Source organism: Phyllobates terribilis, unplaced genomic scaffold, assembly GCF_046119375.1.
Source record: "Phyllobates terribilis strain yellow unplaced genomic scaffold, ASM4611937v1 Scaffold_11__3_contigs__length_659146591, whole genome shotgun sequence".
NCBI lineage: Eukaryota > Metazoa > Chordata > Amphibia > Anura > Dendrobatidae > Phyllobates > Phyllobates terribilis.
The window spans coordinates 150,119,484-150,407,841 of record NW_027362771.1 but is presented as its reverse complement, the minus strand read 5'-3'; the positions used below and the strand labels follow the sequence as shown (position 1 = coordinate 150,407,841).

Below are 288,358 nucleotides of genomic sequence, written 5' to 3'. Positions count from 1 at the left end.
GAGACAGAATTGTGGCAAGGTACAGATCTGGTCAAGGTTACAAAAGAATTTCTGCATTACTCAACATTCCTAAGAGCACAGTGGCCTCCATAATCCTTAAATGGAAGAAGTTTGGGACCACCAGAAGTCTTCCTAGACCTGGCCGTCCAGCCAAACTGTGAGTACTGTGGAGCCTATCACAAAATCCCTGAGGCTGAATGGTCTAATAAGCGGAGGGATAGAACAGGCTGAAAGAACGAAAAATGTGAACGTGTACTGGGCCAGAAACCTTAGTAATAGAAATGAAGGTTGTGCCCAATACAGCATGGTGGCATCTACTGAACTGAGACTGTTAAGTAAAGTTGGACGGGTTAAGCAGAACTGGGTGTCGTCTGATTTATGTGTGGCTGTTCCTGGATCCGGAATCAAGGAGAAACCGGAGGCCTGTGGCCGAACAGTGAGTGTACTACAGCACATGAGAATTGGGACACCGTTTATTTGTAGGGTGCCAGGGTGTGGGGACACAGTACCCCCTCGCCCACGACTACCGCCCTGTGCACTTTACATACAATCTGTGGTGCCTCTTGTGTGGAAGTGGTGAGCGATGTGGGAACACGAGACGCCATGCTTCCTACTGGTTTCGCGGCCCAGTAGACATGGGATGCTGTGTCTCCCAGGTCCCAGGCAACGTAAGACTCTGCCTTACCGGGTATTAGTCAGTGGTGGGAATTTGTGCACCCTGCTGTACAGGTGAGCAGGGAGTGGCTCCCTGGACATGACTGAGAGGAACACATCACCTGATTGTTATCCTTGGATTTGGGCTGGCTATATAAAGCCTGCTTTAATCCAGTTCAGTGCTGTTTAGTCAGTTCCCCTGCATAGGTGTATGGGGAGTACTTCCTGGTTGAGCTATGGATACTAAGGACTGGGAGGAAAATGGGACACCTCCTAACAGAAATAGTAGCAGAAAGACGAACAAACAAAATATAAAGAACACAGAGGTCCGTAGACCAAGCAAACTAACAGAGTTAGATACAGAGCACAGGCTAGCTAGAAAGTAGTTGTACAATGAAGTCCAGCAAAGCCAGAAGGGCGGAGCAGGATTAAATAGGCCAACAAGGTCATGTGACCAGCAAAGGAAAAAACCTAAGAGCAAGGTTCTAACAGTATGGAGGACTATGGGGGATGCATTATACTATATTGAGAACAATGATGGGTGAATTATACTATATGGAGGACTATGGGGGTGCATTATACTTTATGGAGGACTATGGGGTGCATTATACTATATGGGGAACTATGGGGGGTGCATTATACTATATGGAGACTGTGGGGGGTGCATTATACTATATGGAGGACTATAGGTGGGTGTATTATACAATATGGAGGACTATGGAGGTGCATTATACTATATGGACGACTATGGGGGGTGCATTATACTATATGGAGAACTATGCGGGTGCATTATATTATATTACTATTGTTCCGAGGTTTTCATTTTTGCTAGCTTTGGATTGGCGACTATGGGGGAATGCATTATACTAAATGGGGGAGTGCATTATACTGTATGTAGGACTATGGGGAGTGTATTATACTATATGGAGGACTATGGAGAGTGCATTATACTATATGGAGGACTATGGGGGTGCATTATGCTATATGAAAGGTATGAAAGGCAATATGGAGGTCATTATAATATTTGGAGGGATATGTGGGGGCCTTTATAATATTTGGAGGGCTATATGAGAACCTATATACTTCATGGAGAGCTTTGTGGGGGGAATTATACATTATCTGTTCCCTATCTAACCTCTCCAACTCACCTATCCCTCTATCTGACAACAACCTACTCACATTCTCTTCCCTCTCCTCCCCAGGTGCACAATCCCCACTCCACAAACTTGCACACCCTCGCAGAAATCTCAAACACCTCAACCTACCTCACTCTCTGAATTCCTTCTCCCTCTTACAGACATAAGCTCCTTACATGATACAGATGTCGCTGCCGCTTTATATAACACCACAACAGCGGCAGCCCTCAATATAGTCGCCCCACTCACACATACCAAAGCTCACACAATCAACAGGCAACCCTGGCACACCAGCCTGACTAAAGAACTGAGACGGACCTCCAGGGTTGCTGAGCGGAGATGGAAAAAGTCCCACTCCAACGAGCACTTCATCGCATACAAACAGTCCCTCACTACTTTCAAGTCCACGCGCACTGCAGTAAAACAAAGCTATTTCTCATTTCTCATATCCTCCGTCTCACAACCCCAAACAGCTATTCAACACCTTCAATTCTCTCCTCTGTCCCCCAGCGCCTCCTCCCTCCCCTCTCATCTCAGCCGAGGACTTTGCCTCATTCTTCAAGCAGAAGATTGATACCATCAGACATAGCTTTTGCTTAAAGTCCCCCACAGACCCTTCTCATATCTACTCAATCCTCCTCCTCCAAAACCAGCTTCTCCGCCATTACGGAAGATCAACTTTCCGCCTTGCTCTCCAAGTCACACCTCACGACCTGTGAACTTGACACTATCCTGTCCCACCTCATCCCTAACCTTACTACAGTCTTCATCCCAACCCTAACCCACCTCTTCAACCGGTCACTAACAACTAGTGTCCGTTAGAACCCTCCTGTTTTTCCATCTTGTGTTTTGCGGTCACGTGACCATCTGCCTTTATATTCCAGCTCCGCCTTTTTGGCTGTGCTGGACTTCAGTGTTGTTTGACTGTTTTGCTAGGCAGGTGCTTTGTTGCCTATATCTCTCAGTTTGCTTGGTCCTTTTGGACCTCTAGTACCTTTTGTCAGTTTATCTTTTGTTTTCTGCAACAACTTTCTCTGTTCAGGAGGTGTCTCATTTTTGTTCCAGTCCTTAGATCTTTTAGGGACCCTTTCCCTTTATTCTATAGGTCTTCGTTCAGACTAGCCTAGGACTAAGGCGGGTCTGTTCACTAGGAACAGGCAGCCCGCTACATCGTAGGGATTCAGCTTAGTCTTACTGTAGGGAAAGCTTTCCCCTTCTTTCCTTAGTTCTCGTTTGCAGATCATAACAGTAAGACCAGCCCAAAAAAAAAAAAAATTAAGGAAATATTAATATGGGGATCAGTATGGCTTCCGTCCAGGATTTGGCTCAACGCTTGCAGGGGTTGCCTCTGGAGGTGGCCGAGCTCCAGCAACACATGAGTAGCTGTTCCGGAGCGCATTTTGTGGAACCCAAGGTAGCACCGCCGGATGTTTTTTATGGTAAACAGCAAGATTTTTTTTCCCTTAAAAATGCTTGTTTGTTATATTTTCATTTGAGACCAAGGTCCTCTGGGAATGAATCACAGCGCATTGGTTTTATTATGTCACTTTTGCGCAATGAACCACAAGGGTGGGCCTTTTCTCTTCAACCTAATGATCCATGTTTGAGGTCGGTAGAAGAGTTTTTTTCTGCTATGGGTCTATTAAAAGACGATCATGATCGAGTCTCATCTGCTGAGGCAGAACTCAGGCGTTTGAATCAGGAGTCAGATGATGCTGAGATTTATTACACACACTTTAGAAGGTGGGCTTCTGAAGTCAGATGGAATGATCCTGCTCAGAAATGTCTATTTCTTGCTGGTCTGAGTGAAAGGGTTAAGGATTTGCTAATTGCATTCTCTGCACCTGAGACTCTGCAGGATGCCATGCAAATAGCTGTTCGTGTGGATAGGAGGCTGAGATCTAGGCAGAATGAGGTAAAGACTCCTGTAATGCCAGGTCCTAGTCCCCAGAAAATCTGCTCAGACGGCGGAGAACCGATGGAGGTTGGGGCGATGTCGCTCCGCTCTCAGGAAAGAGATCGGAGGTTCGCCAAGGGATTATGTCTTTATTGTGGTAAAGCTGACCATTTGATTACGTATTGTGAGCTTAGTTTAAGTAAAGAAAAAAAAAGTCAGGTACGGCCGTATAGCTTGTTTACGCTCTGCAGGAGTACTTCATTCAGGGAGTACTACTTTGCAGGAAAATTTGATTGAATTTCAGGTATTTGTGGATTGTGGTTGAACACTTAATGTGACTGATAAAGGGTTTTTGGAAAAACTTAAATTGAAATCCAAACCTTTGTCATCACCTATTTCTGTGATTGCAATTGATAACACTCCCTTGAAATGTATTACTCACAAGGTTGCTGCATTTCCCCTCACTATCAATGGTCTTCACCAAGAAATTTTGGACTTGGTTGTATTAGATACTTTACCCTCTCCGGTCGTTCTAGGATTGCCTTGGTTAAAACTGCACAATCCTTTGCTGGACTGGTCTACTAATATGATTAAGTCTTGGAGTCCGAAATGCTATGATAAATGTTGTAATGGTCGCATTGCGGCTGTGGGAAAAGGGGAATTAACTGTACCTATTTAAGATTTTTGGAGGGTTTTTTCGGAGGAGGAGTCGCAAGTTTTACCTCCTCATAGGGATTATGATTGCGCCATTGAGTTTATTCCAGGAACTAGTCTTCCTAAGAGTAGCTGGTTTAATCTAACTATCCCCGAAAGAAAGGCCTTGGGGGAGTACATACAGACTAGCCTGGCTGCTGGTCACATTAGACCTTCTAAGTCGCCTGTGGCAGTTGGATTTTTCTTTGTTAAAAAAAAAGGACGGGTGTGTCACACTGTCACAGAATACTGGAGGTAGGGGGCCTAAGCTGACCCTAAGCTGGGACCCTGACTAACCCCTCAACCTGGAGGTACTGTTAAAGGTACAGAGGTCCAGGCCGCCAGCGTAACCCCTACCTCCTGAGGATCCCTGCACCTAAGTAATCTAGTCCTGAGAAGGACCCCGATCACAACAATAGGGAACCAGAAATAATATGCCCACACACAGTATTTAGACGAACGAGACAGTACAAGGGAAAAACCAAAACCACCTTGCATACAACTTCTACACAACTACAACAGAGGGAACACCAACGGGAAAGGAGATAAATGATAAAGCGAGGAAAGGGAAAAAACACTTCCAAATGCACTTATCTCAGCAACTCCAAACACCACGATCCGCTCTGTAAGTCAGAATGAAAAGCTTTCACCGACACCTCCCAAACAGACCTGCAGGAATATAAAGGAGTCTCACTAAAGAAGCATTGATTGCAGCTGGGCGAGGCTGGACCTCAGCTAGCCCAGAGAGAGAGAGAATTAACTCCTACACTGCCGAAAAAACACAAAGCACCAACAAGTCAGCTGCGAGAAGTCAGGCTGTGTACTCGTGACGATCTTCGTGGCAACACACCCGTGACAGGGTGTTTGCGTCCGTGTCTGGATTTTCGTGAAATTAATAAGACTACCATACGCAATTCCTACCCATTGTTAATTCCTGACTTGTTTAACCAGTTAGTGGGGGCCAAGTGGTTCTCTAAAATTGATCTCCGGGGGGCATACAATTTGTTACGAGTGAAGGAGGGTGATGAGTGGAAAACTGCTGTTAACACTCCGGTAGGTCATTTTGAGAATCTGGTGATGCCTTTTGGTCTTACCAATGCACCTGCATTTTTTCAGAACCTTATTAATGACATCTTGAGACCTTTGATTGGTAAGAATGTGGTTGTGTATTTAATGACATTTTGATTTATTCGCCAGATCTGGAGTCCCATTGGCAGAGTGTACGTGAAGTTTTGCAGTTATTGAATGATAATTCACTCTTTGCTAAGCTGGAGAAATGTGAGTTCGCTGTGCAGAAAATTAGTTTTTTGGGCTACACTGTCTCCAGCGAGGTCTTTGAGATGGACCCAGTGAAGGTACAGGCTGTGCAGGGATGGCCTAGGCCTATTGGTTTGAAATCTATACAGAGATTTTTGTGTTTTGCCAATTATTACAGGACATTCATTAAGAATTTTTCTGTAATTGTTAAGCCTCTAACCGATCTCACCAGGAAAGGTGCGAACACGGTCCAATGGACTACTGAGGCCATTGAAGCGTTTAAGTATCTCAAAGAGATGTTCAGTTCAGCCCCTATCCTTATGCAGCCGGATGAGACCAAGCCTTTTTTGGTCGAGGTCGATGCTTCATCGGTGGGGGTCGGAGCAGTTTTGTCTCAGGAGAACAGGGATGGAGTACATCCTTGTGCCTTCTTTTCGAAAAAAATTTCGGAAACCGAATTGAATTATGATGTTGGAAATCAGGAGTTGCTGGCTATTAAACTCGCGTTTGAACATTGGCGTCATTTTTTGGAAGGCGCTAGATTTCCTACTTAGGTTTTCACAGATCATAAGAATTTGATCTATCTGGATGCTGCCAAGCGCTTGAATGTCCGTCAAGCTAGGTGGGCACTTTTTTTTTCTCGGTTTCATTTTTCTGTTACCTATATCTCTGGTACTAAGAATGTTAAAGCCGATGGTTATCTCGTAGCTTCTCTCCTGCGGTCGGTGCCGAGGAGGAGGAGTACATTTTACAGAAAGGAGCTCTGGTGGCGGCATTGGACTCCGTTTTAGAGAATGGGATTCTAAAAGCTCAAGATGATGCTCCATCTAATACTCCCCATGGGAGGTTGTTCGTGCCTAGAACCTTTAGGAGAGACTTGTTTGTGGAGTGTCATGAGTCTCGGTTGGCAGGTCATCCAGGAATTTCTGACACTAAGAGACTTATCAGTCGCAGTTTTTGGTGGCCTGGATGGCAGAAAAAAGTCATCAAGTGGGTGCGTCAATGTACGGTGTGTGGTAGGTCAAAGGCTTCACATACTCCTGCTGCGGGGTTGCTTTGCCCTCTGAAGATTCCTAGTGCGCCTTGGACGCATCTCACAATGGATTTTATTACTTATCTGCCCGTGTCCGAGGGTTTTACTGTCATCTGGGTGGTCGTGGACCGTTTTAGTAAGATGTGTCATTTGGTTCCATTCATTAAGTTGCCCTGCGCCAAGACACTTGCTAAGACGTTTGTTAAGGAAATTGTCAAGCTTCATGGCGTTCCCACGGATATTGTTTCTGATAGAGGACCTCAGTTTGTGACTTGCTTTTGGCATGCTTTTGGTGACAGGTTGGGAGTCCATTTGTCATTTTCGTTTTTGAGTCTAATGGACAGACTGAAAGAAAAAAACAGGATGTAGAACAGTTTTTGCGATATTTTGTGGCGGACAATCAAGAGGTGTGGTCTGAGTTTCTGCCTCTCGCAGAATTTGCTCTTAACAGTCATACATCCTCCTCAGCTGGGTGTTCTCCTTTTTTTGTTGTACTGGGAGACATCTGTCTTTTCGTTTGTTCTCCAAATTGGGGTCGGCGATGCCGGAGGAGAATTTTTCCGGTGATTTGGAGAGAATTTGGACTAATGTACGTTGCAACCTTCAAGAGGCTAACAAGAAGTCCAATAAGTATTTTGACAGGAAACGAAAGGAGGTTTTGTTTACTGTGGGTGACATGGTTTGGTTGTCCTCAAGGTACCTGCAGTTGAGGATTCCCTCTAAAAAACTGGGTCCTAAGTTTGTGGGTCCATTTAAAGTTCTTCAGGTTGTTAACCTGTCTGTGGTTAGGTTGGATGTTCCTACTTCCTGTGTTTCATGTTTCCTTGTTGAAAAAGATGGATGTATCTTGTAACATCCCTGGCGGCGTGCTGGCATGGCTTACCACCTCCCACCATGCAAGACCGCTATCTTACCTATCACTCCAGGCTGCACAGTTTGCTCCAGTACCTGCTGTGTCTCTTGTCTGATTGCTTAGGGCGGCGGCGCCGTTACTGCCTGATTCTTATAGTTACTGTGTGCACAGTCCTAATGCCTCCCCAGCCTATTGCTGTGAGTCACTGGATACTTAAACCCCCTCCATCCAGTAGGAGGGGCCTGAGCATCACTTTCTTACAGTGTGTTCTGTGCAACTGAGTTGCCAGGTCCTGTCCTGTATCTTGTGTGTTTCCGCCACCCTGGGGGCTGTATACCCAGGCCTTTTACCTGTATCTGTGACTTCTAGTCTGTTCCGCCACCCTGGGGGCTGTATTCCCAGGCCTGTTGTCTGTATCTGTGACTTCTAGACTGTTTCCACCACCCTCGGGGCTGAGTTCCCAGGCTCGTTCCTGTATCTTGCTCCTGGATCAGTTCCTGTCTGAACTGTGTCCTAGCCCGTTATCTGTTTGCTTCTATGTCCGAACCTTCCCTTTTCCTGCAGTGTCTGAACCTGCACCTAACTCCAACTCGTTGTCTCTGTACTTCTGTTTGTGAGTTTTATGTCCACTCGCTACTTCACAGTAAGTACTGTACCTTGTGTGTATCTGGTTCTGCTTGTCCCGTTTCCCTGCCTCCGTATCTACCTCTTGTGTTCTAACTATCTTCCTGTATTTTCCAGTCTGTTCCATGTGAACAGAGCCCTGTCCTGTCTGCCTGCACCTTCTGCTCTGTTCTGCTTGTCCACTGCAGCTGCGGTTTCGCTCTGTTCTGCTTGTCCACCGCATCTGCGGTTTCACTCTGCTCTGCTTGTTCACCGCACCTGCGGTTTCGCTCTGCTTGTCCACCGTATCTGCGGTTTCGCTCTGCTCTGCTTGTCCACCACATCTGCGGTTTCGCTCTGCTCTGCTTGTTCACCGCACCTGCGGTTTTGCTCTGCTTGTTCATCGCACCTGCCGGTTTTGCTCTGCTCTGCTTGTCTACCGCACCTGCGGGTTTTACTCTGCTCTGCTTGTCTACCGCACCTGCGGGTTTTGTTCTGCTCTGCTTGTCTACCGCACCTGCGGGTTTTGCTCTGCTCTGCTTGTCTACCGCACCTGCGGGTTTTGCTCTGCTCTGCTTGTCTACCACACCTGCTGGTTTTGCTCTGCTCTGCTTGTCTACCGCACCTGTGGGTTTTGCTCTGCTCTGCTTGTCTACCGCACCTGCGGGTTTTGCTCTGCTCTGCTTGTCTACTGCACCTGCAGGTTTTGCGCTGCTCTGATTTTCTACCGCATCTGCGGCTCTGTTCCTGTATCCCAGTCTGTACTGGTCTCTATCCTGCCTGCGTTCCTACCTACCAGTACCCACCTGTCTGCATACCAGCCGTGCCTGCCAGTACCCACCTGTCTGCATACTAGCCATGCCTGCCAGTACTCACCTATCTGCATACCAGCCATGCTGCCAGTACCCACCTGTCTGCATACCAGCCATGCCTGCCAGTACCCACCTGTCAGTATGTCAGCCTAACCTGCCTGTTTCTGCATTCCCCGGTGTGGGTCAACAGCTGTGATCGGGGTCTGACCTGGAGTAGCACCTGGTCCCTCTGCTCGGTTCCTCCCTGGTTCACGGAGTCGACTGAGCCGCCGTGCGACCTTGGTCGGACCGAGTTGATACTTAGTCATGCCCCTCCAGGCACTCCTCAGTTCATGGTCCAGTTGGATCACTAATCACGTTCACGCCAGTCAGTCCGGGCGTGTGCGTAACATATCTGATAGGGATGCCTCCTGTGGTGGAAGACGGCGAATATGAAATTTCACGTATCTTGAATTCTAGATGGCATAGAGGGAGAATACAGTATCTCGTCTCCCCGAAGGGTTTCGGTCCCGAAGATAAGTCCTGGGTAAGGGCGGATGATGTCTCTGCTCCTAGGCTTGTAAGAGTTTTCCACAAGAGGTTTACGGATAGGCCTGGGCCTGGAGGATCCGGAGGATACTCTTAAAAGAGGGGGTACTATTAGAACCCTCCTGTTAGTTTTTTTCCATCTTGTGTTTTTCGGTCATGTGACCATCTGCCTTTATATTCCAGCTCCGCCTTTTTGGCTGTGCTGGACTTCAGTGTTGTTTGACTATTTTGCTAGCCAGGTGCTTTGGTGCCTATATCTCTCAGTTCGCTTGGTCCTTTTGGACCTCTAGTACCTTTTGTCAGTTTATCTTTTGTTTTCTGCAACAACTTTCTCTGTTTAGGAGGTGTCCCATTTTTGTTCCAGTCCTTAGTTCTTTTAGGGACCCCTTCCCTTTATTCTATAGGTCTTCGTTCAGACTAGCCTAGGACTAAGGGGGGTCTGTTCGCTGGGTACAGGCAGCCCGCTACATCGTAGGGATTCAACTTAGTCTTACTGTAGGGAAAGCTTTCCCCTTCTTTCCTTAGTTCTTGTTTGCAGATCATAACAGTGTCTTCCCCTCATGCTTCAAAAATGCCTCGATCACACCCATCCTCAAAAAACCCTCCCTTGACCCATCCTCTGTGACTAGCTATCTCCCCATATCACTTCACCCCTATGCCTCAAAACTACTCAAACAACACATCCATTTTGAACTGTCCTCCCACCTCTCCTCCTGCTCCCTCTTTGACCGTTTACAATCTGGATTCCGACTGCACCATTCTACTGAAACTGCCCTGAATAAAGTCACCAACGACCCTCTAACTGCCAAATCCAAGCGACACTATTCTGTCCTTCTCCTCCTGGACCTGTCATCTGCCTTCAACACAGTGGACCATTCCCTCTTACTACAGATTCTCTCATCTCTTGGCATCACAGACTTGGCCCTATCTTGGATCTCCTCATACTCAACGGACAGGACCTTCAGTGTTTCTCACTCACACCACCTCCTTATCTCACCCCCTATCTGTCAGTGTCCCCCAAGTTCCAGTCCTAGGACCTCTGCTCTTCTCCATCTACACCTTCGGCCTCGGACAGCTCATAGAGTCCCACAGCTTTCAGTATCATCTCTATGCTGACGACACACAGATTTACCTCTCTGGACCTGATATTACAGCCTTACTAACTAGAATCCCACAATGTCTGTCGGCTATCTCATCCTTCTTCTCTGCTAGATTTCTAAAACTTAACATGGATAAAACTGAATTCATCATCTTTCCCCCATCTCACTCAGCCCCCCCATCAGACCTATCCATCAAAATCAATGGCTGTCCACTTTCCCCAGTCCCACAAGCTCGCTGCCTCGGGGTAACCGTGGACTCTAACCTCTCCTTCAAACCACATATTCAAGCCCTTTCCACTTCCTGCTGACTCCAACTCAAAAACATCTCCAGGATCCGCACATTACTCAACCACGAATCTGCAAAAACACTAGTGCATGCCCTCATCATCTCCCGCCTCGACTACTGCAACCTTCTGCTCTGTGGCCGGCCCTCTAACACTCTCGCACCCCTCCAATCTATCCTAAACTCTGCTGCCCGACTAAACCACCTGTTCCCCCGCTATTCCCCTGCCTCTCCTCTCTGTCAAACGCATCACTGACTCCCCATTGCCCAGAGACTCCAGTTCAAAACCTAACCTTGACATACAAAGCCATCCACAACCTGTCCCCTCCATATATCTGTGACCTAGTCTCCTGGTACATACCTACACGCAACCTACGATCCTCACAAGATCTCCTTCTCTACTCCCCTCTTATCTCCTCTTCCCACAATCGCATACAAGATTTCTCCCGTGCATCCCCCCTACTCTCGAACTCTCTACCCCAAAGCATCAGACTCTCGCCTACCGTGAAACCTTCAAAAGGAACCTGAAGACCCACCTCTTCCGACAAGCCTACAACCTGCAGTAACCCTCGCTCCACCATAACGATGCACGACCAGCTACACTCACATACTGTATCCTCACTCATCCCTTGTAGACTGTGAGCCCTCGCGGGCAGGGTCCTCTCTCCTCCTGTACCAGTTTGCCGTTGCGCTTTTGTTCAAGATTTTTGTAATTGTTTCTGCTATGTATACCTCCTTTTTCACATGTAAAGCGCCATGGAAAAAATGGCGCTATAACAATAAATAATAATAAAATATGAAGGTTTGTAAGTGGTCCATCATACTGTGTGTGGGTCATTGTACTCTTTGGAGGGCTAGTGGGGACCATTATACAGTATGGAGAGGTGTTGGGCCATTGTACTTTATGGAGGGTTGTGTGGGGGTCACAATTGGGGAATCATACTGTGTTGGGGGTCACCATACTTTGCTGTGGGAGTTGTGGTGTCATCATACTGAGCGTGTGGAGGAATTCACTGTGGGGGTATCATAGAGTGCTTGGAGGTTACTTTTGTTGTCATCATACTTTATCGGGGCAATGAGAGGGGAATCTGGGGCTCCAAAAGGAGGAAAATTACTTTGTAAGGGCTGCAAAGTTGTGAGATATGCTTTTCTGTGACCCAGACGAATATTAACTTTTTTGGGGGGAAGGTAGGGGGGCATTAAAACCTTTGCTATAGGGCCCCATGATTTCTATGTACGCCCCCGCATAGTTACTGTAGATTTCTTATTTGAGAGCATAAAACACATTTATTCCACATGCTTTTACTTCCAAATTTCATCCCTATGCATAGTTTACTTCTGTAGCATCTCCGCAGAAGATGCATTGTTCTGCTCTTGTGTGGTCCTTCTCTATTGTATCATTATACTGAGATAGCTATAATGCGGTCATTATACTGAGGTAGTCATACTCCGGTCATTATTCTGAGGTAGCTATACTGCGATCATTATACTGCAGTCATTATACTGAGGTAGTCATACCGCGGTCATTATACTGAGGTATCTATACTGCGGTCATTATACTGAGGTAGTCATACTGCAGTCATTATACTGAGGTAGCTATACTGCCGTGATTATTCTGAGGTAGCTATACTGCGGTCATTATACTGAGGTAGCTATACTGCGGTCATTATACTGAGGTAGTCATACTGCGGTCATTATACTGAGGTAGCTATACTGCGGTCATTATACTGAGGTAGCTATACTGCGGTCATTATACTGAGGTAGCTATACTGCGGTCATTATACTGAGGTAGCTATACTGCGGTCATTATACTGAGGTAGCTATACTGCGGTCATTATACTGAGGTAGCTATACTGCGGTCATTATACTGAGGTAGCTATACTGCGGTCATTATATTGAGGTAGCTATACTGCGGTCATTATACTGAGGTAGCTATACTGCGGTCATTACACTGAGGTAGCTATACTGCGGTCATTATACTGAGGTAGCTATACTGCGGTCATTATACTGAGGTAGCTATACTGCGGTCATTATACTGAGGTAGCTATACTGCGGTCATTATACTGAGGTAGCTATACTGCGGTCATTACACTGAGGTAGCTATACTGCGGTCATTACACTGAGGTAGCTATACTGCGGTCATTATACTGAGGTAGCTATACTGCGGTCATTACACTGAGGTAGCTATACTGCGGTCATTACACTGAGGTAGCTATACTGCGGTCATTACACTGAGGTAGCTATACTGCGGTCATTACACTGAGGTAGCTATACTGCGGTCATTATACTGAGGTAGCTATACTGCGGTCATTATACTGAGGTAGCTATACTGCAGTCATTATACTGAGGTAGCTATACTGCGGTCATTATACTGAGGTAGCTATACTGCGGTCATTATACTGAGGTAGTCATACTGCGGTCATTATACTGAGGTAGCTATACTGCGGTCATTATACTGAGGTAGCTATACTGCGGTCATTATACTGAGGTAGCTATACTGCGGTCATTATACTGAGGTAGCTATACTGCGGTCATTATACTGAGGTAGCTATACTGCGGTCATTATACTGAGGTAGCTATACTGCGGTCATTATACTGAGGTAGCTATACTGCGGTCATTATACTGAGGTAGCTATACTGCGGTCATTATAATGAGGTAGCTATACTGCGGTCATTACACTGAGGTAGCTATACTGCGGTCATTACACTGAGGTAGCTATACTGCGGTCATTACACTGAGGTAGCTATACTGCGGTCATTACACTGAGGTAGCTATACTGCGGTCATTACACTGAGGTAGCTATACTGCGGTCATTACACTGAGGTAGCTATACTGCGGTCATTACACTGAGGTAGCTATACTGCGGTCATTACACTGAGGTAGCTATACTGCGGTCATTACACTGAGGTAGCTATACTGCGGTCATTACACTGAGGTAGCTATACTGCGGTCATTACACTGAGGTAGCTATACTGCGGTCATTATACTGAGGTAGCTATACTGCGGTCATTACACTGAGGTAGCTATACTGCGGTCATTATACTGAGGTAGCTATACTGCGGTCATTATACTGAGGTAGCTATACTGCGGTTATTATACTGAGGTAGCTATACTGCGGTCATTATACTGAGGTAGCTATACTGCGGTCATTACACTGAGGTAGCTATACTGCGGTCATTACACTGAGGTAGCTATACTGCGGTCATTACACTGAGGTAGCTATACTGCGGTCATTACACTGAGGTAGCTATACTGCGGTCATTACACTGAGGTAGCTATACTGCGGTCATTATACTGAGGTAGCTATACTGCGGTCATTACACTGAGGTAGCTATACTGCGGTCATTACACTGAGGTAGCTATACTGCGGTCATTATACTGAGGTAGCTATACTGCGGTCATTATACTGAGGTAGCTATACTGCGGTCATTATACTGAGGTAGTCATACTGCGGTCATTATACTGAGGTAGCTATACTGCGGTCATTATACTGAGGTAGTCATACTGCGGTCATTATACTGAGGTAGCTATACTGCGGTCATTACACTGAGGTAGCTATACTGCGGTCATTATACTGAGGTAGCTATACAGCGGTCATTATACTGAGGTAGCTATACTGCGGTCATTATACTGAGGTAGTCATACTGCGGTCATTATACTGAGGTAGCTATACTGCGGTCATTATACTGAGGTAGCTATACTGCGGTCATTATACTGAGGTAGCTATACTGCGGTCATTATACTGAGGTAGCTATACAGCGGTCATTATACTGAGGTAGTCATACTGCGGTCATTATACTGAGGTAGCTATACTGCGGTCATTATACTGAGGTAGCTATACTGCGGTCATTATACTGAGGTAGCTATACTGCGGTCATTATACTGAGGTAGCTATACAGCGGTCATTATACTGAGGTAGTCATACTGCGGTCATTATACTGAGGTAGTCATACTGCGGTCATTATACTGAGGTAGCTATACTGCGGTCATTATACTGAGGTAGCTATACTGCGGTCATTATACTGAGGTAGCTATACTGCGGTCATTATACTGAGGTAGCTATACAGCGGTCATTATACTGAGGTAGTCATACTGCGGTCATTATACTGAGGTAGCTATACTGCGGTCATTATACTGAGGTAGTCATACTGCGGTCATTATACTGAGGTGAGCTCAACAGACTATTAAGGACCACCACGTGATCTCTACAGGGGAACGCACGCGCTCTACCGGCAACAGGAAGTCCGACCCCTTTATATGGCATTGTCCCAGCCCCAACCAATCAGCTTGCGGGGAGGAGGCGGAGTCACTGCTAGCACAGGAGCAGGCTATGGCGGCAGCAGCAGCATGAGATTCACCCGAAAGAAGTTCTGCTGTTATGTCCTAGTGCTCCTTTACTGCGCCTTCTCTTTCTATGCCGCCTATAATGTCTTCTTCCGTCCTCCACAAGTGTCCCGTGTGCACAGGGTAGTGAGCAAAAAGGAAACAGGCAGCAGAGGTAATAGTGTGTCTGCAGCTCTGGACGGATCGTGACGTGGACGGAAAATAGCCGATAGGGTTAACCAGTACGAGAATCGAGGAGAGTCAGGCAACCAACCACGTTAGAGCTATTATTTCCGAAAACGTAAAAATGAATGAAAGCAGTTCCCTGATTGGTCTGTGTTAATCAGCCCAGAGTGTAGCGTGCCCATGGCCGGGCCGTGGACCAGGGCGCTGTAGGTCGGAGGGGGGCGCTGTTCTTTCGCATTGTGGTATCCACAGGAGAATTTATTGTGCAGGAAGTCTATATTTTATATACACGCTGCCCAGAAACTGTGGCTCTCCTGCTGCAGCTATAGAAATGCTTTAGCCTTGTTTACTGAGGGCCTAGTGCCAGTGGTTTAGGTGGGGTTACCCTTTAAATATGGAGTATAGCTAACTATGGAGCTAGGTATAGGTCTGAAAGCTGTTACTATCTGCTGGCCTGTGGTCTTTATAACCTTGGTTGTTTAGTCCTTGCACTTAGATATATATCAGCTTAAGAAGGGCCTCGTTAGATGTAGAACCGAGCGCACAATGCTTGCAGCCTGAATCTGTATATATATATGTATGTATGTCTGTCTTATCAGCCCAAGCTGAGCCTATAAACCAAGCACAATGATTTGTCGGGGCTATATCTCCTATAGAAATCCCAGCATTAGTGTTCTATCACGGTCTCCTGTCTCCGTTCTGCAGACACAGTTGTGTAAAGGGAACCTGCTACTCGATTCCTGCTGCTCTAACCAGGGACAGCGTGACTCCGAGCCTGGCTGCACAATGGCACCCAGGTATGTTATTTTCTGAAACGCTCCAGTGTTTCCAGTATAGCATAGTTTAAGGCTGTGTGCCCACGTAGCGTTTTTGATGCGGAATTTCCGCAGCGGAAACGCTTGTAAAACGCTTGGTAATCCGCAGCCCATGGTCCCCAATGTGATTCCGCAAGTTCTATGCACATGCTGCGGATTTTTCCGCAGCGTTTAGGCTGTGTGCCCACGTAGCGTTTTTCAAGCGTATATGCTGCGGAATTTCCGCAGCGTAAACGCTTGAAAAACGCATGTATATCCGCACCCCATGGTCCCCAATGGCATTCCGCAATGTCAATGCCCATGCTGCGGATTTTTCCGCAGCGTATATGCTGCGGTCAAAAATCCGCAGCATGTTCATTGATTTTGCGGAAGCGCAGCGGAATCAATGTGCGGATGGTACCCAAGTCTGGATGAGAGGAGACTCTCATCCAGACCTGGGTACCAAAGAACCTGTAAAAAAAAGAATAAAATAAAGTTTATACTTATCTTCTGATGTTTTCCCTCCGTCGCGCTGTTGTCTGAAGGACCTGCCACGTCATTGAGTCATGTGACCCACCACATGACTCAATGACGTCACCGCAGGTCCTGCACACAACAGCGTGAGCCGCTCAAGACTCCGGACGGGGCAGAGAATGCATCAGAAGGTGAGTATAAAGTTTATTTTTTACCATTCTGAACAAGTTGTCAAGCACTTTTCCAAGTGATGCTTGGAGAAGTGCTTGATAACCCGCATGCGGAAATGCATGCAAAGACGCCTCACAAACGCTTCTACCTGGCGGGAAAGCCGCATGTAATATCCGCATGCGATTTTCCCGCCAGGGAGAAGCGTAAAAAATATGCTTCAGGTCCGCAACGTGGGCACATAGCCTAATGCTGCGTTCAAAAATCCGCAGCATGTCATTTAATTTTGCGTTTCCGCAAGCAGAATTGCCTTTGTCCAATGCATAAAAAACGCAAGGCAATTCCGCATGTGGAAAACGCGTGATAAACGCGCGAAAAATGCACGATAAACGCGTGCGGAATTCCGCATGCGTTTTTCCGGGAGAGGACTTGCAGAAATGAAGCAGAAATTTTCTGCTTCATAAATGCAACGTGGGCACATAGCCTAAAGCTCCTGCTCCCCACCGCTCCCAGTGATTGACAGGTCTCTCCCTATGTACACACATGGGAGCAACCTATCGATCAACTAGAGCAGTGATGGGAAAGGCTGGCCGGAGGTGGTGGTTGACTAGTTTCCTTTCTGCCTATATTCCATGGCTGGCTCTTCAAACTAGAGCTTTTCCGAGAGAAACATACCTAATCGTGCAGCCAGACTCTGGTTCATTCTGCATGTGGTTTAAGCAACATGAATTGGTGATAGGTTACGTGACCAAGTGGTTCAGTGCACTGTTGAGCCCATTGGTTTGGCAGCACGGGCTTGCTCGGAATGAGCACTTTCTGCTGAGAAAGCTCGAGCATCTAGAGGTGTCAATCACTGATGAGGGAGGTGGAAACATGGAACAAAGCCTTCTGGACATACCAAGGGTGCACCGAACACCTTAGCATATCTGATTAAACTTACGTTTTTGCAGAACGAAGCAGCGATTAGAACATTTAGGTCATGGCCCCACTATCCGTATTTGGTCAGTATTTTTCCTCAGGAGTAGGAGCCAAAACCAGGTGAGGAACAATCAGAGAAAAGGTAAACCACTCCTGGTTTTAGCTCCCACTCCTGAGAAAATACAGACCAAATACTGCTAGTGGGGCTGTGGCCTAAGGCTGGGGCTACATAGAGATGTTTCAGGCAACAAAAAAAAAACATGTGCAACTTGCTGTGATTTTGCTGTTAAATAAAATGGCCAAATCGGATAAGTCGCATGTGAATTGCATTGAAGTCAAGGTCAAGTGAGTCACATGCAACCAGCAACAGGAAACACAACGCTTTTGGAAACATTTGTGACTGTCGTGGTTGCCGATCACAATGCGACACCATAGAAATTATTGAATGTGATTTCACAATGCAACACTGCTCTTTGCAACCCTAATTTTAAGGTGCGATTTTTATAGTATTTAGATCACCTACAAAGCTATGTGTATAAACTCAATTTGGGCTGACAGATGCCTTTTAAAGGGACTGTCGGCACCGAATGACTGCTCAAACCAAGTACAGGCGCTCTGTGCATCACGGCAGGGCCAATCATTTAAAACCTTTTCCTCTGTTCCACCCCTGGTTTTGGCTTACAGATACTGATGTCAAATACTGACCAATAGTGATGAGCGAGTATGTTCGGTTAACCCTTTCGCCGAGTGTACTCGGCCGAGTATTTATAGCGTGCTCGGGCTTTAAGTCTTCGTCGCTCCGTGAACATGATTTGTGACTGTTTGACAGATTTAATACATGTGAGGAATGCCTGTTTTTCCAGCATTCCTCACATGTATTAAATCTGTCAAACAGTTGCAAATCATGTTCACGGAGCCACGAAAACTTAAAACCCGAGCATTCTATAAATACTCGGTGCTCGGCCGAGTATTCTTAGCGAAAGGGTTAACCGAACATACTCGCTCATCACTACTGACCAACACGCAACATGTACACGTGGCCTAACAGAAAATTCTCCATTTATTCATGCGGCAGCCCTGGTTCCTTCACTGTGCGGATCAGTGGACACCCATCGTAGAAATAGATGTGGGTTCCACCTCTGAATGCTGCACCATTCAGGCCATGTTCCTAAATAGCTGCATTTTTTTTTGTTAAAAAGATCTGTATTCAAGCATAGCGGATGTGATTTTGAGAAAACTCATGCCCACATAGCATTTAAAGACGCAGTTGAACTGTATGTTTTGTTGCACTTTACTCTGTAGGCTTCTATAGAGGATGAAAAAACAATTGCATTTTAAGTGCAGAATGCCAGGAACACGTTTAAATGAATAATGTATAAAAAGGGGGGAAAAAAAGCACAAAGGAATGCAATATTAGAGCAGATTGCTTTTGTATATTTTGATGCAGACACCTGAAAAAAACTCTGTTTTCACGCTTGGGAGCATGTCGTCAGACATTTATGGGAAATGTCTGTGATAGGATAATTCCTTCTATAGGGTTATTCCGAACAGGATAACCCCTGTTTCTCTAAATGCAATCTTTCTTGTCAGGGTCTCTCTATTTTGGAAACGAGCAATGGAATCCTTGGGAAGAAGATGAAAAGGGACATAAGGGCTCACGATTGCAAAAAGTAGAAAATAACTGGAAAGATCTATTTAACCAGAACTCCCATCAAGAACAAGCAGAACTCCAGGTGCAAATCTGGGGCAAAGCTGCTATTGGTAAGTGATGGCCCAAAAATGCTGTTCTCTTAATTTCACACAATGTGGATGAAGATGATGACATTCTCTATTTTTTTTTACATCTGTATAACTGCTCTATGTACTCTTATGGGTTTGTAATGTATAAAAAAAAAAATCTGGATATATGTATACAGCGGGTGAACTAAGAATTGAACATGTCACCAATTTTCTAAGTAAATATATTTCTAAAGGTGCTATTGATATGAAATTATCACCAGATGTCTGTAACAACCCATCCAATCCACATAGGCAAAGAGATCAAATCATAGATGTCCATAAATTATGTGTAACTCACCCTGCAAGACTTTATTGCTGAGCAAAAAGCATGTTCAGGTGCGTTTAAAGATTGCTCTGCAACATTTAAGCCTGTGAAATACTGGGTGGATATATTCTGGTAAGATGAGACACAAATTGAACCCTTTGGATTCTATAATACCATATTTGGAGGCCAAAATGCATTGCATATCACCATAAAAACACCATACCAACAGTGAAGTTTGGAGGTGGGAACATCATGGTGTGGTGTGCATACAGCACTGGCAAACTTCATATACTTGAAGGAAGGATAAATGGACAAATGTATTTTCTTGGGAAAATATCTGCTGCCATCTTCCAGGATGATGCAGATGAAACAAGGGTGGACATTTCAGCAAGACAATGATTTCAAACACACAGCCAGAAAAACGCAGTTGGTTTCAGAGAAAGAAAATAAAGCTGCTAGAATGGTTGGGTCAATTACCTGACCAAAATCCAATATAAAATTTATGGAAGGAAGGAACTAAAGCTTACAGTTGATAGAAGGAGCTCACGAGACCTTCAGGATTTGAAGAGTGTGTGGAAGAATGGGCCAAAATCACACCTGAGCAATGCATGTGACTAGTTTCTCCATACAGGAGGCGTCTTGAACCTGTCATCACCAACACATGCTTTTGTATGAAGTATTAAATACATTTCAGTAAGTGTTCAATACCTTTTCCCTGTGTCATTTCTCATTATTAAATATAACTTAATTTATGGACATCTATGGTTTGATTTCTTTTCCTGTGTAGATTAGATGGATTGTTACCGACATCTGGTGAGAATTTCCTGTCAATATCTCCTTTAGAAATGTATTCACTTAGAAACTTGGTGACGTATTTCAGCCACTTATTAAACCACTTATTAAATCTGACAGGGCACACCTGTGAAGTGAAAACCATTTCCGGTGACTATCTCTTGAAGCTCATCAAGAGAGTGCCAAGAGCGTGCAAAGCAGTCATCAAAGCAAAAGGTGGCTACTTTGAAGAACCTAGAATATAAGACATATTTTCAGTTGTTTCACACTTTTTTGTGAAGTATATAATTCCACATGTGTTAATTCATAGTTTTGATGCCTTCAGTGTGAATGTACAATTTTCATAGTCATGAAAATACAGAAAAATCTTTAAATGAGGTGTGTCCAAACTTTGTGTCTGTACTGTATGGTATGGCTGAGATGGGCCATATGTTCTAGGAGCTTTCTCATTGTAAATATTCATTAGTGAATTCTTGCAGCTATCTTTTTGTCCCTGCAGCCTTGGCCTGGATACATTCTGACATTTCTTAGTAACATGCTGCCAACAGTTGTCATATCTACCCATATTGTGGTAAAATACTGATGCATAGTGTCGGCCCATCCCGTGTGAATGTACAATTTTCATAGTCAAGAAAATACAGAAAAATCTTTAAATGAGAAGGTGTGTCCAAACTTTTGGTCTGTACTGTATATTAGCCTCCATGTGATCGTGGCTCATATATATAGTGAGACGACATGGTTTTCCTAAACGGTCTTTGAAATGCACCGTCAGTAAACATTTACCGTTTGGCGGTCGTTGACTAGCCTTTTACACAGGCAGACCAAAGTAAATGATGTGCTCTGAGTGAGATCGGTAGATCAGTCAGTGCACGTAGGCTGCCATTGTTCTCAGCAGTAGTCCTGTTTACAGAGGTGATAAGCAATTGAAAACAATGATATTTTGCGCTGCATAAAAGATCACTTCACCCAATGAACGAGCATTTTGCATGTTCATCAGGTGTTTGGCAGTCTGTTTACGCTGAAAGATTATCGTGAACATTAAGAACGCTCGTTCATCTTTCAGCGTAAATGCAGCTAGTCTCAGGCTTGAAACTCTACATTCACTCATCCGTGAGAAACAGACCTCTCTATTTCTCAGGTGTCAATCCTAGTTTCATCTATGTTGAATCCTAGTTGCGTTTGTTTTTTTTTCACTGAATGAGTGTTGTGTCTTTGTTTCCTGCCAATAAAAAGAGCCCTGCCACATGTTTTACTCAAACTTTTCAATAAGTAACATCCACGAGATACAAATGCAAATCTGAAGCCTTCAAATTTGTATCTGTATTTCATGGATCCCAATGGACCTTAATGGCCGATTCTCATCCGCAAACACAGATCAGAATAGGATATGCTCCAAGTCTAATAGATCTCACACATGGATTCTTGTTTTTCACAGTTCTGTACATGAATCCATGAAACTCTGTGAGTCTGTGTGCTGCCCGTGAAAAAAAACAGCACACAGATGTATCATGCAGATTTGTAAATGCAGCTTAACAGTTACTTAGGAAACCAGATCCACAAAAAGAGGGATGCCACACTGCGAAATGAAAGTGTGATCTGTAGTGCTTAACTGTTTTTCTGTTATTTTCTTCAGGGCATTACTTGTGGCAGCATATATTGGAAGGACCTCTTGAACCTGTTGATTATACTGCTCATTGGAGGGAGGGCAAGCTCAAAACTGGAAGAACAGATATCAGGTATTATACTCTGATACTTCCCAGGAGGTCACAGTACTGTTTTATAAGAAGCCTAGCTAACTGTAGTACCAGACAACCATGTAAAGGGATTTATGTTCTCCTCATGTTTGCGTGGGTTTCCTGTGGGTTCTCTGATTACCACCCACACTCCAAAGACATACTGATAGGAAATCCTGATTGTGAGTCCTAATGTGGACAGTAAGGCTATGTGCCCACGATGCAGAAATGCTCTGGATTTTTTCCTGAGCGTTTCTGCATCTCCCTGGCAGAAAAAAACGTATGCAGATTGTACATGCGTTTTTCCTGCCAGGGACATGCGGATGTGAAGCGTTCTTCACATGCATTTCCGTATGCGGGTTGACAAGTCCTTTCCAAGCGATTTTTAGCATCACTTGGAAAGTGCTTGTCAACTTGGTCACAATATATAAATCCATGCAAACGACCTAAAGAATGGTTAAAAATAAAAAATCTATGCTTGCCTTCCGATGGCCCCTGCTGTTTTGATTCCCTCCGTCCCGGCTGCCGGCAGCGGTAGACTGAAGGACCTGCCGACGTCAGCGTCGCATGACCTGTCACATGACTATGACCTCAGCGCAGGTCCTTCAGTCCATCGCGAAATGCTGGCAATCACAGACAAGGAGACCGGGGGCCGCCAGAAGGTAAATATAATCTTTATTTTTTATTTTATTCTTTTTTTTTACAGTTTTCTATGGTACCCAGGTCCGGAGGAGAGTCTCCTCTCGACCTGGGTACCATCTGCACATTGGAACGCGTGTATTCCGCATGTCCTTATCTAGAGAAGCGGAATGCAAGCGTTCTAATGCAAGTCAATGGCGGCGAAAATGCAGCACTTCCGCAAAATAATTGGTAGTGCTGCATTTTTTTCCGCAGTGGAAATTTCCGCAGCATGTGCACAGCACATGTGGATTATCATTGGGGAACATGGTAGTCCTTCTACCATGCGCTTTTTAAGCGTTTCTGCAGCTTTTTTGCCGCTGTGGAAATGCTTAAAAAAACGCATCGTGGGCACACAGCCTAATCATGAAGTCTGTAAAGTGCTGTGGAAATTTAGGTTGCCCTAGTAGTGGACAACAACTTTAATGTTTTCCCCCGTTAAAACTAAAACACTTATTCCCACCTGCGGTGCTGGCACCGTTCCAATGGTGTCGGCATTCGCGCTTCCAGGGCACATGTGACGCCTGCGCCCAATCAGCGCTTGTGTCACTGTCCCTTCCATCCGGACGTATAAAATCAAGAGGAAATGAGCGGCCAGCGCAGCTCTAACCTCTTGATTACTTATACGTCCGAAGGCGGGAACAGTGACACCAGCGCTGATTGGGAGCAGGCGTCACATGACGCAACAGCATTGCATGAGACCCAGGAGAGTGAGTGCCAACTAGAACGGCGCCAGCATCGGAGGTGAGTATAGGTGTATTATTTTAATGGGGCAAACATTTGTATTGAGAAGGGGAAGTCCTAGTAGTGGACAACAACTTTAATGTTTCCATATAAGTGGGTAATATATTCGGTTTGCAGAAGTGGGCAATATTTTTGGGTCCCTGAAAGCAAAGTGTAAACATGTTCACCCCTTAAAAAAAAAAAAAAAAAAAAAGCATAGATTTGATTGAGCAATACTTTTCCATAAGTAAACAGATAAAAATGTTTCTGCATTTTTGATGGTGCATTTACTCTACACCTGGCTTTACTTTTTCACCATTGCTGTACTTAATCTCAGCAACCAGATCCTACGCTGTTGTTCGGTGGTCTGCGTCTATGCACAACATTTGGGGGCTCTGATGCTTTTCTGTTGTGGTCAGCATTATTTTTTAAGTAATTTATGCTTCATTACTTGCTTTGCGTGATTGACCAGATGGACTAGCCTGTTCTTTCCATGCACATCAGTGCATCTTGGGCAAGAATGGCCCTATCACCAGTTCTCCGCTTGTCTTTCCTTGGACCACATTTGCTAGGTATTACAAGACCTACCAAATGTCGAACCCCAACTGATTTATAAGGTGATGGCATACTATAACAGTAAACTCACGTTACAGGATAGGAATACCCGTTTCATGTTAATTTTTATAGGACAGTGGAAAACCATTTTAACATCAGTACCACTGATAGTTGCATTAGGATCAGGCTTTGAAACATCTATGGCAGACCTCCTTGATTTTTTTTTTTTTTTTTTTTTTTTTTTTTTTCGTTTCATCCTTTTTCTCTAGCTTCATCACTGGCCCCGCAGTTGTTCCAGGTTACTTTTCAGTGGAAGCCCAGAATGTAGTTCTTATTCTCAATGGCAGAGAACAAGCAAAGATTTCTTTTGCCACTCAATGGCTTCAGTACACACAGACTCTGATTGAAAATCATAAACTCCGACATGTTGCTGTAGTGCTGCTAGGAAGTGAGCAATGCAACAATGACTGGATCCTTCCCTATTTGAAGAAGAACAGAGGTATTGTGGAGGTTCTCTACCTTGTCTATGACAGTACATGGATTAATGAGGAAGATGTCTACCAATGGCCGCTAGGAGTGGCCACGTAAGTTTTTATTCTTTTAATACCTCTCATAATATAAAATATGAATGGATAATACTGTCTAACCCCTTAACCCCCGAGGGTGGTTTGCATGTTAATGACCAGGCCAATTTTTATCGTTCTGATCACTGTCACTTTATGAGGTAATTACTCTGGAACGCTTCAACGGATCCCCCTGATTCTGAGATTTTTTTTTGTGACATATTGTACTTCATGATAGTGGTGAAATTTATTTGATAGAACTGGCGTTTATTAGTGAAAAAAATCTAAAATTTGACAAAAATGTAGCAATTTTCCAACTTTGAATTTTCATGACCTTAAATCAGAGAGATGTCACACAAAATAGTTAAAAAATGACTGTCCACATGTCTACTTTACATCAGCACAATTTTTTTTTTTGTTTGGAAGTTATAAGGGTTAAAAGTTGAACAGCAATTTCTAATTTTTACAACAAAATTTACAAATCCATTTTTTAGGGACCACATCACATTTGAAGCGACTTTGAGGGATCTATATGACAGAAAATACCCAAAAGTGACACCATTCTAAAAACTGCACCCCTCAAGGTGCTCAAAACCACATTCAAGAAGTTTATTAACCCTTGAGGTGATTCACATGAATTTTTAAAATGTGGAAGAAAACAATGAACATTTAACTTTTTTTCACAAAAATGTTACTTTAGACCTAATTTTATTTTATTTTCGCAAGGGTAACAGGAAAAAATGGACCCCAAAATTTGTTGTGAAATTTCTCCTGAGCACGCCCCATATGATGTAGGGGAAAACCACTGTTTGGGCGCACGGCAGAGCTCGGATGGGAAGGAGCGCCATTTGACTTTTTGAATGTAAAATTTGCTTGAATAATTAACGGATGCCATGTCGCGTTTGGGGAGCCCCTGATGTGCCTAAACAGTGCAAACCTCCCACAAGTGACCCCATTTTGGAAACTAGACCCCTTAAGGAACTTATCTAGATGTGTGGTGAGCACTTTGAAAAGTTTATAACATAGAGCTGTGAAAATAAAAAAAATAATTTTTGTGGAAAAAAAGATCTTTTAGTCCCAATTTTTTTATTTTCACAAGGGTAACAGGAAAAATTAGATCCCACAAGTTGTACAATTTCTCCTGAGTACGCCAATACCTCATATGTGGTCGAAAACTACTTTTGAGGCACAGTGCAAAGCTCAGAAGGGAAGAAGCGCCATATTGGAGGTCATATCTTGCTGAGCTGGTTTAACGGTGCCATGCCACACTGGCAGAGCCCCTAAGGTGCCAGAACAGCAGAACTCTTCCCCCCCCCCCCCCCCCCATAAGAGACCCCATTTCACACTAGGAATTGGGTTGAAATGGCACCAAAATTTGTCACACAATTTTTGCTGAATGTAGAAATACTCCATATGTGGTTGTACAGTACTGCTTGGCCACACGTCGAGACTCAGGTGGGATGGAGCGCTGTCTGCCTCCTGGAGCGCAGATTTACCTAGAATAGTATGCACATTCCATATACACAGCTCCTATGTTATTCTGATGAAACCCCCGATGGATCCATTCACTATAATGAGGCAGCAGAGTTAGGCCTCTTTCACATGCCAGACACATACACACACACACACACACACACACACAGACCCATTCAAATGAATGGGTCTGTGCACGTCAGTGTGTTTCCACGGACATTGTGTCCGTGGGCAAAACACATTGGCATGTCCATTTTTTTTTTTTTTTTTTTTGCGCTGCACAGGCTGCAAAATTTCCCACACGGATGAGACTCAGATGACATCCATGTGTCATCAGTGTGACGCATATCGGCGCCTGGGAATCTGTGTACAGTTAACGCTGTTCCCAAGTGCTGGGTGCTGAACGCTGCCCTCATCATCTTCCCCTGCTTGTGCTTTCATCAGCGTGAGCAAGGGACAATGATGAGACTAGTATTCTGCTCTCGCTGTGTTCTGGTATAAAAATAAGAATAAAATTTAAAATCCTTTTATTCACTTGTCCGAAGATGTCCCTCGCTGTAATCGACCTGACTGCTCACGCCGAGGTGCCTGGGAAGAATGACTCACTGCAACGAGCGTGCCCCTGACCAGCTCTAAGCTCAGTGAGTGACAGGACACCGCTCGCTGAGCGCAGATCCGTGGCCCGCTTGCTGGAGCGAGTCATTTTCCCTGTCTCATCGGCGTGAGCAGTCAGATGGGGGACATCTTCGGACAGGTGAGTATAAGGATTTTTTAATTTTATTCTTATTCTTACACCAGGACACAGCAGGAGCAGAATACTACTCTCAACATTGTCCGTTGCTTGCGCTGATGCGGCACAGCTGTCCGAATCAGCTGACGCCGGGCGAGCACGATCACCATGTCGAAATAATACGTACCTGGTCCATAAGGCACAGGGACGTATTATTACATATAACGTCAGAAAGGGGTTAAAGAGTAACAGTCTATTTAATTTTTTTTTTCTTGTTTATATACATCAATATATGTGCAAACAAGGAACTTTGTAATATATGTTATTAGAGAAATCTGCTTCTTTCTCCTCCTGGAGCGATCTTTCATTCTCAAAATTGTGAACTTATGGGTAAAATCAGTCTTAAGTTAATACAGCCGTCCCCATTACTGAGATAGGAGATGATAGTTGGTGCTCCATAAAGTTCTACAAAGAACTGTAACTGTCATTTCAGGAGAACTTGCATTAGAATGTCTGTCTCTAGCTGCTCTCCTTCCTCTCTCCATAGAGTTTAAAAAGCACCCACCTCCTATCTCTGAAATGTGAAAATCAGTCTTCACTGAATCGAGATTTTACCCATGAATTGAGAGTGAATGATCAGTCCAGGAGGTGAAAGAAGTGGATTTTTCAGAATAAGATATATATACTTCTACTATATATAATATACACTGCTCAAAAAAAATAGAGAACACTTAAACAATATAACTCCAAGTAAATCAAACTGTCTACTTAGGAAGCAACACTGATTGACAATCAATTTCACATGCTGTTGTGCAAATGGAATAGACAATAGATGGAAAGTATTGGCAATTATCAAGACACACGCAATAAAGGAGTGGTTCTGCAGGTGGGGACCACAGACCACATCTCAGTACCAATGCTTTCTGGCTGATGTTTTGGTCACTTTTGAATGTTGGTTGTGCTTTCACACTCGTGGCAGCATGAGATGGACTCTACAACCCACAGAAGTTGCTCAGGTAGTGCAGCTCATCCCGGATGGCACATCAATGTGAGCTGTGGCAAGGCGGTTTGCTGTGTCTGTCAGCGTAGTGTCCAGAGGCTGGAGGCGCTACCAGGAGACAGGCCAGTACACCAGGAGATGTGGAGGGGGCCGTAGGAGGGCAACAACCAAGCAGCAGGACCGCTACCTCCGCCTTTGTGCAAGGAGGAACAGGAGGAGCACTGCCAGAGCCCTGCAAAATGACCTCCAGCAGGCCACAAATGTGCATGTGTCTGCCCAAACGGTTAGAAAGCGACTCCATGAGAGTGGTATGAGGACCCGACGTCCACAGATGGGGGTTGTTCTCACAGCCCAACACTGTGCAGGACTCTTGGCATTTGCCACAGAACAGGATTGGCAAAGTCGCCCTGTGCTCTTCACCGATGAAAGCAGGTTCACACTGAGCACATGTGACAGACGTGACAGAGTCTGAAGACGCCGTGGAGAGCGATCTGCTGCCTGCAACATCCTTCAGCATGACCGGTTTGGCAGTGCGTCAGTAATGGTGTGGGGTGGCATTTCTTTGGAGGGCCGCACAGCCCTCCCATGTGCTCGCCAGAGGTAGCGTGACTGCCATTAGGTACCAAGATGAGATCCTCAGACCCCTTGTGAGACCATATGCTGGTGCGGTTGGCCCTGGGTTCCTCCTAATGCAGGACAATGCCCGACCTCATGTGGCTGGAGTGTGTCAGCAGTTCCTACAAGATGAAGGCATTGAAGCTATGGACTGGCCCGCCCGTTCCCCAGACCTGAATCCGATTGCGCACATCTGGGACATTATGTCTCGCTCCATCCACCAACGTCACGTTGCACCACAGACTGTCCAGGAGTTGGCGGATGCTTTAGTCCAGGTATGGGAGGAGATCCCACAGGAGACCATCCGCAACCTCATCAGGAGCATGCCCAGGCGTTGTAGGGAGGTCATACAGGCACGTGGAGGCCACACACAATACTGAGCCTCATTTTGACTTGTTTTTAGGACATTACATCAAAGTTGGATCAGCCTGTAGTGTGTTTTTCCACTTTAATTTTGGGGGGACTCCAAATCCAGGCCTCCATTGGTTAATAAATTTGGTTTTGTGTGATTTTGTTAGCACTTTCAACTTTGTACAGAACAAAGTATTCAATGAGAATATTTCATTCATTCAGATCTAGGATGTGTTATTTGAGTGTTCCCTTTATTTTTTTTGAGCAGTGTATTTCTCTGATAAGATATATTACAAAGTTGCCTGTTTTTGTGTGGACTATTGATTTCTGAACTAAAAAATTACAACAATGGTTACTTTTTAACCGCTTCCAGGCCACCTATGGACTTTAAACATCCACGCGGTCCTAGTCTATAGTGACATCCTAATATGTCACCGTATAAACAAGCATTTTGTACACCGTAATAGAAAGTGCTGACTGTGCTTTCTCTTCCATACCACGGTCATGTAATCGTTGTGCATAGGGAAGGAACAGGAGCTGCTGGGTCTAGACTAGAATTAACTAGACTGCTCTGCTATGTAGGCAGGAGGCTGCACTTCCCTTGTAAATGGGGCAAATATACCAGCCACAGTTACAAGAGAAATAAGATGAAAATTTAAATATTTCGATGCCGCCCCCCCCCCCCCCCCCGCGCCAAAAAAAAAAAAGGTCTTTTATAACCTTACGGGTGGCACGATGTGTAAAATAAATGAAAAATACAATTAAAAAATTAACTGGCAAATAAATAAAAAAAATGCCACTGTCCATCCAAATTGCTGTTAATAGTCCCATCCCGATAAAAATATATATATTTAATCAATAAAAATAATTGTAATACACTAGGTAATACATTTTTTAAATGTATTTTTGTGGTCCTAAAAAGTGGGAATATGGAGACTTATTTCTCTTATTGTGTTTCTCATATCAGTAAAGAAAAAAAATCACAAAAAAAAGATGCAATACTTGCTTGAATATCCGAACGTGAAGACATTTTACAGGTCTTTTAAACTACATGTGTGAAAAAAAATGACGAAAATATGCCTGGACAGGAAAGGTGTATTAATGGCTGGTTTTGAACTGGTTAAAGAGATTGTCTCATGAAAACAAGTCTTTTTAGGGCAAGTTGACATTGTAGGGGAGTTTGGATCAAAGAGCCCAGAGAACTATTTATCAAAATGACCCCATATAATGCTACATTTTCCTTCTACATAGGTAAGAAGTTAAAAAGGGTCTGGAGAGGAGGGTATACCCAGTAACATGCGGTAATTGGTGTAGTTGGGATACCAGTGGCGCACAATTGCGACTATAACGGGGTTCACGGGGTTCACAATTGCGACTATAACGGGGTTCAGGTATTGCAGATCCAATCTACTTTTATAAAATTCATACAAACTTTCTTGATATCCCTTTTTCACAATTTGTTTTTTTTCTTCAGATATAGAAACTTTCCAGTCATTGAACCAAGTTGGTCTCTGGTTCATGATTCACGGCCATACTTGTGCAACTTTTTAGGGACTGTATATGGCAACTCATCTAGAGAGATTCTTATGGAGGTTATAAGGAAAGAGGGTCTTGACCAGTTCTGTTGGATCTCATCTAGGAATGAGTAAGTATTGTTCCTCTTACAGACTCTGAACAACCCCCCTTTCTTGCGGTCTCTTCCCCCAATGATGAGCTGATCACGGAGAAGGGGTGTGAGGTACTGCTCGAACTTATAAATTGTAGCTGCTTATATTGGTACAATGTCTACATTAAAGGGGACTGAAGTATCGCACTGTGCCCCCTGAAAGCCATGGGTGTCTCTCTAATATATGGTCATGCTGTCAAATGGGAGAGACTTCCAGAGTAGCTGCCCTATGGCTCACATAGAATGCATAGAAGGGGGGTGTACACAGAGGACAGCTCTTACAATATCTTACTGCCTTTCCCATTCAAATAAGTTTTAAGGCTGTGTTCACATGGCAGCAATCATGCTGCGGCTGAACAACATAACAGCCTTATACCTTTGCAATCTTTCCACGGTTTCCCTGCACTGTCATTTAATCGTGCAGCGAAACAGCTGTTTCACCTGCAAGACCATGAAACCAATCGAAATGATGGCCCTGCTCTTTTGCAGATGAAACTACTATATATCTGCTAGATGAGATAAGCCATCTCCCTACAGGGAAACAGTGGAACAATCGCAACGACACAGTACTGTTGCAGTTTTCAGCAGGGCTGTGGAGTCTGTAAGCCAAACCTCCGACTCGGACTCCTCAATTTCCATGCCACCAACTCCAACTCCGTCTCCACGACTGACTCCCTCATACATGGCTCATGTTTAAGTGATAAATTTACTGTAGCACAGATTCATCTCAGCTAAAAGTCTAGACCCTTAGATCAGGAATAGGACAGACATTTATAGGACATTTCATAACTTTCCCAAATTCTTATGAAAAAATATTCCCCACAAACTGCATTGAACTACTGTACCCAATTTATTATATATTGTCGGAGTCGGTCCATTTTATACCGATTCCGACTCCACCAAAATGGACTGCGACTCCACGACTCTGACTACACAGCCCTGGTTTTCAGTTGCAGTATGAACGCAGCCTAAATCTTTGAAGATTTGCCAAGCATCTGATAATAATGCCAAACTTTAAAATTCAGAGGACATGTACATGTAATCTGTAAGGAAATAGTGGGGACAAAAGGGGTAGCAATTTATTTATCTTCTGTTCAGTATATCACCTTATATTAGGGGGCTACACAGGTAAAACATAAATAGGGCCCTGTACAGTAAACTGTAATTGTGTTTTGACAGGTGGCAACCACAAGAGACTAATGAGAGCTACAAGAGCTATCATGACGCACTGTTACAGAGCGACCTAACATTGAGCCCAGTGGGGGTAAACACGGAGTGCTACCGAATCTATGAGGCCTGCTCCTATGGCTCTGTTCCTGTAGTAGAAGATGTGATGACACATGGAAATTGTGGAAACTCGTCTGTTTACAGTAACGCGCCTTTGCAAATACTGAAGTCTTATGGCGCTCCATTTATTTTTATCAAATCCTGGAAAGAACTTCCTGCCATTTTAAACCAGGAAAAAAATATGAGCTTACAAGAGAAGATTCAAAGGAGAAAAAAGATACTAGAATGGTACCGACAATTCAAATTAAAACTGAAACACAAGTTTATAGAAACTCTACAAAAGACCTTTCTCCATAAGGAAAAATGAAACACTGGGAATGCTCTAGCAACCACTAGATTTATTTATGAGAATGGTTTGAAAGTGCTTCTACTTAACAGATTCTGTACTTTTACCATGCACTTGTATAAATACACTGCTCAAAAAAATAAAGGGAACACTCAAATAACACATCCTAGATCTGAATGAATGAAATATTCTCATTGAATACTTTGTTCTGTACAAAGTTGAATGTGCTGACAACAAAATCACACAATAATCATCAATGGAAATCAAATTTATTAACCATTGGAGGCCTGGATTTGGAGTCACCCCCAAAATTAAAGTGGAAAAACACACTACAGGCTTATCCAACTTTGATGTAATGTCCTTCAAACAAGTCAAAATGAGGCTCAATATTGTGTGTGGCCTCCACGTGCCTGTATGACCTCCCTACAATGCCTGGGCATGCTCCTGATGAGGTTGCGGATGGTCTCCTGTGGGATCTCCTCCCAGACCTGGACTAAAGCATCCGCCAACTCCTGGACAGTCTGTGGTGCAACGTGACGTTGGTGGATGGAGCACATCTGGGACATCATGTCTCGCTCCATCGGATTCAGGTCTGGGAATGGGCGGGCCAGTCCATAGCTTCAATGCCTTCATCTTGCAGGTACTGCTGACACATGACGTCTGGCATTGTCTTGCATTAGAACGAACCCAGGGCCAACCGCATCGGCATATGGTCTCACAAGGGGTCTGAGGATCTCTTCTCGGTACCTAATGGCAGTCAGGCTACCTCTCGCGAGCACATGGAGGGCTGTGCGGCCCTCCAAAGAAATGCCACCCCACACCATTACTGACCCACTGCCAAACCGGTCATGCTGAAGGATGTTGCAGGCAGCAGATCGCTCTCCACGGCGTCTCCAGACTCTGTCACATGTGCTCAGTGTGAACCTGCTTTCATCTGTGAAGAGCACAGGGCGCCAGTGGCAACTTTGCCAATCCTGGTGTTCTGTGGCAAATGCCAAGCGTCCTGCACGGTGTTGGGCTGTGAGCACAACCCCCATCTGTGGACCCTCTTACCACCCTCATGGAGTCGGTTTCTAACCGTTTGTGCAGACACATGCACATTTGTGGCCTGCTGGAGGTCATTTTGCAGGGCTCTGGCAGTGCTCCTCCTGTTCCTCCTTGCACAAAGGCGGAGGTAGCGGTCCTGCTGCTGGGTTGTTGCCCTCCTACGGCCCCCTCCACGTCTCCTGATGTACTGGCCTGTCTCCTGGTAGCGCCTCCAGCCTCTGGACACTACGCTGACAGACACAGCAAACCGCCTTGCCACAGCTCGCATTGATGTGCCATCCGGGATGAGCTGCACTACCTGAGCAACTTCTGTGGGTTGTAGAGTCCATCTCATGCTGCCACGAGTGTGAAAGCACAACCAACATTCAAAAGTGACCAAAACATCAGCCAGAAAGCATTGGTACTGAGATGTGGTCTGTGGTCCCCATCTGCAGAATCACTCCTTTATTGAGGGTGTCTTGATAATTGCCAATACTTTCCATCTATTGTCTATTCCATTTGCACAACAGCATGTGAAATTGATTGTCAATCAGTGTTGCTTCCTAAGTAGACAGTTTGATTTACTTGGAGTTATATTGTTTAAGTGTTCTCTTTATTTTTTTGAGCAGTGTATTAATATTTTGCACCTCTTTTAGTATGCAAATTGCCTTTTCAGAGAGGAAGAGGACTATAACTCTATAGCACCACCTGTTGGACAATAAGCTTCCTTACCTTGGCATGCCAGAGCCGGTATGTCACTCTCCACAAGGAGAAACATTACCCCTTAGACCTCATTTCAGAGCCTCTCATCTAGCCAAATCAGTTCTCCTACTTTGCACTGACGAGGGTCAACAGCCCAAAACACCGTGTCTGCAAATGGAGATTCTGATTTGGCTTTTATCTTAAGTCATAACGATATAAGACTAGTTAAAGGGTCGATTGTGACTTGTAGGATTGCTGCTTCCAACAGGTGGTGCTATAGAGTTCAAGTCCTCTTCATCTCTGAAGTGGTAATTTGCATATTAAATTTCCCAGAGGAGCATTGCACAGCGAATAAGCCTTCTTACCTTGGCATGCGAGAGCCGGGATGTCACTCTCCACATGGAGAAACGTTACCCCTTGCACCTCTTTACTGAAGTTTATAGGTATAGTGCACACACAAGCTTCGGTGTACGCAACTCGTACATGTACTGCTGGACGGAGGTGCGTCTTTATGTAGTCACAGTCCTCAAAGTCTCTGGTCCTCAAGATGAGACTTTGAGGACACATAAAATATTACAAATATTTAAATATTATAAGTGTATTCATATTAGAAGAAAAAGTTAAATCTACCGAGTTACTTTAAGGAGGCCAATAATGTGTTAGATGTTTTGAGCCTCAGAAAAAGTTGCATGCTATTTTTCTAGTATGATATTAGTGTCACTGTGGACAAAATTAAAATATACTTAGGCCATACTGTGTCTTTATGCGTATTACTTTTTTTTATTGATCAGAAGATGGAAAAACTCAACATACATCCTTTTCAAAGAGAATCCTTTACCAAGGCAAGCCCCTGAAACTAAGAAAATCTTTGACGCTTGTGTCCTTGACATCCCAAACTCCTGTTTAGGAACAATGTAGTGGTTATGTGCTCATCTCCTTCTTCCACAGTTGTTATGGTTGTAATTAAATGGCCTGGTGTCAAGCCAAGATGGAGACACTATTTTTACATAAGAGGGGTGTTCAGTAAATTATTTACCCACACGTTCTGTCAATGTGAGGTCTCATTCACACATCCGTGTTTAAACACATATGTGAAACAGTGGTACTGGTGTTAATCAGTGTTGAGCATCAGAGTGCCCATTTTTACCATCCGTATTTATCCGTGTGTCTGTTTTTTCTGTCAGTATGTCATCAATGTTTTTCATAGCGCGATAAAGAAATAAATTACAAATCTTCTTCAGTACACGGATGTCATCCATGTGCTGTGCCTGTTTTTTCATGGACCAATAGACTTATATTGACCTTTTTTATCCGTGCTGCTGGAAAAAAACTGACATATCTCTGAGACGGTCTGTGAAAAACATGAACATGTGAACAGCAGCATAGATTATAATGGTTAAGTGTTGTATCCATGAAAAAACCGGATACAACACGTATGTGCAACACGAACGTCTGAATGAGGCCTTAGAGAGCTGAGCTTTTTTGTGCATGTTGAGACATATCTGGACATGACACACAGAAGTTCAGTCTGATGCGCTCGAATTGACAGGATGGTAAGTGCAGCACAGTGCAGCTCTAGAAAGAAAGTGAGAGATTTGGAGCTTCTTTCTGTAAATTCCTTACAAAGGAAGAAAAGCCTACAGAAATCTATGAAAGGGTGATTGCTGTATATTGTGATGATGCCCCTTCCTACTACCAAGTAAAATTTTGGGCCAAGCAGTTTAAATTGGTTAGGGAATCAACTGAAAATGACCCCAGTTCAGGGTGATCTGTCGAAGCATCTTTAGAGGAAATGTGCTGTAAAGTGGAGGCCATGATTTTGGAAGATCGTTGGGTCAAAGTCGGTGTTATAGCTTATGAATTAGGCATTTCAGTTGACAGTTTCCAGTATCATTCATTAAGTTTTGATTATGTGAATTCATTAAGTTTTGATGATGTCCGAGGTTGCCACGAACGTTGTCGCCAGCAATTAGCCAAGAGAATTTAGACATGCTTAGAGAAAATCCAGGAAACTCCTATTCTCAAATTATTACAGTTGATGAAACATGGGTGAAACACCATGATCTCAGGACCAAACAAGAGTCCATGCAATGGAAACTCAAGGGATCACCAACTCTAAAGAAATTTCTTGTCCAGCAGTCAGCTAGAAAGATTAAGGCAATAGTGTTTTGAGGTACAGAAGGCATTTTATTACTAGAATTCATGCCACACAAGACAATTACTGAAGACATCTATGCCTGAACAATAAAGGCATTACGTGAAGTAATAAAAAAGAAATGCCGTGGAAAGTTGTCGGCAGGTGTGTTGCTGCATCACGACAATGCGCCTGTTCACAAGTCTTGCAGATCACAAGATGTTATCAAGGAAAACGACTTCATGGAGTTTACCATCTACTCTGTCCAGACCTGGCTACCAGTGATTACTTTCTATTTTGGAATCTGAAGAAATTTCTGCATGGGAAACAATTTCTAGATGATAATACAGTCAAAGAGGCAGTTGCAGGGTTCTTGCAGCAGCAAGAAGTCTCCTTGTATTCTGAAGGCATGCGATCACTGGAGGCGAAGTGGAATAAGTGTGATGAAGTCAAGGGGTGATTACATTAAAAAGTAGGTACAATTTTCTCTGAAAAGTTTGTTTTCATATTCAGGTAGATAAACTATTGAACACCCCTCATATTTGGCCACCACTGTCATGAATGAAAAAGTCTAATTGCTATTATACCCTCAATAAAGTGTATTTTGTGAAATCATAATACCACTTGAAGTTACATTTAATTATTGCAACATATTTACTTGTCATCTATGTATATATATAATGTTGTAAAGCTGTTGGTGCACATTAAAATAAGCTTTATGTGGGCATACACATGGGCATTCGATTGAACACGATCTCTCTCAATTCCACCATACCAATGCACACTCGGTATGACTAAGTGTGTGTATATATATATATTCTGTATGGTGAGAGGAGTGTAAGCAACTGCTAGACACCCCTGGTGACTTATGGCTCTGCACAAATTGATTGGAGGTTTAATTTAAATTGCTTGGTCCTTCTCTCCACTTACATCATCAGGGAAAGTCTTAAGGAGTCCATAAACATTAGATGGTCCGTCATTCCTGATGAAATTGTCAGACTTTCCAACTTTAATGTGTATGGGTTTCTTAACTGTGGCATGTTGAAATTTTTCATTTTCACTAGCTATAAAATGTATTTATTTTTATAACTGTTTTGTGTCATATGGTAAAATTTAATTCCGGGGAAAATTATATTTTTATTTTTTAACTAAAGTGGTATAATATGATGTGACACTTAAAGAGATGCACTCACATTCATGACTTTTACACAAAGTTTAGGCCACTATATCTAGATGGCAATTGAATGAAGAGGTGGTCATGCAGGTGTGCAATGTTTTCTATTTACGTTTTTAAGAGTTATTAATATAGGTGGGGGTCCTAGAGGACACCGTAGCTGTCAGACGTTCATTGTGTATTCTGTGGACTTGCCTTAAATAACCTCTATAAGGCCGAGTTCAGATAGACAGACATATTTCATGGTCCATGTATGTACTGACCACATGTCTCCTGACCCAAACTTAATCCCTGATATATGCCTATGAGGTTGTAGGTTCAGGTCCTGAGACCCATGGTCAGTCCGGGCATTGCAGTCTGTATATATGGGCTGTGAAATATGTCTGTCTGAACCCAGCCTTAAAGAGGTTGTCCACTACTTTTACATTGATGCCCTATCCTCAGGATAGGGCATCATTGTCTGATCGGCTGGGGTCTGACACCCGGCACCCCTGCTGATCACTTGTTATCGGCTGCGGCCACCAGCCGGAAATACCTACTTACTGAGCTTGGCTATCTACTTGTAGTGGCCACAGCGGGGTACTGCACATCCGCCTCCTATTGAATTGAATAGGAGGCAGATGTGCAGTAACAAGCTCCGGCCACTAGAAGTAGACAGCCAAGCTCAGTAAGTATGTACTTCCGGCCGTCGCCACAGATAACAGCTGATCGGCAGGGGTGCCGGGTGTCGGACCCTGGCCGATCAGACATTGATGCCCTATCCTAAGGATAGGGCATCAATGTAAAAGTAGTGGACTACTTCTTTAACACTATATTTTTGCATCAAGTGAATAAGAAAAAAAATCACTTGATCCGCAAAGGAGCATTCTTATCTTGGACAATTATAGTCCTCCACACCTACTCCTCCTCCAACTGTCTGTCATTTACTGCCCCCCCAGAGCCAGCTACCACCTTCTTAGACCACTTCACCACCTGGCTACTTCACTTCCTTTCTGCTGACATCCCCCCTATTATCATGGGTGACTTGAACATCCCCATTGACACTTCCCACTCATCTGTCTCTAAGATTCTATCCCTCACTTCCTCCTTCGGCCTCGCTCAATGGTCTTCCGCAGCCACTCACAAAGATGGACACCCACTGGACCTCATCTTCACCCGCCTCTGTTCCCTATCCAACCTCTCTAACTCACCTCTCCCTCTTCCTGACTACAACTTACTCACATTCTCTTCCCTCTCCTCTCCAGGTCCACAATCCCCCATCCAGAAACTTGCACACCCTCGCAGAAATTTCAAACACCTTGACCTACACTCACTCTGAATCCCTTCTCCCTTACAGACATAAATTCCTTACACGATGCAGATGCTGATGCTTTATATAACACCACAACAGCTGCAGCTCTCAATTTGGTCACCCCCCTCACACATACCAAAGCGCGCACAATCAACAGGCAACCCTGGCACACCAGCCTGACTAAAGAACTGAGACGGGCTTCCAGGGTTGCTGAACGGAGATGGAAAAGGTCCCACTCCAACGAGCACTTCATCGCATTCAAACAGTCCCTCACTACTTTCAAGTCCACACTCACTGCAGCAAAACAAACCTACTTCTCATCGCTCATACCCTCCCTGTCTCACAACCCTAAACAGCTATTCAGTACTTTCAATTCTCTCCTCCGTCCCCCAGCTCCCCCCTCCCTACCCATTCATCTCAGCTGATGACTTTGCCTCATTCTTCAAACAGAAGATTGACAACATAAGGCAAAGCTTTGGCCCCACAGCCCTTTCTCATAACTTCTCAACTCTACTCCTCCAGAACCAGCTTCTCCACCATCATACAAGTCACATCTCATCACCTGTAAACTTGACCCAATCCCGTCCCACCTCATCCCAAACCTCACTGCAGTCTTCATCCCAACCCTAACCCACCTCTTCAACCTGTCACTAACAACTGGTGTCTTCCCATCCTGCTTCAAACATGCCTCGATCACACCCATCCTCTCTGTCTAGCTAGCACCCCATCTCACTTCTCCCCTATGCCTCAAAACTACTGGAACAACATGTCAATTTTGAACTGTCCTCCCACCTCTCCTCCTGCTCCCTCTTTGACCGATTACAATCTGGCTTCCGACCTCACCATTCCACTGAAACTGACCTGACTAAAGTCATCAATGACCTACTGACCGCCAAATCCAAGCGACACTATGCTGTTCTCCTGGACCTGTCCTCTGCTTTTGACACAGTGGACCATTCCCTCTTACTACAGACTCTCTCATTTCTCGGTATCACAGACTTGGCCCTATCTTGGATCGCCTCATACCTAACAGACTGGACATTCAGCGTCTTCCACTCACATACCACCTCCTCACCTTGCATCCTATCTGTGTTCTCCAAGGTTCAGTTCTAGGACCCCTGCTCTTCTTTATCTACAACTTTGGCCTGGGACAACTCAGTCTCACGGCTTTCAGTATCACCTCTATGCTGATGACACACATAGCTACCTCTCTGGACCTGATATCAACTCCTTACTAACCAGAATCTAACAATTTCTGTCCGCTATTTCATCTTTCTTCTCTGCTAGATTCCTAAAACTTAATATGGATAAAACTGAATTCATCATCTTTCCACCATCTCACTCAACCCCCCCACCTGACCTATCTATCAAACTCAATGGCTGTCCACTCTCCCCAGTCCCACAAGATCACTGCCTCGGGGTAACCCTTGACTCTGATCTTTCCTTCAAACTTCATATCCAAGCCCTTTCCACTTCACGCCGACTCCAACTCAGAAAATATTTCCCGGATCCGTACATTCCTCAACCATGAATCTGCAAAAACATTAGTGCATGCCACCATCATCTCTCGCCTCAACTATTGCAACCTCCTGCTCTGTGGCCTCCCTCTACCACTCTCGCACCCCTGCAATCTATCCTAAACTCTGCTGCCCGACTAATCCACCTGTCCTCCCACTATTCTCCGACCTCTTCCTTCTCCAAATCCCTGCACTGGCTCCTCATTGCCTAGAGACTCAAATTTAAGACCCTAACCTTGGCATACATAGCCATCCACAACCTGTATCCTCCACACACCTGTGAACTAGTCTCCCAGTACCTACCTGCACGCAATCTCCGATCCTCACGGGGTCTCCTCTTCCCACAATCCCATACAAGATTTCTCCCGTGCATCCCCCCCTACTTTGGAAGTCTACCCCAACACATCAGACTCTCGCCTACTTTGGAAACCTTGAAAAAGAACCTGAAGACCTACCTCTTCTGACAAGCCTACAACCTGCAGTAACCCTCGCTGCACGACCAGCTGTATCCTCATCCCCTCCTTCTAGATTGTGAGCCCTCGCGGGCAGCGTCCTCTCTCCTCCTGTACCAGTCAGTGACTTGTTTTTGTGCAAACTATTGTACTTGTTGTTTGCTATGTATACCCCTTTTTCACATGTAAAGCGCCATGGAATTAATGGTGCTATAATAATAATAGCATTAGTGGGGGGTAACCTTGTCAATCACAGAAACCGTGAGACTGGACCACATTTTCCAGATACATGCAGGTCTCACCCATAATACAAAATAACATACTCAACTAAGGGTGAATGCAGAACTACAATCTAAAGAGTGCCCTAAATGCTCTTCTTCAAATTTTGTCTGTGTGGTGGCACACCGCAACACTACTATAAATTATGGTTACGTCACCATCAACAGAAGAAGGAAAATATAAGTGGAATTATAAAAAAAAAAAAAAGGTCAATTCATAGTGTCTGGTATTCATTTTCTCTTGCAGTCAGGGACTAGTTAGAGCTCACTTAGACATAAGTTTTTCTTGTACGACTGCTATCTTTGTTTTTCATGGATAGTGTTTGTACCTATGATAGTCTATGTTTACATGTCCGATTTTGATCCGCGGGTCGTATCAAAATCGGCAATGCAAGTCTATGGGTTTGTGAAAAAAAATCGGACCACACTCTAATAACAGAGTGTGGTCCAATTTTCACAGACTGTTAGAAAGGAGAAGGTGGAGAAACTGAAACTTTTTTTTTCTCCACGTACAAGAAAAACTGATGACACTCGGACCACACTCTGATCAAACTAATGGATATGTTTCTCTTACATGAGAAAACTGAAATCTGAATGTGGCCTTGTGTAGGCTACCACTATACAAAGACCAATATAACCAATAATATTAGCAAAGAGATACTAGGTCAGTACAGGAGGTCTGCTGTGTAGTATTGCCTACAAATTGAAAATAGCACTGATCGTAGGCTGAATATATCACCGCCAAAATACATATAAATGTAAGCTAGCAGCTGTGATGACGTCTCTCAACTACTTTAGAGTTTGCTGGACATTCATAGTTGTCTCCAGCCTCAGCAACATAAATAAATTCAAACCTCAAGCCTAGATGCCTAAATAAAGTCAGATCCCAGCCCAAAACCATTAATAAATTCAGACCAGATCCCAAAAGAAATTATGACTTAAACCAGTCCCCTAAATTATGGTTTAATAATGATCGGTAATGGCATACCTCAGTGGTGAAAAAACAATCATTTTTGTTTGTATTCCTCTGATTTCATAGAGTATTTGGCTCGACCGTTCACTGGACTGGACTTTTCATCCCTGCCTTTGAACTCTGCAGTATTATCTGTGTAAGCCTCATCTGTGGTTTGGCATAAATTGATTTCTTTACAAACTACAAAACAAACAGAGGAAGTTTCTTTGATGTATTAAATGATCTATCGCTATGAAAACACATGGGAGTCTTGGTGTCTGACTAAACTTTATGAAATATTTATTTCAGGATGTGCATACTTTTATTTGGTGTGCAAATTGTCAGCATGGCTATGATAAAGCACTTAGGGATACTTAATAAGTATTCATTCCCTCAAATGCTGTGCAATTTTCCTGTACTTTTTATATACATACCATTGCTGTAGATAACATTTCACAATGGTTTCACTTAATTGTCTACATTTACAGTATGCAAAAGGTTCAGGCTGGGTTCACGTTGCATTGGAATCACACGTCCGTGGCTCAGTCAGATCTTATGTCTAAAGCCCTAGAAAACTTAATTTGGATGTGCTCTGACATGACCATTGACTTAAAGGGGATTCCCATCTCCAAGATCCTATCCCAATATGTAGTAGGTGTAATAATAATAATGTTAGCATATACCTACTATTAGAAATGTAGTATAGTATTTTTGATTCGCTATGTCTCTTTCCTCATGTGCAGGCATTGCAGGACCTTAGGTATCCAAGTCATCTTTAACTTTAGGCCTTTTAGAGATCATTTCATCTTCAACTTGCTTAAAGGAGTTGTCCACTACTTTCACATTGATGCCCTATCCGTAGGATAGGGCATCAATGTATGATCGGCCGGGGTCCCGCACCTGGAACCCCTGCCAATCAGCTGTTATCGGCGGCGGCTGCCGCCGGCCGGAAGTCCTTACCTGCGGTGCTTGGCCGTCAAGTTATAGTGGCCGGCACTTGTTACTACACATCCGCCTCCTATTCAATTCAATGGGAGGCGGATGTGCAGTACCCCGCGGTGGCCACTACAGATGGACGGCCAAGCACCACAGGTAAGGACTTCCGGCCGCCACTGGTACCGATAATAGCAGATCGGCGGTGGTGCCGAGAGTAGGACCCCGGCCGATCATACATTGATGCCCTACCCTATGGATAGGGATTCAATGTGAAAGTAGTGGACAACTCCTTTAACTGTTCGCAATAACAGTAATTTTGACCAGGGGTTCACAAACTTTAACATGCCACTGTACATGTGTATTGTACTATAATTTGCTTTGGATTTATAGTGCAATGTCTGCACTGCAAATCTGCATTAAATTCCCTACATGTAGATTTAGATTAAGGCTGAGTGCTTTCATATTACGCTTTTCTGCACATTCGTGGGTCTCGTTGGGGCTTGCACCAAACCCCCATGCAAAATGGGATTCAGACGTATGCGCTGATGGGGCCATAGACTATAAAGGTGCTGGCAGAGTGGACGTGCGCTCCAGGGGCCCCCCGGGCCGGTCCCCAAGCAGTCGTTAAGGGCCGCCAAGCCCTCTGCTGCTTTAGAGGCTGCGGCCAACACTGAACCTCTAAATGTGCAAGTACGGGCCAGGGCGGCTGCAGCACAGCAGACACTACTCTCCTCACAGGTTCACACTGACCTTCCTCCTGCGGAAGAAGAGCTTCAGCATGTGAGCAGTGCGGGAGGTCAGACACTGATGCACCTTGGTAAGTCTGGGCTGCGTGCAGTCATGGAGGCAGATTTGTGTTGTAGAGTGAGGAGGTGACAGGACGCAGTAAATCTCCTCACAAGTCCAGGGCCAAATCCTGAACTTTATGGCCGCTCTGCTGAGGATCAGGGGGATTTATTGCAGCAGTTTGACCCTTCATTCAGGTTGGGCTGTCAGTGTGAGGTCATCAGCTCCAGATCGGTATGAAAGTTCAAACTGCTGCCATAAATCACACACTGCCCCATATAATACAGCCACTGCAGACCTGAGTGTACAGACCATGCACAGGACTGATCCTGCACCATGCACAGGACTGATCCTGCACCAGGTACAGGGCATCACAAGTATATATCTAATATATATAATCGTCTTATCCCGTCTGTCTGTCCAGGAAATCCCGCGTTGCTGATTGGTCCGGCCGCGGCCAATCAGCGACGCGGGATTTCCGACAAAGATGGCGGCCGTTAGCGGCTCATCTGCGGGACGGAGGTCAGCGGCGATGGAGCCAGGAGATGAGCGTCGCTAGCCAGTCACCCTGACGGGCGGCGCCGCTGACCTCCATGCGGCTACCGTCGGGAGATCAGCGGCTTGGCCCGCTGATCTCCCGACGGCAAGTGTGAAGGGAGGGACAGCGCCGCTGCCCGGTCCTCAGTAATACGGTTACCATCGGGAGATCAGTGGCTTGGCCCGCTGATCTCCCGACGGCAAGTGTGAAGGGAGGGCCGGCGGCCGCGACCAATCAGCGAGATTGGCGCCAAGTTTAAACACCGCTCCACACAGAGGTCAGCGGCGATGCAGCCGGGAGATGAGCGGCGCTAGCAGCATAAGTACCCCGACCTGCGGCGCCGCTGACCCCCATGTGGCTACCGTCGGGAGATCAGCGGCCCGCTGATCTCCCGACGGCAAGTGTGAAGGGAGGGACTTCGCCGCTGCCCGGTCCTCAGTAATACGGTTTGCTGTCAGCGATTTTGGCGCCAAATTTAAACACGCTCTCCGCTCCTCACTAACACGGTTCGCTGATTGGTCGCGGCCGGCGGCTGCGACCAATCAGCGATATTGGCGCCAAATTTAAACACCGCTCTGCTGATTGAGCCTGGTCGGCCGCATACATGTTCTAGAACAGGGTTCCCCAACTCCAGTCCTCAAGGCCCACCAACAGGTCATGTTTTCAGGATTTCCTTAGTATTACACAGGTGATAATTCCATCACCTGCACAGGCAATAATTCCATCACCTGTGCAATACTAAGGAAATCCTGAAAACATGACCTGTTGGTGGGCCTTGAGGACTGGAGTTGGGGAACCCTGTTCTAGAATACCCGATGCGTTAGAATCGGGCCACCATCTAGTACAAATATATACATCCATCTATGATGTCCTGTAGCCAGGATCCTGATCAGTCCAGTGCATATTCCACTTTGTCATTGTACAGTACATACAGTGCTGCTGGTATATGATAAACAGTGATACAGACATCAGTTGTTATACAGTATACACATTGTCATATACAGTGTGTATACTGTATAACATCTGATGTACAGTACAGACCAAAAGTTTGGACACACCTTCTTATTTAAAGATTTTTCTGGATTTTCATGACTTTGAAAATTGTACATTCACACTGAAGCGATCAAAACTATGAATTAACACATGTGGAATTATATACTTAACAAAAAAGTGTGAAACAACTGAAAATATGTCTTATATTCTTGGTTCTTCAAAGTAGCCACCTTTTGCTTTGATGACCGCTTTGCACACTCTTGGCATTCTCTTGATGAGCTTCAAGAGGTAGTCACCGGAAATGGTTTTCACTTCACAGATGTGCCCTGTCAGGTTTAATAAGTGGGATTTCTTGCCTTATAAATGGGGTTGGGACCATCAGTTGTGTTGTGCAGAAGTCAGGTGGATACACAGCTGATAGTCCTACTGAATAGACTGTTAGCTGCTTTTTTCTTGCCATAATACAAATTCTAAGGAAAGAAAAACGAGTGGCCATCATTACTTTAAGAAATGAAGGTCAGTCAGTCCTAAAAATTGGGCAAACTTTGAAAGTGTCCCCAAGTGCAGTTGCAAAAACCATCAAGCGCTACAAAGAAATTGGCTCACATGAGGACCGCCCCAGGAAAGGAAGACCAAGAGTCACCTCTGCTTCTGAGGATAAGTTTATCCGAGTCACCAGCCTCAGAAATCGCAGGTTAACAGCAGCTCAGATTAGAGACCAGGTCAATGCCACACAGAGTTCTAGCATCAGACACATCTCTACAACAACTGTTAAGAGGAGACTTTGTGCAGCAGGCCTTCATGGTAAAATAGCTGCTAGGAAACCACTGTTAAGGACCGGCAACAAGCAGAAGAGACTTGTTTGGGCTAAAGAACACAAGGAATGGACATTAGACCAGTGGAAATCTGTGCTTTGTTCTGATGAGTCCAAATTTGAGATCTTTGGTTCCAACCACCGTGTCTTTGTGCGACACAGAAAAGGTGAACGGATGGACTCTACATTCCTGGTTCCCACCCTGAAGCATGGAGGAGGAGGTGTGATGGTGTGGGGGTGCTTTGCTGGTGATACTGTTGGGGATTTATTCAAAATTGAAGGCATACTGAACCAGCATGGCTACCACAGCATCTTGCAGCGGCATGCTATTCCATCCAGTTTGCGTTTAGTTTCACCATCATTTATTTTTCAACAGGACAATGACCCCAAACACACCTCCAGGCTGTGTAAGGGCTATTTGACCAAGAAGGAGAGTGATGGGGTGCTACGCCAGATGACCTGGCCTCCACAGTCACCAGACCTGAACCCAATCGAGATGGTTTGGGGTGAGCTGGACGGCAGAGTGAAGGCAAAAGGGCCAACAAGTGCTAAGCATCTCTGGGAACTCCTTCAAGATTGTTGGAAGACCATTTCCGGTGACTACCTCCTTGAAGCTCATCAAGAGAATGCCAAGAGTGTGCAAAGCAGTCATCAAAGCAAAAGGTGGCTACTTTGAAGAACCTAGAATATAAGACATATTTTCAGTTGTTTCACACTTTTTTGTTAAGTATATAATTCCACATGTGTTAATTCATAGTTTTGATGCCTTCAGTGTAAATGTACAATTTTCAAAGTCCTGAAAATACAGAAAAATCTTTAAATGAGGTGTGTCCAAACTTTTGGTCTATACTGCACATGCATACACACCCCCAGCAACATTCGGACTGTAAGGCGCACCACCCATTTTCCTCCAAAATTTTGGAGTAAAAAAGTGCGTCTTATAGTCCGAAAAATACGGTATGTAAAAATCATACAATGTGATTTCTGTTTTTTATTTTTAGATTCTGTCTCTCACAGGTGAAGTGAACTTGCAAAATCGGTAGTGTATCAAAAACGTATTTTCCCCACTGTTTGTATGTGTAAAATATATATATATTATGAGTGCTATGTATGCAGTCCACTCGTTTTTTTGAATTTGGTGTAGTGGACTTACTAGATTTGAATTTAGATTCCTGATTTTCCATGTCTGAGTCAGACAAGTAATGATACTATAATGTTATTATGATAACCTGGAATAATAAAAAAAAATTAACATACTGATCAATAATCAATAGTACCCATCTATTTGTAGCAGCTAAATAAGATATAAAATAGAGAACAAGGGTCCATGCTACTAATAAAATATCAAATGTTATTATACATTTAAAATATAAAAAAGAAACACATGCACTGTATTAATAGTGACAAAAGCAAGTGGGCATACTTTCTGGAACAGTGACAAAATCCCAGAAAAATAGGGCCACAGTTGCTACCTGGGTGCAATGATAAATGTTTACATAAGGAGGATGATATAATAATTATTAGCTCAATACATCGAAGTGCTGCAATGTCCCACCATCAAGCACAGGCATTTTGTGCATAGCAGAAAGTAATGTATTGGAGAGTGTATCCTTGTACTGTCAGACTGTGTTAGCAGCAAGACTTCAATATCTAACTGCCTATTGCGAAAAGGTAAATACAACATCTATATCTATAGAAAACCCTCCATTTGTAATGCTTAACCCCTTAAGGACTGAGCCACTTTGTACGTTAATGACCGGGCCAATTTTTTCAATTCTGACCACTGTCACTTTGTGCGGTAATACCTCTGAAACGCTTCAACGGATCCCCCTGATTCTGAGACTGTTTTTTCATGACATATTGCACTTCATGATAGTGGTAAAATTTATTTGATATGACTTGCGTTTATTTGTAAAATAAACAGAAATTTGTCTAAAATTTTTAAAATTTAGCAATTTTCAAACTTTGAATTGTTATGCCCTGAAATCGGAGAGATATGTCGTCACACAAAATAGTTAATAAATAACATTTCCCACATGTGTACTTTACATCAGCACAATTTTGGAACCAAAATTTTTTTTTTGTTAGGGAGCTATAAGGGTTAAATTTGACCAGCTTTTTCTCATTTTTCCAACAAAATTTACAAAACCATTTTTTTTTTCAGGGACCACATCACATTTGAAGTCACTTTGAGAGGTCTTTATGACAGAAAATACCCAAAAGTGACACCATTCTAAAAACTGCACCCCTCACGGAACTAAAAACCACATTCAAGAAGTTTATTAACCTTTCAGGTGCTTCACAGGAACTGAAGCAATGAGAATGAAAAAAAGTTAAGTTAATTTTTTTTCTCAAAATATTAAATTTAGACCAATTTTTTTTTTTTTTTTTTCACAAGGTTAACAGGTAAAAATGGACCTAAAAATGTATTGTGCAATTTCTCCTGAGAACGCCGATACCCTACATGTGGCAGAAAACCACTGTTTGGGCGCATGGCAGGGTTCAGAAGGTAAGGAGCGCCATTTGACTATTTGAATTCAAAATTTGCTGGAATAATTAGCGGATGCCATGTTGCGTTTGTAGAGCCCCTGATGTCCCTAAACAGCAGAAACCCCCCACAAGTGACCCCATTTTGGAAACTAGACCCCTCAATGAACTTATCTAGATGTGTGATGAGCACTTTGAACCCCCAGGTGCTTCACAGAAGTTTATAACATATTTAGCCCCAAATTTTTTATTTTCACAAGGGTAACAGGAGAAAATGGACCCCAAAAGTTGTTGTGAAATTTCTCCTGAGCACACCTATACCCTATATGTGGCAGAAAACCACTGTTTGGGCGCATTATCCGGCGCTCTACGCTGAGCACTTACTTTGGGGTTTCCATCTAAATCTCCAAATGACGTGATTCAGATGAAACCCTGGAGGGATCCATTCACTATAATGAGATGAGGCAGCAGAGGTACTCCGGACTCCGTCTGGCCTCTGTTCAGCGTTATCCTTCTTTTCAGAGATGCACAAAACTGTGGCTGACCGCGCTTTTATTCACGCCTAAGAAGATGGACACTGCCGGATCATAGGTCAGACGCCGTCCACAGTGCCTCCATCTGTCTCATTACAGGGAATCTTCCGTCAGGGGTTTCCGTCTGAACCACGTATTTCAGAGATTTACACGGAAACCCTGGTGTAAGCGCTCAGCACAGAGCGCAGGATAAATGTGCACCGAGCATTACTGCGATCTTTGGGAGGCAGAATACACGAATCAGCAGCAGGTGAAGAATTGGTTTTATATATTTTTTACGTCATTCCTCGTGCGGTATAAAAGTTAGTAGACTACTTTATTCTTCAGGTAGGTGCGATTACAGCTAAACCAGATTTATATCGAGTTTTTATGATTGACAACTGTCACTCACTAAAAGACGTTTTTTTTTGCAAAAACTAATGTTTGCATCTTCGTATTTAGAGAGCTATAATTTTTCCATATTTCGGCCGACAGAGTCATGTGATGGCTTGTTTTTTGGGGGATGAGTTGACGTTTTTATTGGTACCTTTTTTTGGCAAATTACATTTTTCCAGTACGTCCCCATGACAGCACCATAGGAGGAGTAATCCCATATCCTGTGTAGGGACAGGAAGCACAAGAGGTTAAAAGCCCTCCCACCCCCAACCTCCTCAGTTTTTTTGCTGTCCCTACACAGGACAGGGAGTACAGGAGGAGCGCTGGTGCCGGAGCACTGGTGTGAAGGAAAAGATACCCCAGGGGGATCGGGGGGGCCACTGCTCTCTCCTTCCCGCCGCCAAGTGGGTCCTGGGCCGACACTACCTGTTGGGAGTCCCTCAGCCCTCCGGTGTGCTGGAGCCTCCGGGTGCCCCTTCCCCATCGCGGGGCTCTCGGCGTCCTGCTCTGAGCGGGTCCATTTCAGCAGTTCACCTTCTGGGATCCGACAATCAGGAGGCAGATTACCTCAGCAGGCGTCAGATGAAGGCTTCAGAATGGGAACTGAAGGAAGAGGTGTTCCAGCAATTAACCCGCAGATGGGGTCAGCCGCACCTAGACCTTTTTGAATCCAGAACAAATGTGAAGATGACATCTTTCTTCTCTCTCGACCAAGGAGATCATCCTCTAGCAGTGGACGCACTCTCACAATATTGGGGAGAGGGCCTAACATATGCCTTCCTACCTGCTCCTCTAATTCCGAGAATGCTGCGGAAAATTCAGGAAGATCGGGCGACAGTCATAGCAATTGTCCCGTACTGGCCAAGGAGAAGTTGGTTTTCCCTTCTACGCTATCTAGCGTTGGAAGACCCAATCATTTTACCTTTTCAGGAAGATCTTCTGATGCAAGGTCCACTGTTTCATCAGAATCTTCAACAGCTCCAGCTCTTAGCTTGGCTTCTGAAGGGGAGATCCTGAAGAACAAGGGCTTATCCACCAGAGTGATTCAGACTATGCAGGCTAGTAGAAAACCTGTAACCCGGTCATATATAAAAAAGTCTGGAGGACCTTTTGTGATTTCCACAGGACGGTAGACACCTCCCAGCCAGACATCCCTGCGATCCTTGATTTCTTGCAGGCAGGATTTGACGCAGGTCTTAGACCAAGTACCTTGAAGGTGAAGATTGCGGCACTAGGTGCTTTCTTTGACACATCATTGTCCTCGCATCCCTGGATAATCAGGTTTGTCAAGGCAATCCAGAGACTTAGGTTATGTGCCCACGATGCAGAAATGCTCAGGATTTTTTCCTGAGCGTTTCTGCATCTCCCTGGCAGAAAAAAACGCATGCGGATTGTACATGCGTTTTTCATGCCAACGACATGCGAAATGAAGCGTTCTTCACTGGCATTTCCGCATGCGGGTGTCAAGTGCTTTCCAAGTGATTTTAGCATCACTTGGAAAGTGCTTGACAACTAGGTCACACTATATAAATCCATGCAACCGGCATGGATTTATATAGTGTGACCCGAGAGAATGGTAAAAAATAAAAAAATAAACCTATACTTACCTTCCGATGGCCCCTGCAGTCTTGCTGCGCTCCTGTGCTGGCTGCCGGCAGATCGCGGTACGCTGTACTGAAAGACCTGCCGTCACATGACTGTGACGTCAGCGCAGGTCCTTCAGTCCTGCGCGATCTGTCGGCAAGCACAGGGAAGGAGTCCGGGGACCGTCGGAAGGTGAATATAATCTTTATTTTTTATTTTATTCTTTTTTTTACAGCTTTTAATGGTACCTGGGTGTGGAGGAGAGTCTCCTGTCCTCCACACCCGGGTACCATCCGCACATTAGAACGCACCAATTACGCAAGTACAGATGCAGTCTTGCGGAATTGGCGCGTTCTAATGCAAGTCAATGGCGGCGAAAACGCAGCGCTTCTGCAAAATTTATGGACATGCTGCAGATTTTTGAGTGCAGCATAAACACTGCGGAAAAATCCGCAGTATGGGCATTGAAAGTGCGGAATTGCATTGGAGACCATGGGGGAAGGTTTACCAAGCGTTTCCCAAGTGTTTACGCTGCGGAAATTCCGCAGCGTAAACGCTTGAAAAACGCATCGTGGGCACACAACCTTAGGCATACACAGAGAATTTCTTCCCCTCCGTGGGATCTGAATCTTGTCCTGAGAGTCCTTTGCAAACCTGCATTTGGCCCAGTTAATGATTTGGGAATAAAGAACTTGACTCTGAAAACAGTCTTCTTGGTGGCAATCACCACAGCTAAACGTTTGGGTGAAATCCAGGCTCTATCTGTCGTCGAGCCTTGTATGCAGATTCGGGATGATTGCATCATTCTGAAACTGGATCCAAGTTTCTCCCCGAAGGTGGTGTCATCGATGACCTTAAACCAAGAAGTGGTTCTTCCATCATTCTGCGAAAACCCTAGGAATCAAAGGGAGGAAGAGTTCCACCATCTCGATGTCCAGCATAGCAGTGTTGGCCTATTTGGAAGCCACTCGGAACTGGAGATTAGACTCTAACCTTTTTATACAGTTTGGGGGAAAAATAGAGGCAGGAAAGCTTCAAAACCATCCTTAGCTAGATGGGTCACATCCATGATTAATCTAGCATATCTTTCAGAAGGACAGCCTCCCCCTGAAATTATCAAAGCCCATTCCACCAGAGCAATTTCCACCTCATGGGCAACTAGAGCTGGGGCTACCATTGAACAAATATGTACCGCAGCCACATAGTCAGGACATACTACTTTCTGCAAACACTACAAGCTAGATGTTTTCTCTCACAGCAGAGATCTGCGTTTGGTAGGAAGGTACTTCAGGCAGTTATCCCACCCTAAGCTATGAGTTCTTGGGTATACTCCTATGGTGCTGTCATGGGGACGTACTGGAAAACCGGAATTAGTCTTACCGGTAATGATGTTTCCAGGAGTCCACATGACAGCACCCTTATTTCCCTCCCTATATTGCTACTGTATGTGATTCTAACATATGTCTAAGCAAGTCTAAAAATAAAATTTTGTTGTACCCAGCCAATGTGGTTCTTGGAAAATCACTGAGGAGGTTGGGGGTGGGAGGGCTTTTAACCTCTTGTGCTTCCTCTCCCTACACAGGATATGGGATTACTCCTTCTATGGTGCTGTCATGTGGACTCCTGGAAACCTCATTACCGGTAAGACTAATTCCGTTTTTTGATCGCTTTCTATTCAGATTTTTGAAAGGCAGAATGAACAAAAAACAACAATTCAGGATTTTTTTTGTTGTTGTTATTTGTGTGGTAAAATTGATAAGGCAGCTTTATTCTTCGGGTCAGTACGTTTACAGCGGTACCACATTTATGTAATTTTTTTTTTTTTTTTACGCTTTTACATAATAAAACTTTTATAGAAAAAATAATTATCTTTGCATCGCTTTATTCTGAACGCTGTAACTTTCTAATTTTTCGGATGATGGAGCTGTATGGCGGCTTGATTTTTGCGAGACAAGATGACGTTTTCAGCGGTACCCATTTTATTTTCATCCGTCTTTTTGATCACGTTTTATTCAACTTTTTTCCAGCGGTATGATGAAAAGTCATAGTTTCTAATGTTTTTGTTTTTTTTCCGCTATTCACTGAAAGGGTTAACTAGTGTGACACGTTTATAGATCGGGTTGTTCCGGACGCGGCGATACCAAATATGTGTACTCTTTTTTGTTTATTTTTATTTTTTTTACCTATAGATCTGTATTTATTAGTGTAATATTTTATTTATACATTTTGTTTTGTTTTAGATTTTTAAAAAAAATTTTTTTTATTTATTTTTAAACTTTTTACTTCGTCTCACTATGGGACTTTCACTTTTTTCATAGGTATAATGTATTGCAATGCACTATTGCAATGCTGTGCATTGGTCTCAGGAGCTTTCCGTAGCTTGGTGACCGGGGGGTTGTCATGATGACCCCTGGTCACCATGCCAACGGTCGGGCCCTCGCGATGATGTCACGGGGGGCGCCGACCTGATGGCAGAGGGAGCTCCCAGCCCTCTGCCTGCCTCCTGAACACTGCGATCGTGCTCGATCGTAGTATTCAGGGGGTTAACAACCAGGGGCGGCTCTGACACTTCTCCTGGCTGTTTAGTGCCGCAGCTCAGCCACTGGCAGCGCTGACCTCTGGCACTGATAGAGCAGCAGACGCTGAAATTTCAGCGTCCCCTGCTCTATCATGCTGTGATCGGTCAGTCAGATTGACTGACCGATCGCAGCGTTCTGGGTGCACGGACTGACGGCATGGGTCCCTGCACCCCTTCTCGTGTCGCTCAGCAGTCACACACAGCTGTCGGCACTGAACTGGCACAGCGTGTTTACATGCTGTGACAGTTCTAAATCATGACTGACACTGCACGGCAAAGAGCATTAACTTACACCCGCTCATGCCATGCAGTGTCCGTCATTGAGCGCTATGGGGTTAAAGTAGTTGTCCACTATTTATACATTGATGCCCTATCCACAGGATAGGGCATCAATGTCTGATCGGCCAGGGTCCGGCACCCAGCACCCTTGCGATCAGCTGTTATCGGTGTCGGCGGTGGCGATGGGCCACGGCTGTGTTCTTGCCCCCAGGCTAAAAGTTGCCAGCCAGCCCCTGGTGTGCTCTGTTGTGCCTCATTTTCGGGCTTATACGCCTACTGGAGTCAGACACTGAGATGTAATAGTCTGCAATCTGAAAGCACCCTTAGTCACACTTCAGTATTTGGTCAGTTTTTTTCATCAGTATTTCTAAATTTAAATCAGGAGTGGATCCTATAGAGAGGGAAGAGAACTTCCCACATCAGCATAAAAACTTCAGTCTTCATTTAGGAGAGGGGGGGCGAGCGGGGCATTTTTCCCGGGAGCAGCTGGCATAGGAGCACCATCAGGCCGCCTGATGCGGCGGTCTGACTTGTCTCCCTGGCTGTTGCATTTTGCCACCCCCTGAAGTGGGAGTTGGCCACTCTGTGCCAGCTGTCAAGCTGACAGCCTGCTCAGAGAAGCAATCAATTGTACTCACATCTCTAAGAAGTGAGTACAATTCAAGCCCTGAACACCAGCACTTCCTGGTCAGGGCAACGTCAGCAGCGCTAAAAGGACATCTGATCATGCTACTGACGTCCCTCTCCAGAGCCATGGTGAACGTCTGTCTGGTAAGTGCTCCACTGGAGCTGAAAAGACCAAAGATTTATTGTAATTGGGGGGAGAAATTTAAGGAGACCTAAGGAGCAAGACGGGCACAGTATATGGAGTGGGGGTGTGGAAATTTGTGCGGACACAGTAGGAGGAGTTAGGGGGTGATTTGTACAGACACACTATAAAGAGCGGGGTGTGTATTGTTGCGGACATACTGAGGAGGAGGAGGGCTCAGAGGATTGGTGCGGACACTGAGGAGTGGGGGGATTAGTGCGAACACAGTATGAAGAGTCGGGGTTGTGCAGACACAATATAAGGAGCTGGGAGATTGATGCAAACACTGAGGAGTGGGGGAGATTATTACGGACACAGTATGAGAAATGGAAGGGACTGAGCAGACACTGTATAAGAAGCGAGGGGCATTGGTGTGGACACAGAATGAGGAGAGAGAGAGAGGGGGAGATTAGTGTGAACACAGTATGAGGAGTGGGGGGGTATTGCTGTGGACACAGAATGAGTAGCCGGAGAGGGATTGGTGTGGATGCAGTATGAGGAGGGGAGTGTAGGGGATTGGTGCGGACACAATAATCAGGCGCGAGGGGGGAAGTGGCGTGGACACAGTATGAGAAGTGGGGGAATTGGTTGCAGACACAGTATGAGGAGAGGGGTGGGTGAGATTGGTACAGACACAGTATGGGGAGTGAGGAGGACCTGTGAGGAGACAGTATGGCAGTATGGGGAGCAAGTGTGATCTGTGAGGATACAGGATGGGGAGTGTGGAATATGTGAGGAAACAGTATGAGAAGCTGGGGGAATGGGTGCGGAAGCAGTATGGGGAGTGGGGATGTATGAGGAGACAGTATGGTGAGTGAGGAGGGAAATGTGTGAGTAGACAGGATGAAGAGGGAGGGGTATTCATGGTGGTTCTGATGATGAATTTCTCTACTGATGGTGGTTCGGATGACATATTTCTGTACTGATAGTTGTTCTGATGATGTGTTTCTGTACTGATGGTGGTTCTGGTGATGTATTTGTCTTGCTGGTGGTTATGGTGATTTATTCTTGGGCTGTTATTGGTTCTAATCCTTTACACATGTAACAATCCATATCTAATAAGATTATGTGATACATGGCTATGTTAATAAAGTATTGTGCTGTCTGACAAGTTAAAGGGAATCTGTCACCCCCTGGGACTTATCGGACCTCTAATATGGGCATACAAGTGATAGAAATGTAAATTTATACATACCTGTATGGCCAGTGCCCTGTGACGTGCAGTTTCGGATTTCGGATCCCGCGCATGCGCAAATCACCTATATCACAAGGCGCACTTTCGTTTTCTCCCGGCTATATTTTTTCCATTAGTGATCTTGTGTGCAGGCAAATCACAACTAATTAAAAAAGTGAAAAAAATTTAAAATGTTAAAATATGTCCAAAAAAAAAAAAAAAAACACAAAAAAGCGCATACAAATCACGAAAAGCCATTTTGCCACTCAAAATGCAGAGTTTGTGATAAAACAAAAATAAACAAAAAAATATACACAATTGGTATCGCCACATCCGGAACGACTCGCTCTATAAAACTGGCATGTTGTTATTTCTGTATGGTGAAAGAAGTAAAAAAAAATAATAAACAACACATCAACACGCTTTTTCATCATACTGACTCACAAAAAAGTGAATAAAAAGTAATCACAAAGTCATATGTAAAAAATGGCACAAATGAAAACGTCAAACCATCCCGCGAAAAACAAGCCCTAATATGGCTCATTTGGCAAAAAAGTTACAGCTCTCAGAATATGGTGGTGGAAAAACAAATTTAGTTTTGTAAAATATTGTTTTTAGTGTGTAAAAATAGCAAACCATTTAAAAACTATATAAATCTGGTATCGCTGTAATTATGCCAATCCGACAAACAAATCATACGGCGTAAAAAATAAAAACAATAACTTAATTACTAATTTTTGTTCATTCTGTGTCTGAAAAATCTGAATAAAAAGCAACCAAAATATATTATGTACCGCAAAATGGTACGAAAAAAATCTGCAACTCATCCTGCAAAAAATGAGCCCTCATAAAGCTCTGTTCGCCAAAAAAGAAAAAAGTTACAGCTCTCAGAATATGGCGACAAAAAAAAACAACTTTTTATAAAAAAGCATTTTTACTGTGTGACCGCAGCAAAACCTAAAAAAAACAACAATATGAATCTGATTTCGCTGTAATTGCTCCAACCCAAAGAATAAATCTGCCTTATCACTTGTACCTCACGGTGAACCACGCACAAATAAAAATAAGAACTATTCTTGTACTGCTGTCTATTTGTTCATTCTACCTCCCAAAAATTGGAATAAGGCTCGGCTTACATTTATTCAGTGCTCTCTGCTCTTATGAGGCAGATGGAGTCACTTCAGACTGGTCTGTCTGCTGGTGGTGTCCCATCATTTTAGGTGTCTTTTTCGAGCACAAGTGTTGGCGACTACATTTCTGTGCACGCCTAAAAAAGATGGACACCACCGAAGCAGACACCAAACGGAGTACAAGGGTCTCCATCTGGCTCATTATGGTGTGTAGTTCCGTTCGGGGGTTCGTCTGAATCGCATATTTGTGGGATTTACACAAAAAAAACCGACGTACGTGCTCAGCATAGAATACAAGAAGGTGATCCCAGCTTTATTCTGGAAGCATCAAAAAATATTATGTTCCCCAAAATGTTACCAATAGAATCCCTAATTTATCCTGCACAAAACCAGCCCCCTCTCAGGTCCGTCATCTGTCACTGGAACTATAGGGGGTTCCCATGTTACTGGCAGAACAAATTCTATAGAAAAGTGTCATGGCTCTTGCCCCCTCAAATAAAATCCAGTGAAATCTGCGCTCCCAAATCCAAATGCCCCCTCCTTTTGAGCCCCACTATGCCTAAACCGCAGTATGCGGCCACATGTTTGGCATTATTGTAGTGGGGAGAGAGCTCTTATCAATTCATGGGGTGTATGTCACTGCAGCCGTAGATGAATTCATTCTACAATGGGGTCACTTTTGCATTTTTTCTGCTGTTCTGGCACCTTAGGGGCTCCGCATATGTCGCCTGTACATTCTATTCTACCAAAATCTGTGCTCCAAAAGCCAAATAGTGCGCCTAACTTCTCAGCCTTGACGTGTGGCCTAACAGTAGTTTCTGACGACATAAAGCATCACCACGTTTGAGAGAAATTGTGCTATAAATTATGAGGTCCAGTTTCACCTATTAACCCTTGTGTACCTGAAAAATTTGCAGCAAATACAAAAATTACATTTTTACCACTAAAATGTCATATTTATTTTCCCCGCCTCAATGTTATAAAATTCTGTGAGGCACCTATAAATATAAATTCAAAATATTCACTACACCCCTAGATGAATTCCTTAGGCTACATATGTCAAACTCTGGCCCGTGGGCCAAACCTGGCCATCAGGGTGAGTATGTTTGGCCCACAACGCCGGTTGGGTCTCCCACCCGGGATCTGACTTTCTGGATGCCGATACAAAGCAATGATGGAGGAAGGAGCATTAGCTGACACTCCCTCTCCCATTATTCCCCCTCTGCGTCTGACGTCTCAGCTCAGTGGGCATGATGACGTCACTACAATGGGCCCACTTTGCCAAGTGGTGCAAAGGATCTGAAGACACCATGATGAGACCAAAGAAGCTGGGGAACTGGGAGAGCTGAGTATTTATTTGTTTTTTTTTATATGGGGCCATTATACTGTATGGAGCACTATGTGTGGCCATTATACTGTATGGAGCACTATGTGGGGCCATTATACTGTATGGAGCACTGTGTGGGGCCATTATATTGTATGCACCACTATGTGGGGCCATTATACTGTATGCACCACTATGTGGGGCCATTATACTGTATGGAGCACTATGTGGGACTATTATACTGTATGGAGCACTTTTTGTGGCTATTATACTCTATGGAGCATTATGTGGGAACATTATACTATATGGAGCACTATGTGGCGTCATTATACTGTATGGACCACATTTTGTGGCCTTTATATTATATGGAGCACGATGTGGGGTCGTTATTCTGTGTGCACCACTATGTGTGGCCATTATTCTGAATGTAGGACTATGTGGGACCATTATACTGTATGGAGCACTATGTGGGGCTATTATACTGTATGGAGCACTATGTGGAGTCATACTGTATGGAGGAGCATTATGTGGGGTCATTATACTGTATGGAGGAGCACTGTGGGGCCATTATACTGTATGGAGCACTATGTGGGGCCATTATACTGTATGGAGCACTATGTTGGGCCATTATAATGTATGGAGCACCATGTGGGGCCAGTATACTGTATGGAGCACTCATTTGTTCTAAAAGCCAAGTAGCGCTCCTTCCCATCAGATCCCTGCTGTGTGCTCAAACAGTAGTGTACAACCACATATGGGGTACTGCCACATTCGGGAGAAATAGCATAAAAATTGTGGGGTCCAATTTCTCCCATTACTCCTAGGGTAAGTTGTAAATTTGGTGCTAAAACAGTATTTTAGTGGAAAAAATGTAATTTCTTGTTCTCACATCTAAATGTTAAAAAGTTTTGTGAATCACCTATAGGTTAAAAATTCTCAGTACACCCATAGGTGAATTTCTTGAGGGGTCTAATTTCCAAAATGGGGTCACTTGTGAGGGGTTTCTGCTGTTTTCGCATGTCAGGGGCTCTCCAAATGCCACATGGCATTCACAATCTATTCCAGACAAATAGCGCTCTTTACATTTCTAGCCCTGCCATGTGCCCAAACAGAAGTTTTTGACCACATATGGGGTATCATCATGTTCAGGAGAAATTGCATAACAAATTAAGGGGTCCGTTTTCATCTATTATCCATTGTGAAAATTACAAATTTGGAGCTAAAACAACATTTTCGTGAATAAAATGAAAATTTTCAATATGACAACCTAATGTTATCAAATTCTGTGTAGTACCTGTTGGTTCAAAATGCTCACTATACACCTGGATAAAATCCTTGAGGGGTGTAGTTTCAAAAATGGGGTCACTTGTGGGGGGTTTCCACTGTTTAGGCACATCAGGGGCTCTCTAAATACAACATGACGCCGGCATACCATTCCATCAAAGTCTGTGTTCCAAAACATTACTCATTCCTTTCCAAGCCCTGTAGTACACCCAAACTGTAGTTTTCCCCTACATATGGGGTATGGTCATACTTAGGAGAAATTGCACAACAAATTTTGTGGTCCATTTTTTCCTATTACTCTTGTGAAAATAAAAAAAATTTGGGCTAAAAGTATATTTTTGTAGGAAAATGTGATTTTTTTTTTTTTATTTTCAGTCTTTACGTTATAAACTTTTATGAAGCCCACAGGGGTTCAAGCTGCTCACCACATATTGAGTTACATTCATTGAGGGGTCTAATTTCCAAAATGGGGTCACTTGTGAGGGGTTTCTGCTGTTTTTTTTTTGCATTCAAAAAGTTAAATGGTGCTCCTTTCCTTCAGAGCCCTGCCATGTACCCAAACAGTAGTTTTCCCCCTCATATGGGGTATCGGCGAACTCGGGAGAAATTGCACAACACATTTTGGGGTCCATTTTCTCCTGTTACACTTGTGAAGATAAAAAATTGGAAAAAAAATGTGAATTTTTTTTTTTATTTTCACGGCTCTATGTATCTAGAAACTTATGTGATTCCCCTGGGGGTTCACAGTGTTCACCACACATCTAGATATATTCCTTGAGGGGTCTAGTTGCCAAAATGGGGTAATTTATGGGGGTTTTCTACTGTTTAGCCACATCAGGGGCTCTCCAAACACGACATGGCATCTGCTCTCGATTCCAGACATTTTTTGCATTCAAAAAGTCAAACGGTGCTTCTTCCCTTCAGAGCCCTGCCGTGCGCCCAAACAGTAGTTTTCCCTCACACATGGGGTATTGGCATACTTATGAGAAATTGCACAACAAATTTTAGAGTCCATTTCCTCCTGTTACCCTTGTTAAAATAAAGAAGTTGGGGCTAAAGTAAAATTTTGGTGCAAAAAAGTAAAATGTTCATTTTTTCCTTCCACATTGCTTCAGTTCCTGTGAAGCACCTGAAGGGTTAATAAACTTTTTGAAAGTGGTTTTGAAAACTTTGAGGGGTGCAGTTTTCAGAATGGTGTCACTTTTGGGTATTTTTTGTCATACAGGCCCCTCAAAGTCACTTCAACTGTGATGTGGTCCATAAAAAATGGTTTTGTAAATTTTGTTGTAAAAATTAGAAATTGCTGATCAACTTTTTACCCTTCTAACTTCCTAACAAAAAAAAAATATTCTTAAAAAATGATGAAGATGTAAAGTAGACATGTTGTAAATGTTTATGAACTATATTCTGTGACATAACTCTCTGGTTTAAGGGTATAAGAATTAAAAGTTTGAAAATTGAGAATTTTTTTGCCAAATTTCAGATATTTTCACAAATAAATGCAAGTCATATTGAACAAAGTTTACCAATATCATAAAGTACAACATGTCACGAGAAAATAGAATAACTCTGTTGAAGCGTTCCAGAGTTATTACCACAAAAAGTGACACTGTTCAGATTTTAAAAAAATTGGCCTGGTCATTAAGGTTAAAGGGGTTGTCCAAGTTTGTGATGAAAGTCTGCAGTCACCCTATGCAACTGCAGACTTCTGAATACAGGAGAATACACAAACGCATTGCACGCTGTCAGGATCCTCTGATGCCGGTGTTGAGAGCAAGAGGTCTTGCAACAGCAAGTATGTGGTTTGCATACATACATGTTACATGCCAACTAGACATGTGTGGCCTCACTCAATACAAGTGAATTGAGCGAGGCCGGACACGTCCAGTTAGAATGTGGCTGGAAGTATGCATTCACATGACCATCCGCTCTTGCTGCCGGCGCCAGACGATCCTGACAGTTGTGAGAATTTAGAGTGACTGCAGACTTTCATCACAAACCTGAAGAACCATTTTAAATATAATATTAAAGGGGTTTTCCCATGAACAAAATTTATTTTAAAAATTGTCTGTGTCTGATAGTGTACAGGAACATGGTCTGATCATACCACATCTCCTGGGCAGGGGAGGAAGCAAAAGACAATACAGATATTACAGCAGAGGATTCATTTTGTGAGGTAAAATATTGTTTAAAAACTGGCAGTGAAATATTTTACCGCACAAAATGAATCCTCTGTGATCCCCTCCTGTAATATCTGTATTGTCTTTTGCTTCCTCCCCTGCCCAGGAGATGTGGTCAGACGGTCAGACACAGAACTTTTGTTCATAGGAAAACCCCTTTAACCACTGTAGCATGCCCAATCCTAACAGTGTGTAAAATACTCACTGCCAGAACTCGGCTCTGCTTCCTGATGCCAGAGGTCACCACATTATCACTCACTTGCGATTTTCATACTTAAAGTCATATGACAACAAGCCTCTCAGTGAAGCATGGTAGGAAATATTTCACTGAACATTGTGAGAAAGGGGAAAAGAAGCTCGTTAGCATATAATTGGTCACATGACAACTATTCAAACGGTTTGAGTGGGTGAAGTACGGGCGCCAAACTGAATTATTGCAAGTAATCATAGTATGAATCTATAGAAAGGTGTGAATCTCTCCTTTATAGTTTTTCTTTTTATAGGTTCCACTCCTTATTTTGTCTTATAAATACTAACACGTGAAAAATACCAAATACTTAATCCTGTTTTGCTAATGATAAACAGTATATTCAAAATAATGGTTTAAATTTAGTTTACAGTACTAAGACTAACTCTTTACAGAACTAACGCCACGTGAGGTGTGGGAAAGACTAAGTGCAACACGAAGGGAAGATGGGGAGGAAGCCCAAACACTAAAGAAAGGGGGAGTGGAGACCCCTAGGCAGATCTAATATCACCCTGCCTACCCTACCGTCCCTATATAGGTCCCACACCTATCGCCGAGCAGGAACCTAAGCCCTGGATGTCCCTAGAGCTTGGCCCTAGATAAGGAGGGGGATGGGTGAGCACTGGTCAGGCCCCACTACAAACTAAAGACAACAAGGTAGACAAACAAAGGGGATAAAGTTAGCTTGAGCAGACACCAGAGGAGTAATGCCAACTATCTTCCAAGGGCACCAGAGAAGAAGGTAGCCGACTGCTAGTGCTCCAAGCATGCACAAAGGTACATAGAAGTATCACCAGTGATTCCCTGGAGCAAACTGAGTGTTTTTATCTCACAGGCAAGGGTGGGTCAATCAGCAGCAGGAGGGAGGTCGCCGTTGGGTCCGAAAGGAAGAAGGATTAAGAAGGCCTCTGTAGTGCCAAGTGCAGTGACCTTCTACAGCCAGATCCTGGGCGACTGTCTATTACACCTGACACACCCGTGACAACTAATAAGTCGTCTTCTTCCCCGGTCTTTTGATAAAAATTTATTGACACTCTATGTGACTGCAGACTTCTGAATCCTTACAGCTTGCACATCATATGCTATCAGGATTTTCTGGTGTTGCCGGTGAGAGCGGGCTGTCACATGACCGAAAGTATGCAATTGCATACTTCCATCTTCACTCTGACTAAACGTGCTGGATCTCGCTGAATACAAGTGAATTTAGCACGTCTAGTCAGAATGTGGCCGGAAATATGCAGATCGAGATCTCACACTGGTAACGCCCCCTTTCATTTAAAATAAGCTCTGGAGATTTTCAGGAAGATCTATGTCCGGCCCATAAATCTTAACAGTTCATTTACATATTAAGAAAAACATGGATTTCTCGGGAATAAAATATCGGATTACAGATATGAAGGTATAATTTTATTCATGATCTACATGCCCAGGAGAATCCTACTGATAGATTACCTTTAAAGCACTTTAAAAAGTACCATATCTGTCCTGGTGAGGGAGCCCTTACACAGAAAAAATAAGCTCAATAGTTCTTTTTGTTTTTGTACTAAAGTACAAAAGTTAACACATGGTGTTGCTTTTGGGGTAATTTTGGAGTAAACAAAGCTTTAAAGCGGTTGTCTGTTTTAGAAAACATACTTTTAAAATTCCTATTAGAATGGAGGTGTATCCCTTCTTCTCAGATCTAAATCAATTAGCTAGAACAGAAAGCAGCTATAAAAAGCGCTTCATGCTCTGAAGAACCCTGAGCATTACATTACATGATCAGTCAAACAAATTGAAAGAGAACAGTGTAATGCTACTTTTCCAACACTTTCGTAAAAAGGATCGTAAAAAGTGGACGACCGTTTTAAATTGGTCTCCATAGAGAGCACCTTGCTCTTCTTTCCGCAAATCTTCATGAAATAGACCTATTCCTCACCAAATTATTTCAGAAGTACACATAAAGCTGTCTTTTTATTGTTCATCCATGTGCAATGTTTTGGCTTTATCAAAAGGCAAGGGTGTAGTGAAGCCAGGGTCACCCTGTTGCAGTTTTTTGGCAATCAAAATGCAGCTATAACACACACTTAGGGCTCATTCACATGTCAGTGTTTAAAAATGGCACCCGTGACATCAGTGCTTTAGATCAGTGTGTCATGGGTGTTTAGTCCATGTGTCCATTTTTCCCATCAGTGTGTCATCAGTGTTTTTCACAGATGGATAGAGAAGAAGAGATAAATTAATTACAAAGCTTCTCATTTCCTTTGCAATGTTAAATATGTACAGCACATGGATGCCATCCGTATGTTGTATATGTTTTTCCGGACCCATTGACTTATATTGGCACCCTTTCATTTGTGTTACTGGAAAAACACGGACTTTTGTCTGTGAGTTTGGCATGGACACACGGTCCATGAAAAGACATGGACATGTGAATAGCACCATAGATTATAATGGGTAAGTGTTCTATTTGTGAAAAATGCAAATAGAACTCATATGTGCAAGACAGACCTCTGAATGAGGCCTTAAGAAAGCAATCCTTAGACTTTCGACTGCCATGGCAATTCTTTGGCACCCCCTCTAAACATTTAACTGCTGAAGTTGCTACGGGGAAAAGATGCTTTATATGCAGTTAGGGTAAGTGGTTTCCAATCATTTATTGGGCTGAATTTTCAAGATATCTTCCTTGTGTTGGTATTTAGTTGTAGAAAGGGTGGTTTAATGTCCTTTACCCTTACGAAGATTGTTGGTAATTGTAATAACTAGTAATTTATTTATTAGGCTAGGAGTGGTAGAGCTGATTACCAAGTGATTATACACCCAATAATAAAATAACATATTAAGAAATTGTGCAGACAAATCCAATTAAAAAGCAGACCACATTAACCAGCTATACAAGCAACACATTAGTTAAGGCAATTAGCCCCATGCTCCGTTTTCCAGCCACTCTGAATACCATAACTGTATATTGCAATCTAATAATTCCTATGGAAATGTGTAATTGTTCAGAACTAACATTGTTTCTAACATCAAAGATGAAAGTAAGGAGATGCAGACAAACAAAACATCCTATATGAGAGATGGCAACTTCTATACAGCACTACAAGATATTTTTGGTACTATATATAAAAAAAAAATAATTAAATGTGTACTTTTATTGTTTATAGAATAATATTAAGAATAGTGTTTTTTTTTCCTGATATCCTAGCTTCCTTACACACTACAATACTGATTGTTTAAAAGTAGATATCCTGCATTTCATTTTTGTTCGGTATATTAGATAAATATATATATATATTTTATATATACAGTACAGACCAAAAGTTTGGACACACCTTCTCATTTAAAGATTTTTCTGTATTTTCATAACTATGAAAATTGTACATTCACACTGAAGGAATCAAAACTATGAATTAACACATGTGGAATTATATACTTAACAAAAAAGTGTGAAACAACTGAAAATATGTCTTATAGTCTAAGTTCTTCAAAGTAGCCACCTTTTGCTTTGATAACTACTTTGCACACTCTTGGCATTCTCTTGATGAGCTTCAAGAGGTAGTCACCGGAAATGGTCTTCCAAAAATCTTGAAGGAGTTCCCAGAGATGCTTAGCACTTGTTGGCCCTTTTGCCTTCACTCTGCGGTCCAGCTCACCCCAAACCATCTCGATTGGGTTCAGGTCTGGTGACTGTGGAGGCCAGGTCATCTGGCGTAGCACCCCATCACTCTACTTCTTGGTCAAATAGCCCTTACACAGCCTGGAGGTGTGTTTGGGGTCATTGTCCTGTTGAAAAATAAATGATGGTCCAACTAAAAGCAAACCGGATGGAATAGCATGCCGCTGCAAGATGCTGTGGTAGCCATGCTGGCTCAGTATGCCTTCAATTTTGAATAAATCCCCAACAGTGTCACCAGCAAAGCACCCCCACACCATCACACCTCCTCCTCCATGCTTCACGGTGGGAACCAGGCATGTAGAGTCCATCCGTTCACCTTTTCTGCATCGCACAAAGACACGATGGTTGGAACCAAAGATCTCAAATTTGGACTCATCAGACCAAAGCACAGATTTCCACTGGTCTAATGTCCATTCCTTGTGTTCTTTAGCCCAAACAAGTCTCTTCTGCTTGTTGCTTGTCCTTAGCAGTGGTTTCATAGCAGCTATTTTACCATGAAGGCCTGCTGCACAAAGTCTCCTCTTAACAGTTGTTGTAGAGATGTGTCTGCTGCTAGAACTCTGTGTGGCATTGACCTGGTCTCTAATCTGAACTGCTGTTAACCTGCGATTTCTGAGGCTGGTGACTTGGATAAACTTATCCTCAGAAGCAGAGGTGACTCTTGGTCTTCCTTTCCTGGGGAGGTCCTCATGTGAGACAGTTTCTTTGTAGCGCTTGATGGTTTTTGCAACTGCACTTGGGAACACTTTCAAAGTTTGCCCAATTTTTTCAGACTGACTGACCTTCATTTCTTAAAGTAATGATGGCCACTCGTTTTTCTTTACTTAGCTGCTTTTTCTTGCCATAATACAAATTCTAACAGTCTATTCAGTAGGACTATCTGCTGTGTATCCACCTGACTTCTGCAGAACACAACTGATGGTCCCAACCCCATTTATAAGGCAAGAAATCCCACTTATTAAACCTGACAGGGCACACCTGTGAAGTGAAAACCATTTCCGGTGACTACCTCTTGAAGCTCATCAAGAGAATGCCAAGAGTGTGCAAAGCAGTCATCAAAGCAAAAGGTGGCTACTTTGAGGAACCTAGAATATAAGACATATTTTCAGTTGTTTCACACTTTTTTGTTAAGTATATAATTCCACTTGTGTTAATTCATAGTTTTGATGCCTTCAGTGTGAATGTACAATTTTCATAGTCATGAACATACAGAAAAATCTTTAACTGAGAAGGTGTGTCCAAACTTTTGGTCTGTACTGTATATTATAAAATCAACAGGCAACCATATTGATGTCACACAGCAGCTTCATCTTGACCTCCAGCAGTATAATATGTGCACCACGATGGCTCAGTGGTTAGCACTGCAGTCTTGCAGCGCCGGGGTCCTGGGTTCAAATCCCACCAAGGACAACATCTGCAAGGAGTTTGTATGTTCTCCCCATGTTTGCGTGGGTTTCCTCCGGGGTCTCCGCTTTCTTCCCTCCAAAGACACACTGATAGGGAATTTAGATTGTGAGCCCCAATGGGGACAGTGATGATAATGTCTGTAAAGCGCTGTGGAATTAATGGTGCTATAGAAGAGAAAAAAATAAATTAATATAGCTCTCATTAATACCTCAGTCTTCTGCTAATGTATTTCTAGTGACATAAGAAAAAAAACTATTAAAATGTTTTCAAATAATATTTAATTTTCTGGTGGTACAAGATTAAGCTATGCTCGCAAGCCGTTTGTCACTACGTTAAGTGGCTCTGTCAGGACTTACATCCGAACCCCCGTTGACTGGGGCCGTTGACTATAATGATGCGGACAGTCACAGTGTGCCCCGTCATACATAATTTTTAGCCGTATACACCTATTGGAAGCGGGCAGCAAGACGTAGAAGACTACATTTTGCTGCTATCCTCAACTAGGCGTTATATGTAAATCCCATCCACTTTGATGTAAGTAAGACGTTGTGAGTTTTTTAAACAACAAAAATTTTCAGGGCCCGATACATCTAGGCCCGCGTTGTTCACACCGGTCTTGATAAGGAGATGTGCTGGAGTCAGATGCTCCTGATTAAGACAAGTGGCATACACCTCTGTGTGCTCCTTGCCACAAATCCTACTCCAGCCCCTGCTGGAGAAAGGTTTGTAGCATAGTGAATTTTGCCGCTCATCATGAATATGACAAGCGGTAGTTCCCACGCCCCCCTCTCGTCTCAGTTTCATCCACTTTGCCACAGCTGGGTAAAAATAGTGTGAGAACACCAAAAGTCGCATACTTTTAGTGCATCCGCTGATTGCCCCAAAATTTTGCGCCTTTTCAAAGTTTTTTATGCCAGAAAACTGGCGTAACAGTTTTGATGAATCGGACCCTCAGTGTCAAAAACTCATCATGGGAACTTAACCTTATGACTGTGGTGTTACCTCTCTATTGCATCCACATGACAGTTCTTTCATTCCATAAAAGGGTAAAATTGAGGGATGATGATGCAGAACTTAGTAAGACTTCCTAAAACGTTATATATTGTGTGTCATAGTAAGCAAGATACAGATTGGTGAAGAAACTGAAATATAAGATTTCTGAACGCACGCGATGACTACTTCATTTTCACTCCTGAAGTTTACATTCCATATAACACACATCACTTTATAGTTATGAAGTAGGCTGTGTTACTGCTAGAGGGAATAGTATGAGTAATTTAGTGACTCATAATAATTGACCACGTTTTAGTTCACAGTTTCCCCCATAGGAATAAGATTGCACAAAACTTTTATTTGCCATATAGCCTAAAACTTATTTTTCTAATAATATGATAAGTAAAATTCTTAACACCTTGTCGCTGCTGCCAGTTTTGACCTTTGTGTGTATTTTTTTTTTTTTTTTTTTTTTTAGAAAAAAACATTAAGTGTAACTGTACACTGTTGGTGTATTATTTGTAAAAAATAAAATAAAAAAAAACACAGATAAAGGTAGCAGACACAGAGAGACTCATTGCCAAAGTAAAAATAATCCAAAAATATTCTTAAACTACATAAATAAGAGACTAAAAAATTACAGTATTGGCCCCCACAAAAATAGTCTTTGTAAATTGGTGGAGTAAGATAAGTGAAAGGCCAATCTGTTTAACAACTTCTTTCCTAAAGTATTTGCTAAGGTAAAACCAATGACTGATGGCATGTTTAGGGATACCAAATATTATCCATTAAAGCACCACTACTGTTTTTTTTTTACTGCTGGAGTACTGCCATTAATGTAAGTTCCCTGCCCCTAGTCTTCTAATTACCAGTCGCTGTCATCATCTGGTATCGGCGCTGCTTCGGTCTTCTTCCACAGGTTGTGACCTGTCACATGACTAAATGACGTCATGGAAGGTCCTTTTACACCACCTCGAGCACCGGAGAGAAGACCGCAGGCCATCAGAAGGTGAGTATAATGTTTTATTTTTTATTTTAAATTCTTTTTTTAACAGGTACCATGGTACCCAGGTCTGGAGTAGAGTCTTCTCTTTTCCATGTAGTCATGCTTATATTAAGTGATTCAATGAAAGTCAATGGCGGCAATTACGCCGCGTTTCCGCAAACATAATGGACATGCTGCGTATTTTTCCACAATGATAATAAGCAGCAGAAATTTCCACAGCATGTGCACAGCACATGCGGATTATTATTGGGGACCATGGGGCACGTATTACCAAGCGTTTTTTAAGCGTTTTCGCTGAGGAAATTCCGTGGCAAAAACGCTTGAAAAACGCATAGTGGGCACGCAGCCTTAAAAAGACAAAACACCGGGTCCGGATAACATACACTCCTGAGTTCTGCAGAACCGTGATTGATTGACAGCCCATTTTTTCTAATATTCAAGGACTACAGAATGGCAGGGTCTGCTCCACATGACTAGTGCATAGCAAATGGCTAATGTGCCAGTCTTCAAAAAGGAAGCAATTGACCAAGGAAACAATAGGCCAATAAGTTTTACCTCAATTGTCGGAAAAATCTTTGCATGTTTTCTAAGAGATGCAATTCTGTAGTTTCCCAATAAAAATAACCTCATAATCCAACATCAACATGGGTGTATGAGGGCTAAACTAAGGGCATGTTCACACATTGCATTTTTGGCGCTTTTTTTTCTTGCACCAATAAAAAAGGTTGGATCTAAAAATGCAGCGTACAATATGCACGTTGTACATAATTTTTTTGCAGCATTTTTACTTTCGTTTTGCCTTTTATTTGAATGGGTGAAAAACGCTGCAAAAGTGCCGAAATAGTTGACATTCTGCATCTTGGCAAAAACGCAACAAGGCTCCATATACACATGGGAAAAAAGCGACGTACACATGAGATTTCAGAAAAACATTTGCTGTTACCATACATACCAAATAAAAATACGCAGCAAAAATTCCATGTGTGAACATAACCTGAGGGGGTTTCTCCATCATCGCTGACAGCAATTTATTTTCCGTAAAAGCAATAAGACTGAACTCTCTTCCGCAAGATGTTGTGATGGTCCATTGAATAAACAAGTACAAGGAGGGCCTGGACGCCTTTCTTAGGCCGGGGTCACACTACCATATAACACGACCAAGTGCTATGCGATAAAATATCACTTTATCAATAGCACTTGGCCCAGTGTTATTCTATGGGGCTGCTCAGATCTGCCAGTATTTTCTCATGCCGATTCGGCATGAGAGAGCAATCACAGCATGCTGCGATTTGCAGCAAGACTCGACTCACTCTTATCCATACAAGTCTATGGGTGCATGTCAAACATCGGACTGCACTCGGATGTCATACTAGTGCAGTCCGATAAACGCCGAGTCATGCCATGGAGGAGATGGAAAAATTACCGTCTCTGTCTCCTCCGCAGCTGTGCTGAGATTCTCTCCTGTGAGAGGATCGGAGCACAGAGCACTGGCACTCAGCAGACACTCGCAGCAGAGCAGCAGCCGAGGGTCACTAGCATATCGCATCCGAGGCTCTCGTCTCTGATGCCATACGCTGGTGTGATTCCAGCTGACCTGCGGTGCATTTTTTTAAAATTCGCAACATGTCAATTTCTCTTGTGGATGCGCTGAGTTTTCTGTGCGGATTTTCCCCATAGACTTACATTAAATGTGAAAAATCAACACCAAAAAAACGCACGTGTTTTTAGTGCGTTTCCGCTGCGAAAACACATCAAAAACGCATGTGATCCGCACCTAAGTATGTCAATAAAGTTATCAAAGCAAAAAAAAAACAGGAAGTATCAAAAACAAAGCAGCTTTATTTAAAGCATGACACACCAAAGAGAGACAAAAAAGCAGCGTCAAAAACGTGATAAATTCATGCACACAAAAATCCAATGAAAAAAACACAAGTAACCTAATTTAAATGATAGGTGCAGAAAATCTGTAACATCAAAAACGCACCAAAAGTTCATTATGGGAATGTAGCCTAAGGGCTTGTTCTCACCTGCGTATAAATCGGACAAGTGCAATCCGATAAAAAATCGGATTGTACTCTGATTAATGTTATTCAATGATTCTGTGTTGTTCTGCAATTTTTTTTTTCATCTTGAATATGGATGAGAAAACAATTGCAGAATGTTGCTTGTAGCTGCGTATATTGGATAAGATTCGCCAATGCAAGTCAATGGGTGCGAGAAAAAAATTGCACAGCACCATGCGTGTGCCGTCTGATTTTTTTCAGTTCATCTGATCACACAACTGATGTCACTCTCCAGCATCGCTTAGGCGCAGTGAATGAACGTTGGTAAAGTAAACGCTCCAATGTATTCATGTACTGATAATGGTTCTGGTGATTTATTTCTGTACAGATGGGGGTCCTGCTGATGTGTTTCTATACTGATGGTGTTTCTGGTAATATATTTCTGTGTTATTGGTTCTGATTCTGTACACATTAAACATTCCATAACTTGCACACTGTTAGGCTATGTTCACACATTGCTATTTTTCAATTTTTTCAGTTATGTTTGACAGTACCAGCAAAGTCTATGAGATTCCAGAAATCTCATGCACACACCTTCGTTTTTGTTTGATCAGTATTTTGTGCATTCTTTCAGCGTTTTTCACCCATTGGAAGTAATGGGTAGTGAAAAAATGCAGATAAAAATGCCTAGTATGAACATAGTTATCAGGTTTTGCTGCAGTTTTAGTGAAAATAAGCAAGTACAACAGTATGTGAAACACTTATTTTTGTGATTTTACCATCTTGTCTTGGCCACTGAGATGGTAGTTTGGATTAGGACAGTTTAATTAAATTAGTGATGTGTACAGTGTAAACATTGGCTGAGCTACATGTGAGATTCAACCATACCTGTGGTCCAGGGAGGTGTGAAACTGAACAACGCATGTGCAACTGAATAGCAGACCATTTTGTGAAAGTAAATAGTGTCATACAAACTCAATTCACTCCTAGTGTCTTAGGTAAACTATTCCTGAACAATTCACCTCCCCCCACTGTTACATTTGGAATTCAGGTTAATATAGTTTCACATACACTACCATTCAAAAGTTTGGGGTCACCCAGACAATTTTGTGTTTTCCAGGAAATCTCATACTTTTATTTATCAAATGAGTTGCAAAATCATTAGAGAATATAGTCCAGACATTGACAAGGTTAGAAATAATGATTTTTATTAGAAAGAATAATTTTCTCATTCAAACTTTGCTTTCGTCAAAGAATGCTTCCTTTGCAGCAATTACAGCGTTGCAGACCTTTGGCATTCTAGCTGTTAATTTGCTGAGGTAATCTTGAGAAATTTCACCCCTTGCTTCCTGAAGCCCCTCCCACAAGTTGGATTGGCTTGATGGGCACTTTTTGCGTACCATACGGTTAAGCTGCTCCCACAACAGCTCAATGGGGTTGAGATCTGGTGACTGCGCTGGCCACTCCATTACAGATAGAATACCAGCTGCCCGCTTCTTTCCTAAATAGTTCATGTATAATTTGGAGGTGTGCTTTGGGTCATTGTCCTGTTGTAGGATGAAATTGGCTCCAATCGAGCGCTGTCCACAGGGTATGGCATGGCGTTGCAAAATGGAGTGATAGCCTTCCTTATTCAAAATCCCATTTACCTTGTACAAATCTCCCACTTTACCAGCACCAAAGCAACCCCAGAACACCACATTACCTCCACCATGCTTGACAGATGGCGTCAGGCACTCTTCCAGCATCTTTTCAGTTGTTCTGCGTCTCACAAATGTTCTTCTGTGTGATCCAAACACCTGTAACTTTGATTCGTCTGTCCATAAAACTTTTTTCCAATCTTCCTCTGTCCAATGTCTGTGTTCTGTTGCCCATATTAATCTTTTCCTTTTATTAGCCAGTCTCAGATATGGCTTTTTCTTTGCCACTTTGCCCTGAAGGCCAGCATCCCGGAGTCGCCTCTTCACTGTAGATGTTGACACTGGGGTTTTGCGAGTACTATTTAATGAAGCTGCCAGTTGAGGAGCTATGAGGTGTCAATTTCTCAAACTAGAGACTCTAATGTACTTGTCTTGTTCAGTTGTGGGCCTCCCACTTCTCTTTCTACTCTGGTTAGAGCCTGTTTGTGCTCTCCTCTGAAGGGAGTAGTACACACTGTTGCAGGAAATCTTCAGTTTCTTCGCAATCTCTCGCATGGAATAGCCTTCATTTCTAAGAACAAGAATAGACTGTCAAGTTTCACATGAAAGTTCTCTTTTTAAGGCCATTTTGAGAGTTTCATAGAACAAACAAATGTAATGCTCCAGATTCTCAACTAGCTCAAAGGAAGGTCAATTTTATAGCTTCTCAAATCAGCCAAACCGTTTTCAGCTGGGCTAACATACTTGTGCAAGGGTTTTCTAAACATCCATTAGCCTTCTTACACAGTTAGCAAACACAATGTACCATTAAAACACTGGAGTGGTGGTTGTTGAAAATGAGCCTCTATACACCTATGTAGATATTGCAAAAAAAACAAACAAGACATTTCCAGCTAGAATAGTCATTTACCACATTAACAACGTACAGAGTATATTTCTGATTCATTTAATGTTAGCTTTATTGAAAAAATTTTTGCTTTTCTTTCAAAAATAATGAAATTTCTAAATGACCCCAAACTTTTGAACGGTAGTGTATGTCTTGCATTGGTGACCTGTGTTCAGGTTTCTGTGGTGGAAGCAAAGCTGAACTTTTGGATCCTGAAAAATGCACCAAAACTTGTGTTTTTGATGCAGCTTCTTTCCTGCCAAGAGATCAGGTTTTGCTGCAGAAAATAGCGCTGAAAAAACGCAATGTGTGAACATAGCCTTAGTATTGGTGCCAGGATCGGTAGGTCATGTAACCACAAGTATGTGATTTGCATACATGCCGTCACGTGCTGACTAGACATGCACTGTCTCACTCAATTCATTTATACTGCGCGAGGTTCAGCATGTCTACTGAGTGTGGCCGGAAGTATGCAAATCGCATATTTGTGGTCATATGACCACCCGCTCTTACCGCAGGTCCAGAAACTACTGACAGTGTGCAGTGCGCATTGTTAGAACCTTGCTGTTAGGTTTTTTTTTCCTTTGCTGGTCACATGACCTTGTTGGCCTATTTAGTCCTGCTCCGCCCTTCTGGCTTTGCTGGACTTCATTGTATATCTACTTTCTAGCTAGCCTGTGCTCTGTATCTAACTCTGTTAGTTTGCTTGGTCTTCGGACCTCTATGTTCTATCTATTTTGTTTGTTCGTCTGTCTGCTACTATTTCTGTTAGGAGGTGTCCCATATTCCTCCCAGTCCTTAGTACTTGTAGGGATTCCCTCCCCACATCTATAGGTCTTCGTACAGACTAGATTAGGACTTTAGCAGGTCTGATCGCAGGATCAGGTTCCCTGTTACATCGTAGGGATTCAGCTGAGTCTCATAGTAGGGACAGATCTCCTCTCTTTCCTTAGCTTTGGTAGCAGAACATAACAGTAAGTCCAGCCAGCAAATTCTCTAAGGAAAGATTTTTCTGTTCCATCATGGTGTCGGTTCAGCATTTGGCTCATCGCCTGCAGGGACTCTCTCTGGAGGTGGCCGAGCTCCGTCAGCACGTGAGTAACTGTCCTGGAGCACATTTCTTGGAGCCTAAGGTATGTTTGCCGGATTTGTTTTTTGGTGAACACCGAGAATTTTTTTCATTTAAAAATGCTTGCTTATTGTATTTTCGTTTGAGACCTAAGTCCTCTGGGGATGAATCCCAGCGCGTAGGGTTCATAATGTCACTTTTGCGCAAAGAGCCTCAGGAGTGGGCCTTTTCTTTGCAACCTAGTGATTCATGCTTCAGATCAGTGGATAGTTTTTTTTCTGCTTTGGGACTATTATATGATGATCCTGACCGTGTCGCATCAGCTGAGACTGAGTTGAGATGTCTAAAACAAGGATCGGGTAATGTGGAAAAATATTGTACACATTTTCGTCGTTGGTCCACTCAAACAGGGTGGAACGATTCTGCTCTGAAAAGTCTATTTCTTGCTGGGCTCAGTGAAAGGGTTAAAGACCTGCTAATTGCTTATCCTACACCTGAAGATTTGCAACAGGCTATGCAATTAGCTATACGGGTGGATAGAAGACTGCGTGCTAGGGTTAATGAGAGCAAATCCTCTGCTATGTCAGTTTCTGGTTATGATAATGTGTGTACTAACAGTGGTGAACCGATGGAGATTGGATCGGTGGCACCTCGCTCTCAAGAAAAAGACCGTCGTTTTTCGCAAGGCTTGTGTTTCTACTGCGGAAAATCTGGTCATTTGATAAAAGCCTGTGAGCTTCGTATGAAGAAAGAAAAAAAAATGGTCAGTCACGCCCGTATTGCCTGTTTAAATTCCAAGGGTATATTTTTAGCTGCTTCCACGATTGCTCAGGAAAAATTAATGGAATTTCGGGTGTTTGTTGATTGCGGGTCTACACTGAATGTAATTGATGGGGGATTCGTGGAAAAACTCAATTTAAAACCTGAACCTTTGTCATCCCCCATTGCTGTGGTTTCTGTGGATGGCTCCCCTTTAAAGAATATTACTCTCAAGGTCAGTGAATTTCCTCTCACTATTAATGGTGTTCACCATGAGAAATTGGATTTGGTAGTGTTGAATAACTTGCCTTCTCCAGTAATATTGGGTTTGCCCTGGTTAAAATTTCACAATCCTGTACTGGATTGGTCTACCAGTGAAATTAAATCCTGGAGCCATAAATGTTATGACAAGTGTTGTAACGGGCGTATTGCAGCTTTGGATAGGGGAGAATTGCCTGTTCCTATTCAGGATTTTTGGAGAGTTTTTTCTGAGAAGGAATCGCAGGTTTTGCCTCCCCATAGAGACTATGATTGTTCTATTGAATTTGTCCCTGGAGCGACTCTTCCTAAGAGTCGTTTATTTAACCTTACTATTCCTGAGAGGAAGGCTTTGGAGGAATACATACAGACAAGCTTGGCCGCCGGTCACATTAGGCCCTCTAAGTCTCCTGTGGCGGTTGGATTTTTTTTTGTAAAAAAAAAGGACGGCGGTTTACGTCCTTGTCTGGATTTTCGTGAGATTAACAAAATTACGGTACGCAATCCTTACCCACTGCCATTGATTCCTGATCTGTTTAACCAGTTATTGGGGGCCAAGTGGTTCTCTAAAATTGACCTTAAGGGGGCATACAATCTGTTGCGCATGAAGGAGGGTGATGAATGGAAGACTGCTTTTAACACTCCTGTGGGTCATTTTGAGAATCTGGTTATGCCTTTTGGTCTCACTAATGCTCCTGCATTTTTTCAGAATCTGATTAATGACATCCTTAGACCTTTGATCGGTAAAAATGTGGTTGTGTATTTGGATGACATTTTGATTTATTCGCCAGATCTGGAGTCTCATTGGCGGAGCGTGCGTGAGGTATTACAGTTATTAATGGACAATTCGCTTTTTGCTAAGCTGGAGAAATGTGAGTTCGCTGTACAGAGAATTAGCTTTTTGGGCTACATTATCTCCAGCAAAGGTTTTGAGATGGATCCGGTTAAGGTTCAGGCTGTGCAGGAATGGCCTAGGCCTATTGGTTTGAAATCGATACAGAGGTTTTTGGGTTTCGCCAATTACTATAGAAAGTTCATAAAAAATTTTTCTAGTATTGTCAAACCTCTGACTGATCTCACCAGGAAAGGTGCTGATGCGGTTCAGTGGTCTTCTGAGGCCATTGAAGCTTTTGTGTATCTCAAGGAGAGGTTCACCTCTGCTCCCATCCTTATGCAGCCTGATGTTACTAGGCCGTTTTTGGTTGAGGTTGATGCTTCCTCTGTGGGGGTTGGCGCAGTATTGTCTCAGGATAACGGGGATGGATTACATCCCTGTGCCTTTTTTTCAAAAAAATTTTCGGAGACTGAATTGAATTACGATATTGGTAATCGGGAATTATTGGCTATTAAACTCGCATTTGAACACTGGCGCCACTTCTTGGAAGGTGCGCAATTTCCCGTTCAGGTTCTTACGGATCATAAAAATCTGATATATCTTGATGCTGCCAAGCGCCTGAATGCCCGTCAGGCTAGGTGGGCACTGTTTTTCTCGCGGTTTAATTTCTCCGTTACTTACATCCCTGGTACTAAGAATGTTAAGGCGGATGCCTTGTCTCGCAGTTTTTCTCCCATAGTCGGTGCTGAGAAAGAGGAAAACATTTTACAAGAAGGTGTTGTGATAGCTGCTTTAGACTCCGTTTTGGAAGATGAAATTCTTAAAGCTCAGGAGAATGCCCCATCTAACACTCCTCATGGGAGGTTGTTTGTGCCTGAGACCTTTAGGAGAGATTTGTTTGTTGAGTGTCACGAATCTCGGTTGGCAGGTCATCCCGGAATCTCTGAGACCAAGAGACTGGTGGGTCGCAGTTTTTGGTGGCCTGGTTGGCAGAAGGAAGTCATTAAGTGGGTGCGCCAATGTACTATATGTGCTAGATCTAAGTCCTCACATACTCCTGCTGCGGGGTTGCTTTGTCCTTTGGAGGTCCCCAGTGCTCCTTGGACACATTTGGCTATGGACTTTATAACTGACCTTCCCCCCTCTGAGGGTTTTACTGTCATCTGGGTGGTCGTGGACCGCTTTAGCAAGATGTGTCACTTGGTTCCCTTCGTCAAACTGCCCTGCGCTAAAACTCTCGCTAAGGCCTTTGTCAAGGAAATTGTCAGACTTCATGGCGTTCCTACTGACATTGTTTCTGATAGGGGTCCTCAGTTCGTGGCTCGTTTTTGGCGTGCCTTTTGTGACAGGTTGGGAATTCATTTGTTGTTTTCGTCCGGATATCATCCTGAATCTAATGGCCAGACAGAAAGGAAAAACCAGGATGTTGAGCAGTTCTTGCGTTGTTTTGTGGCAGACAATCAAGAGGGGTGGTCTGAGTTTCTGCCACTTGCCGAATTTGCTCTGAACAATCATACATCTTCTTCTGCTGGTTGTTCGCCTTTTTTTTGTTGTTCTGGGAGACATCCGTCGTTTGGGTCGTTCTCCAAGTTGGGATCTGCCGTGCCTGAGGAGGAGAATTTTTCCGGTGATTTGGAAAGAGTTTGGACGGATGTGCGTGCTAATCTTCAGGAGGCCAACAGAAAATCTAAAGACTACTTTGATAGGAAACGACAGGAGGTTTTGTTCGCTGTTGGTGACATGGTTTGGTTGTCCTCTAGGAATCTGCGGTTGAGGATTCCTTCTAAGAAATTGGGTCCCAAGTTTGTAGGGCCCTTTAAGGTGCTTCAGGTTGTCAACCAATCTGCTGTTAGGTTGGAGGTTCCTACCTCCTGGAGAATTAATCCGGTCTTTCATGTCTCTCTGTTAAAAAAAGCTGTTGTGTCGGATGGTGACGCCTCTGCCTCTGTTCCTCCGGTGGTGGAGGACGGGGAATATGAAATTTCTCGCATCCTTGACTCTAGACGGTATAGAGGTAGTTTGCAGTATCTTGTGGCCTGGAAAGGTTTCGGACCCGAGGATAACTCTTGGGTGAGGTCAGATGATGTTTCCGCGTCCAGACTTATCAGAGCGTTTCACAGGAGATTTCCTGATAAGCCTGGTCCTAGGGGATCCGGAGGATCCTCTTAGAAGGGGGGGTACTGTTAGAACCTTGCTGTTAGGTTTTTTTTTCCTTTGCTGGTCACATGACCTTGTTGGCCTATTTAGTCCTGCTCCGCCCTTCTGGCTTTGCTGGACTTCATTGTATATCTACTTTCTAGCTAGCCTGTGCTCTGTATCTAACTCTGTTAGTTTGCTTGGTCTTCGGACCTCTATGTTCTATCTATTTTGTTTGTTCGTCTGTCTGCTACTATTTCTGTTAGGAGGTGTCCCATATTCCTCCCAGTCCTTAGTACTTGTAGGGATTCCATCCCCACATCTATAGGTCTTCGTACAGACTAGATTAGGACTTTAGCAGGTCTGATCGCAGGATCAGGTTCCCTGTTACATCGTAGGGATTCAGCTGAGTCTCATAGTAGGGACAGATCTCCTCTCTTTCCTTAGCTTTGGTAGCAGAACATAACACGCATGATGTGAAGACTCAGAAGTCTGCAGTTACATAGAGTGACTAGGCACAGGGACCAAAGTGGTAAGAGGGCCCACTTCTACCTTCAAAACAGCAAAGAACTTCTGTCATAGCAGATCTATTGGACTGCAAATGGCCCATATACTGTTCTTGTACAGGGGCCCTGTGAAGGATGGCACCAGAGAGCTCACGCAGAATCCCACCGCTGCCACCTGTGAAGGATCCGCACCTTACCACCCCGCCTGACGTCAATATTACGTCAGCGCGATCACGTGGTAAGGTCTCCCCACTTGTACCAATTTGACGTTCCGCACTCCCTGGGGGCACGTAAGGTCAGCTTGGCACAGTTTTACACAGACGCCTCCTGTCCACATGGGCCCTGCAAGGCACAGGAAGTGAGAGAGGAGGTGGCGCCCACACAGTCACTGACGTGGCACCACACTCACCCACAACCCTGACAGGCTGAGAGGCCCCTTTCACTAGCCCCAGAGAAACAGAACCTTAACAGCCCGGTAGAACTGCCACCAGTTCCTCGTTCAATATAAGCTCGGTCCGGTAATGGGAATTATAACGGGCCAGAAACCAGCCCCGGTAGAATGGAAATTTAAACCGAGAAACGGACATGTGGATTCGTGGATCGAGATAAAAGAGCAGCCCATGGTTAAATTATATATTTAATCACCTTAAGGGCACACTAAACAATACACAATATACAAAATGGTTATACATATATCATGGTCAGATATGCAAATACAGGGTATAGTACAACAGGTATAAGCAGATGGAGCATGTCAATTACCGGTTTGATACTCGACCCTGTGTGTGCTGGGCCTCAAAGGCATCGGCTTCCAGCTGGGTCCTAGGTCATTCACATCATGTTACTGAACTTAAACTCCCCCTTCCCCCATGGCTGCAACTTTTGTTCTGCTCTGAGCTGGTCAAGGTGTGAGATCTGTCATTCACAGCCTTTTGACTCTTGACCCCCCTGCTCCTGTTAGCTGTTCTGTTACAACTGCACACTGAAGGGGTTTTTATAAACACCGGCCAAATAGGATACAAATGATTGGCATGAAATTTTATCTCCAATATTCTTTACAGGCCCTTTTATATCTGTGTCCGCCACTGCTTTAATTATAATATTAAGCACTGTAGCATGCCCAATTACAAGATGTAATAGGCTTACTGTCAGGATTCGGCTCTGCTTGCCGGTGCCAGTGGTCATGACATGGCCACTCATATGCAATTTTCTTACTTACTTCTCTTCCCACTTCTCTCAATAGCAGAAGCTGTAGTATTTCGCGAACATTGAGAGAATCAGGAAGAGCAGCTAGTCAGCATGCGATTGAGCGATGGGGGGGTCAAACTAAATCATTGTCCCAAGTGCTGAAAAACCTACTTCTACTTATGCTCACCCCTCCTAGGTCCAGCGCTGAATCAGTGCCACTGCCTATAGCGTCTGCTGACACTATGTTGACAGTGCTGCAGCCAATAATGGAGTTCAGCAGCTATGCTGGAGTCAACAGCCCAAACTACTAAGCTCACCAATTGCCTGCAGCGCTGCCGATGTGACTTCAGTGCCTGAAACAACACTGGGAGAAGAGAAAGAGACTTCACCAGGGATGGTGAATAACGGATATCTATAATATAACGGGGGATGCGTCCCGCTGTCGCAGTCTGGCTCCAGACAGAAGACCGCATCCAGCCGTTACAGGTAAGAGGAGTGTATGGCGCTGGAGATCGCGGTATGCATAGACACTGAACGCATACCGTGATCTCCGGCGTCATACTTACCTAACCGGGAGGAGCGTTGCCGCGGCGCCTCTCTTAGCCGGAGACCAGGGCAGGAGGTGTCGGATCAGCGCATGCGCATAGCGCTGTCCGGCGCCATTTTACTGAAGACACATTTACAGTGTGTCTTCAGCAAAATGGCGCTGGACAGCGCGATGCTCCGGTGCCGCATCCTCCCCCTGCCTCCGGCAGAACAGGACGCAAAAGAGCTGGAGTACAGAGAAGAAAGGTGAGTATAAGTGTTTATTTTTTTTTGCATGTGTGAAAGTGATGAGGGGGCCACACATACCAGGATTGTGGGGTGAGGGGACCATGTATATACCAGGATTGTTAGGTGAGGGGACCATACATATACCAGGATTGGGGGGTTAGGGGTACCACGCATACCGGAATTGGGGGGGGATGAGGGGTGCCTCACATACCGGGATTTGGGGGGATGAGGGGTGCCACGCATATCGGGATTTGGGGGGGGGTGAGGGGTGCCACGCATACTGGGATTGGGGGGGGATGAGGGGTGCCACGCATACCGGTATTGGGGGGGGGCACGCATACCAGGATGAGGGATACCATACATACCAGGATAGGGATGAGGGATGGGGTGCCATGCATACCAGGATTGGGGGGTGAGGGGTGCCATGCATACCAGGATTGGGGGGTGAGGGGTGCCATGCATACCAGGATAGGATGGTGGGGGCAGCACAAATACCAGGAGGGGGCAGCACATACCAGCATGGGAAACCATATACCAATAAAAATGCTCGCCACCCGGGCAGAGAACGGGTTCAATAGCTAGTATAAAAAGAAAAGCTGCATTGCGGGCCAATGAAAAATGTGAAGACCGAGAAACAAGGCTGACACACATGAGAACAGCAGCTGCTTCCTCAAGGGCCAATGAACTTTCTGAGGAGAGGAAAGCGAGGCTTGCAGACATGAAAACAAGAGCTGCTTCCTCAAGAGCCAATGAACTTTCTGAGGAGAGGGAAGCGAGGCTTGCAGACATGAAAATAAGAGCTGCTTCCTCAAGAGCCAATGAACTTTCTGAGGAGAGGGAAGCGAGGCTTGCAGACATGAAAACAAGAGCTGCTTCCTCAAGAGCCAATGAACTTTCTGAGGAGAGGGAAGCGAGGCTTGCAGACATGAAAACAAGAGCTGTTCCTCAAAGGCCAATGAACTTTCTGAGGAGATGGAAGCGAGGCTTGCAGACAAGAGAACAAGAACTGCTTCCTCAAGAGCCAATGAACTTTCTATTTGTTTTGTGGTTTTTGTGTGGAGAATAAATTTTTGTTAACACATTCTATTTTGCTAACAGCAGTTATTAACCCGGGCGAAGCCGGGTAGTACAGCTAGTATATAATCTACAACTGGGAAAGAGGGGTTTCTGAAACTAGAGGTCCCTGCGGTGTTCTACCTTACAAGCATTGTGGAAAGGATTTCAAGATTAGGGTAAGTCCATTAGCTTTACACCATTTTCTACAAATGCCCATATTGAACGATTGTTCGTGTCTGTGACAATCTTTTCGGCTTTAGTACCCAAAGCCAGATGTCACCCACACACCAGACATCATGAGTCTATGTGGAAAATCGGCTGCAGGAAATATGTAGGTGTGAATAGACCTCAATAGCAATGTGAACTATCTCAGAAAGTTGGGAAGCCTTCCATATCCAGCCCAGAGTCTCCACTGCACTGACCAGTGGAATGACCCGCCCGCTCAGAGATACCAGGGAGTGGGGCTAGGGTGTTAGTCGTCCACGGCTTCATACACTGTGAGGGGAGCCCCGAAGCCCCGGCAGTACAGGCCCCCGGCCTCCCCCCTTGCACTCCGCGCAGTCAAACAGAGCCGCACTATCTACCGTACGTGCGCAGCCTTCTGCTCCAGCAGTCACTGTGCAAATAAGCAGTAACAAGCTCCGCCCCGCTTGTGGGCCTCACTGCTGATTGGCTGCAGGAGCTGTCAGCAGCTCCAGATCCCGGCTGTGCCGGTGAGCGGGGCGGGTGACGGACTAGCTCCTCCCTCTGCCTCCCAGCCGAGTCTCGCAGTCTGGCGGCGCAGTGCTGTGCTGCGTTCAGACACTGAGGGTGTCAGGGAAGGAAAGGGGTAGAATTGCTGTTGCGCCCCCCTGTGACGGTGCGGTGTCGTCTCACTCTTTGCTTGGAGCTGCCGGGCTTACTCCGGGTCTTTGTTGTGGAGCGGCTCTGAGCATGCCACTGGCTGCCATTCATCATCTCACTGCTCCCATTGTAGTCAGTATATGCTGCTCCTAGAAGTGACCTTCCCTCCCTGCTCCGACTACTACTTCTAACGTGGAGCCCTCCAGTGTGCCTGCCTGCAGACTACCGGCACCGTGCCCAGTCATCCCTGTGTGCCCCCTGTACTACACTGCTACCTCCCCGCTCCTAGCCCCCCCGGCACCACTGCCGGCCTCCTCAGTGCCCTGGTGCCCCTCCATTCTCCTGGGCTCATAACATGGCTTATTGGATGACCTCAAGACTCGTCTTCCAGAAAACTTCAGCGGAGTGAGCCCCATCTCTGGATACCCAGTGGGCAACTTCCAGGATTGGCACTGAACAAAGACCATAAAGAATCCGAATCCGTCCAAGTGCCCAGGAAGTGCACGAACATGTCTGCCCCAAGCAGGTTCAAGAAAGACAAAGAAATAATTGCTGAATATGAGAGCCAAGTGAAAGGTACAGCCAGTGTGGGCACTGTCCTAGGGTGTGTGCCTGGCCCTGGTGGGATGGCAGAGGGTGTGTGCCTGGCCCTGGTGGGATGGCAGAGGGTGTGTGCCATCCAGACCCTGGTGGGATGGCAGAGGGTGAGTGCCATCCAGGCCCTGGCGGGATCTCCAGATATCAATCAGCATAGGGTGGCCATGGCTTGGAAAAGACCCCCCAAGATAGAAACGTTATTCTAATCTCCAGCTGGACCCCCTTCTTCCCTTAGCTGGTCGCAGACCTTATATTACACTATGTGCTTTCACGTATGGTGGGTAGTGCCATAAGCGTGTCATTACTAATTATTTATTTTACTCCTTTTATAAAGCGCCATTAATTTCACAGCGCTTCACAGACATCATCATCACTGTCCCCATTGGGGCTGACAATCTACATTACCTATCAGTATGTCTTTGGAGTGTGGGAGAAAACCGGAGAACCCGGGGGAAACACGCAAACACGGGGAGAACATACAAACTCCTTACAGATGTTGTCCTTGGTGGGTTTTGAACCCAGGACCCCAGCGCTGCCCAATATTTGGTGGATGTCTGTGGCTGACCATCAAGAAGAGCAGATTTGTTTTTATTTCTACATAGTACCAGATATAGATAAGGCTGCAGTACATGGGAGTGCTGTGAGCCGCTCCACGGCTGCCATACATAGGTGTGCATTCAGTTGCACCGCTGCTGCTGTTCATAGGACTATTTTTAGTTGCTGTCTTTAGGAATCCAATGTTTCCAGTCCATAGGAATACAATGACTCCCGGCCCAACTGCATTGCATAGGTGTCTATATAGTCACAGTACAGTTGTACTCCATAGAAGTGTACTGCGTCGCAATACGGCTGTGATCCATATCATGACACAGACATAGTCCAAAGGAGAACATTGCAGTGTATGGGATGACTTTGGCAGCATTTCTGCAGTCCATGGGACGAGTTGGGAGTGGTGGTCTGACTGAAGGCCGTGGGACAACACCAAACAGTGGCGTGACAACAGGCTGTGGCGTGTGACGACTCTGTGATGGTCTGTTGCAGGTCGTGGTGTGGGACTACTCTGTGTGGCTGCGCAGCTGCATGACTTTGGGTTGCAAGACGTGGTGCGCCTGCATGCTGTGGGACAACACTAAGTGGCTGCAGGCCATTGGATGACACTGAGTAGCAGTGTGGCTGTAAGCCGTGGTCTGGGACGACTGTATGGTGGCGTTCCTGCATGCCGCGGGATGACATTTATCTCTGTGTCAGTCACAGTATATAGGATTATAGTCACTCTTACATATACATTTTCTGCCTATGTCACATATGATGTAAAGTAACGATACTTGAGATGACAACGTTGCATGCAGATCACGTGACGAGTCTGCATAGCCGCAGCCCAAACGCTCCTCTCATTGCCTGTATCTGCTCTGTATTCTCACGACTGTGGGGTGCGCTATAAAACTGCCACTCTTGTGTGAAACAACTGCTGCCTGGCAAGTGTGTAATTTGTCTGCGCCATTTTTTACATTTATATAGAACCGATAACACCATTTTTGTGTCACATTCCAAAAATCAATTTATGACCTGTCACTGGCAGCAGTGATTTTACATTGATTTATCTATCCCAGTACGTGTATCTATAGAAGCAAGCCTACAAACACGTCAGCCCTCTGTGTAGCTCTATTTTAGGACATTGGCTGTTATTCTGTATACGGGTTATTGAGATTTAGCTATACAAGGTATATAGATAGATAGATAGATCTGCAGGTAAATGAGTTTGTTACCCTGGAGCTATTTCTTTCTCTCATAACTTTGCTGGTAAGGAACAAAGGAACCTGGAGGAGTCCTGAATATATCATGGTAAGGGGCTGTGGGGGAGCGAGGCGCAGTGCCTACAAGTGGTGACATGAGAGGACTGGCTGCTTATAACCCCTATTCCTGCCTTACATTGTGCCTCTTGTGTTATGCTGACCTTAGAGAAGGTTTGCCCCGTGCCACAGTGTTCCCATATATCTCATCGATGATGCTGATCTGCAGCGACAGTGGATATAGTGTTGTAGATATTTTCTTGTGTCATGTTTCTTTTATAGTGTTTGTGTTATGTCTATATTACCATCTGAATGAATCTGCTCTTTACTACTTTCCCATTGGTCGGCACCAGTTGTTTTAGTAAGTGCCTATCATTAACTGTTGGATCATTAGAGATTTTTGTTGTGGCCTTCGTTATTAGTGGCGTGTGCTAGTTACGGTATCTGGAAGACACCAAACATATGTTTATGCTTTCCTTCATTGAGTACAATGACTCATTTGGTTGGATACAACCCACTGCTAATTAATGAATACTGTTTTACATATTGTTTTGTATAGTCATTAAATAATCTTACATTGATGGGTTTTTTTTTTTAGTCTGTCATAGTCTGGATATTGCTTTGTGGTTTGTTGTCATAGTCTATGGATTAGGCATACATGACAGCACGAGGACTAAACCGTAATCTGCATGTAGTATGAGTAACTTTTGTTCATCAGATCATGTTTATACCGTCATTTACAGACTTATTGTGTTACTATAATACAGGAATGAAATAGAAGCTAAAATATCCAGTAAAAGGGTCGTCTGAGTTCATTACAAAGCTGCACACAAGCAGAAGTCGTGGTAAAATAAATAATTAAGAATGACCGTTGTACTGCTGCATCCCCTGATCCTCCCCACTGGGCTTCTGTTCATATTAACTACAACCATCACAGCCCATGCACCACTGCAGCCAATCACTTGTCTAATCTTGAGTTCTTTAGTGGTTTGAGAATCAGGGTTTTAAGGATGTCAAATTAAAGGAAATTCTCTGCGCCATACTGGTGCTGTGTGATGCACAATGAGAACTTTGTTAAAGATCTGAATAGGTTCCCATACACATTAGATAAGTCAACACTCCCGATCAGATGATGTCAGGGGAGAGAAGGATCCAGCCTGTTGAATTTCAATTCCAATTCTTTTGTCCAGCATGGAGATAAGCTCCTGCTAGTGGAGAATAGCACGACTCTCTCATACAAAACACTGGAACTCTCGGCCAAGCCAAGCATTCCTGTGTATGGTGAAGTCGGGAGACTTCGGCTGTCCAACGCAGCTCCAGTATCAGTGCTTTGGCACATCAACAGCACACTTCACCACTGCAGCTAATCACTGAGCTCAGTGACTGAGTCACTATGTTCACACATTGCGTTTTTTGCCATGAAAAAAACGCAGCATTTTACTATCCCAGCAAAGTAATTGAGATTCCTGAAGTCTCATGCACACGCTGTTTAATTTTTCTTTGCATATTTGACGCGGTTTCAAATTTGCAGCATCTCAATTCTTTCAGCGTTTTTGCAGCATATTTACCCATGCAAGTGAAAGGGGGCAAAAAATCACAGCAAAAATGTACAGTACAGACCAAAAGTTTGGACACACCTTCTCATTTAAAGATTTTTCATGACTATGAAAATTGTACATTCACACTGAAGGCATCAAAACTATGAATTAACACATGTGGAATTATATACTTAACAAAAAAGTGTGAAACAACTGAAAATATGTCTTATATTCTAGGTTCTTCAAAGTAGCCACCTTTTGCTTTGATGACCGCTTTGCACACTCTTGGCATTTTCTTGATGAGCTTCAAGAGGTAGTCACCGGAAATGGTTTTCACTTCACAGGTGTGCCCTTGTCAGGTTTAGTAAGTGGGATTTCTTGCCTTATAAATGGGGTTGGGACCATCAGTTGTGTTGCGCAGAAGTCTGGTGGATACACAGCTGATAGTCCTACTGAATAGACTGTTAGAATTTGTATTATGGCAAGAAAAAAGCAGCTAAGTAAAGAAAAATGAGAGGCCATCATTACTTTAAGAAATGAAGGTCAGTCAGTCCGAAAAATTGAGAAACTTTGAAAGTGTCCCAAGTGCAGTTGCAAAAACCATCAAGCGCTACAAAGAAACTGGCTCACATGAGGACCGCCCCAGGAAAGGAAGACCAAGAGTCACCTCTGCTTCTGAGGATAAGTTTATCCGAGTCACCAGCCTCCGAAATTGCAGGTTAACAGCAGCTCAGATTAGAGACCAGGTTAACGCCACACAGAGTTCTAGCAGCAGACACATCTCTACAACAACTGTTAAGAGGAGACTTTGTGCAGCAGGCCTTCATGGTAAAATAGCTGCTAGGAAACCACTGCTAAGGACAGGCAACAAGCAGAAGAGACTTGTTTGTCCTAGAGAACACAAGGAATGAACATTAGACCATTGGAAATCTGTGCTTTGGTCTGATGAGTCCAAATTTTAGATCTTTGGTTCCAACTACCATGTCTTTGAGCGACGCAGAAAAGGTGAACGGATGGACTCTACATGCCTGGTTCCCACCGTGAAGCATGGAGGAGGAGGTGTGATGGTGTGGGGGTGCTTTGCTGGTGACAATGTTGGGGATTTATTCAAAATTGAAGGCATACTGAACCCGCATAGCTACCACAGCATCTTGCAGCTTCATGCTATTCCATCCGGTTTGCGTTTAGTTGGACCATCATTTATTTTTTAACAGGACAATGACCCCAAACACACCTCCAGGCTGTGTAAGGGCTATTTGACCAAGAAGGAGAGTGATGGGGTGCTACGCCAGATGACCTGGCCTCCAGTCACCAGACCTGAACCCAATCGAGATGGTTTTGGGGTGAGCTGGACCGCTGAGTGAAGGCAAAAAGGCCAACAAGTGCTAAGCATCTCTGGGAACTCCTTCAAGATTGTTGGAAGACCATTTCCGGTGACTACCTCTTGAAGCTCATCAAGAGAATGCCAAGAGAATGCCAGCTTGGGTTCCGGTACCCTGGTCCGCCAACCCTTCACCCTTCTGTCTGTATTCTGGGATCTTGGGGTTCCTTCTTGTTTCCTCTCTGGGTCCTTCTGACTCCTCTCTCTCTCTCTCAGCAGGCCTTGCTCTGGAGCTGGGCCCAGCCAGAGCCACAGCTCCCTGTCAGCCCTTCTGGCTGAGCTCCTCTGCTCTTCTCCTCTGCCTGAACTGAACAACAACAACCCTGTTCTAAGATGGTGCCCACCTTATATACTCCCTCTATGTGTGAGCTCAGGTGACCAGCACCCAATGAGCTCCTAGCTTTACCCAGACTGCTCCCCCTATCTGCCCCTACACTACTGGGATGTTCCACCCCCCCTCCCACTCCAGCCAGGGACAGACGCAGTCGTACCTGCACATAAACTGGTGGGAGTACCGTTGATCTGTCCCCCGGAAATGGGATGTATGTAGTGCATGCAGCCTACTAGCTCAGTTCCACACTCCATCCTTACCCGGGAGTGGAATACCACACCTCTGGCTTGAGGTGTAATACCCCTGTAGCAGCCGAGTCCTCAGGGTGCTACAAAATCACATCAACCAGATCAAAATCGCTGATGAAACAATGATGGTAAAAACTGACAAAACACTGATAAAAATTTGTTGATAAAACACTAATGACTGTTGGACCATTTTTTGTTTTTCGTATGTAAATAATCATTGACGACTGAATGAGGAGTAAGAGATGTGCTCTGCGGGAACAACTTGCATAGAGTAGTGAGCTCATAGATAAGGCACTTTTTCTTGAGCTGGCAGATCGCATTGAGTATTTCCAGTTAGTTTTCTTCTTGTTTATTTTCTTTATATCGTTCTCTTGAAATGACAAGACTGAAATCTTTGATGCTTGTGACTTCAAACCCCAGTGTGTGTGAGGCTGTGTGCCCACTATGCATTTTTTAAGCATTTCCGCAGCGGCAATTCCGCTGCAGAAACGCATGGTGGAAGGCCTGCCATGTTCCCCAATGATGATCCGCATGTGCTGTGCACATGCTGCAGAAATTTCCACTGCGGATTATCATTGTGGAAAAATCCACAGCACTGCCAATTATTTTCGCCTCCATTGACATGCATTGGACCGCATGACATCCGCATCACTGCATCTGCAGATGTGGATTCCATGCGTTTCAATGTGTGGATGGTACCCGGGTTTGGAGAAGAGGAGACTCTCCTCCGGACCTGGGTACCATAGTACCTGTAAAAAAAAAGAATAAAATAAAAAATATGCATTATATTTACCTTCTGATGGCCCCCGGTGTCCTTAACGATGCGTCCTGGCTTGCTGGCAGCTCGCGATGGTCTAAAAAGGACCTGCGGTGATGTCATTTAGTCATGTGACGGGTCACGCGACCGCTGACGTCGGCGGTCGCGTGACCCGTCACATGACTAAATGACGTCATGGCAGGTCCTTTTAGTTCACCGCGAGCTGCCGGCAAGCCAAGACGCATTGGATAAGGAGACCGGAGGCCATCGGAAGGTAAGTATAATGTATATTATTTAATTCTTTTTTTTACAGGTACTATGGTACCCGGGTCCGGAGGAGAGTCTCCTCTTCTCCAAACCCGGGTGCCTTGCTTTTACGGTCACACTGTATAAATCCATGCCGGTTGCATGGATTTACAGTTATATGAAAAAGTTTGGGCACCCCTATTAATCTTAAGCTTAATGTTTTATAAAAATTGGTGTTTTTGCAACAGCTATTTCAGTTTGATATATGTAATAACTGTTGGACACAGTAATGTTTCTGCCTTGAAATGAGGTTTATTGTACTAACAGAAAATGTGCAATCTGCATTCAAACAAAATTTGATAGGTGCATAAGTATGGGCACCTCACAAGAAAAGTGACATTAATATTTAGTAGATCCTCCTTTTGCAAAAATAACAGCCTCTAGTCGCTTCCTGTAGCTTTTAATGAGTTCCTGGATCCTGGATGAAGGTATTTTTGACCATTCCTCTTTACAAAACAATTCCAGTTCAGTTAAGTTTGATGGTCGCCGAGCATGGACAGCCCTCTTCAAATGATCCCACAGATGTTCAATGATATTCAGGGCTGGGGACTGGGATGGCCATTCCAGAACATTGTAATGGTTCCTCTGCATGAATGCCTGAGTAGATTTGGAGCGGTGTTTTGGATCATTGTCTTGCTGAAAGATCCATCCCCTGTGTAACTTCAACTTTGTCACTGATTCTTGAACATTATTGTCAAGAATCTGCTGATACTGAGTGGAATCCATGCGTCCCTCAACTTTAACAAGATTCCCGGTGCCGGCATTGGCCGCACAGCCCCAAAGCATGATGGAACCTCGACCAAATTTTACTGTGGGTAGCAAGTGTTTTTCTTGGAATGCTGTGTTTTTTTGCCGCCATGCATAACGCCTTTTTGTATGACCAAACAACTCAATCTTGGTTTCATCAGTCCACAGGACCTTCTTCCAAAAAGAAATTGGCTTCTCCAAATGTGCTTTTACATACCTCAGCCGATTCGGTTTGTGGCGTGCTTGCAGAAACGGCTTCTTTCGCATCTCTCTCCCATACAGCTTCTCCTTGTGCAAAGTGCGTTGTATAGTTGACCGATGCACAGTGACACCATCTGCAGCAAGTTGATGCTGCAGCTCTCTGGAGGTGGTCTGAGGATTGTCCTTGACTGATCTCACCATTCTTCTTCTCTGCCTTTCTGATGTTTTTCTTGGCCTGCCACTTCTGGCCTTAACAAGAACTGTCCCTGTGTTCTTCCATTTCTTTACTATGTTCCTCACAGTGGAAACTGACAGGTTAAATCTCTGAGACAGCTTTTTGTATCCTTCCCCTGAACAACTATGTTGAATAATCTTTGTTTTCAGATCACTTGACAGTTGTTTTGAGGAGCCCATGATGCCACTCTTCAGAGGAGATTCAAACAGGAGAACAACTTGCAAGTGGCCACTTTAAGTAGCTTTTCTCATGATTGCATACACCTGGCTATGAAGTTCAAAGCTCAATGAGGTTACCAAACCAAAAAAAGGGCTTTAGTAAGTCAGTAAAAAGTAGGTAAGAGTATTTAAAACAAGAAAATGATAAGGGTGCCCATACTTATGCACCTGTCAAATTTAGTTTGAATGCAGATTGCACATTTTCTGTTAGTACAATAAACCTCATTTCAAGGCAGAAACATTACTGTGTCCAACAGTTATTACATATATCAAACTGAAATAGCTGTTGCAAAAACACCAATTTTTATAAAACATTAAGCTTAAGATTAATAGGGGTGCCCAAACTTTTTCATATAACTGTATATAGTGTGACCAAGTTGTCATGCACTTTCCAAGTGATGCTAAAATCGCTTGGAAAGCGCTTGTCAACCCGCATGCGGAACTCTTCACATCCGCTTGTCCCTGGCAGGAAAAACGCATGTACAATCCGCATGTACAATCCACATGTACAATCCGCATGCATTGTTTCTGCCAGGGAGATGCAGAAACGCTCAGGAAAAATCCTGAGCGTTTCTGCATCGTGGGCACATAGCCTGACACTCAATGTCAATGAGTGTTTGTGTAGAGGCACCTCAAAGGTGAAGGAAAGGTGACTTCTCAGAAGATACATGAGTTCAGCAGGCTCAGGCATGTACGCGGTTGTAGGTGTGGGATAACATGTCATTACACTGTTTTTATTGATAGACTTATAATAAGCAGTTAAATGTGAATGGGTTAGTGCACTCTTTTATTAGATACATTGGAGTGGCTCAGAAACGTGTGCAGAAAAATGAAGCATCTGTAAAGATGGTGGATGATGGCGTGGGCTTCAAAAAAGCTGATGGCGTCATCTGGCCCATGGGCCAACAGCTGGAGAGCTCTACTATTTATTGGTATAAAGTAATGCTGAACATAATAGACTGACTCACTGGAACAGGAAAACAATGTATCTCTGATTTCATATACATAGGCTTTGGGTTTATCCAAAATATATTGGCCTGAGATAGAGGCATACAATAAAGAACATACATTTAGGATTAACTATCCTATTTCCGTTCTCTTTTTCCATTCTTTAAACATTTTTATATAGCCCAAGAGCGTGGATGTAAGCCAGGGAGCCGGGATGCTCAGCTCCTCGCAAACACTGTGTAAGATCTTGACAATCTACGAGTGAGTGATGGGATCACATCCAAGCAAGGCTTTTATATCAGCTTTTTCATCAGTTTTTTTCCATTTTCTCCTTTAAGATGGCAATTGTGCATTTTCATGTACGTAATCTTTTCTGCAATGTGAATCTGAGTATGAGGAGCCTAGGAGTAACGCAAGTAGTTGGGCAAATAAATGTGGAGCATTTTTTCCTCTTTTTTTTTTTTTTTTTTTTTTTTTAAGCTAAACTTTTGGACCCCATTTGCTTAGAAGAAAGGGTTATATTTAGTATGGCTGCCCCTTCTGATCTATGGTTAGGGCAGATGGCTTCTGATACTTCAAAGCTAAACTGTGTTAACCACATGTCTTTAAAAAAACCAGGTCGCTGTTAACACAGTATGGGTCTGTTGTCCCACACAACAGGGCACAGGTGTCACTTTCTATCATATGGCTTAGCGAGTGGACAATATCCGATGGAGTAGAAGTAAATTTGAGTCATGCATGGTGTCATGAATGATGAAAATAGGAAGTGATCATAGGTTTCCTGAGTAAGATCCAGACAAGCTCTGTCTTAACATTTTGGTTTTCTGAGTCACTTGATTCTTTGTAATACTTATAAAATGTGTGGAGGGTTTTTTTAAGCTATTTTTATCTGTTTCTTTTGGGAATATTATGGTTCACCCAGTGATCTATATGTGACAGTACTTAGTCAGGACTGTAGCAATGCGTTCTTTCACCTGGTGGCACAAGATTAAATGTACTGCCCTCACCCTGTATCTAAGCACATGGTGGGGTGATTATATATAGGTCATATTATGGCCTTGACTACCTACATGTGTAGTGTGGCACTACAATAGATTATGTGCTTTCTGATTACACTTTCATTTTACTCTTCTGTCAGGAACACAAATAATAAAGCCTTCATAGACCACTTTCAATTAAAAAATCTCAATTAGCTTTTGCTGATAATGAACCATTATTTGGAAATGTAAAAATCTTCACCTTTTTGAAAAGTGTTACGCTCTAGGTTTGACATTTGTAATTGGAATCCATGACTTTAAAACTACTTTTATAAACTTTTCAAACACTAGAAAGACGCTCAATTATCCATACAAAATTTATAAAATCTGCATAATTTTGTCATCTTAAAGAACCCATACACATTAGATGGCTGTTGGCCAAACAATGTTTTGGCCAATCGTTCGGCTGACAGCTATCTCAGCCGGCTCTCCCATACACAGAAGCGCTCATTTCGACGGGTTCTCTGAGAATGCTGCCGACAGACCTCTCCAAAGGAGAACAAAGCGATCGGCAGTATGAAATCGGACATGCCAATCAACATCACCCCTGACAATACAGCATGGGATCACAGCCAATTACAAGAGTATACAGACTCACAAAAATAATCGGCTGTGATCCCCTGCTGTAATGTCTATATACTCTTTTGCTTCCTCCTCTGCCCAGGAGCTGTGGTATGTTCAGACCATGTTCCGGTATGATCAGACCGTGTTCCTGCACTGTCAGACACAGCCATTACACAGTACACAGCAGGGGCACATTTATAAGATTATCTCAGCACAGGGACATTTTATTTGAACATGTCCAATTGTGGAAATTATTATTATTCCAAGATCTATTGATTAAAATGTACTTTTGTTTGTGGGAAAACCCCTTTACACAGTATGCAGTCACATTCCGGCAAATTGAGGCCGAAAGTGTGGTGGTCTGATGAATGGCCACCCATGGCAGGGTTACATTATATGTCGAGGAAAGCTCCTAATGTATGCTGTAGGCTATGTGCACAGTAGCAATCTGCACCTACCCTCAACAGCATTAAGTAAGGATTGCTCTAAAACATCAAAAATATTGAATGTGTCATCATTTAGGTTTCATTCTCTTGGCAAAACCATGTACAGTGTATTATGGACTATGTGCTGCCATATTCTACTGATGCAGATACCTCAAGTATGTGACATGCACGCCACTCCTCTTTCTAAACATTTTTTAGGAATATTTGTTATACATTATTATTTTTTTACAAATTACTGTATACTTAATGATGCAAAACTCTGCTTCCCAGAATGTAAAGAAGCCGAATAATAACAGTGTAGACATGAAGTGAATGTAAGATACTGCAGAAGTATGAATGCTCTACAATAAATGGTGTAGCTCTACGTCAGTAATTCAGGGAACGTACAAAGGTTTTTAACTTGCTATGTAGATAATTTTATAGGTTTAATACATAATTTATGTTCAAGTGTAAGCTCTTTAAGTAAATTTGATGTGTATTCAATGATCTGCTTTGTAACATTAATTGTTTTATTGCTGGATAAAGGGAGCCTTGTTCTTAGATTGAATATGTTGGAGGATGCGGCTGGAAGCAATATATTATAATTGATAATTGTGTGTTTTTCATAAATCACAAGGCATAAAGCTCACGGTCTACCTGTGCTTGTGCTTCTGATCCATTAATCATGTAGATGAAACTATATGACTTTTCTAAACCGTGATGGATGTCTGCTTAGTAGGTATGTAATGCGTTGCCTTAGGCAATTCTGTTTATTGCTCGTCAACTGACATAGGAAATGTATATTTGGTGTATCTTAGTCCGTGGACTTTTCAGTGGGTAATGACTCTACATTTAGTTGTGAAGGAGCTGGAGAGGTAAAAAGCGTAAATAGGGTCTTATCCACCAAACTTACGTGATATTGAAACGGTAGTAGCTGATGTAGTTGAGGTTTACGCATTTATGTGGATAATAAGATGCTGCAGATCCACGGGTCATTTGCAGATGTAGGAGGAAATAGATTTGTGGAATATTTCCGCACTGCTGAAGATTAAAGAAATCCGGTACCAGCAGATATTAACAATGCGATTTTATTCGACACGTTTCAAAGTCTACCAGACTTCTTCAGGAATAACCACTTACCTATGGGTTATGCCTGGAGAAGTGTGATATACTTTGAAACACGTTGAATAAAAAACGCATTGTTAATATCTCTTGGTACCAGATTTCTTCAATCTTCAGCAGCGCGGAAATATTCCACAAATCTATTTCCTCCTACATCTAGATTTAGTTGCCGATTTTGTTAGTGTTTTTGCATCAGTAATTTGAAGCCAAAATCTGGAGCGCATTTCCATTGTATTTCCCCTGTGTTTAAGATCTAGTCCGTGCTTAGGCTTTCAAAATACTGACCCAATCAGTAGAGTGTGAATGAGGCCCTTGTACCCATTGTCAGTATTTCTCCATTTAATCCTGTCCCTCACTGCAGCAGGGTTGTGTGCAGAAACAATTCCACTTGGATGTTCCTGACTGCCAAGCAGTTGGCAGGGTGAACTGAACATAAGAAAAGTACTTGATTATTATTTTTCAGGCATTGCTGTTTGCCTGTGAAGGTTTTGTTGTCCTTGCAGTGATGTGATAATGAGACATTACATTTCCAAGGTAATACTTCCCTCGGTGTTGCATGGTGTTGTCTACGTGAGCGGAGAAAACTATGCTGGCCGCCACACTTGGTTTTAGTCTATTTTTAAAGACAAAGCAATTAGGCTTGATGTAAATATATCTGTGAGTCAGATGCAATGTCGGAAAATGTTGGCCATGTGTTATGTCTTGTATATCAGGGCTAATAAATATAGTACATTTCGCTATAGATATTTATTCTGATGAATGTTTACGCCTTTTACTATTATCATACATTCTACACATTTCTTTTATGTACTTGATTGAAGAAGTGATTCAGTTTAGCAATGATCAAGGTGATAACCTTGTTTGGCCATTTACCCTATTACTTATGGGGTATGGCCATTTTGGCCACCATTTTCATTGCTGTAAAGCCGCTCAAATAAAAATGAAAGCAGCTTTGATTAGAAATAATCAATCCAGCTCACCACCTGCAGTTCTACACTTCTGGAGCAATCTTGACAAAGAGCGCTTGCCTCTTGAAACGCGTCGAAAGATGCCTGCATTCTTTTTTGTGAACACACAATTTTAATTTTTGCTTCATGTACCTTGGAAAATAAAATGCAATTTTTTTGACTTTATCTGTGAGCTGGATTTTTCTGCTTTCTTTATTTGATTAGAAATATCCTAGCGTTGTTCATAATGATCCTATGTCACCATACATCTACTGTCTATAATAGGGCAAGGTGAATGACGTTTAAAATGACATCATCTACATAGATCTAATTTTAGTTTGTGAGATAGTTATAAAATACACGTGTGTTTTATTATTTTAACTGTTAAAATTAAATTTTGGCTGTTTGAGACCTATTCCCTATTTTGCTGAGCACTTATAATGCAGTTGTAGAGTTAATTTGTTCTTTATCAGGTTAAAGGGGACTATCCGGGATAAACTTTTTATCATGCAAAGGCCTGCAGACATAAAAATAAGAGGAGCTGTTACCCACCCTCCTCAGCTCCAGCACTTCCTCTCTGCTGCTGCTCCAGTCTTTGATGTGCTGCCTGCAGTGGTCATGTGCACAGCAGTGGAGAGGCAGCGCTGGAGTCAGGGAGTGTAACAGCTCCTTTATTTTGTACATCTACAAGCCTTTGCTTAAACATTTTTACCCGGGACAACCTTTTTAAATCAAGTTTGAGTGATAATATAGTAAATGGGTAAAATTGGAAAGTACTTGGTAAAACAATTTACCTCTTATTAAAAATCCTCTCCATTCTCAAGAAAAGGAGAGTGTTTAATACTGTCATTTACTGCTCATTGCCTTGGTTACCAGCCACCTCTGCAGCCTATCAGAAGTGAAGGAGCACAATTTTGCAAGTTCTTTGACTTAGAGCCATTGCAGCATAATTCAGTCTCCCTGTGCTACCATGCTGCTGATCCGAACTGACAATCGTCAGGCATGCACCGTCTCCTGAAGAATGATCATGAGACCACCCCTTTAAGCAGATCAGGAATGCTAGCAGACCTCTGAAGCCTGCAGAATTGTGAATACAGCTCTCCCTGAACTATAAAGTGAAGTCTAAGGGTATGTGTACACGGTCGATATTGGCAGCGCTTTGAACACCGTATACTTTATGCTGCGTTCAAAGATCTGCGCGCAGGTGAATCCGCATGCGTTTATTGAACCATGTGGATTCACCGCATCCTATACATTACACTAGTGTCTCCGCAAGAGAAATTGACATGCTATGGTCTGTGAAGAGGCGCCGCATGTCCATGTCCGTGGGTGATCCGCAGGAGCACTGAGACGCATGGTGGACATGGGATTTCTTGAAATCCCATCCACTATGCTGTAACATCTGGCGCTGCGGATTGCACACAGCGCAAGTGCAATCCGCAGCCATTACTGATCTTGTGCACGTACCCTAAAGGAAATCGCAATGGCTGTTCACTCGTGCATACACAGGCAATCCATGTATTTGTAGGACTACTATTTGTTTGAAAAGGCCATCATGTAATACTGTACTGAAGCTGCTGCAGGGGAAATGCAAAATCGGCTGTTCAGCAGGGTTTTGGGAGTTGAATAATGTGCACTCGATGGTGGATAGGTGTGGATAATGGTTCTACCTTTTAGCAATCAGTCAGAACTGACATTACTTACTGGGGGAGGGGGTTGTGGTGCTGTTTATTCCATTTCTTTGTTCCTATAGGGTCTTTTGGGTAGGACCTGTTCATTGCACACTTTTTAAACAATACAGGCATTTTTTTTATTTTTTCCAAGTGTTTATACAATATGATGAGCAGGTGATCTTGGGGCCTATTTAGTCTGGCCAACCGCTTCCGTTAAATAATAGCCACCGCTGGTCGTTTAATAGTCTGTTTAGACAAGCTGAACACACTTCCATGCTCACTGAACGATCATTAATATAATCATTTTATGCACATAACATGATGTTGTATTGGCAGCACAACTTATTCTGCTTAACAATCATCTCACCTGACAACTGTGATTGCCTTCATGTTTGTCCTGTTTAAACTGGTTGATAATTGTGAAACAAGTGTTCCTGCTCGTTACCGATAATAGGCCAATGTAAATGGCGAGTTAGTCAATTACACGGAATTTGAGTGTCTTGACTTTTTCTACAACCCTTTCCTAAACAAAATGGCACAATGCTGTTCTTTGAGATAATGTCCAGTGACTTCATCCAAATTCACAAAAGATTTCCCTCATTAGGATTTATATCCCACTTCTCTCAGCTGCTCCAAAGAGAATGTGTCATGAGAAAATGACCTATTGTTTAAATCTGTTTTTTGTGTTAAATATATTCTTAAAGTGAACCAGTCACCATGAAAACGGTATTTATCTGCATATATAGGGTTATTCTACAGGTAAATAGCATTAGAAAGGTGCCTGGGTGCCTTGCTTCAAGTGCGGCTATCTTGAGAAAGCGAACTTATTTACTCCTTGGAGATTCCGGCTTTCAGTTACAGGAGTGTGCATGGAGCTGCTGCAGTCATCGCTCCCGGCACCACTCACCATACTGTCAGCATGCCCTGGCACTTTGATTGACAGTTCACTGTGCACAGATGCGCTGCATAGCCAGCTGTCAATCAAAGTGCTGGTGTGCTTACAGCCACTGTTCACGGTATAATGAGCAGTGCAGTAAGCGATGACTGTAGCAGCTCCATTTACGCCCCTGTAACTGAAAGCCGACGGCTTCTGGTAGGAAATACATTGAATTTCTCCCAGTAACTGCACTTTCAGTAAGGTGGCCAGACAGGATTGCAATGCTATATCCCTGCAGATTAACCATACATGTGCAGGCAAATAGTCATTTCCTAGGTGACAGGTTCCCTTTGAAAATTTTTGGCAATGCTTTATTTTTTATCCATATCTCAAGCTTTATTAAAAATAAAAATTCAAAATCTTGCCGTTTTTACACTTCCTGTTATTTTAGGAAATCCACTTCTATATTACCCACAATGGAAAGACGCGGACCCCATCTTTTGTATAGAAGCATCTCATGAGCGTGTGCAAAGGTCAGCTGTCACTTCACCTATTTTGTTTCATGGATCCTGTGTTACCAGGTCCAACCTGTCATTGCAAACCTGTCTCTGCCAAATCTGCTGTAAGCTCTTCCTGAAATGACGGGAAGTGTGAGTCAAAAAAATCCCTAGTGGTCACTGTGAAAATTGCAAGATTACTAATTTTTTTTTTTTAATTAGTGATATAAAAATTCTTTAAAAATTGCTACTTAAAAAAAAATGCATAATCTGCTGTAAATAGGTAATTTTTTCATGACAGATTCCCTTTAATGACTTTAAAAAGTAGAAATACAAAATAACTGACTTGATAAATTGTGGATCAGAAATATTTCTTTATAGTAGTAGAAAGCAATGTCTTCCCTCCTATATGGATGGTTTGTGCAGAAAACCTGGAACCTGTCCGTATGCTACACGTCACCCTGTCCTGCTGTTGGCATGTGTAACCCTGGCCCAGAGCAGCTGATCCTGGCCATAGGACTTGCTTTGAAACCTTTCTCTTTTTAGCAGGCTACATTTTGTATGTAATGCTCCGTTTGTAGAACGGTCGCTCATTTTATATTCCAGATTGTTGTAAATCCTATGGTTCTGTTACTTTCCTGGAAAGTGTAATGCAGCCTCATCTGCCAGTAGGAAATACCCTCTGGACTCCCTGGGTTTTAATTCCATGTGGAAGCTCTAGAGTCCAATAACTATTTATAACTGACCCTACAAGGACACTTGAAGTGTGCTATGGATGTTACTTCTGGATATTATTCCCTTATTTTCTACATTAGTGTGAACCCCGGCCGTACAAGTCTCTTCAGGAGCACATATGGCTGCATTCCTCACAAGCATGTGCGAGATGGAATTACTCTGCTTTCCGTCTTTTGAGCCGATCTATTCTGACACTTTGAAAAGCCAGGCAGAAAGTCACTCTCTAATATTCTCCAGCACCTGCCATTTTTTCGGATTAGGTTAATTTTGCAGTGGCACATCAGCAGATGGGACGCACTGCTCTGCTCTTATGTATATGGGATTATGGTGTTATACATGCATGCCTGGTCCTGATATCCGTATTAAGAGCTATTTTACAATCCCAAAGGAGGCCAGACAAAATATGGGGGAAAGCTTTGCATGTAGTTCAGCTCATCCATAGTCCAGGTTTATATATAAAATGGACATGAAGAATAAAGACTGATGGCTGGCTTTGTATGCCTAGTGGGTTATATAAGGTATGAGATGCATTGTGGACACTGGACAATGCATAGCTTATTCCAACCGACCACGTAGCAACACGCATAGAAGGAGGTGCCTCCTCTGCCCTAGCAACATTGGAGTGCTTCAGTCCATACAGGTACAGAATTGGTTGTTCTTAAGCACCAGGGAACTACAAACCATCTGACATTCATCAGACAAAGACCGTCAGTGCCCTATTGTCTGTGTATTGTTAGAAAGGCATTACAGGTCTATTGTTCTATAGGAAGGTCAAGCCTGTCAAGACCTCTGCTCACTCAGCCCTGAATATCTCCATTTTCATGAACTTTTCAGTGCTGGATGAAAGACTCAGCAGGGCTTGTGGTTTTGTTCCTGATTCCTCTCATTCCATGCATTATGGTAGTGCCAACCCCAAACTAACAGCTGCTCCTCGGACCATCATTATTTTTGCTCCCATATACCAGTGCTTTATTCTGCATACCCTTGTGTGTGACACCAGCAGTTTGGCTCAATACCAGCGATGCTTATGCCATTACTAGTTTTCCCCTGCCAAAAATAGTTTCTTGTAAATCCAAAAAACAATTTTTCAGAAAAGGCTAATTATTTCAGAATTGTAGAGGGATCTGGCTACCTCACAGTTGGATATGTTGGTAGATGTGTGAATGTAGCCCTCTTTGTACCTGGTGCTAGATCTCATCATCAGTTCTGCTCTGAGGGCATCTTTTTATTATGTTGGCAGACAGTACAAAATCATTGCTAATGCAGTTAGTCTTGCTAGGCTGCTGGAGGTGATATTTGCTGATATACTAGGCTCCAGCTCATCACTGGAAAAGAAAAATCAAAATAGAAAACGAAAAGAGGAAAAAATGAAATTCGATAGGCAAAATGTCATGTATTAATTTCAGAATAACAACTGGCTATGTGTAGAGCAATTACGTCCTGATACTAGCAGCCATTGCTGGCCTGAAAATAAAAACTCATAATTGTTAGAGTGCTTTCATACTGCGTTTCGGCACGCGTTCAGTGGCCCCGTTGGGACTTGCTTCTGAACCCCCGCAAAACAGGATTCAGACGTATGCTCCGATGGGGCCATAGACTATAAGGGTGCTGGCAGAGGACTCTGATTTGCATCATTCTCGGGCGTATACCCCTACTGGAGATGGACACCCAAATGCTGTGTGCTAAGTCTGACTGTCCGCCTCCAGTAGATATATACAAAAATGATGCACGTCAGAGCACACGTTCGGTTTCCCGGCACCATTATATTCTATGGCCATAAGTCCAAATCCTGTTTTGCGAGGGTTTGGTTGTAAGCCTCGACGGGACCACTAATCAGGTGCCAAAACGTAGTGTGAAAGCACCCTTAAACATCACCTTGGACATGTACATCATGGCAACCATCTGTTAATAAAGACTGGCAAATTTGATGGCATCCACTATATCATTTTATGTTATGGTCCTCTCCATTTTAGGCTTCTAAAATTATATATATTTTAATATTATTATTATTATTATTTTATTATATTATTATTACTATTTTATTATTACTATTTTATTATAATTACTATTTTGTAATAAGAATAATTTAAACAATGGGTGTCTCCTAATGAATCAAGTAGTAATCCTGATCCCGTAGATACGTTTGTCATATTACCATGAAATAACAGTGGTAACTGGGTCGGAGTTCAGACCGTGTAAAATGTGATGTGTGATAGTGGGCATCACATGTGAAATGTGGAGTGCGATCCAAGGCATCACATGTGCATTTGCTAGGGCGAAGTTGTAAGTCTATGAAATAATACTAGTAACTGGGACAATGATCTGACCAAATTCAGATAGTAGAAAATGCTCAGGATCATGCGCCGCATTTTACTCTTTCTTGACTTTTGCATGATCTGTAATCTTCCAGGGAATCTGTCTGTAGGTCTTTCCTATGTTATTTGAGAGCAGCATGATGTAGGGGGAGAGAGACTGATTCCAGTGATGTATCCACCTCCTGGACTGCTTGGTATAGTTATGTTAAAATTCCTATTTCCTCTGCTATAAATGTAGCAGTGGTCAGAATGCTGATCTGTGTATAACCCCGCCCACACCTCTGGTTGGCAGCTTCCTGGGTACACTTTATTGTCACAGTCAATCAGTGGTAGGGGCGGGGTTACACAAATTAGCCTGACTAGCCTGCATGTGAGACCTAGTCAGGCAGTGATGATCTCTGTTAATAAAACACTGATTGCAAGCTGCTGAGCAAGTAACACATTGCTGGAATCAGGCTCTCTGCACCTACATTATTCTGCTGTCAGATTAAATAGCAAAAAACTGCTGACAGATTTCCTTTAATTTTCTCCAATGATGTAGTCATATGAATACTGTCGTGTTTGTTTCTGACCTGAATACGATCCTCAGCAAAACAGCTAACGTAGAGCAGAACACCAGTGCAGGAATGATGTGTTCTGTTTGATAAAATCCAATTGAGTGGAAAACCTGTCTTATAAAGGAAGTCTCTGTGCTTGGATAACTATTATTAATTGTTGCTGTGCACTTTTCTCAGAACTCCTAAACATCTGTTCTAAGAAAATCTCTGGGCCTTACATCAGCATACTAGCTAAAACAAGGCAGTGAGAGATGACTACAAAAGGACAAGCTCCTAACTATTCATGAACGCTCCAAACATTCTACCTGTGCACATGACACGAGAAGCCCTTTGATGGAACTAGATCAGCCATGAATGCACATTATGTTTCGTGACCTCAGAATCCCTGTGATAAAATGTGTTCTATGCTGATTACTTGGGCATTACTTCCATTTTATGCTATTGCAAAGTCCAAGCTTTATGTAAGTACAGAAGAGTTCTATCTAGAATTGGTGTGAATCGATTTGCAGGATCTGGTTCATCTGCCACGTCATTAATATGTAATCACTGGGTGGGAGCCCTGAGAACCGCCTCCTACCTCCCAGAATCTGCCTCTCTTTTCTTGATGAGTAAGCCACGGATACCACCAAGCGGTTCTCAGGCATCATCTTCAGCGACCTCAGATTTCTGACGTGGCTGACAGACCGCATCCTGCAAATTGATTTCTCTTTGGAGAAAACGAAATATTTGTAATTCACAGGAATGAACACACAGCTAAATATAATATAAATAATAAATATAAATAAATATAATGACTCTTGAAGTTACCATATTAATTCTGGAGTAATCTTTATAAGTTAAACACATTTTAAAGCACCACTCCAGCGTTGTTTTTTTTATTGCACCGTTGGAGTGGTGCTTTAAATGTAAGTCCCTTACCCTCTGTCATATACCCACCTTCCGCTGGCTTCATCGGTTTTCCCACAGCTCCAGTCCATCTCCTGTGAAAAGTGACCTGCCAGTCCGCTCCAGTGTATGCTGGAGCGCGTCAGAGGTCACTTTTCAATACAAGTCTACAATCGTTCTGGTTCTCATAGACTTGTATTGAGAGCTTGTGAGTGGAGCTTCTGACTTCCAGCCAATCAAAACTGCTCTCACAAGATGGTGCTATGGAACCAGAGCTGTACTGAAAACCGAGGAAGACACCAGAGGGTGCGTATATCACCAGGGGCTGGGGTCTTACACTTAACTCCAAAGTGGTGACAGATCCCCTTTATCAAACCTCTACTATGGGCCATACAGGTATGTATAGATTCACTTTTCTATACCCTTTATGGCCTTAGTAGAGGTATGATAACTCCAAAGTGGTGACAGATTCCCTTTAAAGCACCAGTCCAGCTCTGAAAAAAAAAAAAACACTGGCGTGGTGCTTTAAATACCATTACTCTGAAAAAAATAGTAATTGGATCTGATACCTTCAACATTTAATCCCAAAACAGGAAAAAGATTTAGAAACTAAGCAGATGACTAATGCAGATAATGAAAGTCCTTGCATATAAGTCGGTGAAGGCTGCTTGAAGCTGTTAATTACTTTCTATGGAGAAGACGGGAGCTTCTTCAGGGTCTAGTACAGTACACACAGTATACAAGAGAAATAACATGGAGTCACTGTCACCTGTTTTCTAAGAGCAGCTCGTTCTGACAGTTAAAGGGAACCTGACGTGTCCTCCATGTCCTCCAACCAAGCAGCATTTGTGTACTTTTTGCTAAATACCCTGCCTAATCATCCCATTATGGTGCTTGACACCTCAAAAAGTCTTAATGAACTCTGTTTTTTATAAGAAAATTAACCCTTTGACTAGTCAATGGGGCATTTCTTTCCCCAGAGTCTGCCTTTAAAGCATGTTATCACGCCCATGTGGGCGTGATAAAATGATTTGCAGTAGCCGTCGTCCTCTCCCCCAAATCTCGTACATGCACACTGCTTTCTTCACCCGTGCCATTGCGCCTCTGATGCCGGTTATACACTTCACTGTCACTCCTTTCTGATTTAATGGACATCCAGAAGAGGTGAGAGCTGCTGATTCTCTCTGCCTTTCTCGGGATATCGGTTACGTCTGGAGGTAGTGAGAGTGAAGCGGCCCATTAGCAGCTGGGATTGGCTGCAGGGCTTGTATGACATAAAAACCTCACAGAAGACCCAATGTTGCTGGAACTGCATCAGCACTGGAAGTGAGTAAGTGATTATTTTCTACGAGGTGAAATATTATAATTGATAAGAGGTTGTCCTAATAGTGGATAACTTTAATTCAGCTATTACTTGTCCTCCCCTGCTCCAGCAATGCCTCTCTGGTCCTGCACCTGTTTTTTTTTTAATTTTTTTATTTTTTTACTGATACAGACTCCATCAATGACACCATGAATACAGGTACTACTGCAAGCATTCACTGGGCTCAGCGGTGGTGCCAAAGTAGTCACGGCGAGACCAATGAGGCTGCAGCGGTCATGTAGAGCAGGGGAGAGTAACAGATGCTACAGTAAAATCTTATATCAGGAAAATCCCTTTAAAGCTCTTTAGCCATCCAGCTTCCTGCTTGATAGGGGGTGCTGCTTTCTTAAAAATTGACAGGTCGGACAAGCCACATGGTTGAGCCGCTAGTCCAAACTCTCCAAAGTTGCTAGTCAACGCAGAATTCCCTCTGCAGCATCAGAGAAGTGCAATGCCACTAGAGCTCTGATCCGGCCAGCTTTGCTGGAGTCAGAAGTAATCTGAGATCTACTTAAAGGGGTTTTCCCACGTACAAAAGTTCATTTTATTCATTAGATCTTGGAACAATAAGTTCCACAATTGGATGTGTTTAAATAAAATGTTCCTGTGCTGAGATAATCTTATGAATATGTCCCTGCTGTGTACGGTGTAATGGCTGTGTCTGACCGTACAGGAACATGGTCTGATCATACCACATCTCCTAGGCAGGGGAGGAAGCAAAAGAGTATACAGACATTACAGCAGGGGATCGCAGCTGGATATTTTTGTGAGGTAAAACATTTCACTGCCTGTTTTAAAAAAAAAAAAAAAAAGTTACTTCAAAGAGAGAATCAGATGCGATCCCATGCTGTCTTGCCTGTATACTTCCCCGCCTAGGAGCTGTGGTATGATCAGACCGTGTTCCTGTACGGTCAGACTCCGCCATTACACAGTACACAGCAGGGGCACATTTATAAGATTATCTCAGCACAGGAACATTTTATTTAAACACATCCAATTGTGGAAATTATTATTATTTCAAGATCTATTGATTAAAGTGAACTTTTGTTCGTGGGAAAACCCCTTTAAGTATTCATATCAAGGTATACTTTTGTGCGAAGTGTAGTATTCACCTTCTATTTAACAGCATTACTGCTTTTCTTGCACTTTACATTATGAAGCTATTGTCTTGAGGATGTTTTACTTCCTTGGCATGACCCTGTTAGACTGTGCTTACACTCAATTTTTAGCTTAGATCTCCCAGCTCTGGTTTCCTCTGGTCATGCTAATATATTTAGCAGACCATTAATATTATATTGTCTGCTTCCGTTAAGACGCTTAGCATCAATGAAAATCACAAAGGCAGCAGAATTGCAAGCTTAGTTCCTTCCCTTAGCGGTCAAGTAAATCCCATTTTCCTGAGAAATTCTATAAAGTGCTTTGATATGTCCTACCAGTGAAGCAACAGACATCACATCCTGTGTTCGGGGCTTTGTTTTAAGTTGTACATATATATATTTTTTTTTGTCAGATCGCAATAGATTCTTTCCCCAGTAACTTGTCATTTTGGTTCATTTGACTTTTGCCAATAGATGTTTATTCAGTTTGACAGGTGTTGAACTTGTAAACTCTGCCTAAGGTATGCAATAAGATGTTTTTAAAGGGAACGAATGCTTTTGGCTCAAGCTAATCCTACACTTTCAATAAAATATATCAAATTGTATTTGCTATATTTCTGCCAGTATATGTGTGTGTGTGTGTGTGTGTGTGTGTGTGTGTGTGTGTGTGTGTGTGTGTGTGTGTGTGTGTATATATATGTATATATATATATATTTCTGCCAGTTTGATATATTACTATAGATAGATGTGTGTGTGTATGTATATATATATATATATATAGATAGATGTGTGTGTGTGTGTATATAGATAGATAGATAGATGTGAGTGTATATATATATATATATATATATACAGTGCCTACAAGTAGTATTCAACCCCCTGCAGATTTAGCTGGTGGACACATGCGGAATTAACTTGGCATTGTGACATTTGTACTGTAGATCAGCCTGGAAGTGGGAAATGCACTGCAGCAAATTTTGTTTTTGTTTTTTTTTGTTTTGTTTTTTAAAAACGTTAAAAGTTAATTCAGAGTGTCATTTATTATTCAACCCCTCAAACCACAAGAATTCTGTTTGGTCCCCCTAAAGTATTAAGAAGTAGTTCAGGCACTAAGAATAATGAGCTTCACATGTGTGGATTAAAGATCTCTTTTGCCAGCCTTTTCTGACTATTTAAGACCCTCCCCAAACTTGTGAACAGCACTCAGACATGGTCAACATGGGAAAGACAAAGGAGCATTCCAAGGCCATCAGAGACAAGATCGTGGTGGGTCACAAGGCTGGCAAGGGGTACAAAACCCTTTCCAAGGAGTTGGGCCTACCTGTCTCCACTGTTGGGAGCATCATCCGTAAGTGGAAGGCTTATGGAACTACTGTTAGCCTTCCACGGCCAGGACAGCCTTTGAAAGTGTCCTCCCGTGCCGAGGCCAGGCTTGTCCGAAGAGTCAAGGCTAACCCAAGGACAACAAGGAAGGAGCTCCGGGAAGATCTCATGGCAGTGGGGACATTGGTTTCAGTCAATACCATAAGTAACGTACTCCACCGCAATGGTCTCCGTTCCAGACGAGCCCGTAAGGTACCTTTACTTTCAAAGCGTCATGTCAAGGCTCGTCTACAGTTTGCTCATGATCACTTGGAGGACTCTGAGACAGACTGGTTCAAGGTTCTATGGTCTGATGAGACCAAGATCGAGATCTTTGGTGCCAACCACACACGTGACGTTTGGAGACTGGATGGCACTGCATACGACCCCAAGAATACCATCCCTACAGTCAAGCATGGTGGTGGCAGCATCATGCTGTGGGGCTGTTTCTCTGCCAAGGGGCCTGGCCATCTGGTCCGCATCCATGGGAAGATGGATAGCACGGCCTATCTGGAGATTTTGGCCAAGAACCTCCGCTCCTCCATCAAGGATCTTAAGATGGGTCGTAATTTCATCTTCCAACAAGACAACGACCCAAAGCACACAGCCAAGAAAACCAAGGCCTGGTTCAAGAGGGAAAAAGTCAAGGTGTTGGAGTGGCCTAGTCAGTCTCCTGACCTTAACCCAATTGAAAACTTGTGGAAGGAGCTCAAGAATAAAGTCCACATGAGACACCCAAAGAACCTAGATAACTTGGAGAAGATCTGCATGGAGGAGTGGGCCAAGATAACTCCACAGACCTGTGCCGGCCTGATCAGGTCTTATAAAAGACGATTATTAGCTGTAATTGCAAACAAGGGTTATTCCACAAAATATTAAACATAGGGGTTGTATAATAATTGACCCACACTTTTATGTTTAAAATTTAATAAAATTCAACTGAGCAACATAACTTTTTGGTTTGTAAGATTTATGCTTCTGTTCATAAAACCTACTCTTGTTTGCAGTTTGAAGGCTCTAACTTATTTGCATCTTATCAAACCAGCTAAATCTGCAGGGGGTTGAATACTACTTGTAGGCACTGTGTGTGTATATAATATATATATATATGTATATAATATATATATATATATATATATATATATATATATATATATATATATATATATATATATATATATATATATATATATATATATATATATATATATATATATATATATATATATATATATATATATATATATATATACATACACATACACATATACACACACACATACACACATACACACACACCAAAAGTTTGGACACACCTTCTCATTTAAAGATTTTTCTGTATTTTAACAAAAAAAAGTGTGAAACAAGTGAAACTTATTTGCATCTTATCAAACCAGCTAAATCTGCAGGGGGTTGAATACTACTTGTAGGCACTATATATATATCAGTACAGACCAAAAGTTTGGACACACCTTCTCATTTAAAGATTTTTCTACATTTTCATGACTATGAAAATTGTACATTCACACTGAAGGCATCAAAACTATGAATTAACACATATGGAATTATATACTTAACAAAAAAGTGTGAAACAAGTGAAAATATGTCTTATATTCTAGGTTCTTCAAAGTAGCCACCTTTTGCTTTGATGACTGCTTTGCACACTCGTCAAGAGGATGCCAAGAGTGTGCAAAGCAGTCATCAAAGCAAAAGATGGCTACTTTGAAAAACCTAGAATATAAGACATATTTTCACTTGTTTCACACTTTTTTTTGTTAAGAACATAATTCCACATGTGTTAATTCATAGTTTTGATGCCTTCAGGGTGAATGTACACTTTCCATAGTCATGAAAATACAGAAAAATCTTTAAATGAGAAGGTGTGTCCAAACTTTTGGTGTGTATATATATATATATATATATATATATATATATATAATATAATATATATAATATATATAATATATATAATATATATAATATACACACACAGTGCCTACAAGTAGTATTCAACCCCCTGCAGATTTAGCTGGTTTGATAAGATGCAAATAAGTTAGAGCCTTCAAACTGCAAACGAGAGTAGGTTTTATGAACAGAAGCATAAATCTTACAAACCAAAAAGTTATGTTGCTCAGTTGAATTTTATTAAATTTTAAACATAAAAGTGTGGGTCAATTATTATACAACCCCTATGTTTAATATTTTGTGGAATAACCCTTGTTTGCAATTACAGCTAATAATCGTCTTTTATAAGACCTGATCAGGCCGGCACAGGTCTGTGGAGTTATCTTGGCCCACTCCGCCATGCAGATCTTCTCCAAGTTATCTAGGTTCTTTGGGTGTCTCATGTGTACTTTGTTCTTGAGCTCCTTCCACAAGTTTTCAATTGGGTTAAGGTCAGGAGACTGACTAGGCCACTCCAACACCTTGACTTTTTCCCTCTTGAACCAGGCCTTGGTTTTCTTGGCTGTGTGCTTTGGGTCGTTGTCTTGTTGGAAGATGAAATTACGACCCATCTTAAGATCCTTGATGGAGGAGCGGAGGTTCTTGGCCAAAATCTCCAGGTAGGCCGTGCTATCCATCTTCCCATGGATGCGGACCAGATGGCCAGGCCCCTTGGCTGAGAAACAGCCCCACAGCATGATGCTGCCACCACCATGCTTGACTGTAGGGATGGTATTCTTGGGGTCGTATGCAGTGCCATCCAGTCTCCAAACGTCTTGTGTGTGGTTGGCACCAAAGATCTCGATCTTGGTCTCATCAGACCATAGAACCTTGAACCAGTCTGTCTCAGAGTCCTCCAAGTGATCATGAGCAAACTGTAGACGAGCCTTGACATGACGCTTTGAAAGTAAAGGTACCATACAGGCTCGTCTGGAACGGAGACCATTGCGGTGGAGTACATTACTTATGGTATTGACTGAAACCAATGTCCCCACTGCCATGAGATCTTCCCGGAGCTCCTTCCTTGTTGTCCTTGGGTTAGCCTTGACTCTTCGGACAAGCCTGGCCTCGGCACGGGAGGACACTTTCAAAGGCTGTCCTGGCCGTGGAAGGCTAACAGTAGTTTCATAAGCCTTCCACTTACGGATGATGCTCCCAACAGTGGAGACAGGTAGGCCCAACTCCTTGGAAAGGGTTTTGTACCCCTTGCCAGCCTTGTGACCCTCCACGATCTCGTCTCTGATGGCCTTGGAATGCTCCTTTGTCTTTCCCATGTTGACCATGTCTGAGTGCTGTTCACAAGTTTGGGGAGGGTCTTAAATAGTCAGAAAAGGCTGACAAAAGAGATCTTTAATCCACACATGTGAAGCTCATTATTCTTGGTGCCTGAACTACTTCTTAATACTTTAGGGGGACCAAACAGAATTCTTGTGGTTTGAGGGGTTGAATAATAAATGACACTCTGAATTAACTTTTAACGTTTTTTAAAAAAAAAAAAAAAAAAAAAAATTGCTGCAGTGCATTTCCCACTTCCAGGCTGATCTACAGTACAAATGTCACAATGCCAAGTTAATTCCGCATGTGTCAACCAGCTAAATCTGCAGGGGGTTGAATACTACTTGTAGGCACTGTTTATATATATATATATATATATATATATATATATATATATATAAAAAATAAATGTACTGTATATGTAGAGCTTGGCGAAAAGGGTGTGTTAGTGCATAGGACTACAGATTCATTAACATGTATGACTGCATATTTTGACTGCATATTCATCAAGAGGCACACTTCTCTTAATGACTTTGGTGGATCTTACTCCAGCTTTCCTTTGATAAAGGCTGACGTGCAAAACACCAGTCTTGAAGAATTGGGGCCATAGCATTTAAGATGGTCAATACTTTTCAAGTGAATGGATCACCTTCGAGAGTCACACATTAAATGGCAACTTCCCCTCTTTACGTAGTCATTTTCAAGAACTAGCTAGTGCAAAAGTCCAAGAACAATGTATAGGGCCCGATACATCAAAACCAGCATTGTTCACGTCTGGCTTGATGAGGGGGCGTGGTGGAGTCAGATAGTCCTGATTCATAAACAGGCGTATGCCTCCTCATGAATTAGGCGCACCGGATGAATGGCATACACTTCAGCGGGCATGTCGCCACAAATCCTACTCCAGTCCCTGCTGGAGTAAGATTTGTGGTGTAGTGAACAAACAATGCCGCTCGTCATGAATTTGACAAGCGGCCATCTACCCACCCCAGATCAGCCCACTTTGTTGTTGCTGGGCAAAAACTGTGTGAGAATGGCAAAAGTTCCAGAATTTTAGCTCCGCTGCCAGTTGTACCAAAACTATGCTACTTTTCAGAGCTTTTTACTTCTGAATACTGGTGTAAAAACTTTGATGAATCTGGTGCGTAGTCATCAATGAATGAGTGTAAAAATATGCCATCTTCCAAGTTATGTCAGTGATAAACTGCTTGATAGTCGGGCAAAATTCAAATGATCCTTTGTGGCCCCTTTTTAAATAGTTGTGTCCCAGGATAAATCCCTGTAGAAGTGCCAGAGACCCCACTCATGTTTACAAGGGTGGAGGTTGATGCAATTTTTGCTTTAAACAGGCAGTTTCCTGCAATCGATGTTGGACTGGGGTGCCAAGAGTCACAGAGTAACATGGACCCTGTCTTACCTACTGTTCAGCTATATGCAAATATTACATTCTCATTCACAAATTTATACTATAATAAACTTGTACTTTGTTAAATGAATGATGAAAGGCATGATTTGTCTGTACACAGTGAATCAAGTGTATTGTGCCAATTACTGCTCTTCTAGAAGGATGGGGAGCCAGCTAATGCACTGGAGCCCACCTGGGGATTCACCTGTTCCCTTGTGGGCTAGGCCAGTCCAAGCCTGTCTACAATAATCCGTATTATTGCTGTCCTCTGCCCTTGTTGTACCATGCTCTTAGAGCGGTAGCATAATAAAAATATTGAAATGTGCATCCTAGAAATACAGGCTCCCTCTTATTCACTATGTTTAAGTCTTTATTATTCAGTATTTTATGTTGTTTGGTAACACCTAGAGCTTTGTGCAGAGTAATTGTTGATCTTAAAGTTAGTCTGTCAGCACAAAATGAATGTGCAAACCAAGCACAGGCGCACGGTGTACCCTTGGTGCGGCCATACAGTCCAGTGCCTACTCGTTTTCTACCTCTCGCCCTTCTCTGACTCCTGAAAAGTCAGAGCTGACAATCTATGAAGAGGGAGGCAGAGCTGGATGGAAACCAATTAGTTGGGAAGGTGCAGTGATCGGTTTGGCCATGCCAAGAGTACCTGTGCTTTGTTTGAACAGTCATTTTGTGCTTAGACTGCCCTAAAAGAGATATTCCGGACAGGTTCTTTTAGCATTCGTGTTTATAGCTTATTGGGAGATTCTTTTTGCAATGCTTTCTTACATGTCACAGTATCAAATCTATTTTTTCCTGAGGCTTTTGTTGAGTAATTAACATATCTTGTACTTACTGAGGCCAGATTTGCAGTTAGTACTTTAGGAAAGAAATGAAGTTCTCACAGTGCTGGTCTTTGAAACAATTGGTACAAAGTACACACAGAGGACAGACTGGCCACGTGACCGGTCCTAAAATAGATCAGACAATGACGTGAAATGTGGTAAAGGATATTGCAATGGCAAGCGTATAACGATCTGCAGTGCAGAGATGGAGGGAGAAAGCAGATTCTTAGGCCGGCGCTGCCTATCACTACTGCTGAGCATAGCAACTATCGCCTAGGAGACAGCAACAATCAAGGGGAATGAAGACGAAAAAAACAGGGAAAGAAAAGATCCCATTGTCAAAATATTTTATAAAGACAGTATGTCGCCTGGAGCCGGAAAACCACAGTAGAACCATTACTATTATTAAGTTTTGATGTTTGTAAGAATTTTACATTTTTAACTTATTGTAGATTTTGATGCTCAAGACTTGGTTGTATTTGGGAACTGCCACTTATTCCTGAACTAGAGTGTAGACAACATCAGGGAAACCTTCTACTTGTACGTACTTTGCATCAATCTATAGTTTCAAGATAGGAATAGGTAAATTGAGAATTTGGTATATTCTGATCGAGAATGATCTAAGGACAATGTAGTCATTTTCAAAGGTTGGGATTGTTAGTCTTAAATTTACTCTTGGACATTGTAGTCTTAAGAAAACTGAAAGCTGACTTATTAGACAATTTATTTTTTCAGGCCAAAAGCTATTGGATGTAAAATATGCCACTTTGTAATATATCTTTTTAGATTTTGTTTCATGTTGTCCCTATTCCTCTCCTGGTGAATTTGCTACTGTTATCCAGATTCCTGTGGTTAACTAGTGGGTTCAGGCTACAAAAAGTTTCCTCAGTGGTCAGGTTCAGTAGAAACGTCCATTATGCTTCATTGCGTTCTGGCTGTTCTCTAAAGTGATAGGATACAGCTGTGGGATCTATCTCGGATGTCTCACAGCAGACGACCGTGACCCAGAAGAAAAAGTCCAGCAGAAAGAGAAGAACTAAGGAGACATAACAGCCTAGAGTGACGAGGGTGTGTAGGAAGAAGTGGCTACCTTCAGGCCCCCCTACACATTAGACCAATGTTGGGTGATGTCACCGATATTGGGAGGTTTGGCTGAAAACCCTGTATATGGGGGTGTCAGCCAACCGATCGTCAAGACATTTTGGGCTCTCACTCGCTTTGTTTTCTTGGCGATAAGCCGCCAACAAATGACTGTAAGCAACTCTCATAGACAGCACAGGGGCACTTGGCTGAGCGAGTGCTCCTGTATGTGGGAGAGATTGCTGTCAGCTGGATGATCGGCTGAAGCATCGTTCACCCGACAGCTATCTAGTATAAATGGCTGGCTTTAAGTTCACTACACAAATTAAATATTTATCTGCAGATCATTGACAAATCCAGCTTAATTTGGTGACATCTGCTGCAAATCTGATGTATTTGGTGGTCATACACATATGATTAACATCAAGTTCTGGCAAAATAAGCTGGATTTGCCAATACATATGTATATAGACAGCTTTAGTCTCACCCACCTTGGAGACAAAGTAAAGGCCCCCATATTCTTTAGATAAGTCATCCAAACTCGCCTAAACTATCTAAAGTTTTGGGGCCTCCCAATTCTCCCTCAACAGATGACGTTTAAGAAGAGCATGATCTGGCGTGTTGAGTTTTAACAGCTGATCCTTTTTTTTTCTCTGGTTATAAACCGCTGCCAGGAGTTTAGCAGGAGCCTCTTGTAGAGAACATGGGAGGTCTCAGCCTAGCCAAGCATTCCTGTGTATGAGGCAGTTGGGAGAGATGGCCGTCAGCCTAACAACTGACCGCTGTGTAATGAGGAGGGGGGGCTTAAAACAATAGAGATACATAGTTACAGCATGCCCATTAGAGGTTTTCCCATACATAAACCATTGGTCATATGATAAGGTGCATGGGCTACTTGCTGGACAAAAAGCCATGCAAAATATCTAAGAAATAGCTAAAAGATTTATCACCAGAAATGTAAACATCCAGTCTCTATTAGTTTTCCTTGAATCCATTGGGCTTACACGTTTCATGCTTGTCTAGCTCTTATGTGATGGCCCTAAAACTATGATAATGAGAAACTTCAATCAAGTGGTGCCTGTAACAATCCCGATACAATAGGAGGGCAATAGAGGTGAATAATTTTAAGTAAAAAGACATACAATAAACTGAAGCAATCAGCCACATATTTTGACACAAAATGACCATCGATGGTTGGTTGGATTAAACAAAATGAACTGCACAAATAACAGGACTTTTGGAATGTAGGAGAGGCGGAGGTTTCTATTATATATCCATAGATCTGGAAAACTTAAACAAATATAGCAATGATTTCAACAGTTAATGCTTTATACCTATCCAAAGATATGAATTAATATTCCCGACAAAGGACTGCTATTTAAACAGTTCCCTAATGGGACTGCACTATGGCCATACTCGTGACAACAGTTCTGCTCTGTAATAGTTATGCACCAGATCTTGACTAAAAATGTATCCTTGTCTGCCAGAAGGTTATTAACCGTGCATGCATATACTGTACATAAATTCATGCTAAATGAAACTGAAGCTGGTAGCAATCCTAAATTAAGCTAGATGGGTCTTGTAAACAATATTTTGTATCATATGTCCATCGATATGACTAATCAAAAGACCATGAATATTTATGGGGTTATGAAAGTATCTTGTTAGTAATGTCTTCTGGTCACTACATTGTAAACAGACTAATGTATTTAAAGGCTTTTAATCAGTTCCTCCAACCCCTTCTTAAATGAAACTGTGCCCCATGTAAAGTGAAAACGGCAGATATTCTCACTTCCCGAATTGGCACTGTTCCAGCAACATCGGCGCTGCGTGCAAACGCTTACATTACGTCCGCTGCATCGCTCACGTGGCATATCAATCAGCAAAGCATACTGGCCATAAAGGTGTTTTTTTTTTTTTAAATAAAATTATAAAAGAGAAAAGTTAATACAATCACAGGGCTCTAACTTTGCCTGGTGAAAGAGCGCTGTCACAATCTTTTGTCTGCATATTTGCTTGGCAAAATGTGCAGATGCATTGCGTACTTGTGCCTAATATTGGTTTAAAATGTGAAGGGTGCTTTCACATTGCGTGTAGGGGCACACTGTGGCCTCGTCGAGACCCCCTGCAAAACAGGATTCCATAGACTAATGGTGCTGGCAGATCGACTGTGCACTCTGTTGTGCATCATTTTCGGACATATACGCCTACTGGAGGCTGACACTCGGATGCTGTCTACTAGAACGATCCAGACTCAAAATTGTGTAAACCAACCATGATACATCTTGGTTTTAAAATGAAGCAAATCAAAATTGGAATGATAAATGAATGCATATTTAAAAAAATATATAACTGAGTGTAAAACTAAACATTCATGTTATGGTGGACTTTTTAATCTGCTTGTGCATCTTTGCTATTCTGCTAAACGTTTTTGTTCATCTTTTTAGTTCTTGCCATACTGACCTGCATGACCAAACATAGCCATTCAAGCCTCACTACAAATTGCTCACTGGTAAAATATTAACCCATAATGCTGACCGCTTTATGCTCCGAATTGCACGCCACTTAGGGCCGTCTTTTAATTTCTTCTCTAGATAAATCTCAATTGAAGCAGGCACATATAGTAGGAGTGATGCTACAGGAAATCAAGCATTTATATTTGATCCAATCTGTTTTAAAGGTCAGAGTACAAATTCCTTTGTGCAAGCTGTATTACACATACCTCTATTAATATTCATGAGGCGGGCTGTTAAAATACCTGGAGAGTAAATTTGAATGAGAGACCCCATTTTAGAAGGGCTATAGAGTACCAATGTTGTAAAACAATATTTTATTTTTTACAATTCTATGCCAAATTAATACTGTAAAGAAAATGTTACTCTTTGGTGTATGTTTATATAATTGGGTCCAATTAGCAAAGTATCCCACTGTATAGCTACGCCTTTGTTCAGAGGTGTACATCAGATGGAAGGCTCTTACTATGACAATGAACAGAACCTTACATCCATTGCTTGATTGATTAAATGTTTGTTTTTTTTTTCAGATCGGGTCACACTTAGGCCTGATATCTCTGCTTGCACAGTATTTGCTTGCACTGTTTTTTTTTTTAGCTTTGAAAACAGTAGAAAAAGGAAGTAGTTTCCATTGCTCCCAAAGACCTTATGTGAAACGTGTGGTTGCTGAACTTGCCAAGTGCTGCCCTAAACACCATAAATTACTCGGCTTGCTGAGCGTGCACTATGGGTTTAAGCAACAGCTGCTTTGCCAAATTTGCTGATCCTCACCCCTTACCTGTCTTTCTATTTCAGACAAAGCTATGCTTGAGCTATAAATTAAATGCATGTCTTTCTGAAGCTATTTTGCAAGCTATATTTACATTTTGCAATAGCGATATAAAATTGCCATATTTATGAGAAACACATTGTTTTTGTATCAGTTGAATAAACCTTTGTAATGTAATGCATTGCTTAAAGGGGTGTTCTCAAGTTTTGAAGTTATCCTCTGCGAGGAGATGGCCAAGGACTTTTTCCAGCATGGAGCATCGGTACATCGATCTTATTGTACTCATTGGAGCTTTTCTTGCTCGCCAATTTGGGGTCACGGATCTCTCCTTGAGAAAGTTCTGCTTCATGAGCCAAAGTTTCCATTCATTGACAGTAAGCAGTGGAGAACAAGCTGGCGGGATCCCATGTATACATAAGACCTACATTTCTGTCCTGCATCTGAGTGGGGCATGTGTGTCTTTGTTCCTCTCTGCTAGGGACATCCCTAGTGCACAGCCCTGCAAACAGGCTGGAGACTGGGCTTCTGGAACACTCTTCAATCTTTGAGCTAAAAGCAAATGTTTAAGGGGAGGGTGTGAACACTTCTGCCCATCCATGGGGTTGATGCCAGGAGAGGGAGAACAATAAGCCACATATTTAGTGAGGAGTTTATTCAGTGACGTCGAGGGGAGAGGATCTTTTCTGAGGTCCTGGTGCCCAGGTATGGATGGTTTATGGATATTGGAGATTGGTTGCCGGCTGGAGCTGGTTACGCATGCTACTTTTGTGGGATCTGTCGTCTGGCTTTGAGAAACTATTCTAAGGATTGTTGTTGCTGGCTGGATTGGGATACACGTTCTACGGTCATGATATCCGTAGTCTAGAGGAACATAGGCTGTGACTGCAGACTATACCGGTGTGAGATACCAAAAGTTGGGAGACAGTGGGTACTACCTGATACGGGGACAGTGGAATGACTGATCCCGGGTTGGGATCTTGTGGAGTGGAGACATTCTATTGTGACCATCTACCCTGAATTGCTGTAAGACCATGAATATAAGGAATAAAAAATAGTTGCATCCTTAACCTGCCTGCCTAGGTGATTATTACAACCCACAATCTCACATCTTCACAGCCCATATCCAAGGAGTCGGACCCCCACTTATCCTGAGAACTAAGACTCTCACAAGCTCCATCTGAATGAAATGGTGGTCATTCATGCACTTTGCTGCTCCATCCATTCTTATGGGAATGTTGAAGACTAGCTAAGCGCAGCACTCGTCTATCTATGGCCATCCCATTAAGAATGATTGACCATCACTCGATTCACACTGAAGAGCCCTGGTTCTCAGGATCGGTTTGGGTCCCACTGGTTGTTAAAGGGGATAACTTCTAAACTTGAGACTACCCCTTTTAGAGGTAAAATCTATAAAACAATGTTTTTCTATAATGTTTTTTTTTCCTTTCCGTCTTTCCCGAAATGTGTTTTGCAGAATCTGCATTCATTTCTAATTCACACGGCTTCACCTTTTGGCATCTGTTTGCATATGGCCTCTACGATTCTTGTACTGCTACGGAGCAAAATAATATGGATAAATATGTAAAATGTCCTTGACCTCTAACCCTATTTAAAAATACATCCTAAAATAATTCTAATGTGCGCTTTCTAGATAAAGGATATGAGATGTAGACCTGTGTTAGCTGCAATAAATTACAGAGCTGGAAACGATCACGCGAGTAAAACCTTCTGCCACCAATCCTTTTGGGAGACGGTTGTTTTTCTCCTCTGCTGTTCCATATACACACCATTTTTTCAGACATTGCGGTCTGTACTGTGTGGTAAATGTATAGCACAGAATTTTAGAGGTGATTCTTTTTCTTTACTCTTCATGGCCCTGGTTTTGATTTCATCTTGTTTTGTGAGCTTCATGTTCCAGGAATGATCCAATCCTTTCAGTGCTCTCTCTTCCTGTTATTTAATACAGCGGTGCTGCATACACACCAGGCTGCTTATCTCTTCAGAGACTTTACATAGTTTAGCCAGCACAAAGCCTACGACTCTGCAAACAAGCACGGTGCTTCTCGGGGTCAAAGGACAAAGAACTGTGTGTTTCTGAATCTGCACCTAATGCTATACGATTTCCTGTGTGCTGACTGTGAGATGCGTAGGGTAGTTCTTCCACTTGGTCATGGTGCCTCAATAAATGCAATTAATGCAGTATTCATATAAAGACATGGGGATAAAAATTCCCCAATATTTTTTGTTTAGGAACATTTTTCTAAATGTAACAGTCACACCCAAGAAACAAAATTGAAGAAAAAAAATGAATCATGGTTCTAGGTAGTATTAAAAGTGATGTGTGCTACGTTGGGTTTACTAGGCCTCTGCGTGTTTTACATATATTAAGTGACACTAGTGAAATGTGAGCCAGGCCTAAGGGAGCCTGCATATGGTATGCCTTATAAATTATGCACAGTCAACATACGGACAGCAGCGCATGTCTTATGAAATGCTTAGACCTGTTCAGGAACAAATGGAATGCAAATTGATCATTAGGTTTACCACATGGGATAAGACCGCATCCTCTTCCTACCGTGTGGCCAGCTTGCCACCGAGAGCTGGCTAATTCATAGGGAATGTTAGCAATGTCAATTGGTGAGACGAAGAAATACCAGAGTATTTTCCATCACTTGGACTAAGGGGTTAAGTGAAGATTAGTCTTTAAAATAAATGGATAAAGTGGTTAGTGAAAAGTATTAACTTGAATTTATGTGAAGCACCAATACCCAATTCTACAATTTATTCTGGTCCCGTATCTCCTACAGGCCAATAAAATATGTCCAATGCAATGTACTGTATTTTTATAATAAAGAATTGAGCTTGTGACTTGGATCATTGCGGTGCGAAAATAAACCTGTCCATTTAGGCCTTTTTAAGTGTTTTCCAGTTTGAGGCACACGATCTGGAGCCACTGCGGACTTGTGCAGGTTCAAACCCGCATCGGCCAAATGTTACAGCATAGTGGATGGGATTTGTAGAAATCTCATGTCTACTATGCGTCTGCGACTCACCCGTGGAAACTGACATGCGGCGCATCTTTCCAGACCGCAGCCTGTCAATTTCTCCGGTGCGTCCGCATGCGGATTTTCCCCATAGACCTAATGTCACGGGTGTGTCAGAGGTGACAGACAGTTGCCCTGCAGTTGGTTGCAGGAGATCTCTAGGTTTCTCTAGGACCCAGCGGTTACTTCCCTCTGGCTAATTAGCTCCCTGGCCTCGGTGTATAAATACCTGGTGTGTCTGAGAGGGAGGTGCTGGCAATATTCATTACTTCTTGTGAGGCTTTAGCAAGAGCAGTACTTCATCCTCTCTGGAGCTTGAGGCCATGTGCACATTTGTTTGGAGTCGTCCAAAGCTAAGCAATTCCCCCCTGTTTGTCTACCCTTGTTGTCAAAAGAGTTTAGCGGAGATCGACTAGTGCTCATCTCTTTCCTTCCCTAGCCTTAGCCATATGCCAGGGCAAGGCACGCATGTGGCGATTGGTGAAGAGCCAATATAGGGACGGTAGTTGAGACAGGGTGACACTAGACCAGACTAGGAGGTCTCCACTTCCCCCTTTCCCTCTTCCCTCTGTGTTGCACTAAATCTTTCCCACACCTTGCGTGACACCTAACTTCTATGAGGAAAATCCGCAGGTGAAAAAAAAAAAAAAAAAAAGTGATGCTCATTTGCATAAAATGAGCTGAAGCCGCCGGCAGCTATTCTGCTGTGTCGGGGCCGCAAGTGGCTTCGGACTGTGTGCACATGCCCTTATACTTACTAAGAAAAAAACATGGTATGCCTTTCCAGAAAGTGCACTATTGCCAGTGGATTTTATTTGCTGTTGCATTTTAGGGTCATTCAGATAAAGAACTCGTCCATGGGTAATAATGGAGACATTTCTGGATAAAGTATAGACTTTAATCCCTTTTTAGGGTCCTGATTCTCCTGTGGCTACATATTGCATATTTTTTTTTTCCCTCATCCAGACACTAAATTGTTGCTTCATTTTGCTGATAGACAGGGTAACGTGAAATTTTGAAAATATGGACATGTCTACACCTAATGAGCAAGATAGTAGTTACCAATAGTAGGCTATACTTTTGATTTAAAGACATCCAGTGGAGCTTGTGGTATACTGTATGGCTGTGGAGTCGGTAAGCCAAAACGCTGACTCCTCAATTTCCATAACTCCACGACTCCGACTCCCTCATACATGGCTCATGTTTCAGTGATAAATTTACTGTAGCACAGATTAATCTCAGCTAAAAGTCTAGACCTTTAGATCAGGAATAGGACAGACATTTATAGGACATTTCATAACTTTCCCAAATTCTTATGAAAAAATATTCCCCACAAACTGCATTGAACTACTGTACCCAATTTATTATATATTTTAGAAGTCGGAGTTGGTCCATTTTATACAGACTCCACCAAAATGGGCTCCGCTTCCGACTCCACAGCCCTGCTGGGTACAATGTGACTGTGAATTTTTTACTAGCATGCGCTAAGAGAACATCTGCAATGGAAGGAATCGCTGTGGATTTTAATAGGTATAATTGGCAGTGGAATAGAGTACAAGACAAGTGGGTGAGATTTTACACCTCTTTGCCACATGCTGGATAAAATGTTTTACAAGGAAATTAATTGACCTACAGTGCAGATTTTAAAATACACCTCATGTCAAGTTCTGCTGCTGAATTTCACCACATATTTCACCCCTCTTCAGTCTGGCAGTGAATCTCGGTTGCTAGATTTTTGCTGCAGATTTATGTAGTTTTTGTCACAGAAAGTATTGTTTGCTTCATTTGTGCAAAGTACTAAGAATTGCTAAAGTCCAGCATACTTTTTGCCATTTGATATATTTAGTGCATTATTTATGTGAATTTCATTTAGCATTATCTCGACCTGCATCTCTGCACGGTTATGATATTATTCTCTTTTTATATAAAGCATTTGCTTCATTCTCCGCCTTGGTTTGGTGTAATAACCGTGGTTGTCTCAGTGCTGTTGTAATGAGATTTTCTGTGGCTTGTGAGCCCTGAGGCTTCCAGATTGAAGGATGAACTTTCTCTGTAGACAGGAAATTGTCTCCAGTCCAGACAGACTCTGGTGTTCGGTGTGCTGATGTGCACATAACATGCGCAGTGCACTGAGACAAGCCACTTCCAAGCAATTGAACAAACAAGCACAAATCATTTTGTTTATCTCCAAAAGTAAAGACCTACAAAACCTGACATGCACCAAACACTGAGATCTCCAGCTCATGTGCGGTGTATGGAAAAAAGAGCCGCACCTTAAAATATTCTCAGATGCCACATATCTATAAACTGTGGATTGGAATTCTTTCAATTGGTTTCAATGAGGATATCAATTGTATAGCAATGTATAGTATGTAATGGTTGGAAGACTCTCATTTATAGTAGACATTCACCTGTTCTTGAGAAGATCAATGACCAAAAATATGGTTATAACGGGTGAAGAAGTTAGTCCAACTTTTGAAAAGTGGAGTTGAAAGATAAATAACTGCACTTATTTTTTTAAGTGAAGTTGCACTTAGGCTGGCCATACACATTAGATGGCTGTCAGCCAAACTATGTTTCGGCCGACAGACATCTCAGCCAGTTCTCCAATACACATGCATTCAGCAGTCCTAAATCCTGATGGTCAGTCGGCCGGCACCGATAAAACCTAGTATTTAACCAACATGGTTGATTGTCATTGCAGCTTCTTGTACAACTCAAGACTTGCTGAGTTTTCCACCAAGAACTTATTTTAATATATAAGCAATATTAACAGTCTTCTCCAGCTGCTCCTTTTTCCTCCTCCTTTTTTCCTCTTCCTACTTTTTTTCCTCTTCCTACTTTTTTTCCTCTTCCTCCTTTTTTCATCTTCCTCCTCTTCCTCCCTTTTTCCTCTTCCTCCCTCTTTTCCTCTTCTTCCCTCTTTTCTTCTTCCCTCTTTTCCTCTTCTTCCCTCTTTTCCTCTTCCTTCCCTCTTTTTCCTCTTCCTTCCCTCTTTTTCCTCTTCCTTCCCTCTTTTCCTCTTCCTTCCCTCTTTTCCTCTTCCTTCCCTCTTTTCCTCTTCCTTCCCTCTTTTCCTCTTCCTTCCTTCCCTCTTTTCCTCTTCCTTCCTTCCCTCTTTTCCTCTTCCTTCCTTCCCTCTTTTCCTCTTCCTTCCTTCCCTCTTTTCCTCTTCCTTCCTTCCCTCTTTTCCTCTTCCTTCCTTCCCTCTTTTCCTCTTCCTTCCTTCCCTCTTTTCCTCTTCCTTCCTTCCCTCTTTTCCTCTTCCTTCCTTCCCTCTTTTCCTCTTCCTTCCTTCCCTCTTTTCCTCTTCCTTCCTTCCCTCTTTTCCTCTTCCTTCCTTCCCTCTTTTCCTCTTCCTTCCTTCCCTCTTTTCCTCTTCCTTCCTTCCCTCTTCCTTCCTTCCCTCTTCCTTCCTCTCCCTTCTTTTCCTCTTCCTTCCTTCCCTCTTTTCCTCTTCCTTCCTTCCCTCTTTTCCTCTTCCTTCCTTCCCTCTTTTCCTCTTCCTTCCTTCCCTCTTTTCCTCTTCCTTCCTTCCCTCTTTTCCTCTTCCTTCCTTCCCTCTTTTCCTCTTCCTTCCTTCCCTCTTTTCCTCTTCCTTCCTTCCCTCTTTTCCTCTTCCTTCCTTTCCTCTTTTCCTCTTCCTTCCTTTCCTCTTTTCCTCTTCCTTCCTTTTCTCTTTTCCTCTTCCTTCCTTCCCTCTTTTCCTCTTCCTTCCTTCCCTCTTTTCCTCTTCCTTCCTTCCCTCTTTTCCTCTTCCTTCCTTCCCTCTTTTCCTCTTCCTTCCTTCCCTCTTTTCCTCTTCCTTCCTTCCCTCTTTTCCTCTTCCTTCCTTCCCTCTTTTCCTCTTCCTTCCTTCCCTCTTTTCCTCTTCCTTCCTTCCCTCTTTTCCTCTTCCTTCCCTTCTCTTTTTCTTCTTCTTCCGCCTCCTCGTCCTCCTTTTTTTCTTTTTTTTACTTCCGCCTTCTCCCCCTGCTTGTTTAGTTGGGATGAATAATTATACATAATCTGCTTTGAGAGCTGCGATGTTGAGCTATGCACATTGATTTCACTAAATCTATCCCTAGTTGTAATTATTGATATACTAGAAAGAAACTAATTATATATTGACAATTGTGCATTTTCTGGTAAGTATATAAATGTGAATGTACAGCATTGGTTCACCCTTGCTTAGAAAGAAATTAGCCATATGGTTGTATGCTTGGGATTTTTGTGTAAGGTTTCTGTACCTGCTTCATTTGTAGATGGGACCAGTCATGTAGTAGAAGGTAACAGCAAGTCTTTCTTGAGGGCCTTCACATCCATCCACAGTATGATGGCTCCTGCTTATTTTAACCGTGTAAGACACAAAATGCACACTGTGCTTGCTGACAGATGGCAAGATCCTCTCCGCTGTCAGACTTCTAAATACTAAATTCTAGCTTTGTAGGTGTTGTAATCTGAGCCTACGATGTGCAGCTTTATTTTAAATGTCTTCAATTTTATTATAACTTAATATTAATATGTACACACAGCACAAATTTAAGCTGTGAATGGAAATTTTGGAAATCTGATTCACTTAACTGTAACATATGGATTGTGTTGTGTTTCACTGCATTACACACCCTGGCGTTTCAGAAAAAACATAATTTGAAAACCCGTCAGGTGACCATATGGAGAGACCTAACTAGTCCGGCATGGCCCCTGGGTGGCTTCTCCCTGCCCTGTTCCAGGTAACCCTGCTTGAGTCTCTCCCAAAGGGGTAGAAGCTGGCTGAGGATTGCCCCACACTAGTCACATTTCTATCTAGGGTCTCCTGCTGGCTTTCCAAATATTGCACAGCCAGATTCGGGTTCATGCTGGCTTGTTAGGTTCCCTTTAAACAGTGTGTGGGGGATATAAGATTTATCTCCCGTCCTAATATATCTATATGCAATGTATTTCTTAAAATAGTATAACTGAGAAGAGAATCTTCAGATTAAAATGGGGAGAAAGTAATGTTTTATGGTGGCATCCCACTGTCTGCCAACATCTGCCGATACAAAGGGGCCGCCAAGGTTTAATAGAGTTGAATGTAGATATATGGGTTGTAGCTATCCGGACTGTATTCTTTTTTTCTCTTTTCACTTTTCCCCTTTCTATCTTCGTCTGACAGATGTTAGTTTTGTCTATTGGACAGGAAGATAACCCTGGCTGTAGCATTCCTGAATATTGTCACTACTTAAAATCATGGCTGTGGAGTCGGTAAGCCAAACCTCCGACTCCTCAATTTCCATGACACCGACTCCCTCATACATGGCTCATGTTTAAGTGATAAATTTACTGCAGCACAGATTAATCTCAGCTAAAAGTCTAGACCCTTAGATCAGGAATAGGACAGATATTTATAGGACATTTCATAACTTTCCAAAATTCTATGAAAAAATATTCCCCACAAACTGCATTGAACTACTGTACCCAATTTATTATATATTTTAGGAGTCAGTCCATTTTATACCGACTCCACCAAAATGGGGTCCAGCTCTGACTCCACAGCCCTGCTTAAAATGCCAACTACACTAGAGGTGAAAATTGTATTAACAGAGTTTTAGGTAGAAATCGTCTTTCATTTGTACAAATGGGCCTCCGTTTCAAAATATGGAGGTTTACTGAGCAATCAAGTATGTAGTCAAGACTGGCATAGCTAAAGGCTTGTAAGCTGTTGGCCACACAGTAATAGCTTAACCAATGTTTACACTACAAAATATTAATGTCTCCTTTGTTTTCCATGGTTATGTCCTCCTTTGTCCACCGCAGTAATAAAGTATCCTTTGCGGCCCTACAACTAACTAACTAGGGCAGCATGGTGGCTCAGTGGTTAACACTGCAGCCTTTCAGCACTGGGGTCCTGGGTTCTTATCCCACCAAGGACAACATCTGCAAGGAGTTTGTATGTTCTCCCCGTGTTTGTGTGGGTTTCTTCCAGGTTCTCCGGTTTCCTCCCACACTCCAAAGCCATAGTGATTGGAGGTTTAAATTGTAAGCCCCTATGGGGTAAGTGATGACAATATTTGTAAAGCACTGTGGAATATGATGGCGCTAAATTAGCAAAGCATAATAACTTCCCCCTATTTTCTGACTGATCAGTTACTTGCTCATCTTCCTGAGGCAGTGCGACTGTCTAGGTCCTCAATTCTCTTCCTGAGTCTTTCCCAGAAACTGCTGCTTCCATGACCTCTATAGCTATACAAATAAAGATAAAAGGTTACATACAAAATACAAGTGCTTAGAAAATATGTTTAATATTTAAAGAAGAAAAAAATACTAAAATATTGTTAAAAACACAGTAATATGTGCAAAAACTTGGGCATTTCCAATATAAAAGACCACATGGCTATCCAAGCCATTGAGACCACTAAGCCTACATCTAGGACAAATGCACATATGTAAGAGTGACCAAAAAAGACATAAATGGTAATTACATGCCACTATCACTGTACAGGGCAAATGTAACAACCTACAAATGTGGACCATTGGTAAATCTGTCATCTTTGTGTTCAGTCTGACTCTGAAGTGGTAGGTCAAGCTAAAAGAACATTTTTTAGGCTGTGTGCCCACTATGCGTTTTTTAAGCGTTCCAGCAGCGGCAATTCTGCTGCAGAAACGCTTAAAAAAAACGCTTGGTAGAAGGTCTGCCATGTTCCGCAATGATAATCCGCATGTGCTGTGAACATGCTGCGGAAATTTCCGCTGCGGATTATCATTGCGGAAAAATCCGCAGCACTACCAATTATTTTGCGTAAATGCGGCGTTTTCGCCGCCATTGACTTGCATTGGAGCGCATGGAATCCGCATCACTGCATCTGTACATGCGGAATCCATGCGTTTCAATGTGCGGATGGTACCCGGGTGTGGAGGACAGGAGACTCTCCTCCGGACCTGGGTACCATAGAACCTGTAAAAAAAGAATAAAATAAAAAATATACATTATACTTACCTTCTGATGGCCCGGTGTCCTTAGCGATGCGTCCTGGTTTTCCGGCAACTCGCGATAGTCTGAAAAGGACCTGCCATGACGTCATTTAGTCATGTGACCGGTCACGCGACCGCTGACGTCGGCAGGTCCTTTAGTGTACCGTGAGCTGCCGGCAAGCCGAGACGCATGGAATAAAGACACCGGGGGCCATCAGAAGGTAAGTATATATTTATTTTTTACCATTCTTTAAGGTCACACTATGTAAATCCATGACGGGTGCATGGATTTATATAGTGTGACCAAGTTGTCAAGCACTTTCCATGTGATGCTAAAATCGCTTGGAAAGCGCTTGTCAACCCGCATGCAGAAATGCATGTGAAGAACGCTTCATATCCGCTTGTCCCTGGCAGGAAAAACGCATGTACAATCCGCATGTACAATCCGCATGTACAATCCTCATGCGTTTTTTCTGCCAGGAAAATGCAGAAATGCTCAGAAAAAAATCCGGAGCATTTCTGCGTCGTGGGCACATAGCCTTACAGCTGACTTGGTCAGTTGTTGAGCTGTTACATTTCTACTCTGCTACAATCTATAAAATTTACAGACGTTACAAATGAGATGCCAATTAAAAAAATCAGGCTCCTGTTTAAACTTTAGGCATGTGAGCAGTACATCTGCACTGTATTAATCACCATCGAATTTAAAGGGGTTGTCCAATGGACAAAGTACATTTTATTCAGTAGATATTGGAATAATAAGTTGTACAATTGAATTTGTTAAAAATGTTCCTGTGCGGAGATAATCTTATAAATGTGCCCTTGATGTGTACTGTGTAATGGCTGTGTCTTACTGTGCTGGAACACGGTCTGATCATACCACAGCACCTGGGCAGTGGGGGGAAACAAAAGAGTATACAGACAGGACTGCATGGGATCGCAGCTGAATCTTCTGTGAGGTAAAAGCTTTCCCTGCTTTTTTTTATTTCAAGATTCGTTGATTAAAATGTACTGTATTTTGCGGACTAAAATATGCACCCCAAATTTTGGGGAGGAAATTTTTTTTTTTTTTAAATAAAAAATTGGTGTGTCTTATAGTCCAATTTTACAGTAGCTTACCAGGGGAAGATCCGCTGCGGTGGAGCGGGATCACAGGAGGCAGGGTCGCTACTGCGTGAAGCTGGCGGTGGTAGCAGGAGTGGGGCAATGCCACAGGCCCCGGGCAGGGAGCCATTTAATGAGCCATTCGCAGTTTCACTGTACCGTCCGTGTGTACATAAACGTGCATGGCTTAATCTTTGAGACAAGCATATGCTACTGGCAGGATCAACCAGGTAGCCCGCCAACACGACTGGACCGCGTTTGGCAAATCGGCAGTGCGAGTTTACAGCGGGCCCCGGGTTTTCACAAAATGTCGACACTTCCCATTGTGTAAACTGCGGTGGACTTTGGGAAAATGGCCACCCTATATCTCTGCTCTTGAGATCTCATCAAATCTGACCCTGCTTCCTGTGACCCCGCTCCACTGCAGTCGCCCCTCCTACAGTATGCTACATTTGGATTATAAAATGCACCATCAATTTCTTCCCAAATTAGGGAGGGGGGTGGGGAGTGTTTCTTATAATCCGTAAAATACATTACTTTGTTTCAGGGACAACCTCTTTTTAAGCCTCGTCTAAAAAGTGTCTGCTTCTGGAAGGGTCCCTGCATGCGTCACGTTTAGGCCAGCAATCAAGTTATCTGATAGGAAATGAAGCTTGTAATATTAAACGCATTTAAAGTTTTTTTTATCAAGGCATTAGAGCTGGTAGTGGCACATCAAATTGTTCCTAATGTCGCTGTCAGACTTGATTACATCATGTTTCAGATGAATTACTCTTTAGTCACGGTTGGTGAAGTTGGACTTTTTTGTTGCTCTTTGTGAGATATGGCCTTTAATGTAAATGAAAGTGGTAGCCTTATAGAAAGAGAAGCATGTAGTCCTTTGAGAGCTGCCAGCGGTATTCTTTTTTCTTTTTTTTTTTTTGTCATTGTCTACTCATTTTGTACAGTAGTAGTGATAAAGAAGAAATCTGATTCCGCGTATTGGTTTTCAGGCTTTTATTATTTTTTTTTGTAAACTATATATTAAAATGGCAAATGAAAAATGTGCTCACCTTTCAAATCTGCCAAATCTCCTTGGCCCATTAGCACTCATTGCTTCGGCCACCAAAGCAGTAATGTGTTGCCCAGACAATGGACTGGTGCAGCCAATGACTGGCTTTCACATTGAAGTCAGTAGGGTAAACAAGGCATTTTTATATATACAACCTTGCATTAAACTATTAAATAAGCATATTATGCATTATTTATTAAGTAGTATTTGTGATATCTGCTCATAGTATCACGCAGGGACACTTGTGCTATGAGGCCAGATGAGCATTCGCCTCAGGCAGCAATCTGGGGTGACTCGCAGGACTGCATCGGCCTGCAACACTTTTCACAGTATCCTCAGGATATTATTTATTTTTAAAACACCATTGACTCCATGGTGCTGTACATGTTAAAAGGGGTTAAATACAAAATGCAAATATTGAGTAAAATGAACAAACTAACAATGGCGGACTGGTACAGAAAGGAGAAGGCTCCACCCTTGCGAACTTAGTCTACAGGATAATGTGGAAGGAGGCAATAGGTTGGGGAGTGGACCTGTAGGGGCATAATTCTAGAGGATGGGAGATGCTCTGGAGAAGTCTTGGAGGCGATTGGGTGATGGGAAGTTATCTAGAGATTAGGGGATGATTGACAGTGGCGCTAGAAGGATCTTGCCAGCAGGACTGCTGCGAATTCGGAGGCAATACCACAATTCGTCCAGGGGATAAGATAAAATAGATATATGTTGAATTCGCTCTGAACTACTGGATAAATGAGCTAAAAATGAATAATTAAAAGATACTTTATTAATATAAAATCGTACAACTAAAATTGGTAAAATATAATTTAAGACGAGATTGAAGAATGATTTGTTCTCCGATGCTAAAGGGTTGAGTGTATCATCGACTTGATGAGTTTGAATCCTGTTGCTAGGAGTAGTTCTATAGATTTGGAGCTAGTAGTGGTTGGTAGTAGGGCCTAGATAGAGGGAGGAAATTTCTTTTAGATATGAGGATAGTGGTTAATCCCGATAAGAGACCTTAGTATGAGCATGTGCGATACTTACCCGTATGGGGTAGTGAGAGGAGGGTCCCCGTAATACTACCTGGTGTTGCAGAGCCGTGCGATAGGTTCAGAAGGGGGACTGTTGGTAGAAGAAGTATTACAAACAATATCCTAATATGTACCTGATTGGCTAGAGAATATTTACCTAGTTGGTCAAGGTTCTGCGTGATGTCCTTTACAAGTCTCAGGGGACTAAGGATAATTAAAGTAAAGAAGTGCTGGACACTGGAATATGAGAGGTACAACCGTTAATTTATAGAGTATAGGGGTGTGTTTGTGGCAGAATGCCTATTGCTGTGGTAATACTAGTACCTGATCGTATGTGGCACTATTACGGGGACCCTCCTCTCACTACCCCATACCGGTAAGTGCCGCACATGCTCATACTCGGGTCTCTTATCATGATTAACCACTATCCTCATATCTAAAAGAAATTTCCTCCCTTTATCTAGGGCCTACTACCAACCACTACTAGCTCCATATCTGGAGATTAGTTTGGACATATATGAGGGAGACGGATTATGTAGCTCAATGTTAGTAGTTTGAACTGGATACGTTGAGGAATTGGGAACCAATGAAAGGATTTGCAGAGGGGAGAAGCGGAGGTGTAGTGAGGAGAGAGGTGGATTAGTTGGGCAGCAGAGTTTAAGGATGGACTAGAGGGGTGTAAGGCCACAGAGAAAGATATTGCAATAGTCAAGGTGGGAAATGATGAGGGCATGCACTAGCATTTTAGTAGATTCAGGGCTGAGGAAAGGATGGATTCTGGAAACCTTTTTGAATTGGAGGTGGCACTAGCTTGAATGTGCGGTTTGAAGGCCAGGGCAGTCGATGGTTATTCTGAAGCAGCGGACTTTCAATACAGGGGAAGCGTGATGTCCTTTATAGTGATCTATCAGGTAGGGGACTTAAGTGAAATGGAGGAAATATGATGAGTTCAGTTTTGTCCACATTGAGCTTTAGGATTGTGATAAGACGGAGGATATGGCTGATAGACACTCTGAGATTCTGGACAGCAGAGAGGTGATGTCTGGGCCAGAGAGGTAGATCTGAGGGTCATCAGTGTATTGTATAGATGGTACGGCAAGCCATGGGACTTTAAGTTGTCCCAGGCCAAAGGTATAAATGGAAAAGAATAGGGGTCCCAAGAGCGTTGAGGAACACCAATGTATTAAGTGCTTGATGAGTAGGTAGTATGGGAATAGGAGATGCTAAAAGTGCAGTTAGAAAAGTATGAGAGGGCAAGGTCTTTTGACGCCAAGGTAAGAGAGGATCTGTAGTAAGAGGGAGTTGTCAACTGTCAAAGGCAGAGGACAGGTCTAGAAAGAAAAGTATAGAGAATTGTCTGTTAGATTTGGTGGTAGTAGTTAGTAATTTTGGTTAGGGCAGTTTCAGTGGAGTGGTGGGGATGTAAGCCATATTATAGGTTGTTGAAGAATGAGTTAGATGACCGGTTGGAGGAAAGTACAGTGTGGACTTGTTGTTCAAGGAGTTTGTAGTTTAACGAGAGCAGCAATATGAGGTGATGGCTGGATGTAGAGGGATGGTTTCTTCAGGATAGGTCTAATTGTGACATGTTTGAAAGTAGAAGGTAAAGTACCTGAACGTTAATGATAGATTGAAGAGATGGGTTAGAGCTAGGATAAGCATGGTGGTGAGCATGGGGAGGAGGTGGGTAACCAGGATATGGATACTGTTAACAGCTGTAACAGAACAGAGATCCACCGACTCCATGCTCTTTTATTTACTTCAACAAGCTGCATCTGGCCTGTGGCCTGTTTAGGCTGAAAAAGCCCCCCTCGGCTTATACTCTGGTATATACCAGAGTTTATACATAGTCTGGTGGTGGATAGTGGGGAAGAGGGGGGGCGGCGGCGGAAGAGCTGGGCACGCGCAGTAGCCGGCTGCTGCAGCTACCACGTGTGCCCGCTGCTAAAGTGAAATTAATATCTACCCTTCTCCACGTCCATGGGAGTGGAGAGGGGTGAATATTCATTTTTTTAATAGTGTGCGCACAGTGTCAGCAGCGCCGCAGCTCCCGCTGCAGCTCAGTGATCCACAGTGCCTGCTAGTAAAGAGAATGCATAGTCGCCCCTCTCCACTCCCATGGGCGTGGAGAAGGGTGAATATGCATTCTCTTTAGTAGCCGGCACACAGGATCGCTGCAGTGCTGCTGACACTGTGCGCACGCCATTAAAGAACAGGGATATTCACTCATCTCCACACACATAGTCCCGGCGTGGAGAGGAGTGAATATCCCCGCAGCTCACCTCTGCGTCTGGGAGCGCATGGCAGTGACGTCATGCGCTGCTCAGATGTGGAGGCGAGCTGCTGCTGGCAGAACCGGAGCAGCGCTGGAGAAGAGGGGAGAAAGGCGAGTATGAGTGTGTATTTTTTTTTAATGTGTGCAATGATGCAGGGCCATACATACCAGGCTTGGGATGAGGGGGCCATGCATATCAGGATTGGGGATGAGGGGCCATGCATATCAAGATTGGGGATGAGGTGGCCATGCACAGGGCCGCCATCAGGGCATTTACTGCCCTTACTGCTGTATGGGGCCCTGCGAGCAGCAGTACAGAGGGGGAGCCCGAGCCCAGTCGGGGGCCCCCTCTTGTACTTCTGCATATGGGGCCGCATGCTGTATTAAAATCCTGGGCGTGCGCCGCCTTAGCGCACACCTCGGTGCTGGATTCCTTACCGGAGCTGCGCAGCTGCAGCAGCTCCTTCATGCTTCTCCTGACTTCTAGTCATGTGACGGCGCGTATGGCAGAAGTCAGGAGAACCCGGCGTCGGTGGCATTGAGTGCCAGGATACTGCAGGGATCGCATGAGGGGTAAGTACGACAACTTTATTTTTTTTAAAATGCAATTAATTAAATGGGAGTTGGGGGGGGGGGGGGGGAGAATGAGCTGCACATGGAGAATTGGGAGTGCGGGAGAGAATGAGCTGCACATTGGGAGTGAGGGGAGGATAAGCGCATGGTTAATTGGGAGATGGGAGTGGGGAGAGCACATGATGAATGGGGGGTGGGGGAGAGTAAATGATGAATAGAGGGTGGGGGTGGGTTGAGCACAGACATGACATAATTAAGCGGGGCAGAGTGCATGTAAATATGAATCATGGGAGCAGGAGGTATAGAGTGGGGGGCGTTGCGGTTGCAGGAGTGTGACTGGTAATAAATTGGGGGAAAGAGTACAGGTTCTAATTTGTATATTAGGTAGGGAAAGTGGCTATTTACTGTTAGTGGGGGCACAGTGGTGGATTACAATTTATATTTGTAATGGTAGGTTGCATAATAACTAATTATATATTAATGGTGGGTTCACGTCTGTATTCGGCTATGTAATGTAGAAGTTGGGGAATGTGCTCTAGATAACTTATTTTATGCAGAGACGAGTCCTGGCTGGAAGAAGTGATGGCGGTCTGTGCTGGATGAACAAGAAATGCGAAGATGAAGGACTTCACCTAGAGACGTCACCGGTGAGTCAGTGTATTACATGTACACTGACACTATACACTATATGCTATGTACAGGGCTTCTGTGTATAATGTCACTGGTGATCACTGTATTACCTGTACACTATATATGGAGCTCCTGTGTATAATGTCACTGGTGATCACTAATTACCTGTATACTTGCATTATACACTGTTTACCATGTACAGAGATCCTGTGTATAATGGCACTTATGGTAATATTATTGTGTTATTTTATTAATGATCAGTATTGTAGTATTCCGTGACAATGTGGTGGTAATATGTGGTCTGGTCATGGTGTGGTGGTTTTTGTCCCTTCTGTGTGGTATTATTCAGTCTCTATGTGGTCTGGTCATGGGGTGTCGGTATTCCTTGTATGTGGTATTATTGGTCATTTTAAAAAATGTATATGACACATTCCCTTAAAGAAAAATATACCTAAAAAGAGTTTTTGATGTTTTAAGAAAATTTTAATAGGTTAGAGTAGGGCTGGAGTTTTCCCAAGAGGTCGCAGTGGGACTGTAAAAGGTTTGAGGGATGGAGGCAGAGCCTGGGTGGAGTCTTAAGGGGGCCTGAAAATTTTGCCAGTGTGGGGCCCCAAAATTCCTGATGGCAGCCCTGGCCATGCATACCAGGATTGGGGATGAGAGGTGCCATGCATACCAGGATGGGGGATGAGAGGTGCCATGCATACCAGGATTGGGGATGAGGGGTGCCATGCATACCAGAATTGGGAATGAGGGGTGCCATGCATACCAGGATTGGGGGATGAGGGGTACCATGCATACCAGGATTGGGGGATGAGGGGTGCCATAATACCAGGATTGGGGATGAGGGGTGCCATAATACCAGGATTGGGGATGAGGGGGCCATGCATACCAGGATTGGGGATGAGAGGTGCCATGCATACCAGGATTGGGAATGAGGGTTACCATGCATACCAGGATTGGGGATGAGAGGTGCCATGCATACCATGATTGGGGATGAGGGGTGCCATGCATACCAGAATTGGGAATGAGGGGTACCATGCATACCAGGATTGGGAATGAGGGGTACCATGCATACCAGGATTGGGGGATGAGGGGTACCATGCATACCAGGATTGGGGGATGAGGGGTACCATGCATACCAGGATTGGGGATGAGGGGGCCATGCATACCAGGATGGGGAAATTTACCAGTAGTCGCTGCATTTCCCACCCAAGGCTTATACTCGAGTAAATACTTTTTCCCATTTTTTTGTGGTAAAATTAGGTGCCTCGGCTTATACTCGGGTCGACTTATACTCGAGTATACATGGTATGTACTATAAAGTAATAATTTACTCCTACTTGTGATGCATTTTACCAGGATCTACATCTACCATTTTTTGTTTCTAATAGGTTTTGAATTCAAAGATACTGTTGTGATAACTGCTTCATAAAATGCTAGCAATCGCTCTCAAAATGGTACTGGATGAGTAGCATTAAATAGTTTTATTATTGTGTTATATATTATAGTAATTCTGTGTTAAATGCATTTATTGTACATGTTTTATGGCTCCAGGAATCTGAGCTTTACTTTCCATTTTAATCACTAATTAATAGGCTAATGCTAAACCTCCTACCCTAAGCTCAAAAGTCTCAGGGTATGAGCACACGTTTAGTATTGTTGGCAGGAAAGTGTTTTGTTTTTTTTCATTTGTTTGGGTGAAAAAGGCAGCAAAAAAGCAGATTTGAAAAAAAAATCTGCAAGAAAAAATAAGCAGCATGTGCATGAGATTTCAGAAATTTGCTTTTTACACTATGCATTTTTTCCCCATGGAAAGCATGTACTGTCAAAGATTAGGTATATTCAAGAAAACCTTGCACAAATAACATGATTATAATTGAATCATTATTTAAAGAATCACTCCCATAAAGTGTTTTGTTCATTCAATGTGTGTACATGCATGTAATGTAGTGAGTGTATTAATATACTCACCTACCGCCGCTCTCTTTGGTGTCATGCGCAGTTCAGCTCCGCCTAACAGTGACATCCCCGCTCTGGGTGACGCTGCGCTGTGTGTGACCCGCACGTCTCTTTTACAATGTAAACCTACGGAGTGTCAGAATGAGGCTATATAGGCTTTCATTGTAAAAGAGACTTGTGGCTCACCTATAGAGTGAGCCTTCTACTCGCAATTGCAGTGATGTCACTGAGAAGAGAAGCAGAACGTCGCTGGATCTGGGAGAGAGCAGCGGTAGGTGAGTATATTAATACACTCACATTACATTACCTGTATGTACACACATGTAATGAAACAAAAAAACTTAATAGGAGGGCTTACATCCACACCCCCTGAACAGAAACAGCCTAATATGCGTTCTTCATTTCTTTTAATTTCCTGCTAAGTCAGTCTCCTGCTTTGCACTTTTTTCATTCTGAGCTATTTCAGTGTCACTTAAGTGGTTCCTATTCTCTAGAAGTCAATGAAAAGCAATCTATTTCATTCTATTGAGCCAGTCTATTTCTATCACTTGTTTGCTCAGAAAATAGGCAAATTTACCCCCAAATGGCAAGACATTTTAGTAACTGAGAAAAGCTAACTACTTAATGGATTGATAATAACTTTCTTACTGATGGGAAAATAATTGTAAAAAGATAATGTGATATCCATTGTATAACTTATTATTTGAGAAAAGCTAGTAGTATTACAATCTGTCCGTTTTAAGCAATTCGTCATCTATGTAATATATGGTATGCTTGAGTCATCCACAATAAGATGTTCAAGTATCATAAGATGGCATGTGGACAAGAATGGTGAAACAAACATTTCTTATTTTTTGGGGGGATGGAAAGCTGATAAAATCAATTGAGTAGGATTTGTGAGATGGTTGATTTTTCCTTTTTTATTTGACCATAGGGATTTATTTGCAGCCCATACCACGTGTCCATCCAGCTGTACAACTACCAGATGGAGATAAAACTGTCTAAAAACAAAAAAAAAAACCTCATGTCCATTTGATTCATGTGTTCTTTTTTTTTCTATTCTTTCATTATGATCAACATTATGAATTTGCTGCCAACTTTACTTGCTATAACCGGTCTTGGGTTTCTGCCTTTTTCCAATGTGAAGATGAATTCCTTTTCCAAATGTAAATCATCAATTGATTAGAATTGTCCAGAGATATAATATAATTGGTGATTATAGTAAACAGACATAAATTGATGACCTCAACTAAAGCATGACTTTATTCTTGCTTCACAGTTCCTCTCTAGTTTATGTAATATTTGTACAAGTTAATAATGTTTCATTGCTCATATTGCAATGTATCATTTATTATCACTGCCTCTGCAGACTCTTATAAAGCTAACATTTGTCTGCACTCACTGCATGTTCAGTGTCTGCCCAGAGCTCACTCTGGTGATTTGTATTATGGAAAATATACCATTTGTTCAGTAATCTTATATAGAGAGAGGATCTTTCAAAATGTAATGCAGGAGGTCATCTAAGAAAGCATGTCAACTGTCGACAGTACCGCCCGGCAGGAATTGTGGATTCAGCTGTCCTCTCTAGCTTGGGATCGGTTCAAAATAATAAATATGTAGTAAGGTCAGATTCTATGTAGTGTATGTATCTATCTATCTTTCTGTAGTTTACCACTGAGCGTTAAATGTTCAGTGTATAATGCCAAAGGTATGGTAAACTCATACAGTATTCAAATATACTCCAACGACTGAAATTGTGGGGCCCATTTGCACATTTTGATGGTACATGTGAAACTTAAATGATCAGGTTTAATGTGTTTAGAAAAAGGGGTATGTCTCTTCCGGACCAGGGCTGCGGAGTCAGTCGGTATAAAATGGACCAACTCCGACTCCTAAAATATAATAAATTGGGTACAGTAGTGCAATGCAGGATGTGCTGTAAATGTTTTCATTAGAATTTGGGAAAGTTATGAAATGTCCTATAAGGCTGTGTGCCCACCATGCTTTTTTTAAGCGTTTCCGCAGCGGCAATTCCGCTGCAGAAGCGCTTAAAAAACGCTTGGTAGAAGGTCTACCATGTTCCCCAATGATAATCCGCATGTGCTGTGCACATGCTGCGGAAATTTCCGCTGTGGATTATCATTGCGGAAAAATCTGCAGCACTACCAATTATTCTGCGGAATCGTGCGTTTTCACCGCCATTGACTTGCATTGGACCGAAAGTCATCCGCATCACTGGATCTGTACATGCGGATAACGTGCGTTTTAATGTGCGGCTGGTATCCAGATCTGGAGAAGAGGAGACTCTCCTCCGGACCCAGGTACCATAATACCTGTAAAAAAAAGAATAAAATAAAAAATATACATTATACTTACCTTCTGATGGCCCCTGGTGTCCTTGTCCTGGCTTGCCGGCAGCTCGCGGTAGACTAAAGGACCTGCGGTGATGTCATCTAGTCATGTGACGGGTCACTCGACCGCTGACGTCGGCGGTCGCGTGACCCGTCACATGTCTAAATGACGTCATGGCAGGTCCTTTAGTCTACCGCGAGCTGCCGGCAAGCCAGGACAAGGACACCGGGGGCCATCAGAAGGTAAGTATATATTTATTTTTTACCATTCTTTTGGTCACACTATATAAATCCAAGCCGGTTGCATGGATTTATATAGTGTGACCAAGTTGTCAAGCACTTTCCAAGTGATGCTAAAATCGCTTGGAAAGCGCTTGTCAACCCGCATGCGGAAATACATGTGAAGAACGCTTCACATCCGCTTGTCCCTGGCAGGAAAAACACATGTACCGCATGTACAATCCGCATGTACAATCCACATGTACAATCCTCATGTGTTTTTTCTGCCAGGGAGATGCAGAAACGCTCAGGAAAAAGCCGGAGCATTTCTGCATCGTGGGCACATAGCCTAAATGTCTGTTCTGTTCCTGATCTAAGGATCTCGGCTTCCAGCATTGCATGGAGTCTTATTGACTGTACTCCATGTGCTTAAAGTGTGCAATTTAGAGTCGTCACATAAAGACAGCACCATCTTGCTACTAGTGTCAAGCATTTAAGGTGGCACTATTGGGATAGTTGGCTTTCTTTCTAGGAGAGACCTAATTTGAATATCTAAATTACAACAAGGTATATATTTTTTTTTGCTATGAATTATTTGCATTTACTAGTTATTTAAGTGGAATAATGTCTATATTAAAAATAAATTTTTGCATCTATATACCCGGAAATTATTTGGAATGCAATTTGGCAGTTGTATATGACTGCTTCTCACTAAATCAGATGACGACCTAAGGGTTTCACCACAAGGGTATCAGTTTCTAAATATTTATTAAGGAAAAAGGAGTTGTCCGGTGAAAACAAGTTATCACCTGTCCACAGGATACTTGGGGGTCTGACCTGACATTTTTATCCCAGACAGGAAAATTTTATCCCAGTAAGGCCACGGCCCCAATGTCCGTATTCGGTCAGCATTTTTTTCTCAGGAGTAGGAGCCAAAACCGGGTGAGGAGCAATCAGAGAAAAGGTATAATAAAAACAAGTCACCAATTCTGCATTTATCACCCACTCCTGGTTTTGGCTCCCACTCCTGACAAATACTGACCAAATACTGATAATGGGGCCGTGGCCTTAGTCAGTATTCGGTCAGTATTTTTTCTCAGGACTGGGAACCAAAACCAGGAGTGGGTGATAAATGCAGAATTGGTGACTTGTTTCTATTATACCTTTTCTCTGATTGTTTCTCACCTGGTTTTGGCTCCCACTCCTGAGAAATACTGACCAAATACTGATAGTGGGGCCATGGCCTTTAGAGTAAGACCGGCTGTACTCTTGTCTAGTGGCCCATCCATTCACTTGCAATTGGGGCTGGCCCAAAAGTAGAGGACATCGCTCAGCAGCCCCTTAGGAACTAAATGGAGCAGCAGTCACACCCCCATGATCAGTAAGTTATCACCTATCCTGTGGATAGGTGAGAACTTTTGTTCATCGGCTAACCCTTTCAAGGGTATATGCACAGAGGTTTTTATGTTGATTTTAAAGCAGATCTACTCTAAAAATCCACTAAAAAAATGCAAAATTGTATTGATTTCAATTGGAAATCTAAGTTGCTGTTAGAAATACTTTTTTTCTGACCGTTTTGAAAACCGCACTGTGGAAATAAAAATAAAAATAAAAAATCAAGGAACATTTCACTTTGAAGCGGATTCCTCTTGGAGTCTGCATGATACTTGACATTAAAGTCTAAAAGTTGCAAAAAACTCGCAGAAAAAAAAGCTTAAACTGTTTCAGAACTGAAAAACTTGTCGAAAAAGCACCTGAATTTTTTATATGCATTTCTTTTGAAAATCAGATTTATTTTTCCTACTTCAAAAAACTTGTATGAATATATTTTATTTTTTGTGGTCAAGCATTGTCAATTCTTAAGCATTCTTTGTTCATAAGTTGTCCTTATACCATATAGCCCTCTTGGCTCAGAAACCAATTTGCAAAAATTGTTTGAGGTTTTGTTTCTTGCCTTGCTTTTTTTTTTTCTTTTTGGAGTATAAAAAGAAAATAAATTGAGGATTTGGCCCTGGCACATTTACCAAGACAACTTAGCAGCTTGTGCAGCTATTCACTTACTTCTTGGCCTGACTTTTCATTCACTTTCGTCATTAGTTAGAAAAGACCTTTGGCTAAAAGTCATTAGTGAATTTATTGTAAACTTGGCCGGTTTTTGCTGATCATTTTGTGTTTGTTTAAATTTCTCTCTGCTTCTTGTGTTCCAGCAGCTGTAGTATTCCCAAAAGCCCCAGCCATAACATAGGTTTTGGAAATGTCAACAAAACCTATTATCTGCACAGTTACAGAACTCTTTACAATTGTCTGTTTGATATTTCACAGTAATGCTGGTATTGTGTGTACAGTTTTAGCTTCAAACTTCGGTTTTGTCTTTTCTAGAAGTCAGATAAGGACACAAACGTTTAGATGGCATTTTGCATATTTTTGATACTGAGAATGGAGTTTATGGAGAATGAATTTGAGTTTAATCACTTGAAAAGCTTAAAGGGGTAGTCTGATGAAAGCCAGTTATTATCACTTATTCGCAGAAATGGTAATAACTTGTTGATCAGTCTGGGTCCGTCCACTGGAACCTGCACTGATCAGAAGAACATGGACTGTTCTCTTTGTACGGGTAGGTTCACACAAGTGTATAAAACATCGTTCAGTGTTTAACCCAGAAAAGTGCACTGATTTTTTTTTCTCACTTGTTATCTGTATGCAGTTCATTTCATTTTTTTTTTTTTTTTTTTTTTTTTTTTTTACAGTAGCAACAAATTAAACATTTACAAGACCACTTACAGGTTCCTATGCAATGTATCCATACAAATCGGATGCTATACTGTGGCTCAGAATGGAATCTGATTTTTATTTTTTTCACTCACCCATTGACTTGAATGGGTGAGTCTCATCACAGATTCATTCAGTAAAAAAATTAATTCATCTGCACTGCCCCATTGAATAACATTGGTCCATATGCTGTTGTGTGAATGGAGGGTCATTGCACATGCTCAGCCGCAGCTCCATTCATTCCCTATAGGGTTTTCCTGTGGCCTAATAGAGTATGAATGGCGCAGCTGTCGGATATCCAACCTACCACACCCATTTTTTAACCGGATTAAAATTTTCCGAATCTGCTAATTGGTGCTGAACACTGATCAGCAAGTTACCATCTATCTTGTGGATAGGTGATAACGTGTTTACATTGGCAATCCCTTTTAAATAGGCAGTCACTTACAGCGGGTGAAATAAGTATTGCACACCTTACCAATTTTGTAAGTAAATACGTTTCTAAAGGTGCTATTGATATTAAATTCTCACCTGATGTCGGTAACAACCCATCCAAACCACACAGGCAAATCAAACCATAGATGTCCCTTAAATTAAGTTATGTGTAATAATGAAAAATGACACCGGGAAAAAGTATTGAACACGCTTACTGAAATTTATTTAATACTTTGTACAAAAGCCTTTGTTGTTAATGACAGCTTCAAGATACCTTCTGTATGGAGAAACTAGTCGCACGCATTGCTCAGGTGTGATTCTGACCCATTCTTCCACTCAAACACTCTTCAAATCCGGAAGGATTCGTTAGTTCCTTCCATAAATCTTCTATTGGATTCGGGTCAGGTAATTGGCTGAGCCATTCTAACAGCTTTATTTTCTTTCTCTGAAACTAATTGAGAGTGCGTGTTTGGGATCATTTTCTTGCTGAAATGTCCACCCTCGTTTCATCTTCATCACCCCGGGAGATGGCCGCTGATTTTTATCAAGAATGCCTCGCTACATTTGTCCTTTCATCCTTCCTTCAATTATATGAAGTTTGCCAGTGCCGTATGCTGAATAATAGCCCCATACCATGATCTTCCCACCTCCAAACTTCACTGTTAGGCCACAGCCCCACTATCAGTATTTAGTCAGTATTCGGTCAGTATTTTTTCTCAGTAGTGGGAGCCAAAACCAGGAGTGAGTGATAAATGCTGAATGATGCACTTGTTTGTATTATACCTTTTCTCTGATTGTTGCTCACCTGGTTTTGTCTTCCACACCTGAGAAAAAATACTGCCCGAATACTGACCAAATACTGATAGTGGGGCCATGGCCTTAGCATTGTGTTTTTAGAGTGATATTCAGTGCTTTTTGGCCTCCAAACATGGTGTGTATTATGACATCCAAAGAGTTAAATTTTGGTTTCATTTAACCAGACTATATTCTCCCAGTATTTCACAGGCTTGTCTAAATGTTCTTGAGCAAACTTTTTGTTCAGCAGTAGAGTCTTGCGTGGTGAGCGTGCATACAGGCCATGCCATGGAGGTTGAGTACATTACTTATTGCTTTCTTTGAAACAAGTGTACCTGCTGATTCTAGGTCTTTCTGTAGCTCTCCATAGGTGATCCTTAGCTCTTGGACAACTCTTCTGATAATTCTTTTTCACTCCTCTGTCTGAAATCTTTTGGGGAGCACCTCGTCGTGGCCTTTTTATGGTGAAATGATGTTCTTTCCACTTACAGATTATGACCCCAACAGTGATCACTGGAACCTTCAGTAGTTTAGAAATTCTCCTGTAACCAATGCCATCAGTATTTTTTGCAACAATAAGGTTGCAAAGGTCTTGAGACCGCTCACTGGTTTTACCCATCATGAAATGTTTCTTGTGTGGCACCTTGGTAATGAGACACCTATTTATAGGCCATCAGTTTAACCAACTGATATTATTTTTCACTAAGTGGCAGGATTGCTCTCTAATTACTGATAGACTTCATCTGGTGTCATGACTTTCCATGACTTTTTGCGCCTCTTTCTTTATGTGTTCAGTACTTTTTCCCTGTGTCATTTCTCATTCTTACACAACTTAGTTTATGGACATCTATGGTTTGATTTCTTTGTGTGGAATGGATGGGTTGTTGCCAACATCTGGTGAAAATTGGTGATGTGTTCAATACTTATTTTACCCACTGTATTAGTATATCTTCATTGCCATTTTCCCATATTTCTTTAGCTAAGTTCTGCTGCCGATATAAACAAAGCTGACCCACAGTCTGCCTGTCCATGTGATCTAATGTGGGATCAGCACCTATGCACACAAAACTAAAGGGGGGCATGCCCACATCTACAGCGCATAGAACTCAGACCAAAATACAATCAAGCATAGTGGCTCAGTGGTTGCACTGGAGCCTTGCAGCGCTGGGGTCCTGAGGTCAAATCCCACCAAGGACAACACCTGCAAGGAGTTTGTATGTTCTCCCCGTGTTTGCGTGAGTTTCCTCTGGGTTCTCCAGTTTCCTCCCACACTCCAAAGACAGACTGATAGGGAATTTAGATTGTGAGCCCCAATGGGGACAGTGCCCATAATGTCTGTAAATTGTCTGAATTCTAAAGGGCTTCTGAATACGTTGGCGCTATATAACTAAAAAGATTATTTTAATGTAATGGTAAATCATTAATATACATTCTCATTTTACTTTTTTACAACTAGTACATCGTGGCTAACCTATGAATGGATTTTTTTATTTTCTGTTACTTTTTTGTGTGCAATTTTTGAAGAAATGCAGTATACTTAAAAATATGAAAATACTTAACTTATCTTGTGATATTTAGTTTGAAAATAAATAGACTTTGTTTGGCCAAGCTTGAATTTGCTGCATATGAGGAGAAGAGCGTAAGCCACGGTCAGAAACCTCAGCAGCTTTCCTCCATTGAAAAGCAAACCTTGAGAACCCCACCCATCCCCCGTTCCGCCTTCAAAAGCAAAAATCAACCGGATTGGGGGTCCCCTTATGGTTTTTATAGAAGGATGAAAGATCTGAACAGCGACTTTTCATTAAAATAATCCATTTTCATCAAATTTAGAGTGTTTGGGCACTTCTACAGGGTATCTTATAGGCCTCATTAAAGAGCATAAAGGGCTTTTCTGAATTTGAAACAAATGTGTTGGGGACATGATTATGTGGCTCCCATACACAACACAGCGGGCGGTCCTTCCAAAATCAGAGAATTTTGGTCTTAGGGGGTCTTCACTCTTAAAATTGTTTGACAGTTAAAAAAAAAAAAAGTTGTGAAAGCCATTTAGGCAATGTGATTCAGAGGTTAGAATCTTTTTGTATACAAGTATATTCAATAGCATGGTAGAAAATATTACAATGTAAAACATTTGGTTTCCAGCTGAGCTGTTCATTAACTTCACAGCGTGCATCCTTTTGTGTCTTAGAAGACACAGTAATTTTCAGATCTATGTGCAGAAAACATTGAGACCCTGCCTACTATCCGCTGGGCATTTGAAATGTCATGGGTAATTCTTTAAATGATCTGTTTCAAATATTACAGGCTTGTTGTTTTGCTTCAGCTCTCCATTTTTGTATGCTTGAGGGAATCCTACTTAACTTTTCATAAATCTTTTGCTGGTGAATAATCTTGCAAATAACAACCTTGAGATAAGAAGATTATCATTCCAGTGTATGTACTGTAGTTTACAGTACTTAATGATGAATGTAATATATTTTTCAATCTATTTTCAGTGGGATTTTTTTTGGTAAGCTTTATCATTTTCATTGTTTTAGTCCATTATATGAGTAAAGCTATAGAAATAACTGTATACTAAATCTTTCACATGGTGGACAGTGACGGCACCCAACAGACCCAATTGACTATTATAGGGTTTGTCAAGTTTCGTTCAAGGCATCGGTCTGTTATTTTATTGTCCATAGTAGCACAATTCACAGATGTGAATCGAGCCATAATGGGTTAATCTCAAGTTGTCTCCTTCCTGGTTTCTGGGAGGGCTGGCACTCCTTTTTGAGAGACCATTCCTGTTACTAACAGAGCTGTAGTATTGTTAGATCCTTCTGACAGAGCTTGTCAGGAGCTAAGAGGGTGGGCAACTAACTACTGTTACTGTATAGAAATCAAAGGACTGGAGAGAGGTGGCTGGTATGTTGGGAGTTAACTCCTCTCCTGGACTATAACTGCTGCACATATTCTGCCAGTGTTTTGGCAGACACTAGTGGCTGAGCTCAATGGAAACAATTTGTACACTAGGTTATAATTTCTCCTTGCGGAAAGCGACATGTTAAGCATGTCACAGTGAGGAGACTTTTAAAGCCGCAATGCTCCTCTGGGAAATATGCAAATTGTCTCTTCAGAAAGGAACAGGACCAGAACTGTAGTGCCACCTACAGGAAATAGCAATCCTAAAAGTCAATAGTGACCCTGTTAATGAGCTTTATCACATACCCAGCCAAACCAGAACTCACACTTTGCACTGACGAGGGACAGTACCCCGAAACACGGTGTCTGCAAATTTAGTTTCTGGTTCTGGCTTATATCCTTTTATATGTAGGTGGCACTAGAGTTCTGGTCCTCTTCTTCTCTGAAGAGACAATTTACACTAGGTTATAAAAGATAAAAGCTCTCGTTGCAGGAGAACACAACAGGTTAAAAAGCAAGTCAGTTTCAAACTTGTTTATTTTCTTATTCTGCTTATGCTGCCTAATTAAAACAGTTTAACTGGAAAATACCCCTTTTTTAAAGAGGTTGTCTAGCTGTAAAGGAACACTGGGTCAAACAAATGTCATGACTCTTATTTGGTTTTGGGGGGTGAAGTTTTAATGTATGGTCAGCTCAGTAATATATCCTCGGTAATAGCACACTGTATAATAGCAAAATCATAAGTATGTACAGTACTGGCAAAAACAATCTTTACATTTGTGCGTCAAATTTTTTTTTAGGCTATGTGCTCACGATGCAGAAATGCTCCGGATTTTTCCTGAGCGTTTCTGCATCTCCCTGGCAGAAAAAAAAAACGCATGTGGATTGTACATGCGGATTGTACATGCGTTTTCCTGCCAGGGACAAGCGGATGTGAAGCGTTCTTCACATGCATTTCCGCATGCGGGTTGTCAAGCGCTTTCCAAGGGATTTTAGCATCACTTGGAAAGTGCTTGTCAACTTTGTCACACTATATAAATCCATGCAAACGGCACTTATTTATATAGTGTGACTGAAAGAATGGTAAAAAATAAATATTATACTTACCTTCTGATGGCCCCGGTGTCCTTGTCTTGGCTTGCCGGCAGCTCGCAGTAGACTAAAAGACCTGCCGACGTCAGCGGTCGCGTGACCGGTCACATGACTAAATGATGTCACCACAGGTCCTTTAGTCTACCGCGAGCTGCCGGCAAGCCAAGACAAGGACACCGGGGCCATCAGAAGGTAAGTATAACATTTATTTTTTATTTTATTCTTTTTTTTACAGGTACTATGGTACCCGGGTCCGGAGGAGAGTCTCCACTTCTCCAAACCCCGGTACCATCCGCACATTGAAACGCTGGCAGATGCAGTGATGTGGATGACTTGCGGTCCAATGCAAGTCAATGGCGGCGAAAACGCCGCGCTTCTGCAAAATAATTGCAGAAAAATCCGCAGCGGAAATTTCCGCAGCATGTGCACAGCACATGTGGATTATCATTGGGGAACATGGTAGACCTTCTACCAAGCGTTTTTTAAGCGTTTCTGCCACGCAATTGGCGCTGTGGAAACGTTTAAAAAACGCATAGTGGGCACACAGCCTTACATGTAAAATCCGTATCATGATTTCACTTCTTAAAAGTGCACACAATGGGTGGAGATAATTAAAAGCTACCTTGCTGAATCCATTCCTAAACCACTACAGATGGTGATAAAGTGTAAGTGTAACATGCCGAAATACTAATTGTAACGAAATAGCCGCAATAAAACACTTGAATGTTAACATTTTGTAGTTTTGTTGAACTTGTAAAGATTTTTTTTGCCAGCACTGTAGTGAAAATCAGGAACCAAAAAGGTAAGTATTCATTGTCTTTCCTAAGCTACATTTTCACTGGTCATAGATTTAGGAAAAATATCAGCCAAGATGGATGATCTTGACTATTAATTAGCCAATATCTAACCATCGACTTCTGTTATGTTTTTGTTTTTTTTCAGACATAACCTATAGGTTTTGGGGACTATAAAAGCTTTTTGTTTTCCTCCCACTCTCTGATGTTGTTTTGGTAAGCATAAATATCTGTAAATGGTAGTGGTAACATTTGTCAAGTCAGATTATACTATGATTAATGTAAGCCATACTCCGAATGGCAGGAGGGGCTTTCGGACAGTACCTGCTAGTTTTGGTAGGACCAGCCATCCATCTAATGTGTGTGGTGTACGAGTCGCACCAGTACTGTCTACTCCCCTCTCACCCATGAGAGCACATGCCGAAGCTTACACCAACCAAGTGAGCATGTTTATTGGCTAAGGGTTGAGAACAACAATTATAGACCAGAAGCTACTGTAATTTGTTTAGTCACTGACACTTTTGTTTATTTTTTATTGATGAATTCGTAATCCTTCTATCTGTGATTTTCCTTCTGTAATTTTTGTGCATGTATATACTAAGAGTTGAGTTTAGCGATTTCCAAATCTGTTTGAACAATGACCAGCCAAGATACTGCAGCACATGGTTTTAAGACATGAATTCTCTGCTCTTGGAGAGTTAATAGAATTAATTTGTTTTGGAAAGTAGACCAGGCATCCTTATTGCTGCTGAACTGCTTATTTTAGAAATACAACCACTACATGAAAGATCCCAAATGCTAAGCGGTCGGTGCCAGTTGGCATATTACAAAAGGGAAATATGATCTTTTTTTTTCTGAACTGCGATTGACTTTAGAAGTATTAACAGTTGTGATCTCCTCAAAACACTTGCAGTGACAAGAGATGAGACTTGCTCCTTCTTGCACTGGTGAGGAATGCATTTACTATATTTCGGTATATTAGGTGTGTGCTTTTGTGTAGATGATTTCTGTTTGTTTAGGCTTTCGATGTAATGTAAAACACTCAAGGTCTTATGTGGTTTGTGTAGCTGGCATCGCTTTATAAAGGGGCCACCCACTTTTTATGTCATTTTCTATGCTGCAGTTAATGTTGTGTACCTTGGTGCATTAATACTTGGAATGCTCATTTACAGACATTTGGTTGTTCCTAAGCAGTATAATGCAATGCTCTTACTATAAATATAATAATAATCTTAAAAGGAACCTGTCATGCGATTCATGCCCAAACCTCGGGCAGCATGAATAAGAACCTGGCTGCACAATTGCAACCAGGCGTATGTATTTTTTTCTGAAATGCTGGAAGATCAGATCTGGTCAGGAACCATAGCCAGAGAGGAGACTACTCCGATGCTATGCTGGAAGATCAGATCTGGTCAGGAACCATAGCCAGAGAGGAGACTACTCCGATGCTATGCTGGAAGATCAGATCTGGTCAGGAACCATAGCCAGAGAGGAGACTACTCCGATGCTAATCCTGGTTGACTTCTTGCGCCACACCGGGTCCAAGTACACATAGGGAGAGACTTATCAAACACCTGCAGCAGCTCTGGGAAAAGCCAGCTAGGGTGTCAATGGACTAGTCACATCTATACCTGTGGTCCTCGGCTATATCTTCTAACTGTATTTTCTCCTAAACACTACACCAATCATGCAGCCGGACTCTGATTCATGCTACCCATGTTTTGGGCAGCATTAATCACATAACAGGCTTCCTTTAATTTACATAGTGCAGGACTTTATCATTCAGGGGATACATGTACAAATTAAATGGACCAAGAGGGCAACAAACTAATCAACAATTCAAGCAAAAGCGTGAGGGCCCTGCTCACAGGAGCTTACATTCAAGGAAGAAATGGGTGACACAAGAAGTAACAAAAATAAAAATGCTTGTTTTGTAAAAGGTTCGACATCTTTTACAATTAATGTAGATCTCATAAAGCCAGTCATCCAGCCAGTACTTGTGTAAGCTCAGAAATGAAGTGCATTGGGATGCAGGGTATATGGCTTTTACTGTAAGATGAATTGATCTGCTTCTGAAGAATTAGGGGAGTTAAAAAGATAGGGAAAGTAGAAAGCTAACCTAAAATGATGTGTTTTTTTAGGACACACTTAAAATTGTCTATACTGGAAATCAATTTCTCTGGGATAGCGCAATCCAGTGAAAAGGTGCAGCTTGAAAAAAAGTCTTGGAAATAGGAGTAGGAGGATAGGCTTATGAAGGATGTTGCTCTTAGGTCATTGGCAAAATAAATAGCACTGTTTGTGTGATGGATGTGGGGGGAGGAAAAGCTGATTACTTGTATTGTCAGACTTTTATGGTCACGAGAAAAGAAAAGATGTAGCTGCTGCCTAAATTCTTGGAAAATAATGATTTAATTGGTAAGCAACAACTCTTATCTCTAGTTTAACGTCTCTTAATTTACATCAGCTGGTATCAGTCCTCCCCTTTTTTTTCCTTCAAAAGCTACCGGTTAACAAATGATCCAATCCCTTGTGTTTATACATTGTTTTTGACTTGTGTAATGTCCAGATTGTAATGAACTTCATATATTATCCAAGGATTCATATTTATTTGCTTTATTTTGTAGAGATAAGAGCTCAGCTGGTTGAACAACAAAAATGCTTGGAGCAACAAACTGAAATGAGAGTTCAGCTCCTTCAGGACCTTCAGGACTTCTTCCGCAAGAAAGCAGAAATTGAAATGGAGTATTCCCGGAATCTGGAAAAGCTTGCAGAAAGATTTATGGCCAAGACCAGAAGCACAAAAGATCACCAACAATACAAGTAATTTTACCTATTTTTTTTCCTCATTTACTATAGATGTTGCTTGCAGAAGTTGCTCATTTAGTTTTGTGTCTTGTGATTTATTTACCTTCATCACTTGGCAAATATTATGGAATAATAGTCTTTTACATTGTAAATTAAAGGGTTTTTCTCATGACCAAAGTACATTTTACTTCATAGACCTTGGAATAATAAGTTCCACAATTGGATGTGTTAAAAAAATGTTCCTAGGCTATGTACTGTTATTTGCTGTGTCCAACCATGCAGAGCTGCTCCATTTCATGGTTGGCACATTCCAAAGCACATGGCCAGGGGAGAAAGCATGAGTCACTTATAATAAGTGAGTATACAGACTAAACAGCAGGAGCTCGTAGCTACTACTTTCTGAGGTGACCTTCTTCCCTGCCTGTTTTATCACAGGAGTGAGTGTTTCTGTTTGTCTCTAGCTCTCTAAGCTCTTCATAAATCAAGTCTGTGATGCATGAGCTCCAGCAGCTGCTCAGCTTATATGTCACTGACTTGATTTATGATGAGCTCAGAGGTCTGGATATGTGGCAGAAACACTCTTGTATTGTCGATCTATCAATTGGTTGGGTCATCATTATGCCATCGGTGGGAGTTCAGCACACAGCACCCCACCAGTCCACTGTTATTTTTTTTTTTTTTGCTCCAGCGTATGTCTCGTGTAAGTAATATATGGAGTGGAACACAGCAGTTTTGTACATTTTTTTTTATTGGCTGCTGACAATTACTGCAGTTTATTTCCCATTTACTAGCCGTCAGTAGAAGTTGGCTGTAGGGTTTGGCCAAAAAAGGACAACTTAGACAATTTCCTGCTAAAGTTCACTGCATTTTTGTGAAACAAGAGTATGACAAATGACAAGTGAAGACAGATAATCATGGATCTGCCATGTTGTTTTTTTCTCTTGGATGCTTTTGTTGAAAAGTTGAAGTCCAAACGAGGCCGAAATCTTGGCAGAGAACAATGGGAGATTTGTTGTTTTATCTTGGCGTGGTCCAAAACTCTTAACTTTCAAAGACCATCCAATGGGGACAAGTGATTCTGAATATGGCTGTCTAGAGATGTCTGCTTTATGGTCAGATTTTTGTGTGTTTTGAGTCTTCTGCTTTGCAGATAAATGAACCACATGGGAGATGTATTTATATTTGGGCCTCCATTCTAATTGTTACTCATGGGGTCATAGATTCATACACAAGTCCAGCCTGTAGCGTCGGCGTCCCTGCCTCCTGCTAGGCAGGGACGCTGTTCCCCTCACCTCTCCGCTCTGAGCCCGGCGTCTTCCTCCCGCTCTGCTGGCAGCGCGCGCTGCTTCCCGGCCACGGTGCTTAGGGCGCGCGCACTCCCCCTCTCTTAAAAGGGCCGCGCGCGCCGTCCTAAGGAGTCCCCGGCCAATGTCCGGAGGACTTCACCATATATAAGGCACCTCCTCCAAAATGGAGGTGCCCGAGCAATGTTGTTGCAAAGCCTTCACTCTGCTTCAGCCCTCAGGTCCCGTTTCCAGTTACCTGCCAGTCACCTGCCAGATTCCTGCCTGTTACCTGCCAGTCACCTGCCAGATTCCTGCCTGTTACCTGCCAGTCACCTGCCAGATTCCTGCCTGTTACCTGCCAGTCACCTGCCAGATTCCCGCTTGATACCTGCCAGATTTCCGTTTACCTGCTTGCAAGCCTGCGGTCCGACGGTCTGCCTTCCGACACCTGTCAGTCTGTCTATGGACCAACCTGCCCGCTCACCTGGGAGCGCTCGTCTGCTACCTGCCTGCTAGTCTACCTGGGGGCTCCGCCGTCACTTGCTGTGACCACCTGCCTGTCCAGAGATTCTTGTCTGCTCACCTGGGAGCGCTCATCTGCTACCTGCCTGCTAGCCTACCTGGGGGCTCCGCCGTCACTTGCCGAGACCACCTGCCAGTCCAGAGACTCTTGTCTGCTCACCTGGGAGCGCTCATCTGCTACCTGCCTGCTAGCCTACCTGGAGGCTCCGCCGTCACTTGCCGTGACCACCTGCCTGTCCAGAGACTCTCACCTGCTACCTGCCTGCTAGCCTACCTGGAGGCTCTGCCGTCACTAGCCGTGACCACCTGCCTGTCCAGAGACTGTCCCTGTCACTTGCCGTGAGTACCCGTCCTTCTACCCAGAGACTGTCCCTGTCACTTGCCGTGACTACCTGCCCTTCTACCCAGAGACTGTCCCTGTCACTTGCCGTGACTACCTGCCCTTCTACCCAGAGACTGTCCCTGTCACTTGCCGTGATTACCTGCCCGTCTTCCCTGGGAGCCACCCGCTTCCTTACAAGGACCGCCCCCTTGTATAGTTGCTCAGAGGTTCCGCCTCCCAGACCCGTTACAGTTTGCTCGGGCCATGGAATCCGGTGGCACCCAAGCTCCCTCGCTCTCGGACCTATGTCATGAACTGTCCCGTCAGAGGTCCCAACAGGAGTCCATCCTGAGTCACCTGCGGAGTGTCAACTCTCGCCTGGACACTCTGTCTGCTCCACCTGCAACCACCGCTAGTGTCATGACTCGCAACCCGGCAGCGCCGCTGCCCACCAATACCATGGTATCCTGTCCCGGACCCCGGTTTTCTGCACCTCCTCGTTTCGGAGGTGACTCCGCTCAAGCTCGGGGCTTCATAAACCAGTGCACCCTGCACTTTGAACTCTTGTCCCACCAGTTTATCTCCGACCAGTCCAAAGTAGCCTTTATCATGTCCCACCTCACGGGGGAGGCTCTGGCTTGGCTAAATCCTCTGTGGGAGAGAGGAGATCCCCTGGTGTCCGACCTGCCAGCCTTTCTCACGGCTTTCCGGAAAGTCTTCGACGAACCCGGACGGAAGACCTCATCCGCATCGTCTGTGCTACGCCTCCGTCAAGGAGATCTCACCGTGGGCCAATATGCCATACGGTTCTTGCTTCGGAGCTGGCCTGGGATAACGACGCTCTGGTGTCTGTCTTCTGGGAGGGTCTGTCCGGCCGTATTAAAGATGAACTCGCCGGTCGGGACATTCCTACCACTCTCGACGACTTAATAACACTTGCCACCCGGATTGACATCCGATTCCAGGAGCGCGCCAAAGAGGTCACCCGTGAGAGGAGGTTTCCACGTCTAGCCCCCACCTTCCAGAAATCCGTTACTCCCCAGGTACACTCACCTGAGCCTATGCAGGTCGACCAGACCAAGATGGTCAAAACCCGTCAAGACTTACGCCGTGCCGAGGGGAGCTGCTTCTACTGTGGCAGTAAGGAGCACCGGATCCGTTCCTGCCCAGAGAGGTCGGGAAACGCCTGTGTCTAGGATCGCTCAGAGAGGTCGCCCTAGACAAAAGTAAACCCTCTCCATCTCTGATGCTGTCAGTCTCTATCACCTGCGGAGAGAACCACTATTTCGAACTGGCTCAACTTGACTCAGGAGCTGCTGGAAATCTCATTTCTCAGTCTCTGGTGGAGAAATACCGCATTCCCACCAAACCTCTGGCCGTACCTTTATCTGTCGCCGCCATGGATGGGGGCCTCTTACCACATCCCATCCAACTAATCACCGAATCCATAACTCTGCAGGTGGGAATGCTGCATTCTGAGAGCATCTCCTTTCATGTTCTGCCTGGACTCTCTCACGCACTCTTGTTAGGCCTTCCTTGGCTCCAGAAACATGCACCCGTGCTTGACTGGCAGACCGGAGAAGTCCTTCGCTGGGGACAGGACTGCCATAGGACTTGTCTAGTTCCCGTTCATCCTGCTCGTCCTTCTCCTACCCCAGTCAGTCTACCGGTTCCCTATTGGTCTTATGCGGATGTCTTCAATAAAAAAGAAGCAGAGACATTACCCCCTCATAGACCATACGATTGTCCAATCGACCTGATACCCGGCTCTACTCCTCCCCGTGGGCGTATCTACCCTTTGTCCGCAGCGGAGACCCGGTCCATGTCAAAATATATTGAGGAGAATCTGGCCCGGGGATTTATCCGGAAATCTACCTCCCCGGCGGGAGCAGGCTTCTTCTTCGTCAAAAAGAAGGACGGCTCACTCCTTCCATGTATAGATTATAGAGGCCTTAACCAGATTACAGTGAAGAATAAATACCCCCTCCCGCTCATTCCTGAATTATTTGACCGCCTGAGGGGGGCTAGAATCTTCACCAAACTGGATCTCCGTGGGGCGTATAACCTGGTCCGTATCCGTCAGGGGGATGAGTGGAAGACTGCATTCAACATCCGGGACGGCCACTATGAGTACCTTGTAATGCCCTTCGGTCTCTGTAACGCTCCTGCCGTCTTTCAAGAGTTGGTCAATGACATCTTCCGTGACCTTCTCTACTCCTGCGTGGTGGTGTACCTGGACGACATCTTGGTCTTCTCTCCGGACCTTCCTACTCACCGGAGGGATGTTCGTCAGGTCCTGCTCAGGCTCAGGCAGAACCACCTCTACGCTAAATATGAGAAGTGCATCTTTGAGCAGACCTCTCTTCCATTTCTGGGCTACATAATCTCTCAGACCGGCCTACAAATGGATCCTGAGAAACTGTCTGCCATCCAGAAGTGGCCCCGACCAGAGGGGTTGAAGGCTATTCAGCGGTTCCTGGGCTTCGCCAACTATTACCGCCTCTTCATACCGCACTTCTCTTCCCGGACTGCCCCTATCTCTGCGCTCACCCGTAAGGGTACTAATCCCAGAAGATGGCCGCCCGAAGCTGAGGAGGCCTTTCTTTCCTTAAAACAGGCCTTCTCCTCCGCCCCGGTGCTGCATCGTCCGGACAGCAACAAACAATTCTTCCTAGAAGTTGACGCTTCCTCCTCCGGAGCCGGGGCGGTACTTACCCAAAAGTCATCTTCCGGAAGAATGGTAACCTGCGTTTTTTTCTCCAAACTCTTCTCCTCTTGTGAGCGCAACTATTCTATTGGAGACCGTGAATTGTTAGCCATTAAGCTGGCACTGGAGGAGTGGCGTTACCTGCTCGAGGGGGCTCTTCACCCGGTAATAATTTACACGGACCACAAGAACTTGGCTTACCTTCAGAGCGCCCAGAGACTTAACCCGCGCCAAGCCCGGTGGTCCTTGTTTTTTGCCCGCTTTGATTTTGTTCTTCATTTTCGCCCGGCAGACAAAAACATCAAAGCTGACGCCTTGTCCCCATCCTTCCTGGTGTCTGATCTAGAGGAAGAACCTAAGCACATCATTGATCCCGCCAGAGTAATGCAAGTGGCTCCTGTGAATCTAAATCGTCTCCCTCCCGGTAAGACGTTTGTAACTGTACCTGATCGGAAGAAGGTCCTACACTGGGGTCATTCGTCTAAGCTAGCTGGCCACGCCGATCAGAAAAAGACCCTCCAGCTCATTACCCGGCATTACTGGTGGCCTACCCTGCACAAGAATGTAATAGACTTTGTTTCTGCCTGTGTGTCCTGCGCCCGCAACAAAGTTCCGAGACACCTGCCAGCCGGTCGCCTTCTTCCTCTTCCAGTACCTGCTGCCCCGTGGCAGCATATTGCTATGGACTTTATAACGGATCTTCCTGTCTCTGCCGGTTGTACGGTCATTTGGGTGGTCGCTGATCGCTTCTCCAAGATGGCGCACTTCATTCCCCTGCCGGGTCTCCCGTCTGCACCCGAACTGGCTAAAGACTTTATCCGCCACATCTTCCGTCTCCATGGCCTGCCCCTCCACATCGTGTCAGATCATGGGGTTCAGTTCACCTCACGCTTCTGGAGAGCCACATGTAAGTTGCTTGACGTCACCCTGGACTTCTCCTCCGCTTACCATCCACAGTCCAATGGTCAAGTGGAGCGGATCAATCAGAACCTGACCAGTTACCTCCGGCACTTCGTTACACCCAGTCCGAATGGTGGGCATTATCTCCTACCATGGGCCGAGTTCTCTTACAATAATCACGAGAGCGAATCTTCCTCCAAATCCCCTTTTTTTGTAGTCTTCGGTCAGCATCCTCGGATCCCATTTCCCGTCTCCACCTCGGTGGACAATCCGGCTGCGGAATCTCTCTTTCGCGAATTCTCCTCCATTTGGGAGAGTACCCGATCCGCACTCCTTCAGTCGTCCGAACGGATGAAAAAACACGCTGACAAGAAACGCCTGGATCCTCCACAATTCCATCCTGGAGATAGTCTGGCTCTCGTCCAAATATGTCCGGCTCAAGATTCCCCCCTACAAGTTAGGGCCTCGGTTCATCGGCCCACTGGAAGTTATCAAACAGATCAAACCGGTGGCCTATAAATTAAAACTCCCGGCCAACTTACGGATCCCTAACTCCTTCCATGTATCTCTCCTCAAACCCGTGGTACTTAACTCTTTTTCCAAGTCTACAGGTACGCCTCCTGCTCCGGTTTCAGCTGAGAACGAGTTTGAGGTAGAGAACATTCTGGCCACCAAAAGGGTAAGAGGAAAAACCTTTTTTCTGGTAGATTGGAAGGGGTTTGGTCCTGAGGAGAGAACGTGGGAGCCCCGGGAGAACATCCATGCCCCTCTCATCCTTGATAAATTTCTCTCTGGCCTAAAAAAGGAGGGGTCTAAAGGGGGGGGTACTGTAGCGTCGGCGTCCCTGCCTCCTGCTAGGCAGGGACACTGTTCCCCTCACCTCTCCGCTCTGAGCCCGGCGTCTTCCTCCCGCTCTGCTGGCAGCGCTCGCTGCTTCCCGTCCAAGGTGCTTAGGGCGCGCGCGCTCCCCCTCTCTTAAAGGGGCCGCGCGCGCCGTCCTAAGGAGTCCCCGGCCAATGTCCGGAGGACTTCACCATATATAAGGCACCTCCTCCAAAATGGAGGTGCCCGAGCAATGTTGTTGCAAAGCCTTCACTCTGCTTCAGCCCTCAGGTCCCGTTTCCAGTTACCTGCCAGTCACCTGCCAGATTCCTGCCTGTTACCTGCCAGTCACCTGCCAGATTTCCGTTTACCTGCTTGCAAGCCTGCGGTCCGACGGTCTGCCTTCTGACACCTGTCAGTCTGTCTATGGACCAACCTGCCCGCTCACCTGGGAGCGCTCGTCTGCTACCTGCCTGCTAGTCTACCTGGAGGCTCCGCCGTCACTTGCTGTGACCACCTGCCTGTCCAGAGACTGTTGTCTGCTCACCTGGGAGCGCTCATCTGCTACCTGCCTGCTAGCCTACCTGGAGGCTCCGCCGTCACTTGCCGTGACCACCTGCCAGTCCAGAGACTCTTGTCTGCTCACCTGGGAGCGCTCATCTGCTACCTGCCTGCTAGCCTACCTGGAGGCTCCGCCGTCACTTGCCGTGACCACCTGCCTGTCCAGAGACTCTCGCCTGCTCACCTAGGAGCTCTCACCTGCTACCTGCCTGCTAGCCTACCTGGAGGCTCTGCCGTCACTAGCCGTGACCACCTGCCTGTCCAGAGACTGTCCCTGTCACTTGCCGTGAGTACCCGTCCTTCTACCCAGAGACTGTCCCTGTCACTTGCCGTGACTACCTGCCCTTCTACCCAGAGACTGTCCCTGTCACTTGCCGTGACTACCTGCCCTTCTACCCAGAGACTGTCCCTGTCACTTGCCGTGACTACCTGCCCTTCTACCCAGAGACTGTCCCTGTCACTTGCCGTGATTACCTGCCCGTCTTCCCTGGTAGCCACCCGCTTCCTTACAAGGACCGCCCCCTTGTATAGTTGCTCAGAGGTTCCGCCTCCCAGACCCGTTACACAGCCCTGCAGCTGTTTTGACATGGAGAGGTTTCCAATGGATCGCCTGAGAGAAGTAGCGTGTTGTGCTGTACAACTCCAGGGTGCACGGATAATGAGAACTCCGCTGAAGCTATTTGAGGCGCGTTGCACTTGTCATCAGATTGTCAGCGGCCAGCTGTTGGCCAAACTATGACTTGCATTTGTAAATACTAGACATCCTAGAAGAAACAACAGCTGAATGAAAAGTGCCATGTATGAATTGTTCTAATTCTTAGCTAATACCTGGCTGAATGTGTGTCTCTGTGCCACCTTACCATTGCTTAGCTGCATTCCTCTGACCCTTGACTGACTTCTATGTCCTTACAAAGCTCTTTGTGAAAGACTTAGAAGGTGATATAAGTTTGTTTTGTTAAAATACAGCTCCTGTTATGACATAACTTCACATTGAGGTCACCACTGTAATATGATGGTTACAGGGTTTAACTTTTATTCAATTGAAATATATATAGTGCCTCCTTTGTAAATTGTCTGGGATTTACCACCTTAGCTATGTGCTCAGTGCATGTATTAAAATACTTGCCGATTCCCAAATTATACTGCGAAAAACAGGTACCGTGTACTTTACTAGGATAAATTTGTAGTCTTATTATATATAACATGATAAAAAAATGGTATGTAAACAAAAACATTTAATGCTATGTTTTCAAGATGAGTATTTGGTGAGTTTTTGATTTTGCAGAATTTCTACAACAATTAGGTAAATTAGATTACTTACTTTTTTTTCAGTGCCTTTTTAGTGCATTTTAGATGCTGCGTTTTTTGTCTCTTTATGGTTTTGGTATGTCATATTTTTAAATTATAGCACACCTGTCAGCAGGATTGTGCTCAGTAAACTACATACACTGTCAGGACATTACACTGATTAAAATGATACCTTGGTTGATGAAATCCGTCCTGTGGTTCTTGTGTAATCTTTACTTTCAGTTTGGAGATAATGATAATGCCCATGCTCCAGGGTGGCTTGTGGGGGGCGCTCTTTCTGGTGCTCTGCTTACATATTCATCTGTATGCTCTCATGACAGCTCACTGTGCCTTCACTGACCTGCCTCCTATTTTACCTAGCCCCGCACTACTAGATGCATTATGTAAAATAGGAGGCTGGTCAGTGAACAATCAGTGACCTGTCATAAGAGCATATAGATAGAGCGCCCCCCAGCAGGCCGCCCCGGAGCACGAGCATATCATTATCTCCAAACTGAAAGTAAAGATTACACAAGAACCACAGGATGGATTTCATCAACCAAGGTATCATATTAATCAGTGTAATGTCGCCCACCTGACAGTGTATGTAGATTAATGAGCACAATCCTGCTGACCAGGTGCGCTTTAAGCTGCTTTGTTTTTTATACTATCTGGAAACGCACTAAAAACACATATGCTTTTATTACCATCTAATGCAATTCTTTGTGGAAAATCTGCACAAAATACTCCGCGTACGCACAAAAGAAATTGACATGTTGCTGATTTCAAAACTGCACCACAGGTCTGTTTATGCTGCTCAAAAAAAAAGCGCAGTGGCCATGATATTTCTATAAAATCCATCCACTGTGATGGAACTATAAGATGCTGTGATTTTTATGCAGCCAAAATATGCAGAAGACCTGCGTGCTCAATAGATTGCCTGAGCTTGTACGCTGTTCTCTGTGCTTGCTTGTACATGAGCAGAGCACTTCTGCTGAACACCCCACTTCAAAGCAGTTTTTTGCTGGATCGATGAGTCTCAGGACCCAGAAACCCACCGATCTGAAGAACTTGTAACGGAGTAAGCACAAATTTAAAAAAAAAAAAAAAAAAAAAACGACCTGAGGTACACGTTGAACAGCATATAACATATCAGAATATCAATTTAGATCTTGTTTATCACCCTATGCTATAGGTGTCCCATGAAGACAATGGCCCATATTACAAAATTCTTGCTTGGTTGTGACCTCCGGTAAAGTCAGATGTTTGCTGGAGGTGACGGGAGCAGAACCCAAATCAGCTGATCGCAGTGATGATCATATTCTGATATTTGTCTTTGATGGGACAACCTCTTTTAATTTCAAATACAGCAAATAAGAGGAATCTGTCAGCAGGTTTTGCTATGTAATCAGAGTGCCGCATGATGTAGAGGCAGACCCTGATTCTAGGGATGTCACTTGCTGGTCTTCATGCTGTAATTTTGATACAATCACTTTTTCTCTCTGCTGCAGATCTTGTAGTGTTCAGAATTCTGAGCCACATATAACCCCGCCCACGTTACTGATTTGCAGCTTTCTATGTACACTGTACATTGACAGAAAGCTGCCAATCAGTGGTGGGGGCGGGGTTACACAGAGCAGGTGACTAGGAGGAAGGCGACACCTAGTCCTGTAGTGATAATCTTCTGCTGATAAAACACTGATTTTATTGAAACTGCAACACACAGCCGAATAAGTGACACATCCCTGGAATCAGGCACTCTGCAACTACATCATGCAGCACTCAGAATACATAGCAAAAACCTGCCAATTAGTTTATTAAAGGGAAGCTGTCACCCCCTGGGACTTTTCAGACCTCTAATATGGGCATTCAGGTGATAGAAATGTAAATCTATACATACCTCTATGTCCCTGACGTCAGCGGTCAGGTGATGGTCGCGTGACCATCAGCTGACTAAATGACGTCACCGCAGGTCCTTCCAGTACACCGCGGGACGCCGAGGAGAGAGGACGCTGCCGGGAGGAGACTGGGGGCCGCCGGAGAGAGAAATATAAGGTTTTTTATTTCTTTTTACTTTTTAATTTTTTTTTTTTTCTTTAGGTGCAGCATTTAGAAATTTCCTCTAAGTTGGTCACACAATATAAATCCATGCCAGTTGCATGGATTTATATTGTGTGACCACCTTGTCTCAAGCCCTTTTCCAAGTGATGATCAAAATCATTTGGAAAAGCGCTTGAAAAAAACGCATGTAAAATCCGCATGTGTTTTTTCTGCCAAGGAGATGCAGAAATGCTCAGGAAATTTCTGCTTCAAATCTGCATCGTGGGCACATAGAAATGTAAGGCTATCGCCTGAATGCCCATATTAGAGGTCTGAAAAGTCCCCGGGGGTGACAGATCCCCTTTAAAGAGAATCTAACTTTGGTGTACCGAGCCTTTGTACGCAAACTGTGTAGTATGGCCGATTCAATAGAAAGTGAACAAGCCCCTTTATTTTTCTGTAGTGTTTGCTGCATCTCTATGTACATCTGCAGGTTGATGCCTGCATGGAGGAAGGGAAGTGACAACTGATCTAAATATGAAAATTAGAAAAAAATGCTCACTATTCAGCTTGTCCAGTTACTGAAAATATCCTATGTTCCTTTAGGATACAAACAGCATTGCTGCACCTACATTACAGACTTGGGGGTTTGGCTAGATTTTAGGTGGAGTTGTATTTGAATGACTGATAATGCGTCTGGGCCTTTGGGGCTGGATTAGTGGAATTTTAACTAGACATTAGCTGCTTAATCTTTTGTTAACTGGGAGCAGTTATCACATTTATATCTTGTTTGTGAGAACAAGCCTTTGGGAGCTAGCCTCCTTCCAAATTACTAAGACATTGAGAAGATCCCATGATTATTTAATGACAGTTACTTTCTCTTGACGGCCACATTAGCCGGCTGTCTGACAGTTCTAGGAGTGTGGAGGGAAGAGAAAAGCTCAATAATTGTTTCCACCTCAGATTTTGCTTTTCTAAAGCTGGAGCTGTTTTGTGCCTAATAAACACTTCACATCACTTTTATTTGCTATTGTCTGCTTGTCATTTATGTATTTATTTATTGCCTGAGTGACAGTGAGTGATGACAGTGTGGGAGAGTGACTGTATGTCAGTGACGGTGATTTATGTATAACGGGAGGAAGTGTGACAAGCAGCAGGATAGCCAGTGCTTGGGAGAGTATGACATGATGGTGTCGCAGTTGGTGTGACCTCAACATTTCTGCCTTTTAAAAGTTCAGTTTTAGAATTTGAAAAATTTGTTAATTTCACTAGTACAGTGAGTCGCTGTCATGATTTGCTAATTTGACAGTTCTGCAGTTGGCCACATTATGTACACGTTTTAGCCACACTTCAGTGGCTCCATTGGGATTTCTATCTAGCCCTGAAAAACTGGATTCAAGCGTTTGTCATAAGAGCCATTGATTTTAGTGAAACAGACAAAGTCACTTTGTGCTCCTTTTGATCTTATTTTGGGCAGTGTCCGCCGTTTTGAGGCTGGCACAAGAGCGCAGTTCAACACACTTTTACTTCCACTTCAAAAAGGCAGATTCTGCCAAATATGAATTCAGACAGAGCACGGAGTGACTCCGTCTTCTTCATTGACATCAATGACGGATATATCTGAACTTTGTTTTTCAGCGACTAATATGAACACCAAATCTGAGCCAGTGACTTGTGACTAAAATTTAACGTAATTCCTGCCTAAGTTTATGTGCCCACAATCAGGAAATGCTGCGGGTTTGACTCTGTGTATTTATGCAGCGTCAAACCCGTAGCGGCCCGATGTTACAGCATAGTGGATGGGATTTGTAAAAATCCCATGTCCACTATTCGTGCATCTGAGGCTGCGTGCATCTCCGCAAAAGAAATTTTACCACTAGAATGTATTGAATGCGGTAAATCTGCATGGTTCAGGGAACACATGCGGATTTACCTGCGTTCAATAGAACGTAGCGTTTTGGACGCAGCTAGTCCGGATCGGGGGTACATAGCCTTAGTCATCTGAACCATTGCACTAAATACCAAATAATGTTCTTACAAACTTAGACACTGATAGTAGACAAACATAGTTTATTAAATATTCTGTGTAGAATTACATGTTAAATATCTGCATTATTAATAGTTTGGCAACCTGGAGGCCTTTTAGAAAAGTAATCTGGTGCCACAGAAAGCTAGGTCTATTTTGAATTGCCCAATTTGCTGAAATAGTGAATAAATCCTACCCACAACTGTTTTTCAACTATGTTAAACCTGCAGAAATTCCCCTCATACCCTCAATAACTATTCATCTTAAGCAGTTTTACATTATTAAAACAGATCTAAGCAGCTATCCAAACATGGGCTGAAGAACATGACCTAAGTTCCTGCTGATTTGTTCTGCATGACCACAAGGAGTCAAGTAAATAAGGGTGAAGTCATTTTTGTGGTGTCTTGTCTGACCAGTAACTGGAAGGTTGTCCTCTTGACGAGGGCAGCAGGATCGAGAACGCTGTTTCCTGTTGTATTTTTTAGAAGACTAATTTTATGTATTATGCCAGGCAGAACACGAGATCTGTGAAGGTGTTTTACTCTATAAGTACTCACTGGTAGTGGTGCTCAACACACAACACCGGTGCACTGCTGTTTTATACAAAAGGTAGTTCCACTTTTTTTTGTGTTTTGATATCTGTTCATTTTCTGCTTTTTCCTGAATGTAGATCTTCACATGATATCTTACTAGTGTTTTTCTGGTGTGATAGAGTTGGCACACAGCCTGGCATAACACTTTTCATTTCCGCTACATGTTGTGTCTGTTATAATGGTTTAGGACATATGGCACATTCTCAGACTTCACAGTTATTACAGTGACATAAGTGTCTGTTAAGAAAATCTGTTTCATTTTCTCTGTCCAAGAAAGTGATATTTATGAAAATACGCTCAGGGCTCGGTACTTCCAGTTTGGGAATAATGTAACATATAAAACATGGAGCAATATGGTTACTGCCATGGCCATTGTATTTCTTATGCTCAGTCTGATGTTGGTATCCAATATTGGTTCTAATATCAAATATCAAATTTGGGTTTATTTCTTTTCCTCAATTTATACACACTTAGTAACATTTAAAGCACCACCGCAGCATTTTTGTTACTTCAGCGCTGAAGTGGTGCCACTAATGTAAGTTCCCTAACCCTAGTATTACACTTACCAGCCTCCACAACTTTTAAGTGACAGGTAACGGTCACAAACTCTGTGTAAATCAGAGGGCCTTCTTTCTGGCTCTCATAGACTTAAATAGTGGTTACTTCCAGCTCGCCCAGCAAACACTAGCGATCCAACAGGTCACAAACTGCAGAAGACGACAGGAGCAGCGCCGATAACACCAGAAGACAGAGGCTGGTAAGTATATTACTAGTGGCTGGGAAGTGACACCACTCCAGCGCTGAAATAAGAGAAAACGCTGGAGTGGTGCTTTGCATCGAAACATGCTGGCATTTTAAAGCACCACTGCAGCGTTTGTTTTTGTTATTGCACCTCTGGAGTGGCGCTTTACATGTAAGTCCCCTGCCCACTGGCGTTTTCGGCGTTTTCATTTGATATCGTTGCCGCTCCCGTCTGTCTCCAGCGAAAAGTGGCCTGCCGGCTGCTTCAGTGTTTCATAGTGCTGTGCGGAGGTCACTTTTCAATAGAAATCTGAGAGCCTCGTTCTGGCTCTCATAGACTTTTATTGGAGCTTGTGACGTAGTGTGAAGACCCAGGGTCTTCCGTGGGCGTAATTCTACTCAGACAACAGTGTGAGGGTAAAACTGTGTGGCAATACTTTATTGAACCACCAAACGGACAATAAACATATAGAACAGTTCCAGCTAATACTGACGATAGTACAACATCACACAGTCTCACCCTTCTGCTGGCCCGCCTGGGAATAGAATAACTGTGACTTTGGGACTTCCAGGGCCAGCTACCTTAACCAGTGCCCCCCCCCCTGCTTTTGGAGGGCCCCCACAGAGAGGAGGTAGCGGCAAGCTTAGGAAGCTGACAGTGCATTGAGGTACAAGGCCAGGAGTCCCACCCTGGCCTCTCCCGGAGTTTCCATGGGGCCAGATGACTGGCTAGTCCCAACCTGGCTTCTCCGAACGTCTCCATGGGTCCCAGGCGACCGGAGGGTCCCACCTGGCAACCCTAAACAACATATCCATGGGGCCAGGTGACTTCATCGTACCAACCTTGTCTACCCAAATGTATCCATGGGTTCTCTGATGGTCAATGGAGCAGATCTGTATCCTTCCAGTCAGGGCCGTGTACCCTTAGGCCGGAATCATGCAGAATCCAAATCTATGTCTCTGGATGAAGCTATGCTACCAAGCTGATGTCCTGAAGAGTCTGACTGATCTTTGATTCTGTTTCATTTCTCACTGCTACAGAGGCACATGTCTTGTAAACAATTACAATTGTCCTTCCAAGTACACATCCACGGGTCAAGGATTAGGGAGGGTACAGGTTTCATTCCCTGTGGAACAGGTCATTCCACAGGGCTCTGGTCTCATTGTTTGAGAATTTAATCAATTTACATAGTTGATATAGCAGGGGGCTCTTGTAAATCAATATCTAGCTGGCTTTAGTATAATATGTAATTAGCATATTAACAAACATTATTCTTTCCAGACGAAGAGAAATCAACATATAGGTTTATACACATAATATGTCCTTCTTGACCAGCCACAGAAATACACATACATTCACAAGTCAACACAATAGTTTATTTCTCTTGGCTTAACAAATCTAGACGTCTGGCTGATTAAGATAATAAGCTGTTTTGTCACACGTAGCTTCTGACATTCGGTGTTGCGCACGCAGGTGGCCACATGGTTTTGCAGACCCACTGTGCCACGGGGCCGAGCTTACCTAGGAGGGGCGTAGCTAAGCGGCTACCAGGTGTTCACTGGAGCTCCTGATGATGAATTCAGGCTTGGCTGCAGGTAGCCACCAGGTACCACTCCTAGGCAGTCCCCGGTACTTCAGCTGCTCACTCCAGGGGTCAGGTACGCAGATACGGAAAGGACTAGAGCTCCGTTCAGACTAATAGGTTCTGGATCCACTGCAGAACGGTTACGGACACGGAGACTTGGACAGGGCTGATTCGGAGACTGGTTGTAGCAGTACGGATATACGGGGTACTCAGATAGGCACATGTTCAGACACCCAGGTTTCGGATACTGATTGAGGGACTTTCCGTACACGGACCGGGGGACGAGGTTCAGGACTGGCCACACAAGGACTAGGGACTTCGGGTTCAGGACTAGCCACACAAAGGCCAGGGACTTCGGGTTCATGAGTGGCCACACAAGGACCAGGGACTACGGGTTCAGGTCACTGGTCACCCAGGGCCAGGGGGCCTCAGAACTCACTAGGAGACCACCTCACTCACTAATGATTAACTGTGTTGCTTGGCACCTCCTTATAGAGGAGGTTTTGACTGGGAGCCATCTTGCAGGTGTACTCTTACTAAATGCCTTCCAGCCATTGGCTGGTGGCATTTAACTATGTGCACGCGCTGCCCCTTTAAGAGCAGGGGAGTGCGCACTACAGCTGGAGACAGGGAGCACGCTGCTCAGCCGGGGTGGTGAGTATGCCGGCATTCCTGCTTATAGGGGTAGTAGGAAGGGGAACTGTGCAAGGGCACCAGCAATGGCGTTACACCCAGCCAGTCAGAAGCTACTGTCACAAGATGGCGTGGCAGGACCGGAGTAGTGCTAAACGGTGAAGATGCCGAAAGGTGAGTATATGACTGGGAGCTGGGGGGTTAAATTTAAAGCACCACTCCTGCTCTGAAAAAAAAAAAAAATCTGGAGTGGTGCTTAGATGGATTAAGTCTGTGTATAACAGGAGTGTATAAAGCATAGGAGTAATCCAGTAGCGATTATAGAAGAATTAAGGTGTAGGGCTAATTCAAAGTCGATGATGTGTCCAGATCCTGTACTTAATGGATGCAGGGGCACAAACCAGGTTTCAGCTGCGGACCAGAGTCTGTTAGTTAAAGGAGTTGTCCACTACTTTTACATTGATACCCTATCCTACGGATAGGGCATCAATTATGATCGGCCGGGTCCCGCACGCGGCACCTCCGCTGAGCAGCTGTTATCGGTGGTGGCGGCCGCCGGCCGGAAGTGCTCACCTGCGGGGCTCCGCCGTCAAGTGGTAGTGGCCACCGTGGTGTACTGCAGATATGTCTCCCATTCAATTGAATAGGAGGCACATGTGCAGTACACCGTGGCTTCCACTTAACGGCGGAGCCCTGCAGGTGAGCACTATCAGCCGGCCCCCGCCTGCTCCGATAACAGATGATTGGCGGGGATGCCGCTTGCGGGACCCCGGCCGATCATACATTAATGCCCTATCCTACGGATAGGGCATCAATGTAAAAGTAGTGGACAACTTCTTTAAGTATGCGGGGTTGCACACGGCAAGCGGTTTAAAGCCTCAATTTGGTGGTAAAAATTCAAACATTTTGACCGTGAATCCAAGGCTGTGGAGTCAGAGTTGGTGTCCATTTTGGTGGAGTCGGTATAAAATGGACCGACTCCTAAAATATATAATAAATTGGGTACAGTACAGGATGTGCTGTAAATGTTTTCATAAGAATTTGGGAAAGTTATGAAATGTCCCATAAATGTCTGTTCTGTTCCTGAGCTAAAGATCTGGTCTTTTAGTTGAGATGAATCTGTGCTTAGTTGAGATGAATCTGTGCTGCACATGCTCAGTAGTGAGGCAGGGCTGTGGAGTCTGAGTCGGAGGTTTGGCTTGCTGACTCCACAGCCCTGCGTAAATCCCCATGTGGTAGTGTGGTTGGATAACAAAAATTGCTAATACCTCGTAATATGAGGTTGGCCAAAGTTTGATTAACTAGGTTCTGATTTTTTATTTGCTTCATTTTTGTTGCAACGAATGTCTGTTCCTTGAAGGTGTTCTATATTTCCACGCTACCACATGGGGATCCACCACCAAAACATTTTCATTTTTACCACCAAATTGGGGCTTTAAACCGCTTGCAGCGTGTAACCTCACATATACACCTGACAAAGGCTCCGGTTCGGAGCTGAAAACTGATTTGTGCATCTGCATCAATAAAGTGCTGCGTCTGGACTCATCATCGACTTTGAATTAATTTTCCTCCGATGCTGACCGCATACTCCTAGAATTCTACACCTCACTCCTGTTCCCGTCCAGCTTAGAGGAGTCCTGTGAAAATTGTAACTAATGGCAATAGAATATTCAGTTATAGGCGTTTGTTTTAAAATATTTATTTGCATTGCAAGTAGGGCAAGATATCGGACTAAACAATGTTTATAGAAGTTTTTCCTATAAAATATATCTTAATCCGGTAAAGACAGCACTGGGTTCCGAGAGCTGTAACTTTTGAATTTTTCTGTCAATATAGCAATATATGGATTGTGTTTTTCGTGACATTATTTGGGGTATATACAGTCAGGGCTGTGGAGTCGGTAAGCCAAACCTCCGACTCCTCAATTTCCATGACACCGACTCCCTCATACATGGTTAATGTTTAAGTGATAAATTTACTGTAGCACAGATTCATCTCAGCTAAAAGTCTAGACCCTTAGATCAGGAATAGGACAGGCATTTATAGGACATTTCATAACTTTCCCAAATTCTTATGAAAAACTATTCCCCACAAACTGCATTGAACTACTGTACCCAATTTATTATATATTTTAGGAGTTGTAGTCGGTCCATTTTATACCGACTCTGACTCCACCAAAATGGGCACCGACTCCACAGCCCTATAGAGTGAGCCTTTATATTAAGGGAATTTCATAGGGGCCACATTATGATGACTAGGTCAGGATATCTACACAAATGAATGTTGTCTTGGATGTTGCTATTATGCAGAGCAAAATTGGTCACAGATATAAGACTGAGCTTGAAATGCCAAAAGTGGTCCATGGAAGGACAACTGATGAACTTATGGCCACCCAGGGCTCACTGGACATTTGATAGACTGCTTGTTGAGTTTCTGAATTACCAGCTATTAGACCCTGCCTTCTGCATGGCTTGATAGGCAAACACATTATAACCCCGGTGCGTCACTTAGACAGCCAATTAGCATCCTGTGATAGCAGCCTCCATCTGGTTAACCACTTAGTCCACTCTCAGATGGTCTGGATCAGAGAGAACGCTGTATTACACAGCTAGCACCTACTACAAAAGGTGTGAGTACACCTCCAGTGCAGGCACCGTCCCTGATGATATTACCTGAACATTGTTTGCTAAAGTGACTTTAGGTGCTGCTTATGTCTCCCCTAGGTTTTCTATTTTTTCCTTAGGTCTCAATACATGATCTGTTTGGATGAACAGCGCTTAATAAACCATATGCCTGTGCTGCAGCTACAGGCTCTGTGCTAGCTTTAGGGGGCCAAGTAAAAATATATGCAAATGCGAACATCCCCTCTGTGCTTCTTCAACATCTCATTTGAAAACTACAGGATAGTGTCTGATATAACCTGTACTGTTCCAGCAACCTCAATTATATTGGGAACATTTTCAGATTTTGTAATTTACCGATCGTTAATGTGCTTTAATTCCATCGAGCCCCAGGAGTATCGGTGCACTTATGCATTGTGTGAAATGAGGCCTGGCTCTTGGGTTGTGTTCTAATTCATTCCTAATTCTGCAAGGAACTCTCGAAGCACCTTTTACTGTTGTTACTGTGTTTAATCTTTGCAACATCTGCATTAAAATATTGTAACATACCGTATATAAAAAAGACCGAGCCTAGAATGTTTCATCAGGTTTTTATTTTTATAGACCTCTCTTGTTTTGGACATTAGAGGAGCTGTATGATCAGACTACATACCGTATATTCCGGCGTATAAGACGACCTGGTGTATAAGACGACCCCCCTACTTTCCTGTTAAAATATAGAGTTTAGGATATATTCACCGTATATGACTACCCCTTTTCCAACGCATACCAAACACCGGTAAAAATTAAAAAAAAACAGATTTGAATTTAACATGGTCCTTTTTTTAATTTAAATTCTTATGACATGCAGGTATATAGCAGGAAAACTGTCACTCATAAACATATTAAAATAGGGGGGACCCCACGTCATTTTTTGGGGGGGTCCCCCATTCTAATAGCTAGTAAAGGCTAGGTATTCAGCTGGGGGCTGATATTAGTAGCCTGGGAAGCTCCGTGGGTATTACCCCCTTCCCAGGCTTCAAACATCTGCCCCAGCCGTCTGCTTAACATCCGCTAGAGACTATAATGATGGTGGATCCCACGCCAATTTTCTTTTTAAAAAATCCTTTATTTTAACACTAAATGACAATTGAGGGGTTAATAAAGATGCAGTCCCTAAATTATTATTATTTTTGTAATTAATTTTTCCCAAAAATGTTGACGTGGGCTTCGCCATATTTTTGTGTCCAGCCAGGTACAGCAGGCAGGAACGGGCTGCCCCCAACCACCAGCTGCCTATTTGTACCTGGCCGGACACAACAATATAGGGAAGCCCTTTTTTTTTTAATTATTTCATGAAATAATTAAAAAAAAAAAAAGACGTGGGGCTTCGCCCTATTTTTGTGTCCAGCCAGGTACAACTAGGCAGCTGGGGGCTGGAATCTGCAGCGCAGGGAGGCCCAAGCTTTCTGGCCCCCCCCCGCTGCAAATTGCAGTCCGCAGCCACCCCGGAAAATGGCGCGTTCATAGAAGCGCCATCTTCTGGCGCTGTACCCAACTCATCCAGGGCCCTGGTGCGGTGGCTCACTGGGTAATAAAGGGGTTAAGGCCAGCTTGGCATTATCAGCTGGCCCTAAGCCCGAAATTCATGGGGTCACGCCAATATTAGACATGACCGCCATGAATTTCTAGTAAAGTAATTAAAAAAAAACACAAACACCCAGAATAAAGTCCTTTAATTGAAATAAAGACACAATTTTTTAATGTTCTAAATTAAACCATACTTACCATCACGCCCATTCCAGCTGAAGCCAACGATCTCCTGCAATAAAAGTAAAATAATAAAGCAACCTCATCCTTACCTCTCCATGGTTCCCAGGACCGGTCCAGCTCTGCTACATTCACATGACAGGCTGGACCGCAGCAGAACGCTGCCGTTCAGCTTGCCATGCGGCAGACACTGAGAAGCGCAGGCATGCTTGTGCTCCTCAGTGTCTGACTGTGACGGCATCCAGATGAGCCGAGATCATGTCCAATGAACTCGGCTCACCTCATGCACGTCACTGACAGCGTGGGAAAATTCTCCTGCTCCCCGCATGCGCAGTAGAAGTTTCCCACGCTGTCAGTGACGGACGTCCAGGAGGTGAGCTGAGTTCATTGTCGGCTCATCTGGATGCCGTCACAGCCAGACACTGCAGAGCGCAAGCATGCCTGCGCTTCTCAGTGTCTGCGGGATGACAGGCTGGATGGCAGCATTCTGCTGCGGTCCAGCCTGTCATGTGAATGTAGCAGAGCTGGATCGGTCCTGGGAACCATGGAGAGGTAAGGATGAGGTTGCTTTATTATTTTACTTTTATTGCAGGAGATTGTTGGCTTCAGCTGGAATGGGCGTGATGGTAAGTATGGTTTAATTTAGAACAATAAAGAATTGTGTGTTTATTTCAATTAAAGGACTTTATTCTGGGTGTTTGTGTTTTTTTTAACTTTTACTATGGGGTTAGTAATGGGGGTGTCTTATAGACGCCTCTCCATTACTAACCTGGGCTTGATGTCAGCTGGCATTATAAGCTGACATCAACCCCAGCCCTATTACCCCCTGCCACCGCACCAGGGCAGCGTGGAAGAGCGAGGCTAAGTGCCAGAATTGGCGCATCCTATGGATGCGCCATTTCTGGGGCGGCTGACGGCTGGTGTTTCTAGCCTGGGAGGGGGCCAATATTCATGGCTCCCTTCCTGGGCTATTAATATCAGCCCCCAGCTGTCTGCCTAGCCTTTGCTAGCTATTAAATTAGGGGGGACCCCACGTCATTTTTTTGGGGGGGTCCCCCATTTTAATAGCTAGTAAAGGCTAGGTATTCAGCTGGGGGCTGATCTTAGTAGCCTGGGAAGCTCCGTGGGTATTACCCCCTTCCCAGGCTTCAAACATCTGCCCCAGCTGTCTGCTTAACCTCCGCTAGAGACTAAAATTACGGGGAACCCCACGCCAATTTTTTTTTAAATAAATCCGTTATTTTAACACTAGATGACAAGTACAGTAACCAGCACTGTCACTGTACTTCTTATATATGTGACTGACATGTTTCTATCTATCTAATCTATGTGTGATGCTCTATCTTTCTGTTATAAATTGTCGGGTACAGATGCTGAATTGCCGGCCGGCTTTTTTAAAGAGACGGTGCATGAAAACACTAATATTTGTTTTAATAAATCCTTTACACTAAATGACAAGTACAGTAAGCAATACTGTCACTGTACTTCATATATATGTGACTGACATGTTTCTATCTATCTAATCTATGTGTGATGCTCTATTCTTTCTATTCTAAATTGTCGGGTGCCGGCTTATGCCGCTGCTGAATTGCCGGCTTTTCATATATTGTCACAGAAGCGATGCGAACTTCCCTGCTCCGGACACAGCGCACCGCTTCTGTGACAAGTGAAAGCTGTCGGCACAGAAGTCCTGCGCTGTGTCCGGAGCTGGGAATACGCAGCGATGTGTCAGTTTCAGCACAGAAGCGCTGACTGTCTGGACCTACCGCCGCCGTATTTTAACTCCCTCCACCTTATATTAACTCCGACATGGCAGGGATACGGCCACGGCAGCTTATTAACACCCCCAGAGTATCCCCGCATGTCAATTTCTGAAAGTTCAAAAGCATTACCGGCGTATAAGACGACCCCAGACTAGACAGAAGATTTTTCAGTCTTCAAAAGTCGTCTTATACGCCGGAATATACGGTAAATATGATTTTATGTGCATCTATGACATATTTGAAGAATGTTTTGACTGGATTTCATTTTCAAGTCCTTTGATTTTTCTTTCCATGCTCTCAGAATAGGGGATTATTGACCGATCTTGCATACTTCATCTCGTAATGTCAGTCATGAATGAGTTTTTTTCCAAGTGATTTCCCATTTTAATTTCGATAACTACCTTGCTAGGAAACTATATTTCCCTATTGACAAACAATATTAAAACTAGGAATATTTTTAATTCTATAAATATGGTGGTACGGCACTTCTGTAATTCAGGTGCTCGGATAGGGTCCAACTTGGTACAGTTAAATGTATGGAAGAATCCGGCACTCTATTAGATGAGAATCTATTGGTGTTTATTAGGCAATCAAATATGTATAATGTTGTAACGTTTCCATCTAACACCATAGACCTTCATCAGACATATGGATTGTACAAGGAATAAGGGAGAAAGGTGTAATAAACAATATGAAAGCATGAAGTGTATAGTGACAGCTATCGCCGACAGAACCTGAGAGGTGCTTTTCCCTACATTGACAGCTGTCACCATTATATCTTCATGTCGCTTATTACTCTATTCTCCCTTGTTCTAAAACCCATATGTCTGATTAAGATCTATGGTATTAGACTGAAGCTTTACAACTTTATACACTTTGGGTTGTCTAATAGACCCCACGATCTTTGCATCTAATAGAGTGCAGGATTCTAACATACATGACTAGATTTAGAAATATACATCAATGTTGACATAAAATTTATATGAAGTTGCGGACCTTTAAATGAAATAAAAAATAAAACTACTCACTTAACCCCTTTGCCTGCTATGGACTTTTCCGGTCTGTGTAGCGTGAGGAATGAGGCGCAGCTTATGCTCATGAATTTGAGTCAACGGGCGAGGGGGCAACCATGTAGTGCGGTTCTGTTCCACAGGCCATACTGGAACAGCCAAAGAGCTAGACGTTCCTTGCAGTCTGCACTTTGCCCAGGTCTAGTCTATACTGATTTTCTTAACTAAATGCTTTATAATAATTTTAGATGACTGTATTTTTTTCACTATCTTAATTATAAAGCCAATAACTTAAGTGGATTAAAACATTTCTTCCCGAAAAAAAGTAATTTACATTTCATACTAATGTTCTACTTCTCGAAGTCTCCATAATTCACCTGTTATAGATTTCAACACAAACTTCTAAAGGGAATGTGTCATCAGAAACTGACCTTTTGTCTAAATCAAGTTACTTTAATTTTCCAGAAAACTGTGTGTGTGCATATATAATATTTTATGTGTATATAAAAAAACTCGGAGTCTTGCTCTTTCCACGCTGGCCTCTAGTCCTTTCATTAAGAAGACTACTAAGCAGTCTTATCATTGCAGAAAGGATTGCAATGAAAGGTTACACCTCTATATACAGGGAAAAATCAGAGTCCGCCATTCACAACAGGTTATGTCACAGTTCACCACGTCCCACTTTCTGCACAGTGACCTTTGGCCAGATCAGAGCATGATAATTTAACATGAAAAAACTCCTATCCAAGAAATACCTGTCAAGTTTAATAGTTGACAGAACGGGGAATGTTATTTAAAGCATATATCCACTTTCCCATTTAATTTGAATCTATTGTGTCCATACTTGGAATGTTGCTTCATGTATTATTTTATAACAGGTTCTCATTTTGTTTCTACAGCTCTTCTGCAGACCTATGCATCGCCTTAGTAACAGACCACAAACAAGCTAACCCTGTAAAGCCTGATACTGTAGTTATACCCTGTATCATCTTTTGTCAATTTATGTTACTGTATATTTGATTGCGTAAGGAAAATCAATGAAATGATGAAAGATAGTATTACTGCAGGATTAGACTACACAGGGTTTGTTTATCTGTTACCATAGATCTACATTAAAACTGTAGAAACAAAATTATTTAATATTTCTTATTGTAAATTTTTCTAACATTTTATTTTAGATGCGTTGGAACAACATAACAATTGTGCATAGCCATTTCAAGCAACTTCTAGTGATCTGGCAAACTGTGTGCTCCAAAATCCAGTCTCTTCACTAAAGTAATCATTTAAATTGTAGGGAATATTAGTTGCAGGCACAATTATGACTTGTATACAATTTCTAGTTGTTTTTTTTATATTCTTTAGAACATGCTTTCCTCAACATTGCAGTTGCAACACCAAGAAGGAAGTGTTGTGGAATTATGGAAATCACAGGATTAATAGACATACTAATGATATGCAAATGATAATTTTTCAAAACATCTCAATTTATTCAATCTCCAGTTTGAACACCATGTACAGAAATACTCACTTGCACACCTTAACATGTTGTCAATGAGGTTATTAATGGCTGTCTGAGGATTGTTATACTTCCCTAAATGCACTTAGGCACACAAATCATCAAGATCCTCTGCTGACAGCTCCCTTTGCAGTTGCCCACCAATAACATCCCAGATGTACAAGCCCAGAGATGGTGCAGGCCATGGTTTAGGTCAATCAGGCAGCTCATAGTAGCACAAGCAACATGTGGCCTGGTGTAGAATGTAAAATTGGACGTCACGTGGCAACTTTGGCACCAGAGTCTACCCAAGCCATCAGAAGGCGTTTGCACAAAATTGGGCTATGAGCTAAACATCCAGTTATAGGTGTTACATTGACCTGATGCTGCCACCACTCCATACAACCTTTAATAACCTCATTGATGCCAGCCAAGGTGTATAAGTGCGTATTTATTTGTGCGTAGCTCTCATACTGAATAGATTGAGATGCTTTGAAAAAAATACATTAATTTTTTCCAGCATTTGCATATCATTAACATGTCTATCCATTCTGTGATTTCCATAATGCCATGACTTTTCCTTCTTGATGTTTCAGTATCGACATTAAGAGTATGTTGTGTTCACAGATTTTAATCCAGTTATTAACTTTCATGCGCATAACCTCATTTGATAATTTTGTGTAATTGTTCTTCATAGGAAAGACCAGAATTTGCTGTCCCCGGTGAATTGCTGGTATTTACTTTTGAACCAAGTGAGACGAGAAAGCAAAGATCACGCAACGCTGAGTGATATTTACCTAAACAACGTTATAATGCGGTTCATGCAGATTAGTGAGGACTCCACAAGGATGTTCAAAAAGGTATTGTTTCTTCCAGCATCCATGCATGTTTCTATATGATATAACGAGCTGATTAATGTCTGTTAGGCTCTGTTCTCATTTGTTCTGTTATAAATGGAAACCATGATGCAATCCTGGATCCATTCTATGACTGACACTGCCAGATACCAGTGATGGTGTCGTGTTACGTCATAGTATTCAACCTTTTGTCCATAAAAATAACGCGGATAACATATGGGACGTTGGTTTTTTTTTTTAAAAAACGTGATTTAACATTTTACCTTTCTTGAAATGTACCGTAATTTTTATGAAATGATTTTGTATCAAATTATCTGGAAACAGTATTATGATGACTGATGCTTTTGAGTTGGCATTGTATCCTTGAAATAATGAACACAACATAGAAGAAAGGACCAAAAAGCCTTAATCTATAAGATTTGTTTGTTTTCTGACAGTCACTTTGTGGGATTCACTGGACCACATGGGATTAGATCCTCTTATCACCAGCGTACAAGGGTTACATTTACACACTGCAGGGTTTTTTATACCCAGCAAATAACAGGTTATAGTGATAATTGTCTGTAAATGGATATTCTGCTTGATGGTAGTCTGACAGTCACCATTATCACCATTGTTGTAGTGTGCTAACCATTAAGACTCCATCAAGGGAGATAGGATGATGTGAGTAATTCTTACTGAAAAAATGCGAACTTTCCTACTTTATCCCTGTGCATTAATTATCCCACTCACTTCTATTGATCCATTTTTATTATTGGCCTGCGCTATAGATTTGGGGTGAAAATATTTTATATGTTGTCATATGAGGGGCGTTCATTAAAGATTTCCCCTTACCCACTTCCTGTGGACTGAGTGCAATGAAACTTGGCACAGTTATTAGTCCTTCTCTACATAGGTGCCATCTAGGGTCACACACTTCTCCCATCTCTTTAAGCAACTTTAAACACCTCGCTTGTAGAAGTCTACAGGTTGCTCCAAAAGCCACGTTGTGACTTCGGAAATCAGAGTCTCATTATCTGGAAAATGCTTTCCCTTCAAAAATAACTTCATTTGTTGGAAAGAGGTGGAAGTCCGATGGTGCGAGCTCGGGTGAATAAGGGGGATGCGGTAGAATTTCAAAGCCACAGGAGCATGCTTCCATTTGGGCAACATGTGAGTTGTGAACTGGCAGACACCTTTGGTGAGCATGCCACGTCTCTTGGTTTTGATGGCGTCCTGCAATTTCCGCAGAAGTGAAGCATAGTATGCGCCAGTTATCATGGTAACCTTTGCTAGGAAATCCATCAGTACTACTCTGTGCTGGTCCCAAAATACTGTGAGCATGACCTTGCCTGCCGAGGGTTGGGCACGTGCCTTCTTTGGAGACGGTGAGTCATGATGCTTCCATTGCATTGACTGGACTTTAGTCTCATGATCATAGTGATGGACCCAGCTTTCATCCTGTGTGATCAGTCTGTTGAAAAAGTCCTCTTTGTTTCCATGGCACATCGTCAATAGTGCCTGAGAGCATTGGACTCGCTCCTGCTTGTGGAAAGGTGTGAACAGCCGTGGATACCTTATGCATGTGAAGATAGTCTTGGATGATTTTTTCCACGGACCCCACACTAATCTTGACATTTTGGGCTAGGTGGCGAATGGTTACGCAGCGATTTTCCAAAATGGCGACCTCCACTTGCTGGATGGTGTGTTCATCAATAGCAGAGTTGGGTTGCCCAGGAATTGGAGCTGTTTGCACCTAAGTCTGACCACATTTCAATTGACGATGCCAGTTCTTGACTACATCATATGATGGGGAATCATCACCATAAACCTCTTTCATCTCATCGAACGTCTCCTTTGGTGTGCGGCCTTTCAAGTAAAGGAACTTCATGACTGCTGTGTATTCCACTGGGTCCATTATCAAACCTCACACCACTTCAGCACCTGTAAAATCAAGACCGTTATCAGTTCTGAGTTGCAAATTGACACTAAGGGACCAGAGTGTCGCCGGAAACAGTAGAAGACTGTGACCAGTATTTTTTTTTTCTTAAACATTGGAAAAAATGTAACATTTTTTTCCAGACTGTCCATGAATTTATGGTCTGACTATGTTTGTGGGAGTGCATGTATACATGCATGTCTGTGCACACAGTAACCCATCGTTAGAAACGTATGGCCCTAAAACACGTCTAAAATATAGGGTTTGCTGCTTTTTCTTGTTTAAGGCCAGGTTCACATGTTCAGTATTTAGTCAGTATTTTATATTGTAGTTTTTACCAAGTAAGGCATACATCATAAGAATAGCTACAATAATAGCAATACAAGCCGATATACACTACTGTCGTTACCTGAAGAGGGTAAAGTAAGAGGAATAGAGCCCTTTCTTTGGATCCTAAGCATTCCTGTTTATTTTCTAAAACTTCATTAGTGGTTTCTAATTGAAATGCTGAAGTGAACTCCTTTCAAGCAGATTAGCTTGATTCCTTTCATTATCACACATGCTAAGACATGCATTCAGATGAGCACTGCATGCACCCTCCAGGCCCAAGTTCTGGGGTTTCCAAGTCTCTGGCTTCCTCGGAATTCTTCCTTCTGCTTCCAGCATCTTGTTAGCATCTGTCATCACTCCGGATCGGGGATGTGAAAGGCTGTGTTCATTGGAACACTCTGCTCTACTTACTTCCAATAGAGCCACTGCAGCCAGTTTGCATTCTGAATGGCTCGGTTTTTGTGCCCAGCGTTGCGTGGAGTGCCAGAAATCACAAGGAATGTGCCCCCGAATCTAGGATTCACTATAGCCAGGCTGGGCTCTGCTCTTAATTGTACCAATCATTCCTACTTAGGCTTCTTTTTCCCTTTTACTGCGTCTTTGTCTACCAGTAACAAGCAAACTTTTTATTAGTTTCATTACTTCTTTCCATTTTAACGTCAAAGTTTATATGATTAAATATTTTTAGTGAAGGCACAATGATTATTGTTAACCTCTTTACAGCCAGACTACTTTTCAGCTATAATAGAGGGTTTAGAAATTTTTTCTTTAACATTAGTTTTACTATAGACAGCTGCAGCTCAGTTTCAGTCTATTCAGATATCTCAGCCATTTACATTAATTTTTAGCAAAGCTGTAGTTTTGCTACAAGAAAAAGAAGGCGCCAAAACATCCAACATGATCACAAAGTGCCTATAAGACCATGTAAGGTACATTTGCCCGTCTGTTACTCACATACATTATGTGTATATATATGTACAGTACAGACCAAAAGTTTGGACACGCCTCTTTTAAAGATTTTTCTGTATTTCCATGACTCTGAAAATTGTACATTCACACTGAAGGCATCAAAACTATGAATTAACACATGTGGAATTATATACTTAACAAAAAAGTGTGAAACAACTGAAAATATGTCTTATATTCTAGGTTCTTCAAAGTAGCCACTTTTTGCTTTGATGACTGCTTTGCACACTCTTGGCATTCTCTTGGTTCTGCAGGTGGGGACCACAGACCACATCTCAGTACCAATGCTTTCTGGCTGATGTTTTGGTCACTTTTGAATGTTGGTTGTGCTTTCACACTCGTGGTAGCATGAGACGGACTCTACAACCCACAGAAGTTGCTCAGGTAGTGCAGCTCATCCAGGATGGCACATCAATGCGAGATGTGGCAAGAAGGTTTGCTTTGTCTGTCAGCGTAGTGTCCAGAGGCTGGAGGCTCTACCAGGAGACAGGCCAGTACACCAAGAGACGTGGAGGGGGCTATAGGAGAGCAACAACCCAGCATGTGTGTGTATGTGTGTATATATAATATATATCATTTTATTTTACTTTTTAAACTTTGCAGCTTTGCTCCCTAAACAGGCAGTTAAATGTTTTACCTCACAAAATGAATCCTCTGTGATCCCCTCCTGTAATGTCTGTATACTCCTCCCCACTGTCCAGGAGATGTGGTGTGATCAGACCGTATTCCAGCTCGGTCAGACACAGCCATTACGAAGTACACAGGGGAACATTTCTCGTAAGATTATCTCAGCACAGGAACATTTTATTTAAACACATCCAATTGTGGAAATTATTATTCTTCCAAGATCTATTGATTAAAATGAGCTTTCCTTCGTAGGAAAGGGGTTAAGCATGCAAGTTTCGGGCAGCCATGACATCACTGCCGTGTGTCTCCAGTGACTTGTGCGCCTTCAGCTGCCGTCCTCTGGCCGACAGCGTGTACCCTGCGGCTCTCTGTGCCACAATACATTTCATTCCTCTGATGCACATCCAGATATAATAGCTGCTGGCGTCGACTGCCCTCCCTCTCGCATGGGCCCGGTCGCTGCTGCACCCTCTGCGACTGTAATCATTATGCCTCTGTTCATACTCAATAACGTTTAAAATCCCAAAGTCTCTTCTACTGAAAATCTGACTATTTACTGGAAATTTGCATTCTATCAGATCAGGGGGTTAAAGTAGAGGTCGGTTACATTATGGTGAACTTGGACACTAGACTATAAACTCTCTCAAAAAGTGTGCCTTCTAGTTCTGCTCGGACATCTCTTTTATTTGGTTTTCCCTCTAGCAATACACAGAAATGAGAGATGGCCATTTCATTAATGGATTACAGATAAAATCAAACCAATTCAAAGAAGTCTTAATTTATATAGAAACACAAAATAAATACTAACAAAAGCAGTTCCAATATACAAACTACCAAGAAATGTGCCTTACATACGATAGTTCATATATCAAACTCATTAGTTTGGCAATTTAGACTGACCATATCAGTGGATGACACTTTAGACTGGATTCCAGATTGGGTGGGGTGGAGTAAAGCTGGCCATACACATGTAGATGGCTGTCGGCCGAACAATGCTTTGGCTGATCATTCAGACAAAAGCCATCTCAGCCGACTGTCTCATACACAGGAGCCATTGATTTAGAATGGTTGCAAAATGTATCTGCAGTTGTACTCCAGTACCTTAAGGAGTACACAATCACACGCATTTTCTTTTGGCCAATTGAAGACTTACATGTGGCATTATACTGTTTATTGAAGGGATCATCTGATGTTTTGGTATAAACAGGTTAAAAAGTCTTTAAATTTATCAAACATCTTGTGTCCTTTTGATGAAAAGTAGACAAAACAGAAAGATGATGTTAACAAAACACAACTGATGAATCTGAGCCTTTGTGTGCTTACTATACGGCTTTGCACTGATTATCACACTTGAATGTTGTCGTCACTTGCATAGTCTACCTAGAAATGTGCAGAAATTACTAACATTCATTTTTAACATAGTGGTTTTAGTATTAAAAACTGAAACGTGAAAAGAGAGTTCTTGGGTTTAGTAGCTTGACCAAGGCATAGATCTAAACAGGATACGACTTCATTATACTGTGAGGCTGAGTAAAGTGTTTATAAGTGGAAACTTTATGCATCACATATGTGTGCCTCGGTGTCATAACTTCATGCTCTTTCATCATGATCCTGTCTCTTTCATCTCCCAGCACCAGCTGTGTTTATTCTTGACATATAAAACCATAGACATTTACAAAGCCACACTGCAGGTCCACCGGGGTGACTAAACTAATAGACGCTTTAGAAGATAGACATGGTTATTGATTGTAATTCTAGACAAACCTAGTGATGTTTGTCTTGTATGTATTAGAAATGTTGTATGTTTTTTAGGCAGTCCTAATTTCCAGATCTGTTATATGTGTAGCCTCATCATGCAGAATCTTGCAGTAGTGCATATTCCAGCAAACTTAATAGGCTGAGAGCAGACCTCCTGTAAAGATTGACCACTCACCCTTTGTAACATTTTATCCTGAACCTTAATTATTCATGATAAATTTTCTCTAAATAATTCGGGAATTTTTTCCAGTTTGCTGCATGTCAGGCTTGTGGATGACTTGCTATAACCTTGCGTGTAAGTCTAAAATAAATCCACTGTGAAAATAGTAATAAAAATATTTAATGGTTTCAGAATGTCAAAAATATGTTATAAGACTACTAGTTATCTAGTAAAATTTATGACGCAAAGTGCTTTAATCCTCATATAAGAAATGGTTCTCCTACAGTTGCTTTTTATGAAGGTCTACATGATGTAAATATGATTTTTAGTAGTAAATGATAAACTAGATGGTCTTAGACCTAAGGTCCGTGTGCACACTGCATTGGTAGCCTGAAGCCCTTTTTTTTTTCTTATCTCACTTCAAAAAGAAATATGTCAGAAAATTATATAATTAAATTTTTTTTTCTTATAAATATTACATTGTGGATCAAGTACGATTGTAAAACTATACATACGTATGGCTCTATATGAATTTCCCTAGTCTCAATTTAAGCTTCCATAAAGCACACACTGCATACTGCTATGTGTATACAAACAATGCTGAAGTTTTCGGAAATTGCTGTCTCCCAGGGGCTTCCTATTTCTCTTTTTCAGATTTAGAGAGATTGTCCATGACATTCCCTTCTTAAAGGGGTTCGGTCAGCAGGTTTTTGCTACGTAAACTGAGGGCAGCATGATGTAGGGGCTGATACACAGACTTCAGCGATGTTTCAATTAGGCTGCTGTTTCCATAAAATGAATGTTTTATCACCAGGAGATTATCACTGCCCAGACAAGCTCTCTTGTGCCAACTGGTCCGTTCCTTTGATAAGCAGCTCACTGTCAATATACAGTGTACATAGAACTGTTGGTGGGTGGGGTTAGCTTTTGAGCTCTGCTACATTCTACATCTAAAACCTCTGTGTTACAAATGCTGAACCCAGTAAACTAAGTGATATGTCATTGGAATCGGGGTCTCTCTTCCTACATTATGCTTCTTGCAGATGAGGTAGCAAAAACCCGGTGACAGATTCCCTTTAATAACTCTGTTCTTATGCATAAAATAAAGTTCCAAAAAACTTGCATGGTTATATCTCATGACTGCTACAGCCAACCAGCATTTGCTGATTGGCATCAGCCTCCTCTTTTCCATCAGAGTGGAAATCCTGTAGGCTTTAAAGGAAATCTGTCACCCCCCTGGGCGATATCAGATCTCTACTATGACCATACAGGGTATAGAAAAGTAAATCTATACTTACCTGTATGGTCCATAGTAGAGGTCTGATTGCTAAGAAAAGCACTTTAATCAATTATTTTTTCCACAGGCTTGGCGTCCGGGGGACGCCAAGCAATCCCCGCCTATGTGCTTATTATTCACCCAAATCCCCGCCTATATATGCTTAATTATCATATCCCCCCTCCCCTGCACGTCACAGGGCCCTGTGACAGACCCTGTGATGTGCACTGTGCTCCCTGACTTCCGGGCATGCGCAAAGCACCGCTCTCATCCCGGCCCTGTCTGCCTGTGCACTGCGCCGTAAGGTTCACTGTCACTTTCCGGCACCTGCACAATAGAATCCTGCAGTGCAGTGCACAGGTAGACGGGGCCGGGATGAGAGCGGTGCTTTGCGCATGCCCGGAAGTCAGGGAGCACAGTGCACATCACAGGGCCCTGTGACTTTCAGGGCAGGGGGGGATATGATAATTATGCAGAGAGGCAGGGATTTAGGGGAATAATAAGCACATAGGTTTAGATTGCTTGGCGTCCCCCTGACGCCAAGCCTGTCGAAAAAAGAATTGATTAAAGTGCTTTTCTCTGCAATCAGGCCTCTACTATGGGCCATACAGGTATGTATAGATTTTCTTTTCTATAACCTGTATGGTCATAGTAGAGATCTGATATCGCCCAGGGGGTGACAGATTCCCTTTAAATAGAGCGGCATTACTGAAGTACACTAGTGAGGAGGAATGGGCACTTGAGACCTAACTTCTAGTGAGTGTGGGGTTCCCACTGATCAGACAAAATAGCATAAAATGCAGGAGACATCCCCTATATTACATTTTTATAAAATGAATACCTTTAAGCTTGTAAAGAATAACTCCATAGACATGCTGATAGGGAAATTAGATTGTGATCCCCAATAGGGACAGCGATGATGTCTGTAAAGCGCTGCGGAATATAATGGGGCTATATAAGTGAGTAAAGAATAGACATGTTTGTGCAAAGTGTCTGGCACTAGGTTAGATGCGTCCCTCGTTCTTAAGAATTCTGTCACTTCTTCCATTGGCTGCTATCTGGCTTTATGGATGGGCATCCTGGTAGATATGTGAGATAGACACACAAGCAGTGTGTGTATACATGAGTATACTTGCACAATACGGACTCTGCTTCTGTACAGTGTTTATGTAATGACAATTGTGTACTCTCTGGAAACCTTATTACTTCATCATTACTGTTGTAACTTGTTTGATGCTTAAGAACATTTACTTATTTCTTAATGCCCATTGATTGGGTAAATTTGCATTCTATCAGATCAGGGGGTTAAAGTAGAGGTCGTTTACATTATAGTGAACTTGGACACTAGACTATAAACTCTCTCAAAAAGTGTGCCTTCTAGTTCTGCTCGGACATCTCTTTTATTTGGTTTTCATTCTAGCAATACACAGAAATGAGAGATGGCCATTTCATTAATGGATTACAGATAAAATCAAACCAATTCAAAGAAGTCTTAATTTATATAGAAACACAAAAGAAATACCAAAAAAGCATTGTTTATGTGGGCCTCTAAATCCTAAAGCCGAATATATGCGGGCTGTATGGGGAAAAACTATTTTATTAACAAACGTTCTATCCCCCGTTAGCATGTTTCTGCTTATGGGAAGAGGAGGGGAGGGGTTTCCTTTACTATGATACTGATAAACTACCCTTATGACAGCTCATCAATATCATATTGTTGGGGGTCCAACACCCACCACCCCCACTGATCAGCTGTACCAGCTCTGGATATAAACAGTATATGGGGGGAAAATCACTGCCCCATTAGGCTATGTGCCCACGATGCAGAAATGCTCCGGATTTTTTCCTGAGCGTTTCTGCATCTCCCTGGCAGAAAAAAACGCATGCGGATTGTACATGCGGATTGTACATGTGTTTTTCCTGCCAGGGACAAGCGGATGTGAAGAGTTCTTCACATGCATTTCCGCATGCGGGTTGTCAAGCGCTTTCCAAGCGATTTTAGCATCACTTGGAAAGTGCTTGTCAACTTGGTCACACTATATAAATCCATGCAAATAATGATGGAGGTTGCGATCTTATGCACAAATGGAAAAACAACCCGCACAGTGTTGACAAGATGCAGAAAATTGTGCAGGTTTTTGGCTTAGCACAGCTATCACTCTAGCAAAACTTTTACTTCCTTTCCCAAATCCTGAAAATGCATAGTCATAATTATTACTATTGCATTTACTTAGAATGACCAATAATTGACTTATTTCTTTTCATTATGGATCTAGTACCTTTTGCTGATTCAGTCAGTATTTCAGATTTATTTTTGTACATTTCATTCACTTTTTAGAACATCACATCTAGAATACACAGTTAAAGGGCCACTGAAAAGACTTATGTTTATATGCCTACACACTTTTGTATATATTCCGTTGACCCAAATTATCAAAAAGTATATTGCAATGTACCATTAAAAAATTATAATGTACCAAAAAGGATGTTGGATTATTTTGATTGTTGAGAGGTGCCGTATTAGACATTCATGCTATATTCTACTTTCTAAAACACAAATCTCTGCTAAAATTTCTGAGATCTTTCATTGTAACTTTTGAAACGGTCCAAAATTATAGTATTTACAATCTGACCGATGAAGACCTTTAGTACCGATTTTTAGAGATAAATGAGTCACATGGGACCAGATATTTAATAAAGTATAATTAGATTTTCACCTTAGGTGGATTCACACATTCGTGTCTTGAGTTCCCAGCACAGATTGTGATGCATGGACTGCCACAGGTTTCCTAACCCAAACTTGACCGTATTATATATGCCTGATGCTGTTGAGTTTGGCTCGGGATACTCGCGTCAATGTCTGTGAATCATGAACCGTGATACACAGAAGTGTTGTATGCAGCGCTTGTTCTGTACTGTAACTGAGATGTTTGATAGATTAATTTTTTGGCCACTGTTGAGAGATGTAGGTTAAAAGTTATTGGAGCAGAACAGTTGATTTGCATCTCAACAATTGAAATAAACACCAGTATACAGATCTAAACTACTGCCTTCGCAGACCAGGTATGAATGACAAGTCAAGTCAAAAAACAGACATCTGAAGTTCCTTTGGATGGTTAGCATAAGGCTACGTTCACATGCAAAGGTCAATATTATGGCTTTAAACCACAGCAACCTTGTGTAAAGCTCTGATTTTTTCAGTGTTCCTTGTGCATTCACTTAATTTTGAAAATTATCCACTATTTGTGGAATATCTGATAACTTCCTGATAGCTACAGGTCCGACCACTGAGACCCCCACCAATCCTGAGAAGTGGGGCTCTGAATGTAGCGAAGGCTGATCATGTTCACTGCTGCTCCTTTCACTGTGTAATTACAATTGCTCATTTTTCCCTTTTACCCAATTAATTCTCTTTTCTCTGCTATATGTAGAAACTCCTGACTCTGTAGCTCCGCTCCTCCCCCTGCCATAGACTTTTGCACCGACTCATGACTTGTGCAGAGAAAATTGACCTCCTGTTTCTACATAGAGCTTAGAAGGAGTCAGCTAGTCAGCTTTTAATCAGGTGATGTCATAGACCTAAAGGAATAGAGAAGAATTAACTGGGTAAAAGGGCAAAATGAGCAATTGTAAGTGCACAGTGCTATATAATATGATGACTGCAGTATATGTAAGAGGATAAAAACTTTGATGGGAGTGCTTCTTTGAGAATGAATGGAGTGTCAGTGTGCATGATGAACACACACACCGTCTCTCTGGTGTTGTTGGGGTTGCAGCGATCAGGAAATTATGAATAGGGCATAACTTTCAAAATTATGAATACCCCTTTAATCTTGCAGGTAAATAGCTGTGGGGCCATTATGATTGCTTGAATGGTCTTGCAGATGAAACAACTGTTTCCTGCAAGACTGCTGCATGTGAACACAGGCTAACGTTTGCAAATTTCTTTTACATGCTAATGAAGCTAAACTTTGTATTCTCTCAGGGACTGAAAAACCTAAACTTGTGTGTTTTTCCTTTTATACGGTTTCATAACCTGTCTAGCACCATGGGAATTTACTATACTGTCTTGTATTGCATTATAGAGCAAAGAAATTGCATTCCAGCTTCATGAAGATCTAATGAAAGTCCTTAATGAACTGTACACGGTAAGCACCAAATGAACACTGATGTTATTTCTGCTGCCTCATTACCACTGCTTGTGAGATATCTTGTGAGACTAAACCATGTATATCTGCTTTGTATGTGCATAATGTGGGTCCATCACCAGATTTCACAATACAAACTGCATGTTACAGAATAGATTTCTGAAGCTTGTGTACTTACTTTGAAAATCCATATCAGAATGTCTGTATATTCCTCTATGAAAGTGTAACTCCATTTCAGTCCGCCTAACATGATTGACTGCTCCACAGTGTCCCTCCAGCTACAGAGATCTCACACTACTCAGTATAAGCTGCAGCTGTCATTCAGGGTGGGCAGTACACTTGGATTCATCAGTTTTCCCATTCTTCAACTGTACCTTATAAAATACTCCTCTTCATATCTGAAAATCCATGTCCGAGTGGCTGTTTAATCCATAGGACATACACCAACATCACCAGGTCTAAGAGATCTATTTAATAATGGATACAGTGAATCTCCTGTCCTCATTTCAGAGGTCTTTGATCTGTCTCCCTTTACCACATTTATACAGCTGGAGTCAATCTAAACTTTACACACATAACGTTATGTAGCAAACTATAACTTGACATTTACATCACATGCCATTGAGAAAAACATGGTAAAAGTTTGCTACGTCAGTGTATGCAATGTATTAAATGTCAAGTCAGTGGTGCATCTCTCCTGAAAATAAAAGGAACTAGTGTTTGAATTCAAGCTGCCCGATTCTTCTCTCCACAAATATCACCTGCCGGTGGAAAGTTGAGTGGTCCTCATACACCTTAGATGGTCGACAGGTTCAGCTGACTTTAATCTGATATTATAGGAATATTAATTCATGGTCTTGTATTTTTTTTATTTTACAAAAATAATACAAACTTAAATACAAAATTCAGGTTAATGTCTCATGTTCTGAATAGTGATGAGCGAGTATGTTTTGTTAACCCTTTCGGCGAGTATGCTTGGGCGAGCACCGAGTATTTATAGCGTGCTCGGTGATATGTTTGAATGCATGATTTGCGACTGTTTGACAGCTTTAATACATGTGAGGAATGTGTAAGAAATAGACATTCCTCACATGTATCAAAGCTGTCAAAAAGTTGCAAATCATGCACACGGGAGCAATTCAAACATATCACCGAGCAGCTGTAAATACTCGGAGCTCGGCCCGAGCATACTCGCCGAAAGGGTTAACAAAACATACTCGCTCAACACTAGTTCTGAAGTCTCAATAAATATATACAGTTCAATGTTTAATTAGAAAATGAAAATAGCTGAAAAGGGTGGAGGAAGATATGTACAAGACAAGGGTTTAACCCCTTAACGACCACCGATACACATTAAAATGGCGGCCGCTAAGTGGCTTATTCCCTCATCACTGTTTTAAAACGGTGATTGGGAATAAGCGTACAGCGCCCCCAGAGTCCGAAAATCTCCGGGGTTTCAGCTACTTGGGGTAGCTGAGACCCTGGAGAACACTATCAGGGCTGGATTTTCCGGTCCCCGATCACGTGATCGCCGTTATTCTATGAATAACGGTAATCAAGTGAAAAAAAAAGTGTGTCCGCTATTAAAATCATTTCTCTCACTTCTGACATGATATACATGTCAGAGGAAAGAGAATGATGTCCACAAGCCCCCCTCCACGTGGGTAACAAAGCTGTTGGGTCCACTTTTTGGTGTTACCTCTTCCAAAAGTGAGAAATCAAGATTTTTGAGGTAAAAGTTTAATTTTTTTTTTCATTTCACTTTGCATTAATTCCTGTGAAACAACTGAAGGGGTAAAATATTTCCCAACAACAGTTTTGAAGTGTTTGAGGGGTGCGGTTTTTAAAATGGTACCACTTTTAGGGAGTCTTCAATATTTAGACCCCCGTAAGGTATGTGCATACGGTCAGGAGCCGCCTGCTGCCCCGACACTGCGGAGTAGATGTATGGCTTCCGCTCATTATGCAAATGAGCTGCGACTTTTTTTTTTCACATGCGGACTTTCCTCATAGAAGTTAGGTCTATGGAGAAAGTCCACATGCGGACCCGCAAGAGAAATTGACATGCTACGATCTGAAAAAAAGCTCCGCATGTCCGTGTCCGCGGGTGTGCGCAGACGCATAGTGGACATGATATTTCTACAAATCCCATCCACTATGCTGTAACATCTGGCCGCTGCGCGGGTTTGACGCTGCATAGACACACAGCGTCAAACCCGCAGCGGCTCCTGACCGTGTGCACATACCCTCAAAGTCCATTTAAGTCTGAAAAGGTCCCTTTAGGGTATGTACACATGATGCGGAGCCACTGCCATTTTGAAGCTGCGTTATTATTCAGCGTCAAACCCGCAGTGGCCAGATGTTCCAGCATAGTGGATGGGATTTGTAGAAATCCGATGCCCACTATGCGTCTCTGTGCACCTGCGGATCACCCGCGGACATGGATATGCGGAGCGTCTTTCCAAACTGCAGCATATCAATTTCTGTTGCGGAGTCGCTAGTCTCTGCAAGAGAAATGAGATCACTACAATATATTGAATGCGGAGACTCTGCATGGTTCAGTAAACACATGCGGATTCACCTGCGTTCATATAACGCAGCGCTTTGGACGCAGCTTAAAGTATTCTGCGTCCAAAGAGCTGCCTGTCTGGATTGTGTGCATTTGTGGAAAAAATGAGAAATTGCTGCTAAAGTTTTAAACCCTCTAACATCCTAACCCAAAAAATTGTTTAAAAAATGATGCAGATGTAAAGTAGACATATGGGAAATGTTATATATTAATTATTTTGTGTGGTATAGCTAGCTACCTGATTTAAAGGCATAACAATTTAAGGTTTGAAAATTGTGAAATTTTCAAATGTTTTGTCAAATTTTTGATATATTCATGAATACAAGCAAATCATTTCAACCAAAATTTACCACTATCATGAAGTACAATATGTCAAGAAAAAACAGTCTCAGAATCAGTGGGATCTGTTGAAGGGTTCCAGAGTTATTAACTCATAAGGTGACAGTGGTCAGAATTGTAAAATTTGGCCTAGTCATTAAAGTCAAAATTAGCTCCGTCACTAAGGTCTTAAGAAACAAAGGGAGGGTTAGGACATCATGAATCAAAGAGAGGTATTATGGTCATGACTCAATCAGGCTGCTAGAAAAGTTGGTTGTAGTATCTCAGACCTCCCAAGGGCCTTTTTTCTAACAAATTTGTCCAGGGTGTTAATAGAGGCTATAAGGCGGTTCAGTGAGCAGAGTTCCTTCAGTCGCCCAGATAGATCTAGACAAGATGGGGGTCTGTTTGTTTCCAGACTCTTGCTATCAGATTTTAGCGGCTGTGTAAATGTACAGGAACAGCCTGGTTGACTTCATCCTCAGTCCACTGGGTGCAGGGGGGACATTCAGTAAGATTTTTAGGGGACCCGGGGGAAGGCTAAAATGAGTAATAAGACTACAGGATATGAATGAGGGAGCCAGTATGCTCTAAGCACCTCCAGAATTGATGGATTTGAGCATTAATGCAGAGCCCAACGTATGGTACCAATCCATGAGTAGTTTGAACTGGGTTTCTTTGTGAGTGATACATGGTGATAAGAAACCCTACCGGCATAGCCTCTTGAGGAAGTTGGGAGACAGGAGAACTGTTTGGGACATAATTTAGGACTTGTTGGCAGTGGAAATATTCCTTGGGGGGGTAGTAATTTGCCGGATCCAACCAATCCGCTGAGGGACTCAACTATGTCTGCTATTCTAAAATTTCCAGGGTTTGAACATTCTGGCCAAGGACCTCTAGATTGTAAAGTAGATCAATCATAGGGGATCAGTTTTAGGCTATCAGGAAGCCTGTTTGACAAGAGTTCCGTATGTTTCTTATGAAAGACATGAGACCTATAAGGTCAAAGTGGGCGCTAGGGATAGTGCGATGCCAAAAGAGGATGTTCAGATGTATTGGAGCTAGCCACAATTTCTCAATTTCAACCAATATAGAGTAAGCAAACTGGGCCGTCCAAGAAGGGATTTATCTAAGGTGGTTGGCCCAATAGCATTTTTGCAAATCCAGGACCATGAATATCACTGACCTTGGTAATATGACCCAAGAGGGATATGTGGAGTGGTTTCCACATAGTCTGTAGGTAACATAGTTCACGGGAAGTGGAGGGAAATTATGACTATATAATCTGAAGTAGGGCGATGTAAGATAAACATCTAGGTATTTTAGCGAGGCATCCCTCCATTGATATTTGATGTTACTTAGGAGAATATTTACAACAGGTAAGGGGGTGTTTAGAGTCTTAGCGGTATTTATTTTGTAGCCTGAAATTCAACCATACTCCCACAGTTTCACATGCAAATTGAGAGGTGTGGTGTGCAGGTTAGCAAGTGGGCAAGTGTTTAGAGCATACGTCAAACTCTGTCCAAACTGGCCCACAGGGTGATTATATTTGGCCTGTGACACCAGAACCGCCCCCCCTATGTGGGGCCATTATTCTGTATGGAGGACTATATGGGGCCATTATTCAGTATGGAAGGCTATGTCTGGCCCATAAATCTGTATGGAGGACTGTGGGGCCCATTATTCTGTATGGAGGACTATGTGGGGCCCATTATTCTGTATGGAGGACTATGTGGGGCCCATTATTCTGTATGGAGGACTATGTGGGGCCCATTATTCTGTATGGAGGACTATGTGGGGCCCATTATACTGTATACTAGTTGGCCCGCGACTTTGTCCAAGTTTCTCATTTTGACCCTCTGTGTGTTTGAGTTTGACATCCCTGATTTAGAGTCTGGTATCTGGGAAATTTTAAATTCTCAATCATGCACTTACAACCCTTTTTATGTAAGGGTGGGATCTAATCCTGGCCACTAGGGGCTTACTGAAAAGGGCGAATAAAAGGGGTGATAGTGGGCACCCCTCATGTGCCATTAGAAATGGTGAACGTTTCTGAAGAGTAATGTGGTAGTTTTATTAAAGCTGTCGAGTTTGTGTTGATGTAGGGTTATGACATTTCTATGGCTATACTAAACACAGAACCACTTTATTTAATCCCGGCTTATTAGGGAATTGCTGTTCATGCGGTTTATTTGTTGGTAAAGTGCATCTACACATGAGGTTCTCTATAAATACATTTTTCACACAAATCCTTAATTTGTGGCCACCTATGTTTTGTCATGTGATGTGGTGGATTGCATGAATGGAGTTTAAACATTAGTTTATTTGAGATATTACATAGATATGTCAAAGAATTAATGATATATAGGTATGAAGAAAAATAAGAGCCAGAACAGGCTTCATAGGGCACCACTATATGGAACCAAAAGGGTATAAGCAGGCTCGGACTGGCCCACAGAAGTACAGGAGGATCCTCAGGTGGGCTCCCATGCAGGAATAGGCTCTCCACGCCACCAATATGATAAGTAGTTGGCACTATACATTTTTCACTAAGTACAGACAAGGACATCATCTCAACATTAATTTTACAAACTATCCCGTTTATTATTACGTAGAAATATAGGGTAATGAGATATTTGCATGTAGCTGAATAGTGGGCCACCAGACTCCATGTTACTGGTGGGCCGTTCGCATCCCAGTCTGGCACTGGGTAGAAAGATAAAGATCAAGGACTCTCACATGACAAGGATATGCTGGGAGCATAACTTCTGAAAAGGCATACAGATAAAAGAATGGCTGCCTGACCTCTCGTGTCCATGGATTTGGTAGTAAATACAGTGTAAAGGATTGGTGGTCGGCACCTTGCCAAGTGAAGGAATCTTAAGGGGATAATATTTTATTACAGGTGTAAAAACTACAGGATTTGGGGACATCCTGTCCCCTTCATTAGGTAGCACCTAGAAATAATGGCAGACTTGGTTAATTGTTATCTATTGAATCTGGCTATATTTTTATTTCAGATATCTACCGTAATCCCATACATAATGCTGTTTCTTTGAAGCTTATGACTAGATGCGATGTAACTCTTCATTATTTTATTTATCATTTAATAGGCCCAGTGTTAGAATTGCAGCTAAAAATCTTTATGCCCTGACCACTAGTATATAAAGCCATGCTAATATTTTTAATCCGTGTATTTGTGTAGCTATTTCTGACATTGCAGCAGCTGGTGCCTCTGCATTTGTAAATCACATTCCTCTTCAATCCTTGTGCTGCCCGCAGACTGCTCGTCATATAAAATGGCATTTGGTGGCATTCCAGAAAAGTAATTTCCACTTTTGTTTTATGCAGAGAAGTGATCAAAGTAAATTCCCATCACATGCATATAAATGTTATGTTATTCCGCAGTATTATCATCTGCTTATTACACGGATGCCACTGTCTTGTCATCGTAATTGCCAGATACAAATAGCAGTCTTGTGTCTAAGGCGACTTGTGACCGCGCGATGTAAGACTGTAATGTGATTGTTACATCACAACTACCGTAATAAACCTGCACGTTACCAACACGACAGTCGTCAAAATTCCAATTGCTGCACGTCCGCAGTCACTATCCTTAGTTGCAATTTTAGTAGCACAACATGGCTATCTTTTACTGCGTGGCCTAGTCTGGTAGTGAAAAAAACACCTCGCCTATTCAATTCCCCTTTAATGCACTAGTGGTCGCCTGTGGGTCTTTATATGCCTATTGATTTCCATCAATGACATGCCGTACCAGTTGGGCAGTAATGATGGCAAGTAGAAGAAGTCACCATTGAGGTCTATGGTTGGCTGCAGCCAGTACGGCTTTGTTGTCCCTGGCATCCTGCAAATAAAGCAGGATAAAGATGTAAGCCACAGCATCTGTGCTGGATTGGAGAAGGGTTTGAAGTGACATGATTTTGTTGTTGTTTTTTCACTTTAAGACATTTGCTTCTTTTTTGTTGATTTGAACTAATGGACAACCCCTTTAAATTGATAATAACAGTAATTTGGCGCAAACTGGTGACGTGGACGTTTTCAACATTAGTCACTAAGAAATAGCAATGTATGTGTATAAGTCTCCTCCCGAGTACTGTATTTTTACAGCAAGCTACATTGGATAATGGTCACGGCTAAGCATGACGTTCTGGGAGATGAGCTGCTGCTTTTAGTCCTGCATGTTATCTTAATGGGGGGCATTATAGTAGTAATAATTGTATCCGTAGAAGCCGTGACTTGTTACCTATGTGTGCACACTGCTCAGCTGTGGAATATATAAAGCTGCCTATAATAGGAGAGTGTTGGATGTGCTCACACCCTGACTCTATACATGGCTTCTGGGATGTTAGTCCCTGTTTTCTTATGTTACATCCTATTGAGATGTTAAAGGATGTGACTAACTTTATACCAAATATTGCCCTGTAAGGATAGTAAGTCCTGAACTGTTGGACTCAGTATTTTTCCCCCCTATTGAGTGCTATGTGTGCATGTAGTGTACCTTGCAGCCGTGGTCGCCTTTTCAGAATCACTGTATTGATCTCATGGTGACCTTACTTTAGAGCATGCTTTCTCCTGCATCTTAAAATCAATCATGTGGCAGTGAAATGGAAAGATTTTCTCCAGTGCAGAAAGTCTGTGCCATGGACTGACCTTGGGACAGCGTGCATTGGGTGGTATCTGCTTGTGTTTTCATATAACATGTAGGAATCTCCAATGTTAAGGATGAATAATGTTGACTCCATGATCATTAACAGAATTGCATCATTGCTGTGAATTGCTATTCTCTTGCCAGTTGATGTAATTGTAAACCATTGTCTAACTACTGATTACTACCTTTTCTTTTTTTATAATGTATAATAGCAATAATTTTATTATTATTCACACTCATGCGCACAAACACATGTAGCTTGCACTTGTTCACACTTGCTTTATTCTGGTAAGAAGATAAGTGGTGCTGGTTAGTTTTTTTGTGGTGGTTGTGACTGCCTTTATATTTAGCTGAGCACTCCTCCCATCAGCCTAAGGTTGTTTTTTATTAGTGCTGGATTCTGCCTGCCCTTTACATTTGTAGGTTTTTAGCTTGGGAGAGGCATGTTTGATAAATATCAGGTTTAGGGTCTCACAAGAGAAAGATGGACTTGTCATGGCTGACGGGCTCACATGAATTGGTTAATTTTGTGCACTAAATACCTTAATATCTAAATATATTCTGTTGTACAATCCAAAGTTATATTGTGATACTGTGTTAGCCAGAAAAATTGATGTAAATACTTTTATGCCCAAAAATGACAAAAGTATTCTCTGAGTGATACCTTTATTGGCTAACCAGAAACTGGGAAGCCAATAAAAGGTATCACTCCGAGAATACTTTTGTCATTTTTGGGCATAAAAGTATTTACATCAAATATATTCTGTGTAATAATAATGCAGTCCAGATCTCATATATTCTATGTTTTGTTTATATCTGAACGCTTAGAGTGCTGCTGTATTCTCATGTATGTGTATAGATACATTTATATAGATTATATTCTATAGATTTATATTCTATAAATTATTACACAAATCGATTGTCCAAGCAAAATAAAACTTTGTCCAGACGTCAGCATATGTAAATAATAACAAATTCAGCCATACTTACCTTCCAGCACCCACATGTGTCTGCGCAGAGGCAGGAAGCCACCAGCTGATGCTGCAGTCCTACAGCCTGTGACTGAGCAGACAATCCTCATACAACATCTGATGATGTGCCACTTAAGTAACCTGACTGCTGCAGCCACTCGCAAGCCACAGTGGTCTGGTGGATGGTGGAACGGTGATATCACCGCTTCCTGTCTCTGTGCAGACTGCAGAGCGGCCTGCACTGGTGGACCCATGCGAGTACCGGTAGGTGAGTGTGGCTGAGATTATTTATTTTTTACATATCACTTCCCCTGAGCAAAAATGTATTTTTCTTGGGCAAGCCCTTTTAAGATTTAAAGACCGCTTAGCTCATGTAATGTAACCCACTGTGAAACTCAAAGGCTGAAACACTGATTTCTCCCTCGGGTGTGCCAGTGAATTTGCACATACATTGGAACCATTATCTTCAATGTGGCTAAAATGCAGATATGATTAACGTGATGTAGATTTTTTTCCATTGTGTTTTATTGTTTTTTTTCGTTCCATGTTAATGGGATGTAAAATAAACTATTTCCTTGCATTAGGTGATCTACTTCTAAACCCTACAAAATCATGACTGTGTGAACATGGTCAAATAAGCTAGAGCATTTGTGACCTACACAAATATTATTTTCATGTAACTGGTCGTAGATTAGTACCAAAACTAAATAATCTTTATTATAGTCTGTTCAGAGAAAATTCTAACATTACTCTCCTTATTTAGTTGATCATTGATATTACTTTAGTATTAGGCTATGTGCAGATTTGATGCAGAGCGTTTTTGCTTCTCTCTGGCAGAGAAAAAAACGCATGCAGATTTACATATGTTTTTTCTGCCAGAGAGGCGTTTTTACATGCTTTTTTTCAAGCACTTTTCCAAGCGATTTTGAGCATCACTTGGAAAAGTGCTTGACAAGTTGGTCACACAATATAAATCCATGCAAGTCCCACAGTGTACTGGCAGGACCTGCGGTGACGTCATTTAGTCAGCTGATGGTCACGCGACCATCACCTGACTGCTGACGTCAGCGGTCGCATGACCATCAGCTGACTAAATGACGTCACCGCAGGTCCTGCAAGTACACCGCGGGATGCCGAGGAGAGAGGACGCCGCCGGGAGCAGACCGGAGAGGAGAATATACAGTTTTTTTTTTATTTTTAACTTTTTTATTTATTTTTTTCACTGCGTGGTAGCCGGTGAAGAGGAGTTGTAGTCTCCTCTTCATCCCGGGTACCACACGCACCGCGATTACACCGCAAATTCACGGCCATTGAATTTACTTGAAACGCAGCAAATCCACATATACCTGCGGGTTTGCTGCGTTTCAATGTTCCTCAATGGCTGCGAGTTTTCAGCGTAATCGCGGTAGAAATGGTCATGCTGCGTTTTGAAACACAATGCGAATTCGGCGCGCTAATTAGCGCATCATGTGCAAAGCACATCCCAATTCACATTGCTTTGCATGGCAGACTGTTTTACAAGCTTTTTCCCGGCCGTAAAAACGCTACAAAAACGCTACGTGGGCACATGGCCTTAGATTAACATTAAAAGGGATTTTCCACTACTGAGACAACCCCTTTTCAATCTGTTTTTCCCCCATGAAAATAATACCTATACTCACCTCAAATGCTGACGCCGTTCCAGCGGTGTTGGCACGGACTCTCCCTACGCTCCCATAACATTATATCACATGATTCCTACAGCCAGTCAGCGGCTGCTTCACTCTTCCCTCCTACGGACAAATAAAGGCATCTGCAGGAAGTGAGTGCTGCAGTTGCCTTCTCACTTCCTCCGAATGTCAGTTACATCTGTAGGAGAGAAAAGTGAAGCCGGCTCTGATTGGCCACAGGGATTGCATGACATAATGTCATGGGAGTCCAGGGAGAGCCAATGCCGACACCGCTTGAATGGCGCCGACACAGGAGGTGAGTGTGTTATTATTTTACTGGGGGGAAACAAAGGGACTTGTAAGGGGTTGTCCAAATAGTGGACTACCTGATGCAAAATAAAGGAGTTAAAAAATAAAAAAAAAACTTCAGAATCTTAGAGGTATAGGCTGAACTTTATCAATGTCCCTTAAGTGCTGTACATTTAGTAAAGAAACTGACATTTATGATTGAATGTGGATGATTTATTACTTATTACTATTACCTTCCACTAGTCTAGTGCTTCTTATGTCGGTCCTGTAGGAAGAAAATGATGCCCTTTGTTTCACCAGAGCCTAAAGATTTCCCTTGTTGCTTCTGAATTATATCATTGTTATTGAAGTCTCGGAGTAAGGATAGATCTTAACAGAAATTGGGTTACCTTTTACAACTATTTCGATGACTTAATAACCTGCCGGGGCTCTCTGCTCGTAGACCAGCTGTGGGTCAACACCGATAAAGAAGATTAGCGATGGAGGCTTCATCATTAATCATATTGACAGCCATGTAGTAAACCTCTAGATTATTAGCTGATACATTCTCCACTCTGCAGGATTTCTCCGAGGAATAGAAGTTGATTGTTTTTGTTGTTTCATTTGTAATTATTGTGATTTTGGAGCACAAGTTTATTACGGTGACATAATCTGAGATCAGACATTCAGCCGTAATATACTTATCAACTCCATGAACCCTTATATTCTTACAGCTTGTGCTCTGTCATATTAAGAATTATATGCCCAATACCAACTGTAAAAATATTTTTCTTTATGTAAAACTAACTTAAGTTTAACATATGTTGTGGGAAAAATATTTAAGGGGCTTGTAAAGGACTATATACAGAAGTATGTGGTAGAAAATAATATAAGTGACAGGCAGCACAGTTTAATAAGGACAGGAGTAAGCAAGCTAAGCTACGGCAATTTACTTTTATGCAGAGGTGTGTAGAAACATGGACAGAAGGGAGACTGTGGAAATAATGTTTTTGGACTTTGTGAAAGCTTTTAACACTGCCCCACAAACACCTAAGGCCTCATTCAGACTTCAGTTTTTCTGGTACAAGTTTTCAGTGTTTTTTTCACTGATAGAACTTGTATCAGTTTCAGCCTGTGGGGCTGTTCAAATGTCCAAGTATTTTTGCTGACAGCGTGGCCCACCCAAAGTCACAGAGACATGTCCAATTTTTATCAGAGTGTCAGATCAAACTTGCCAATGCAAGTCTGTGTCTGTGAAAAAAATGGACAGTTCTCAGATGTCACCTGTGTGCTGTCCGTTTTTTACGGACTGTGTAATAGGAGAAGCTTGAGAAACCGCCATCATTTTTTTTTTTGCCATCAGCGACAAACTGAACAAACTCTGAATGCGCTCATGCAGACGACCATATTTTCAGTTTGAGTCCGAATCGACAAAAAAATTGGTTCGCACTCAGACCAATGTTATTCTATGGAGGCTGTGCACGTGTCCGATTCTTTCCTTGTACAGAGTCTGTCCAAGGGAAAAAATGCAGCGTGCACGATTTGCATCCGATATTCGGATTGCATTCAGTCATGTAAGTTAGTCTATGGAAAAAAAAAAATAGGGCCACACTCTGATGACATCTGATTTTCACAGACTGACAGAATGAAGACGATGGAAACTTCTTGGTTTTCCATGTTCTCCTTTTCTAAGAAAATCCGATCACACTTTGATCATCATAATAGGCCTATTCTCTGGGATGAGAGAAAATACAGTCTTGTGACCCTTGCCAAATTCTGATCAATAACACTGATGAAACTCGGACCTTTTTTTTTTTTTTTTTTGCTCACAAAAAACAAATCACTGATGTCTGAATGTGCCCTTATGGGTTTAAGGTCTATAGGTTTTAGAAAGTAAGCTTTGTAATCGGATCAAAAACTGCTCGATATTAACACCATTCAAAGTTCTCATCAATACAGTCTTGCAGTGAGAAGGAAATGTCAGTGATTTCGGAAGGGACTGGCCTTTTACTGTTAGTCCGGTATGAGTTGCAGCCAATATCACACACTGAGGTTGTCACACAGCCTTAGGAGTGCTTATCATATCATCTTACTGCAATACTTTATCTTGTTTTGTCCTGTACAGTTTCACTTCAAAGATTTATTTCATGACATGTCATACTCGCCTTTCATCATATTTGTGCCTATGCCCACTTTACACCTCTGCTCGTGTATTATGCTCCTTGTGATCAAGAATCAGTTAATTTTTTTTGTTATTTTTATTAAAAATCTATTAATCCAACAGTGTCCTATGTTTTCTGCTCCATATGCAGACTCTTTATACCACATCAGGACTTCTGTTATTAATGGTGCCTCAATGACCACCTCTATCCCACTGACTTACAATTCGGTCTGTAAGGTTTCCAGTCGTGCTTTTCAGAGGATGGCGGATGTGGATCAGGTCTTACTCGGTGGCTGACTGGATGAAGCTACAATATTCCTCCTTTCAAAGTCAGCCACTATATACTATTTGGTTTTTAAGTAAACTTATGGCACATACAGATATTTAGTGCCCCATTCATCATTTGTGATTTTTTTGTTTTTTTGTCTCACGGTATTTGCTGATATTTTTTGCTCCAAATTCATGAAAATAGCACACGTGGTTCATGAATTTGTTTTAAAAGCAACAACGCTCTATATTTTTTTTACTTTAACGGTTTTACAATGCAACTTTTTGACTCAAAAAGTTGCACAAACCATTAAAACGTTGCACAAAAGTCTTCAGCTGTGCCAACATAAAAAAAATAAATAAACCTTACTCCAGATAGGGACCTAAATGAGATGCGGCAAAGAAATGCAATATTTGAAAAAAATGGCATATCATGAATCTTGTCTAAAAAATTTGGATAAACAAATACAAACATTAAAAAAAAAAAAAAGAGAAAGACAACTTAAAAAATAGCACAAAACTTATAGAGAATAAGGTGCAAATACGAAAGCCACAAAGTAAGAGCAACTGGAGAAACTGCAATGATAAATCCGGGGCCCTAGTCTTTTTCTCTAAATTTCTTTGGCGCCTGAAAACTATACATCTGGTAATTGTGTACACACACAAGGCAGCACTTACTATCTGCAGGAGGAATGTCCAAATAACTGGTCGCTGAACCCTTCCAGACTGCTGCTAGTTTAGGCTAATTTATACTAACACCTAATTTATATGTTCTACTATGACTGGGGAAAAAGAAATTCTATTTTGTACAAAACTGAATAACTTTTTGTCGTTTTTTCTGTAAATACGGGATATTTATACTTCAAATTTTAAAGACATGTATTGGAAAAAAGACATAACATAATTGGTGATCAGCCCATATTTGCATAAAGTATCAATTAATGTACAATTACAAAGTGAAAACCAATTATAGGGTTAGTGAAAATGAATGTTAACATTTTTCCTGCAGGTGATGAAGACTTACCACATGTATCACGCAGAGAGCATCAATGCAGAATGTAAGCTAAAAGAAGCTGAAAAACAAGAAGAGAAACAAATTGGAAGGTCTGACCCTGTATTTCATTTACGCCTGGAAGATAAGCACCAAAGACGGAGCTCGGTGAAAAAAATTGAGAAAATGAAAGAGAAAGTAAGTGCGATCATTGTGGCCAAGCACCCTTGGAAGGCTCGTGACCTGAACAATTCTTGTTCATTAGCGAATCCATCATATCCGCTCAGGTTGTGTATATCTTGTTAATAACCGCTATTTCTATCCATAGCGCCAAGCCAAATATTCTGAGAACAAGCTGAAATCCATAAAGGCACGGAACGAATATTTATTAACACTAGAGGCAACCAATGCTTCTGTATTTAAATATTACATCCACGACCTTTCAGATTTAATTGATGTAAGTAACTGATTTATTTATTCCATGTACATGTATTTCATCACGAGCAAGTTGTTTCTTGTTATGGCTTGGATAATTGGTTTAGTTGGACTTTCTTGTGGCATGGATAAAAATGAAGGATAATGCTGAAAAGGTATTCTACACATCTTAGATCTTTCATGCTTTTCACGAGCTGTACTGGCTCATTAAAGGGGTTGTCCGGTCTAAAACTACAAGTCTGCAGCCACTCTGTGACTGCAGACTTGTGAATCCTCACATTGTGCGCACTGTGTGCTGAGAGGATTCTCAAGGGCTGGCGGCGATCATGTGACTGCAAGTATGAGATACGCATACCACTGGCCATATATCGACTAGACTGTTTCCGGTCTCGCATTGAGTAAGACCACACCCATCTAGTTGGCATGTGGCTGGGAATATGCATATCGCATACTTGTGGCCACATGACTGCCATCGAAAAATCCTCACAGCGTGCAGTGCAATGCAGTATGCGGTTTCACAAGTCTGCAGTTACATAGCTAAAACTACAACTTTGCAGTCACTCTAAGTGTGGTTTTTCCATATGGTTTCTCCCTTACACTCACCACAACCCATTGGCCACATTGGATACTGGCACTTTAAAGGGATTTTCCCACAAACAAAGCATATTTTATTTAATAGATTTTAAGTAATAAGTTTCACAATTGGATGTGTTAAAAAAAAATGCTACTGTGCTGATATAATCTTATGTACTGTGTAATGGCTGTGTCTAACTGTGCTGGAACATGGTCTGATCATACTATATCTCCTGGGCAGGGGAGGAATCATAAGCGTATATAGAGACAGGACAGCATGGGATCTCAGCTGATTTTTTTTTTTTTTCCTGTGAGGTAAAACATTTCCCTGCCTGTTTTAGAACATAAGCGAGTGTTTCTGCCTCGCCTAAAGCCCCCTGAGCTCATCATATATCAAGTCAGTGACATATACAAGCTCAGTAGCCGGAGCTCCTACATAATTTACTTGATTTATTATCAACTCAGGGGACTGGAGATGTAGCAGAAACACTCGCTCCTGTGATAAAACAGGCAAGGAAATATTTTACCTTACGAAAAGCAGCAACTGTGAACCCCTGCTATGTCGTCTGTATAATCATTTATTCTTCTTCCTCTGGCCAGCTATTGTGATATGTGCTGACCAATAAATGTGCCCCTGCTATGTACTGTGTAATGGCTTTGTCCTACTGTGCTTGGACATGGTTTGGTCCATACCATAGCTCCTGGGCAGGAGAGGAAGCGAAAGAGTATACAGGCAGGACAGCACAGGATCACAGCTGATGCTTTCTGTTAGGTAAATCATGTTTTGAAATGGGCAGGGAAATGTCCTCCCCAGTTGCTGTGGTATGATCAGACCATGTTCTTGCCCAGTTGGACACAGCCATTGCACAGTACATAGCAGGGGCATATATATAAGATGCTTATAGGAACATTTTTTAACACATCTGATTGTTGACATTATTATTATTCCAAGATCTATTGATTAATATGTACTTTTGTCGTGGGAAAACCCCTTTAATGAGATCATAGTTAAAGAATGCTAGCTATTCTTAATACATCTGTGTATCTTTATAACAGTACATTGAAGTGTACCTACACGTTGAAAATTTTCTAATGTAGTGTATGTCCTTAAAAGTCCTGCAGATCCGTGGTATTCTGGGTTCTGAGACCCCCAGCAATCGGTTGAAGTACTATTTCGAAGGGCTCCCTTGAGGAGGCAAAAGCCCTCATCTTTTGAATGAATCAGTGTGCAGAGTGGTGAAGGGGCTTAATATAAAGTCTATAAACTGCTATGTGCACACTTTCATGCAGGAGCAGAGTGCTTCTGCCTCTTGAAATCAGCGTTTTGCAACAGTGTTTTGAGCGATTGGTGGGGTCTCAGGACCCGGACCCCTTCCAATGTACAGGATGTTTAAGGACATACACTTTATAAATAAAATGTAGATTCACCTTATAGCACCACTCCAGTGTTTGTTTTTTTATTGTAGCGCTGGAATGGGGCTACTAATCTAAGTTCCCTTCACTTAGTCTTATACTTACCAGCTGCTGTCTTCATCTTTTATTGGCTTCATTCCAGTCAGTCTCCAGCAGGTTGTGTCCTGCCCGATCGCTCCAGTGTTTTGCTGGGTGATCCTGAAGTGACAACTCAATGTAAAGTCATCCAAGAAAAAGAAAAGTAGCACTTACCATTTCCTGAAATCAGTCCTTTATTGCGATACACGGGACATGCAGGTGGCATGGTGCGGGTAAATCAATAAACTACGCCCGTTTTGCATCTGGTACAACATTTCCTGTAGAAGCTTTGTACCAGGCGCGAAACGGCTGTCATGAATCGAAAAGCGGTTACCCAAATAGATGTTTATCTAACTGGTATTTTTCTTAGGTTTCCCAATATGTGAAATCTGATAGCCAAGTGTAAGTATTTATTCCAATGTAAAGACAGGGCAATACGCAGCCATTATCTCCGTGTGAGGATGCTATTACACGTTCTTGGCCGAGTTTAAGGGAATGTCCATACAACACCAAGCTTTGTTTATTAGAATTTTTTTGATTTGTTATACAGAGAAATATTCTGTGTTCTTTTTCTCTATATGTAATATGTGGTTAACCACTTCTTTCCCTACATTCTCTCACCACAATAATTGTTTCCTTTGTATAGGCTAGACTGTAATAATATGACAAAATTCACTATTGTGCAAACCTTGTGGTAAGGAACCCACCCACTGAACCTCGCCAAATATATATCTCAGTTTTGTTTAAAGTCAGTAACCGGTAAGGGCTTAGTGAAAAGTTCTAATATACTTTGCGTTTCAAACCGCCATTTTCAAGATCAGTTAAAGAGTAACTAAACTTATTTTTTTATGTAATTATTGATCAGCCTTTGTAAAGTTATGACTTTTTCTAATATACTTCATTACCTTATTTTGCTTCAGTCTGTCTTTAACATCATGTTGAAAGTGTTGGCTTATTTGCCTAGTTTATGGTGTCCTTGCACATTAACAGCATCTGAACCTGCCGATATTGGCAGACTTGATTGAAAGTCTAATGTGTATGGGGTCCTCCCAACTCTCCCCGCAACAGATGATTTCGGACCGCCAATCCTTTTGTTCTTGGAGAGATAAGCCATCATTAGGGGAGTTTGGCATCAGCTCTCTCATAGAGAAAACTGTCAGACCGAGCACTCGTGTATATGGAGGAGTTAGGAGAGAGATGCCAGCCAAACCATCGTTATTGTGTATGGGGCACTTTGGTAGCTTATTTAAACTGTACGTCTAGCAAAGATCCTTACTCATAGTGAGTTTCTTGGCTTCCCTCCCCCATTTTCAGCAAGGAAGAGTGTTTGTCAGTTGTGTCTGATCATGGGGGAGTGGAGCAGTGAAGCTCACACAGGAGTGCAAATTTTTGTTAGACCTGAAGTTCAAATCAGCTGCTAAAATAGCATAGACTAGGCAGATAAGCCAGCACTTTCAGCATTATTTTAACAATAGAAGTAAACTAAAGTAATGGAGTACATTACATTCATAACTAAAAGCTGATAAAAAGTGTAGTTACTCTTTGGCTGTGTGCCCACTATGCATTTTTTAAGCGTTTCCGCAGCGGCAATTCCGCTGCAGAAACTCTTAAAAAAACGCTTGGTAGAAGGCCTGCCATGTTCCCCAATGATAATCCGCATGTGCTGTGCACATGCTGCGGAAATTTCCGCTGCGGATTATCATTGCGGAAAAATCCGCAGCACTACCAATTATTTTGCGGAAGCGCTGCGTTTTCGCCGCCATTGACTTGCATTGAAACGCATGGATTACGCATCACTGCATGTGTAGATGCGCGTTCCATGCGTTTCAATGTGCGGCTAGTACCCGGGTGTGGAGGACAGGAGACTCTCCTCCGGACCTGGGTACCATAGAACCTGTAAAAAAAAGAATAAAAAAATATATATACATTATACTTACCTTTTGATTGCCCCCGGTGTCCTTGTCTTCGCTTGCCAGCAGATCGCGGTGGACTGAAGGACCTGCGCTGACGTCATATAGTGTGACCAAGTTGTCAAGCACTTTTCCAAGTGATGCTAAAATCGCTTGGAAAGTTCATGCGGAAATGCATGTGAAGAACGCTTCACCTCCGCTTGTCCCTGGCAGGAAAAACGCATGTACAATCCGCATGTACAATCCGCATGTACAATCCGCATGTACAATCCACATGTACAATCCACATGCTTTTTTTTCTGCCAGGGAGATGCAGAAACGCTCAGGAAAAATCCGGAGCATTTCTGCATCGTGGGCACATAGCCTTTAATGGAAACATTCTTGTTTACATCCAAACTCTGCCAAAAGCCAAACTCTGCCAAAAGGTAGCAGCTAAGACTGTTTTTATAGAGAGCTCAGTCCTATTTACTATATGCCTGATACTGCACAGAGTGAATTATGAGCTCATAGACTTTGTATTTAGCCCCTGCACTGCTCTGTGAGGGCATTTAGGCAGGAGCGCAGTCATTTTGCTTGCTAAGCAGCACACTGCAAAACATTATTTTGAGTGATCTGTGGGGATTTCAGGACCTGGACCTTAGGACCTGATCTGTTGCACTTGTTAGGGAGGGATAAGATATTAAATAATAAAACCATATGTGCTCTTTGGCCCCGATCCATCAAAGCAATTGCAACAGAATTCTGGTGTAAATTGCTTTGAAAAGTCGCTAAATTTTCGCACAACTCGGTCTTAAGTTTCATGGGCAGAGCTTTGGCGTGAAGGGTACGTGATGCCAGAGCTCTGTAATTCAAGATGAGCTGGGGCAACTTTACGCCTGAAATCTTACCCTCTAACTGGAGTAAGGCTTTTGGCGAGGCCACTTATCAGACACTCCTGATTTATTAAAAGGAATGTCTTTCTTAATCGATAGCCCTCCTTCCCCTCATCAAGACCGATGTGAACGTTGCCAATCTTGATCAATTGGGGCCTTTTTGATTCATTTTTGTTTTTCTTATGCAAGTGGCCGGGCTATACAAGTGATATGCGTATGGAGATCTTCTCCCTGTAAGTAATGGACAGTCTGACTAAGCATGCCACCAATTTTTTGAGACAAATCTGCATGGAATCCATGAAAGTAAACTTCTGTATGACATCAGTAAGGTGCCATATACTCGTAGTTATTGCACAATCAAGGTGTATTGTTATGTAGTTTTCATTTGGAAGTTCTGCTTTTTGTAAATGCCATTTTCCTGCTGAATAGGTTCACTTATTTTTGGAAATTCTACACTTCTAAATGTGCTGACTGCTCATCAGCCAATTTGGCAGAGGTAAATGAAATGTTTCTAACAGCTGGCATTCTTGAGAATGAGAAATAACACTGTACCATGTGTGAAATGAAAATTGAGACAAGGTGCCAAGATTTGTCGCCTGCCTCCCCTGTGTGAAACCTTTTTTTCCAATAAATTGTTTTGATACTATACTATAGTTCTCCACATGATTTACTTTTCACTGTGTGACTGGCATTGCTCTGAAGGATTATGGCTGACGTTTGTAAAAGATATTATGCGATGAAAAGATTTCTAAGATCCGTCCCTTGCAAGTTTGATGTGTCTAATAGGTACAGTATTGGCTCGTAGTCCTATAGATATCAAGATGTCTTTCTTTCTTTTTTTTTTAAGTGCTGTGATCTGGGGTACCATGCAAATTTAAACAGGGCGATGAGAACCTATCTATCTGCTGAATACAACTTGGAGACTTCAAGGCATGAAGGTTTGGACATCATAGAGAATGCGGTGGATAACTTGGAACCCAGGAATGACAAGCAAAGATTTATGGAGATGTACCCAACTGCATTCTGTCCACCAATGAAATTTGAGTTTCAGCCTCATCTGGGCGATGAGGTAAGATAAGACCTTAAGTTTCATGGTTTTGGCTCATATAAGTTCATTTGGGCACACACACTATATGGACAAAAGTAATGCGACGCCTACACATTCCACCAACAGCAACTTTATTCTATTCTAAATCCATCGGTGTTTGACAAGAGGACCTGGATAGCAATCCCCATTCTAATTCATCCCAAAGGTCTTTGATGGGGTTTAGGTCAGGGCTCTGTGAGATCAGCCAAGCTCTTCCACCCCAAACTTACCCAACTATGCTGTTATGCACTTGCTTTGTGCACAGGGTCACAGTCATTCTGGAACAGAAAAGGGCCTTCTATAAAACTGTTCCCACAAAGTTAGAAGCATACAATTGTTCAAAATGTTTGGCATGCTGAAGCAGGTCAACCCCTGAAATACATCCAAATAGCATTATCTCCCCTCCGTCAAACTTTACGGTTGTCACAAATAAGTCAGGAAGGTAACATTCTCCTGGCATTAACCAAACCCAGACTCGTCAATCAGACTGCCACATATAGAAGCAGGGTTCTTCAGTCCACAGAAAGCGTTTCCACTTTTTCTGAGTCCAGTGGCAGCATGCTTAACACCTCTCAATCTGACGCCTGGCATTGTGCTTGGTAATGTAAGGCTTGCATTGCAGCTGCTAATGGAAACCCATGCCATGAAGCTCCCGCCACACACATTTTCTACTTTTGTTAATGCTAATGAGTTGGTGACTTTTACGCACTTGGAGACCCTGCTTTGTTACTATTTTTTTAAAACTTGTTTTATTGAAAATTATATCATAGAACAAAAGAACAAACCACATTTCCCATTGCTCATTAATGCTGTCTGGCAAAGTTAACCTTTCCCTTAATATACCATGGGTCTAATATCTTATTATATCTAGATTTAATCTATATTTAAATCCTTATTTAAATATTAATCTATATTTAGGAGAGAATAAATTTCAATAATTAACTGGTAACAATGGTGGCACCCTATTACACTACCATGTTTGTATGTAACAAGCTGTTGAGAATGGGCCATTCTTTCACAAATGTCTGTACAGACAGACTGCATGTCTAGAGACTTTATTTCACACACATTTGGCTATGGAACTGAAGGATAAACCTGAATTAAATGATTAAGAGGTGCGTCACATTACTTTTAATATAGTGTACATTGGTTTGGGCATGTGCATACATGTAACATTGTGGTTAAAGTTGGTTTTTGTTTTTTTTTTAAACACTGGTTATAGGTATTTTAACAAAATTTCTGCTTGTAATGTATATCAGGATATTATATAGATGTTGCTGGTAAAACATGAGAGAAACACAACATGGTAAATTATTAAAGCAAACCTGACAGTAGGGTCAACGCATATAAACAAATTACATGGCTGCATTTGTCCTTTCAATCTGATTACAGGCAACCCCATTGTGTGGGTCAAGTTCACCGTATATAGCGAATTCTCACTTTATGAAACTTTTTTTCTCTGCATATTCCAATGAATAGGACTAGTCCAGTGTACTATGTGCAGACCAGTCCTGCCCAGTCTGCTGGTAGCATGCCCACTGAGGCGAGATTAAATCCCTGAGCCTCCCTTAGGTGCCTGAAGTGGCAGTGTGTTCATGGACAGGATTTGAAAGTCATTGAAGATAGTATAAAGGCGGCTCAGAGATCTCACACCTCACTAGGCCTGCTGTCAGCAGACTGGGCAGGACCGTTCCATGCATGTGAAGTACACCTATTCATTAGGATATATGGCAAAAGAAGATTGACAAGGTGAGACTTTCCTATATGCTGTGAACTTGTCCCATACAATGAGGTTGTCTGTAATAGATAAATGCAGTATTAGTTCATAGGTGTCAATTCTGCTGTCCGGTTCACTTTAAATATTAAGAAACTGTATCAAGATGTTGAGGAAGAAATGTATAACAGATGAGACAGACTAGTACTGTGAAGCCCTCTTCTTCATGGTTTTGGGATTATTCTGTGCCCATCGTTGACTTGAAAATGTTTTTTTTCCTCCTGTGAATGAAGGTTTGCCAAGTTAGTGCTCAGCAGCCGTTGCAGGGTGAACTTATACTCCGGTACCAGCAGCTTCAGTCTCGACTGGCCACGCTGAAAATTGAAAGTGAAGAGGTAATACCATGTTATAATATGATCTGGATCTTAAGAGTACGGCAAATATTACTAAAAAGGAGATTATATACCAGGCTACAGTTACCTTTTAATTTGGCGGTAATCTAAATATCTGATATGATTAAATGTTTCTTCCTCTGGATCCAGAGGGGTTATCTGTGATAAATGGCATTTGGTTATAAGCAGTTGTCATACGTTCTAGTACAGCACCCTTTGGTCTCTTGTTGTCCTGCTTGCAGGTGTGGTATTTTGTATTGGCCAAAACAAAATGGCGCATAAGTACCAACACTAATTGTTAGACAGTGCAAACTTAAGAGGGTTGTCCACTTTTTGGACAACCCCTTCTTACATACTATATTTACCCTTGTAAAATAAGACACCATATACCAGCCTCTCTTACTGGCGCGGGTTCTCCTGAGGCTCGCATGACATTATGCCTCTTGAACTGTGCTGCCAATCAGCGGCTGCTGATGGGCTGCAGTGCTCACACCTCCCAAGATTCATTTAAAGGAAGTGAGAGTACAGGAGCTCAAAAGCGGCCACTGTTTGTCTGCATGGCTCACGTGGCAGAACAGTGTTGTGTGGCCTCGGGAGACCCGATACGGGAAGTGAACATATGGTGAGAGAATATAGTATTTAAAAAGGGGTTGTCTGAATAGTGGACAACCCTTTTAAATCTGGCACCTCCTAAGACTGTCTACTCGATCACAGTGGTTCATGCTATTTGATAAATGTTGGACCATTCCCCTTTCCAGAGTAAGCCACACCCATTAAGATCATGTCACACCTCCTTGTCAGACAAAGAGCAGAAAGTGTCCATAATGCATAATAAATATGGTGAGAATCATAAGTCACTTGTGACGCAAAATGTGCAGAATTTTGATACATTTTTCCCTTCTTGCACAGGATTTAGCAGCTGATTGGATAATTATGTCACTTAACATACTCTCCTAACACTGATCCGAGCCCTCCCTGCAGTTCTGATGTGTAAAAATCTTATCCTTAATCCTTATTCAATTCATACTAAAACCAGAAACTAGTCAGCTATTCTGGCCCCCAGCAGCGCTCCCGGTCTTTGTTTACATGCGGTCAATCAGTGGCCACTTGCGGTGTCACTGCTATCACTGCTAAGTAATGTGAGCCTCCATGCCAGTAATGACCACTACAGCCACTGTTTGGCCAGGTACACTAGCATCTCGGCATTACATTGATTTGAGAATGATTCTGGTGGTACAGCTGTTTCTACAAAGTGTCCCAGGAGCCGTTTTTCATCACGACAACACCAGACTGCATGTTGCTCGTGCTACTGTGAGCAGCTTGAGTGGCCTAAATGTGCTACCATGGCCTGCAGCATCTTCGGACCTGTCTCCCATCTGGGACGTCATTGGTCGGCAATTGTAAAGGAGCTGCCAGCAGTGGATCTTGATGATTTGTGTGCTCAAGTGCATTCAGTGTGACAGACCATTCCTCAGTCAACTATTAATAACTTTATTGATAGTATACCAATGAGTATAAGTGTGTGTTTTATTTCTGAACATGGTGTTCATTCTCGATACTGAATAAATCAAGATATTTTGACATTTTTATTTCATTATTTGCATATCATTATCTATCTGTCCTGTGATTTCTATAATTCCACAACTTTTACTACTTGTTGTAATTTCAGTGTTTAACAATATATTTGACAAATTTCTAAATCCCTATTTTGCATTGGTAGCCTTGCTACAGCTTTACTGTACAGAAGCAGTAATATTTTTACTTTACAGATAAAGAAAACCTCAGAAGCCACCCTCCAGACCATCCAAGATATGGTCACAATAGAAGACTATGATGTTTCAGAATGCTTTCAGCACAGCCGCTCCACTGAGTCGGTAAAATCCACAGTATCTGAGACCTACTTAAGTAAACCCAGTATTGCAAAACGAAGAGCGAACCAACAAGAGACGGAGCAGTTCTACTTTATGGTAAAAGCAAAAAATACTTTATCCTTCAGTTTAATTATTTATTTTACATTTAAATAATATCTGCACTAAAATTTCTTAAAAAAAATACCCAACATGTTTTCTGTGTAGAAATTTAGGGAACATCTAGAAGGTTGCAATCTCATCACGAAACTACAGGCTAAGCATGACCTGCTTCAGAGGACTCTCGGGGAAGGCAAAGGTAAGGCAGTGATTGCTAGGTAGTCACCAGTGCAATGTCTATAGCCTATTAATTCTGTACACAATCCATTACACAGGGCAGGACTGATACTATGTTATACCTATTACAGGGCCTAGCGAGGTGCATCACCCATGGATTAAGAGAACATCTAAGAGACGAGCGGTGTTTTGTCCTCAGATTCTCTCCCAGTATACAAATGGTATCCATTCTGCACAACAGAAGAAGGATTAGGCATGTTGAATTTCAACATGCCTGATCCCTTTAGGAGTAGGGCCACTTCAAGACGTGTTTGCCCCTCTTGTTCATGGAATGTAATTGATGAAGTTGATAGTTTGACCGATAACAGTTTCATGTGTGTGACTGACATTACCACCTGTTGGTATAATTTACTGTCATTAACCAGATTGGTAGCCACTATGTATTATAGCTGTAATATCACAGTATTGGTTCCGGTGGATAATTATTTGCCATTGTTTTGTAACATAGTAAATTGTTTATTTGTAAAATTATCCAAACTGCAAAAAAATAACAGCAAATAAAGTAGTGGGATTTTTTTATATAAATAATTCAGCTAGATAAAAACAAACTATAATCTAAAAGTACACTAAAACATAGTACAGCTGCTATTGTAAGCATGTAAGATTAGCAGTGTGAATAACGTTCATATTCCCACCAGTGTATCACAGTAAGGATTATGGATTTAATCTGCAAAGAACAGTTTGAAGTTCTCTATTGAACCTACTGCAGAGGCTAACACTTGTCCTGAATGATCAAGGCACACACTATGTATTCCACCATTTAATTACATCTGCTAGGGCATACAGAGACCTCCGCAGGTTCACTTACATTTCTTGCGTTGTCTTTAGTTGAATCTTTAGAGATGAAAGCAAAAATTGGCAGTGTTTCTAAAAAAAAGTGTAAAAGCTGATGATAAAATGCACTCATGATCATGATAGATATTCATATTTCCTAGAATCCTGGAGGTTCTGATCACGCTTGTTTTGTAGCATACCTGAGGCAAGCTTTGTTACTGCATACTGTAGAAAAAGCCGTCAGGAAACCCAGCCATTGTGACACCCACTTTACATGAAATTATCATCTCTATTGCTATGGCATATTCCTTAAACTATATATCTATTTTTTTCCAGGCTATAGGGCAGAATACATGACTACAAGGTACGTTGCTGTTTTCTTGGGCTAAAGTTACATTGTTAGTCCCTGAGCTATAAACCATTTTTACTAAACCAGTTATATCTGCAAGCCTGTAAATGGGGCGATTTTTACCTGTAATTTTCTATTTTTTATGGGGATGACCACATAACGGCCACATATAATGTCAATGTGGACAGCGTACACAATGCAATGATATCGGCATCTAAAATAATTCAGAGTCAAACTAGTTTACATTCCACTGTCCATTATCAATGCCACCTCACATGCCCACAGTCCGGTGCTCGAGTGGGACACTGTAGACAACCCTTTAAAGTTGCCATCTTAAATTCCTATATTCAACTGAAGATCATATGTTATCTATAAGAAATTATTGAAAATGAAATAAAAAATAGTTTGGCAAAAAATACCAGTGAAGCATAATTGCACACCAGTAAGACTCTGTGAGCATGTTGAGTTGTGTTTCTTTGTTCTGGTTTAGGAACAAAGAAATTGAATTCATGTGGGAAATTTATCCGTCACAGAATATATCAAATGAAAACAGAAGGGCCCCATTGACTCTAATGAGATCCGTCATATTTGTCACTTTCAAAATAAGCTAAAACAAGGCCGGCCCCATTATAGTCAGTGGTGCCCTTCTGCTTCAGTTCTGTATTGGATCTGCTTTCCCATAAAGATTGTAATTCTGTTTCTAAAACAGAAACGTAATTTAAAATGCAGGTGTGAACAGAGCCTTAGAATTACTGCTTCATTTAGGTGAACATATTTTAGAAATCACGATAGTGGGTGATGTGTTTTAGTACTTTATTTTCAGAAATGTCACTTTTTGATAATGTTCCTTTTCTCAGGCCTCCAAATGTACCCCCTAAACCCCAGAAACAAAGGAAACCCAGACCCGTTTCTCAATACATTACTAAGTTGTTTAACGGGGATCTGGAGTCCTTCATCCAGGTACTGGCACTTGTAATGCTGAGGGCTAACCTGTACCTTCTGCTTTCAATGTAATGGCCGGGGCCTCGCTGCAGCTGAGGAACGGCATTACATTCTACATTGTGGTGGGCTGTTTTTTCCCTTCTGATCAATATCCTTCCTGAGTCTACAGAGAGATGGAAGTATAGCCCCTTCCTCAGAAACTATGCATTCTTCTTGTCAGCTGCAGACAGTGACATCTATACAGTGAACTTTGTTACAGTGAAATGTGTAGTGCCGGAAACATTTCCTCAAGAGCCTTCCTGTTATTCAGCCATAGGGAAAAATCCAGCAGTGACTCTGATTTCATTGAACTTCAACTGTGTAGCCTGTAATGTACCGCAGATAATCCAGACAGCTCATACGCTAATGCTTAAAGGTACAGTCCTAATTAATTGTTTTATATAGCTTCTTAGGGAATTCTGAATTGAAAGGGTTATTCAGCATTAATAACAGCAACTGGCAGTATTCTAAAATACCAAACCATACTCTCTTACTCTGCCCACCAGTGATCCGGCACTAATCCTCCTGTGGTAATCCCAGTTTTGTTTGCATGTGGACAGCACATAACGATTACAGCCTATCCGTTGCTGCAGTGCCCATGTGCCATACAACTGGCATCATGTCTCCGGTTACGGACCAGAAGTGTGGCACTTGATCACTGTGGCCATTGATTGACTGCAGAGGTCACATGCTGGCCATATGTAAACCAAGATCAGCAGCACAACAGGAGGGTTAGCGCTGCATCACTGGTGGAGAGACTAAGTAAATATGGGTACTTTTGTTATTTCACAAGACTGACATCCATTTTTAGAGAGAACCTGTCACCAGGTCAAGAGTGGCCAGCTTTTTCTCAGATTTTAGTCACTGTTCTTTAGTGTGTCACTTTTTTTCTTTCTTTTTTTTCTTTTCTTTCTTTCTCTTTTCTTTTTTTTTTCTCTTTTTTCTCTTTTTTTGTTTTCTTTTTTTCTTTCCTTCTTTTTTCCTTTTCTTTCATTCCTTCTTTTTTCCTTTTCTTTCTTTCTATCTGGGCCTTTTTATTTAGTACTATTATTACTGGTCTTCACCAATGGGGTGTGGCTCACAGGATTCTCTGGGAGCATGTCTTTAGGGTGCTTTGCAATATTACCAGGTGAGCAGCACCCCCTTATAAAGACCATAATAAGCAGCGTTAAATTAAAAGTCCCATATCTCTGGAACCTTATGGCAGATTTAAAAAAATACAAAAAAACTGCATACTCAGGAAAACAGCAGGTAATAAAATAAGAGCACACCTGGCCTCTTTTGACCTGGTGACAGGTCCCATTTATAACCATTTCTTAATGTTGGATAACCCCTCTAATGGAGGACATTCTATGGTCCAGACTCTCATCTCTTGGCCAGAGTGGAGAGCAGTTCCTTCTAGCAAAGTAACTCCCTTTTTGACGTCCATTTTCCCTAATTAAAGCATACAGACATGGGCTCTCTTCATGAGACCAGGATTTTTGGATAAATAATACAAGAACAGAAAAATTTGGGTGGAAATGTGATGCTCTCCTCATTGAGCCAAATGACAGTGTGACACGTGAAAATAGAGAGATCCTTCTGCCGTTCTTAATAACGCCACATCAGTATCTATCAGAAGAGTTCACTGCGGTGAAAATAACACCTTGCTACAGTGCACTGATGAAGGGTGTTACGCCATCTCGTCTGTTCCCCCAGGAACGCTATACTATGAAATCAGTAAAAACTTCTAAATTCCATCTGGGACCTTCACTAGATTTATTCTCTGCTTCTTTTTCTGTCCTGTATTTCTAATATTGCTTCTAGTCGGGGAAGAAGGAATTCACACACAAGACACCAGGTATTGTTATTGGTGACGGTAACCTCATGATGTGCACCTTGCTTTGCAGTCGTCTTTTGAACAAGGGAATATTTGCACTCAACATCGTATTATACATAATGTTTTAGGGGGGAGGTTAAAATATAAGCATTTTTTCCATCGCAACTGCAGCTTATGAGCTGTTGTGACTTTTACAAACCCCTCTCCCACCCAGCGTTTTTCTCATAGCCACGGTGAAAAAAAATATCCAATTTGAAAGCCTGTTATCATGCAAGCATAAAACCCATAAATTCAGTGAAAATCTACTAAATCATTGCACAGGCTATTTCCTGGTACTGGCTTTACTGTTTACACGGGGTAAAGAAAATGAACTTGGTGTTGTTGAACTAGGATACATCAATCTCTGCCATCTACCCGCAGCGTGGAGAACGTCTGACCTAGAACGATGTTGAAGCCCTCAATAGTAACCTAAAAGTGCTATACTGCGATGGAGATGTGTGTGTGTATACTATGATGTACATGTTGTATGCAGACATTCCCTGGTCAGAGATTTCCATCCACAGCATGTGAATCTTTCTAACTATAGCGTGGCTTTTTTAATGTTTATTTTCCATTCTACTTCCTTGAAGTGTGTAAAACCCATTTCATTCTATGCTAATATTCATTCATCATTTTACAGTTTATATAAAATCTATAACTTGACTAACTCTAAAATGCTGTGCTTTATTGTCCTGTGTTGATCTCGGGACTATAGTTTATGGCTCCATTCAGAATTATGCTGGTTCCTCCAAAAATCAATGTGTCACATCTAGGTTTGAGCGAGTATGTTCTGTCCGAGTATGCTCGGGCCGAGCTCCGAGTATTTACAGCTGCTCGGTGATAAGGTTAAATCGCTCCCGTGTGCATGATTTGCGAGTGTATGACAGTTTTATTACATGTGAGGAATGTCTATTTCTTACACATTCCTCCCATGTAATAAAACTGTCAAACAGTCGCAAATCATGCACACGGGAGCGATTCAAGCATATCACCGAGCAGCTATAAATACTCGGTGCTCGGCCCGAGCATACTCGGCAAAAGGGTTAATAGAACATACTCGCTCAACACTAGTCACATCCCTAACAACCTAAGGTGCCCATGTACTGTTGGCTGAACACACTGATTTTGCTGGGACCATCTAACCATCTAATGTGTGTGGAAGTGACCTGACTCCCTCCAAAGCAGATGTGGTGAGAAAGAAGGGATTGTGCATGTTAAAGGTAATCTGTCAGTAGGTTTTTGCTATCTAATCTGAGAACATCATGATCTAGGGGCAGAGAGCTGGATTCCAGTGATGTATCACTTACTGGGCTGCTTGGTGTAGTTTTGATAGTCAGTACTTTCTCTAATGTAAATGCAGTAGTGGTCAGAATGCTGAGTTTGTATAACCCCACCCTCACCTCTGATTGGCAGCTTCCTGTGTAAACTACATTCTCAGAAAGTTGCCAATCAGTGGTAGGGGCAGAGTTACACAGATTAGCCTGACTTGCCTGCATGTGAGACCCAGTCCTCTAGTGATAATCTCCTGCTGATAAAACACTGATTGTATTGAAATTACAGCACACATTCTAATAAGTGACATATCTATCGAGTCAGGCTCTCTGCCCCTACATTATGCTGCTCTCAGATTAAATAGCAAAAATCTGCTGACATATTCCCTTTACATTTCTTCTCACTATAGATGAGGCTTTGGCCAACAGCACATTTGTGAATGCAGCTGTAGATGAGAATGTGCTATATTACATGATGTGGCTCAAGGTCAGTGTGGTAGAAGTAGTCCATAACATTGAAGGATTGTTCTTTTTTTACTCTGCTAAAAGTCTGTAGTCACTCTATTTGACTGCAGAATTCTAAATCCTTAAAGCACACGTTCTTCCAGCCACATTCCGACTAGACATACTCCGCCTTGCTGAGTTCACTTGTATTATTGAGTGATGCTGAGCATGTCTAGTCGGCATGTGACTATATGTATGCAAATCACATACTTGTGGTCATGTGACCACCTGCTCCTGACAGCATGCGGTGCACGTACTTTAAGGGTTCAGATGTCATAGAGTGACACATAGTGACAGCTGACTTTAAGCAGAAGACCAAGCAACCCCTTTAAAAACATGTACGTAAATGGGTTCTTCAGTCATATAATATTGACAACCTAGCCACAGTACTGGTCATCAATATTAGATCAGTGGTTATCCGAATACGGCACCCCTCGCCAATCAGCTGTTACAAGCTCTGGTGGTAGCCCGATGTGCCTTGCAGCTACATTCCATGAGTTTACAATGCCATTCAATGTGCTTCGGCCACTGCTGGTTTAATGCAAATCTGCTTCTATTCAACTCAGGTGTCAGGTTTTGGACTCCCAGGAATCTGATATTGAGGACCTATTCAAAGCATGGGTCATCAGTATTATATTGCTGGAGAACCCCTTTAAGGTTATATGTAGATTATATGTACAACTCAATGTAGAGTTAGAATTTCCAGCATCTCTATTTCTGCAATAATTTATTTATTACCATGTTCAGTAACCTTTCATGACTTTAACCTGATGAAATGCTGGTTGCAAAACTAATTGTACTGGTTGTTCTAACGCATCAATGCCTCTAAATATATTATTTGGGATCATTTTATTATAAAGGTGTATTTTATGCACACTATAAACTTTGCAGTTGTACAGATGATAGACACTGCACTGAGCCCAGCTATCCATAAATGTTTAGTCCGAGAAACAAAATGGTTAATCCTTTTCTGCTAGGTGTCTGACAAAGAGTTCAATTTTTTTTCATTTTTTTTTTCCATTTTATCACTGTAGGAATCTGGGCAAATAATCCCCCTGATCGTGGAAAGCTGCATTAGATTCATTAACTTGTATGGTAAGAAGCCTTTCTGTTCTTGAGTCTTTCAAATATTCACTGACCCATGACAGTGTTATATAATCTCTGTGTTGGTTGAGACTTGCAGTCACTTTAATGTTTGTAATGTGTTTCTTCTCTGCATCTTCCTCAGCACTTCAACACCAGGGTATATTTCGAGTTTCTGGTTCCCAGGTAGAGGTGAATGATATAAAAAATGCATTTGAAAGAGGTAAGATATTGGCCTTTTCTTCTTTAATACTAGGAAAAAATACAGTTATCTAGCCTATCACTGATGAGAACTGATTATTTTTAGCTCATGATTTGAAATTTGTTATATATAGTAAGCAATGAAGGTGGCTCACCAACAGATCACGAATCTGATGTCAAAATTCATTGTAGTAGTAACTAGTGATGAGCGAGTATGTTCTGTTAACCCTTTCGCCGAGTATGCTTGGGCCGAGCTCCGAGTATTTACAGCTGCTCGGTGATATGGTTGAATCGCTCCCGTGTGCATGATTTGTGACTGTTTGACAGCTTTATTATATGGGAGGAATGTCTATTTCTTACACATTCCTCACATGTAATAAAGTTATCAAACAGTCGCAAATCATGCACACGGGAGCGATTCAACCATATCACCGAGCAGCTGTAAATACTCGGAGCTCGGCCCAAGCATACTCGGCGAAAGGGTTAACAGAACATACTCGCTCATCACTAGTAGTAACACATTGATTGTCTGGCCTTAGTCATATGCTATAGCTGTAACAGACACAAGCTTATTGCATATTGATTTACTAAAGTGATAGAATTGTGGTATGATAGTTTTTGTTCATTTGTGTATGCATAGATATATACATATATAAATAGGAGGACTATTGAGTATAATGGCATAAGAAGCTTTATTTCATAAATAATTCATTTAAAATTGGTACATCACATCAGAAATATGAGATATTATAAAGACAGAGACATGCAGGCAGAAGTCCCAATTTATGCTGCTAACCTCTACAGAGGGTCCATACGGGGGTCATAGAGCATGCTAGTGCAGGGATAGAGAGATAGGTAAGTGATCAAAACGGCTTATATGCGATTATGCTAGATTCATAGAGCCCACTCTACCACAAAAGTTAAATTACATCTCACTCATCCAGTAAAGGAGGACCCAAGTCTGAGAGGAACAGCACAGGGACGGGACAATGGCAAGAGAGAGCATCGACGCGCGTTTCGCCGGTGATTACCCTTGGCTTTCTCAAGAGGCATGCCTGTCTCTCTATCCCTGCACTAGTATGCCAGAGACATGGGACTTCTGCCCGCATGTCTCTGTCTTTATAATATCTCATATTTCTGATGTGATGTACCTATTTTAAATGAATTATTTATGAAATAAAGCTTCTTATGCCATTATACTCAATAGTCCTCCTATTTATATATATATACAGTGCCTACAAGTAGTATTCAACCCCCTGCAGATTTAGCTGGTTTGATAAGATGCAAATAAGTTAGAGCCTTCAAACTGCAAACGAGAGTAGGTTTTATGAACAGAAGCATAAATCTTACAAACCAAAAAGTTATGTTGCTCAGTTGAATTTTATTAAATTTTAAACATAAAAGTGTGGGTCAATTATTATATAACCCCTATGTTTAATATTTTGTGGAATAACCCTTGTTTGCAATTACAGCTAATAATCGTCTTTTATAAGACCTGATCAGGCCGGCACATGTCTGTGGAGTTATCTTGGCCCACTCCTCCATGCAGATCTTCTCCAAGTTATCTAGGTTCTTTGGGTGTCTCATGTGGACTTTATTGTTGAGCTCCTTCCACAAGTTTTCAATTGGGTTAAGGTCAGGAGACTGACTAGGCCACTCCAACACCTTGACTTTTTCCCTATTGAACCAGGCCTTGGTTTTCTTGGCTGTGTGCTTTGGGTCGTTGTCTTGTTGGAAGATGAAATTACGACCCATCTTAAGATCCTTGATGGAGGAGCGGAGGTTCTTGGCCAAAATCTCCAGGTAGGCCGTGCTATCCATCTTCCCATGGATGCGGACCAGATGGCCAGGCCCCTTGGCTGAGAAACAGCCCCACAGCATGATGCTGCCACCACCATGCTTGACTGTAGGGATGGTATTCTTGGGGTCGTATGCAGTGCCATCCAGTCTCCAAACGTCACGTGTGTGGTTGGCACCAAAGATCTCGATCTTGGTCTCATCAGACCATAGAACCTTGAACCAGTCTGTCTCAGAGTCCTCCAAGTGATCATGAGCAAACTGTAGACGAGCCTTGACATGATGCTTTGAAAGTAAAGGTACCTTACGGGCTCGTCTGGAACGGAGACCATTGCGGTGGAGTACGTTACTTATGGTATTGACTGAAACCAATGTCCCCACTGCCATGAGATCTTCCCGGAGCTCCTTCCTTGTTGTCCTTGGGTTAGCCTTGACTCTTCGGACAAGCCTGGCCTCGGCACGGGAGGACACTTTCAAAGGCTGTCCTGGCCGTGGAAGGCTAACAGTAGTTCCATAAGCCTTCCACTTACGGATGATGCTCCGAACAGTGGAGACAGGTAGGCCCAACTCCTTGGAAAGGGTTTTGTACCCCTTGCCAGCCTTGTGACCCTCCACGATCTCGTCTCTGATGGCCTTGGAATGCTCCTTTGTCTTTCCCATGTTGACCATGTCTGAGTGCTGTTCACAAGTTTGGGGAGGGTCTTAAATAGTCAGAAAAGGCTGGCAAAAGAGATCTTTAATCCACACATGTGAAGTTCATTATTCTTGGTGCCTGAACTACTACTTAATACTTTAGGGGGACCAAACAGAATTCTTGTGGTTTGAGGGGTTGAATAATAAATGACACTCTGAATTAACTTTTTACGTTTTAAAAAAAAAAACATTTGCTGCAGTGCATTTCCCACTTCCAGGCTGATCTACAGTACAAATGTCACAATGCCAAGTTAATTCCGCATGTGTCAACCAGCTAAATCTGCAGGGGGTTGAATACTACTTGTAGGCACTATATATGGTTTGGAGTAGGCACGTTTGTGTGGAGATGAGCGTCGAATCTCTTCTCTAGACCCTCTATCCACACAATTTATTATGTGGGCCGCAGTTTGCTTATAGATGTATACATATTCGTGTATGTATATACAGTCATATGAAAAAGTTTGGGCACCCCTATTAATCTTAAGCTTAATGTTTTATAAAAATTGGTGTTTTTGCAACAGCTATTTCAGTTTGATATATGTAATAACTGTTGGACACAGTAATGTTTCTGCCTTGAAATGAGGTTTATTGTACTAACAGAAAATGTGCAGTCTGCATTCAAACAAAATTTGAAAGGTGCATAAGTATGGGCACCCTTATCATTTTCTTGTTTTAAATACTCCTACCTACTTTTTACTGACTTACTAAAGCACTTTTTTTGGTTTTGTAACCTCATGGAGCTTTGAACTTTATAGCCAGGTGTATGCAATCATGAGAAAAGCTACTTAAAGTGGCCAATTGCAAGTTGTTCTCCTGTTTGAATCTCCTCTGAAGAGTGGCATCATGTGCTCCTCAAAACAACTGTCAAATGATCTGAAAACAAAGATTATTCAACATAGTTGTTCAGGGGAAGCATACAAAAAGCTGTCTCAGAGATTTAACCTGTCAGTTTCCACTGTGAGGAACATAGTAAGGAAATGGAAGAACACAGGGACAGTTCTTGTTAAGGCCAGAAGTGGCAGGCCAAGAAAAACATCAGAAAGGCAGAGAAGAAGAATGGTGAGATCAGTCAAGGACAATCCTCAGACCACCTCCAGAGAGCTGCAGCATCAACTTGCTGCAGATGGTGTCACTGTGCATCGGTCAACTATACAAGGCACTTTGCACAAGGAGAAGCTGTATGGGAGAGTGATGCGAAAGAAGCCGTTTCTGCAAGCACGCCACAAACAGAGTTGGCTGAGGTATGCAAAAGCACATTTGGAGAAGCCAATTTCTTTTTGGAAGAAGGTCGTGTGGACTGATGAAATCAAGATTGAGTTATTTGGTCATACAAAAAGGCGTTATGCATGGTGGCAAAAAAACACAGCATTCCAAGAAAAACACTTGCTACCCACAGTACAATTTGGTGGAGGTTCCATCATGCTTTGGGGCTGTGTGGTCAATGCCGGCACCGGGAATCTTGTTAAAGTTGAGGGATGCATGGATTCCACTCAGTATCAGCAGATTCTTGACAATAATGTTCAAGAATCAGTGATAAAGTTGAAGTTACGCAGGGGATGGATCTTTCAGCAAGACAATGATCCAAAACACCGCTCCAAATCTACTCAGGCATTCATGCAGAGGAACAACTACAATGTTCTGGAATGGCCATCCCAGTCCCCAGACCTGAATATCATTGAACATCTGTGGGATCATTTGAAGAGGGCTGTCCATGCTCGACGACCATCAAACTTAACTGAACTGGAATTGTTTTGTAAAGAAGAATGGTCAAAAATACCTTCATCCAGGATCCAGGAACTCATTAAAAGCTACAGGAAGCGACTAGAGGCTGTTATTTTTGCAAAAGGAGGATCTACTAACTATTAATGTCACTTTTCTAGTGAGGTGCCCATACTTATGCACCTGTCAAATTTTGTTTGAATGCAGATTGCACATTTTCTGTTAGTACAATGAACCTCATTTCAAGGCAGAAACATTACTGTATCCAACAGTTATTACATATATCAAACTGAAATAGCTGTTGCAAAAACACCAATTTTTATAGAACATTAAGCTTAAGATTAATAGGGGTGCCCAAACTTTTTCATATGACTGTATATACCGTACAGACCAAAAGTTTGGACACACATCATTTAATGATTTTTCTGTATTTTCATGACTATGAAAATTGTACATTCACACTGAAGGCATCAAAACTATGAATTAACACATGTGGAATTATATACTTAACAAAAAAGTGTGAAACAACTGAAAATATGTCTTATATTCTAGGTTCTTCAAAGTAGCCACCTTTTGCTTTGATGACTGCTTTGCACACTCTTGGCATTCTCTTGATGAGCTTCAAGAGGTAGTCACCAGAAATTGTCTTCCAACAATCTTGAAGGAGTTCCCAGAGATGCTTAGCACTTGTTGGCCCTTTTGCCTTCACTCTGCGGTCCAGCTCACCCCAAAACATCTCGATTGGGTTCAGGTCTGGTAAATGTGGAGGCCAGGTCATCTGGCGTAGCACCCCATCACTCTCCATCTTGGTCAAATAGCCCTTACACAGCCTGGAGGTGTGTTTGGGGTCATTGTCCTGTTGAAAAATAAATGATGGTCCAACTAAACGCAAACCGGATGGAATAGCATGCCCCTGCAAGATGCTGTGGTAGCCATGCTGATTCAGTATGCCTTCAATTTTGAATAAATCCCCAACAGTGTCACCAGCAAAGCACCCCCACACCATCACACCTCCTCCTCCATGCTTCATGGTGGGAACCAGGCATGTTGAGTCCATCCGTTCACCTTTTCTGCATCGCACAAAGACACGGTGGTTGGAACCAAAGATCTCAAATTTGGACTCATCAGACCAAAGCACAGATTTCCACTGGTCTAATGTCCATTCCTTGTGTTCTTTAGCCCAAACAAGTCTCTTCTGCTTGTTTCCTGTCCTTATCAGTGGTTTCCTAGCTGCTATTTTACCATGAAGGCCTGCTGCACAAAGTCTCCTCTTAACAGTTGTTGAAGAGATGTGTCTGCTGCTAGAACTCTGTGTGGCATTGACCTGGTCTCTAATCTGAGCTGCTGTTAACCTGCGATTTCTGAGACTGGTGACTCGGATAAACTTATCCTCAGAAGCAGAGGTGACTCTTGGTCTTCCTTTCCTGGGGCTGTCCTCATGTGAGCCAGTTTCTTTGTAGCGCTTGATGGTTTTTGCAACTGCACTTGGGGACACTTTCAAAGTTTGCCCAATTTTTCGCACTGACTGACCTTCATTTCTTAAAGTAATGATGGCCACTCGTTTTTCTTTACTTAGCTCCTTTTTTCTTGCCATAATACAAATTCTAACAGTCTATTCAGTAGGACTATAAGCTGTGTATCCACCAGACTTCTGCACAATACAACTGATGGTCCCAACCCCATTTATAAGGCAAGAAATCCCACTTATTAAACCTGACAGGGCGCACCTGTGAAGTGAAAACCATTTCCAGTGACTACCTCTTGAAGCTCATCAAGAGAATGCCAAGATTGTGCAAATCAGTCATCAAAGCAAAAGGTGGCTTCTTTGAAGAACCTAAAATATAATACATATTTTCAGTTGTTTCACACTTTTTTGTTAAGTATATAATTCCACATGTGTTAATTCATAGTTTTGATGCCTTCAGTGTGAAAGTACAATTTTCATAGTCATGAAAATACGTATGTTTGTGTGTATATGTATATGTGTATATATATATAATGTATATGTATGTGTATAGATTCTGTGTATGTATAGATAGATAGATTGATTCTGTGTATATTATGTATACATACAGTGGGGAAAGTAAGTATTTGATACACTCTGCTGATTTTGCAAGTTTTCCCACCTACAAAGAATGGAGAGGTCTGTAATTTTTATTGTAGGTATACTTCACCTGTGAGAGACAGAATCTAAAAATATAAACCAGAAAATCACATTCTATGATTTTTAGATAATTTGCATTTTAGTGCATGAAATAAGTATTTGATACAATAGACAAGCAGAACTTAATATTTGGTACAGAAACCTTTGTTTGCAATTACAGAACGTTTCCTGTAGCTCTTGACCAAGTTTGCACACACTGCAGCAGGGATTTTGGCCCACTCCTCCATATAGATCTCCAGGTATTTCAGGTTTTGGGGCTGTTGCTGGGCAACATTGAGTTTCAGATCCTTCCAAAGATTTTCTATTGGGTGCAGGTCTGTAGACTGGCTAGGCCACTCCAGGACCTTGAAATGCTTCTTAAGGAGTCACTCCTTAGTTGCCCTGGCTGTATGTTTCAGGTCATTGTCATGCTGGAAGACCCAGCCATGACCCATCTTCAATGCTCTAACTGAGGAAAGGAGGTTGTTGGCCAAAATCTTGAGATACATGACCCCATCCATCCTCCCTTCAATACGGTGCCGTTGTCCTGTCCCCGTTGCGGAAAAGCACCCCCAAAGTATGATGTTTCCTCCACCATGCTTCACTGTTAGGACAGTATTCTTGGGGTTATACTCATCCTTCTTCTACCTCCAAACATGACGAGTGGAGTTGATACCAAAAAGTTCTATTTTGGTCTCATCTGACCACATGGCCTTCTCCCATGCCTCCTCTGGATCATCCAGATGGTCATTAGAGAACTTCAAACGAGCCTGGACATGTGCTGGCGTGAGCAGAGGCACCTTGCGTGCCCTGCAGGATTTTAATCCATGACTGTGTAGTGTGTTACTATCGGTAATGTTTGAGACTGTGGTCCCAGCTCTTTTCAGGTCATTGACCAGGTCCTCCCGTGTAGTTCTAGGCTGATTCATGACCTTTCTCAGAATCATTCTTACCCCACAAGGCGAGATCTTGCATGGAGCCCCAGACCGAGGAAGATTGACAGTCATCTTGTGTTTCTTCCATTTTCTAATAATTGTGCCAACAGTTGTTGCCTTCTCACCAAGCTGCTTGCCTATTGTCCTGTAGCCAATCCCAGCCTTGTGCAGGTCTACAATTTTGTCTCTGGTGTCCTTAGGCAGCTCTTTGGTCTTGGCCATGGTGGAGAGGTTGGAATGTGATTGAGTATGTGGACAGGTGTCTTTTATACAGTTAACGAGTTTAAACAGTTGCAATTAATACAGTTAATGAGTGCAGAGAAGGAGGGCTTCTTGAACAAAAACTAACACGTCTGTGAGAGCCAGAATTATTGCTGGTTGGTAGGTGATCAAATACTTATTTCATGCAATAAAATGCAATTTAATTATTTAAAAATCATACAATTTGATTTTCTGTTTTTTTTTTTTCTTTTTAGATTCTGTCTCTCACAGTTGAAGTGTACCTATGATAAAAATTACAGACCCCTCCTTTCTTTGTAGGTGGAAAACTTGCAAAATCGGCAGTGTATCAAATACTTATTTTCCCCACTGTACATTGTAAGAAAGCAGGAGCTATGGTCCTGGATGGAAGATATGTCACCGAGGTGGTTGGACTCGGTAGTGTAATGTCTGTACTAGTATCACCAAGTTACTAAGAGAATTTTTAATTATATTGGATTTTGAGTCCAGGATTTAGGAGCAACCAAAAGAGTCTGGGTGGGAAAGGTTGTTCCCATAATCCAGCTCTGGGTTTACAGGCCTAATAACAGCAGCTGGGTTAGCTCAGCAGAGTGAAGTTGTGCTGGAGCTGAACAGAGGTGTTTGTCTGGTGAACGCATTTAATACTTCTCGTGTTAGTTTTGCCTGTAATACTGAGATTTGTGAGGCTGCTACATTTACTTTGTTCATTGTACCTGAAGAAAGGACTATTTATATTATGCATTTGAACTGAAGGAAGGCTGTTTTTGTTCTGGAGCTATAAAGTTTATGATGGACAATAAACCTTATGCTGTGGCTACCAGAGAGCTACTCTATAATACATACAAACACATGTGTTGGTGGATATTGAACTTTTCTCGAGTAGCAATCCTGAAATGCTCTGCTTTAAAAGCTCAATGTTTTCCATGTGGTTCTCATAGGTGGGTTTCTGAAGAAAGACTTGCCCATGTGGTCAGATGAACCTCTAGTTACGTCCATGGAGGTCTTTCTCGTTTTAGATTCACTATGTAATTTATAAATTTGCTAAGCTATTGTTAAACCTAATCGTATGTTTGCTCTTTAAAATAAGTATTTTTGCTATTTATAGTGGCATCAGTCTATAATTTTGGATATTCCCTGTCTTTTACTTTAGAAAAGCGCAATGGTAACCTGGTCATTATATGCATTTTTACAGGAGAGGACCCTTTGACAGACGACCAAAATAATCATGACATCAACTCTGTGGCTGGTGTCCTGAAGCTGTACTTCCGAGGCTTAGAAAACCCACTCTTTCCCAAGGAAAGATTTAACGATTTGATATCTTGTATCCGTAAGTCATCTTTTTGTCCTCAGAAAGTCTTCCATTTCCTTGCTTATTTCACTAAAACCTCCACCCTTCTTCCTCATGATAGCCATTCTCTATTCTGACCAGCATTTCCTGGAAGAGGAAAAGAATTACTACATGTCTTGAAGGCAATTTGTCTCACATCTGCGCCACTCTTGGAGGAAAGTTTAGTCATAATCGCAGCTGGGACCGCTCCCTTTTTCAACATGATTATGTATAACTCTTTGTGGCCAACACAGCAGGAAAACATTCCTGCAGGCATAATAGAGGCTTTTATACACTTCAGTAATTGTCTTCTCTTTCATGTAGAGATCAGGTTCAGGCAGGCAGCTACGAGGCATGGCAAGCTTGCACTTTACTCTGATCTTCTCTGAGTTATCGGGATTGAAGTGCTGCTTAGATTCAGGAGCAGAAAATATCAAGGACGGAGAAAGTTTTCTACTGGAAGAACAACTAAAAACGTAGCTGTTAGATTGTCATTAATGAATAAGAAGCTCCGCAAACCTAAAATTACCTAATGTAGAATCAGAAAAAAGTAATTCTAGATATTGTGTTTCGGCTGTACTTTTCACCTCTTGCCTGAAGCCTAATTCAGCAGTATGCAGGGTGATGGTTACAAAGCTTGGGTTATTCCACGGAACTGTAGTGTCCTTTAGGTGAAGTCATGTTCATACAGGTGTGACCAGAGGGTTAATATCCAGTTTCCTTTTTAAGAATGGACTTGAATTTACCTCTGTAAAAATCCACGTTGCATAGAAGTCCATTGTACGATTACTTAAAATGCAAACTGCAAAATATGCTTTATGAGCATCGGATCTGAAAGCCTAAGGCTCCATTCACATTTGGGATTAGTCATATGGTAAACAGCTATATGGATGCCATAGAAGGCAGGTTAACCCTTGCACTCAGTTACTCAATTGTTTTCTGTTACTAGATCACCTTTATTGCCCTTTATTTTTTATTCATCCCATGAGGCACTGGGTTGATGAAGTGTAATGCACTATACTGTGGAAATCCTGAGGAAATGCTGGGCTAAGTATAGCTCCGCAGAGCTCAGCAACAAACACTAACAAAAGGGCACATGTCCAGGGTGCAGTTCTCCGGGACATGGAAGTCTGATTTCATTCCATAGCAGTACTGGCCTGGAAGAATCAACTGGCTCCTCTTCTTCTTTGGCTCTGTAGACTGTGGTACTGAACCTCCAGTGCTTTCCCATTTCAGGACAATGGCAAAGCATGTGCCCCTTCTTCTACTCTGTTATTGTGGAATGTCCAAGAGTTTACATTGCCATACCTGACGACCACGGGTCTTGGTGGAAAAGTTAGAAAACCTCTTTAAGTTGATACCTGTAGGCTTTTAAGCTAAAATTAGTTTTGCCAATTTGCTATATACACTGGGAAAGATCTAGGAGACTGAAGCAGTACAAGGTGTTGCTGGACATTTCGTTTCTTTGTTTTTTTAAAGCATGGTAGTCTATGGGCGACTATATGACTATACTGTGACATACATCGGAGGTATACTTCACCATCCACATCATGCAGTACAGTTCACATGTGCTCATGTGATGGGGACTTCTTCTCATATTGTTATTTTCCCTAATAAAAAATTACAAGCCATTTTGTATCCAATAATGCTTGACTATATGACATTCCTTAACATCTGGTAGAAATTCTTGAAAGACGAAGAGTGATTTCTGTTTGTTTCAACAGTGGTGTGTTCCTGGTGAATTTTTAGCTTTACGGCTAGGTGCTTAAATGGTTTGGGCTCTGTTCACACCTGCGTTTAGTGTTTCTATTTGGCTTTCCAAGATATTTAACTACAAGTAAATTTCAATCTATTCTTGCCTTGATAAATCCTGCAGCCCTTGGAAACTCCAATAGGTTAATGGGGTATTTATTTCTGTTTAACTTTTAGATAACAAAACCTATATCCACTTAATACCTATTTAGAGACTTAAACTAACCATATCACACGCACAGGGGTCTTAAAGGTTGTTTTAAGGGAATTGTTTGTTTAATAAATTCTCATACAGGAAAGGCTGTGGTCATTTTTCTTTTATTCAAGAAAAGTCACTGACTGATGTGGATCTCCTCAGAATACTCTATTAACTATCTAAAGGCACCCATGCACATTAGTTCCACGTTGTCCTAAGACGCCCATTAATCCCATGTCGTCCGAAAATGCACATTAGTCCCACGTCGACCGAAGAGACTCATTAGTATAACAGCGTGAAGAGCACAAGGAAAAAATAATAAATGTGGAAAATGTGTAAATACTAAAAACCTGCAACTATGCAGTACACTGTAAGAATACACATGATATTATAGGACTGTGATGGCGAAGGGAACCAGACAGTCGGTGAAAACGTGGGTGGAGAAAAACCGACCATAAAAGCCCAGATAAGTCAAAAATTGTGAAATGCAATTAATCTTTATTAGCGATCAGAAGATAACAAAGTGACCATATAAAAACATTAGTCTAACTGTGGTCTGAACCCATGATATCGACAGATTTAGGCTGACAGTGTAATGTGTATTGGGGAGCCTCCCAATTATCAACAGACTACTATGCCGTGCGAAGAAGGACCCTGCATGTTCGATTTTGGACTGCCAATCCTTTTGTTCTCTAAGAGATAAGCTGCCGCCACAGATGTCTGGCAGCGGCTCTTTCATAAAGAACACAGGAGTGCTTGGACAGCTGAGCCATTATTATGTATTGAGCATTATATGGGGCCCATTATTCTGTATGCAGCATTATATGGGGCCCATTATTCTGTATGCAGCATTATATGGGGCCCATTATTCTGTATGCCGCATTATGTGGGGCCTATTATTTTGTATGGAGCATTATATGAGGCCTTTATTCTGTATGGGAGCGTTATATGGGGCCCATTATTCTGTATGCAGCATCATATGGGGTCCATTATTATCTATGGAGCATTATATGTGGCCCGTTATTTTGCATGGAGCACTAAATGGGGCCCATTATTCTGTATGCAGCATTATATGGGGCCAATTATTCTGTATTGAGCAATACACGGGCCCCATTATACTGTATGGAGCACTATATGGAATTCATTATACTGTATGGAGCAATATATGGGGCCCATAATACTGTACGGAGGACTATACTGTCTGGTCTGCACTGTGCGTTGAGAGAATTCGCCAGTTTCTGAGCTATTGTAGAATTTACAATAGATATCATGTAATGTAAGACGTAAGTGAAATCTTTGGCCTTGTACTATATCTAGATTTCTCTGCCGTATCTGTGCATCATGAATCGTGGTATGTGTTAAAGAGGCCCAATAAGACTCTCTCCCCCTGGACCCACGAAAACCTGGAGCCGGCCCTGAACCAAACTGTCGTTCAAGCAACTATTTTCTAAAGTGATTGGGGAGGGAGCTTGCGTTTTTGCCGTTATTGGGAGAGCCGCATAAACCAGAACCACCTAGCAATGGATTATCTGCGCACAGACTAAAAGGATTGGGTAATTGAATTCCAGCTGCCAGATCCATTTTCCCTCCAACATAATATATCCTGGGAGAGTTGGGAGCCCTGTATACATATTAGAGGGACATCCAATTCTGACGAAATTGGCAGTTTCTTCCGGCTTTTATCAAATGTGTATGGGGAAAAGGATTTTAAGATCACCTGAACACTGGCTTGGGTGTAGTATGGGTACTCCTCTGTGCTTTCATTAGTTTTAGACTACAATATATGTTCTTTTTAAAGATTTCTCATGACAGTCACTTTAAAAAGTTAGATCATATTCAGATGGCCATAATGTATCTCATTTTGGCATCTGTATTACAACTGCAAATCCTAGCCTGCCTGTGAGTCTATTAATCTGAATTAACAGAATCCCAAATCCCTGTTAGTTCGAGTTATAAAGCCCATGGACCTAATATGGGTCAGTGGTTAGCACTGCAGCCTTGCAACGCTGGGGTCCTGGGTTCAAATCCCACCAAGGAAACATCTGCAAGGAGTTTGTATGTTCTCCCCGTGTTTGCGTGCGTTTCCTCCGGGTTCTCCGGTTTCCTCCCACACTCCAAAGACATGCTGATAGGGAACTTAGATTGCGATCCCCAATGGGGACAGTGATGATGATATCTGTAAAGCGCTGTGGAATTAATGGCACTATATAAGTGAGTAAAATAAATAAATAATATGGATACTAAAATTGTCCATGTTATGGTCTTGGGGTAGTAAGAATAAAGGTGAACATTGGCTCTGCAGTGCAAGGAGCTTGCCAAACAAATCTTTACAGGTCTCCCTTTTGTAATTTATGTAACTGTGATGGGGAAGTGGGATATTGGGGCTAACTGCGGTCACACTTTATTGAGTAGCTGTAGGTTCCATAGAGACCCTCTTACTTGTGTTGTGCTTGGACTTGGAATCACTAACTTTTTTTCTGGTGATATACGGTACCTAATAAACATTAAAACAAGCCAGAACCTAACACCTTTCCCTCTGCCAAACACACCTAAATTCCCATTCCCATTTAGCGTGCTACTAGTAAATGCATACTCTACTCGGAGTGAATTCTGTTACAGTGTATCATATATTATATTTTTTATTATTAATTTATTCCGTGTATTCAAGGGCAATGTTTTAATCTCAATAACCTATAAAGCTATCTGTGCTAAAATAAGACTAAACCCCAGCTATAAGAGACTATTCTTTACATTCTTTGGTGTTGAATTTCTCACCTCAGGAAATGACACTATATCTTTCTGCAGTCAGGAGCCTTTATTCCCAGGAGCCACACATGGAGAAGCCGAGTGTTCAGCAGGCAATGTGGTGTCTAGCATAGTACACAGCAGAAACACTTAATCATTACTTAACACGAATTTGCAGTAGAGGGAAATCTTAGACCACGTATCTGCTGTCTTGCTGGTGGCAGCCCCACGTGCAGCATCTTGCCATGTAATAAAGATTAAATAACCGAAAAGCTTTATTTCCTCAGTGCAGTCATTTCCCCAGAACGCTTTGTTTCAGGCCTTCCCAGAAGTAGCCTTTCCTTGCTGGATTTTACCTTTCCGAAATGATCATTTACTGAAAGGTTCTAAGGTTTCAGCTGACATAGTGCAGTCTTTTGGTTCTGATATATTGAGCATGGGCTGTGCTTGATATATTGCCATACTTGATCTAGTACTATAGTAAAGCACCCAGATGGCCAAAACAGATTTCCTGAACAGAATCTATTGTCGCAAAGTAATGTCTGGTTTTAAATCACAGCGTTTTTATTAAACAGAAACATTTCTTATAGATTAGTTTTACAGCAAAGTACGTAGTCCAACAATTACAGGATTCAATTTTTTCCCCCTTTTTTTAACCCCAACTCCTACCACCCCTTCCTTGCCCATCTGAATTTTCTTAAAATAATCTTACCAATATAGTACATGAACCACATAAATATGAAACACTGAGAAACCGTTATATTTCTTTTGTCTGACATATAGTATATTACTATTAAAGAACAAGTGATTTGAAAATAATGTCTCTGGCCAGCTCTTCCGATACCACCATTGGGCGCTTAATTCAATCCCCCCCCTGTTTCCCAAATTTAGCAGTAGCCCCTCTTTTGATATAAACCCTCTTTTGATATAAACCCTTTTTTTCCATTAGAATAGTGTTATTCAAACAGCTCACCACCTCTTCTATTAAAGGTGCAGTATTTGCCAGCCAATGCCTAGCTATAGTCTTTCTGCTTTGATACAAAACTGTTGCTATTGCCAATGTTCAATGGGCAAAACCTCTAATCATGCCCACATACCTTGGGATCTAGAGAAATATGAATGCTAAAGACCTCTGAAACCAGTCTGCCCACATCTTCCCACAGCCCAGCCAAATGGGTGCAGGACCAAAACATATGGACCAAATCTGCCCCATCTTCACCGCAACGTGGACAACTATCATCTGTGCTAAGGCCCATCCTATATGATATTTTAGGGGTTGTGTATAATCTATGTATAAGAAATAATTGAGCTCTTCTTTGAGTCGTATTTATCTTTGACTCCATAATATCTTCCCGCTCCTTTTGAGTAATTAGTCCCACATCTCTCTCCCATTTAGGTTTAATTGTAGCCAGAAGGTCTCCCAGGATCTTTAATAACAAAGAATTATACATAATAGAGATAAGGCCTTTAGTAGTTTTAGCAGTCACTACCGTGTCCAGTATCCCATTAAGTGAAGTAGATTCCTGGGCTCCGATCTTGTAACTTTCCAAGCCAACCACAGATTTGCAGGTTTGCATATCAGATAGCCCAAACGCCCCCACCCAACCAAAAAAACCCCTCTCTTTCCTTCCTCCAACCAGTGTAATCCTACCCTTATCAATAAAGGCCCCGTCACACTAAGCGAGATCGCTAGCGAGATCGCTGCTGAGTCACAAGTTTTGTGACGCAACAGCGACCTCAGTAGCGATCTCGCTACGTTTGACACTTAGCAGCGACCAGGCCCCTGCTGTGAGATCGCTAGTCGTGTCGGAATGGTCTGGACCTTTTTTTGATCGTTGAGGTCCCGCTGGGTAGCATGCATCGGTGTGTTTGACACCTTACCAACGACCTTGTTGACGACTCAGACACACATAGGCATGCATCGTTATACAGGTCGCTACGGGTCGCCGCATTGTTGCTGCGTCGTTGGGAAGATCTGACTGTTTGACATGTCACCAGCGACCACATAGCGACGCAGCAACGATCCCTGAAAGGTCGTATCGTTGTCGGGATCGCTGTAGCATCGCTTAGTGTGACGGGGCCTTAAGGGATGGGACAATGAAAAAAATAAACAAATATCTACATTTTGATCACTCCATTTCAGTTCCAGCTGCATTAAGAGCCTGATCAGAACAAACAGAATTAAAGAAATCACATATTCAACAAAAAAATCCACATTAAACCTGTCAGGAGAAAAAATTATAGACATATATATTTAAAGCACTCAATGTTCGAACCACAGAACCAGTGTTACTCACAGAGGCTTAAGGCTTTTTCGCTCACAAGGCCTCATGTCGAATCTGGCGTTTGAGCGTCCAGCCATCTCAAGGTTTCAAAATAAGAAGTAGAATCGAGGGCAATTACTCTGGTTTGCAGGGTAGATCATAGAGTATTGTACTCCAAGGCCCTCAACCTTTACTTTATGTCCAAGAACAGGGATCTTTTCCACTGGACTTCCACAGAAAAGTCTTTAAAAAAGGATATCTTCTGTACTCCAAGCGAAATGTCTTACTTTTTCCTGCAATTCCTCAGGATGGTGTCCCGGTCCTTATAGTGTAAAATCTTTATCAGAATGGATCTAGGGGGTCTACCCACTTGACCAGATCTTGTGGGGACCCTGTGAGCCCTTTCAACAGCAAACAAAGGAGTAAGAACTTCCTTTCCAAATATATCCACTAGCCATTTTTAAAAAAACATCTGGATCTCTCCCTTCCACCTTTTCAGGGACTCTCACCAGCCTGATATTATTATTATGCCTCTGGCGTTTTTCAAGATCATGAATATTGGCTAGTAAGGCAGCAATTGATTGTATGTGGCTCTGAATGTCCCTATGGACTGGAGGGGCATCCTCCATCTCCCTGACTCTCCCCTCCACTGCGGTGGTACGTTCTGCCACTTTTTGTACATTATTCTGGACTATCGATATGGTCTCTTGGATATATCCTACCTGGCCTGTTAGCGTAGCCAGTGTGGTATTGCATTTATTAATAGCGTTTAGAACATCTAAGAGAAGGGGAGTCCTCCAGGGGATTTTCACCAGGGACACAATGTTCTTAAGGGTTAATGATGCAGTATTGTGCCCCTTAGCAGCAGATGTTGTGGCTTGAGGGACGTCCTCTCCTCTCTCCTCCTTCCTCCAGTGCTAGTGCTGAAAACTGGGACCCCTTTTGGGAACATCTCTCTCCTCCTCCGCTTGTCTGTCACTGACCTCTGGACCTTTGGGCTGCGGGGTGTCACCCTATGAGCTTATTACTCCAGCCTGGCAGCAGCTTCTACTCCCAACATCACGTTGTCTCTGGCCACAGGACTCGCGGGAGCTATCTTCGATTTCTGATAATACCGCATCCTCTCTGCAGATTTTCCTGCTTCTCGTCATTTCACCGCCGCAGCCCGATAATAGTGCCCACAGCCTCCTTATATCTTCACCGGGTAGGTAGCTTTCTGTCCGAAATTGCACCCCAAGATGGAGTTTACCAGATGAATACAGAGGGAGCTCTATGGAGTCACGTCCTCACTGCATGCCTGCTAAGCCTCGCCCCCGAAGAATAATGGCTGGTTATTTTAGTGAGATCTGGTTGCTCAAAATCCTTTTATACAATTTTTGCATTGAAGAAAGCCTTACGTATACATGTGTTCCAGACTACTTTGTATGTAACTTTATGCAACTACTTTTATCTGTCTAAGATGCTACTAAAAGGGAGGAGCTATGCTTGTTAAACAGTAGCGGGGTGTCAGGAATCTAATGGCCACTAATCTAATATTAATGGCCTGTCTTAAGCATAGGACATCAATTTGAAGATAAGTCCATTAATCTCTCTTGCATAGAGTCCGCTGCATTCCCTGTACATCATTAATTTAAAAACGGCTTATTATACTTTTAAAGATGACCTGTCATATCTCCTGGCACGTCTGTTTCAGTAAATGAAGTCTGTTTCTTATAAAATAACAATTTTTGAGCATTGTGTTCTGATGTCCCTTCCTGCTAGAAATATCTAAATATTTTGATGACTGGGTGTACAGTATGATGCTGTCCAGAGTATGGCGGAACGTATGCCTTTGACAAGGGCAATACTAAGGCTCAATTGTCATTTTAGCCATACGTTTTCAAGAATAACAGAGGAACCACTTGACACACAGTTCTAAGAAAAGATAGTCCAGGATCGGTATTTCCTGGGGAATGGGAATACATTTACTAAAACTACATGTCAAGATGGTGACAGACCTTCTGTAAGAATGACTCATCTGTGAGTTAATCTCAGGACCAATATAACATTGGACTCTGCTTATTATTCTGATTATGTCGTCTTCTGACAGGAGTGGAGAATCTCTATGAGAGGGCAATGCACATCAGGAAAATCCTGCTGACATTACCCAGGACTGTGCTCATAGTCATGAGATACCTATTTGCATTTCTCAACCAGTAAGTATCCTTTAAATCTAAGTTACGTTTCTTTTACACTTATTTGTTTCAAGTAATATCTTAATTAGCCAATTGAAATAGTTGCCTGGCCTTAGGCTACAAGTCTGCAGTAACTCTGTGACTGCAGACTTGTGAATCCTTACATCGTGTGTACTACACGCTGTGAGGATTTTCCATTTCCAGCGTTGGAAACAGCAGGCTTGTGATCACAAATATATGTTTTGCATACATGCGGTCACATACCGACTAGATGGGTGTGGCCTCACTCAATGAAGGTGTATTGAGCAAGGCAAGACACAGTCTAGTCAGAATGTGGCCGGAAGTTTGCAAATCGCATACTTGTCACATGACCGCCGGAGAATCCTCACAGGACTCTGTATGCTGATGTGAGGATTTACAAATCTGCAGTCATAGTGACCACAGTCTTGTAACCCAAAGCTGGTCAATCCCTTTAAGGATATAACTCACTGGCCACAGAAATAGCATGTCAAAAAAATTCACAGAATATTACATGTTTATTATTTATCATAATGTCTGTTAAAATGATATTACTATGCCCAGTAGTTGAGCCACCGTCACTTTCTCCTTTGTTTCTTTCCAGCCTTTCTCAGTATAGCGATGAAAATATGATGGATCCATACAACTTGGCAATCTGCTTTGGGCCTACGTTAATGCCTGTTCCAGACGTCCAAGACCAAGTGTCCTGTCAGGCTCATGTAAATGAAATAGTTAAAACCATAATCATCCACCATGAGAATATTTTTCCAGATGTTAAGGAGCTAGAAGGCCCAGTTTATGAGAAATGTATGGCTGGCGATGACTACTGGTAAGTCTTTTGGGATTGCATATCCAGGGCTGAAGTGTGTTTTGGTATAGGGAGGAACATATTGGAGCTATTCCTTATAACTGGAGACCAGTATGTTTCCATTTTCCCATTGCAGCTTTTAGGCTACACTTCACTAATATCACAGCCTGCGCTGACTGTAAATAATATTACTGCCATCCCACATCATGTAAGAAATACAGCAGCGTCTCATTTCTGCTACTGTTGCTGGATGATTTTATGACCTGATGATCGATTCTTTTATCTAAATGAGGACCTATCATCAGGTTAAAAGTGACCAGTTTTTATTTTATTCCCGATGCCCCCCTGAGTATTCCGTTTATCTTATAAATCCGCCATACAGTTCCAGAGTTATGGGTCTTTTTAGTTAGTGTTGATTTTTATGGTCTCTACCCTTGCAATTCATTCACACTACTATGTGCATTCCCTGCCATTTCCCTTATTAGCTCTTCCAAGGGGGAGGGGAGTGGGGGTAGCAAATAACCCCTGCAGCCAATCAGGCAAGTATGTGAGTTATTTGGGAATTAAATATGGTAGTGCAGTCACTTTTAAGTAGCTGTTTACAGGCATAAGTCTCTTTAGCAATGTTATGGGAGGTAGCAGTATGTGGAGAAACAACCAATGGTCTCCTGTTTCTAATGCTATGAGTCAGGAATACAGAGGAGCTTATTATAAATAATCACCATTTATACACAGTGAAATAATTGAATACTGTTAGATATGTGTCAGAAGGCAGTAATATATACAGTATGTCGAGTTGGACAAATAGGCTTGTAGTAAATGGTTACCTGCAGGCTATAGTGCTCATTTGTTATAGCGGTGGCATGCACAAACATTGCTTTTAATGAGCCGTTGCAGATGACCTAAACGTGACAAGGTAAAGGCTTGTTTCACTGATTTATTGAATGTATAGAATGTACATGACTTGCAGTAAGCCTCTTTTATGTTGATCATGTCTTTATATTTCATATTTTCTATATTTTAGTGACAGCCCTTACAGTGAACATGGCACATTAGAAGAAGTTGATCATGATGGTGGCAATGACAATCACACAAGTGAAGATGGTATCTACTTCTTGATTTTATTTTTTTTTCTCAATTCTGTATTTACAACCCTACATTTCCATCCAAAACTTTGAAATGGGCAACAGATATCTTTACCCCTTATACATGCATAAGTCTGTTAATTCTGTGCAGACCAGAGGGTCGAGCTGACCATGATATATCTGTATGGCCGGCTTTAGACTGGTGGAAACAATCAGATGTTCCACAACCTATGCTGAATTAGACTTTGCATTTGCAATAAATGTTTTTAGTCCTGGCTGGAGAGGGCATTGCATTTATAGGATTACATGTCACCCTTCTATAAATCTTGTGCAAATGAAGATCTTTGCTATAGGCGTAAAACTGTCCCGGAGTTTATATTCTGTGTGTCTGAGGGATGCCCAGGTCAGCAAATGATGTGTTTGTTGTTATTGATTTGTTTCATTCTGCCACACAAGCACGTCAGAAAATAGCATTATTGATTGGTAACGCCAGAGATCGTACTATAAGATGGTATTTGCCAAGATTTATTACATTTTACTATCCAAATGACTTAACAGATTTAATCTCAAGCCTGCATATTGACATGTGTCCTCAACAGTGATTTGTTTAAGATTAATATACCTTACTGGTTCAACTGTATCTATTTCTCTTAGAAAGATACACAGTAGCTTTAACTGCATTATTTTAGTCATTGACGTTAATGTTCAATCCTATTGATTCACTGATAAAACACATTCTTTATAGTTAGTACAAATATGCGAATTGTCTCTTCAGAGAGGATAGGAGCTCTAGTGGGTACCTATCTAAAAAGTCAAGATCAACCCTTTCAAGGGACTCTGTCAGCACAAAATGACTGTTCAAACTAAGTCCCTCCACTTGATGCTTCACATCAGAGCCAATCATTTATATACACCTTCCCACCTGCTTGTTTTCCCTCTATCTCCACCCCCTCTTCTTTGATTGACAGCTCTGCCTTCATAGAGGCAGAAAAGGGTGGAGATAGATGGAAACCAAGCAGGTGGGAAGGTGTATATAAATGATTGAATGATTGGCCCCTCCGAGGAGCACCGAGTGCCTGTACTTGGTTTGACCAGTCAGTCTGTGATGACCGATCCCCTTTAAGGAGCCTTGCCACATGACGTGTTTTGGAGTGTATGCCCAAACAAGTCTCTTCTGCTCGGTGCCTGTCCTTAGCAGTGGTTTCCTAGCAGCTATTTTACCATGAAGGCCTGCTGCACAAAGCCTCCTCTTAACAGTTGTTGAAGAGATGTGTCTGCTGCTAGAACTCTGTGTGGCATTGACCTGGTCTCTAATTTGAGCTGCTGTTAACCTGCGATTTCTGAGGCTGGTGACTCGGATAAACTTATCCTCAGAAGCAGAGGTGACTCTTGGTCTTCCTTTCCTGGGGCGGTCCTCATGTGAGCCAGTTTCTTTGTAGTGCTTGATGGTTTTAGCAACTGCACTTGGGGACACATTCAAAGTTTGCCCAATTTTTCGGACTGATTGACCTTCATTTCTTAAAGTAATGATGGCCACTCGTTTTTCTTTACTTAGCTGCTTTTTTCTTGCCATAATACAAATTCTAACAGTGTATTCAGTTGGACTATCAGCTGTGTATCCACCGGACTTCTGCACAACACAACTGATTGTCCCAACCCCATTTATAAGGCAAGAAATCCCACTTATTAAACCTGACAGGGTGCACCTGTGAAGTGAAAACCATTTCCGGTGACTACCTCTTGAAGCTCATCAAGAGAATGCCAACAGTGTGCAAAGCAGTCATCAAAGCAAAAGGTGGCTACTTTGAAGAACCTAGAATATAAGACATATTTTCAGTTGTTTCACACTTTTTTGTTAAGTATATAATTCCACATGTGTTAATTCATAGTTTTGATGCCTTCAGTGTGAATGTACAATTTTCATAGTCATGAAAATACAGAAAAATCTTTAAATGAGAAGGTGTGTCCAAACTTTTGGTCTGTACTGTGTGTGTGTATATATATATATATATATATATATATATATATATATATATATATATATATATAATGTGTACATACATATATATATATATATATATATATATATAATGTGTACATACATATATAAACTAACTTGTACAGGAATAACGTTGATCACAATGTGACGGTTGCAACTGCCAAGTAGTGGGACATATTTGGCAGCAAGTGAACGGTCAATTCTTAAAATTGATTTCAGAAGCAGGAGAAATGGACATCCAAACAGAACTTATCAACTTTTAGAGGCCAAATTATGATGGGTTGATTAGTGAGCTAAAGCATCATCAAAACAGCAGGTCTTGTGAGTTGTTGTCCTTTCTTGGACCACTTTTTGTAGGCACTATTCACTACATAATGAGAAGGGGTGAACTGAAGACAAATGCGCATCTGTTGATTGGAGGACCAATTAGTTAACTTATAGCACTTTTCATATCTTGGTACCAAACACCACATTTTGTCTGCTGTCACTTTTGGTGTATTTATTCTGAAATATACAGTAATTTTTTTAATCTGGCATTAATAGTTGAAAGGTGCTACATTATTCTGCATGTTTAAAAATGATAGAAAACTTTTAATAGTAGAGATCCCCTTGGAAGACATAATAGCTGCAATTAATTAGTCTTAATGAGAGATTTACAATCTCTGCTAAATTGGCAGCTTTTGGCTTTAATTGTGTTCAGATTACTTGGCATTTTTTTGGGAAACAAGTGCTGAATTGTTAGATTTTTGGACTGACAGATACTACAGTAAAGGAATTTTTCTGTCTTTAGATTTTTAGCAAAGAAAAAACAAATGATCTCTAGTCTTAGTTTTGCATACTCTATATACCTTCTCTATTGATGTCTGTGCTTATTAATATAGACATGTATCTATTTACATCCTGTACCTGCAATAAATATTAATAAAAAAATGAGCCTGGAAGCCATCTGCATGAGTGTATTCTGGGACGCTGATCTGACCTAAAGATGTCTTTTGCTCTTGCATTGCCTTTGGATATGCTGGCTGTTTGGGAACACAACATACTAGTCTATAAACAGAGCAGCCTTGTTTGTTATCTTTTTGATTTTGCGACCTTGCTGCCCACTCGTAGAAAGAAAAGTGCAACATGAAAGAGTTTACATTCTAAGTGCTGCATTGTAGAGAAAAATGAGCTCCAGTCATTAATCGCTTTAATGAAAGCCAGTGTACAGTGGTTTCAAGTTTTCAGTATGCCTGCTTACGGGGTTTTTTTGTTTTGTTTTTTTCTTTTAAAGCTAAACAGGTTGTTCTAGCCATAGATGCTTAAACAAAGCTTTCTATATGTTTAATAGTGTTAAAGCAGATTATACAAATTGGATTTTTTTTTTCACTTTACATCCGGACATTTTTACTGGGATGCTCTGGCAGTCATTAAGGGGAAAGTAGGATAACAGTTAAATATATTGTCATTTTCATCGCGTTTCCCAACCAGGGTTCTGTGGAATTTGATTGGAAGTTTGTCAGAAAACATCAGGGGTAAGAGATGTTTTTTTAGGTATTGATCCATAATAAAACTTGGGAATTAGCTTCCGTAAAGGGACGTTCTCAAGTTTGAAAGTTCTCTCCTATCCAAAGGATAGGGGATAATGTAGGGGCCCCACTGATCCTGAGAACCGGGGCTCGGAAATGCCCGGCTAAATGGAGTGGAGGTCGATCAAATGCACTGCCTCTCCATTCATTCTAATAGGAGCGCCGAAGATCAGCCGAGCGCGGCACTCTGCAATCTGACGCTCCCATTAAGAATGAATGGAGCAGTAGTGTGCGTGATTGACCTTCGCTCCATTCAGCCTGTTATTGGTATCGGTGGGGGCCACCCAGCGGTTACAGAGTTATTCACTATCCTATGGATAGGGTAAACTTGAGAACATGCCTGTAAGTTATAAAGGCAGATCACAAAAATATCTGTTTATTTTCACAAACAGCTTTTATTTCTTTCTCACTTGTGTTTTTCTCCTAGTCAGTGTTGTAAATATTCTCGACCTTTTGATTGTAGAGTGTGAACCAATTGAAGCCATAGCCAAATTTGACTATGCAGGACGATCTGCTAGAGAGCTGTCTTTTAAGAAAGGTGCATCTCTTCTCTTGTATCATCGCGCATCTGAAGACTGGTGGGAAGGACGACACAATGGAATTGATGGACTGGTGCCCCACCAGTACATTGTTGTCCAAGACATGTAAGATTTACATCGAGTAGAGAATAATTTTGAAACAAATGTGTATCACACAGACACTTATTTTTTTTTTTTGTATTTTTAGGGATGACGCATTTTCAGATTCCTTAAGTCAGAAAGCGGACAGTGAAAGCAGTAGTGGTCCAGTGACTGAAGATAAGTCATCATGTAAAGACATAAACTCACCAACTGACCGACACCCAGACTTGTATTCGGGCAGGTGAGAATCTCACTATCCACTGTTCATACCGTTTTTTGACCTCCTTAACCTCTTCCCTACCTCTAAAAAATAAAATGTCATATAAGACATGATAGTTCCCATAGAATCTGTCAATTTTTGGGGATTTTGTTACTACCATATGTTTTAAGATGCACCAAAAAATCTGTTACGGCATGAAAACCGCCAGATAAGGAAGGATTCCAACCAAATATTATAAAAATATATATCTTTATTAATTACATATAAAAGAAAAATGTAAAAAGACAGGGTAGAAAAACCTCTCACTTAGAGGATGGACACATTACACAGACATATAAGCATAAGGGAGTAGTAAATTGTGAACAAAGTATTGTGCAAGTGCAGCTATTTAATGTTCCACTAACATCCCATAAAGTGCATTGAGTTGACTGTTCCTAAGAAATCAATAACCCTAGCCAACCTAAAAGGGAATTCTTCAATATCCTTATCAATGGTAAGTTACCTGGTGGAAAGATGGGTCAGAAAAATCTTAGGAGCAGCTCCCCCCACCTGACGGACGCCATTTCCCTGCTCGCTTCTTCCGGGGGCGTGTCCTATATTTTAAGAAACTGATTTAAATACTAAAATAATCTTTATTCTGTTATTGACAATGCAGGCATAGGAGGCGAACAGATCCACCACCTCCTTCTCGTCGTTCAGGCAGGTCAAGTGATAGTCACTGCCCAGTACATCCTCCACAGTCTCTGAACAATTTATCAATGGAAATTGGATCTTCTAATATCTCAAGCCATTGTAGCCCACGTGCCCTTTTACAGAATCGCAACCTTAACACTGACAGCCCTGAACGTAGACGTAAACCAGGCCATGGAAGTCTGACCAACATAAGCCGGCATGAATCCTTAAAAAAGATAGACAGTCCACCTATACGAAGATCTACATCATCAGGACAGTACACAAATTTTAATGACCACAAGACTCTTGACCCAGAGAGTATTGCTCAGGTATGTAAAGGAAGTTAACGGTATTGTGCAAAATGATTGTTGAAAACAAACATAACTTGTTATATTCCACTATTATTTCTCCAAAAAAAAAAGGCCTTTATCTTATCTTGTGAACTATTAAGTGTAGAATCGCCCTTTATACAATATTGTGGAATTAAACAAAGCAGTGAAAAAGTTTCTCAACGCAGGTAAATACATTTCTTAGACCTGATGAGACTGTACTTACTATGAAAAAAATCCTTATCTGACCTGCTGTCTTATCCATTTTTAAAATTTATTCTCAATCTTTGCCCACTGAGCCTGATTAACAGCTTCTCGGTTTTCCTGCTACCTGCTGAGACTGAATCTCCACCCACCTAGCCTGATTGTTAGCCCCTCAGTGTTCCTTCTCCCTGCTGAAATCTTACACTGCTCAGTTCAAGCTGCAGCTGGATGGGTGGTGATTGGATAAACTTGTACTCTTGAATGCCCCATGCTTTAGCTGGACTCATGAAAAGCTAATTTTAAATTCAGGATTGTAGAGCCACTCTGACATGGATTTTCAAAGTAAATAGACCAGCCTCATCAACTATAAATGATCAATTTAGAGAATGCCCCCTTGTCATCATTGCAGGCCTAGGTGTAAAAAGCTCATTAGAAAGATCTCTGTACTGTCCCTTCATATATTTGTACATTGTAATAAGATTATCAATAAAAAGCCACACCGATAGACAGGCACAAAATACAATGATGTGTGAACAAAGTAGGAGTCAATAAATAAATGGTAGCAGGTTAGTGAATCAGAATATCAATTGCATAGTAAAGGGCAAAAGATATAACATTAGTGAGGGCTCAAAAAATGCCAGGTACGAAGAAATAGTAAATTGACCATACAAGAAGGATCAAATGCTGGAGAACAGTATTCCCCCAAGTCATCCAAACAAATACTGTATTTTTCAGATTATAAGACGCACATTTTGGGAGGAAAATGGGGGTGCGTCATATAATGCAAAGGTAGCTTACGGGGAGGGGAGGCGGCTGTGGTGGAGCGGGGCCACAGGAGGCAGGGTTGCTGTTTCAGGCGGCGCATGTGCAGATTGAGATATCGTCAGGAGATCTCATCTCCCGAGATCTCAACCTGCGCATGTGCCGCCTCCGGTGGCCATTTTCCCGAAGCCCACTGCAGGGAAATCAATGGGAAGGAGGACTCCGCTCAGTGCTGACATCTTGGGAGAGCCCAGGGCCCGCAGCCTTGCAGCTGCAGGACACCCCCTCCTCCCTACCCGAGGCCCACAGCGTCGCCCAACTCCTGCCCTCACCAACTTCCTGAAGCAGCGACCCTGCCTCCTGTGACCCCACTCCACCGCCGCCGACCCCTGGTAAGCTACTGTAAAATGGGACTATAATACGTACCACCATTTTTATTTACCAAAAAAAATTTTCCTCCCCAAAATTTGGGGTGCATGTTATGGTCCAATGTGTATTATAGTCTGTAAAATATGGTATATATTTTAAGAATGAAGTGATTGAGTACCATGGTCACCTCCAAGCACATGGGTGTGTCAAGACTTTTACAATGGCTTTCTAACTGCTGAAAGTCTCCGTTTGGTTTGGAGCTGGTTTATTGGTTGGACATTGGTTATGTAGTTTAGAACTCAGATTTATAGTAACTATGATAAATTATGTATTTTACAGAATTCATGGACTCTAGTCTAATCTGTGTGTTTTTTTGTTTTTTGTATCTTAAGCAGGATATAGAAGAGACCATGAACTCGGCCCTAAATGAGCTACGTGAGCTCGAACTACAGAGTTCTGCAAAACATGCCCCGGACGTTGTACTGGATACACTTGAGCAAATCAAAAACTCTCCCACCCCAGCTAAACCAACAGAGTCTCTGAGCCCGCTTCACAATGTCATGCTCAAGAACACCGAGCCCCAAATCCGACGTAGCACTAGTACATCTAATGACACAATGAGCACATTTAAGCCTATGGTTACACCTCGAATGGGTGTACAATTAAAGCCTCCGGCACTAAGGCCAAAACCTATTGTGTTACCAAAAACTAACCCTGGTATAGGACCATCCCAGGCAGCTCAAGGGGCCGCCGACAAATCATGCACAATGTAATGTCATGCTTAATAGTACTCAATGGGTAGTTAGGCGAACGTATGTTTTGCCATGATATCAGTAGTGGCATGTTTTTACTGGAACTAGAATGAAACATCACATCTACACTAAGATTTTAATACAAGAAACTGGACTGTGTTGCGTGTTTACAGCTGTAGAGACATAGAAACATACTTGAAGATATGATGCTGCACAAATTGTATACTCTGCAACATAGATCACAATGGCTTCCCACTTATGCTACATACTTCTCATCTATTCTAGATACACTGTGGGCAGGTGTCCATGTATGTTACTTTACAACTCATAGTGAGTCCCGGGTCTGTGGATACAGGGGTCTATCGGCTCGCAGAGCAGCCTGAAAAAATAACAAAAACCATCAGTAGTTAGTTCCATAGAAGTTTTCCATGACATTCCTTTGGGGCCTTACTGCTTGCTGTACAAACCTCTAAAAAAAAACCTGTGGTAGATCCAGACAAGGATTTCTCTGGACTGACGACTGTCCCTTGTAACCACTGTTCTAGTGACTGTATATTTCCTCAATGTTAGTAATAATGGGGGAAAATGTTAATGTGTACAATATGCAGTGCATGTGGTTCTTATGATAGGTAGACATATCGATCTATGTCTCTATATAGGTTTCTGCATAGAGATGAATATATATATGGAAGAGAGTCGTTTTGCACATTCACAATATACAGAGAGATGTACAATGTATCGCTACTCAAAAACACTCCTGTGCCTGCCTAGATTTCTTCTTACTAAAAGCATCTTAGGTTTCGGCATGTTAATGTAACCACTGGTATTAGCCATGGAGCCAAACTAAAATCTAGAATATATTCTATTTACAGTGAGTTTATCTAATGTTGTGGTTTTTATGTATCTTTGGGGCATTAAGGTTAGCGGGCTGAAAATTAACGCTAGGACACTATATTCTGACATGCATGGACTTTAAGATCGTGAACCATTATTCTAAGGGTCATAGATTGGAAAATGATTGAATGTCAGCACAGTATTAATGTCAGCCCTGTATCCCAGACAGAACAACTTGATCGCGAGTAGTGCCACTTTATATCTTTATTGCTTCCTATGTGTAATTTATTCATTTTCTTCATATCTGTCTATTAATCCACTAATCTGTTATGGGATCAGAGTTTACCCTGCTATTAAACTGTACAAACTGCACACTCTTAATACGGAGGCCTCAAATGTTACCTGTGTTATTCTAGGCCTACAATATTATACTGGTACTCCTTTTCATTGCTTTATTGTAATAATTTGTGTCGTTGTATATATGATTTGTATATATTTGCAGCCAGCACATTTCTTGTGTTGCTTTTTTTATGCTTTTTTTATATACTTTTTTTGTAGGTTACTTAGTAAATGCATTCACAGTGGATAATAGGTTTTCCTTTAGTGCTATAAATCAGAATACATTGGCCCAGATAAGCCTGGTGAAATGCAGTCAACCTTTTTGGAGAGCCATTTGGGATTACACTTAGATTCTATCTATAGACTGCTCCAGTTATTTCCCATCTACAAAATAAAGCCTACCCTTTTTAAGCTACATTTGGGAGAATTATTTTAAGATATGAACAGCGCTCCAATATCTCAAATGTGGGGCATGTATAAAAAAAATAAAACGGATGTGATGTATTTTTTTTTTCTCTTTTACATGTAGTCTAATATTTTATTATGGCTTCTGTAATAATACGTTACTGATCATGTGATGTAAATCCATTATCACCACTAAGCTTCCAGTCTACAGAAGCAAGTCATTAGTCTACAAGCTGTATACCTCCTCATTGCAGACTCGAGCCTGTAGTTGAAGCTGAGCCAAGGAGCTCTATGAGCGACTTGGCTTTTCATGCACAGCTTTGTCCTAACATGATCATAGATGAGACGTGGAACTCACAGGAACAAACTGGAATTCTTTTCTGACATTCAAGCGCAGGTTTAGCCTGGTACTTGTTTATTTTTCTGGTCTGTGTGACATATTAGGGGTAATACATGTCTTTTTAACAGTTGGAAATGTGTATATTGTTATAGACTGTGTATACTTATTAGAATTAGTGTAGTACAAGAATATGTGAGAAGCAGTGCACTGCTACATACGTGTGTAGTTTGATAGCTCTAGGTATTTTCAGTACTGTAGGTGGATGGGTACAGACTTCCGCAGCCCGGTCACTAGCAAGGCCCACAGGGGGTTATATCCAGCACAGGACTAGCTCTTGCACAGCCAGGTGTCTGTATAGTCTTTACTGTCAGTTTGGATTACAGTACTGATTGCCGTTTTTTGTTGACTGTTGATTCTTTGTGTTGGTGTACATCTGTAGTATGTACATGTGAAAGTGCCTTTAAACTTTTAGAGGAACTTCAACTTTTTACTCCATGTCTTATATTTTCCTTTACATTCAATTCCACTCTCAAAAAAAGAAACGTAAAACTGAAAAAAAAAATGTTTGGCATTCATTTCAAAGACTCATGTGTGATGTTCAATTGTTGTGATTGATGCACTTTTATGTATATGACAGTACATTTTGGCATGTACCATAACAGGCTTCAAAGTCCATCCAGGTTTGTTCCTCCGTAGATTTTCTTTATAATAAAGATTATAGTTCTGTCTGCCGCTGCCATCTCTGTTTTGTCCACTTCAGATATGTTCATTTAGTGGTTATCATAATAAAATATTTTGTCAAATTATATTTGTTAAATTATATTGTGTCATGCTAAAAAAAAAGCGTTCTTACAGACCAGAGACCACACGTCCGACTTTCATGATTGGCGTATAGACCGCAATAGCTGCACTGACTGCGGTTCTCCTGACCCGACCTCAGCAGCATCAGATATGCCAATAAAGCTGTTGAGTTTGTGTCAGGAGACCCATGGCCATGTGGACATCATGATCTGATCAGTGAATGTCAGAGGTGTGAAAATAGCCTTAGTGAACATCACCTGCTTATTTATTAAGGCTAGCCCTAAATGAAGACTTAGATCAGATTAGACAAAGATAAAACACTATGGCCCCGATTCAACATTCACATTTTCTTTTCAAGTCTTGCTATTTATAAATTTAGCGTAAATTTTTTTCTTTTTTTTCTTTATTTTTTTTGCTATTAAGTTAAACATTTTTACCATTTAGGACTTTGAAATCAAACATCTGATAAAATGAAATGCCAACATGGCAGGATAGCTCATTCAGCTAATAACTTTTATACTTGTGTTGTAAATACTTGTTGATACCATTTTACATATTCAGTTATTGCACATTTTCATTGAATTGTTAAGTTTCCCAAAAATTGCTCAAATTAGTTTAGATGCTGCTCTCTTTAACATAACATTGCTGTGCAATTTATGACTTTATGGTTGTTGGTCTGATCAACCTGTACAAACTTGAAATTGAGGGTTTCTTGCTACACTTGAACGCCTTTAAATAATTTGGTTGTCTATACACTATGGCCCCAATTCATCAAGACTGGTGTTTTTTTACACTGGTCTTGATGAGCAGGCGCAGTGGAGTATGAGATGCCTGATTCATTGGGAGGCCCACATCTCTTAATGAATAAGGCGAGGCACAAAGTCTTCGACTGGAGTAAGATTTGGGGTGTAAGGAATGCCACCGCTTGTCATGAATTTGAGGAGTGTGGTTAAAATGCCCTGTCACAGTCACGCTAGGTGTGGGAAAGACTTAGTGCAACACAAAGGCAAGAGGGAAAGGGGGGGAAAGTAGAGACCTCCTAGGTTGATCTAGCATCATCCTGTCTCCCCTAACGTCCCTGTATTGGCTCTTCACCAATCGCCGCGTACCTCGCCCTGTCTTTCCATGGCGTTTGGCTCAGGCTAGGGAAGGGAGGAGATGAGCACTAGTCGATCTCCACTAAACACTATAGACAACAAGGAAGGACAAACAGGGGGAAATAGCTTAGCTTTAGACAACTCCAGACAAATGCACACACGTCCTCAAGCTCCAGAGAGGACAAAGTACTGCTCTTGCTAAAGCCTTCACAGGTAGTAATGAATATCGCCGGCACCTCCCTCTAGAACACACCAGGTATTTATACACCCAAGCCAGGGAGTTAATTAGCCAGAGGGAGGTAGCTGCCGGGTCCTAGAGAGAGCCTTTAAGAAGATGTCTGTAATGCCAAACGTAGAGATCTCCTACAACCAACTGCAGGGCGACTGTCTGTCACTTCTGACACACCCGTGACAGTCACACCCCCCTTCTGACAAAAAAAGCAAAAAGTTGTAAAATGTTTGCCCAGTCTCCCGTTGCGTAAAAATTTTGCAACTTTTCAAAGCTTTTTTTCTAGCATAAAGGCTTTAATGAATCAAGGCCTGTGTCTCCAGCTGACCAGGATTACCTCAGAGTCATCTAAAATTATCATCTTAAAAAAGATCTAGTCATCAAAAAGGTAAACCATAACATCTTGTGTGTTCTTTCAGCATTTCAAAGAACAAATATGTTCAGTATAGGGCTCAGAGTTGACACATTTTATCTCCCAGTATGCCTCGTCTTCCGGTATCTTAAATCTAAAACAGTCTTCAAAGTATTGTAAGTAAAATATTTTACTAGTTGTCAGAAATCATAAGCCAAATGAAGCAATTTCTAAAAGCCTTCAGAATCTAAATTTCAAGATTATGATCACTATTTGAATTGATATACAAAAAACATCTTCGGCAGCTTTTTTATGTTCTTCATCTGGAATAGTATTGGATGTACCCTAATAATGAGATCTGTAGAAAAGATAAAAACAGAACGCTTTCTAATGTGGAAACGGTTGTGATATTCCATACCCGCCTTTGGGGTCCCCAAACAAAGGTGTCCATTGGTTTAGTTGTGATAACACGTCAACTTTAAGGTACATTTCATTAGGTTTGTAGTGAAGCTGCAGTCACTGGAACTAGCTGCTATGAAAACCACCAAAGCAGATACAAAAACATGCAGATTGGTGGGAACATCCTCGAAAACTTCCCAGGATACTGTGTAACACAGGTACTGTAGATGCAGAGACACAGAAACACAGAGCAGCCAGTACAGAGTTACTAAACAAGGGGGATTTACTGTAACAGGGTCAACCTCCACGTAGGGAGTAACAGGGGAAATATGGGGACAAAAAGGGGAGTAGCAGGTAACAGACTATAAACGACAATTCAGTTTGGCTAGATGTAGCAGAGTCGACACTGTTGTAATCGGCAGTTTTACACTTAGCTGACTCTTGTTCCCAACAAGGCTGATGCCGGCGTTTTCTTCTGGCTTCCCCGCCTAAACAATGCTCCGTCTTCTGGCGGCAGCGGGCGGTCTCCGGTTTGACCCGCTGAGCCCCTAGTCCATAACACTGCACCTCACTTGCTCGGCTCCACGTCTTCTGGCGGCAGCGGGCGGTCTCCAGTTTGACCCGCTGAGCCCTTTGTCCATAACACTGCACCTCACTTGCTCGGCTCCACGGACCCTGCGTCTCTTCTCCATCTAGTCGGGCTTGACTCCCACTGTCAACTGCCTGCTTTCCTACGCAAAACTCCTTTTTCTCCCTCTTCCTAGACACGCCTCCAGCCCCCCAGTCACCTGAGCTCTGGCTCTGGACACGCCCCCAGCTTCCCAGTCACCTGATTCCTGTGCTCACAGTCTGTCTTCCCTCTGCAACCAGAGGCACGGCCCCGGCAGTTTCGGATCCCATGTTCTGAAAGTACTTACACCCGGGCCTTCCCCCTTACACTCCCGCTCTCCTTTAATGCGCCATTCCACGGGCGAGAGTTCCTTCACCAAACGTTCACATTCTTGGACTTCCTGAACGATACGTTGCCATATAAAGTGATCTTGTTTGTAACGGTGAGGAGGCACTCCTGCTGTTGTCCGTTCTGACCGGCGTAACTCAGTTTGACCGATGGGGGGGTGCAGGGACACTTGAGTTCCCAATCTCCGCCTGCCCGGTGGCTTCAACCGATGGTGTTCCCTCGCCGCCTGCACTGGGGACAGGGGCAGGTAATCAAGTGCTGGGGCTCGGAGGTAGAATCAACAATTATTGTTCATCCACATCGTGGTTTGGGGCAACTGTGACAGGACCCTCTCTAGAAGCAGGTGATCCTTCTTCATCTTCGTCATCTTTAGACAGACAGGGCCGCAGCATACTACGGTGAACCACTCTGGTAGGGGCTCCTTCAGCCCCATCGGGTTGAACGTCATACACAGATCCTTCAGCGCCAACCCTGCGCTTCACTCTGTGCGGGGTCCGTTCCCACCGCCTACTCAATTTGCCTCGGGGCCGCCTGTCTCGAACCAACACCCGCTCCCCGGGCCTCAGAGCTGTCCCTCAAAGAGGCAATGTCTCATGATGTTTGAGCTCCCGAAACTTTTGTTGTACCAACTGTCGGAGGGTCTGCAGTCGATGCCGGTGTTTCCGGACCCAGGAAGACATCCCCGTCCGTGGGTAGTCCTCCTCGGGCTCCAGCTCTAACTCTGTAATCTCTTGCCCCTTTCGCCCGAACAGTAAGGTATAAGGAGTGAACCCCGTCATACTATTCACTCGGTTGTTGTAGACCCACACCAGCTCGGCCACAAACTCAGGCCACCGTACCTTCCGATCTTCCTCCAATGTGCGGAGCATTTGGATCAGTGTCCAATTAAAGCGTTCACAGGCCCCATTTCCTTGAGGGTGGTAAGGAGTAGTCCGTGACTTCTCAATCCTGTACAACTGGTGCAGCTCTTCCATCACCCGGCCCTGGAAGCAGGCGCCTTGATCAGAATGGATCCTCTTTGGGCAGCCGTACACCCGAATGAAGTCTCGGCAGATGGCCTGCGCAGCAGATTGGGCGGTCTGGTCTCTGGTCGGGGTCACCACCGCAAACTTTGTGAAGTGGTCTGTCATCACTAGGCAATGTTCATACCAGAGATGCGCCGGTCCAACAGTCAAATAGTCGATCATCAGCACCTCCAAGGGGGCATAAGTCACAATGGTTTGTATGGGGACCCGCTGCTCCGGGGGCTTAACCAGCTCACAGCTCAGACATCTTCGACAAGTGTCTTCTATTGTTGCTCGCAGTCGGGGATGGTACACCAGCCTCTGCAACCACTGAAATGTTTTCTCTGGTCCGAAATGAGCCAAATGAGCCTCCTTAGCCACTACTCCGACCAACTTCTCTGGGATCACCACTTGCCAAGTGATCGCAAACTCTTGCAGTAGCTATACCCGTCGGTACAGCAGCCCATCTCACAAACAAAGTCTCTCCCATTGTCCCAGCATTTTCAGGGCCCCCGGGGACAGGGTACTCCTCTCCTTTCGACTGGGGACCTGTCTCAAAGCCACCCATTGACGTAATTGGGCGACTTCTTTGTCAGTCTGTTGAAGTCGGACCCAGTCGTCTCTTGGCTGCCCTAGCACTTGTTCTTCTGATGTCTCTCCGATCTGTCCCTGCGCCGCGACCTACGGTCCCACGAAACTTCGGAAGCTAGGGACCTCATCCGCCTCCAAATCTTCATCGCGGTCATGATCAGGCCGTTCATATGTCACTCTGGAGAGGGCGTTGGCGTGAGTATTCTATGCCTTAGACCGGTAGGCGATCTTATACCGGCACCTGGCCATGCGGGCCACCTATCGCTGCTCCAGGGCCCCCAATTTCGCATTCTCCAGGTGAGCCAGTGGGTTGTTATCTGTTCTCACCAGTACTTCGGACCTGGACAAATACTCTGCAAACTTTTCGGTCATTGCCCAAACCAGAGCCAGCAACTCTAATTTGAAAGAGCTATAATTATCTGGGTTCCTCTCAGAGTCGTGAAGGTAGCGACTGGCGTACGCAACCACGCACTCTTTCTCCTCCTGTACTTGGGATAACACGGCTCCCAGACCATGTAGGCTCCCATCAGAGTGGCGTATGAATGGTTGGGAGAAATCCGCATTGGCAAGTATTGGGGCCTCGGTCAGGGCCATTTTTAGGGCACGGAAGGCCTCTTCCTAGCTGCTTACCCACCGAATCGCCTGATTCTTGGAGCCCGCCGGCACTCCCTTAAGTAGCTCCAGCAATGGGTTGGCTATGCGGGTGAAGTTCATCACGAATCTTCGGTAGTACCCGGCAAGTCCCAGGAAGGCCCGAACGTCCTTCACTGTCTTCGGGGTAGGCCACTCCTGTACGGCGGCCACCTTTTCCCGGGTGGGCCTGACTCCTTCACTGGTCACAGTATGACTGAGATATTCGATCTGCTTGCGGAACAGGTGGCACTTCTGGGGCTTCACCTTTAGGCCATGACTCTGCAGGCGACTCAGTACTTGCTCCAGTCGCTGGAGGTGCTCCTCGAAGGTGGCGGCATAGACAATTATGTCATCAAGATAAATCAGTGTCGCCTCGAAGTTCAAATCGCCCAGGAACCTCTCCATCAGACACTGGAATGTCCCGGGGGCGTTAGTCAGGCCGAAGGGCATCCGATTAAACTCGAACAGTCCCATGGGTAATATGAACACAGTCTTCGCACGGTCATGTTCGGCCATGGGCACTTGCCAATACCCACTGGCCAGATCCAAGGAGGAGAAATATCTTGCCTTCCCTAAGGCCGACAGGGACTCTTTGATTCGGGGTAGTGGGTAAGAGTCTTGTATTGTAAAGGCATTCAGTCGTCTATAGTCCACACAGAACCGCAGGGTCCCATCTTTCTTCCTGACCAGGACAATCGGGGCTGCCCACGGACTCTGACTCTCCCGTATCACACCATTCTGTAACATATGGGCTAGCATTTCCTTGACCTCTTTATACATCTGGGGAGTTATCTGCCGGTATCTCTCCCGCACTGGGGCAGCGCTCCCCGTGGGAATCTAGTGGGTAATTGCTTCGGTGCAACCAAAATCACCCTCATGGCTAGCAAAGACTTCCTGGTACCGCTCCAGTACCTCCTCAACCTGCTGCACCTGTCGAGGTGAAAGTCCCGTCAATTCAGCCCGCATTTGTTCTAGGATTCTTCGTCCCCCCTTCGCACTAGCACGGTGGGATTCCGGCAGCACGGTGACCGCCAGAGTCCAGGGGTCTCCTCGTACAGCGGACAGCTGTACCACATCAGGTCACACCAACTTCTCTGGCATTCCCAGAATCTGGGCTATTTCCGCCCTGGGAGGGAGTGTGAGATCACCTTGGCCCAGATTAACGCACCACACTATAACATTGCCACCCTGGACGGTGTCCAGTGTCTGAGCCACCAGGAGTCCGGGGGGTACTTTGTCCATCGATGTTGGTTCTATCTGAACTTCGACCCCCTCAAGAGGTGTGCAGGCCCGTGCGGGTAACGTGAGTACAGTTTGTCCTGTTGGTACTATTATTTTCCCCAGGACCTTCCCTTCACTCGATGTCTCCTGAGCCTGGGCGGCTCGGATTAATTCTTGAAAAGCCCTCCTTTGGAGGGTTCGTGGGTCCCACCGGTCTAGAGGAATCTCCTTCGGCTCACTAATCAAGATTTGCCCGATCTCTTTCAGCACATTCATTCCGAGGGTCACTGGGAGTCCACTTCAGGTTTCCCCTGCGACCAAGACGACCCCTTTTTTTCCCACATCAATCCCGTGTCAATCAGGCAGTGTACAGCCCGACTGCTTATTTCGGCCCAGACAGTGGGGCTGGTGGAAACTAGGTCTTTGGGACTTCCTCTTTTTCTTTCCCCTTCCTTAGGCTCCGGGCTGTGTCCCCCAAACACGGAACCCGTTAGTTTAACGGCTGCCGCGACAGGGGCGGCCCTCGGCTTCCACAGCCCCTGGCGTAATGTCCTGCGCCTCCGCACTTCCAGCAGGTCGTGTCTGTGTAGGGCTGCCTCACTTCTCTACGGAACTCTTCTGGAGGGCGGGGCCTGAATTCAATTCTTTCCCTAACTGGGGCAATCGATCCTGGTATCGGTGCAGGGGTCTTCTTGAGACTGGACCATTCACCCCGCATTTCCTGTATCTCCTTTCGCATCTCTCGAGCCCATTCCGGTTCAGCTGCAGGCAGGGTGGGTACCTCATTACTCCAGACCATCCCTGCCAGGGTCGTCACCCCCATCTCCTGCTCTCTCACACGTGCCTCCGCCCCCACTTCTATAAAAGTCATACGTGGGTTAGCGAGCAGGCGCTCCCGCACAGTCTGCTTCAGCTGCACATCCCTGAGGCCTGCCACAAATTTGGTCCCTTAAGATCACGTCAGGGGGGCCCATTCCCAAATTCCCCATGTAGTCTTTTCTAGTGATATAGGCATGCATCCTCTGTAATGCATTAACATACTGCGTCACAGTCTCCCCCTCCTGCTGCACTTGGTGAAACAGCCGTATCCTCAGCTCTCCTACATTGGTAGGATCCCCATGCATCTCCTCCAATATCCGCACCACTTTTTCTACAGCATCCCGGTCATGGGGAGGGAGGTACATCACAGAGTGCCGGGCCTCGCCGTCTAGGGCCAGTAGGGCTATTTTGACTTGCATAGCTGGGGTCATCGGATGCATACGTAACATACTCCTAACTCTCTCAACCCAGTCCCACAGCATCATGTTGTCCCCGGTGAACTTTGGGAGATTTCTGAGCATGGCCCCCAGCAGCAAGCTAGATCCAGGGGCTCCCAGGAGGGACTGATCTGCAGTGTCTATGTCTAAAGACTGCATCCTGCCGATTACGCCAAATGTAACATGGGTACTTTAGATGCAGAGACACAGAAACACAGAGCAGCCAGTACAGGGTTAATAAACAAGGGGGATTTACTGTAACAGGGTCAATCTACACGCAGGGAGTAACAGGGGAAATATGGGTACAACAAGGGGAGTAGCAGGTAACAGACTATAAACGACAATTCAGTTTGGCTAGATGTAGCAGAGTCAACACGGTTGTAATCGGCAGTTTTACACTTAGCTGACATTTGTTCCCAACAAGGCAGATGCCGGCTGATGCCGGTGTTTTCTTCTGGCTTCCCCGCCTAAACAATGCTCCGTCTTCTGGCGGCAGCGGGCGGTCTCCGGTTTGACCCGCTGAGCCCCTAGTCCATAACACTGCACCTCACTTTCTCAGCTCCACGGACCCTGCGTCTCTTCTCCCTCTAGTCGGGCTTGACTCCCACTGTCAACTGCCTGCTTTCCTGCGCAAAACTCCTTTTTCTCCCTCTTCCCAGACACGCCTCCAGCTCCCCGGTCACTTGAGTTCTGGCTCTGGACACGCCCCCAGCTTCCCAGTCACCTGACTCCTGTGCTCGCGGTCTGTCTTCCCCCTGCAACCAGAGAGAGGCACGGCCCCGGCAGTTCCGGATCCCTTGTTCTGAAAGTACTTACACCCCGGTCTTCCCCCTAAACAACTGTACCATGTCCAGACTGGTGATGATGGTTGTAGTCTTTATTGTCAAACGGATAATGTGTTTGGTGTGTGACTTCTTCAGATCCACAGACATGTATGGGTTTATATTTTTGTATCTTATTTACAGCCCCTTTAATACTGTAGTAGTTGGGATGGGAAGGGACATGAGTTTTAGTACTATAATAATTACAGTACTAAAGGCTAATTACATATAAATTACATATAATGTACATACGCTTTTAAAATTCTACCAATAAGAGTGTTACTGTGATGTCTGTTATTTACTGGGTTCCCGCGCTGCCATCTTGTGACTGCAGCTCCTGACTGACCAGAAGTCAGAGGTAAAGGTCACAAGTTCTCAGTGTAAGTCTGAGCGTCTCGTTGTGGCCTCATTCTGGCTCTGAGGCTTGCATTGAGTTGTGACTTCCAGATAGTTCCAGCAAGCACTGGAGCAATCAGCAAGGTCACAACATGCAGAAGACTGACCGGAGAAGCACCGATAAAAGATCAAGACGGCGGGTGTGCGGAGTATAATACTAGGGACAGGGAACTTGGATTAGTTGCACCACTTCAGTGCTGAAATAATTAAAAAAAATAAATCATGGAGAGGTACTTTAACCCCTTAATAACATCTGACGTACTAATACGCGTCTGTGCCCTGGGACTCAAGAGCCAGACCCGTATTAGTACTTCATGGCGATCGCGCGCGCACACAGGCTGTGCGGGCGCGATCGCCGCCGGGTGTCAGCTGATTGTCACAGCTGACACCCGATACTATGTGCAGGGAGCGGTCCTGCACCGCTCCCAGCACATTAACCCCCGCGATGCTGCGATCGAAGTTGATCGCAGCATTGCGGGGGCAAGGGGAGGTGATCGCAGATACTCACCTCCTCTTCCGGCTTCCAGCGCTGTCTGCAAAGGCTTCCCGGGTGTTGCCATGACGACCCGATGTCGTCATGACAACATCCGGGTCACCAGACAGCAGGAAGATTGTTTGGACATGCGCAGTGCATCTCCAAACAATCTTCTCCCTGTCCAGCGCTGACAGCCTGCATGGCACAGGGATGGTGCTGCATTCCTGTGCCATGCAGGCGATCAGAGAAAAAAAAGTGAAAGTCCCAGAGTGGGACAAAGTAATAAACTATATAAGCTTCCAGAAAGTGAAAAAAAAAATTACAAAAATAATCCACCAAAAATAAAAATATAATGTACCCATCAATAAATATTATTATAAAAAAAAAACCAATAAAAGTACACATATTTGGTATCGCCGCGTCCGGAACAACCTGACCTATAAAACTGTCCCACTAGTTAACCCCTTCAGTGAACACGGTAAAAAAAAAAAAAAAAAAAAAACGAAGCAAAAAACAATGCTTTATCACCATACCGCCAAACAAAAAATGGAATAACACGCGATCAAAAAGACAAATATAAATAAAAATGGTACCGCTGAAAACGTCATCTCGTCCCGCAACAAACAAGCCGCCATACAGCTCCATCATCCGAAAAATAAAAAAGATATAGCTCTCAGAATAAAGCGATGCTAAAAAATATTTTTTTCTATAAAATTGCTTTTATTATGTAAAAGTGAAAAACATAGAAAAACGATATAAATGTGGTACCGCTGTAAACGTACTGACCCGAAGAATAAATCTACCTTATCAATTTTACCACACGCGGAACAGAATAAAAAAAAACAATTCCTGAATTGTTGGTTTTTGTTTATTCTGCCTCCCAAAAATCGGAACAGAAAGCGATCAAAAAATGTCACGTGCCTGAAAATGGCACCAATAACAACGTCAAGTCATCCCGCAAAAAACGAGCCGTTACATGACTGTCTGCCAAAATCTGGAAAAATTATAGCTCTCAAAATATGGCGATGCAAAAACTAGATTTTACAAAAAATGCGTCTTTTAGTGTGTGACAGCTGTCAGTCATAAAAACCCCATATGATTCTGGTATTGCAGTAATCACACCGACCCGAAGAATAAAGTCGTCTAATCACTTATACCGCACAAGGAACGGCGTCAAAAATAAACTCTTGGGTTAGGATTGGGCTAGGGTTAGGGCTGGGTTTGGGGCTAGGGTTGTGCTACGGTTAGGGTTGTGCTACGGTTAGGGCTGTGCTACGGTTAGGGCTGTGCTACGGTTAGGGCTGGGGTTGTGATGGGGTTGGGATTTTTTTCAAAAGTAAGAAAAAAAGATGACGATATGGCGACTAGTGTTGAGCGCAAGTGCTCGCTACTTGAGTTTGCATCGGGTGCTCTGGTATGCATTGAGTATCGTGGGTATTTGAGTGACATGCTCGAGTCTCTGCCCTATATGCTTCGCGGCCAAAAAAACTTTACGGGGATTGCCTGCCATGCACGAGCGATCCCCGCATGTTTTTTTTTGGGTGTCTAATAACCGTGAAACATGCGGAGCAGGGACTCGAGCATGTCACTCGAGCACACGCTGTACATGGTGCATACCTGAGTACCCGATGCAAACTCAAGTAGCGAGCACTTGTGCTCAAGACTAATGACAACTTATTCAATATGATGACCTAATGTAAACAAATTCTGTGTCGTACCTCTGGGTTCAAAATGTTCACTATACACCTTAATAAAATCCTTGGGGGGTATAGTTTCCAAAATAGGGTCACTTGTGGGGGAGCTCCACTGTTTAGGCACATCACGGGCTCTCCAAACGCGACATGGTGTCCGCTAACAAATTGCATGGAAAATCGTCTCAAATTGTTAGCGGACGCCATGTTGCGTTTGGAGAGCCCCTGCGTGCCCAAACATTGGAGCTCCCCCACAAATGACCCCATTTTGGAAACTAGACACCCCAAGGCACCTATCTAGATGCATAGTGAGCACTTGGAACCCCCAGGTGCTTCACAAATTGATTCATAAAAATGAAAAAGTGTTTTTTTTTCTTCACTTTTTCATTTTTATGAATCAATTTGTGAAGCACCTGGGGGTTCCAAGTGCTCACTATGCTTCTAGATAGGTGCCTTGGGTGGTCTAGTTTCCAAAATGGGGTCACTTGTGGGGGAGCTCCAATGTTTGGGCACACAGTGGCTCTCCAAACGCAACATGGTGTCCGCTAACAATTTGAGCCGACAATTTGTTAGCGGACACCATGTTGCATTTCAAGAGTCCCTGTGTGCCCAAACATTGGAGCTCCCCCACAAGTGACCCCATTTTGGAAACTAGACCCCCCAAGGCACCTATCTAGATGCATAGTGAGCACTTGGAACCCCAGGTGCTTCACAAATAGATTCATAAAAATGAAAAAGTGTTTTTTTTTTTCACTTTTTCATTTTTACGAATCAATTTGTGAAGCACCTGGGGGTTCCAAGTGCTCACTATGCATCTAGATAGGTGCCTTTGGGGGTCTAGTTTCCAAAATGGGGTCACTTGTGGGGGAGCTCCAATGTTTGGGCACACAGGGGCTTTCCAAACGCAACATGGTGTCCGCTAACAATGTGAGCCGACAATTTGTTAGTGGATATCATGTTGCATTTGGAGAGTCCCTGTGTGCCCAAACATTGGAGCTCCGCCACAAGTGACCCCATTTTGGAAACTAGACCCCCCAAGGCAACTATCTAGATGCATAGTGAGCACTTGGAACCCCCAGGTGCTTCACAAATTGATTCATAAAAATGAAAAAGTGTTTTTTTTTTCACTTTTTCATTTTTACAAATAAATTTGTGAAGCACCTGGGGGTTCCAAGTGCTCACTATGCATCTAGATAGGTGCCTTGGGGGGTCTAGTTTCCAAAATGGGGTCACTTGTGGGGGAGCTCCAATGTTTGGGCACACAGGGGCTCTCCAAACGCAACATGGTGTCCGCTAACAATTTGAGCCGATTTTCCATTCAATTTGTTAGCGGATACCATGTTGCATTTGGAGAGTCCCTGTGTGCCCAAACATTGGAGCTCCCCCACAAGTGACCCCATTTTGGAAACTAGACCCCCCAAGACACCTATCTAGATGCATAGTGAGCACTTGGAACCCCCAGGTGCTTCACAAATTGATTCGTAAAAATGAAAGAGTGAAAAAAAAAACACTTTTTCATTTTTACGAATCAATTTGTGAAGCACCTGGGGGTTCCAAGTGCTCACTATGCATCTAGATAGGTGCCTTGGGGGGTCTAGTTTCCAAAATGGGGTCATTTGTGGGGGAGCTCCAATGTTTGGGCACACAGGGGCTCTCCAAACACAACATGGCGTCCGCTAATTATTCAAGCAAATTTTACAATCAAAAAGTCAAATGGCGCTCCTTCCCTTCCGAGCCCTGCCGTGCGCCCAAACAGTGTTTTTTCCCCAAATATTGGGTATCTGCGTGCCCAGGGGAAATTGCAAAACTAATTTTGCGGTCCATTTTTTCTTGTTACCCCTGTGAAAATAAAAAAAATTGGGTCTAAAGTAACATTTTTGTGAAAAAAGTTAAATGTTCATTTTTTTTCTTCCACATTCAAAAAATTCCTGTGAAGCACCTGAAGGGTTAATAAAGTTCTTGAATGTGGTTTTGAGCACCTTGAGGGGTGCAGTTTTTAGAATGTTGTCACTTTTGGGTATTTTCTGTCATAAAGACCTCTCAAAGTGACTTCAAATGTGATGTGGTCCCTAAAAAAATGGTTTTGTAAATTTTGTTTGAAAAATGAGAAATCACTTGTCAACTTTTAACCCTTATAGCTCCCTAACAAAAAAAAATTTTGGTTCCAAAATTGTGCTGATGTAAAGTAGACATGTGGGAAATGTTATTTATTAACTCTTTTGTGTGACATATCTCTCTAATTTAAGGGCATAAAAATTCAAATTTTGAAAATTGCAAAATTTTCAACATTTTCGCCAAATTTCCGTTTTTTTCACAAATAAACGCAAGTGATATCGAAGAAATTTTACCACAATCATGAAGTACAATATGTCACGAAAAAACAATCTCAGAATCAGGGGGATCCGTTGAAGCGTTCCAGAGTAATTACCTCATAAAGTGACAGTGGTCAGAATTGTAAAAATTGGCCTGGTCATTAACGTGCAAACCACCCTCGGGGCTTAAGGGGTTAAAGGGAACCTGTCACCACCTTTGACCTAGGTAAACTATTAATATGGGCATACGGGTTATAGACTGCTGAGTAAAGTCCTACCTGTCTGCCTCATATCAGATGCCTTGTTTTGGATAAATCATCTTTTATCACTTTATTTAAATGATCTTTTCCAGGCTCTGGGGCGGATATTATCTGAAAGATAACTGTCTCCAGAGATTATTTTACATGAAGAGGGAGTTCCCAGTGTGATATGTTATTGCTGCTCTCTGCTCTCCTGATCTCACTGCAGAGCTGTGTGTGATTATACCTGACACATCTGCAGGTTCCTCTCAGCTCCGGCTTCCATCTCACAGGCAGACATGGTTGTAATATTGCTACAATACAGCAGAGCTCAGAGAGCTGCCAAAAATGTTCTTGCAAGAAGATTAATTTAATTTCTATTGTTCGGTGTTAGTTACTTGTCTCTCACTGGTAACTTCCTCTTCCATGTAAAATAATCTCTGGAGACAGTTATCTTCCAGACAACATCCTCCCCATAACCTGGAAGAGGTCATTTATATAAAGTGATAAAAGATGATTTATCACCAACAAGACATCTGATATGAGGCATATAGGGAGGACTCTCCTCAGCAGTCTATAACCTGTATGCCCATATTAATAGTTTACATAGGTCAAATGTGGAAATATATTCCCCTTTAAGTGAAGGAATTTTCACACAAATAACAAAAGTTATTTATCTTCGTAATAACATGGGCCATGAGTATAATGAGGGTATGTGCACATGATGCAGAAATGAAGCAGAAAATTTCTGCATCATTTCTGCATCTCCCTGGCAGAAAAAACGCATGCAGATTGTGCATGCATTTTTCCTGCGGAATACATGCGGATTCACATGCGTTTCCACATGCGTTTCCGCATGCAGATTGACAAGCGCTTTCCAGGCGATTTTAGCATCACCTGGAAAGTGCTTGACAACTAGGTCACACTATATAAATCCATGCAAACAGCATGGATTTATATAGTGTGACCCGAGAGAGTGTATATACTTACCTCCGATGGCCCGCGCTGTCCTGCTCAATCCGTTCTCCCTCGCCGGCAACTTTGAATTGAAAGACCTGCCGACGTCAGCGTCACGTGACCCGTCACATGACTCTGACGTCAGCGCAGGTCCTACAACTCACTGCAAGTGCCGGGAACCAAGCAGGAGCGCTGCGGGGGCCGACAGATGGTAATTATATATATATTTTTTATTTTATTCTTTTTTTACAGCTTTTTTAATGGTACCTGGGTGTGGATGAGACTCTCCTCTCCTCCACACCCGGGTACCATCCGCACATTAGAACGCTCCAATAACGCAAGTACAGATGCAGTCTTGCGGAATTGGCGCGATCTAATGCAAGTCAATGGCGGCGAAAACGCCGCGTTTACGCAAAATTAATTGACATGCTGCGGATTTTTGAGCGCAGCGTTTACGCTGCGGAAAAATCCGCATCATGAGCACAGCACATGCGGATTTCAATTGGGGAACATTGCTGCCCTTCTACCATGCGTTTTTAATGCGTTTCCGCAACTGCAAAAAACGCCGCAGAAACGCATTAAATACGCATCGTGTGAACTCAGCCTGACTATCAATAAAAATGAGTCACTAATAAATATTATATATTTATAATTTTTTTCATAGGAAATGTTAAGATAAAATACATAAACATCTGAAAGCCAGACATGCAGCAGCTGTTCAAATAAAATAAGATTTCCATGTATGGAGGACAGTTTTTATGTTCTAAAGAAAGAGTTAAACTTTTTCTTTTGATATTGAGGTCATGCATCTGGTGTTAGGGAATGTGTAGGTGTTAAATGCATCTATCAGGGAACAGAATGAATGTGAAATAACTGCGTGTGGGGGGACTAGAAGTAAGTTGTACAGTAAAAGCATATTCCATAAAAAGACATAATGCTCACAGGAAAGATGCGGATGACTCATGTCGGAACAAAGCCTGCGTCAGCTGTTCATGGAGTCAAACATAATGTAGCGCGGCACCAGCTGCGATATTTTTATATTCTTCAGGGAAAAAAAACACGCATTCGGAGGGAAGCACCTATTACTTCTACTGGTTGATGTTACCAGGCAGTTTGATGGGAGATTAAATCTCTGCGCAATTCTCAAGCTATTCATGTTTGTCCTACAGTTGTAAACTATCTAGATTTACTAATCTCGCAAATATCTTCTGTATTAAAATAAGCTGTAATAACTTTTTCTCCATTCGCACCTGAAGCTGCATGGATTACGACCAGATCTCTTTCTTTAGCATTTTATTAGTCACAGGTTTTCAGGGCCATTTACATTACATGTAGCCTAACATGGGAATCATGATTGTTACAAAGAAGGATGGGGTGAGATATTGTTTCAAATAACTTGAGCGACCACCAGCTGCTTTAAATCTAACACTAGGCAAGAAGCTGAAAATATTTCTTCTGGGTGTATATCACACCACTGTGCAGAGACTAAATATATATTTATTTACAGGTAAAAAATAAACACCAGTTTCCTGCATGTCACAAAAGTTCTATTCATTTAACCTATTACTGGGGTCTGACTAGTCAAAAAAGTAGTATCTGTCGTTAAAATACAGTTTTTATAACTGTGTGAATACAGCCTTAGGCCTCTTTCAACCGTCAGAGATTTTTCATGTATGTCTGTTTCAGGGTGTGGCCTCTGCTCTCCCTGCTTGATTCATTTTCTCCTTTACAATGCGTACTGACAGTGCGCTCTCTTGCCGGCTCATCGCTTCCCATTAGAGAGAGCGAACTGTCACTGCGTATTGAAAAAGAATATCACGCAGGGAGCTCATACTGAGCATGCATCGAAATTGACAACTGATGCATGCTCAGTAGAGCAGGGACTGGCCGAGCCTCTGGAACAGACATCACTGATGGCTGTCTGTTATTGTGTGCAGCACTAACATCATCAATAGTGCTGCAGCCAATAACAGAGTTTAACGAATCTGCCCAAGTTGACACGCAGAGCCACTGAGCTCACTGGCTGCAGCGCTGTTAAATGGTAGCAGAACTGCAAGCAATAACACTCCTGTAGCAGTGGCAGAGACTCTGTACTGATCACACAGAACATGTCAATCTACTTGATTTTGAAAAAGGTTGCACGGATAGGACATCACTCCACACTTAAAAAATACAGAATCACGGCACTCCTTAGAGGAAATGATGAAGTAGATAGTAATAAGTGGTCCAAAGCATCAATCTTATTTAACATTTTGGTTAGACAAGATCTTCAGAATAATGCCAGAAAAAAAAAAAATAAACAAAAATATATATATTTGTCTCAGACCGTCATACAGACGTCTCAATAGAAATGCAGAATCAAGAAATACATAGCATACTATTATTTATTTATATAGCACCATTGATTCCATGGTGCTGTACATAACAAGGGGTTACATACAAAATACAGATATCACTTACAGTAAATTAACTAACAATGATAGACTGGTACAGAGGGAAGAGGGCCCTGCCCTTGCGGGCTTACATGCTATAGGATGGGGAAGGAGACAGTAGGTGGGGGGTTGCAGCGTGGTCATTGCAGATTGTACGCTTTCTTGAAGAGATGGGTTTTCAGATTCTGTCTGAAGGATCCAAATGTGGCAGATAGTCGGACGTGTTGAGGCACAGAATTCCAGAGGATGGGAGAAATTCAGGAGAAGTCTTGGAGGCGGTTGGGTGAGGAATGAATAAGTGTGGAGGAGAGAAGGAGGTCTTGGGAGGACCGGAGATTACTTGAGGGAATATATCGGGAGATTAGTTAAGAGATGTACAGAGGAGAGAGGTTATGGATGGCTTTGTACGTCAGTGTTAGTAGTTTGAACTGGATACGCTGGGCAATTGGGAGCCAGTGAAGAGATTTGCAGAGTGGGGTAGCAGAGGAGTAACGAGGCGAGAGATGAACCAGTTACGCAGCAGAGTTAAGGACAGACTGGAGAGGTGTGAGAGTGTTAGCAGGTAGGCCACAGAGGAGGATGTTACAGTAGTCGAGGCGGGAGATGATGAGGGCATGCACAAGCAGTTTAGTAGATTGAGGGCTGAGGAAAGGATGGATTCTGGAAATATTTTTGAGCTGGAGGCGACAGGAGGTGCCAAAGACTTGGATGTGGGGTTTGAAGGACAGGGCAGAGTCCAGGGTTACTCCGAGGCAGCGGATTTCCAGTACAGGGGAAAGTGTGATGTCATTTATTGTGATAGAAAGATCAGGTGGGGAAGATATGCGAGATGGGGGAAACATTATGAGTTAGTTTTGTCCACATTGAGCTTGATGAAGCGAGAGGAGAAGGAGGATATGACTGATAGACATGCTGGGATTCTGGACAGTATACAGGTGCTTTTCTAGGTATGTCATACCTGGATATAACCAAGAACCATAGGTAAAATACATTACTGGCTTTCTTTGCAATTGGGTTTATATTTCTATTGGTACATGGATATTTGCACATTTTTTCAGACAATAATTTAAAAAGTCATTGGGGATGAGTCCTAAGAAACAGACCCATGTGAACAAAGCCTTATCCTGACCATCTCTAAATATATACGGTGATATTTGTTTGGCACTTTTCGGGAGGTTTCTTTGCATTGGATTGCAGTATTTAGTGCTGATTGGTAGGAATTTTGACGTGCACACTGGTATTTGTTGGCTGCTGCAAAGAAAGTATTTTATGCTGGACTATGGTACTTTTTTTTTTTTTTTTTTTAGCAGTAGTGGGGGATTAATTTGTGATCCTGTTTGTTTGGCCCTGCTGGGGTGATATTTTGTGCTGCACTGTGGTTATTGCTTGATGCTTATGGAGAAGTATGTTAGTCTTAATTGAGGTATATGGAGCTGTTAAATGGGGAATTGTGTACATTTGTAGTTGTGACCACAGCATTATAATGGATTGGCTGGTGAGGCCCAAGTAGAATATATTTATGAAGACATGGACTAGTGCTAGCCGAATCAGAGCATCATGTCCCCTAGCGTGGCTATAAAGAAAAGTTACAAAAGTATGATAAATGCTTTTTTTGTACATTAAAAATATTTTGTTTAGTAAAAATACTAAACTCTATACAAATTACATCTTCAGAACTGCTGAATCGTAATGACATATACAACAAAGATTATAGTCAAATGTAATTGAAGAAAAAAAAATCAAAATATAGCAAATATGGCTATGTCAGCATTATTACCAAAGAAATGAGTCGGAGCATAAGTTGGTATATGTGCAATGTGTAAGATCACGTTCACACTGTGGCCATTTCACAGACAAAACCCAAGAAAAAAACAAAATGAGCAAATACCCTATTGTAAGTAACTTACTTTGTGTAGCCAACATCAATGTAGATAAGGGCAGAGAAGGACGGTGGCCTGACTGTTCAGCCACTCGTCCATGGGAAGCTATATATAGATGAAATACCTAGGTCAGAAAAGTGAGCCACATCCCCGTTTGTACAAAGTAAAAGAAACTACAGCAAAACCAAAGACATGAGCCGGAGCATAAGCTGGTATACATGCCATGTTTAAGGGTACGTTCACATTGTGACCATTTCACTGACCATAACCAAGAAGAAAAAAAACAAAATGAGCATATACCCTATAGCAAGTAAATATTAACAGCACATGTAAATAACATAGGATACCTAGTTTACACCATTCTGATCAAAAAAGCATAAAAGCCATCCCACTACGAAAAGGTACACCCAATTGGGCCCGTTCTATCCTGACTCCTGTATTCTGCCTCACATTGCGCAAAAAAATGTGTGAAGTTTCAGTTTTCTGCCATAAAAACTTTGAATCGGGACCATAGAATGGAGCAGCACGTTACCGCTCTGTTCATTGTGCTTATATCCAACCTTCAGTGTTGGACCCTCCCATCTGATATAGATGGATCATAATGAAAGGACAACCCCTTTAATGTAGTCATTCTGCAGTTTCCCTTTAAGGTGAAGTAGTAACAATCAACGTCTAGCCTAGATATTATTTAACACACAATGCCGAAGTGAAGTGTTTTCTTCCCAACAATTTTCCACTTAGAATCCAGCGCAATATGTTTCCTGTGCAATGTCTGAATTCTCATCTTCCTATTTCATTATTGATGGGATCCCTTCATTATTTATAAGCTTCCTCTATAAAGGAGTGCTCTGCCCAAATAAGTACTATAAAATGTAGAAAATGTCTTTATTATTACTTCCACCATGACTGGATTTACTGATTTGTTCTTTACCGAGATGTAATGTTATAGATACAGTAATTGGCTTAATGACATTATTTCACTCTGGCCTATGATTAAAGGTTAGGTCCATCTTTACAGCCATTTGTTTCTAAGCTTATCTCCCCCCTTCCTTCCTATTAATACATAAAATATGTTAGGAAGAAGCAGGGGATTCCTGCCGGATCAGACGACACACTGTTTGTTTGTTGTCTGTCACCATGGAGACGCTTAGGTCTTCATAGAAGCTATGGACACAAAACAGTAGGATATTTTTTAATGAAGACAAAATTACTTCTTTTTCATTTTGGAGAAAAATAAAAGCGAACTTGTCTGGGCTTATCTGATTTCTTAGACCAGGGTCTAATCGTATCTTTGGATCTAGTGTTACATTGGGGGTCACTGACCTGATGCTACTCTTCTTTCAGCAGTTATGCACTTCCTTGGACTACATACTCCAGTAGAGACTATGGTCACTCTCCGGTTTATGCAATGTTGGGGACTTTGTTTAAGGTCAGGTGATAGTCAATCTTTATAGTAACAGAAGCATGGTTTTTAGGAGAGAAAACTTCTGTACGTAGGCATAATATGGTATGGTACCACAGGCACATGTACACTGCTCTGCTTTATGTCTATAGCAGTGGTCCCCAACATTTCTTCCTTTGAGAGCCCCATTCATCTCTTGATAGTCGCCACCCCGCCCCCCAAAACTCCCCCCCCCCATAGTAACACCCAGAGCCCACCATTACTGGTATAATGACAGACAAAGCTTCCCCCCAGAAAGCACGTCGGTTCCTTGTACCCCCATCCCTTATAGGTGGTATGCTTACATCCAGGGGTTGACACTCTACCCCATTCGGTATTACTGTACACTTACAGCACTATTGCATTCAGTTTCAATCACATCTTTAACTGGCAGTATCATCCTATCTCCAGCTTATATCCCCCCTCTACTCCTCGCCAGTATATGCACATTCGGATCTGCTCTTTTATTTGGGGCTACTCACAAAAGTCACCATCAGGAGACCTGCCCTTTATAACTGCTTGCTAGACCTAGTGCTAATACACCAGGATGGCAGACAGCCGCGAGCCACACATCAAAGGTCTGCGAGCCATAGTAGGTTGGAGACAATGATGACACTTGCTGTTCTGAAGCAGAGTTTTAGCTCCCTTGGGCCCTGTAGTATGTGTTGACTACTAATAATGTACAATATGTCTAGCAACGTTTGCCATTAAAGGGGTATTCCCCTCTCTAAGATCCTATCCCAATATGTAGTAGGTGTAATAATAATAATATTAGCAAATATCTCCAATTATCAATGTAGTATAGTTCTTCTGACACACTATTTAGCTTACCATCCATGGTTACGACCACTAACAACTAACTCACTATATTAGTTGTTGTAACCAAAGATACCTAACCTACAGCAATGCCCTGCACATGGGGTTAGCGACATAGCGAATCAGAAGAACTATACTACATTTCTAATTGGAGGTATTTGCTAATATTGTTATTACTGCACCTACTACATATTGGGATAGGATCTTGAAGAGGGGATTACCCCTTTAAATTCAGGATACTCAGTGGTGTACTGACCATATAGACTGACTGAGCTCAGGTGGTGTTGGTGATTGGACAGTGCAGAGAGGGGGACTCAGTACTAAAATGCAGCTTATGCTTCATTGTATTTTCCCACAGCTGACACAAGGGGAGAGCTCACTGCATAGATATCTTCACATTAAAAGGGTTTGCCTTACAAGAGACATTTATGGTATAAACTCAGAATGTGCCATCCTGAGTACTGCAACCATCTCTCGAATTAAGATCCCCTGACTCCCTGTTTCATCTGGTGCCCAACCACCAGTAAGTGGAGCGGTGGCAGCGTATGCGTCGTGCACGGCTGTAGTCACAACTCCCTTAGCAATAAATTGAGATAGGCAGCACATGTCGCAATTTCTCTACTCGCTGGTGATCGAAAGCCGGCTAGAACAGGACATTGTGGGAAACCCATTCTGGAGGTAGCTGCGGGTATCGGAGGTGAGACCTGCATCTATCAGACATGTCTTTTTATGAAACCACCCCTTTAAACATGTTATATAATAATTTTAATTTCTAAATTAATTCATACTAACGAAGCAAATACCCTAATGCTCCAGCATGCCACGTCTTTTTTTCGATGTCCGTCAGTGATGATGTTACAGCTACCCAAATTCAACTGCTGCAGGCAATCACTGGCCTCTGGAGTGATGGTTGCACAAGTAGCACACAACTGCTGAGTGATTGGATGCATCAGTCACATGTAGGTAGTCGGAACATAGGAACAAAAATATTTTCTCTTCTTTTTTCCTTCACCAACTGGAGATAAAATTTGCACAGAAAATGTGTTGCAATTGTTTTTGTGAATGGGGTGTGAAACCAGAGACACCATGTTTGCTGCCTCTCTTTTTTTTTTTTTTATCTCCTCTACAGGAATGATGTAGTGAGTGAACCCTAGGGTTTTTTTTTAATCTTGAACGGTTATAGACTTCTCCCTAAAAGCATCTTTACATGAAACACTGAGTCCTTTTTGTGCTTTTAGTAGAATGTGTAATTATGTTTAGCATGTAGTCTACTGTGCATAGTTTGATAGACACTTTAAATCCTAGCAGGGGAGAATATAATTCCTATACTTAGAAAAGTAATTGATATATGAAGAAAGAGCGCATTAGAGAATTCTGCACCAGCATGTATCACAGAGGCGATTCGTGCCATATGAAAATAGAGGAGCGGAAGAAGCTTGTTTGCATATATTTTGCATATCATGTTGACGCGATGAAGTTATTAGCATACAGACAGATTCAGGACAGCTGCCACATAAAAGGATAAAAAGAGGATATGACACTCACTGGCAAGGAGTCTCACGTCGAGCACTGAGCAGGTTACGTGGGAGCTTACGCCGCTGATATTATGCCTTAATCATAGTATAACTGCCAATCATTTACAGTATTTTTAGCTCTGCAGAAGAAAAGCAATCATTTTACTTTACTTTGTGCCAATCAATATAGTTTGCTTTCTTGCTTCATGCTAAAATAACCACATCTTTATAATAATACGTTTATTTATAGAAATATATACATATGTATTTGTTACGCAGTTGACATCAATGAATTGTTAGGCATTAGGCCTCGTGCATGCGGCAGAGAGCGGTAAGGCTATGTGCCCATGTAGCGGATTTGATGCAGAGCATTTTTGCCTCTCTCTGGCAGAAAAAAACGCATGCAGATTTACATGCGTTTTTTCTGCCAGAGAGAAGCGTTTTTTTCAGTGTTTTTACATGCGTTTTCGCATGCGTTTTTTCAAGCACTTTTCCAAGCGATTTTTGGCATCACTTGGAAAAGTGCTTGACAAGTTGGTCAAACAATATAAATCCATGCAACCGGGATGGATTTATAATGTGTGACCAACTTAGATGCTTTAAATGCTGCATCTATAGTAAAAAAAATAAAAAGAATTAAAAAGTTAAAAATAAAAAAAACTGTATGCTCACCTCTCCGGTCTCCTCCCAGCCGCGTCCTCTCTCCTTGGCGTCCCGCGGTGTACTGGCAGGACCTGCGATGACGTCATTTAGTCAGCTGATGGTCACGCGACCGCTGACGTCAGCGGTCAGGTGATGGTCGCGTGACCATCAGCTGACTAAATGACGTCACCGCAGGTCCTGCAAGTGCACCGCAGTACGCTGAGGAGAGAGGACAGGAGAAGACCGGAGAAGTGAGTATACAGGTTTTTATTATTTTTAACTTTATTTATTTTTTTCACCTCATGGTAGTCGGGATGAAGAGGAGTTGTAGTCTCCTCTTCATCCCAGGTACAACACGCACCGCAATTACGCCGCAAATTCGCGGCCATTGATTTTAATTGAAACGGAGCAAATCCACATATACCTGCGGGTTTGCTGCGTTTCAATGTTCCTCAATGGCCACGAATTTGCGGCGTAATCGTGGTAGAAATGGTCATGCTGCGTTTTGCAACGCAATTTGAATTTGGCGTGCTAATTAGCGCATCATGTGCACAGCACATCCGATTTCACATTGCTTTGCATAGCAGACGGTTTTACAAGCGTTTTCGCGGCCGCAAAAACGCTACAAAAACGCTACGTGGGCACATGGCCTTATAGAGCTCCCATAGAGGTGCATAAGGCCTCTGCTATACCTCCGCAGGTTTCTAGTTGCACATCATAAGTGTATGAATCAGATATTGAAGTGAAATTTAGGTCTGTGTGATGCAGAGAAACTCCAGCAACCATTTACAATCATCCCCACTGCTTGACCCTACAACAGTGTTCTTACAGTATTCAGTATGATAGAGAGCACACAGCTTTGCACTAAAGGAGCCGTATATGCCCTGTCTCAGTGACTATGAGCCCTTGCTTTCTTTTTCGAAGAGAATAGTCCAATTGATGGTTTCCTAGTAGAGTAATAGGCCTTCCTATGATTCCTTTATTACTGGTTGAAACAGAAAAGTATTTAGTCAGCCACCAATTGTGAAAGTTCTCCCACTTAAAAAGATGAGAGAGGCCTGTAATTGACATCATAGGTAGACCTCAACTATGAGAGACAAAATGAGAAAACAAATCCTGAAAATCACATTGTCTGATTTGGAAAGAAATTTTTTTTCAATTTTGGTGGAAAATAAGTATTTGGTCAATTACAAAGAAGCAAGATTTCTGGCTCTCACAGACCTGTAACATCTTCTTTAAGAGGCTCCTCTGTCCTCCACTCATTACCTGTAGTACTGACACCTGTTTGGACTTGTTATCAGTATAAAAGACACCTGTCCACAACCTCAAACAGTCACACTCCAAACTCCACTATGGTGAAGACCAAAGAGCTGTTGAAGGACAACAGAAACAAAATTGTAGCCCTGCACCAGGCTGGGAAGACTGAATCTGCAATAGGCAAGCAGCGTGGTGTGAAGAAATCAACTGTGGGAGCAATAATTAGAAAATGGAAGGCATACAAGACCACTGATAATCTCCCTCGATCTGGGGCTCCACACAAGATCTCACCCCGTGGGATCAAAATGATCTCAAGAACGGTGAGCAAAAATCCCAGAACCACACAGGGGGACCTAGTGAATGACCTGCAGAGAGCTGGGACCAACGTTACACAGGCTACCATCAGTAACACACTACACCGCCAGGGACTCATTCTGCAGTGCCAGACGTGTCCCCCTGCTTAAGCCATTACATTTCCGGGACAGTCTGAAGTTTGCTAGAGAGCATTTGGATGATCCAGAAGAGTATTGGAAGAATGTCATATGGTCAGATGAAACCAAAGTAGAACTGTTTGGTAGAAACACAACTCGGCGTGTTTGGAGGAGAAAGAATGCTGAGTTGCATCCAAAGAACACCATACCTACTGTGAAGCATGGGGATGGAAACATCATGCTTTGGGGCTGTTTCTCTGCCAAGGGTCCAGGACGACTGATCCGTGTACATGAAAGAATGAAACGGGCCATGTATCGTGAGATTTTGAGTGCAAACCTCCTTCCATCAGCAAGGGCATTGAAGATGAAATATGGCTGGGTCTTTCAGCATGGCAATGATCTCAAGCACACCACAAGGGCAACGAAGGAGTGGCTTCGTAAGAAGCATTTCAAGGTCCTAGAGTGGCCTAGCCAGTCTCCATATCTAAACCCTATAGAAAACCTTTGGAGGGAGGTGAAAGTCCGTGTTGCCCAGCGACTGCCCCAAAACATCACTGCTCTAGAGGAGATCTGCATGGAGGAATGGGCCAACAGACCAGCAACAGTGTGTGCCAACCTTGTGAAGACTTACAGAAAACGTTTGACCTCTGTCATTGCAAACAAAGGATATATAACAAAGTATTGAGATGAACTTTTGTAATTGACCAAATACTTATTTTCCACCAAAATGTGAAAAAAATTTCTTTCCAAATCAGACAATGTGATTTTTCAGGATTTGTTTTCTCATTTTGTATCTCATAGTTGAGGTCCACCTGTGATGTCAATTACAGGCCTCTCTCATCTTTTCAAGTGGGAGAACGTTCACAATTGGTGGCTGACTAAATACTTTTTTTCCTCACTGTATACACACACCTTTTCTATATCAATGCACACCGAAAATCATACAGCTCTGTAACATCAATACACATATACACACATCTTTTCTATATCAATGCACACAGCTCTGCTACATCAATACACACCCATATACACACAACTCTGCTATGACAATATACACACAACTCTGCAACGTTAATACACACATATATACACACACCTTTGCTACATCTAAACGCACAGCTCTGCCACATTAATACACACAGCTATGCTACCTTAATACACACATATACACACCGCTCAGCTACATCAATACACATATATACACACCGCACTGCTGCAGCAATACAAACACATACAGTACAGACCAAAAGTTTGGATACACCTTCTCATTTAAAGATTTTTCTGTGTTTTCTTGACTGAAAATTGTACATTCACACTGAAGGCATCAAAACTATGAATTAGCACATGTGGAATTATATACTTAACAAAAAAGTGTGAAACAACTGAAAATATGTCTTATATTCTAGGTTCTTCAAAGTAGCCACCTTTTGCTTTGATGACTGCTTTGCACATTCTTGCCATTCTCTTGATGAGCTTCAAGAGGTAGTCACCGGCAATGGTCTTCTAACAATCTTGAAGGAGTTCCCAGAGACGCTTAGCATTTGTTGGCCCTTTTGCCTTCACTCTGCGGTCCAGCTCACCCCAAACCATCTCGATTGGGTTCAGGTCTGGTGACTGTGGAGGCCAGGTCATCTGACGTAGCACCCCATCACTCTCCTTCTTGGTCAAATAGCCCTTACACAGTCTGGAGGTGTGTTTGGGGTCATTGTCCTGTTGAAAAATAAATGATGGTCCAACTGAACGCAAACCGGATGGAATAGCATGTCGCTGCAAGATGCTGTGGTAGCCATGCTGATTCAGTATGCCTTCAATTTTGAATAAATCCCCAACAGTGTCACCAGCCAAGCACCTCCACACTATCACACCTCCTCCTCCATGCTTCACGGTGGGAACCAGGCATGTAGAGTCCATCTGTTCACCTTTTCTTCGTCGCACAAAGACACGGTGGTTGGAACCAAAGATCTCAAATTTGGACTCATCAGACCAAAGCACAATTTCCACTGGTCTAATGTCCATTCCTTGTGTTCTTTAGCCCAAACAAGTCTCTTCTGCTTGTTGCCTGTCCTTAGCAGTGGTTTCCTAGCAGCTATTTTACCATGAAGGCCTGCTGCACAAAGTCCCCTCTTAACAGTTGTTGAAGAGATGTGTCTGCTGCTAGAACTCTGTGTGGCATTGACCTGGTCTCTAATCTGAGCTGCTGTTAATCTGCGAATTCTGAGGCTGGTGACTCGGATAAACTTATCCTCAGAAGCAGAGGTGACTCTTGGTCTTCCTTTCCTGGGGCGGTCCTCATGTGAGACAGTTTCTTTGTAGCGCTTGATGATTTTTGAAACTGCACTTGGGGACACTTTCAAAGTTTTCCCAATTTTTCAGACTGACTGACTGACCTTCATTTCTTAAAGTAATGATGGCCACTCGTTTTTCTTTACTTAGCTGCTTTTTTCTTGCCATAATACAAATTCTAACAGTCTATTCAGTAGGACTATCAGCTGTGTATCCACCAGACTTCTGCACAACACAACTGAAGGTCCCAACCCCATTTATAAGGCAAGAAATCCCACTTATTAAACCTGACAGGGCACACCTGTGAAGTGAAAACCATTTCCGGTGACTACCTCTTGAAGCTCATCAAGAGAATGCCAAGAGTGTGCAAAGCAGCCATCAAAGCAAAAGGTGGCTACTTTGAAGAACCTAGAATATAATACATATTTTTAGTTGTTTCACACTTTTTTTTGTTAAGTATATAATTCCACATGGGTTAATTCATAGTTTTGATGCCCTCAGTGTGAATGTACAATTTTTCAGGAAAATACAGAAAAATCTTTAAATGAGAAGGTGTGTCCAAACTTTTGGTCTGTACTGTATATACAGCTCTGCTACATCAATAAATAAATATACAGTGGCATGTAAAGGTTTGGTCACCCCTTATCAAAATTACTGTTATTGTGAACAGTTAAGCAAGTTGAAGATGAAATGATGTCTAAAAGGGCTAAAGGTAAAGATTACACATTTCCTTTGTATTTTAAGCAAAAAAAATTAATTATATATATAATATAATATAATTTTTTCATCTTTTATATTTTAAAAATTACAAAAAGGAAAATGGGCCGATGCAAAAGTTCGGGCACCCCACATGGTTAGTACCTAGTAGCGCCCCATTTTGCAAGTATCACAGCTTGTAAACGCTAGACAAGAGACTTTCAATTCTTGTTTGAGGGATTTTCATCCATTCTTCCTTGAAAAATTCTTCTTTCTGTGAGATTCCTTGGTCGTCTTGCATGCACTGCTATTTTGAGGTCTTCAACTTAACTGTTCACAATAACAGTAATTTTGACCAGGGGTGCCAAAACTTTTACGTGCCACTGTATACCCATATATACAACCACACACGTTACCCGTGCCTTGCTCCTCTTCCCTTTTCTTCACGTCAGTCACGTGCCTAGAGTCTGGCCCCTGACCCATAGGTCCTGGCAGGACATTCAGCCTTCTGGAAGACTGAAATGTAGAAGGAGGATCTTTTGGCTGTCTCCTCCACGGTTCTATTCAGTTTAATCTGCGACCTTAGGGCACAGACACAGCTGATGTCGGACATAGCCCACAGTTCCCAGGACAGCTACCCAAGCTCGGGACAGTCTCTCTGGATGCGGGATGGTTGGGATGTACATGCAGGAAAATAATGAGGAATGGTGCAAGGTGTCATTAGTAATGACAGGAATACATGACAAAATCCTGTAAACACTTTGGACTATGTTCACATGCTACAGTGTGCACAAGTTTGCAAGTAACCACTCAGTGTTACTGCAAGCTCATGCATTCATTGGGGGCCACAGTTATAAGCCGCATCTTGGAAAGCCGACCTTACAGAAAAGCCTGCCTTAAATATTTCAGCCTTTACGGGCTTTAAAATCAGATTGTTTTGAGAAGAAGCTCATACAATAGATTTATGATTTTGCAGGAGGTAAATGTTTTCTCCTTTGGTAAATGTAGGAAATGTTTGGAATATTCAGTTAGGAATTTGCCCTAAGAGATCCTGTTTATACTGAAAAAGAGGAATATGTAACTGGATTTCTGGTATGTTACATTACAGAAAATATTTGGAAATGAAACCTGGCTCATCAGAAACATTTAGCATTCATCATAAACCGCACAGAACATATCAGCAATGCAAGAGGTGAATACTACTAAGTCCACCCTTTGTTTTGTATAGAGGTATACATCTCAGAGCTTGTGGTGCCGTGCGCCATCAAATTTAGTATGTAGTAGAAGGAATTTTCCTCTAGAAGCATCACTGCCAGGTAAGAATCATTCTGTATGACGCGCCCCCTGGGCCAGTGTTGTTTGGGGGATACCCGGAGCCGGATCAGATGGGGGTTGTAGTCTCCGAGTGGCGGTGACCCGGTCCGTGCCCAGGGTGTCAAGCTCAGTGTGTGGCAGTCCTTACAGATGTTATTAGTGTTCTTTGTGTCGACTACGCCACCCGTTGATTTGCGGTCAATACGGCCGCCGCTGCAGCAGGGTCCGCTGAGGCTGGTGGTGCTTGTGCAGCTCTGGTAGTATAACCCCCAACGGGAGGGGTATAGCCTCAGGGGGTCAGGTGTAGAGGATGGTGGTAGTGGTGGTGCAGTGTGGATGTTAAGAAGACTCCAAGCCGGGCTGTGCAGTTCAGGGTTTTTACTTACTGCTGTTCTTGTGGTCACTCTGGCCTTAAGTGACCACCCGAGCCGTGCTGCGTCCACCAGGTCTTGGACTCGGCCAACCCCCAGGTGATTCTGGAGCGTGGTCCTGAGCTCCCTTTCTGACTTGTCCTTCTCTCTGGCCTTCCCCACCAGGGATCCACCTAAGTCCGGCTCCCTCGGGCCTCTTGTTGGTAAACCCTTGTCTCTGGGTTCCCCGACCCTATTCTTGGTTTGCCTTCCGGGTGGATTTAGTGGGTGGTCGTGGCAGATCCTGCCCATGACCTCCGGTCTCTGGCTAAGGTGTGCTGTAGCCTCCACCAGCTTGGGATCCGGTACCCTGTTGCCAACTCTTCACCCTCTGATCTAATTTTGGGTTCTTGGAGTTCCCTCTTCTCCCCCTTCTGGGTCCTTCTTTCTCCTCTCTCTCTGCTTCTCAGGCTCTCTCAGACTGACCAAACCTCTACAAAAGACTGACGTCTCACAGACTGACCCTGATCTAAGATGGTTCCCACCTTATATACTCCCTCTATGTGTGAGCTCAGGTGACCAGCACCCAATGAGCTCCTAGCTTTACCCAGGCTGCTCCCCCTATCTGCCCCTACACTACTGGGATGTTCCATCCCCCTCCCACTCCAGCCAGGAACAGACACTGTCGTACCTGCACATTTCTCTAGTGGGAGTACCATCGGTCTGTCCCTCGGAAATGGGATGTGTGTAGTGCATGCAGCTAACTGAGCTCAGTTCCACACTCCATCCTTACCCGGGAGTGGAATATCACACCTCTGGGTTGAGGTGCAATACCCCTGTAGCAGCCGAATCCTCAGGGTGCTACATTCCCCCCTGGTAAACCACAGCACGTCCTCGGGCTGTAAGATAACAAAACATCAAAACATACAATTTTTTTTTTTTTTTTCATAAACATCAACATATAAAACATCATATATATTATCAGCTATCAAACTTTTCATATAAAACTTTTCATAAATAACATTCTTGTTCCTCCGGCCACAGTGCAACTTGTGACCGGGTAAGGTGCGACAGTCTCTCTTGGAAGAAAACAGTTTCCTATAAAACCGGTAGGGGGCGCTTTAGGAAGCAAGGGAAATATGGCCGCTCTCAGTCCTCGGCCAGGTATTAGGGAGGAATGACCTCTCTCAGTCCTCGGTCAGTGGGAATAGGGACACACGGGTTTCAGTTCAATTGGCTGGTCCCAACGGGGACTATATTTTAACTAGAACAGTTCTTATACCCTGACGGGTAACTATGTACAGTCTCTCTCTACCGTACTTCAACGACGGCGTCCTCCTGCTCCTTCTTTAGATTCTTCAGACCCGTCCGGGTCCTCTTGCTCCTCCTCACACCGCAGCTCCTCCTCCGTCAGGCGATGCACATGGAGGGCGTAGGGTCCTTTGGCACACTTGTGCCGGGTGAAGGTGACCTCGTCCCCTACGTACAGGTCACGACCTCTGTGTCCCTCCGGCAGATGGCTTTCTACGTCTCTGCGGGTTACAAAGACGTCGCCGGGGGTCTGATGGTCTCTAATAAAGCCCCATCCGTGCTGCATATTGAATTTTATCACAGTCCCGGTGGCACGGGGACCATGAGCTGCACGGGGTTTCCTCCTGGTCCGGCTCTTCTGCTCCGCGCTCCTTATCTGCATTTGCTGTTCCCGGACCCGCCTCTCTCTCCGCTCCCTCTCGAAGACCTCGAGCTGCTGCCGGCAGCACTCTGCACGCTCCGCTGCGGCCGCCCGAGTCTCCTGAGTGAACCCCATGAGGTCTTCTCCGGTGGGGTCCCACTCGAACTGGATCTCCTCCAGTGGGGGCGAGGTCCTCCTTACGGGCTTCGGAGCCGGAATCAGGGGCTCGCACATGGGCCTTGCTCTCTGGAGTTCCAGCTGAATATACTCCTGGGGCCATACAAAGGGCTGCCCATCCGGGCACGTATGCTGGGCGAACAGGTCTTCACCCAGGTGCGGCACTCTAGATGTTGAGGGCGCGTTGATGGTAGCTGCGCCCGGGTCGACCAGGCCTTGCGACCAGGCTTGGGGCACCCTAAAGGCAAAGGGCACCGTAAGAACGGCGGCGCCCTGGGTTACTCGGCCCTGCGACCAGGCCGGTGGCTCCGCGGAGGTAGGGGGCGCTGTTGGTATTGCGGCGCCCGGAGGTACTAGGCCTTGCGACCAGGCCGATGGTATTTCCTGCTTTGCCGCGCTCAGGGTCGAAACACGTGACGTCACAGGGGTCGCGGCCACGGTTACTGCTTGAGGCCTAGTCTGCGGCGGTGACGATGCAGCGACGGGCACGGCAGGGGGAACTTCGGGCTCTGCGACGGGGAGCTGGGGCAGGTACACGGTTTCTCGGCTCGGGGTAGAGACGTCCCCTTTACCTGCCTCCGTCCGTTCAGCTCCCTTCTCGGCGCCGTCTCCTGCCTTCATTCCTCCTGCGCCATCCTCAGAGGCGGTCTGTCTCCTCGTCTCGGGCGGCGTGCTCCGCTGACGGGTTCCGGTCTGCTGGGCCATCTCTCGGCTCCACTCCGCCAACGTCTCCCGCTGCACCCGGGCCATCCTCCGTGCGAGGCCCTCCAGCGCGGTCTGTGCACACTCCCGGTCTCGGGGGAGCTGTGCCAGGATCTCCACTAAGCCTAGTGGGGTTGTTGCTTGCAGCAGGCTCCTGACCACTGGGTCGGTGCTGCCTGTCTCTCCCTCCATCTCCGGGTACGCTCTCTCTGGACTCTCCTCCAGACGTCTTGTCTCCGGGTGCGCTCTCTCCAGACTCCTCCAGGCTGCACCCATCTTCGTTCTCTTGTTCTGTCTCCGCCCACATTGAGGATGGTCCCGGGGCAACTTAGTGATTGTCAGTTCCAGGGGCAGTTCTCTCACGCTGATGGACACTTCCAGCATCACAGTCTCTGTTGGTGGGCGCGGTTTCCGCTTTTGGCGCCATTCTTCGACCTGGCCCACGATGGGAGGTGGCCTTTTGCCACCCTCTGGCACGCCCATAATGGCGTCCGCTGCCCCAAGGCGGGAAATCCTTGGAAATGGCGGGAATCGTCTCCCAGTGGCGGGAAACTCCATGGATGGCGGGAAAAAGCTGCAAATGGCGGACAACCGGCGGGAAACGACCTGTGATGGGGTCCGTTGGTGGGGACCCTCCGGAACCGGCGGGAGACTTCTTTTTGAGGTAACGGTGAACTTTTCTTCAGGCACGCAGTACGCGGTTGTTGCGGGCACGTTATCCTGCCGGCTACGCCAAAGTTGACGCGCCCCCTGGGCCAGTGTTGTTTGGGGGATACCCGGAGCCGGATCAGATGGGGGTTGTAGTCTCCGAGTGGCGGTGACCCGGTCCGTGCCCAGGGTGTCAAGCTCAGTGTGTGGCAGTCCTTACAGATGTTATTAGTGTTCTTTGTGTCGACTACGCCACCCGTTGATTTGCGGTCAATACGGCCGCCGCTGCAGCAGGGTCCGCTGAGGCTGGTGGTGCTTGTGCAGCTCTGGTAGTATAACCCCCAACGGGAGGGGTATAGCCTCAGGGGGTCAGGTGTAGAGGATGGTGGTAGTGGTGGTGCAGTGTGGATGTTAAGAAGACTCCGAGCCGGGCTGTGCAGTTCAGGGTTTTTACTTACTGCTGTTCTTGTGGTCACTCTGGCCTTAAGTGACCGCCCGAGCCGTGCTGCGTCCACCAGGTCTTGGACTCGGCCAACCCCCAGGTGATTCTGGAGCGTGGTCCTGAGCTCCCTTTCTGACTTGTCCTTCTCTCTGGCCTTCCCCACCAGGGATCCACCTAAGTCCGGCTCCCTCGGGCCTCTTGTTGGTAAACCCTTGTCTCTGGGTTCCCCGACCCTATTCTTGGTTTGCCTTCCAGGTGGATTTAGTGGGTGGTCGTGGCAGATCCTGCCCACGACCTCCGGTCTCTGGCTAAGGTGTGCTGTAGCCTCCACCAGCTTGGGATCCGGTACCCTGTTGCCAACTCTTCACCCTCTGATCTAATTTTGGGTTCTTGGAGTTCCCTCTTCTCCCCCTTCTGGGTCCTTCTTTCTCCTCTCTCTCTGCTTCTCAGGCTCTCTCAGACTGACCAAACCTCTACAAAAGACTGACGTCTCACAGGCTGACCCTGATCTAAGATGGTTCCCACCTTATATACTCCCTCTATGTGTGAGCTCAGGTGACCAGCACCCAATGAGCTCCTAGCTTTACCCAGGCTGCTCCCCCTATCTGCCCCTACACTACTGGGATGTTCCACCCCCCTCCCACTCCAGCCAGGAACAGACACTGTCGTACCTGCACATTTCTCTAGTGGGAGTACCATCGGTCTGTCCCTCGGAAATGGGATGTGTGTAGTGCATGCAGCTAACTGAGCTCAGTTCCACACTCCATCCTTACCCGGGAGTGGAATATCACACCTCTGGGTTGAGGTGCAATACCTCTGTAGCAGCCGAATCCTCAGGGTGCTACATGTATATATGACATAAAGAAACACTGTATGGTACCACACTTAAAGGGAATCTGTCATTAGGATCAGCCCTCCTAAGCCGTATATATCGGCATATAGGTCATAGAAGCTTGAATAAAATGATACCTTGATATCTGCAATCGGATATCTTTTTCTAGAGAAAAGCACATTTTTCTTAAAAATAAATGAGCTGTTCGGGACTATGGGCTGGACATGGATCTCCCTAAGAATCTGCCTCTAGAGCTTATTTTATATAAAAGGGAGCGTTACCAGTGTGATATGTAATGACCACTCTCTGCTGTCCTGATCTCACTGCAGAGCTGTGTGTGATTATACCTGACACATCTGCAGGTTCCTCTCAGCTGCAGCTTCCATCTCACAGGCAGACATGGTTCTAATACAGCAGAGCTGTGAGAGCTGCAGCAAATGTGTTTGTAAGAAGACAAAGTTCAGTTCTACTATTCTGTGTTAGTTACTTGTCTCACACTGGTAACTCCACCTTTCATATAAAATAAGCCCTGGAGGCAGATTCTCATGCAGATCAGTGTCTGGCTGAACATCTCATTTACATATTAGAAATATCTGTATTTCTCTGGAATAAGACATCGAATCGCAGATATCAAGATATCATTTTATTCAGTTTCCTATGACCTACATCCTCATATAGACGGCTTAGGAGGGTTGATCCTACTGACAGATTCCCTTTAAGCTGGCAATACACATACAATTAGGATCGGACAGAATGTGAATGATCTAGTATCTGTTGTATCCTTCAAATGACTGAACCAATAAAACCTTTATTAATAACCTTTCACAATTTGTAGCTGATCCAACCACTGCTGCATTCTATACTAGTCTTTAAAGAATATGGACTCCGTCAGAGACTTTTTCTTTGCACTGTTTGCCTTCTTTAGCCTGTGTTGCACGGTTTATTATTGACTGTGGAATGAATTAGCGGAGACTTCATCAGTGAGCTCGTTATGACAAAGTTTTAAACTGTCACATAAATTAGCACTGAAGTCTTTAGAGGAAAAGACTAACAAACTCCTTAAAATGAGCTCACTGACAGATTCATAGTTAAATCATTCAGTAGCCAGTGTAGTGAACCAAAGTGCCTGTAAAAGTCAAAAGATGTAAAATTCTTAACTAAACCCAACTGCAAAAATTATTTATTTTTTGCCCTGGAAGGTGACCGCATCCAAGGAATATGCATCAACGACATGTGAGTGGATGCTTGTTGGATCTCACTTCCTTGGTGTATGGATACGGGACCTATAAAGACTTGTGTAAAGGATTGTCCTGTACTGTAAGACATTATATTTTTGGAGAGATTTTGCTGTCATACAGAGAGGTAGGCCAGTATGGCAAAGTGATAATCCTAGTCATCCTGCGCTCATTCTTCCAGCAAGCTGTCCAAAGTGAACCCTGGATGCCTTGTTCATTAAGTGCTCTGCTATGTGCAGAAAGGCCAGGCATTACATGGGTATTGTTGAGCAAAGGAGAACAATTTCAGAAGCAGAGAGTGTAGTGCAGTGTATGGGTGCCTGCAGACAAGCGTAGAAAAAAAATCTTCCCAGTTTCATCCAGAAAACTCAGATGATTTTTTTCTAATTGACATCCATGTGCCATCTGTGTGTCCATTTTTTACATCCATGTGCGATCCATTTTCATACAATTACATTAATGCATGTACATGATCACATACAGTTTCCTAAGTTTTTATGATTAGAGATGAGTGAACCTTCGGTTCCTAACCCATGGGTATATTATGTGGCATCACAGCTTCAACATATTCGGGGATGGGACGACCCTGGGGGAGGAGGAGCTCAGCGTATGTTGCTACAGCATTATTTTCAATCAGATAAACTCTATGAGGTATTAGAGGCGCATAAGTTTGGGACACTTGGAGGCAAAATACCGACTATGATGTTATGTCACAAACTTTGGGGGACAGTGAACAAAATTACAAGGAATAGAAAGTGTTTCACAATTTACTTCATTATGGAACACTCCATGGCTTCCAAAGCTATACCAACTAGTGGGATTTGGCTCCTGGAGCTCCAAGGGTTTAAACAGACTTAATCAAGTGCTGATAGGTGATGTGACTAAGGAATTCTCACAGCTACAAAACGACTATGGATTACCTCCCTCTGAATTCTATAAGTACTTATAATTTAGGTACGCATATCCGGAGGAAGGCATTGTTATGGAAGGAGGGGTACCCCAAAACTCAATAATACAGAGAATAGCTAATCTACACAGTTCTCGTGGACTGATCTCATTACTTTATAACATTCTCTTAGACATTATATTGACAAACTAGCTGATGCGATCAAAAGAGAAATGGGAGAGTGTAATGGGACCCATAGAGGAAAATCACTGGTCAGATATACTGGAAAGAGTTCCACAGCTGTCTTTAAGTGAATCCCATAGACTGTCCCATATATATGTGATACACCAGGTATACAGGAAACCTCAATTCTTATTTAACATAGGATTTAGTTCAAGACCCCACTGCCCTAGATGCAAAACTAACATAACAGATATGCTTCATATGTGGAACTGTCCTAACTTTGTGTCCTTTTGGAAGAGTGTTGTAGCAATGATTAACAGGGTTTATTCAATTGACGTAGAGCTTTCACCATTAGTATGTATACTGGGATATGTTGAAGATCTGACTATTGATGAGTACGGCAAAATTGCAGCAGCACGTATGTTATATATGGCAAGAAAATTGATAGCCCAAAATTGGATAGCAGACCAGGAGCCTATGATATCAGAATTTATTGATAAAGTTAGCTGGCTAGTAATTTTGGAAAAAGGCATATACCTAAAAAGAGATGCTATCTCTAAATGTGACAGGATGTGGGGTCTATGGGTTGATGGCTCTGGTTTGACATCTAGGGAACTGAGGAGATTTCGCCTCGGCTTGCTTTGAGTTACGTTTATATGATGCCTCAAATTAAACTTGTTTTAAAATATTATTATTACTTCCACAAGTTATATGTAATTAGAGTGACTATTGTTACTATGTTCAAATATTTGTTCATCTAATTATGCTGGTTTTGTAGCACCAGGATGGATAAATAACTCATGTTTGATGCTTCTTAAGGTTGCAGGGGTGGAGAACTGTGTTTCTCCAATGTTTGTCTAGTTGTTATTGTTTTTTCCTTTTTTTATTTTTTTTTTATTTTTTCCTTCGTGTAAATCTTTAGAAAAATCAATAAAAAACATTTGATTTAAAAAAAGATATGAGTGAACCTTAGAGAGAGCTATATCTAGCTCTGAAGTTCGGCTCCCCATACATTTTAATGGGGTTAGGGTTCATGTTCAAGTTCGGGTAAAGTTATGGTATCCGAACCGAACTGTAGACAAAAAGTTCGGTCGGGTACCAGAACCCAAACTTCCACAGGTTCGCTCATTCCTATTTATAATATAAAACTATCCATAAAAATCAGATGTCACTCTGACAGACCGTGTGGGATCCGATTTTTTTCCTCACGCCCATAGATTTGAATGTATGAGTCTCATACAAGAATCAGATGAAAGGGGTGCAGGCTGCAATTTTTTTTCTCATGGATATTTGGACTCAGAAAAAAAAAAGTTCATCTGAACAGCACTGTAGAATAACATGGGTTAGTGTGTTTTCCGATTTAAAAATTGGATAGTAAATGTCTGATTTAACGCTTGTTTGCATGAGCCCTAAATTGTAGTGGTCAACCTTAGAGAATCAGTGAAACATGCTCAGCATTCGGTATATGGGGGTAGGCGCAGGGTCCACTGTATAATCAGAAGGTTGCTTATTGTGCTCCCACGCTCTGATACATTGTTGCTTTACATTATAAACTTGTTATAGTAAACTAACTTTGAAAAGCCCCTCCACAATTCACTAACTCACATCCTAACATATCAGAGCTCAATGAAACATCTGGTGAACTAAAAGTGTTCACATGGTGCAGAAGACTTACTATAGGGAAATCCTCTGTGTATATTTGTAGATAATCTGCAGCTGAAACTCGAATTTCTGCTGTGGATTGGACAGTTGATCCACACTAGGATTTAGCCCCATTACCATTCAGGAATAAGCTGCTACAAACCAGAAAATGCAGCAATAATGAGCATGCTGTGGATAGATCTGCAGTGTTTTCATTTTTACTTGTGGATATTTTCCTGAATATGTGAATGGGATATGAGTTCTGGAAACTGCAACTAAATACTACTTATTGAGCTTATGTCTATACGGATTTTTTTTCCCCACTGTTTGGCCTCATTCAGATATCAGTTTTTTTCACCTATGACAAAAACGATCTGAGTGTCATCCGGTTTTCATCAGTGTTTGGTTTGTGTGTCAGTTTTTATCATCATTGTTGAATCAGTAATTTTCACGTATAGAAAAATAAATATATTAAATGTTTCTCCTCACCATTACAATGTAACCCGTGGATGTCATCTGTGTGCTATCCATGATTTTCATGCACTCGTAAACTTGTGTGGGTAATTTGGATCCATAACTAAAATCAAAAATGGACATGTGAATAACACAATGGCGTTCAATGGGTTTGTGTTCTATCCGAAAAAAAACACAGAAAATATACATGAAAAACGAATATCTGAATGAGGCCTTATAGAAATATTGTTTATTGCGTTTTTAACATGACAAATCATGTGATGCTAAGAGAAATCTTGAAATCACATAATCTATAAATCACGTGATTAAAAACAAAGCAAAAACGCTACAAAAAAATGCAGTTGCTAAGGCTACATTCACACATCCACTATTCACAAATGTTTGCTGTACATTGTTAACTCGGACAGCACACAAGCCCATAGGGTTTCATTGATCCATAAACACATCACTTTTAAAAATGGATACATGTGTCCGATCCATGAGGCACAGAGAAGGTCGTATTCTTATCTGTTTTGCGAATCAGACACGGCCATCAAAGTCTATATGGATGAAAAAAGCAGACATGTTTTGCACGTTAATGTTCCATCAGTGTTTCATCTATTTTTCACTGATTCATTGTTAAAGAAGCGCCCCCTTGAATTTTTTTTTTTTCACTAAATCTACGTGTACATTCATGTAGTATAGTATGTAATAGTATGAATGTATTAATATACTCACCTACCGCTGCTTTCTCTGGGATCCAGCGCTGTTCTGGTCCTCTTCTCAGTGATGTCACTGCTCTTCAGACTCTCCGGGTCACACTCTACATGACCCGGAAGTGGCCTTTACAAAGCAAGCCTATGGAGCAGCAGAACGAGGCTTACATTGTAAAGGAGACTTCCGGGTCACGCATAGATCATAGAGTGAGCTGGCTAATCTGCAGAGAGGTAATGTCACTGAGAAGAGGAGCAGAACAGCGCTGGTTACTGGAGATGGCTACGGTGGTGAATATATTAATACACTCGCACTACATTATATGCAAATGTATAAAATGAGCCCACTCAATGGCTATATAGAAAGAATTTTGAAAATGGTTGGGGTTATCATAAACTGGGACAAATCAGTTCTTATGCCCTTAGATGCAGGGGCAGACATATCGCCGGTGCAGCTGTCTATTTCAGCTAGATGTGCAGATGCACATTCAGCTGAGATGTATTGCGGCGCAGGGGCCCTTCGGCTCCCTGCACCGCAATACAAGC

At 42.8% G+C, this 288,358-nt stretch overlaps 2 protein-coding genes across 9 annotated transcripts; both read left to right on the top strand.

Moving 5' to 3' along the window:
- The first annotated feature begins 15,121 nt into the window (after positions 1-15,121).
- RXYLT1 (ribitol xylosyltransferase 1) lies at positions 15,122-36,689 on the top strand. 3 transcript variants are annotated; one of them, XM_073651669.1, is made up of 7 exons: positions 15,525-15,565; positions 16,065-16,156; positions 19,304-19,474; positions 22,183-22,285; positions 24,508-24,822; positions 30,445-30,615; positions 31,816-36,689. In XM_073651669.1, the coding sequence occupies exons 1-7, from the start codon at positions 15,540-15,542 to the stop codon at positions 32,228-32,230; spliced, it is 1,293 nt and encodes a 430-aa protein (XP_073507770.1). In that variant the 5' UTR covers positions 15,525-15,539; the 3' UTR covers positions 32,231-36,689. The 3 variants fall into 3 exon arrangements, with proteins under 3 accessions (XP_073507769.1, XP_073507771.1, XP_073507770.1); XM_073651668.1 differs by lacking the exons at positions 15,525-15,565; positions 16,065-16,156 and adding an exon at positions 15,122-15,348; XM_073651670.1 differs by lacking the exons at positions 15,525-15,565; positions 16,065-16,156; positions 24,508-24,822 and adding an exon at positions 15,122-15,348.
- A 45,987-nt stretch (positions 36,690-82,676) lies between these two features.
- Positions 82,677-248,468, top strand: SRGAP1 (SLIT-ROBO Rho GTPase activating protein 1). 6 transcript variants are annotated; one of them, XM_073651664.1, is made up of 23 exons: positions 82,677-83,378; positions 149,965-150,160; positions 175,507-175,669; positions 186,787-186,849; positions 200,751-200,930; positions 201,061-201,189; positions 206,861-207,082; positions 209,108-209,209; positions 210,976-211,173; positions 211,282-211,372; positions 211,482-211,571; positions 212,521-212,548; positions 215,321-215,354; positions 218,182-218,242; positions 218,376-218,453; positions 227,151-227,285; positions 236,332-236,437; positions 237,039-237,263; positions 238,267-238,346; positions 242,358-242,538; positions 242,621-242,755; positions 243,390-243,735; positions 245,463-248,468. In XM_073651664.1, exons 1-23 carry the CDS (start codon positions 83,312-83,314, stop codon positions 245,841-245,843), a joined length of 3,291 nt encoding a protein of 1,096 aa, XP_073507765.1. In that variant the 5' UTR covers positions 82,677-83,311; the 3' UTR covers positions 245,844-248,468. The 6 variants fall into 6 exon arrangements, with proteins under 6 accessions (XP_073507765.1, XP_073507764.1, XP_073507763.1 ...); XM_073651663.1 differs by lacking the exon at positions 215,321-215,354 and adding an exon at positions 213,391-213,493 and having other exon boundaries at positions 245,466-248,468; XM_073651662.1 differs by lacking the exon at positions 215,321-215,354 and adding an exon at positions 213,391-213,493.
- The last annotated feature ends 39,890 nt before the right edge of the window (positions 248,469-288,358 follow it).

Excerpts from the sequence above, each read along its gene's own strand:
- RXYLT1 (XM_073651668.1), top strand. The coding sequence starts at position 15,198 with ATGAGATTCACCCGAAAGAAGTTCTGCTGTTATGTCCTAGTGCTCCTT. Across the intron at positions 19,475-22,182 it reads CTGGGGCAAAGCTGCTATTG|GGCATTACTTGTGGCAGCAT; the intron begins GTAAGTGATGGC and ends TATTTTCTTCAG. Across the intron at positions 30,616-31,815 it reads TGGATCTCATCTAGGAATGA|GTGGCAACCACAAGAGACTA; the intron begins GTAAGTATTGTT and ends GTGTTTTGACAG.
- SRGAP1 (XM_073651662.1), top strand. The coding sequence starts at position 83,312 with ATGTCTGCCCCAAGCAGGTTCAAGAAAGACAAAGAAATAATTGCTGAA. Across the intron at positions 150,161-175,506 it reads AAAGATCACCAACAATACAA|GAAAGACCAGAATTTGCTGT; the intron begins GTAATTTTACCT and ends TGTTCTTCATAG. Across the intron at positions 186,850-200,750 it reads TCCTTAATGAACTGTACACG|GTGATGAAGACTTACCACAT; the intron begins GTAAGCACCAAA and ends TTTTTCCTGCAG.